Here is a 205,628-nt window from a genome sequence, read left to right on the forward strand (position 1 = left end):
AAGACCTGAGTTTTGGGTTAACCGCAAGGGCAGCCGTGCGCGCGCCGCCATGTTTTCTAATGACCCTTACTCTGATGTTTCTCAAGGTAAGAAATGTGCGATCTGTCAAAACAGCGCCCCCGCGTGGATGGCAGGTCAAACGTATTGCGCACAATGGATTTAATATATAATTATAAATGTCCTACCATACTAATGCATTATTTAATTATTTATATAAATTCTACATTATATATATATATAATTTTATTTTTTTACATTTAGGTGATGAATTATACTTTTAAAGTAAGTAAACAGGAGGCATGTGTGCCCATATGGTGTATGGACACACGCATACATTCTGCATAAAATACAGACCAGTGCAGTGGGTTTAGCTGAATGTTAATTTTCATAATTCAGAGAATAAGTATCTGACAGAGACTGTTCCCTGCTTTGGTAGGATCACAAATATATTTCTTCTTCTTCGTATTATTATTATTATTATTATTATTATTATTATTATTATTATTATTATTATTATTATATCATTTAACCACAGTTAATGTTAATGTTGTATTAATTTCTATTATATTTTCTGCTCTGCTCAAGCTGCAACAACAGAATCCATGATCACTAAATTATAGTTTCAAACAAGATGGAACGTTAGTGTTTTGAACGCACCACAGTGGTGCGTTTACGTACACCTTCAACGTGTCGTTTCACAGCAAAAACGTAAACTGTCATAGGCAAAGAGGCCATTCTATTATACACTGTCATACGAAATAGTTATGCGGAAACCACATCAATACATATAAAAGCGATAGATATGTATGTTGTAGCTTGTTAATGACATAAGTAATACGTATTGTGTCCGTGTTAGTCTTATTTCCCAGGTCGGAAAATGCCACAACGCGATTGCCAGAGTTTGCCTTTCAGGAAGTGCAGTGAAAAGCTGCACAATTTTGACATAAGTTTAATTTAGAAGTTCATCTTGGTTTGCATGAGATGTATCGACAGCTTTTGAGAAGATTCACAGTCGGAGCTGGTACTAGAACACCACAGTTCCGCCTACGTCATGTCCAGGTAGTTTCCAAACTATGTTCTGCTTGAATCATGCACAGGCAAACAACTCCATGTGCAATCGCAATCACTGAGTGCCCTGTAACTATGATGTATTTTCTGCTTGACTGTGGGCCTCTCTAGTGTTGTAGCCTACACGCATTACTATTGTCATGACAACCATCTTATGGGCTACAGTGCGTAAATTGGACTTGTCAGTTACCAGTGCATACGTCATTTACCAGTGCATACTTAAGACATTGCATCTGGTTCGTCCAATGTAAATGCTATGTCCTTAAATAAATAAATGCGTGTAATCTCTCTGCAGAGACACCTTTGCTCCAAAAGTGACGAGGTCCGACTGGCACAGGAGGCCAGTAACAAGTACAGCTCCCCTGCTCCAACCATCTTTACCAAAGTCATTGACAAAAGCCTCCCTGCTGATATTATTTATGAGGATGACAAGGTATAATGCTAATTTTACCACACAGTTTTACTACAATGGGACTCACTAAACAACCCATTTGATATTGTGCCATTTCATTTCAGTGTTTGGCTTTCAGAGACATAAGTCCTCAGGCCCCTGTCCATTTCCTGGTCATTCCCAGAGTTGTCATTCCCAGGATAAGTGAAGCCAAAGATGATGATACTGAGGTGCATAGTATATCAAAGCATAACAGACCATTCAGATTCATATTTTACTGTCAACTTTGCCCCTCTTGTTTTGGGGGGGTGATTTTGGACAAAACCTCATGGACAAACATTTCAAAATGAATATTTTTAGATGTTAGATTTAGAATGCATTATTTTTGTTACTTGTAATTGTAATTATTTTGTTTCAGCTTCTGGGATATTTGTTGGTTGTTGCCAAAAATGTGGCGAAGAAAGAGGGTTTACAGGAGGGATACAGAATAGGTTAGTTTCCACATGATCAAAATGCTTTATCATTGTGATCATTTTGAATCGTGATTTCTAGAACGACTTTATGACTTTTCTCCACAGTTATAAATGATGGCAAGCATGGCGCCCAGTCTGTTTACCACCTTCACCTCCATGTTTTGGGAGGAAGACAGATGACATGGCCCCCAGGATAACATCATCAGATGTTTATATTTATTAAAAAAAAACTGTCATAAACATTTCTCCCTGGTGGGTATTTCATCTATAACTTACCATAATGTATCTAAATTTGATCTTATACAGTTTTAGTCATAAAGTATTACATTTTAAGTGTAAGCATGTTTAATTTTACTCACCTACATTTGGCAATATTTCAATAAAACTTCATAAAAGATGACTATATGTTTAAGAATATGAAGTATGTCCTAACAGCAGTTACACACGTGATTCTAGACAATGGACTACTTGAATATGCATTTTTATCATTTATATTGATTATTAATTTACTCTTAAAGGTCCCATAACATGCAAAATTGACTTTTCAGAGCTTTTAACCTTCTTACATTGCTTTTTGTGCTTCATATATGTACCCAGAGTGGTTTTTTTGATTGATTCCCGCAGTGTTTAGCTATATTACAGACTATCTCCTTTCCTCGAATCTCCAAACTGACGGGCGGTGGCTGCAAGACCGCGTCATACCCACAGGCACGCGTCACCATCCCCCCTCCCGCCTGCCACCTGCCGGCCCCCGCCCCCTTCCCCCCGGCTCTGCGCTGCTGTCTCCCTACAAGCCCATTCCGGAGTTTTTCTGCTTCGATTTACGATGAAACACTTCAAAGAGGCCCAAAACTTCATTAATGACATCGTACTCTTTACTATTATCACAATGGTGAAGGTTTATGTGGCAATTGATGCAGCAATCGGGAAAATAAACAGAGAGAAGTTCTATCCGATACGAAAAACCAGACATAAGACTTTTTTTATTTATATATATATATATATATATATATATATAATTATAATAATAATAATAATAATAATAATAATAATAATAATAATAATAATAATAATCTGTTCTGCGCACGCTGTATTAAATATAATAGGAGCAGACAGCTGTGGGGCAAACACTACGTCACGGGTGGGCGGGGCACACATGCGCTCTGAGACTACGTCACGGGTTGGGCGGGGGAGCCAGATCGCTCTTCGCAAGGGTGGGGGCGAATATCAAACCAAGCCGCCTGCATTTCCGGGTTGGTGAGGGGGTCCAAGGTCTGGGTGATATTTCTTAACTATTATGTTAAGGGTGTTGCACAACCCTTATTATTATCAATTATACACTTAGGATAGACTACAAAACGTGGAAAAAAAGCATGTTATGGCACCTTTAAGGCTCAACATTTATTTAAATTCACAATAAATGTTTTGCCTAAAATGTTATATTTGCCAGAGTTTGGCTCACAATTGTAAGTGGTGTTTCATATATAAAAATCTGCAGATATTTTACATTCAAGTTTTGTTGTGAGATGTACCAGTAGATTCACCATCAGAGCTCGTACAAAAACGGTCAATTGCCACTGGCAGGTCCCGGTACCTTTTATGCAGCTATGCACTACTTTAATGTACCCACTTACTATTATACTGCGTCATTTTATGGACATGCCATTTAACAGCATGTCATCTCTGCAGAGACACCTTTGCTTTAAAAATGATGAGGTCCGACTGGCACAGGAGGCCAGTAACAAGTACAGCTCCCCTGCTCCAACCATCTTTACCAAAGTCATTGACAAAAGCCTCCCAACTGATATTATTTATGAGCATGACAAGGTATAATGCACAGTTTACCACATCATTCAGGCTACAATGTCAATTACAAAAAGTGTTATTAATAATGTGCAATGTTAAGGTTTGTCTATTCATTTCAGTGTTAAATTCCTTCCATAAGTGAAGCCGAAGCTGATGATACTGAGGTAATCGATAGTCACATAAAGCAGACACATAGTATTTCAATACATAACACTGTTCCATTGTCATCAACTTCACTCACTTGGGGGAGATGCTTGTGGACAACATCTTTATGATACCAAAAGCCATATTAGCCATAGCAGTTAAAAAACAAACAAAAATAAAAACAATGATAAACATTATCAGTTCAAGTCGAAGCTGAGTCAAAACGCAAAGCTCTCGCTTTACTGGTTGAACCAAAGACTTTAGACTTTATTCTTTAGACTTTAGAGTTGTTGTTGTTGTTGTTACTTTAAATGGCAACCAGCCGCCATAAAACAACAACTTTTAATGGCGGTTGGCAGCCAACTGAAAAAGGTGCATTTACCGCCACCTACTGTAGTTATAAGTCTTCAAAGTATGTGTTTTACGCTATACTATCTATTTATTTATTTATTAATGGAAAGAGGAAGATAGAGAAAAAGAGCAAAAAAGAGAGGAGAGAGAGAGAGAGAGAGAGAGAGAGAGAGAGAGCGAGAGAGCGAGAGAGAGAGAGAGAGAGAGAGAGGGAGAAAGAGAGAGAGAGAGAGAGAGAGAGCGAGAGAGAGAGAAAGAGAGAGAGAGAGAGAGAGAGAGAGGGAGAAAGAGAGAGAGAGAGAGAGAGAGAGAGAGAGAGAGAGAGAGAGAGAGAGAGAGAGAGAGAGAGAGAGAGAGAGGGAGAAAGAGAGAGAGAGAGAGAGAGAGAGAGAGAGAGGGAGAAAGAGAGAGAGAGAGAGAGAGGGAGAAAGAGAGAGAGAGAGAGAGAGAGAGAGAGAGAGAGAGAGAGAGAGCAGAGAGAGAGAGAGAGAGAGAGAGAGAGAGAGAGAGAGAGAGAGAGAGAGAGAGAGAGAGGAGAGCCCTATTGTAGTTGTACGAGTATGTTTTATATACTATACGGTTAAAAAGGGAAAAACAAGGAGAGAAAGAGAGATTCTTTCGTCATTAGATGTGAAAAGAATGCAAGTGCATTAGTTTTCTTTCTGCTTTGGGTTTTAAAGACAAAGATCGCAGTGTTTTGTTTTTTGGGGGGCAAAGAAGAAGATTGTAGCTATGGAATAAAGTCTGAATAATAAAGTCTAAATAAAGTCTGAAGAAAGTCTGAATAAAGTCCGAAGAATAAAGTCTGAAGAAAGTCTGAAGAATAAAGTCTGAAGAAAGTCTGAAGAATAAAGTCTGGCGGTAGCGTAACTTTTGGATACCAGCCGCCATAAAACACCAAAGAAGAAGAAGCGTAAAACACATATTTTGAAGAAGTACAACTACAGTAAGTGGCGGTAAACAACAACAACAACAACAACAAAGCAGTATGTGTGACGGTGGTGGACCCGCAGTGGTAAAAGTGATCCGAAGTGACAAGAGGTAACTTGAGTTCATCTTCTCCTTGAAATGCTGTTTATTCTGCAGTGAAGCATCAACTCAGCGCTGTCCTGGAGGCTGTGCACGTGGATACTTTTGTTATCTCCTAAGTGCTGCACCAGAAAAGGTTTGAGAAGCTCCATTAATGTTAACATAAAGAGCTGACTAAAAACAGCACTGTTTTGAGGATAGATTGACTTAACGTGTGTTATTTTAGCTTCTAAAATTCTACTTTATGCTTCTTGCAATTGTGACCTGAAGAATCACAATCATCAATTAGACTCACCAAATATTCCTGACATCCCTATATAAGAAACATGATTCCAATGAAAAAAATAATATGCCATTTGCAATCTGTTTGAAATAGATTACACAGATGATAGTAGATGTTTGTAGATGATTGTAGATGGGTAACTGGGAGTGTTCTCTGGATGGTTTTGTAACAATCCTGTAACTATGGGAGGGGTGTGGAGGGATTCGCGGCAGGGGCAGATGTGGTCTGACAGGGTGGTATGATACTACAACCTTGATGCCCGGTCATGGGGTTATTGTGTGTCATTGGAGAAGTGTGCTGAACTTTGCTCCACAAAACACTGGACTGACAACCTCAGCACAGACGCGACTTCAGCGAAAGTAGGTCCATTGTTACTGAACATAAAAACATTATTGTCAAATGTAATGAATAACACAAACGCTGAGATGAATGCAGTTTTCAAACGTTAAAGATGCACTTTAGATGTAACGTTTTGGTTGGTAGGGGATACACCACCTGCTTGTCTCCTTGGAGATGTTGTTGCTTTGCCTAGAACCCCCAACCCAGGTCAGGTCTGTGGAGAGGCTACAGTGAGAATGTTTTTCAGGGTATTAAGCGTTTATAAAGTACGTAATAACATCTTCATAGACACAAGATCTCCAACAGTGAAGTAAAGCAACGCACTTTTAATATATATAAGTATTTGACAATTGATTGAGCCCATTTTTCACAATTTGAAGTGAATGCAAAATTAAAACAACGTTAATACTGTATTCTAGACTAAACTAGACGACTTGCTCTATATTATGGAATATTTAAATCTGTCACAATTGAGTGGGTGAGTTGTTTCACACTCTCAGCACGTGTTGGGCAAACAATAACAGTCTGTTTACTATAGTAGTATACTGTCAATTATGTCTCATTAGCTGTTCTTGTTTTAATTATACAAATTCCTAAAACCCTCCAAATACATTCTTAAGGATTTAGATTTTTTTTGCGTTCTTTCAAAATTCTAAAACCATTATCAAATTGTTGCATCAAATTTGTTTTAGAAAGTTATACTGTTTTATGAACTCACACCTTAGTTATCGGACGTTGCTCAACAGAGAATATTTCTATGGGCCCAAAGTCTATATATTGTTGTTTTTTATCATTCCCTTGACAGGACTCATCATGCCTTACTGATAATAACTTTCAACATCTAAGTCAATTTTGGACAAGAGTTGCAAACTTCAACCTTTACCCACAAGATTACTTCCTGCCATTGTCGTTGTCTATACTCATAACAACAGCCGGACGCTTTGTTCTGTGTTTGTGCGACTTTCAGATCCTCTCAGCTCTCTGTCCGGACTCACCCCTGGTCACAGCGCCCTCCAGGTGTCCCGACCATTACATAAGTGAAAACAGGGCTGCCATACAGATCTCCAATAGGTGATTTATTTGTACAAGACCCGCTGTCAGCTTCCTGCAGGGAACAAAGGCTTGTATCGTCCTGTTCAACCTTCACTCAATTACACCAAGTTGACTGAAAAGGTGAGCTACAAACAAACAAACTTGTGTATATACTCTTAATACATATTGTTTGCACATAATTTTCTGTTACCGCCATTCTGAATTATATTATCATACTACTTGATTTGTTTGTTTAACTACTATTTTTTTTCAGATCAATATTTGTATTTGTCTTATTAGAGGTGGATGATATGTTTGAGATTATTCCAATAACAGCATTCATTTTATGGCAATGTATCAGAAATTGGCTCTTTTTGCAGCATTTAAAAATATAATTTTAAATGATAAAAAAAAAAAAACAGCAATTGCCATATTCTCCATATTTTGTTTTCCATGGGTTTCAGAATGATGCGGACTGTTGCCATAGTGACGGTCAATTTAAAACAAAATATTATATCTTTTCATGTGGAAAAAAGTTTGTAATGTTGCATGAAACAGGAAGCTGAAATCTATTAATATCTACCGCCTTTGCTAAGAACTTACTATGTTGATTAGTTGATTTGTGTTGCCATGGTCACAGTTGATCTGTTGGGTTTTCCACATGATGGTTTCAGGGAGTCTTTATGATTGTACTGTCTTAAATTGCTGACTGATTAGATTGGGTAATTAAGAGAGTGAGTGCGTCTTTATTCTCACACAGTAGGCTTCTTTGCCAGCAGTAGCCTCGGGGTAGGTATGGCAACAAACACATGACTTATAGACACTACCTGCTGTTTAATGTGTGAACTGCTTTGAACTGCCAATCTTTTAGAAGTTGTTGTTAGAATGAGCACATTGGCTCGTGAAGACAAATTTTAGTTTTATCTTTTACCCTTTTTTTTAAATTCAAACACACCACTGGAACTTGATTTGGGGTAATGTACTTTTGCATCACCAGTTTGTTGCAATCCTCCTAGTTTACCTAGTTGTAAACTTTGCGCTAAAGTAATCTTGCCTAATGTTATCTTATAAGGTCAGACTAGTGCTGGGTGGACAGATCTTAATCTTTTTTGATACTGAACTTATTACTTAAGTTGTTGTAATCTTTTATTTCATCTTCCTATCCTAAACATTAGAACCTGTCAAACCATTGACTTTTCTCCGTATAGAAATTTTAAATATGCAAAATTTAGTCACTATATGTTTGACACTAGATGGCACAATTTTTCAGCTTGAAACGGTGTGATTACTCTTTGCACTTTGTTGTTTCATGTTGACACAATTGCAATAGCTGACATTTCTGTTCAATTAGGTCAAAGGTATTTGACATAGAAATCAGACTGAATAGTGCAAAAGATTTCACCATTTATTTATTTTGCTCAACTATAATGTTACATCATTTCGATGCTGTGATACATGTTAAAAAGCAGGGATGACCAAAGTCAGATGTAGGGGCTGCGTATTCATTTCAACTTGATCTTTTCAGGTTAATCAAGGATGAACAACGACTTAGAAATAAGCAGTGGCTTGGCTGTCATGGACATTTCTAATGACAGGTATCAACAGATTATATGACAGATTTATACATTTTTAAAAAGACCATCGATGTTTAACGGCTATTTACCATTTTCCCAGCACTGCTTTCTCCAACTCTGTCCTCTTGGTAGAAGAGCCCATAATCACGCCTGATTCTTCCAAAGACAAACCCACTGGCAACGGCTTTGTAATTGAAAACGGGGACTGTCCTGCATCGTCTCCAGAGAAACATGAGGCCCATCCAAGTAGCATCACTGCTCCAGCAAAGCCTCCCAGAACACTGTCAGCGGGAGACGAGGCCAGTCACCAGAGTCCAGCAGGTAAACACCTTCATGGACACTAGGGACACGTTTGGTCCTGTTCCGTGCCCACTTTAGTTCTGATGTGGAGTGTACGTTCACACATTGACACATACCACATGTAAGTTTCATGACTAAACTGGGTCTAAATCCTTGACTAGCCTTGACCAGGACTAAACCAAGTACAGGACAGGACCAAAACAACTCTACGTAAGGTAAAACTGAGCTAAAACCAGGACTAAGTCATGTGTGAACCTCTTATGTATACTGTCAATACTGTCCTGGTTTAGTCCTGGTTTAGTCCTGGTTTAGTCTTGGTTTAGTCCTGGTTTAGTCTTAGTTTAGTCCCAGTTTTGGTGTGGTGTGTGTACAACTTTTAAAGGACGTACAGTATGTATAGAGCATTTCCTCGTCTAGACAAATGTGGATAAACTGATAAATTAGATTTGTAGGTTGTTGGCAATATGACAACTTCCTCAACATTAAAACTTCTAAAACCTTAAAACTTACACAGTTATAATAATTTAATATGTCAGCAAATAAGAGCCAACAATAAAGAAAAATGTTTGACGTAGAGTATGAGATTGAAAAATGATTTTTCATGAGATAAGATAAGAAACGTTTGTTTTACAATGGGGAAATGACACTGTTACATCAGCAAAGAGCAAAACAAACAGCATTAGAAAAGTAAAGCAAACAAGTGGCAAACATTTGAGGAAAAAAATGGAGATTGAAGTATTTGTATTTGTAGTAAGTTCATTTATTTGAGACAGGAACAGTGCACAAAAGTATCTTTTTGGTAAATGCTGATGTTTGAAACCCAAGATCTCAGAACAGACTATTATATTTGACCTGTATCTCACCGAACTGACTTAGTTTAAACTTATCTGAAAAGCACATAGTGTATTAGAGACACCAATCACTGATTAACCTCAGCGTATATTTTATGAGACATGAGACGGAACTTGTGACCAAACTGGTTTTTGAGGTTGGCCCTACATTTACTGGCTTCCTCGTCTGTATCAGATATCCTTCCCAGTTCTCTACTCCACTATGTGCGGCTCTTGTCACACGCCCCTCAGGCAGTCTGTAGCACACACGCTCATTAAAACCCACAAGGGAGCACAGTTTGTATCAGCGCAACAGCCTGCTCACCTCTGCCTTCTCCTCCATGGCGGCTAAACGGGGCTTTCCTTGTTGTCCAAATGCAGAGGAGCCCAAAGCCATTCCCTTGTCGTCATCGAGTTTGGCGACAACTTTGGCACCAGCCGAGCACCTATGGACCACGGACAGAGACAAGGCGGTGAGGCTGAGGATGGAGGGGTCCGGGCCGGCTGCGGAGACTCCAATCACCACTCATCAGATGTTCCTGGAGACGGTGGAAAACAATGGGGATCATCCTGCGCTGGCATTCAAGAGGGATGGACAGTGGGTGACACTGACTTACAGGCAGTACTATGAGCAGTGCCGCGCCGCTGCCAAGAGCTTCCTCAAGGTATGTTAAAGCATGACAAATGTTTACTTTGCTTTCGGCCAGTGCTCTAATTGTGTTTATTTAGTCAGAAGAATGTAAAGCACAAGTGGGTTATATGTCTTCTACAAGATGATGTTAAAAATATGGTTTTGAGGGTACTTTTTGTCCTTATGGAGATTTTATTGTTATGCCTGGATTGACTGTTCACAGTATGACATTTAAGTTATCTATATCTGTGGAGACAAGCAGCCACGGCCAGGTCACAGGTCAGATCTGTGGAGATGCATGTCATGTTTTGCAAGGTATTTTTGAGCGATAAAAACTTATGTAATCGAATAGATGCAAGAGAGATAAGTTTTACTTCCATATTTGGAGACATTCTAGGCAAATGTTGCCACAGGGACAACAGGTGGCAGGTGCCCTCTTTAGAAAAGTGACATAGTACGCCTTTAAGAATGTCATATTTAACAAAGCTGTCAAAAGCTGCAGAGATCTTGACGAATAAGAACACTGACTTGCTTAAAAAAGGTATGAGTGGATCTTTCTGCACTTTTAAGATTACATTTACAGTTAATTCATGTTTGTCCAATACTTAAACCTCAACCAAGACACTTACATTTTAGCACATTTGTGATAGATTGCAAATATATGATCTGATTTTTATAGACATAATCCCAAAAACAATGTGTGCATGTTTCGCATTTTGGTTCATATCGCCCACCGCTAATATAAAGAAAAGTACTCAATCCAACTTGTTTACATTTATATTTTATATTCATTCTTGTTGTTTGGTCATAGTAAAACCACATCCAAGCACAAAAGAAAATAAGAGATACAGATTTGTTATTTGACCAGGTGTAGGCAGAAGCCAAGGCTTATTGTGCCCACCATTCTCTCCAGCGCACAAAAAAACAAACAAAACTACATAACACTGGACAGGATCACAAATGCCCTCCACAAGCACCCCAAGTTTCACAACAACAAAATGCATTTTTATTATTATTATTATATTTTTCTATGATTGTTTTCTCAAAGATACCTTTAAATTGAAATAAAGAAGTGGCTTTTTTGAACTGTTCCATAATATTTTACTATATTTTACTTATACTAGATAAACAATTCTCCCTCAGCGTGGTTCTCACATAAGCTCTGTCAAACAGACACGTTCCCCTTAAATTATATTTACTTTCTCTCTGGGTAAACTTTGTCTTCAGTGATTTAGATTTGATTATTTTTGACTGAATACATAAACTTAGCAGTATACAAGTCTAACAAATCATAAAACGTTAAAAGCTTTGATTATATGAACAATGGGTTTACTCTGTGAATTATAAGATGCATGATTGATAAATCTAATAGCCTTTTTTTGCGCTGATCAAAGACGTACAGTTTGCACAAAGGCATACAGTAGTATCGGGCCTCCTTTATAAACACCCAGGCCAAGTTTATTGCGCATTTCTAAGGATGCTTCTTGCTGAAAACTAACACTTGGGGGTGTGAAATGGACATCTTGTGTTACATCTCCGGTGTCACAGCAAAGTCTACGGCCTGTACAGAGCAAAGCTTTTGAAATGTGATGTAGGTCAAACGTAATAGAGGCACTCGGCCACAATAACTTTCATTAAACTGATTCAGAAACATCAATATATTTGTTTTGTCCTTAGCTGGGGCTTGAGCGCTTCCATGGTGTCGGTCTGCTAGGATTCAACACTCCAGAGTGGTTCATTGCTAATATTGGCTGCATTTTTGCCGGGTAAGAAATCACTTTATTCTAAATGTACTCTGAAGGGCAGGGCTTTTTAATACGAGGAAATCATTCTCATTCTCAAGCTGTTTTTCCCCTATATTAATTCCTGTGTTTTTTCCTGACTTTTTTAAATACTAAATGTGCAAATCTGAATCTAATACATTTTAAAAATCCATCTATATGCTACTATAACACATTTTCACATAACTATGGCTACTATTACTTTTATTTATTTTTATTTTGTAACCTTTATTTAAAGAGTTTTTCATTCACTAACACGACCTGGCAGGAAAATATCCCGCTGTAAACACACAAGAACAAAAACAAAGCAGAACGTGTGTTTTGCTCAATGCAATGTAATTTAAGTCTTAAGAAGGTTAACATGTTTCTTGATTGGCTGTAGTGGTCTAGCCGCTGGCATCTACACCACCAACTCGCCTGAAGCATGTCAGTATGTGGCGGCAAACTGTGAGGCCAACGTCCTGGTTGTGGAGGACAAGAAACAGCTAGACAAGATTCTCCAGGTGAGGGTTTATTTCAGTTCACAGTGTGTGTTATTCCTCTATGCTATAAACCTGAATATTGATTTGTTTCTTCAGGTTAAAGATCAACTCCCTCACCTGAAGGCCATTGTTCAATACAAGGGTGAGCTGCATCAGAAAGCATCATTCCTGTACACCGTAAGTACATGCAGTAAAAGTATCATCTGAACCGATAAGATGTGCTCTTCTAAAACGGGGCGGATAATGTCTCAGAGATCATATCTTATCTGTACTATTTATGGACAGGCATTTTTTAAACCACACACAGTACCAAAATATTTTCTTATCATTTTGTTTTATTTTTTGTCTTTTTGTGAAAAGTGGAACTATTATACACTGTTCGGATATCCTGGTTTATATTGTAGGTCTAAATGTGTTCTAGATAACCTGAGTAAAAGGTTTAGGGTTGAATTTAAAAGTATTAAATTAAGAATCAAAAGTAGTGAAGTAATCTATTTTTAAAAGTAAGGCAAAGATTTAAGGAAACAGTGACAATTGCCTGGAAATGAACACATTATACATGTTTGTATGGAAATGAGTGGGTGTTTTCTGGACTGGACTCTTAAACACTAATGATTACAATTCTACCTTGTCTACTCTGTGTTAAAAAAGTTAAATGCCATGTTAATGTTAGTTTTGTAAGAAGAAAAAAAATATATATTTTATATTTTTTTATATTTTTATTTTATGTATTTTATATATATTTTATATATATATATATATATATATATATATATATATATATATATATATATATATATATATATATTACCATTTTGTCCCCATATTGAGTGGATGGTGACATTTACACCTTCTGTATTCTGTACCTTGATTGAAGTGATTCAGCTCTTTGTTAAATGTCCTGCTCTTTGCAAGTTGCAATAACAAGTGGATATGTATTTCTTTTTAGTGGGACGAGTTCATGAAGCTTGGAGAGGATGTACCCATCGAGCAGCTCAACGCTGTCATCAGCAGTCTTCGAGCAAACGAGTGCTGCACACTCATCTACACATCAGGGACCACTGGCAACCCGAAAGGCGTCATGTTGAGCCACGACAACGTATGTTTATAATTAAAGTTTTAAATAATAATTTGCACGTAAAGGAAGGGTGAGCAGCCACAAAGAAGAAACAAAAACTCCAACTGAACCATAATACCTGAGTAGAGGACATATATTTTTCTCCTTATATGGACAGGCCATGGCTCGTGTTGGGCTCAGAACATCCAGATTTCCTGGCCCACAGAGCTGCAGAGGCTGCACTAGCACAGATTCATGATTGGCTGCAGGTGCTGGAGTGTATGTAGTGACCATTCAGATTAGATAGAGGACTTTTAGAGTTGAACCAACTGGATTTCTGGTTTGAAACTGGCAGCACAAATGAGAGACTCATATGAGGCTCATTCTCTTGTCTTTAGAATCAAAACACCAAATTATGACATAAACAACTTGTCCATCATGTTCAATGTTGTTTTTGTTAGTAAAAATGATGATACAGCATTACAATTGTTATCAGTAAAAGCTATTTATGTTGTTAACCTCGTATCTGGGGACACAGATAAGTCTTGTTTATGAAATATAAAATGTAAATCTGACATACACTTTATTTAAAGCAGAACATTCCCTGACTTGATGTCTACAACAAGAATACCCAGAAAAATGAAACGTTCAATTTAGGTTTGTACTATATGAAGGTGTTATGTAATTATTTTCCAATTTGTTACTTTAAGTTCATCCAAAACCATTTATAATAAATCACAAGTGGTATTTACATAACCTATTTAAAGGAAAAATGTACCGGTATGTAACTTTTCTGATGGAAGGTCTGTGTGTCCTCATAGACACTAAGTTATTTATTTGCCTAAAATATTCTATGAACAGAGACATTTATTCCAAATGCTTCTCTTCTCTTAGATCACATGGACAACACTGGCAGCGGGTAAAATGGCAGGACTCAACTACGCTGAAGAGGTTTTGATCAGTTACCTGCCGCTGAGCCACGCTGCAGCACAAGTCAACGACGTGTGGCTTTGTATGAGATATGCAGGAACCGTCTACTTCGCACAACCAGATGCTCTGAAGGTAAAGTTTATTCAATTATAAAACACATCTTCAATAAAAGTACAACAACTTTATGCAATATTGTTTATTTATTTTTTATTCAAGGGATCTCTTGGGACAACTCTGAAAGAGGTGCGACCCACGTCCTTCCTCGGGGTTCCTCGAGTTTGGGAGAAGATGCAGGAGAAGATGAGAGCTGCTGGTGTCAAGGCTTCACCCATGAGGAGACGAGTCGCAGACTGGGCCAAGTCAATAGGGCTGCAGTACAACTACAGTGCCATGAATGGGTGAGAGGATGGAAAATTACCTTTTTTAGACTGGAAGTTACTTGGACACTTTAGCTGAAATGAGAAATTAAACATCTTTAAACATCAGTGGATAACTGTTTTTAATTGAGTCAAGACATATTATATTATTTCTTTATTTCTTTTATTTCTTTATTTCTTTATTTCTTTATTTCTTTATTTCTTTTATTTATTTATGCCATCATAGTCTCAGCAGATACTATGGGAAACTACTATAATTTTGTTCCAGAAAAACATGCCCTACAATTGTGCTTTGCTTGTGTCTTACAGGGACAATGCTGTGCCGTGGGGGTTCACATTGGCCAACAGCCTGGTTTTCAAAAAGGTCCGCGCTGCTCTGGGTCTGGACCGCTGCAGATTGTGCCTGACAGGAGCAGCCCCCATCACCAAAGAGACGCTGGATTACTTCATGAGCCTCAACCTGCCGCTGATGGAGTTATACGGCATGAGTGAGAGCTCCGGACCACACACCATCTCTGTGCCCAATGCCTTCAGGCTCTCCAGGTCAGGGCTTCATTGTTATGTATTTTGGAAGTAAATTTCCCGAATACTTTTTGATATTAAGAGTTTTACGGCACAACAAAGACTGACTAGCTATGTGTTAATGTCCCCAACAATGTTTTATTTTGTAATTTTATTGGTCTTATGGTATTCAGTCTTCACATACGTAGGTGATAAGCCACAAGCAAATGGGAAACTGACTTCCGTAACCAAGTGGTGAGCTCCATTCACTTTTGGTAACACTTTTCAATAGGTTGAGTTCATGTGACTTTAGATGTGGTTGGATTAGACAAAGAGAGTACTGTACATGTACGCCTCACGGCAAGAAGGTCATGGGTTCGACTCCCGGGCCAGACCGGTGTGGTGGAGTTTGCATGTTTCTCCCTGTGTCTCCAGCTACAGTAGTCCTAACCAAGCCTAGCACAAAGATCTGGAGATGGGTCCCTGAGCGCTGCAGCTGCTCACTGCTCCTGACAGGTTGCTTCAGCAGCACTGAATGCATTTCCCTCATGAGGAATTAATGAAGTATACCCTACCCTTTAAAGTATTTGGGGAACTATTTTCAATTAATGGTACAATACAATAGTTTCTTATGAACAGACCTGTTTTTATCATACCTTTACAATTTTGTAAAACTGGAAACGCTGCAGTGACATATTTGTTCAGCTGATTTACCTGTCACTGACATGTCACGGTAACAGGCTTACTTTCCTGACTGTGGGTACAGAAACCAAACGTTTTATTCAAGCAAGAATCCTACATGGTAACTGTAGATTATATATAATGAAAAAATATATAAATATAATTTATTATCATATTTTTTTTCATAGTTTTGGCCGAGGTGCAACTTTTACTCCAGACCGACTTATAAGATAAGATAAGATAAGAGAATGTGATATTATTCGTTATTTTCATACTGGCAACAGAGGGCGTTTTAGGCTCTAAAGAACAATCTGCACTTCCTCTACCACCGGTGTTTGCGGAGTTGTTTAGAAGTGACATAGAGGAAGAAGAATTGAATATATTTAGTGATTTTGGTTAATACTGATGCTTTGGTAAACTTGTTAGCATGTTCTTTTTGCTTTTGCTTTTGTTAATATGTTACGTTAACACACCAGACACTTACCACAGTTCTGTCTGTGCGTCATGTAGCTGAAGGTGTTAGCGTTAGCATACGTACACCTATTTACCATGTTCTCTAATCTGTTATTATTTTAAATTGCCTTTCAAGATGAAATGTCTGTTCTTGGTCTTGGATTTTATCAAATAAATGTCCCCAATGAATGCGACTTATACTCTGGAGCGACTTATAGTCTGGAAAATACGGTAACCAATTTAGGAGTAAAAGTATGCTGTCTGAAAACTACTAAAAGTTACATTTCTTCAAAACGTTACTCAACTCGACTGCATTTTTAAGAGCCAAAGGGTCAATTTTTACTTTTAACTGTCAAAGCTTTTACCGTTTTTTTAATATCTCTGTAAATACTGTGCGTATAAACTTGAAGTTCAACTTTTAAGTTTGGAAATTTCTTTCAAAAGCAGTGACTTATACAGTTATATGTCCTTCCCAACTTACCATGTGCATGTTTATTTGTCCATTCAAAGTGTGTATTGCCTGTTTTGTGGTTAGCTGTGGAAAGGAGATGGCGGGCTGCAAGACAAAACTGGAAAATCCGGACGAAGACGGGAATGGAGAGATCTGTTTCTGGGGTCGACACGTGTTCATGGGATACCTGAATATGCCTGATAAAACCACGGAGGCGCTGGACGAGGACGGCTGGCTGCACTCGGGTGACCTGGGACGACACGACCAGCATGAGTTTCTCTTCATTACTGGAAGGATAAAGGGTAAGATCAAAGGTCATAGAACTGATCTGTTAAAGCGTGCGCACATACAACATTCAACGTTCAATTTTTGATCTATAAAGGGACAATAGAATGTGGGATTTGATTATGCAGTCATGTATGTAAACTCAGAATCTTGTTTGAGGTTTGTGTTTTGTACATATTTAGTCAGAATTTCAAATACAGAAATACAAATGAGACCACACTCTTAAAGACCACTCGATACGCAGGTCGAAAGGCACATTTCTTTGTAGCTGAATAAATTGTTCCACTTTTCTATTCTACTGTGCAATTACACCGTTATTGAGGGAGATGGCTCCGAACCTTTTTTGTCTTGAGAAAACCCTAAGCATTGTCTAACTGAAGACCCCCTACATCATGCTTTGGTGTTTCTTTTGTAATTGTAAGTCAATTTGTTATATATAACAACTTGTCCTTTCCTGCATTGATGATATTTATGCCAAAATTATCTTTCAGAAACATTATTGATGTACAAAGAATAGTTTTTATTAAAATACTATTAAATTCTTTCAAATCTGAAATTAATGCCCCCTGTCAAGAGCTTGCATGCCCCAGGGGTCCTTTACCCGTGAGAAACACTGGTTTAGGGGACGCTCAGTGCTATAGAAAGAAATGCCAATGTGTGAGATTGAAAAAACCAAGTTGACACAAATTGTAAATGCTGATATAAATATATGTCGGTGTAATCCCTCATTCGTCCAGGCGTGTTCCATAGTAGAAAAAGCTTCAGTTGTAGTCATCTGGACTCAGTTTGAAAAAAATAGACGTTTCGACTCTCATCCAAGAGTCATTGTCAATAAAAGAATTTAGATCGAGAACTCCGATATTAATACTGTTCTGTGGTAAGACCCACCCATTGGGAGGAGCCTTCCTGAAGTAGAAAGAGTTGTTTGTTTCAACAGAAACTCCCCCCTTGTATCTACCGAGCTAGCCTATTCAGAATTTTAATGGCCTATTAGAATCCTCTTTGTCTTTGTGAGACCCTGGCTCAACCACCCTGAGTACCTGATTAGCATCCGAATGTCCTTGTCCTGGTCCTCTACCTTTCCAGGGGTTCAATAACCCATTATAAATAACAGGAAGATTAAACCTTAGCCCTCCATTTCTGTTTAAAGAAGGTCTTTCTTTTTTAACAAAAATAGCTTCCTTGACTCCTCTTTCAAACCATCTTTTCTCCCTGCTTAAAACCTTCACCTCACCGTCTTCAAACGAGTGATTAGAGGCTTCAAGATGGAGATGCACGGCGCTCTGAGGTCCTGAACTAGTATTTCTTCTGTGCTGATAAAGCCTCTTGTGTAGAGGCTGTTTCGTCTCACCTATGTAACGTTCTTTACAGCTTTCTTCACTGCATTGGATCGAATAAACTACATTGCTCTGTTTTTGAGTCGGCAACTTGTCCTTAGGGTGAACCAGTTTTTGTCTTAAAATGTTTCCTGGTTTAAAATAAACAGGGACTTCGTGTTGTCTAAAAATTATCTGCAGTTTTTCCGACAGGCCAGACACATAAGGGATAGAAACACCCTTCCTTCTCTGTTCAGTATCCCTTTTGTCCTGCTTCTTGGTTCTCTTCACTCTGTTGAGGGCCCAAGCGGGGTAACCACAGGCTGAGAGGGCATTTCGGACATGTTTTTCCTCTTTCCTCAGAGGGCAAGAAGAAAATTAAAGCCGCAAGCGGCATCCAACGGCCCTCGCGGGCCGCCGGCCTTCCGACTCTGCGCTTTCGACTTGATAAAGATGGCGCCCTTATTGTGTGTTGAATTAAAAAAGAACTTGACAGACGGCGACACATTGGACATGGCCAATCCAGTGCAAATCAACACAAGTGTCAGTCAAATTTGCTGCGCCGCCGCACAGAGACCGTAGCACTTAGAATAAAAATATGGATAACTTTTGATGCCGCGCTTGTGTAGATGATATTTCCCAAAGTAAAGCTTGATCGAGCTATTGCCCACGGAGGAGTTTGTTAAACTGTGAAGCATAAATTTGAACATTTCAAAGATTTGGCGTTTTCCCATTTGTGACAGTATATTTGCAGCTCCACGGCACAGAGACCGTAGCACTTAAAATCAAAATATGGATAACTTTTGATGCCCCACTTGTGTAGATGATTTTCCCCAAATATGAGCTTGATCGGGCAATCGCCCTAGGAGGAGTTCATTAAAGTGTGAAGCGTAAAAATGTGGTCATTTTAGAGATTTCGCTGTTTTCCCATTTCTGACATATATTTGCGGGTCCGCCACACAGAGACCGTAGCACTTAGAATCAAAATATGGATAAGGTTTGATGCCCCGCTTGTGTAGATGATATTCTTCAAATATGAACTTGATCGGGCAATCGCCCTAGGAGGAGTTCGTTAAAGTGTGAAGCGTAAAAATGTGGTGATTTGAGCAATTCTACGATTTTCCCATAAGGATAACATGGGATGTTTCTGTCATCGCTACGGTTACGCCGTACAAAATATGACTTTTGCTGTCATAATTTTATGATCAGGATGGCAATTTAGAATTTAGTGCAAAATGTCATGTTATTTGGAAAAACTTTATTGTTTATAGGTCACTCTGAAGGCCAAATAGTCCAAATTCTGGGTAAAGTTTGTGGCTCCGTCGCACAGAGACCGTAAAAGTTATCCTTAAAATTTGGATAACTTTAGATGCCCAACATGTCTAGAGGACGTACATCGATTTAGAAGTCGGTGGGCAAAACGCACTAGGAGGAGTTTGTTGTAAGTGTAAAACATAAAAATGTGGTAATTTGAGAGATTTTGCGGTTTTCCCATAGGGATAACATGGGAGGTTTCTGTCATTGCTACGACTACGCCGTAAAAATTTAGGCATTTTTGTGATTGGCTTTTGTGATCGGGATGGCAAAATAGAATTTTGGGTAAAGTTTAGACAATTTTGGTAAAACTAATTTTTGACCTTCAATGTTAATTTAAAGGTCACTCTGTAGGGGGCGCTATAGCGCCCATTTAAATTTTGTCAGCCTAAACTGGTCCAAACTAGAAAGTTTAACAACTGATTCAAATTTGGTCCTGATCGGACTCGTTTTGATCAAATGGGAGCAATTTTTAGATCTGCAATATTCCAAAATAAGTTGTCCAACTTTGCGGCTGCGCCTCACACAGACCGTAAAAGGTATCTCAAAAAATTGGATAACTTTAGATGCCCCACTTGTCCAGAGGACGTACGTCGATTTTGAAGTCGGTGGGCAAAACGCCCTAGGAGGAGTTCGTCAAAGTTTGACGTGAACAAAATGGCTAACACAGCGTGTTTTCATTTTCAAAGGAGGATGGCGGCCATAGGGTAAGTCTGGGGGCGTGGCCACAATAATATTTTTTTTTGTCCTCACGAGAGGAATGCGTGTCCCGAATTTCGTAGCTTTACGCCAAAGTTGACCTCGGGGCGTCTCCCATAGGCGCAATGTATTTTGACTTTTGTCGGTGGCGCTGTTGCGCCATTTTTTAACGAAAAAAAAAATGGCCCAGAAAAAACAAAATTTTTCGCCGATTCTGAATTTTGGGCAAAGATTGGTGAGTTTTTGAGCATGTTCAGGGGGTCAAATTAGAGATCAAAGCGCTGAAGAAGAACAAGAAAAAAAAAAAAAATATTTTTAGCAAAAACAATATAGCCGTTTCCACTATAACAACAAATTATACATCGTTTGAAAGCTCTAAGCCTTCCCCATGCCGCCATGGGGTGGAATCATCATTACGAGCGCTTACGCGCTCGTCACTCCCTATTCCGTTGGGATGCCCCGCCCACTCCCCATAGACTTCCATTGATTTGAGCAGATACAAGCATGGCCCATGCCTGCGGCATGGATTCTCGCGTACGGGACGATGCCAGGAGGGTTTTTGGAGGAAATAGTCAACAATTAGTGAATGGGCTACGCCCATTCACTAATTGTTGACTATTTCTGTCATAGCAGGAGTAAGTATGCATGATCCATGCCTTCGGCATGGGCTAGTTCACTGTACTTGCCAGGGGCGACGGGGTACCAAACATGCGGGCTGCGCCCGCATGTTTGGTGCGCCCGCATGTTTTTTAGCTCGGGCCTAAAAAACGAAGCTTTTTCTACTGATATAAATATACTTTGGCTTTAATAATGGATTAATATTGCATTATTAGGCCCGAGCGCCACAAGCTGGCGAGAGGCCTATTAATCTCGTAAGGCAGTGCGAAGCACGGCTGCGAAAGTGCGCACGTAGTGCGCACGAAATCGAGCGCGAAGCGCTCGCCCACTTCCAAACACTCTCTAACGCACTCCTTCACTCATGCACGCCCCGTGCATACTAATTAGTAGTAGGAAAATGGAACTTTACCGTTGTAAACGGGCGAAGCCCGTGCAAAAGTGCGCACTAAACGAGCACTTTAAATTGCATCTCAATCATTCCATCTCTTGCATGTTCCGTGCATATAAGCATGTAATGCAAAAATTGAACATTATTACTGTATAGAGGGCCAAAAACACAAAGTGGGCGGAGCCCACTCAAAATTAACGAAAGTACCCGTCAGTGACCAGAGACCCACACCATGAGGTAGGAAAGCGCGAGCGCTTTCCGAAAATGTATAGTTTATGATATTTGGAAAATGGGAAATATTGTTTTCGCATCGGAATATTATTAGGCCCGAGCCCCAGCAGGGCGGAGGGCCTATTGCTCCCGCAACGCTGCCGAAGGCAAGTACAGTGAACTAGCCCATGCCGAAGGCATGGATCATGCATACTTACTCCTGCTATGACAGAAATAGTCAACAATTAGTGAATGGGCGTAGCCCATTCACTAATTGTTGACAACAGCAGCGCGAAGCGCTGCATTCCTTCAAAAACCCTCCTGGCATTGTCCCGTATGCGAGAATCCATGCCGCAGGCATGGGCCATGCTTGTATCTGCTCAAATCAATGGAAGTCTATGGGGAGTGGGCGGGGCATCCCGACGGAATAGGGAGTGACGAGCGCGTAAGCGCTCGTAATGATGATTCCACCCCATGGCGGCATCGGGAAGGCTTAGAGCTTTCAAACGATATATAATTTGTTGTTATAGTGGAAACGGCTATATTGTTTTTGCTAAAAATATTATTATTATTTTTCTTGTTCTTCATCGCTTTGAACTCTAATTTGACCCCCTGAACATGCTCAAAAACTCACCAAACTTTGCCCAAAATTCAGAATCGGCGAAAAATTAAATTTTTTCTGGGCCATTTTTTTTTTCGTTAAAAAATGGCGCGACAGCGCCACCGACAAAAGTCAAAATACATTGCGCCTATGGGAGACGCCCCGAGGTCAACTTTGACGTAAAGCTACGAAATTCGGGACACGCATTCCTCTTGTGAGGACAAACAAAAAAAATCATTGTGGCCACGCCCCCAGACTTACCCTATGGCCGCCATCTTCCTTTGAAAATGAAAACACGCTGTGTTAGCCATTTTGTTCACGTCAAACTTTGACGAACTCCTCCTAGGGCGTTTTGCCCACCAACTTCAAAATCGGCGTACGTTCTCTGGACAAGTGGGGCATCTAAAATTATCAAATTTTTTGAGATACCTTTTACGGTCTGTGTGCGGCGCAGCCGCAAAGTTGGACAACTTATTTTGGAATATTGCAGATCTAAAAATTGCTCCCATTTGATCAAAACCAGTCCGATTAGGACCAAATTTGAATCAGTTGTTAAACGTTCTAGTTTGGACCAGTTTAGGCTGACAAAATTGAAATGGGCGCGATAGCGCCCCCTACAGAGTGACCTTTAAATTAACATTGAAGGTCAAAAATTTGTTTTACCAAAATTTTCTAAACTTTACCCAAAATTCTATTTTGGCGTCCCGATCAAAAAAGCCTATCAGACAAATGCCTTAATTTTTACGGCGTAGTCGTAGCGATGACATAAATCTCCCATGTTATCCCTATGGGAAAACCGCTAAATCTCTCGAATATCCACATTTTTCTGTTTCAAACTTTGACGAACTCCTCCTAGTGCGTTTTGCCCACCAACCTCAAAATCGGTGTACGTCCTCTAGACAAGTGGGGCATCTAAAGTTATCCAAATTTTAAGGATAGCTTTTAAGGTCTCTGTGCGACGGAGCCTCAAACGTTTCCCAGAATTCTGACTATTTGGCCTTCAGAGTGGCCTATAAACAATAGAGTTTTTCCAAATGACATGATATTTTGCACAAAATTCTAATTTGCCATCCTGATCATAAAAGAATGAGAGACAAAGTCATATTTTGTACAGCGTAACCGTAGCCATGACAGAAATATCCCATGTTATCCTTATGGGAAAATCGCGAAATCCCTCAAATCACCACATTTTTACGCTTCACACTTTAACAAACTCCTCCTAGGGCGATTGTCCGATCAAACTCATATTTAGGGAAAATCATCTATACAAGCGGGGCATCAAAAGCTATCCATATTTTTATTCTAAGTGCTACGGTCTCTGTGTGGCGGACCCGCAAATATATGTCAGAAATGGGAAAACAGCGAAATCTCTAAAATGACCACATTTTTACGCTTCACACTTAAACAAAGTCCTCCTAGTGCGATTGCCCGATCAAGCTCATATTTGGGGGAAATCATCTACACAAGGGAAGCATCAAAAGTTAGTCATATTTGGATTCTAAGTGCTACGGTCTCTGTGCCGTGGAGCTGCAAATATACTGTCACAAATGGGAAAAACGCTAAATCTATGAAATGTTCAAATTTATGCTTCACACTTTAACAAACTCCTCCGTGGGCAATAGCTCGATCAAGCTTTACTTTGGGAAATATCATCTACACAAGCGGGGCATCAAAAGTTATCCATATTTATATTCTAAGTGCTACGGTCTCTGTGCAGCGGAGCAGCAAATTTGACTGACACTTGTGTTGATTTGCACTGGATTGGCCATGTCCAATGTGTCTCCGTCTGTCAAGTTCTTTTTTAATTCAACACAATAAGGGCGCCATCTTTATCAAGTCGAAAGCGCAGAGTCGGAAGGCCGGCGGCCCGCGAGGGCCGTTGGATGCCGCTTGCGGCTTTAATTCTTTCTTCTTCTTTCTTCTCGGGACCAACCCCCCAATTTTTCACCCAGTGAACATTGACGAAAAGTCACAAAAATTTGCACACCTCTAAAAATCGTGCCTCTCTACATTCTGGCTATTTCCCTTTTCTAAAATAAAAAAAATTGGCGCGTCAGCGCCCCCAAATGTACCAAAAATGCATTGAGAGATGGGAACTGACCCAAAAAAAATGTGATCGTAGAATCATGAAATTTGGCGCAGAGGTAGATGGTGACAAGAGAAGTAAAAAATATTACTACGGCAACGCCGTCCGCCCAACCAAATGTCGGCCATATTGCTTCAAAAATGGCTAAACATGACTTCGGAGTTTTTCCAAACGTCGTACTTTTACAAACTCCTCCCAGGGCGTTGGCCCTAAAAAGCTGAAATTTGGTGAAAATGCTACTGAGGAGTGGGACATCAAAAGTTATCCAAATTACATTGATACCTGTCACGGTCTCTGTGCGGCGAAGCCGCAAACTGTAGCAAGAATTTCAGAAATCTCCCAAATTTAACATTTCTGCCGTTTGCGCAGATAAAGTCCGAATTGCGTCAAATTAGAATCAGTTGTTAAACTCTTTTCCCTAAACCTACTTGAAGTGAAATAAATTAATTTGGAGCCACAGCGCCCCCTACAGATTTTATATGGAGGTTAAATATTTAGTTTTGCGAAATTATATGAAATTTGACACACAACTCAATTTTGGCATCCCATCAAAAAAGTCAATGAGACCCATGTCATAATTGTTATGGCTTTGCCGTAACGATGACCGAATCCATGTTATTCCAATGGGGAAATCGCCAGAACATGTTTACACTTTAGACTTTCACAAACTCCTCTTAGGGCGTTAGACATTAACCTGAAATTTGGTGAGACTCATCTTCAGGGGTGGACCATCAAAAGTTATCCACATTTTCATTCAAAGAGTCACGGTGTCTGTGCGGCAAAGCCGCACATTTTGCCAAGAATTCAAAATAAAATTGCTTTTTGATGGTAAAACAAAGGGGAGAAGATGTGACAGCGTCACAGATTCAGCAGTAGGCGTAATAAAAGGACAATTGGGGCGCGTTAGCGCCCCCTCCTATTGCGGCGTGGCGGCGGCGTGGCGAGGGCCGATCATTGCCGCTTGCGGCTATATTTATTATTATTATTAGTAGTAGTATTAGTAGTAGTAGTAGTAGTAGTAGTAGTAGTAGTAGTAGTAGTAGTAGTATTATAGGAGACAAATTACTTGCAAAGTACCTTTTTAAAAAGTAAGAACTGAAGCAGTAAAGAAAGCATTCAAGGCTTAAAAGACGTCATTTTTGCAAACAATATAGAGTGCCTCGGGTGCTATTCTTACGGTTTCTTATATTTTAAAGGTGCACTATGTTCTTTTTCTGGGGGACAGAGTCCACCACCTGCTTGTCTCCAGAGATATTGTATTAGCTTGCCTGGAATGTTCCACAGTATAACATTGAAGTTTTTTAATGTTTTTATATATATATATATATATATATATATATATATATATATATATATATATATACACTATCAGGTGTTTTATTGCAAATACTGCCATACTGTAGAACATGAAAATGAGAAATTAGGTCTAAAGAGGCTAACCTGAACAAATAAAGCTACATACAATGTATGTATGTATGTATGTATGTATGTATGTATGTATGTATGTATGTATGTATGTACTTACTTATTTACTTATGTATTTATTTCCACAGAGCTCATCATAACTGCAGGTGGAGAGAACATCCCTCCTGTGCCCATTGAGGACGCACTGAGGGCGGAAATCCCCATCATCAGCAACGCCATGTTAATTGGAGACAAGCTTAAGTTCTTGTCCATGCTTCTCACACTCAAAGTAACCCGCTCATCCTGTAAAACCACAAATACCTGTTCACACAAGCATCTAAGCAGTACTTTCTTTCCCAGTGTGTCGTTGACGATAATGGCGAGCCTACTGATGACCTGAGTCCTGAGACTTTGGACTTCTGCAGGCGAAACAACGTGACTGCGACAAAGGTCTCAGAGATAATAGCCAATAAGGAGCCAGCGGTCTACCAAGCCATCCAAGAGGCTCTCGAGCGCGTCAATGCCAAAGCGACGTCCCGAGCCCAGACCGTACAAAAGTGGGTGATTTTAGAGCAAGACTTCTCCATCTCTGGGGGAGAGCTGGGTAAGTGTGACAGAAAAGAATGAAGGAAGTGTTTTCTGTTAATATGTGACTAATGTTTGATAGTCAGTTAAATAAGGCCTCATCAGAAAACTGTGCCGGGTCTTAAAAACACAGACGCAGTCCAGAGTACACCAAAATTGTACCATAACTTTAAAAAACCTGTGTAATAAAATGAAATCACTATATCTTCGAAATCTCCAGTAAAGATAACTGTTGAAATATTTATTTTACTATTTTACTATTTCTTATAACAATGTAAAGGTATGAGCTCCGTATTTGAAACAATACATTGGAAGTTTTGAACTTTGACACTAACATGTTTACATTATGAATGACGCAGCTCTTTATTTTGTCTCTACAGGTCCCACTATGAAACTCAGAAGACCTATTGTCGTCAAGATGTACCAGGAAAAGATCAATGAAATGTATGAAGTGAGTGATAAGCCGTAGCCCAAAGCGTTCACTGAAGAGGAGGTCTTTATGTGCAGTTTCCTCGTGCCTAAACTTGGACAATCATAATATATTTATAGCTGATCTATTAACAAAGGACAAAAGGAAAGGTATCATCTGTAGCAGGTGTTAGTTTGTGCTGCTTGTACCAGGTATGTCTTGTGAAAGTCTTCAACCGTGTACTTTTTTTGTAAATAAACACTCAAACAGAGCCAAATACTTTTTAAAGCGTAAAATTTTACATTTTTGGAGATCAATATCAGTTAATATCAATGTAATGCCAATGCCCATAGTGGTATCTTTGGTAAGTTTGCCTTTTTATAAACAGTGACTTTACATATCCAGCATATGTATGCTTTGAATGTAAAACTCTTAAATCTGACCATTTTCATACAATAAATAATGCCTCATAAGCTGTATTTATTAGTAATCTATAAATTGTGCATAATTATTAAAGCGCAAGCGATTTGTGCTCTCCATGTACAGTTTGACAATTGTATGAATTATAAGGATTTTGATGTCAATAAAACATGCAGATTTCAATTTGTACTCTCTACTGCACATGCATTTTTTGTTAGTAATTTAAAAATAAAGTGTCATTCTTTAACTCTTGATACTGTTTATAGACTGGACGTTACAATACTTTACTTTATCTCAGGCACAAAGTTTAAAACCGCTTTTTAACCGCTATAAATTCTGTGCAACATTTTCACCAAGTGCATGTCCAATAATGTCATGGAATGGCTATTGTTTTACTTTTGAATAATTTAAAACATCATTACCAAACATAAGCAATTAGCAGGAGGCCAATTTAGAAAATGACAGAGACCTGACACGTAACAGAATCGGCGGCCTCTGGCAACAGGAAGACAACATGTCATATTTACTTTGTACCGGATCAACTGGAGATAAATATACCTTTACTGAAAATATGTAGAAATGTCACTTTGTTTAAGAAAGACAATCACTGACAGATTATCCTGAGGTCTTGGACAACAGGTTTCAGATCCAGCTTCTAGATCCATGGTGTCTTATTCACATTACAGTCTGATCTTATCTCTGCTCTCCATTCCCATTGACTCAAGCATCAGAACCTGAGATGAAATGTAGATAAAATGGTTCTTGTTTTCGGAAGGATGAGTCCAATATCTCATTAATCAGAACTGGAGTGTTCTTGAGTTGCATTATATACACATTTTAAACAAGATGAGAGGAAAATACCAAAATTCAAGCTCTGGTTATTCAAATTGCTTGAAAAAAGGCTGCGACATGAATCATTTGCATCTTTTGTTTGTGTTGCGGTGAGAAAAAGACTATAGGTATTTAGTTCACGTTTTATCACATATCTTTCAAGTTAGTCTGCACTTTCTTTTTCACCTGAGGGCACGACATGTGAACGATATGTAATCAAGTTAGAATAGTACTAAGTTAACTTTAGAATAGTATTAAAAACAAGTGTTACGCATATATTCCTATCAATACTGTCAACGTAAAGCTTTTATCAATTACAGACTGTTTTACTAATATGTAAAAGTACTGTTTCTTAAAATACATGTGTCTTCAAACAGAGAATGTAACTGACCGGATATTTGTATTATTGGAAACAAACGACAACTGACAACAGACATGTGAATTGTAGTTTTATTTTAGGAATTCTGAGGGGATTTTTCTGTATAATTGAAGTCATGACTTTTAAGTAGTCAGAGTAGAACTATAGCACATCCATGAGGCTGAACAGAAGTAATACATTAAGATGTAAAATGTATTTGTTTAAGGCAAAAGCATGGACGTATGGGCAAAAGTGGTTATTAGAAGGCAACAAGAGAAATAATGCAAAGTCAAATAAATAAACAATGACATTTACAGACATGACATTCAGCAGCACACATTTTAGTGTATTTTAAAACGCATGTGACCCTCTACCTCTTCAAATAAATGGCAAATAAAATGTTTTATTTTGTATTATTTTAATTTCCCTTGAAAGGCGATAAAGCCACACTTTCCCTATTTTACAAAACAAATATGATGGAATACAAAAACATAAATGAAATTATTTGTCTATGATTTGGTGAGTTGATTTCATTTGGTGGCGATGGCCACTGCCTTCTTGATCCATGTGTTGTTGTTGAGCAGTGAGAGCATGAAGCGAGCCACGTCTCCTCGAGCCACTGCACTGCCCACAGGGATCCCACTGTTGTCAGGCACAAAGTAGCCCTCGTGTGTCAAGAAGTCGAGAGCTGAGGACACAGAAAGAAGCATCACAATAATGAGACTGAGAAGAAAAAACAACCTTTCTATTTGAACAGAAATATGGCCTGATCTGTTTTGGAAATTACATATTTAATGTGTTGCTTTGATCTTTTTAATAGAGAGGTCTACAGCCAATCCTCAGTCAGGAAAAACAATTGTAACAGTTTTGAGTTTTGTGTAAAAAGTGTTTGTTTTTAGTTTTAAATTGTAATTATTAAATCAATATGATAATTTATTTTTGAACCATACCACCATCGCCAAGTACTCTCACACCACTGACCTGAGGCAGGCTGGTTTCTCAGGCCAGGAGGACGGACCACTGTCCACTCGATGTCATTTGTAGTTTGCAGAAATTGCTCCATCTGGAACATGTTGGTGAGGACACTCCGGATCATCGGCAACAACAGAAAGCGGATCATGTATGACGACTGAGTCCCAGAGTTTGCTGTTAAAAAGGTATAAACATAGAATATATTAGTGACTTTTCAGATTTCAGCATTTCTGTTGTATAATAAAGATGTAAGTGAAGCTTATCATTGACCAGCAACTGTTTCATTGTTTGATTTTCTAACTTTGTGTTGGTAAAAATCATCTATTTCCCCAGCGAGGCAACTGCGGTTATGATTCAGGGCTTTACAAAACTAAATTGAATTGCTTACGCTCGGTGTACCATGACGTCATGGTGATGAGCCTGTTGACCTTGGCCTCTCGCATGGCTTTGACCATGGCGTGCATAGACAGAGTGTAACCCGTCACTCCAGAGAAGAACGACGTCGGGAAGCCAAGGCAGGACATGACCACATCCTGGTCTTTAAAATTATCCTTCAAACTGTCCGAGGAGAAAATATTTGCCTTCACCACCTTCAAGAGAAAAGGGGAAAACATTAATATTTTTTTTACATTTATTTTTTTATACATAATCAAATGTTGTTTATCAAGCTTTATCTATGAAGAGTTATTTATGACCAGGTGCCAGTGTTTATAGTGCGCAGTTATTAGCTTTTTAATTAACTTAAACTTCTCTAAGTAATTATCTTACACAGTGGTTATCAAAGTGCCACTTAAGAAAACATTTGGCTTTCCACGTACCACCAGCTCTATACTGGGTCTAAAACAGGACTGTTTTCAGGTCCAAACTAAGGCTGAACCAGGTCTAAAATTGGACTATATCATTGCTACAATAGATTTAACGAAGAAACTATCCAAAAGAAGACCAAAAAGTGGTTAAAACTCAAACTTTAAATTAACATTACAAAAGTAGAGGACCTCCAATACCACCAGAAGGAGCTTGTGTAGCAAAAGTGGTAAAAGTGCCAAAAACTTTATGTTGACAAAATAACTAACATGTATGTTTCTAGCACCGCTCCTTCAGATATGATTTCATTTTCATAATTGTTGTGATTTCTCTGTCAATTTATGAGTTTCGGCTTCATGACACATGCAGCATTTTAAGGTCTTTCCCCAATCCATTTAAATAGACCAAAATTCAGTCCAAATGTTGAAACATACATACAAAAAAAATATTTACAGGTGCAATACATTGAAGCTACATGTCAAACTTTACTCTTACAACTTACTTTAACCTTGAGCACCCAAATTCCTTTTTTTACACCTACTTGATTCTCTTAAACCACAACTTTGTAATACTTTTTTGATACATCATTTGTGTCCTTCACGTCCCACTCACTGTTACAACACGAGGGACACTGAACTTTGTTGGATACAGTTGCAACACGATGACACTGAACCTTGAGCAGGAGAGTGGCCCCTTGGTCAGACGTACCTTGAGGTTGTCATGCTGCACGGTGACTTTCTCCGGACTCCTGACCACAGCAGTGACCGTGTGGCCCTGCTGCAGAGCCTGTTGGACCAGGTGCTGCCCGGTCTGTCCCGTGGCCCCCAGCACAGCGATCTTCATGATGAAACCAGCACAAGGGCCACAGCTCAGTCTCTCTGCGCTCTGACAACACTGGTGTATTTCCTGGTTTGAAGCTGTAAAATGTGATTATTATGGCGCAATAAAGAGCCAGTCTCTAGTCAAACGATCAGATGACATGCATTACGCGGTGTTTTACAGTTTCATGTGATTTAAGATAGTGACAATTATGGATATTCCCAGTGCCAAACTTGTATGTAATGTTTAGCATGCAGAGACACAAGTGTACTTACCGAACTTTAACACACGACAACAAAACAACAACTGATCAAAATGCTATGGGTGGTGGAAAATTGTGATGCATAAAAGGCATAAAAGTGTTACGAATAAATAGCCAGAAGCAGTAGGTGAAATAAATGTGATGTTATTATTATGCAGCGATGACCCTCGGAACAGCGCCGCCCACTGGTATGTAACAGGAGCTGCGTTCAAGAGCGTCATTGTTCTGTTCTGTTCTGTTTACGAAACAAACCATGAGTATTAACAATGATTTTCTGCAGATAGTAGTGGATGAATACGCTTTACACTTTAAGAATAGAGATGAATTATGAAATGTAGAAATCAAATTTGACACTGATATTTTTTATGTATTTCTTTTAGCTACATCTCAACTGGCAGCTTGGTAAAAAAATAAAAACTCATAAAATCAGTATAGCTGTAGCCGGAGCTGTAGGTTTAAGGATGCTCTCCAAACTACTTAGTCCTAAGGTAAGTAGGAACCTTAAAGCCAAGGTTAGGGAATTATTTAAGTATTGATAATCTTTATAATTATATAATGGGAGAAAAACACAGCCAGTAGCCTTTATGTTTGCATTTTGCTGTAGGCCCTCTGAAGAGCCCTAAGAGCAGTCTGGTCTCATCAAGTCATTAGTGTAATCCACTTGAAGCTCGTGCATCACACCAAGAGTCAAAAGCTGTTCCAGTACACACTTCAGTATATCGCTTGAACTGGGACCTGAACACAGACTGGACTCACTGAGCACAGGACGCTGGGCATAGCTGCACCCATGCAGAGGCCTGTCAGTTGGGTGCTGGTCCCATTCTTCCACAGGGAGTGATGAGCTGTGCAGGTTCCTCAAACAAGATCCTGAGGGACTTGTAGAGCATGCAGCAGGGCAGAAGACCGTTGTCTCCATGTGACAGCTGAACAAGCTGGAAGCTGATGACTGGCTACAGAATTTAACAATGTAAGTACATTTCTTTTTAAATTTAGATATGTAATAAAGTCTAACAATGCTGTCTATTCACCTTTAATTTGTTGACTGAAAACACAACATTTTGATTGAGCAGTGCAATGGAAAACAATTTCCTTGGATGCATCCATCATTGAACCATATTTTGGTTCAATGATGTCACTGATGACCTTATTCACACTTACAGTCATTTGAACATCGACTTCCAGCCTACTTCTTTGATAAGCTCTTGTCAATATATCTTATCTTTATTGTAAAAAATAATGACAAATGTAACGGTAAGCGCTCATGGAAACCAGACTCAAGCGGTCTTCAGGATTTAGGTCAAATCTGAAGGTCAGGAGTGAATCAACAGATAAAGAGATTAAAAGGCCTAACCCACTCTAAAGCTCCCGCATCACAGGAAGTAAGGCAAAGGAAAGAGGCCCTATGCTTTTGTACCTACTGACAAATAAGTAATTGTATTATTTTAATTATTTTAATTATTATTTTATCATTATTATTATTATTATTATTATTATTATTATATTATTATTATCTTACTTGTGTGAATTGTGTTATTGTGGAAATATGCAGGAGATGTTAAAGAATTATGACTATAGAGCAATTGTGAACAGAAAGTCAAACTCAAATGTTTCTGTGTCCTTACATAGAGACAGGCATGGGATGTGGTGTCACCAAGTCTGCCCATTTTAATAAACATCCTGGAAAAGGTAACTTCCATTGACTTAAACCGCTTTTTAAGGTGTTTTATTTGTACCTAATGCATTTTCCACCTTTTCTTTTGCAACTCAAAGCTGTCACAAGTAAGTCATCAGCTCCAGTAGTTGGGCTTTGTGTATCAAATGTTTACTCTGACTCTTTACCGTGACTCTTTCAGCCATAAGAGCTGCCATCCTGATACAGCGATGGTATCGTCAGTACGTCGCACGAACAGAAATGAGGCGGAGATGCACATGGCACATCTTCCAGTCCATCGAATATTCAGGAGAACAGGCACAGATCAAGGTATGATCCAGAACAGCAACAACCAAGCATAAAATTCAAAAAAATCCATCAAAATGTTTTTTATTTTTCTCAATTTCAGCTTTACAACTTCCTCGGCTATCTCATGGACAACTTCACTCCATCAAGCAACGAACGTAAGATATCTGATACCTCTACTTGTGTTAAATCAAACCCCACTCTATACAATGCGTTTTGTTTTATTGTAGGTAAATTAATCTCCCACATCTTCAGAGAGAACGATGTGTGTCGCGATGCAGAATGGGAGCGATATTTCTGCTACAAGAACATCGAGGTGCCAGAGATCTACTCGGGTCCTCATTTAACCTTCCCTCTGACGGTGGAGCAGGCCGTGGGTTTGGTGGAGGCATTTAGGAACAAAAAGGTGCGTTCTTCACACATCAAATGTTCATATTTATGGTTCATCCTTAGTGTTTATGGGTTTTTCTCCCCGTAGCAATTGCACTCTCGCTACGTCCTCCAGTTGCTTCTCAAGGCGTGGAGTCTGATCCGACTGTTGCCCAACATCAATCGCATTTCAACTTGTCACAGCAAAGAGATAACAATTTGTGGTAAGCGACTGCACCCTATAATATGCACATTATCATACATTCCTAAAGGATTCCATGATCATGTTATTCTTGCTTTTCATTTTTTGTGAAAGGTGATTTGCACGGTCAGTTGGAAGACCTCCTTCTTATTTTCTACAAGGTTTGTCAGCATCAAGACAGTAAAACTATACTTTATAGCACAACTAATAGCATGATAATAGGAGATAAATAGCATGGTAACCAGCACTTAAGAAGGGGAACACAATGGATTACTTTCCTTTTCTTCCCAAAGTTGGACTTGAACCTTTTTGACAAGAGAAATACATTTGATAGTTTATTGTAGGGATGAGAGAAGAGCCTGTGCCACAACTTGTGAGATTTTTTCCAGCATAAAATAGTGTTGAGTGCTTGAAAGCAGTGCTACAATAAAAGTAAAAAATACAAAATACAAAATAAAATAATTAATCTGTTCTCTGACATTTTGTTTCTGTTCAATGATCAAATAAATCAAACCCTTTAATTGTGGCTTGACAAATAAGTACTGATGGTAAGTAAAAGTTTAATCATGGTAATTACTGAAAAATGTGTTATATCTTGTTATCTTGGTTACCATGGTATTTCCGTCCTATTTCTCTGTCTCTCTTTCTAACACATTCAACACTCCATAATAAACTATTGGTACATTATGAATGAAGTCTTTGTTCATGCTTCATTAAGGGTGTGTAGTTGGTACGAAGTGATACCGATTCATTTGTTACCGTGTTGTTACAGAATGGCATGCCGTCCTTGGAGAAGCCCTATCTGTTTAACGGAGATTTTGTGGATCGAGGACACGACTCAGTGGAGATCCTCCTCATTCTGTTTGCATTTCTTCTGGTGTATCCCAGTGAAGTCTATCTGAACCGAGGAAACCACGAGGACCACATAGTGAATCTGAGGTACAACCACTAAAGACAAAAACAAGTGGCCGCATTTGTTCATATCATAATGTGTTATAACTTTATCATAGGTATGGCTTCACTAAAGAAGTCTTAACCAAATATAAGGTACATTTGTTGTGTTTGGCCCAAGTGACATAATTCTTGTATTTATCAGTGTTAGTTTGTATGTATCCCTTCTATTTCTGTATCAACAAACACAAGATTAATCCAATCCAACTTTATTTGTTTAGTACATTTTACCAACACAAGTCTCCAAAGTGCTGCACAGAGTACAAAACAAGTAAAATATATAATATATACAAAATATACAAAATATACAAAATAATAAAAGACAGTCAGAGGACCACACACTGCTCTTGCCGGGTTAAATGAGTGAATCAAAGTTTTTAAACAAGACTTAAAGGCATCAACTGTAGGTGCAGTCTTTATGTGGGAGGAAGAACGTTTGTGGCCGACTACAGAAAAGGCCCCTGGTTTTTGAGTCTCATTTTTTGGGACGAGAAGTTGTAACTGGCCCTCAGACCTCAGCGGGCGCGCAGGAGTGTAGGGGACAATGAGGTCTGAAATGTACGCGGGGGCCAGTCCATGAAGCGCTTTAAAAACAAACAATACAATTTTAAAATCAACTCTAAAGTGAATGAGGAGCTGGTGCAGTGAGCATTAAACAGGTGTTTGTTCTCTACAACGTGTTATAAGAAGTGAACATTCAAAAAGTGACATATGCAAGGTCGGTTGCTTTTGGATATAAATAATTTTAGTCTAAATATACAAATGTTTCCTTAACTTAAAGATTATGTTAGTACAATTTAAGAAGGGACACCTTGTTTTGTGAGCTACTTGTGTTGTTTCTTTCCTCAAACAGACAATAGACCTGTGTTCAAACTAGAGAGATTATACAGTTTATTACTAATGTTGGGGCCTATAATGTATGAACGTAATCATATACATCTCTTTTCAGATGCATGGCAAGCGGATACTAAAGCTGCTACAGAAGATTTTCAGCTGGTTACCGTTAGCAACTATAATTGATCAGAAAGTGCTGGTTATCCACGGAGGAATTTCTGACAGCACAGACCTTGGTATCATCGCGAGGGTGGACAGGCACAAAGTAAGTAGGACGTTATGTAAATATATTTAAAGGTGCACTATGTAATCTGCTTGTCTCCATGGAGATGTTATTGCTTTGCCTGGAATGTTCTGCTGTATAGCATTATACCTTTCATTCTTTTTATTCAATTATAAGTGTTTTTATTGCCCAGAAATCCCGTTATAAACATACTATATAAGTTTAACGCCATACTGTGGATTATTCCAGGCAAAGTCAAACATCTCTATGGAGACAAGCATAAAAGTGGCATAAAATCAAATTAAATGTGTTCTTTTTAGTACGTTTCGGCATTGAGGCCTCCAAAGAGAAGACTTACAAGCTCGGCTGGAATGTCCATAGACTCTGAACTGGACGAAGAGTGGTCGGCCAGTAAGTTCCTGCAGCGGAGGAACTCTATGACGTTTCCTAAACAGTTCGGGAGACGCACCAGCTTCCAGAACCGGTCGCTCCAGGACTTTTCAAACCGGATCAAAGTGAGTGCGGAGGATGAGCTGGAGATGCAAAGGAGGAGAACGTCCATGTTCCGCCCGGAAAATCTAACTCAGGAGAATCAAATGGTACAGTCCATCTCTATAGAGTCAATCAACAGTGAGGATGAGTGGAAACAGGTGCGTCATTATTAAATATGATCATATTTTCATAAACATATATATAAATATAATTTTTAAGATAACGTTACACCTTAGTCTATCAATAAATAATTTGCTTTACTGTTTGTTATTATTATTATTGTCATTTATTATGTTTGGATATAGCCTTACTCTTGAATGCAAATGCTGTTTTTTGTTTGGGAAGAAAAATGTATCTGTGATGTATCTTAATCGTATATTTGTATAAATATTTCTGGATCTTTAGTTTTTAATGTCCTTACTGCAGTAATTGTTTACAATACATTTTTATTTGTAATTTCAACTTCTTATTTTTAATATAGGGGACATAATAGGCTCACATACTGTATTAATAATTTGAATTTTGAATATTTATTTTTATATGTTAACATTTTGAGGTAAAATATATTTTAAATTAAAAGCAAATTTGCTGTCTGCCCATAGATTCTGGACCTGCTGTGGAGTGACCCCATGATTCAAGATGGCTGCATACCCAATGAAGTGAGGGGCGGGGGCTGTTACTGGGGTCCCGACGTGACCGAGGACTTCCTGAACAGACACAACCTGCAGCTGCTGATCCGCTCCCACGAGTGCAAACAGGAGGGCTACGAGTTCTGCCACAACCGCAAGGTGAGATGGGATTGATGCAAACACTTTCTCAGATGGGAACACAGTAAAATATCCAAATGTTGAACCTGCTTCTTACGGTCCATATTTCTTGTTCTTTTGTTAGGTTTTGACTTTGTTTTCTGCCTCTAATTACTATGATGTTGGAAGCAATAGAGGTGCCTATGTTAAGCTGGGGCCAGATCTTGTGCCTTATATGGTTCAATACCAGGCCACCAGCATGACCCGAGAGCTCACAGTCAGACAGAGGTGTGTAGCTATAATCGTTATCACACCGAAAGAGCTTTTGACATTTACTTTGTTTCAATATTGTGTTGTTTGCAGTGCGGGGCGTACTGAGCGCTCAGCCCTCAAAGTCTTGCGGGAACAACTGTTCGCTCACAAGTCTGACCTCATGAGTGCCTTCAGAACTTATGACAAAGAGAACACTGGTGTGTAATGTTTCAGTGTTCAGTGAATTACACGTAACCCAACACTATTACACTCCTATGTACCATTATGCTATTGTTATTGTCTTGACTCTGGCCATGAGAAATGTGAGCTTGTGTCTTTGTGTTTTGTGTGAAGGACTTAAATGCCCAATAAGAACAAAATAAAACAACAGCCAAGCAGAACAAAGGCCAAAACAGTTTCACAGAAACTACAGTTTAGCTTTACAGCTGTGTTAATTTAAAGTTTCTGTAAATGCGCCGGACAGAGTTTAATTCCAGAAACAGATAAAGAAGGAAAATCTCCTTCCATAATAGGTCTAATTTCAACAGGCTTTTTGTGAATGTAGAATGTATAACAGAAATAGGTATGTATAGAAAATATGTATTTATTTGTTACTCTCTCCCTGTTAGGCCTCATAGGTCTGAGTGACTGGGCGGATGCAGTGGAGGGTGTGATGCACCTCAACCTGCCCTGGAGGATGTTGCGCTCTCAGCTGGTCACATGCAAATCCAGTGAAGGAATGATCAACTACTACGAGTGGTTCAACGAGCTTGCCATCAAAAAACCTCAAACTGATGTAAATGCATGTCCATTCATATTATCTGTTATGACTAAGAGGTAAAGAAGACGGATGATGGATTATTATCATTATTTTCTCCACAGCACATTGACGAAGGGCTGATCGAGACACTGTACCGCCACCGCTGCACTATCGAGACCATCTTCAGAATCGTAGACACAGATAATTCAGGTAAAGTGTTCAAGTGGAGCTAAACTACCAACACGATAACACAATAAAAACATTATAACACAATGATAAGGTATACGGTGTAACTTTTCAAGTGGAGGGTCAGCCCCCTGCTTGTTACCATGAAGGCGTGATTGTTTTGCCTGGAATGTTCCACAGGATGGCATCAAAGTTACTGGTGAGATCTGTGGATATCTTCTAAGATAAGATAAATATTCTTCACAACAGGCATGGTGTTGTTAAAACACCTAAATAAATAAACTAAATAACAAAATGTCCTCGACAGTGGATTCCCATCAAGATGCATTATCAAGTCTGAGAAAAACATGTAGAAATCACTGGATGTGACAATCCCAGACCATTGTTTCTGTTTCAGTGTCTGAAAGGACTATGTGGCAATAAAAGCGATAACTAAATCATGTTCCTGACTCACGGTTCAATTTAGGTCAAGGCCCTTTAGGAATTCATGTTTTCTTGTATTTTAGCAATAAACGCACCTAATGCAAGATACATTTAATACCACACTGTGGAACATTCCAGCTAAAATAACAGCATCTCCCTGGACTCAAGCAGGTGGCAGACCCAGCACTAGAAAAGTTTCACAGTGCAATACAAACTGTTAGCAGCAACTGTGTGTTAAGCTACCTGTTGTCAAAAAGCGTTGCAGCGTCCTGATCCCTGACAGATAAGAGGAGGATTAACCCACTGATCTACTGCTCTCCCCATCCCCCACCATAACGACCCAAGCCTCTTCTCCTCACTGACCTTTCTCCCTCTCGCAGGGTTCATTACAATAGAGGACTTCAGGCAAACGTGGAAACTCCTGAGCATCTACCTGAAGATGGAGATCACTGACGACGCTATCTCTGACCTGGCTGTGACCATAGACAGTAACCATGACGGCTGCATAGACATAGATGAGTTTATGGAGGCTTTTCGGCTCACGGACAAAAAGAGTCGTTTGGAGCGAGGTCGCAGCATGTTTATGGGCACAGCCACAGATCTGACCAAACTGGAAGGAAATCCCAACATCTGAAAAGACGATTAAAACCTCTGATAGACTGTGGAGCTGATGCCAACACAAGCTGCTTTATGACGCACACTGGCTCCGGCCCAACTGACGCCTTCGTGGATCAGTGGGATTTAGAGAAACACTCAGGCTCGAAAAGAGCTGATTGAATCTTTTAGACATGCAACGACAAAACATTATTTATTTAAATATGTATGTATATTTAAGGTAATATAGGCAGTATTGTTTTATATGGGTTGGCAATTTTACACTTTTACAAGTTCCAATAATGGTGTTTTTAAGCTACACAAATGTATTCTAAAAGACACTAACACCAAATGCACTGCAGTAACTATTTCTTGTGCCTTAGAATTATTACTGCATATGATGAATCACACAGCACAATTTTACAAAAGAAAACCAAGATTATCAGTAAACGTCATAAAGCTGTAAATATAATCTGTTCCTTTCTGTATAAAGATATATATACATATTTTGATAAGGATCCATTCAATGCACAACAACCCAATAAAATCAATGTGATTAAAATATTTTATTCAATGCATTGTCATAAATGGTTTATAAGCTGCATTATAATTAGAACCAATCTATTGCCAAACCTTTTACTTTTTTGTAGGTCATTCTTATATTTTTCATTGACTAGTCCATTATAAAAAAACACCAGCAGGGGGCGAAATCAACCACTTTCTATTTAAAGGGCAGTTGAGATCATTTTCCCCTTTTTTTGCATTATTCTGCAAGAAAACCAACTTCAGAGTTCAGAAGACCACTTTCCTAAACTGAGTATCAAGCACAAACAATGATCATTTTTACCGTCCTCATCTCAATCCTTTTTCAGTATTTGATTTAAAGTAATGGGTAAAATCAACTGTTATGATCTTTCATGATACAATGTAATCTTCTACTTCATTAGTCCAGACTTTTGACTTTTTCATACTTATTTGAGTAACTTCATATTGTCCTTTATTTGAAGCGTTTTCACACCCCCCGTATCTCTGGCCCTGCCTTGTACCTTCTTGCAATTGTTCAAAAATACTCACACATGTCTCGTAACATTTTGCAAAAGTAAAACATGATACAAAAGCAACTATGAAGAGGAAGGTTTTCTCAGTTCTGCAATTTTGCACAGGAAGTCAATAAACCTGTTTCTATTATCATGGCTTTTTAGATGAATAGTGCAGAAACTCTCAAATTAGATATCTAAACAAATTGTTATAGTTCAATACTAAATACCAAATAATAATATATCTTCTTTAACAAGTAATTTCACAAATTGGTGGTTTATGTATTTAATGAAGTAATAAGTATTCAGCTTTATTTAATTTGTTTTTAATTCCTAGTCATGTGTTTACTTTATTATAAGTCTTTACAGTGGCAAGGTTTTATTGTCTGAACATTAATAGAGTTTGTTTAATTGAAGGAAAACGTGGTAGCGCTTACTGTAGGCCCATTTGAGTGGCCAGTACATGTACTTTGGGTTAACAATAAGAACAGTCTGTTAATGAAAGAGGTCAACGCGCTGTAACCTTCCCTAAATCTCAAACTGGTCACAAATGGGACAATGGAGGAGGCAGTTAGACCTACTTTTCAGGACATACGAAAAGGGGGCTATTGTTCACTGTCAGTAGGTGGTCTCACAGTTTGGGCACCATACTTTAGGCTCTTTTCTTTAACTTGCTGTAGGCCAGGCCTCAAAATTCACAATCTTTGACATCATGGAAGGAAACTGCGGCTGTCCCTAACCTTAAGCAGTATGAGATGAGAGATAAGCTGCAAATAAAAATAAACTAAGCAAGTGGATAAATAATCAAATGTGGTCCTATCTACTGACGTCCATGGACCCTGAAATGATCATCTCAAGGGCGGGAACATTAACCAGTTCTCAGAAAGTTAAGGCAGGATCAGCCTGTGCCTGGCACTGCTGACATAAAGCCAGTAAGGAGTCAGGTTTAACTATGTTGAAAAATTAATGTTACATAAATGTGGTAAATATTGTCTGTTATTAATTTCTACGCAGTTAAAATGCTATATTTTCTATAATGAACTTCTTCTAATTAGACTCACTTCGTCTACTTTACATCTTTGTAATTTCACATAACATTAAAGGTGGGCAATGTGCAAAATTTAAATATCAAGTATTTATCAAGTAGTAGTATCATATATATTAAAAAAAGAGCTGATTTAAGTTATGTTGGAAACTTTCAAATAAAGGAACAAGGTGCCCTTTTGTGATTCATTTTAGAGATATTTCACATTTGTTTAAACATATCAGTTTAGGTTTAATTGTCACTCAATATCACCCTGCACTACATACTGTGTAAAGCAGCAGAATGAATAATCCAAAACATACAGTATAGTACTATTTGATCTTACCCTCAATCACACCCATAACAAGTATACATCATACATCATGCTCCTTCCAATCAATAAAGAAAAGAAATAGAAAATAAAGATAAGTTATAAGGCTGTATACTATAAAAATAATAAGTTGGGTTCACGTGACCTCATACTGTACAAATCCCTATAGTTAAAACTGAGCTGGAGGCAGGTCAGACTTCGTCAGGTTACAGATTTGTTGATCTGGTTTATGGTTCATAATTACTGGGCATGTCCACATAAACCAAAAACTGGCACAAAGTTCACCATCTTCTCTGCAAGTATAAATAGACAAGAGATTTTTTCCCCAATAGATTCAGAAGATGTGATTTTTGTCAGTTAGAAGTACTTTAGCCCAAGATTGAAGAGTTTGTAGAGACAGTATCTAATAAGTGTGGATCATAAGTTTGGTTGTTTCTTTCTAAACAGTGAATCTCTCAGGGTTAACATACTGTAGGCCCCTGCCCACCCTCTCCAATGTGACATAATCAAATTCTGTGAACACAACCTGTTCATGTGTTTCAGCTTCCTGTTATGACAACATTGAGGCCTTTGCAACATTCAAAGATAGAACATGTTTTTTGAATTGATTATTGCCATGCCAATTTTTCATGACTTTGAATCTCATGGAGAATTTTTTTTTTTAAAAAAGGTAATGTTTGAGTTTAAAGTTACTGTTGAAAACTGCAATTTCCAATTTAAACTTAATATAAATAATATAAAGAAAAATGACACGGAAACGATAAACTTTGCATTTTTTTATTTTTTGCAAATACGCTATAAAGGTTTACAAAAGCACTGTAGAAACATCTGTGCAGTGTAAATTATCAAAACTAAAAAGGAATATTACTTCAAAATCATTTTGCACCCAACATGACAAGAAGATTGTCATTTTCAGCAGCAAAACAAATTAGTACAGTATATCTCAACAGGAAATGTGTGTTAGTCATTTCAGGTGTGGTCCTCAAGAGATCAAAGGACTCACAGAAGGTATGGCACTGCTGCTCATCCCTGAAGGAGGGCGTCATTCATCTCAATTCTGTAGTGTCTCCACATTCTCATTACCAAGATACTCAGCCTTTCCTTAAATCCAGTTTTACACAAACGGTGCATTGGCTTCACAGACAAAACGTTTCATTACGCGTCCAACTCAAACACACATTTTCACAATTGTTTCCAGTGTGACACCGGGCCGATATCTGACATTGAAATGAATAACCGTAAATGTGCTTTACATCAGAGTAAAACAAGAATGAACACTAAACCACACTTTCAAAAAAATTGGAAAATAAAAACAAAACACTGGGAAATAATGTGGTTCTTAACTTTTTACATAACTCTGTATTGCTTCGTTTTTCATAATACTGAGATTTCTAGTGCCGACATAAGAGCATCATTGTCCGTTTTATACATTTAAAAAAAAAAAAAATCAAAACCACATTTTTTTTTTTTTACCTCGATGTCGAATGGCAAACGCACACTTAAATTAACAACAAATACTTCACTTGGTGGCACACGAGTAGGGAAAAGTATAGTTATGTGGCGGATGGTGGCACTGCATTTCTGCCGGAGCGTAAACATGGTATATGGGAAATCTATGAGAGGTATCTTTGGTCAAGCCAGGGAAAATTGTGTAGAGTTTCAGCCCCTGGACTCAATGTGGCGGAGATAAGACATGACTCGGGTGGGTGCAATCGTACAGGCTTAAGGTTTAAGTCACAAGTCAAGGTGAACAAGTGTATTACAATAGCAATTTAAGCAAATAAATGACTCCACCACGTTACTGCTTGATACAAATCTGTGTTCCCAATTTAAAATGTACAAGTGACTAGACCTATTGAAAAGCTCCTGCAACAAAGGCAAAATCTACCAGTAATATAACGAATAATGACTGAAATACATTCTAAACTAGTTAAATGTGTTATGTTCTTATGGCATCACTAATAATCGCTGTAACAGTAAAATGCAGAAAGCTATAGCCTTTTTTTTGTCTTGTACTCAAGTGATTGTTAGGACAAAGAGCTTGTTAGAAAACTTTTTGGTCCAACCCAAAACTTTACAAAAGCCATTTCATCAGAACTAATAGCCAAAATAGGTCCACCAGATATGGCAAATGTAGCAGCAATAACACATAAGGAAAATAACACAATGTGAGCTCCAAAGTAACAGAAGAGCAGTAATATCTTCTTTAAACCACATGTATAAAGCAATACTAAAAGGACATTATAGTGAAATGTACTCTACTAAAGGACCACCTGCATTGAAATGGACATGGAACAAAAAAAACAAAACTACAATGAAAACAAAAAGGGCACGATTTCCAGGCAAAATGCACAGAAAGTATGGCCTTTACTTCACCTTTACCAGCGAGTACGACAAGCTTATGAAAAGGACACAAAACATAAGACAGTGACTCAAATGCGGTGCGCTGCATTTGCCTGGCAAATAACAGCTGGGAATGCTATGTGGAAAGGGCTGCACAGGGCCAAAGATGGGAAGTCTTGGCTCACAACAGCATCTTTGAAATTCACAGGAAGAACCAAAATCTGGTCGCCTAATACAAGGACTGGCTTTAGCAATCCAAATTGTGCTTTAAGTAACAGTGTCGACATGCAGGAGTGGTGGACAGTGGAGTAGTTAGTCTTTCAGCACACCTAGCAGGACTGCTCGCTGGATCAGGTCAGAGGTATCGACAATTCCCCTTTACATACAGTATGTACAATACCAAGTTTTTTCCAGCTTATTCTGACAATATATGAACACATTGAACCATTAAGGCAGAAAGTTGGTTCAAGTCTCCCTTGTAATTCATGTGTTTTCAGATCTAATAACTTGGACTAGAAATTATGCTAATGCCTAATTCCTAATACATAGTGTTTTGGTAAAAGGCGCTGCTGAAAAAAGCATAAGGTATAAATCACAAGTCTCCAGGTTTGAACTCTAAAGAGTGCACTCATCACGAACATATAAACCATTGTCCATAATAAACAGGACAGTGAAGGTATGCACCATTTTCATGAAATGATCAGAAACATCAAGTGCAGTGGTATGTGTGCACAAAGTCATTTTAGCACAAAAGGCAAAAATCTTAAGAGTTTGGCTCAGTCTACATCAAAACGTTCTTACAAAAAGGATATGGTATTCCAGGTTTCCTTAAAACCAATGTATCCCCTAAATGTCAGGCCAAAAAGTGTCTTCTTTAAAGGGGATTAGAAATGTTGATTTACAGGATCCTACACAGAATACAGGTGATGAAGCCAATACTAAAACTCTGGGCCACTGTTGTTCTGCTTAAAGACCGTGCATCAGTGCAAAGGCATCTATGCTACCGTGTTCCCTCAGAGAAAGTGAATAAAGGCTAGTCCCGGTGGAGCTCAGAGTCTTTTTGTGTCAAGGCCAAGCCACTGAGCCACTGTCCTCCATTGAGGACTGAAACCAGGAAAAGTGTAACCAGGAAAGGTTTAGGAAGTGTTGCAGTGCAGCGGGCAGCGCGGCCATGCTCAGCAGGTAAAGTAGAGGACAGTCATAAGAGGGCCCAGCGAGGAGAGCAAAGTCTATGTTGGATAAACATTAACTGGGTATGTGGGCCGCCCTTTCCCCCTCCCAAAACAAAGCAAAAATTGATCCCAGTGAGTGATATCCCACAGTGGTAGTTTAGCCCCCTGCACTGCTCCACAGCCCTCTTCCTGAGCTCTAGAGGCAGGTCCTCCATCAGGACTTCTGGGCCTCCACTGGGGACATGGCGATGTAAGAGCCGTTCCTTGCAGGCTGTGCAGCCGGCGTTGTTGACTGTTCATCAGGTTTGTCACTGACCTGAGTGTACGCAGTCTCATCTTTCGCAGTCTGTGCATAAAAGGTAAAGAAAGGATGTTAAAAAAGCAACATTGTGAGAGAATTGTAGCATAATAAAATGTTCATGGACACAAATCTTCCAACACTCCAATAAATGTGTGCACTATGGAGAATTTTGACTGAAATGTTGACAAGTGACCAAATGAAATCTAAAAATAACAACAGAAGCACCACAAAATACCAAATTATACAAAAACATGTCAGGTGGAGAATTAAATCCCATTAAGAAATTAAAAAATCCAGACATGAAAAGAACAGCAAACAAGGCAAAATAAAGACTTACAGCAAAAGAATGAAACGCTTCAGTAAAATCAATACGTTTTACGTCGTTCTAGAACAGAAAAGAAAACGGGGGGGGTTAAAGAAAATTAAGAACATGGTTAATAAAACATTTCACATTGCAATTAAGCATGTATCATTTTATCATCGGATGCCCAAAAACCACCACCAGCAGATATTCTTTGGCCTGGTCAGAGGACTCTCATCATGCTGCTTTAGCGCTGTTCAAACAAGCTGAAATGGTTCAGACTGAATCGATACTTTGTGTTTGGAAAACCCCAGCCAACGAGGTGAATGATGTAGTAATGTTTAACAGGTGCTGGACATTGGTGACCCACTCTAAGGACACTGAGGTTTTAACTCGAGTTTAGACAAACAGTGAAGATAACGATACGATAAGAGGGAACATGAGCTGTACATCATCCCGAGCACTGACAGTTCAATGCCTTTTGGTGCCCTCTTCAAGACCAAATCATTTCCATTAGAACAGTCATACACCAAAGATGCCAACATACAGCTCAACATGCAGGGTTTTAGTGTGTTAGTGTATTATTGACATGCACACAGCTTCAAGGTTAACTTCTAACAAACCTTATGAGTTTTATTTACAAAAATGTAACCCATTCAAACTCAAAACTACTATCATTTTATTTTAAGTATTATATCTATAGTCTACTGTTAATCTTATACTACAGTTACATGTTGAGTTATTATAAGTGGCGTTTTTGGTAACAGGATTAATTCTACAACTATTTGACGGATCAGTCCGGGACAAGCTTAATTCCTACCTTCTTCTGGCGGTTTCGACAGAATAAGAGAACCAGCACGAGCAGCAGAATGATGCCCATTCCCACGATGAGCAAGGGGAAGTTTGACACAAGTGTGACTATAAGGAGCAACGTTCTCATCTGCTGGGCTGAGTCATCATCGATAGTGGCAGTCTGGCAGAAAGAAAAGTCTACATTGAGTTTAGCTTATTTTTTTACACGTCTAAAGTACAAGGTGTTACGACAATGGAGTTTACCTCATTGACAAACATGATAGGGAATATGGTCTCGACGAGATGTTTGGTTTTGCTGAAATGGAGAAAAGCAGAGGGTCAGATAGGACAGGCAGCTCAATATGTGGTTAAAAATCAGGGAAGTGTAAAATAAAAGTAGTGTCTGTCAAAAGTTCAAGCCCCACTTACGGGAATCCTGTAACTCGCTTCACAATGATATTGAGTTGCGCCCGCTTACAGGCACGAATTGGGACACCAGTCGTCTGAAATAAAGTTAAAGTCATATGTTTATTACATAAGTTCATACTTGAAATTTGTACAATCATCAACCACTGCTACAGCAAACATACAGGCTGCAAGTCGAGGTAAGTCTCGTGGTCCTCCTTGTTTGGGCTGAGTCCTTCAAAAGCATTTATGTAGGCAGGGTCAGCTTGATAAAAGTGAGGAAATGACACCACAATAGGAGCGCCTAGAAATAAAAACATGAGTCATAAATGGTTTGAAAACATCATAAACTGTGAGATAAGAAAATTATGGTGTAGTAATATTGCCCCAGAGAAAATATGTTAAAAAACCAAGCAAAATTAAACAAAACCAGTGCCAGCACGTGTTTACAGTAGCATATCACACACACACACACACACACACACACACCACACTTACAGCTGCAGAGAAGCTTATCAAAACGCAATCACAGTATAGTCAATGGCTACTATAACAGCCTTTAATAGCCACCACCGAGTTAATCATTGAGCCGCGTATTGAGCCGACTCAGACATGTGGGAATGCCACAGAGCGAGCAGCCAGAGTGAATGAGAGAACATTTTCGGAGGAACGGAGAAGGAGCAACTGTGTCATGTGGCAGACCCCTCATCAAAGGCAGCTTGTAAGTGGGTCGTGAGCCGTGTTAAGACTGAAAGGGTTAGCGTGTGTTGAAGAGGAGGAACTGGCCTGGTCCCGTTACCTTGTCGACAAACGCTGACTTTAAGCACGCCGGTGCCGAGACAGTCTCCAGCTGGCACACAGAAGCCCTCATTAGAAGGATTGTCTTTGGGACTCATGAGAACGTCACTTGGGGGCGCGAAGCGGTACGCCTGGATGCCTTTCACCTCCACATCTTTCACATAGCCCAAATGAATAGACCTACACAAGAGAGGCGAAAACAAGACATACATTTAAAGTAGAAATGATTGGATTGTTCTCATGATCCTTAATACTTGTGATTATTCTATTCAACTATGTTTTTGTAACTGCCAAAATTAGTGGGCGTTCCAGAATTGATTAAACCAGAGGTTTAGGGAATCAAACAATGAAACAATTAGAAACTCATTTAACAATGTTCAGACATTTATGAAATAGATAACTGTGCAGGAGATCTAAAAACAGTCAGTTCTCTGAAGAGAACAATTTTACAAGTAAAAATGAGCAAATGCAATCTATATTTCAAAAAACAAACTTTAAAACAGCTTTTTTTTTAACTCACGTCAACCTCAATTATTCAGAAAGTTGGATTTCATAAAGCTAGTCACATACTAAATGGTGATTTGTTAGAATCAGATTCTTCTTACAAAACTAAAGTCTTATATTGTGACATCCATCATCTAAACCATCCTCTAATCGGATGAGTTACTGCACAGGATACCACTGAGCAGAGAAAAGGGTTCAATTATCCTTATCAATTGCAGGTTTCCTTGAAGATACCGTTCTTTGACAATCACTTGTAAACAAATCCACAAAAGTACACATGAATACCTGCAGAGATCAGCAGCAAAGATGTAGAGCAGCTCGTTTCGGTTTATCAAAGGGTGGAACACGGCGCCGTCCGTGCCATTGATCATGTTGCTCTGGTTCGAAGACCACCATGACATCTCCCTTTAGAGGAAAGAGCATTTTGGGGTTACCATAGTGTAAACGTAAACTAGAATTGGCTCGCTCATACTAGATTTTCAGTTCAAAAGTCACTTTCCATATGCAAACATTCCTTTTGCAATCTTTCCCAAAGAGCCACAAGTTGACTATGTGACACGTCTATTTGCTAGTTGTGTAACTGCTTTAAGTGGGACTTTACCTCATGCCATCCCAAGTGTCAATCTTGCCGTAATCCAGGTAGTTTTGTTCACCAGTATGGAACACAAACTCTCCTTCATGGGTGCCATTTTTCTGAAAAGAACAGGGACAATAGTCATTTACCATACGACCATAATGTAAAACAAAAAACAAACAAAAAGATATTCTGTAAGACTCAGCATAATTAATCATGAGACAGCAACACCCAAGCAAAATGAATGTCACACTTCTTTTGTTCCCCGTGACCAGCTTCCTCAGTTTAAGCCGACTACAGCGGTCTGGAAAATGGCCTTTAGCGTGTATTGCTCTAAAGTAAACCCATTAGAAGAGTGGCTGCCTTACCTTCCACATTAGGCCAAAATACTCGTCCACTTCAGGCTTCATGGAATGAATTTTAGAAAGGATAGGGTCCTTAAACCCCCAGAGAACCTCATGCACAGTGCGGGTCATGAATATCTCCACGCCCAGGCTGTTTATGTACATAGACACCAATGTTCGTAGAAAAAAGGAGTAGGAGTTCAGCTCATTCATTACAACCTACAAGACATAATCACGGATTGAGTCAGAGACATTAAATAATTGCATATGGAAGTCGAAATTACACTTAAAATACAAATACATACCACAAATGGGATGTTGATTGTCCTGATAATGTCCACCGTAGGGTCACCAGCCGACTTCTCAGGCACAAAAACAAAGCTTTTGGGGTTGAGGGCATAAACCTTGGTGCCATTCTCCAAGAAAGTTACATTTTCTCTTGGCCTGTATTCCCTTTAATAAAAAAAGATTTGATGTTAAACTGAATAAAATGGTGAATAATAAATCCACAGTGTTATGCATACCTGTAAGTATAAGGTCCTATTTGATTAAGCGCTGCCTTTCCACCCGCTAAAAACACCTCTGGGTTGGTCACGTTGAAAAAGTAATATTCCATGTAAACAGGAGGAGGGGGGTTCTTCCAAGACTCAAATACTCGGCTTTTCTCTGTCAAAGTTAATTCCTACAGAGACAAAAATCACAATCTTATAATCAAAATGTCATGGGGGCATTGCTTTGAGTCATTTTCCGGAAATGGGAAAATGGCATTAAAACAATTATTTGCCATGAGCAAACACACTTTACATTTATCTGTCAAAGTACAGCCAGGTTTGGGGAGAGCAGTACTGTTAAGTGAGTTTGAGTCTGGTGGACGGGATTACGACAGTTAGACACATGTGTAAACAGGAGACCCCCTCAGCACACTCGACGTCAAAAGCATATGTGAACCAACTCTTTCCTTACATTCACAGACCTTGATTGTTATCAGACAGGAAAAGAAGCCTCTCTGAAGGTATTTTTGGGCGCTGTAAAAGAAAAATAACCCACATCCTTCTTGTCTTTTATGGTTTGTTCCTGAAAGCCCTCTGTTCCACAACCACAAGTGGACATACATTGTTCTTAGTGGTCTCTGAGCTGATTGCCCCTTAAGGCGATGTTAGGTGTGGTGGACAATTCCTGTTTAGCTTACAAAGTCAAATACTCAGGCATGTTTAGCTTAACTATAGAAATGTTCAATAGGTTTGGTGCTCTGCCCTTTGCTGCTGCACAAAAGGCAGGACAGATGTAAAATGGGTCAGTCAAAGTATACACTTTGATCATCAGGCAATGGATTTTAAGCAAACATTCAGTACAAAGAGAAAACTTAATCTGGCCTGTAAAGTTTTAGGTCTTACAAATACCAGCGTTCATTTAGAAAGGATACATTTTGTGTTGCGAGACCTGTAAAGTTTCCCTCACTAGTCAATTACAGTTCTCATTAAGGAATCTATTACAAAAAAAGAACTTGAGGTATTTAAGTTGTGCCCTCCAGAGCATGGCTCAGTCTTTATCTGTTGCTTATAATTAAAACTGTATGAGACGGAAGAGGACATGATGTGAAAAGATGTGACGCATAACCCGGAAGATTTACAGGACTTCAGCATTAGTATCCTAAACCCTTTCTGACAGTACAGAATGAGAGTAGCATAAAAAGAACATGTTTGGTTTAGAAGGCTGCATTGTTCATGTACAATTGTTAAAAAGTGCACCACCAATGCAAAGAAAAACTCCTTACATATCATTTAGTTGACGAAAGGTGTTGTTCAGCAAATGAGTCAAGTGTTTATGCGGGAAAACTCCTATTGATGTAACCTTGTTCTTAGACTGTCCACTGTTTACCACAGCCATGAAAAGCAGCATTTAGAGGACGATGCCTTTTTTTTTTCTCGCAAAGCAGAACTGTTTGTGCTCAAGTTTGTACAAGAGAATAACAAGGATGTTCTTAGGTTAAAATTGCGCCCTCAGGCTTAGACTTTAGTCAAATTCCTCACATGACTTTCCCACTAGTGACATCTACACGCAGCTCTCAAGCAGGGCAGGAAATTGCCTCTAATGCCTATTTTGTTAACATAATAGAACACGCTACTGGTAAACGTCTGCATTGGGCCAATTTTAAGTCAACATGTTAAAGCACGTCTGAGGCAGTTGAGTAAAAAGCAGGTTTAGCCAAGCAAACGACTCTTGAGCCATTTCCAAACACATTGGATTTTCCTTTTCAGCTGATAAAACTTTGAGTAACTTAAAGTGCCATGATTTTAAGAATAAGGCCCTGGTCAGACAGTTGACAGGAGCAAAAAGTGTTATTCTCTCTTTTGAAAGTCTTGCAATAGTAACAATTCATTACAGGGGGTTTATCGTTTAATAAACCCCCTGTAATGAATTGCAGAGTGCACAGAATCTTAAAAGTGATTTATGTCAGCGCAAAGAATGCAAACTATTTGGAAGGGCAGGCAGAAGCAATTGATTGAAAGGCGTGGGTTACAGAGTCAGCTGCTGAACTCCCCCACCACAACACTTCATGACCTGCCCGAAATTAAAGACAAGAGGGGAAAGGATAAGACAGATCTAGCTCTAGAAATTACAGCAAAAAAGCCAAGCAATAATGTGTCAGATCTGTTTGTATGAATTAACAGTAAACACAATGATACTTGATGCACACACAAAAAATCTCCTGCTGCCTGCACTGTCACCAATGCAGCTCCCTTCCCCCCCATCCCTGCCTTTCCTCTCCCCCACCCTGCTGGCTAAAGAATCTACTATTACTACCGGTAACTCTCCAGCAGCAGAGCTGGATCAGCCTGCATCAACAAACGTGTCATCAGGCCAACCCGCAACACGGCATTATAGCCTGGTTTTGTGAAGCATGTCAAGTGGAACTACAGGCGCATCTTCTGACATGCGGTTTAAAGATGATGCAGATCCTTTTAAATCCTGCCATGAGTAGTCAAGCATCACGGGGGCTGTGGGAATGTCAAAGGAGGACAAACGTTCAAATGCAAAATTTAAAAAAAAGGCCGGTTTTGTGTGCAAACAGATACTGGGAGTCAATGTATGCTGCAGAGTAAAAGCCACACGCGTGAGAAACTGGCCGGTCCAAGGGCATTGGCTGTGAATGAAGGATGCTCTCGTGTGGTGCTGATACTGCTCATTCCTGGTGTCTCAAATTATTAAAAAAAAATAAAATAAAATAAAAACAAGCTTACCTTTTTCAAGCGGCTGTGGATCATCGTTTGGAAGACTTGAGCCACGACCAGGGCGATCCCCACGATGAGGAGGTGCGCGCACACGATGCCCGTGGCGTAAATGGCACACGATCTCCGGGTCATGGTGGAGGAGGTGGTGCTGGCCTCTGGACCGGACGAAACTTCACTGAAGTCGCAGATAAAGTCTCTAATGGTAGAAAGAGACTGAAATGTAATAAGGCGTGGATCCGGGTCCTCTCTCTCGTGCGGAACAGCGGAGTTTCAACTTCTCAGCTACCGCCTTGAACCGACGTCCGCTGCTGCTCTGGGGGAACACGGAGTATCAAAAATGTTGGCACTTGGAAAAACGAAACACTAACACTAAAGCTGGCCCCTAAATGAGAGTGCGGAGGAGCGAGCAGCAGAGGAGGCGACCGAATGAAGCGGCAGCAGTTTGAAGCTGTAGGTCTAATGAGGAGTAGCCGCCTCCTCCTCTTCCTCCTCTTCCTCCTCCTCTTCCTCCTCTAGCGGTGTGTGCGCTTCACATTCATCACACTGTGTGGAAAACAACTGTGTGAACGACACACAGATTATTTGCTGGGTTGTGTTTACATACGTGATGGCGTTTTTAGCATGAAAAAGTGGCTTGATGCATATGACTCAAGTCTGTAAAGTTTTAGAGGCTACAATGGCACAGAGAGGCAAACTAAAGAGATTCCCCACCTGGGACTTGTAATGACACGCACACGGGAGGGACGAGTCATAATTGCGAAAATTGTTTTTGCACAGCCAATTAAAGATAATCTTATTTTAAATAATCTCATTGTGGCACATAACTCACATAAAACACGCAGACAGTGTCAAGCTTCTTTAGTAAGAATTCCCTGGTTTACTTGGTCGTGTCTCCTTAAATATGCCCAGCGTGCTCATATAGGCACCATTCAAGCAGCCAACGATGGTTGAGGTGAGAGCTTTGTTTGACAGTCTGCGGCTCGGATTGGCTGACGCGACCACGGACCACCGTCTCGAGACCACCCCTTTCGTCTCTGATTGGTCAGAAACTGGTGAGTTCGATGTTGAATTTGATCGACTGATTTTGGGGCGGGGCTACTTTAAAGGGGGCGCCGGCAGCGCGAGGCTCCACCGGCGCGAGCCGCCACGACGAGCGGCTGGGACGCCAACTCATTGTGGCAACAAATCTAAAGGAGTTTGTGAAGAGGAATGTGCTTGATTGTTAACATTCTGCACTCTTTAGGGTTTCTCCTCTTTGCCCCTAACAGACTTTACTGTTGTCAAGAATTTGAAAACACTCTAGCTTAACACTGAATATAAAACAGAAAGAAAAGAGTTAGCAGGCATAATAAAACACATATTCTCCATCTGGGAGGTCTGAGTGGACAAATGGCACCTAAAACGATCCTTGGAAAGCCATTTAGATTTTTCACACATTTAAAACCAAATGTGCATGACCTAAAGGTAAACTGAGTCATGTGTCTAGAGTCCTAAATGCTTTACGAAAGCTGCACTTTAAGCACGTTCTAACGGGATAATGACAATAATAAACCCATAACATCTATCTTCTTAGGCGACACCTATTTTTTTATTGGGCTTGAACTTTGGCAACATATAGATACTCAACTTAATACATTAATCAAAAATGCATAGTTTTCTACTTCAGCTGCTTCTAAAAAGCCTGAAAAAATGTTGGACCTGTAGCATGTAGGTGAATCAAACATTAAATTGAGCTTAAGCAACAATTATCTAACTAAAGGTGAGTGCGGTCACAGAGTTCCCTTTTATATAACCCATTCATAAAAACTTCAAAAACCCAATTTTCCCCAGTGATATTCTTAACGTCTTTTGATATTTGTGGCTGGAAGGAAGTGTTTGGGATGTGGGTTGGTCTTCTAACAGTACTAGAATTGAGTGTTACCTCATGTGCTGTGTGCTATGGCAGTCCTAGAGGATGGGGTCAGCGGAGGGGGGCAGCATCTGTCCAAACAAGAAAAAAACAAAAAATGCTAAAGAAAATCAACAGGGGGGAAGAACAACAGACAAGTTATGCAGAAAAATGGTCTGGGACAGTGAAAAGGTGAAACTGTTCGACGTCTGTGGTCATGTCTGAATTATGTTTGGTTAGCACGACGACGGTCATTTTTCGTTCTGTTTGAAGAGATATTAGATCCCTTTAAACATCTATTTTATCATTAAACATCTAAGCCTCTGTACATATTTATAAAACACACAGGAGTTGGTGAGATTACAGGAATTTCTGGGGGCATAAACTTAAAAAATCCAGCTGAAGCAAAATAGTATGTGCATTTATTTGCAACATGGTCATTCATATCGAAAAGAAAGAAACATTCAGAAAAAATGTATCCCCCAAAAGTCCTTATAGCTTATGGATTTGTAAAGACCACTCACAAAACCAACACTTCAGTCACGGATTCTAATTGTGGCCCGAATATTTGTTTGTTAGTTTTATAAGCGTTTACTTTGAAATATTTTGTCTGTGGTATGGTATGCTATTTATGCCTCTTGGCCAGGACTCCCTTGAATAAAACATCTCTGAAACTCAATGGGACTTTCCTGGTTAGATACAGGGTAAAGAAAATAACAAAATCTGTATTTTAATCTCTTTAGGTATCCAAAAACAAAATGCTGGCAGAAAGGAGTGTTGCTCATATCAAAGGCAGGGCTTTTAAGCGTGGGTTAACCATCAGTAAAGCAAAGGCCAAACCATTTTATAAAGTCACTGAATACACACCGTGAGTAAACACGATTAAAGACAATCCTCCAAGTTTAAATAGAGTTTTCATCTTTAACCTTATGCAAACAGCAGCCAACGCCCAACGAACAAAACATGCGCAGGCAGTGCCTCAGGAAGGAATAATATTTGAGATGATAATTAGCTAAAGGAGAACATCACCTTTAACTCTGGACTGGTTATTTAAATATTTAAAAGTGAAATAAGCAGATGATGATTTGCTTAGAAAGAAGGTGGGGAACAGCAATCAAAGATGAATCACAGATGGAAAGTTAATGACTGTAGCAACTTTTGACTGGTGACGGTAGCAACTTTCCCACTCAAGGAAACTTGTACATGTACTTTGAACGCACTTCGGTGCTAATCTTGATGACTATTTCACAATTTTAGTAATCGATTAGAAAAACAATTGTAATTGAAAAGTCATGCATAAATCCCCATAGTGAATGTGTATTATTAATGTATACATAATATTGTTATGGGTATGGATCTTTAGGTGCATATATTCACTTATTTGTTCTCTGTTTTTCATCTTAGACGTTGTACATGTGAATGTTTCAACTGCTCTAACACAAAATAAATAAAAAGTAAAGTAGATGAAAGCTTCCAAAGAAAAGAAAACCAAACCAGGAGTAAGAGTGGTGGGCAAAGACAGTCTGTGTAATATATTGAACTTAAACGTGTTCAGATTTTACAGAGGTCAACAGCCAGCCCCGTTTCATTCAAGTTTCCCCACTTTCTCATTTCAGCAGCAGAGAAACTTCACTAATCTTACGTAAATACTGTCAGTAAGCAATGTCATCCACCCCAAGGATTCAACTGCAGAGTGGTGGAGCCTGGTACCAAACATTAAGTCAGTGTATTCTAGAGGCAGAGACAGGCTTTGTAAGTGCAGACACTGATATACAGGCACTAGGGGGAGTGGATGCTTGTAAGGCATGTCAGACCTTTTCAAACAAGGTGATTAATGCAAAGCAAGCAATAAAACTACGAAGGGAAGGGCACAATTTACAAAATTTATTTCTGCGTTAATCTGCACTTGGCTCTCCAAGGAGAAGGATCAGAGACCAAAGGAACTTGGAGTATTCTAGCAATCAGGCCTTAATATTGTTAGAAATCTGTACTGTAAATGTAATCTGTAATGCATAAATTATACGCATCAATGAAGGAATGCGCAGAATTATTTAATTGTAATTTCCCAAAATTCAAGACATGCATTTAAAAAAAAAGAAAAAAGGAAGATACAGGCCTATATATAAAATTTGACCCATTTATGTTTTTTTTTTTATGACTTGCATTTTCAAAGCCTTTTGTGCGTCCTGACGTAGCCCCACAGTCCCAGAGCTTACGCAACAATGTATGCATTGTCTATTGAAAAAAGCCTGAGAAAACAAGTTCTCTTCTCTGATTAGCTGAAGAGAACTCGACCTGCCGTGTTTCTGCTGTGTATAAAGCAATTTTACCAAGACAAATCCACGCTGTAGTAGTTTTTCGGCCAGCGGTGAATCTTAGCCACCAATATTTCACTTTGCCGATTGAGCATAGGGCGCAGAGGAACAGGGAAATTGGCTCCACCTGAGATGCATCCTGTACACATGCCTTTATCTCCTGGTAGAAAAAAAAAAATCTAAAATGGCTTCCTGATTTCCAAGAGTATTAGAAAAAGCTTCAGTTGTAGTCATCTGGACTCAGTTTGAAAAAATAGACGTTTCGACTCTCATCCAAGAGTCATTGTCAATAAAAGAATTTAGACACAGAGCTCAAGGTGTGCCCACCAGCTCAGAGGGCAAGAAGAAAGAGGAAAAACATCCGAAATGCCCTCTCAGCCTGTGGTTACCCCGCTTGGGCCCTCAACAGAGTGAAGAGAACCAAGAAGCAGGACAAAAGGGAAACTGAACAGAGAAGGAAGAGTGTTTCTATCCCTTATGTGTCTGGCCTGTCGGAAAAACTGCAGAGAATTTTTAGACAACACGAAGTCCCTGTTTATTTTAAACCAGGAAACACTTTAAGACAAAAACTGGTTCACCCAAAGGACAAGTTGCCGACTCAAAAACAGAGCAATGTAGTTTATTCGATCCAATGCAGTGAAGAAAGCTGTAAAGAACGGTACATAGGTGAGACGAAACAGCCTCTACACAAGAGGCTTTATCAGCACAGAAGAAATACAAGTTCAGGACCACAGAGCGCCGTGCATCTCCACCTTGAAGCCTCTAATCACTCGTTTGAAGACGGTGATGTGAAGGTTTTAAGCAGGGAGAAAAGATGGTTTGAAAGAGGAGTCAAGGAAGCTATTTTTGTTAAAAAAGAAAGACCTTCTTTAAACAGAAATGGAGGGCTAAGGTTTAATCTTCCTGTTATTTATAATGGGTTACTGAACCCCTGGAAAGGTAGAGGACCAGGACCAGGACATTCAGATGCTAATCAGGTACTCAGGGTGGTTGAGCCAGGGTCGCACAAAGACAAAGAGGATTCTAATAGCCCATTAAGATTCTGAATAGGCTAGCTCGGTAGATACAAGGGGGGAGTTTCTGTTGAAACAAACAACTCTTTCTACTTCAGGAAGGCTCCTCCCAATGGGTGGGTCTTACCACAGAACAGTATTAATATCGGAGTTCTCGATCTAAATTCTTTTATTGACAATGACTCTTGGATGGGAGTCGAAACGTCTATTTTTTCAAACTGAGTCCAGATGACTACAACTGAAGCTTTTTCTACTATGGAACACGCCTGGACGAATGAGGGATTACACCGACATATTTCCAAGAGTATTGTTAGACATTGTGTTGAATATCGTTTTTCCAGGAAATTAGGTGATATGCCAAATTCACAGACTTTGCCATAAACAAAAATATTTCCGGTGCTACCACACAAGCTTCCTTCAATTGTAGGTTTCTTGTCATTGAGTAATAGAAAGTCTCCAGGGGACAATCAAAAAGTTCCTGTTGTTCCCATCTGGCTATTTCTGTGTGAAAGCAAACATTTGAGGCTATTTTATTTCTTGCTCTGAAAAATTAATAAATTAGTACCTATTTATTTTTAGGGCCAATGGACCAACTATTTGCAGAGTTATGACAAAAATCTCACCTGTTGTTTTTTTTAATAATTTGCAAGAGTGGAGATGCATGCAAAGGAAATCCGCTGTAGCTGGAACAGTACACAATTAAAATAAACTGTGTCCAGCATTTCCTTGCTGTAATTAAGTAAGGGAAATAAATGATACTTCAAAGTAGTTGATACTGTTGCCAAAAGAGTCTAAAAATACTAATAATTTTACATTTATTATAAAAGGACATGGAGGTTTTAGGTCTAGGAGTTAAAGTAGCATTGCGGTTCAAATTAAGGGGAATACTTACTTACACGAAACAAACCCTCAGTCACATTAAGAAAGGAATTCCTGCTAGAAATGGCAGCATACGTACGTATATGTATGCTGCCATTTCTAGCGTATACGTTACGTATGTGACTATTTGATCTTTCATGGAGTGACGTAACTGTAGCATATTTTCGTCTCACAGCAGTCCTGTGACCACACTAGGAATGTAAAGACAGCACAGCCACACAGATAAACAACTGTTTGACAATAAGCTCCTGTGGCTTTAGCAGAACACCAAAAACTTGGTATTAAGTACATACGCCTAGACAAACAAATACTACACATAACAATGGCAGTCAACTGTCAACAAAAAAACTGTTCATGTTGAAGGTCACCAATGGCCCTAGCTCATTAGTGGTTAACACTGAGACTTCCATCTATTACCATCAGACAATGCACAATAGCTTTTTGTCTAATTACACATTTAACATTTAATAAAACGAAACTACAGGAGGCCTATATCCTAAACATGAATATATATATATATTATATATATATATATATATATTAATATATATATATATATATATTAATATATATATATATATATATATATATATATATATATATATATATATATATATATATATATATATACTCCGCGGTGGAATAATTTGTGAAGAATAAAATCAAGTACATTTGAAAATAGTTCATAGGATTTAATGTTTTGTCTGTTCTTTCAATATTTAAGCTGTGAAGCTCACTGTTGTGAGGAACATTCTAAATGGCCTTATGGCAGGCACGTAACCGCTGATATTCTCAGATGCAACTGTTTGTTACACAGTGAGAGCCCTCTAGTGTCCAATATGTTTATGTTATTCTACTCTGTATATTTTGAAATGGTTATGATATTCTAAATAAAAATAAACAGTGGTCCCCTGTAACCTTCAGGTAACCATGTTTCACCTCCCTACCACTATTTATTTTGTGTAAATATCGGTATATGATTGTGTGTCATACTTCCTTCGTCCAAATCATGTGTTGTTGTTACTGTTGTTGTCATAGTAACAGAAAAGGTGACAAGACTTGGAACGAGAAGTGACTTTAGGCTAATGGAAACAGGGCAAAGCCTTGTTCAATGGTAAGTAAGCTTTTTCTTAATTTCATTCATTCCGTTAAACATTAAATTGGGCTGGTAAAATAGTTGCTTCTTTTTTTTTAACTTAGGCCTACAAAGATCCTGTCTGTCTGGTCACAAAAGTAGGCTACATGTCCATCATAGTTGTTACTTATAGCACACTTTACCACGACAAAAATGGTGTGCATGTTTGCGTCCAGGGATTATTTACGTCCTTGTTGAAAGCAACCGGATCCCTCTCCAAAACTCGTGCAACCCCTTGGGAGATAAAAAAAAAAAAAGTATCCATGCCCCCCCACAGCCTCAAGAACAGTGCAGAATTGGCTCTTCATAAATACGACTTTTCAAGGAGAAGACGCACTCAAGTTACTTCTCGTCACTGTGGATCCCTTTTACCTCTGCGGGTCCGCGGCTGTCACACAGACTGCTTTCTGTTGTTGTTATTGTTGCTTTTAATGGCTGTTGGTAGCCAACTGCTTTCTTCTTCTTTGGTGTATTATGGCGGTTGGTCTCAGACTGCTTTCTGCGTGGTGTTGAATCTTCTTCTTCTTCTTTGGTGTTTTATGGCGCCTGGTATCCAAGTGTTACATTACCGTCAGACTTTATTCTTTATTAGACTTTATTCTTTAGGCTTTATTCTTTAGGCTTTATTCTTTAGGCTTTATTATTTAGGCTTTATTCTTTAGGCTTTATTCTTCTATTCTTGTTGTTGTTGTTGTTGTTGTTGTTGTTTTATGGCGGTTGGCATCCGAGTGTTGCATTACCGCCAGACTTTATTCCTCAGACTTTTCGTAGTCCTCAGACTCTGTCGTAGTCCGTAAAAGTACTCCTTCCATTGCTTTGGTGTTACAAAGCCCATGAGGTCATGATATGTCTTTGTGACTAGAATATATATAATATAATTATAATAAGGCGCTGGTACAGCTGGCAGCCCGGTGTAAACGCTCTCTCTTCTTTCTCACACTTATTGTGCTTTATCTCCTATATTTTGTAAATATAATTAGTATATTTTTTCTATTTTACTGTACGATAGGGACACGCGCTGGAATAGTTGTTTTTTTTAATTCAACTGTTTTTGACTTTTTTCGGCTGGATTTGAGCGTTTTTCGTTGCGTTCGTTGTGTTGTTGTGACGTGAGCTAGCTCCGAGCGAGCCCACCAGCCCCCCCCCCCCCGCGCCCTCCGGCCGCGCTAAAGTACGGCGTGTCGTCGGTACACGTTTATATACACGTTTATATGAAAGAGGAACTTCACGAACGATCGGGACACACACTGGAATCGCTTTAAATTAACTTGTTTTGACTTTATTCGGCTGGATTGAGTGTTTTCGTCGTGTCGTTGCGATGTGTCTTGGCTCTGAGTCCCCCGGCCCCGCCCCCGGCTCCGGCCCCGCCCCCCGGCCGGCGCCGTACCGCGTTTACACAAAGGAGGAACTCATGAAACTGCGGAGAACAGTCGTCTTACCCGGAGATCGCCACGTTATCCCGGCGGACATCCTAAGGAAAACGCAACGAGGCAGACGGGCTGGACGTAAACTCCGAGAGAAGAGAGGGACAAACAGGAAGTCGGTTCCCGCCGTAGTCATGGGTAACGTGAGGTCCCTTCAAAATAAAATGACGGAAATAGCGAGCCTCATGCGGTCCCAGAGGATTTATAGGGACAGCAGCGTCTTGATTTTCACAGAGACCTGGTTAACAGCAGAAATGCCAGACTCTATTGTAGGTTTGGACAATTTTCATCTGCTGCGGGCAGACAGAATGAGAGAATCCGGGAAGAAAAGAGGTGGAGGTCTGGCGGTGTATGTGAACACGAGCTGGTCCAAACCCGAACACTGCACAGTGAGGGAGCAGCTATGTAACAAGGATATTGAACTATTGGCTATTGGCATGAGGCCATACTATCTGCCCCGGGAGTTCTCACATGTGATTTTGATCGCAGTCTATGTGGCCCCGTCTGCCAATGCTGAAAATGCTTGTGAAGCACTGCTCTCCTGCACTTGTAGGCTGCAAACACAGCATCCACAGGCTCTCTTCCTCATCTCTGGTGACTTTAACCACGCTTCTCCCTCTTCTGTTCTACCAACATACACCCAGTATGTTACCTGCCCCACCAGAGAGAATAGAACATTGGACTTGTTTTTTGCCAACACCAAGGAGGCTTATTCCTCTTCCCCCCTCCCTCCCCTGGACAGCTCGGACCACAACCTTGTACATCTGAGGCCTGTGTATGAACCCATCGTGCGCAGGCAGCCTGTGGTGTCCCGTGAGGTGAGGTGTGGTCTGCTGAGAGCGAGGAGGCTCTGAGGGACCGCTTCAGCACCACTGTCTGGACTGAGCTTTATGACCCACATGGGGAGGACATCAACACCATCACAGAGTGCATCACGGACTACATCAACTTCTGTTTTGAGAACATTGTTCCCTCCCGGACGGTGCGGTGTTTTCCAAACAACAAGCCATGGATTAACCGTGAACTGAAGGCTCTGCTGAAGGAGAAGAAGAGAGCCTTCAGGTCAGGGAACAAGGAGGAGCTGAGGACTGTGCAGAAGGAGCTGAGGAGGAAGATCAGGCAGGCTGAGGCCGGCTACAAGAGGAGGATGGAGGAGCAGCTGCAGCAAAAGAACATTCAGGGAGTGTGGAGGAGCCTGAAAACCATCTCGGGCTTCAAAATCCCCCCTGCCCAGACAGAGGGGGATCTACAGTGGGTGAATGATTTAAATGCTCACTTCTTGAGGTTTGATCGGTCACCCGCCCCTCCCCCTGCACAGCTGCATGCTCCCTCTTCCACAGCTGGACAATGCCCTGCATCTGTTCCTCTTCGCTTATCTGCCCCGGACCATCGGCTCCCCACTTCGCCTGGACTCACCCATCCCCCCAGCACACAGTCCCCCTGCCAACCACTGACTGTCACAGCAGCACAGGTGAGGAGTGAGCTGAAGAGGATTAAAATGAGGAAGGCAGCAGGACCTGATGGCATCAGCCCCAGGCTCCTTAAGTCCTGCGCAGATGAACTGTGTGGAGTTATGGAGCATGTCTTCAACATGAGCCTGAAGCTGAGGGTGGTACCACAGGTCTGGAAGACCTCCTGTCTGGTACCTGTGCCTAAGACACCGCACCCCAAAGACCTCAACAGCTTCAGGCCAGTGGCTCTCACGTCCCACCTGATGAAGACACTGGAGCGGCTAGTCCTGGACCACCTCCGCTCCACCGTGAGCTCAGCCATGGACCCGCTGCAGTTTGCATATCGGTCTGGCATCGGAGTGGAGGACGCCGTCATCTCCCTGCTGCACCGCTCTCTCTCTCACCTGGAAAAGCCTGGCAGCTCTGTGAGGATTCTGTTCTTCGATCTTTCCAGCGCCTTCAACACCATCCAGCCGCTGCTCCTGAGGGACAAGCTGGAGACGGCTGGTGTGGAGTATGACCTGGCAGAGTGGATCCTGGACTACCTCACAGACCGACCCCAGTTTGTGAGAGCCCGGAACTGTGTGTCTGACACTCGGACCTGCAGTGTGGGGGCGCCCCAGGGCACTGTCCTCGCGCCCTTTCTCTTCACCCTTTACACTGCAGACTTCAGACATGACACGGACAGCTGTGTCCTGCAGAAGTTCTCTGACGACTCTGCCATCATCGGACTCATCACGGACGACGATGACGCGGAGTACAGAGGACTGGCGCAGGACTTTGTGGACTGGTGTCAGCGGAACCACCTCCTCATCAACGCGGGGAAGACCAAGGAGATGGTGGTGGATTTCCGCAGACGCCACCCCACTGCCCCCTCACCAGTGAACATCCAGGGACGGGACATTGAGAGAGTGGACTCATACAAGTACCTGGGTGTTCATCTGAACCACAAACTGGACTGGACTCATAACACAGACGCACTGTACAGGAAGAGCCAGAGTCGGCTCTACCTCCTGAGGAGACTCAGGTCTTTTGGAGTGACAGGGCCACTCCTGAAGACCTTCTACGACTCTGTGGTGGCATCAGCCCTCCTGTACGGTGTGGCCTGCTGGAGCAGCAGCATCACAGAGAGGGAGAGGAGGAAGCTGGACAGAGTCATCAAGAAGTCCAGCTCCGTCCTGGGCTGTGCTCTGGACTCGGTGCAGGAGGTGGGGACAGGAGGGTCCTGGCTAGATTCACATCTATGCTGGACCATGAGTGTCACCCCCTGCAGGACACTCTCTCCGCTCTGGAGAGCAGCTTCAGTGAGAGACTGATCCACCCTCGATGTGCGAAGGAAAGGTTCCGTAGGTCTTTCCTTCCTGCTGCTGTCAGACTTTATAACAAAAACTGTTAGTACTGAACACTCGCAATACTGACCTAACCTAATACTGATGTGCAATTCTGTCATATGTGCAATTGCTGTTGGAATTCATGTGCAATACATGTGCAACCTATGTGCTGTCGTGACACATATTCATGTGCAATTACTGTCGTGATCACATGCAATGGTATTTATGTATTTATTTATTTATTTGTCTATGGGAGTTTTTATTTATTTATAGGAGATCTTCTACTGAAAGTGTTTTTCAGACTTCCTATAAGTGATCTGTTCTTCTGTATCTACCTCTGTATCTACCTGCGTTGCACCAATGAAATTTCCCCATGTGGGACAATAAAGGAATATCTTATCTTATCTTATAGTTGTTGTTTCAGAGACCAACCGGCTTTATTCCAGGGAGACTCTTCTTCATCTTCCTCTCCCTCTTTGACGTTTGGTGCTTTGGAAGTACAAAGCCCATGAGGTCATGGGACGTCTTTGTTGTTTTACAAAGCCCATGAGGTCATGGGACGTCTTTGTCGTTTTATCCTTTAGAAGTCCTTCTTCCATCACTTTGGTGTTTCTAGGCCCATGAAGTCAAAGCGCGTTAGAACATCCTCTTGCTCCTCATCCTCGGCTCAGTCTCCAACACCCCACCCCCCACCTCTATAAACGTTTACCCAGCCCTGTGCTACATAAGTAAGCAACCACAGCCTGACACAAACCCTGTGACTGGATCGCCAGAACGTTCCGCAGATTGAACTCCCGCCCATTATTCCGAAACCACAAGGCCAACCCGGCCCTTTCTCTATCATAAGCCTCACAGCAAATCAGCACATGCTCAACAGTCTCTGGCACCCGACAGTGACCACACAGACCGGTCGGATGTTTGCCTATCCTACTCAGTGACCAATTGAGTCCAGTATGGCCAATCCTCATGCGGGCGAAGGCCCTTTCCTCCCACGCGTTCCTGCCCATAGACCCGCAAGGACCCACACTACCCTGTATGTGATAGAGATGCCGTCCAGTAACACAGTGGCTCCAAAATTCCTGCCAAAGGCCGACCACATGACTCTTGATAACGGGCTTGATTTCAGATTTGCTTAACTCAACCGCCACATCAATTGATGGCCGCCTAAGGGAACGTTTAGCCAGTGTATCAGCCATTTCGTTACCATCCACCCCCACATGCGCAGGGACCCAAATGAAGGAAACCCTCACATCCTTCCTGGACAGGGAGAGCATCAGACAGAAGATGCCATTCAACACATCCTGTCTGCAATCCGATTTCCCCGATTTAATGCTTTGCAATGCAGAAAGGCTGTCAGAGGCCACCACAATGCCGCAACACTGCAAAGCAGATTCCGCCCATTCCAATGCCAACCGTATCGCTATGAGTTCCGACGTGAAAACAGAAAGGCGATCTGTCAACCTCTTCTTGACCGCCAGCCCCAGGTCAGGCACAAAATAAGCGGCGCCAGTACGCCCACTCTCAGGATCCCTAGACCCGTCGGTCTACACATCACCTGAGTGCTTATCGATGAGCGCTTGAACGGCAAACTGCGGTGCCCTCCCAGCGACTCCTCTAAGCTTGCCATGCATGCTAACATCAACAGGAGCCGGGACAAACTTCCACGGAGCTATAGCAGACAAAGCCACCGACGGGCTCATACGCAGATCACCAACCCCCGCAAGCCGCGCCTTTGCATTTCCTACCTGGCTAAAAACCATACCGCCAGCCTCACTCTGCCCCCCATCAACCCTGAGAAAGTCCCTCACCGGGTGAGAGCTCGTATGACCTTGCACATTCACCCAGTAAGCCAACAGAAGTTCTAGCCTCCGGAGCCGTAACGGCAATTCCCCCAACTCAACCTGCAGCGCCGAGACAGGGGAGGTCCTAAAAGCCCTACAGCAGATGCGCAAGGCCTGGGCTTGCTCCACATCAAGCTTCTTTAAGTTAGTCTCAGCCGCAGACATGTAGGCTATACAGCCATAATCAATAGCCGCCCTCATGACGGCTCCTCCCAACAGGCCCATCCACGTCGTCAAAGATGTCCTTAATCATAACATTGAACAAGATAGGGCTACACACACTCCCCTGCGGGATCCCATTCTCTACCTCATAGACCCCAGAGTAAGCATCGCCCACTCTGGTTTGGATATGCCGGCCAGACAGAAAGCTCCGGACCCAGTTAAACAGTTTACCCTTCACACCACACTTCCGCAGCTTAATGAGGAGCCCATCCTTCCAAACCATATCGTACGCCTTCTCCACATCAAAGAGCACCGCAATAACCTTTTCTTTCTGAGCCCTGGCCAGCTGGATATCAGATTCCAAACACAACACGGAATCCATGGTGTTCCTGCCCCTACGGAAACCACTCTGGTGCGCGGGAAGCAAACCCTGATTCTCCAAGAAGTAATCCAACCGCTCGGTAACCATGCGCTCCATCGTTTTCCCGAGCTGCGACGTCAAGGCAATCGGCCTATAACTTGAAGGGTCAGACGCTGGCCTACCCGGCTTCAGAACCGGCACCACCGTAGACTGTTTCCACGCAGATGGAACACAACCTGAATCCCAAACACGGTTGAAAAGACCCAGGACTAGCCCAAGCGTGTCATCAGTCAAATGAGAGAGCATGTCATAGCACACCTCATCTTTACCCGGGGCTGTCTGTTTCGCCTTAGAAAGCGCTCTCCTTAGCTCAAACAAACTCAACGGAAGGTCAAGGTCATCTTGAGTCGAAGGCTGGTTGGTGCCCAATCAGCCCAGAATTCTGGGCCAAAGTATTCTCCCTGTAGTGCCTTTCCGCAGGTGAGAGATTGTCAGAGCTGTGCACCGACACAAAGGTGCTGGCCAACAGTTCAGCTTTGTCAACGTCGCTGACTGCTTCAACACCATTCTGTATTAGGACCGGGGTCCCATGACGGCGCTCAACCCCATGCATCCGCTTAATCATCCCCCAAACATCCCCGAGACGCGTTTCTCTCCCAATTTTGGAACAATACCGCCTCCAATAGGCACTCTTGGCCGTTCTTACAGTTTTCCGCACAACAGCGCGGGCCCTCTTGTAGTCAATGAGGGCACCCTCAGTGTGGGTAACCCTTAGCCGGCGAAACGCCGCATTTCTCGCCCGAACAGCATAACCACATGCTTCATTCCACCACGGCACCCGCTTCCTATGTCCACTACCACCACTCTTAGGAATCGTGCCTACCGCTGACTGCGTGATGAGCGAGACAATTGCACTATTGAGATCATCCACCTGAGTCAATCCTCCCTCCTGCAGAACCCTAGAACCATCATCAGCTTTCCTCAGGAAAGCCCCCCAGTTCGCCCTTGCCAACTGCCACCTCTGGATCCTCGTCCCCCTGACCACACAGCTCCCAAAGCCAATCTCGGTGCGGACTAGATAGTGATCGCTACCAAAAGAAAGATTACCAAGAACCTCCCAACTACAAACACCAGCTAACTCCTTGGACACAAGCGTAAGATCTATTGCACTTTCCGTACCGGTCCCCATATCATAGCGGGTCCCACCCATCATTCAGACAAACCAACTCCCTTTGATTGATAAAACCCTCTACCACCTGCCCATACCTATCGGTACCACTACCGCCCCACAAAGTGCTATGCGCATTAAAATCCCCACACCACACGGCCTTTCCCCGAACATCCTTACCGATACTATGTAAGGACTCTAACGTTAACTCACCACACGGATTATAAAGGTTAACCACAGTAACAGCTTCACCACCCAGCCAGACCCTCACCGCCAGAGCCTCCGGCGCTTTACTCACACTGACAACAACGTAATTTAGGTCATCTCGGACAAACACAGCCACACCTCCGCCTCTACCCTGCTCCCTATCATTCCTAACACACACATACCCTTGTATTCCAAAACCCCACCTAGGTTGTAACCAAGTCTCCTGCACGCACATAACGTGAGGCTTGTTCAACAAGGTAGAGACAAAGTGCTTAAATCCTGGCCATTAGCACGAAGACTACGCGCATTCCATTGCAAGACAACCACCGCCATTATGAGCCCCCGGAACCTGACGGCGCATCGGGAGCCCCCCCACTCCCACTGCCAGAATGGGGCAGGGTGCCTTCCCGCAGCGCATCCTCTATCTCCGTCCACTCGGGACCCCCAGCTCCAAAGTACTTCCCTGCAGCCTTAGCGATGATCCTAGTCTTTTCGGATCTCTTCTTGGTTTGACCAGTACAGTTAATCACTTCCACCATAAAGAGGAAGAAATCTTTCCTCTTCACAACCAGTACATCCTCCGCACCCACAGGGCCTCTGCCCGTGGAAGCCACACTCACAGGGATCCCAGTGGGGACCTACCCTTGGCCGCGGGCAACGCTGTCCCCTCCCCTGTCGCCTAGGTCACCAGCAGCACTGGCAGCCCGCACTGCATCCACCTTCACCTGACTACCAGACACCTTCTTGACCGCATCCGCGTAGGATATGCCTTGAGAGGCTCTAACTTTTTGCACCTCAGCAGCCCTCTTGCTGAACACGCATCCCCCGTAGGCAGAGCTATGCTCTCCCCCACAGTTACAGCACTTGAGTTTTGCTCCTTCGTCACACTTCCCATACTCGTGGTCTCCTGCACATTTACCACACCTCTGCTTCCCTCTACAGACCGCTGCAATATGCCCAAAGCGCTGGCACTTGAAGCAACGCAGGGGCGGCGGAACATATGGGCGTACGCCATAGCGCATGTACCCAACGCACACCACACGAGGCAGGATCCCACCTTCAAATCTAATCATTATCGACAGGCTGTCACACCTTACCCCATCCCGGGTCACCTTCAACCACCTAGCATCCACCACCTTAGCTCCAGTCAAATTCTCCTTTATGTCATCCACAGATGTCGTCGTAGGGACGCCTACGATAACTCCCCTGACCGTGCCTCTTACAGCATCAGACACAAGAATGTCCTTCCCCCCCAGACACTTAGCTTCAATCGCCTTCCTTTGCTGAGCCACGTCCTTGCACACGACCAGCAGCAAGCCATCCCTAAGGACACTCGCATGCTTGACCACTCCCACAGCTACAGTCAGGCTCCTTGTCAACGCCATCGGATCCCACCCCTTAAAGGACGCATTATCCTGCGCGAGCTTTATGAACACCTTACACTCTGAACTCACATCCCCGACATCTGCAACCCCCCCGCCCTGCTCCTCACTGAGAGAGCCCTCCATAGACGAGCAAGAAGACGCCCTACGCTGCACAGGATCAGTGGCTCCAGGGGAGTCCTCCCCGCTGTTCATATCGTCACCGACCAGGTCACGCCTCCTCTTCCTCTTCCCCGTCATACGGACCGAGGCGTTCCTCTATGTTGCCGTAATATCCAAACAACGCTCAATAATCCACCGTCAGCGTGTATTTATATATAATCCTCTCCCCGTTGTTGTTGTTGTTGTGTTTTTATGGCGGCTGGTGCCTTTGTTATTGTGAGATGCCTTTGTTATTGTATCCTATAGAAGTTCTTTGATGCTTCCGGCGTACATCTTAGGCCTCCTCCTTCATTTCAACCATCATTTGAAGGGAACTTTTAGCCAGCGAATCAGCCACTTCGTTACCATCCACCCTCAGGTGTGCAGGAACCCAAATTAAGGCAACCCTCAAATCCTTCCTATACAGAGAGAGTATCAGACAGAAGATGTTATATAAAACATCCTGTCTGCAATGCTTTGCACTGCAGAAAGGCTGTCAGAGGCTACCACAACGCCGCCACATTGTAAAGTAGATTCAGCCCATTACAACGCTAACCGTATCGCTATGAGTTCCGAGGTGAAGATAGAAAGGCAATCAGTCAACCTCTTCTTGACCACCACATTCAGTCAGGCACAAAAAAAGTAGCCAGTACACGCCCACTCTCAGGATCCCTAGACCCATCGGGGTAAATAAATACATCATCTGAACGCTTATCAATGAGCTCTTGAACAACGAACTGCGGTGCTCTCCCAGTGCCTCCTTTAAATTTGTGACGCAAGCTAATATCAACAAGAGCCGGAACAAACTTCCAGGGAACTATAGTAGACAAAGCCAACGGCGGGCTCACACTTAGATCACTAACCCCAGCAAGTCACGCTTTTGCATTTCCTACCCAACTAAAACCCAAATTGTCAGCCTCATTCTGTCCCCCTTCTTCTCTGAGACATTTTCTTCCTGGGTGCATGCTTGAATGACCTTGCACATTCACCCAGTAAGCCAACGTACAAAAGTTTTAACCTCCGGAGCCGTAACGGCAATTCTCCCAATTCAACCTGCATTGCCGAGACAGAAGAGGTCCGAAAAGCCCTACAACAGATAGGCAAGGCCTGGGCTTGCTCCACATTAAGCTTCTTCAAGTTAGCCTCAGCTGCATGTAGGCAATACAGCCATAACCAATAATTGCCCTCATAAGATATTCCTTTATTGTCCCACATGGGGAAATTTCATTGGTGCAACGCAGGAAGATACAGAGGTAGATACAGAAGAACAGATCACTTATAGGAAGTCTGAAAAACACTTTCAGTAGAAGATCTCCTACAAATAAACAAAAACTCCCATGGACAAATAAATAAATAAATACCGTTGCATGTGATCACGACAGTAACTGCACATGAATATGTGTCACGACAGCACATAGATTGCACATGAATTTCACAGTAATTGCACATGAATTGCACATGAATTCCAACAGCAATTGCACATACGACAGAATTGCACATCAGTATTAGGTTAGGTCAGTATTGCGACGGGATAACGTGACGATCTCCGGGTAAGACGACTGTTCTCCGCAGTTTCATGAGTTCCTCCTTTGTGGAAACGCGGTACGGCACCGGCCGGGGGGCGGGGCCGGAGCCGGGGGGCGGGGCCGGAGCCGGAGCCGGGGGGTGGGGCCGGAGCCGGGGGACTCAGAGCCAAGACACGTCGCAACGACACGACGAAAACACTCAATCCAGCCGAATAAAGTCAAAACACGTTAATTTAAAGCGATTCCAGTGCGTGTCCCGATCGTTCGTGAAGTTCCTCTTTCATATAAACGTGTACATAAACGTGTACCGACGACACGCCGTACTTTAGCGCGGCCGGAGGGCGCGGGGGAGGGGCTGGTGGGCTCGCTCGGAGCTAGCTCACGTCACAACAACACAACGAACGCAACGAAAAACGCTCAAATCCAGCCGAAAAAAGTCAAAAACAGTTGAATTAAAAAAACTATTCCAGCGCGTGTCCCTATCGTACAGTAAAATAGAAAAAAATATACTAACTATATTTACAAAATATAGGAGATAAAGCACAATAAGTGTGAGAAAGAAGAGAGAGCGTTTACACCGGGCTGCCAGCTGTACCAGCGCCTTATGACGTATGACTCATGATAGCCCGATCAAATATTCAGAAGCGACCTTCTGCTAGCCCCCCTCTCCTGACCGGATAAGAGAACGAAGCAGCTTATTCATTTTTTTGCATTTACCACTGACCTCAATGTGCTGTCGCAAACTTAGTCCCTCGTCAAAGATAACTCCCAAGAACCTCACTTCGCTGACTGGTTCAAGCACTGGCCGATGCTCTTCTTTGGTGTTTTATGGTGGTTGGTATCCAAGCGTTAATGCCGCCAGACTTTATTCCAGAGCTGACTCTTCATGTTGTTGTTGTTGCTGTTTTATGGCGGTTGGCATCCGAGTGTTGCATTACCGCCAGACTTTATTCCTCAGACGTTTCGTAGTTCTCAGACTCTGTCATAGTCCGTAAAAGTACTCCTCCCATTGCTTTGGTGTTACAAAGCCCACGAGGTCATGATATGTCTTTGTGACTAGAATAGTTGTTGTTGTGTCAGAGACCAACCGGCTTTATTCCAGGGAGACTCTTCTTCATCTTCCTCTCCCTCTTTGACGTTCGGTGCTGGAAGTACAAAGCCCATGAGGTCATGGGACGTCTTTGTTGTTTTACAAAGCCCATGAGGTCATGGGACGTCTTTGTCGTTTTATCCTTTAGAAGTCCTTCTTCCATCACTTTGGTGTTTCTAGGCCCATGAAGTCAAAGCGCGTTAGAACATCCTCTTGCTCCTCATCCTCGGCTCAGTCTCTAACACCCCCCACCTCTATAAACGTTTACCCAGCCCTGTGCTACATAAGTAAGCAACCACAGCCTGACACAAACCCTGTGACTGAATTGCCAGAACGTTCCGCAGATTGAACTCCCGCCCATTATTCCGAAACCACAAGGCCAACCCGGCCCTTTCTCTATCATAAGCCTCACAGCAAATCAGCACATGCTCGACAGTCTCTGGCACCCGACAGTGACTCTTCATCTTTGGTGCGTCGCCTTACATCTTAGGCCTTATTCTTTAGGCTTTATTCTTTAGGCTTTATTCTTTAGGCTTTATTCTTTAGGCTTTATTCTTCCATTCTCCCCCCGGATATCAAAGCCTAAAGAATGAAGCCTAAAGAATAAAGCTGTATGGCAGAAGCACTGACCATCAAAGAAGGAGAGGAAATGAAGAGGAGTCAGCCCTGGAATAAAGCCGGTTTGGACTCTGGAAGATGAAGTCATCTCATGACCTCATGGGCTTTGAAACACCAAAGCAATGGAAGAACAACTTCTAAAGACTACGACCAAGTCTGAGGAATAAAGTCTGGCGGTAATGCAACACTTGGATGCCAACCGCCATGTAACACTACAACGCACCAAACTCTATAACCTTCCACTTATCCCTGTGTTATTTAAGTAACTATAGCCTTACACAATCCCTGTGACTGGAATGTAAGAATATTCCCACATTGAAATCCTCCCTATTATTCAGAAACCATAAAGCCAACGCAGTTTTTTCTCTTTCATATAACGTATGGTGAATCAGCACATGCTCAACAGTTTCTGGCTCTTGACAGTGATTACACAAACCGCTAGGATGTTTGCCTATCTTACTCAGAAGTTCAAAAGTTAGATTCCAAAAGAGGAGTATAGCGTCCAGTCAAATCGATTCTCACCCATATCGTGCTCCCCAGACTGTTCTCTTCTTCTTCTTCTTCTTCTTCTGTGTATAATGGCAGTTGTTGTCAGACTGCTTTCGGCGCGGTGATGATTCTTCTTCTTCTTCTATGGTGTTTTGTTGTTTTATGGCGGTTGGTATCCAAGTGTTGCATTACCACTAGACTTTATTCCTTAGACTTATGGCGGCTCTAAACCACTGCGTTTATATTTCATTGTCTTCAAAGCCCATGAGATCAAAGCGGATAGGAATTGAATGCACACACATTCTTTTTGCATATTCTTTATATCGTCACACTGGTCAGAAGCAGAGCAAGTTCAAAAGTTGTTGTTGTTGTTGTTGTTTTATGGCGGTTGGCATCCAATTGTTGCATTACCGCCAGACTTTATTCCTCAGACTTTTCGTAGTCCTCAGACTGCCGTAGTCCGTAAAAGAACTGAAGTGTATATGTTGTTGTGCTTGTTGTTGTTGTTGTTTTATGGCGGTTGGCATCCGAGTGTTGCATTACCGCCAGACTTTATTCCTCAGACGTTTCGTAGTCCTCAGACTCTGTCGTAGTCCGTAAAAGTACTCCTCCCATTGCTTTGGTGTTACAAAGCCCCTGAGGTCATGATATGTCTTTGTGACTAGAATAGTTGTTGTGTCAGAGACCAACCGGCTTTATTCCAGGGAGACTCTTCTTCATCTTCCTCTCCCTCTTTGACGTTCGGTGCTTTGGAAGTACAAAGCCCATGAGGTCATGGGACGTCTTTGTTGTTTTACAAAGCCCATGAGGTCATGGGACGTCTTTGTCGTTTTATCCTTTAGAAGTCCTTCTTCCATCACTTTGGTGTTTCTAGGCCCATGAAGTCAAAGCGCGTTAGAACATCCTCTTGCTCCTCATCCTCGGCTCAGTCTCCAACACCCCCCACCTCTATAAACGTTTACCCAGCCCTGTGCTACATAAGTAAGCAACCACAGCCTGACACAAACCCTGTGACTGAATCGCCAGAACGTTCCGCAGATTGAACTCCCGCCCATTATTCCGAAACCACAAGGCCAACCCGGCCCTTTCTCTATCATAAGCCTCACAGCAAATCAGCACATGCTCGACAGTCTCTGGCACCCGACAGTGACCACACAGACCGGTCGGGTGTTTGCCTATCCTACTCAGTGACCAATTGAGTCCAGTATGGTCAATCCTCATGCGGGCGAAGGCCCTTTCCTCCCACACGTTCCTGCCCATAGACCCGCAAGGACCCACACTACCCTGTATGTGATAGAGATGCCGTCCAGTAACACAGTGGCTCCAAAATTCCTGCCAAAGGCCGACCACATGACTCTTGATAACGGGCTTGATTTCAGATTTGCTTAACTCAACCGCCACATCAATTGATGGCCGCCTAAGGGAACGTTTAGCCAGTGCATCAGCCATTTCGTTACCATCCACCCCCACATGCGCAGGGACCCAAAAGAAGGAAACCCTCACATCCTTCCTGGACAGGGAGAGCATCAGACAGAAGATGCCATTCAACACATCCTGTCTGCAATCCGATTTCCCAGATTTAATGCTTTGCAATGCAGAAAGGCTGTCAGAGGCCACCACAATGCCGCAACACTGCAAAGCAGATTCCGCCCATTCCAATGCCAACCGTATCGCTATGAGTTCCGACGTGAAAACAGAAAGGGGATCTGTCAACCTCTTCTTGACCGCCAGCCCCAGGTCAGGCACAAAATAAGCGGCGCCAGTACGCCCACTCTCAGGATCCCTAGACCCGTCGGTATAAATAAACACATCACCTTATCGAGTGCTTATCGATGAGCGCTTGAACGGCAAACTGCGGTGCCCTCCCAGCGACTCCTCTAAGCTTGCCATGCAAGCTAACATCAACAGGAGCCGGGACAAACTTCCACGGAGCTATAGCAGACAAAGCCACCGACCGGCTCACACGCAGATCACCAACCCCCGCAAGCCGCGCCTTCGCATTTCCTACCTGGCTAAAAACCATACCGCCAGCCTCACTCTGCCCCCCATCAACCCTGAGAAAGTCCCTCACCGGGTGAGAGCTCGTGTGACCTTGCACATTCACCCAGTAAACCAACAGAAGTTCTAGCCTCCGGAGCCGTAACGGCAATTCCCCCAACTCAACCTGCAGCGCCGAGACAGGGGAGGTCCTAAAAGCCCTACAGCAGATGCGCAAGGCCTGGGCTTGCTCCACATCAAGCTTCTTTAAGTTAGTCTCAGCCGCAGACATGTAGGCTATACAGCCATAATCAATAGCCGCCCTCATGACGGCCCGATAAATACCCAGGAGCGACCTTCTGCTGGCCCCCCAGTCCTGGCCGGATAGACAACGAAGCAAGTTATTCACCCTTTTGCATTTACCACTGACCTCATCAATGTGCTGACGCCAACTAAGCCTCTCGTCAAAGGTGACCCCCAAGAACCTCACCTCCCTGACCTGTTCGAGCACCTGCCCATTGAAGAAACAGATCACTTGAGACTTCCGTACGGACAGTTTAAACCCCCACTTCAGGGTCCACTGCTCCACCTGCTGTATTGCCCTTTGCAGTTTCGCCTCGTAAAACCGGAGATTCCTCCCTCTCACCCATAGAGCGCCATCGTCAGCATAAAGGCTCCTCCCAACAGACCCATCCACGTCGTCAAAGATGTCCTTAATCATAACATTGAACAAGATAGGGCTACACACACTCCCCTGCGGGATCCCATTCTCCACCCCATAGACCCCAGAGTAAGCAGCGCCCACTCTGGTTTGGATACGCCGGCCAGACAGAAATCTCCGGACCCAGTTAAACAGTTTACCCTTCACACCACACTTCCGCAGCTTAATGAGGAGCCCATCCTTCCAAACCATATCGTACGCCTTCTCCACATCGAAGAGCACCGCAATAACCTTTTCTTTCTGAGCCCTGGCCAGCTGGATATCAGATTCCAAACACAACACGGAATCCATGGTGTTCCTGCCCCTACCCCTCTGGTGCGCGGGAAGCAAACCCTGACTCTCCAAGAAGTAATCCAACCGCTCGGTAACCATGCGCTCCATCGTTTTCCCGAGCTGCGACGTCAAGGCAATCGGCCTATAACTTGAAGGGTCAGACGCTGGCCTACCCGGCTTCAGAACCGGCACCACCGTAGACTGTTTCCACGCAGATGGAACACAACCTGAATCCCAAACACGGTTGAAAAGACCCAGGACTAGCCCAAGCGTGTCATCAGTCAAATGAGAGAGCATGTCATAGCACACCTCATCTTTACCCGGGGCTGTCTGTTTCGCCTTAGAAAGTGCTCTCCTTAGCTCAAACAAACTAAACGGAAGGTCAAGGTCATCTTGAGTCGAAGGCTGGTGCCCAATCAGCTCAGAATTCTGGGCCAGAGTACTCTCCCTGTAGTACCTTTCCGCAGGTGAGAGATTGTCAGAGCTGTGCACCGACACAAAGGTGCTGGCCAACAGTTCAGCTTTGTCAACGTCGCTGACTGCTTCAACACCATTCAGTATTAGGACCGGGGTCCCATGACGGCGCTCAACCCCATGCATCCGCTTAATCATCCCCCAAACATCCCCGAGACGCGTTTCTCTCCCAATTTTGGAACAATACCGCCTCCAATAGGCACTCTTGGCCGTTCTTACAGTTTTCCGCACAACAGCGCGGGCCCTCTTGTAGTCAATGAGGGCACCCTCAGTGTGGGTAACCCTTAGCCGGTGAAACGCCGCATTTCTCGCCCTAACAGCATGACCACATGCTTCATTCCACCACGGCACCCGCTTCCTATGTCCACTACCACCACTCTTAGGAATCGTGCCTACCGCTGACTGCGTGATGAGCGAGACAATTGCACTATTGAGATCATCCACCTGAGTCAATCCTCCTTCCTGCAGAACCCTAGAACCATCATCAGCTTTCCTCAGGAAAGCCCCCCAGTTCGCCCTTGCCAACTGCCACCTCTGGATCCTCGTCCCCCTGACCACACAGCTCCCAAAGCCAATCTCGGTGCGGACTAGATAGTGATCGCTACCAAAAGAAAGATTACCAAGAACCTCCCAACTACAAACACCAGCTAACTCCTTGGACACAAGCGTAAGATCTATTGCACTTTCCGTACCGGTCCCCATATCATAGCGGGTCCCACTCCCATCATTCAGACAAACCAACTCCCTTTGATTGATAAAACCCTCTACCACCTGCCCATACCTATCGGTACCACTACCGCCCCACAAAGCGCTATGCGCATTAAAATCCCCACACCACACGGCCTTTCCCCGAACATCCTTACCGATACTATGTAAGGACTCTAACGTTAACTCACCACACGGATTATAAAGGTTAACCACAGTAACAGCTTCACCACCCAGCCAGACCCTCACCGCCAGAGCCTCCGGCGCTTTACTCACACTGACAACAACGTAATTTAGGTCATCTCGGACAAACACAGCCACACCTCCGCCTCTACCCTGCCCCCTATCATTCCTAACACACACATACCCTTGTATCCCAAAACCCCACCTAGGTCGTAACCAAGTCTCCTGCATGCACATAACGTGAGGCTTGTTCAACAAGGTAGAGACAAAATGCTTAAATTCCTGGCCATTAGCACGAAGACTACGCGCATTCCATTGCAAGACAACCACCGCCATTATGAGCCCCCGGAACCTGACGGCGCATCGGGAGCCCCCCCACTCCCACTGCCAGAATGGGGCAGGGTGCCTTCCCGCAGCGCATCCTCTATCTCCGTCCACTCGGGACCCCCAGCTCCAAAGTACTTCCCTGCAGCCTTAGCGATGATCTTAGTCTTTTCGGATCTCTTCTTGGTTTGACCAGTACAGTTAATCACTTCCACCATAAAGAGGAAGAAATCTTTCCTCTTCACAACCAGTACATCCTCCGCACCCACAGGGCTTCTGCCCGTGGAAGCCACACTCACAGGCATCCCAGTGGGGACCTCCCCCTGGCCGAGGGCAACGCTGCCCCCTCCCCTGTCGCCTAGGACACCAGCAGCACTGGCAGCCCCCACTGCATCCACCTTCACCTGACTACCAGACACCTTCTTGACCGCATCCGCGTAGGATATGCCTTGAGAGGCTCTAACTTTTTGCACCTCAGCAGCCCTCTTGCTGAACACGCATCCCCCGTAGGCAGAGCTATGCTCTCCCCCACAGTTACAGCACTTGAGTTTTGCTCCGTCGTCACACTTCCCATACTCGTGGTCTCCTGCACATTTACCACACTTCTGCTTCCCTCTACAGACCGCTGCAATATGCCCAAAGCGCTGGCACTTGAAGCAACGCAGGGGCGGCAGAACATATGGGCGTACGCCATAGCGCATGTACCCAACGCACACCACACGAGGCAGGATCCCACCTTCAAATCTAATCATTATCGACAGGCTGTCACACCTTACCCCATCCCGGTCATCTTCAACCGCCTAGCATCCACCACCTTAGCTCCAGTCAAATTCTCCTTTATGTCATCCACAGATGTCGTTGTAGGGACGCCTACGATAACTCCCCTGACCGTGCCTCTTACAGCATCAGACACAAGAATGTCCTTCCCCCCCAGACACTTAGCTTCAATCGCCTTCCTTTGCTGAGCCACGTCCTTGCACACGACCAGCAGCGAGCCATCCCTAAGGACACTCGCATGCTTGACCACTCCCACAGCTACAGTCAGGCTCCTTGTCAACGCCATCGGATCCCACCCCTTAAAGGACGCATTATCCTGCGCGAGCTTTATGAACACCTTACACTCTGAACTCACATCCCCGATATCTGCAACCCCCCCGCCCTGCTCCTCACTGAGAGAGCCCTCCATAGACGAGCAAGAAGACGCCCTACGCTGCACAGGATCAGTGGCTCCAGGGGAGTCCTCCCCGCTGTTCATATCGTCACCGACCAGGTCACGCTTCCTCTTCCCCGTCATACGGACCGAGGCGTTCCTCTATGTTGCCGTAATATCCAAACAACGCTCAATAATCTACCGTCAGCGATGTTGTTATTGGCAGAGGCCCACCAAGTTCAAAAGTTCTTCTTCTTTGGCGTTTTATGGCAGTGGTATAGTTCTACATCTAGACTTTATTCTTCTTCTGTAGTTGTTGTTGTTGTTGTTGTTGTTTTATGGCGGTTGGCATCCGAGTGTTGCATTACCGCCAGACTTTATTCCTCAGACTTTGTCGTAGTCCTAAAAGTGTAGTTGCTTTCCTCAGGTCTGGAGAATAAAGTCTAAAGTCTAACTGCAGTGGGTGTCGGTAATGTAACACTTGGATACCAACCGCCATTAAACACCAAAGAAGAAGTTGCTTTCCTTGTTCTTCTTCTTTGGTGTTCCAGGCGGCTGGCATCCTCTTCATTGAGGCTCCACGACGGCCGGCATCCATAGGGCCACACCACCGCCACCCACTGCAGCCACGCCTCCCGGGGTCTCCTTTGTCCTGCACGTCAGATTGTAGTGTACCACTACAACAACCACCAAACCAAACTCTATAACCTTCCACTTAACCCTGTGTTATTTAAGTAAGAAACTATATCCTTACACAATCCCTGTGACTGGACTGTAAAAATATTCCCACAGATGGAATTCCTGCTAATTATTCAGAAACCATAAAGCCAATTCAGTTTTTTCTCTTTCATATGACGTATGGTATCAGCACATGCTCAACAGTTTCTGGCGCTTCACAGTGATCGAATTGTTGTTGTTGTTTTATGGCGGTTGGCATCCAAGTGTTGCATTACCGCCAGACTTTATTCCTCAGACTTTGTTGTAGTCCACAGACTCTGTTGTTGTTGTTGTTGTTTTATGGCGGTTGGCATCCGAGTGTTGCATTACCGCCAGACTTTATTCCTCAGACGTTTCGTAGTCGCCATCCGACTACGATGTCGTAGTCCGTAAAAGTACTCCTTCCATTGCTTTGGTGTTACAAAGCCCATGAGGTCATGATATGTCTTTGTGACTAGAATAGTTGTTGTTGTTGTTGTTGTTGTTGTTGTTGTTGTTGTTGTTTTATGGCGGTTGGCATCCAAGTGTTGCATTACCGCCAGACTTTATTCCTCAGACTTTGTCGTAGTCCGTAAAAGTACTCCTTCCATTGCTTTGGTGTTACAAAGCCCATGAGGTCATGATATGTCTTTGTGACTAGAATAGTTGTTTCAGAGACCAACCGGCTTTATTCCAGGGAGACTCTTCTTCATCTTCCTCTCCTTCTTTGACGTTCGGTGCTTCCACCGTACAGCTTTATTCTTTAGGCTTCATTCTATAGGCTTTAATATGTCCACTGATGTCGCCGCTTGGTAGCCGTGCGTCTACGAGACTGGGCGAGGACAGGAGACCACCCCCATCTCGTCACTCTGATCACTCTGACTCCCCACAAGCAGACCCCCATCACTCCGACTCCCATTTAGCGCCTTTAGCCTGTTTTCTATATCTGCCCAATCAAGCTCCTTTGTTCCAAGGAATCTCCCTGCAGCTTTAGCAATGATCCTGATCCTTTCAGTTCTGCTTTGAGTCTGAGCAGCACAGTTTACAACATCCACCATAAAGAGTACAAAATCCTCTCTATCCACAACCAGGGTAGAGACACAGAGGAGGGACATAGAGGAGAGAAACAGAGGAGAGATACAAAGGAGACACAAAGGAGAGACACAGAGGAGAGACAGAGGAAAAACAGAGGAGAGACACAGAGGAGGGACAGAGGAGAGACAGAAGAGGGACAGGAGAGACAGATGAGGGACAGAGGAGAGACAGACGAGGGACAGAGGCAAAAATGTGAGAGGAGACCAGAGGCCGGCTGACCCACTCCTCTGCTCCCTCATATTTAGAGATTAAACATGTGTTGGCACTGGGCGTTTTTCTGTTGCTCAAAACACGTCTGTCATGCGTAATGTGCGCACATTTCTTCAAATGTCTCGCGCCCCCCTTAGCACGGCTCTGTGCCCCCCCCCCAAAACGGCCACGCACCACACTTTCAGAAGCTCTGGGTTAATATCTTATTGACATTAAGAAATCAAATTAGTCCAAGTTACACTGAGCTTTGGTTGTCAAAGCATTAAGGGGTTTGTGTTACTGCGTGTTTATTATTATAAGTATTTTTCATTATCCGTTTATGTGGTTGGGATGGGCCACTTTCAATCTGTTGTCCCACATTCACTCTCACAAACACCAGTGTGCATGGACGACGCTAAAAGCAAAGTGGATCAAGTGTCTTACCAAAGGATAGTCCCGGGCATTCTACAGCATCCGGCTCATGATCTGATAAATAATGGTCATTATTTATATTTTTATTGTCTTGCTATGGAACATGTATCTGCACTTGTGTCTTTCTAAAAGATTACATGAAAAGGGACAAAATAATTGATAATTAAATAGCCTATATTTTATATAAATGTGCTTATGGTGAGAATTTGTTACACCAATGATCCGGTTGGTCCGACCCACTGCCACTTGGATTTGAATATGGCCCAGAAAATAAAAGCCCACTTGAGCACTAAAGCCACTGCTGCCCCACAGAGGCAAGTGGTTTTACCAGCAGTTTCCCATATTGTAACCAGGCCTAAGCCTGCGTAGCTTCCAAAATAAAATGAGATTAGCAATTGTCAATGTAGTATTGTCGCAAATGTCTTCAAGCTTTTTTTTTTATGTCACAAAGTAAATCAAGTATAAAAATAAAATATTTGCATTTTGAATTTAATGACAATTTTGTAAACTCTAAAAAGCAATTTCCCTTCACTTGCAGGCACAAGGAGAGGTTGCAGACAAAGTACTTAAAACAATCAACAACAAAATGTCAATCATTAAGCTGGTACAAAGCCACAGATGACAGCACCTACACCCAAATGCCTAAACAGCCTGTCTCAAAAAAGCATGCATGCTTCTCCAGGCAAATGATCCAGAAGCAGAGGCGCAGAGAATATGTTGCAGCTGTGGAGGATGAACTCAGACAGCCTTTGGCCCAATATCAACAGTACAAGGACTTTATGTCGGCAGAGGTAAGATAAACAAAGACAAAATATGTGTTTGTAAAATATTTGTTGCAAGATGTTTCTCTTTGCAGCTTTTTGACCAAGTTCTGTCAGTTTTGTGCCCGGAAAAGTCCCTAAACAACAACGATCCACAAAATGCAACAAATCTGTTTAAATGTAAGGAAGAAAACAATGAGAAAAATAAAGTGTCTAATGAAATAACTTTGACAAAATACAAGGTCATTATCTAAGTTTTATTAAAAAAATCTGTGAGCAATATTGTGTGAAATGTGAAAAAAAACATGAACTAAATTAAATGTAATAGTCTTAGTTTACATGTCACATGATATGAATTCTACTGTGGGTCAGAGGTGAGCAGCGTGTGGACAGGTGACCTGCGACCGAGCAGCTGTGGACTGGACATAGACGCTGGAGGAGTTGACATGAGAGGCTCTAAAATAAATGAAAAGTTCAGGTCACTAAAAGACATGGACAGGAAATTGGGACGTGAATAAGAATAAAACTTACCATAACTGAATAAATTGTAGTGTACTTTTTCCTTCAGCTTAGGGGTCTTCAGATGATGTGATTCACTGTACACATTTTATGTACAGATAATAAACTATTACAGCAGTGACTTTTCATGCAATGAAAAGATTGTAAGCAAAGCAACTATTTAGGAAACGACAGATGGCCTCAGTGTAACCAAGCTTCTAGCCACTTAGTAGTTTATGTCTAATAATAACACTAGATTACATTTACTAAAATATATCACAAATATCTCAAACAAACAATACACACAAAGACTTAATATGTGAAGGAGATTTAAAATAAAATGCTCTACTTAAGCACTTATTCTCTCGCTCACCTACTGTTTTTGTTTCTCAGCTGGATGCCACCTAGCACTTCAGTTTTGTCAGTGGACCTGCAACAAAGTAAATACAAAAAGCACAAACTAAATTTACTGGTACATAACAGGTAGATACTCTGTATCTACCTACGTTGCACCAATGAAATTTCCCCATGTGGGACAATAAAGGATATCTTATCTTATCTTATAAAACAATATTTTGTGTCAACAGTGCTTCCATTACGCACATAACCCGCAGTGCATAGGGCATTATAATAAATGTAATGAGTAATGAGTTGCTAATAATATTATATCTAAAATGCGCCCGAATACAGACAATTGTTTGTTGAAAACGTCTTGTTTGAGAGCCCCCAGATCGCATTTAGGATTGGAATTTATGCAATATTTACATAAAAGTGTAATAAGATGACTATTTCGGAATAATCATTATTTATTTATAAGGTTGTATTACAGACATTATTTACATAAAAATGTGATAAAAATAATAATAACTTCAGAAATAGTCACCTTAAGGTTGTATTAGAAAAATCAAACCCGTGTGTATTTTGTACACCTTCAAAGTGGATTGTGGGTATAGGGGCACCACTGAGCATTTCTGCTTAGGGCACCCAAATGGCTATTAGCGGCCCTGTGTGTCAATAAACAGTAATGCACATGTAATTGTTAAAAGCCCTCCAAGGGACTGGCCATGGCTATAAACACTGAAACCTGCATCTGATTACTATATGTTCATCTATCTCTGTTGTAACTGTCCCTATCAAATAACTGCTTTTCAGAACTACGGTACTGTACAAACATCTATCCCTCCCCACAAAATGACTTATTGAGCTTATTGACTTGTAGATCTTTATTATTTAGAAAAACATTTTCACGGGTTGTATATCTTGTCCGATTTTCGTCATTAAGGGTTCTTATTGTAGATATTTCTGTGCGATTCTTGCTGTTGCTTTTGGTATTCCTCGATCTTGTTGTCAAATTGGCAATTTTTCCTATATTTTAGCGTGGCTGAATTTCAGTTACACTTCCAGAGGTTACACTTTGTAGTTCTAGTACTACTTCTAGTACTTGCTTATTTTATTGTTTGAATGACATGACTTTCACAAGAGATCTCAGCTAAAGTCTGAACAAAAACAAATTCTTTCAGTGTGTGGGAATAGTGGACATACAATGAATTACTTTGAACCCTCTTTGGAGCCGATCTCCTACAGACCCTGTTGGCAGCAGTGGCAGTGTGTGGTCGGTGCTTCTTTACTCCATATTTATCTTTGAATAGTAGAGACCCATTATCTGAGGAGGGACTTTCTTCCTGTGATTTTGGCAGAAAAGAGGATGATGTTTAAAATCCCACAGTCCCAAATGTACCACAAAATTGAATGAACAATGCAATAGCAAACTGCACAAATGTAATAGTTTGCAAGTTGAAGTTGTGTTTGTAGGAGATAGTACAGTACGTCACGTATGGGTTAAGCTCTGTCAACTCATAAACTGAAATGTACAAGTTTTAATATAACATGTAAAGGCCCAGAGATTTTCTTTGCAATGTCTCCATGATGTGTAGTATCTAAATAAGCCATTACTGAAATATCTAAAATGGGTACAACTACTAAGACCTTGAAAATGTAATGAATGAATTTTATTTTATGATTGTTTCTAGGGCCAAGTTGCATAAACTGAGGTAGCTTCTGGGGAGTTCCCTCTTACAAAACTGTTATGAAAATAAACAACAACAACAGCAATAATAATAATAATAATAATAATTGTAAAACAAACAACCTTTAAATTGAAGGTTTTGTGTTTAGTATTACAGCATGTCCTGGAGCTCAACACAAAGATGTTGTCTAAGTCTGTTACAATAGTATTGGTGGACTTCTTTTGGACAAAAATTCTATTTGTAACTACTGTTACCTGACAAAGTTTCTCCTTTGTCTTACTTTGCAGAGAGTAAATCTGTCGTCTTCCAGCAGTGATTTCTTTCTGCATGCTCTGGGCCACTTGTAGGCCTGCAATAAAGGACCAGTAATGAACATAATGAAGAATATAGTATTAGAGAGATAAATTAACATGTCATTCTCAAGAGACAAATGTTGTCTTACAAAATTCTACTCTTTCATCTTGGAAATCTATAGGGTTACATTCCAGCATATGGTGCTGGTTAAAAAGTATACCCAAGAAGTAATTCATTGTTATCGTTGTAGCTGCTTGTACAACAAAGAACCAAAGAAGATGCATCTAACTTAAGTTTTAAATATTACACAATTTATCTACCATGGTTGTCTTTCTGTTCAAGTGTTCTCAAAGCGCTCTTGGCCTGGTCCAGTTCTGTCTGGACATTTTTCAGATGGCTCTGGAGCTGCAGGACCACACCCTCCTTCTCCTTGTTCATACAGCTGTAAAGCAGTTGCAGCTCCTTATGTTCCTCTGAAAGTGTGCCCAGATAAACAGAAGCATTATTTCCACAGACACGAGCACATGTTAATCTACAGGCCAAAACATACAACACAAGTAGTTCTGGGTCGACAAAGCAAACACATCTAACATTGATATTTGTTGTTGTAACACAACATGGAGATGATTCAAAAGAGAAGATTTAGATAAGATGATATATAGGTGACTCACCAGTAAGGCTGCGTAACTGCATGTCTTGCTTCTCTAGCTTGATACTGAGCTGATGTTTTGCCAGAATCTCCTCTTGGACACGGCGACTGTGCTTAGCCTCAGAGGCCTGTAGTTTGCGCTTATCACGTTCAACAGCAGCCAAGTCTAACTTGTAATGGTCTACTTCGGCCTAAGAAATGTAATAAAAGTAACACAGTTAGAAAGTTTGGGTTTTGAAGTAAGAGAGTGAGTGTGATTTTTTTGTCAAACACAACAGTAGAGCTAAAAAGAGCATTGTAATCAATGACATTTGCCTTGCTTATGTCTGTTAAGGAATTATTTCTGTTTTTTTTTTAAATGTACTCACCCTGAGGTGCAGAATGTCCATTTTGAGGTGGTTTAGCTGGTCACCGAGGTGATGGATTTCCTTGTGGAGGTTTTGAGAGATGCAACTGTACTCTTCTGTCTGTTGAATTTTGTGTTTGAGCTGGCCCCTCAGAGTTTCATTTGTTCTTTCGTTGTCTTGCAGCATTTTTAGAGCCTCTATATCAGTATGAAGCTTCTGGCACTGGTGTGTGGCCTCTATCTTTGAGGCCATGTGCTGTGAGAAACAATAAAATAAACAGTATAAGAGAGACTGAAGTACAGCTCACAGATTGCATAATATTAGGTTCACCCTCAGAGGAGTACACTGCTTTTAACATGTCATTGGAGTCAAGTCTTTTTTGGAATATAACATCCACATAACAGCTCTTTAACCTTAACCAACACAAATGAACACGCCAAGATTCCACAAACAAGCACCAAGTTATAGCCAATGTGCTAATGACTCATTGTGTTGAAAAAAACATCGGATTTATTTATTAATCAATAATTTAATAATGGTAAACCAAAATCCCAAAAGATAAATGATTAATCAGAAACTGTTTTTGCCAAAATACAACCCAAAATGTTGGGGTTACAAGAAATAGTTCTGCAGCAAGAGGCCCTCAGTGAGTTTGCTCACTTCTGCCATCAATTCTGTTAAATATATCCAGGTAAATTGAAACTTTGTCTATATATTCTTAAGGAGACCCAAGGCAATAACATATATATTTGTGTGTTTTTGTAGCCTTGATAGTGCCATGTTCACTGATTAGTTACTCCTTTCCTATTTTGCCATTTGTAGGGGAAATTGAATGAGGGAAAAAGTGCATCAGTTTCCAGAGTCTGTGCCAAGCTATTCAGGACGTTACCTGCTCAGATTCTGGCTGCTTGAGCTTCAGTTCCACCTTTTTCTTTCCCCAGAGTTCTTGAGTTCTTTCCTGAGTTCTCTGTTCTAACAAAGCATGAAAACAGGTCTTCTCCTCCTCAGCTCTATGAAGCTGCTCCATTGCCACTGCAAGTTGTTCTTGTAGGACATTGTCCTGTGGGTGCCCACACTGTTGATGCTCACACCACATCTGACAAGAGTGACAATGAAACGAGCTATTTAATTCTCCTTGAACCCAGTCCTTTTTTTCTAAACATGAGGTTTAAAATAAACAAAAAAAAATCATCTTTAACGTGCACATTTTTATGATTTTTATGTTCAATGCATGAAATACCTTCCTTTGCTTTAAGATGTCCTCTGGCAGGTGTGTGTGTGTCTGTCCAATTAATTTAGCCTTTTCCTCCTGACCATTCAAAAGCTTAGTCTGAACACAGGTATGGTGTTCCTCCAGAAAATTAAACTAAAATTAGATAACACACAGTTATAGATAACAAAGTTGTCACTTGCTACAAGCAAAATGTCAATATTACCGTACCTTCTTATCAAGGCTTGACAGAGTTTTCTTGAGTTCAATGACTTGAGCATCATGTAGTAATTGTTTTTCTACAATTTTCCTTGAAATGTACATATTCACGTGTCACAAATCTGTGTACATAAAACTGAAACGTTCTGTGTTTGTGTAAATGTGTGTAACTTACTTCAAAAGCTCCAGCTTAATTAAACTGACGCTGCTGCTTGTAGAGGAGCTTAGTTTGTCAGACAACACCGCCATCTCCTGGTCGGTACAATCCATCAGGGTCAGCACACTGTTTACACAGTTAAGAGCATCATTCAATTGTTCATTTATTTACATATAAAAGAAAGGTTTACAAATCAAAAGCCCCTGGCTACAATCCGGCGGGTTTACAGCATGTATGTCATGTATTTTCATTAACATGCAGTCACGCCAAAAAGCGAACAAACAAACAAACAACTAAAATAACTAAACAAAATATAAAATGTGGTCATTACCTTTCTTCCTTATTCACATCCTCCATGCACTCTGGATTATATAGATGTCTATGCTGTAAGAAAGATGAAAGGGGAATATCTTACAAACAATATGATATAGTGTAGTTTATAGAGGTTAATCAGAGTTTAGATTGTTTTCAAACCAATTTATTTGTAATTTGTTCTTCTTTGGATCCCTTATTTTGAACAGATGGATGGAGTCTCTCAGTCTCATCATTGGTCTTTTCATTTCTGTTGTGCCTGCAGTGTTCCTCGGGAGAAAACTCTGTTTGGTTCTCCTGTAACATCTTTTCCAGTGATCTTATTTTCCTGTTAAGTATAAGAGCTTCTTCTTCAGCCCTTTGAAGCCTTTGGTCACCATACATTTTTGTAATTTGGACTTCCTCCAGAAGGTGCAACATCTTTTCCATTTCTTCAACATGTTCTTTTGAGTCCTTCAATCTACAAATCAGATATACAACACATTTAGCTGTGTTTGAATATAAAATAACAATAAATAAATTAATGAATAATTCACCTAAGATCCGATAGATTTTTGTTCATTTGGACTTTCTGGATCTTTATAAGCATATCCACAAGTGGATCTTGTCCAGATGTCTTCATGTGCACATTAGCCAACACAGTGAATTCATGTTATATATATATATTATTTAATAATTAGACAGAAACGTTCATCAAAACACTAACCTCATTCATATCTAAGATTTCCATGTGCTGAATACATTCAGCCATTTAATTTTCAAACGTTAATGCTCTTGAGGCATTGTTGGCAAAGAAAGTCCAGGCTGTGTTTCAGATGTTCTGTTGTTATAGTTTTCTGGTGGAGTTGCCTACAACCATGGTAGTGCGCATTGAGTAACTGGATATGCCATATATTTCTTCTCTTAAAAAGGTTAAACGTTAAAGAAGCACTTACTATGGGCAGCATTCGGTGGCATTTTCCAGCATCTCTTACAGACTTTGAGATTCATCTGTGCACCTATCCTCCTCCAAACAGTCAGCATCATTATGTTGACCTAAAAGTGCAGGTTGTTACTGAATATACAGCACGCGCCCGCAAACAAACACACTAAACTCAAACTGGGTTGAGAGCTTTTGTGACTTGCAGAATCATCTTATCATCACGGTTTTTCTAACAATAAAAACGTTACATGTGTGTTTTGTTAACAAATGTTAAGCTAACGTAATTGAACGTTATATACTTTGCTTTCTTACCACAAGTTGCCGTTTCAGGCGATTGGGACCGCGCCAAGCCTCCTTTCCTTTCCACGAGAGTATAAAAAGCGTGGTTTAATTTGACAATATACTTCAGTGAACTAACAGCTAACTATGTGTCGTATGGTCGGCTAACGCAAATTATGGACTTTTAAACAACCAACGTTAGCGCTACGTTAGATTCATAGACATAACAGTTAGCTACAGAAGTGGCTAATGTAGCTAACAGCTACTGAGGTTGATTACCATGACAACGGCATCCAAATTGATCGTGAATCTTGGCAAGCTCAAATTTGCTAACGTTCCATTGGTTACATATATCCATGTAATTCAACGTTATTTTAAGGTATCTAAGATAACATATTTTGTCTGAAAAAATTTAAGTTTGCCGCCCTTTTCTATTTTTAAAAACGCTTAACGACAACGTACGCACGTCACAAATGGTGCATGATGGGAAAAGTAGTTTTACGATATATCCGTTTGTTTGTGTAGAACAGTAGGCGGGGCGTATTTCAGTAGAAGAGAATCGGTCGTTTGAAAATTCGTATCCAAAGCGTTTTGCCCGAGAGATAAAATGGATCTTCGACATGTATGAAGTGCATAAAGCTGTAATCTTTCTTACAGCATCAATCTACAACCAGCCTTTGGCCAAGGTAAGGCGACGATCGATTTATCTGAGTGAAAAGCTGAGGCCAAGAGAAAACCGAGTAAGCTCAAGCGACAAGCGACAGTGAATTCAAAATGTGTTGGGTTAATAACTAAGTAATGTTATCTCCGGATGGATTATGTCGTAAAATGCCCGTTACGCCTTGCGTTTAACTAATTTTAAACGCAGAAACAGATTTTGCTTTTGTTATTTTCCAGGCGCTTACAGAATGACCTACATTTGCTTCTACTTGTTTATTTGTGTTGTACCGTTTAAGAGACCATATCAGTGATAGTTGATGTATACATGTTTTATTGTTCACATATTATATGCTCACTATTGTGCCAATATGCTGTTCAAACGTATCCTTTTTGGGATAGATTAAGAAGTAGTTTTCAGAGACCACACCCCTTCGTACGAGGGGGTGTGGTTTCTGACACTGGTTTAACCTAGATAGGTTTATTCAGCTACTGCTTACCTATATTTTGTTATTCTGTGTAGATATTAACACTAAACATTATGTTCTGTAGAATGAAGGATCTCCAGTGCATCGATACTTCGCTCTTGAAAGAGCTGAAGATATGTTGTGCCAAAGAGACCAACTTTCTTCCGAGGGAATCTGGCCTCAAGCTGATGGAGTCAGCTTCCACAGAGGTACCCAAGGACCCACTTTGGCATGAGGCTGCCTCTCAATTTTGCCAATGCATTTATTGCAATTTACCTATGCTATTCTGTAGTTGGCTTTGGAATTTTAAATTGTTACTGTTGCAATTTCAGGATCATAAAGGTGTGTCAGCAAAGTCCAGAGATACCAGAGTGGAAGATCTTTGGAGCCTGATCAATTTCTTTGGCTATAGCACACAGACATTTGTTCAGTCTGTTAGTTTGTTGGACAGATTCCTTACTATCATGAAGGTAGGACTTTTGAAGAATGGCAGCATATTCGTTCTGATTGCCAGTTGTCAGTTCTTGTGTCTTGTGATGTCAAGTAATGTGTCACTAATGTGTTAATATGATAGGTGCAGCCCAAACACTTGCCCTGCATTGGAGTTTGCTGTTTGCACATTGCAGCTAAAATGGTAGAGGAAGAGGGCAATATTTCACCTACTCATGAAATCATCCGTATCAGCCAAAGCAAGTTTACTGTGTCAGATCTTGGTCGTATGGAGAAGATCATCTCTGACAAGTTGCATGTGGAGCCCAAAGCTGTGACAGCCTTAACATTTCTACACCTTTATTATAAAGCCTTTGTGTCCATGATGTACCCAAGGTAAGTGTCAGAATTTCACATTTGCATCATAAATATACAGTTGAAATCATTCATGATAAGATTGCTTCTTATTTAAGGGAGGAGATACCAAGTATTCTGAGACTGGAAGCCCAACTGAAAGCCTGTTTATGTCGACTGGTTTTCTCAAAAGCAAAAGTAGGCACTGAGTTGATCCTTAGTTCAGTTGCAAATCTTATCATTTCTGATCCTTTATTTATTCCTTCACTTTTACAGCCATCTGTGCTGGCACTTGCCCTTATTGCCCATGAGATCGAAACGCATAAATCCATATCCTTGTTGAAGATTGTGCAGCAGTTACAAAGGAATCTCAAGGTATGATGCACAATTCCTACTGCATATATATATATATATATATATATATATATATATATATATATATATATATATATATATATATATATATATATATATATATATATATATATATATATATATATATATATATATATATATATATATATATATATATATATATATATATATATATATATATATATATATATATTATAATTTAAATGGTTTATAAAATGCATACAAGCAATACATAAGTTCTCTGTTAAAACATAAATCTTGTTGATAAAGGCCTGTTTCATTTCAAGTGTATTGTTGTCACCATGATGTTTTTTTCTATAGATAAGTGACAGCTTGCTTTTGCACTGGAAAGAATTGGTGGCTGGCTGCATGGCTGCATACTGCTCAAAGGAGTGTGTCAAGCCCGACCATAGAAAATTGGTATGGATTGTTTCGAGGAGAACTGCACAAAGTCTCCAGGCTAATCACTTCAGGGTTCCCATCCTGCCAACTATTCCTGAGGGAAACTGGGATGAAATCGAAAGGTGAGAATACATTTCTATACAACATCTGCAATGTTTTTGTTAAAACTTGGAAGATCTAGTATTGCTATATTTCCTGTTTCATAGTCTACCCCAAGGACATTTGTGATAATATTTTGCACTGTGCAGCATGCATTACACATTCACACAAATACCACTTATTTCTTGTGGCAAAGTCTCTTACCCGGAGATTAAAATGGCTTGGCCTCAGGTTGCTTTTGGCTCCTCCCCAGCGTTCCCTCGATCCGTCAGCAGCCCGCATGTGTGAGGTGAAACAATGCGGAGTCTGCAGGCACACTTTTTTTACACACTTTGACTGTACTAGAATTTAAAGTCAACATTGGGCAGGTTGCACACATATTTTGAGCTTGCAGTTACTTGCAGACTGCCTGTCACACCAACTAATGGTGTATTTTGAATACACCGCGGTGGTTCATGTGATCACACGGATAAGTACTTGTCTGATTAACTATAAACCGCTCCAGAATGTTAAGGTGTCCAGAAAAATCAACTCCACACCAGTTCTTTCCATAAACCCGCAGCTACAGTGCTCCGAGGCTATTGGGCTAGCAAGCAATGGTTTTAATTTGGAACCTCACACGCATTAGGTGTATCCCTACTGGATATGAGTGGATCCCTTGTTATTTTACAGGTTCATGTCATCAGCGTCCTTGGTACACACATTCTTACCTTTGTGCATTTCTTTCTAGTGAGGACTCCTATGAGGATATGATCAGCGGCGAAGACAGTCCATGCGGTTCTCCAGGAAGTGATGGAGAAGGAGCCTTCTTTCCGACTTCTTTTTTGAAATGCAGAAAATAATGTTGTGGCAGTTATTTAGTAGCTATGTGTGTCTCACCCTAAATTGTAATGCAAGTTTTAAAATCATGTTTTGAAGGTCTGCGATTTGTGCTGTGGAAATGACAGGTGGCATGTGAATGTCATCAAGTGCCTGTATTTTTTTAAGTTGACTGATTTTATTATGTTATGTATATCAAAATTGCAATATCTTGGCAGCTTAAATGCAAGACATCTATTTTAAGATGCTTTTTGTTTGTGTCCAACCATGGCACATTCCAAATGAAAGCACAAGGTAAATGAGGTTTATGAGATACAGTAAAAAATGTTGCAATGTATGAATAGCTGTATGACTGTTATATGTTGTATGTGACACATAGTATGGTAATACTATAGTATAGTAGGGAGTGTAAATGCATGGTAATATGAATACTTATGAATGGTTGTAATTATCAGTATGTAAAAATGTTGAAAAAAAATGTACATAATTTGTAAAAACAGGAAAAAAATATATGTTTTGTGCATTCTGTAAAATGTGTATTGTTTATACAATATCATTAAAATACTTTTTCATATATAGTATCTATAACGATGATTATTTAAGTAACTAGTTGGCAATATTATGACTCATGGAATAAGGACCCCGATTCATTCTCTGAGCGGCGTGTGATGAGAAAGTGCATGCATTGTGGGTGCGATACATTAGTCCTCCCATTGCTAACTAAAGTGGCTGCTTAGATGTTTGAATAGCTCCATATAGTAGTCAGAAGTCCTAAGACTGGACCCCATGGGCTGGACTTGTTTTGAAACGGACCATCGATCGAGTGGACGGGGATCATTTCACGCAACTTCAGAAACAACGAGCAACCCAAAGCTCTACGTGTAAAACTTCGATGAATACCATAGACTGTATAATTAAGGATGAATGTACATGGAGCCCTGATGGAGAGGCTTTGCTTGTGGGACAAATAAAGGTTACCTTATCTTATCAATAATGTCATATGTTAATTCTGTCCGTCTTGCTCTATGGTCCAAGATTGGCCCTTTTAGCTACTGGCTGAAGCCTGTATGTTACATTCGTTAAGCGCCGCATGAACAATTCAAAATAGTTTTTTCTTAATTTTATATTTAAGTGGCTGGAACCAATCTACGTTATTGCATTTTCTTTTCTAAATATAAGTGTTCTTTGTTTTTATATTTCCTCCGTCTTATTGAATTCACTAACTGACCACTATTACCCCCTGGTGGTTGTTCAATATAACGCAGATGACGACGATAGGAGGCGCAAGCTGGAACGGTGCTCCCTCCCGTAGTGGTCAGTGGGTCTGTTTATCGGACACAATCTGAGTGTAAGCTAGCCTTAGTTTATGTCCATGCATATGTTTAAGCCGATGTGTGTTATTGCTAAATTGTGCGTGGCGCGGAGTCCCATCGTTTGCGGCCCAGAAAACCAACGCTTTGCTCCAGCTGTTCACAGGGAATGAAAACACCAAGATGGTCCGCATCGCCAAAGCCCTGGGATTGGTTATTCTGTGCGTCGCAGTGCTCATCTTGTCCCTCATCAGTTATGTGTCTCTAAGAAAAGACAACCTATTCACCTCCTCTAAATACTACATGGGAGGACCAAGGATTATGTTTCATGCAGGATTTAGGTGAGTTGTTTTATCAGTTTGAATAGCCTACTTCGGCCTATGTGTAGTGATGTAACGTGAGCACAGAAAACAGGAATGTGGCCAAGTGTGCACATTCAAGCAAGAAATCGGACTTGTTTTGCTCCAGGGTAATGAATCGGCAATGAAAAGAATGTAACTGTCCAAGGTGCTGATAATGTCCCTGATTCACCTATCCATGAGTTTCAGAATGATGACTTAGGACTGTTTCCATAGCGATTTAGAATTTAAAACTAAACATTAGCATATCGTTTCCAGCTTTCGGTTTAAAGGGTATATTTGGGAACTTTTACCCATTCAATATAATATATTTTGTTAAATGCTATGGAAATGGTACAAGACTTTCATCACTCTTGTGGATATATTTTGAAAGGGAAAAGTCCTGTGCTGTTGTTGTTTTTAAGAAAAGCTGAAACTCATGAAAATCTCATGTAGAATAGAAATTTAAAAAAAGAGTTGGACTCCGAAACACGTTGGATGTGTAAAAGTACATACAATCAGTTGGACTGATTTAAAAGGGAGTTGGACTCCGAAAACACGTTACCCTTTGTGGCTAGGTGATTTTTATTTTATTTTTTTCTTAATTAGTTAATTTTATTGTATCTCTGTTTCTGTAATTTCTATGTGATTTGAATGCATTTTTCCTGCTGTGTGAAGCACTTTGAATTGCCTTGTGTATGAAATGTGCTCTACAAATAAACTTGCCTTGCCTTGCCTTTAAATAACCTTTTGTTTGCAAAGGCAAAGGGCAACAAGCCCTTGGCACAACCATACATGTTTATTAATAAGGCATTTTATTTCCTTTAGATCTCAGTTTGCCATGAATTTTCTGGATCCTTCATTCATCCCATTGACAACTGCCCTAAATGAAGAACTACAGGGTAAACCATATAAGTGGAAGTTCAACAGGACTGCATTTTATCGGCAAAGGTAATGTGTTTGTCACACATCTCACAGCTTGTGGCATTTGAAGTGGCACTGATATTCTTTAGTAAAAACTTGATTGCAATTGGTTCTCAGGTGTTATCATTTCTTTTTCAGGAAAGACATCTTTAACTTTATTGACATTTCCAGCAACTTCAGCCTAACAAAGGACAGTGTGCGTGTGGGCCAGCTGATGCACTTTGACTATTCCAGCCACAAGTATGTCTTTTCCATAAGCAACAACTTCAAGTCTCTGCTTCCAGACACATCCCCTATACTCAACAAGCACTACAGCGTGTGTTCTGTGGTTGGGAACAGCGGTATCCTGACGGATAGCCATTGTGGTCCAGAAATTGACCAGGCAGACTTTGTTTTCCGCTGTAACTTTGCCCCAACTGAGGTCTATGCCAAAGATGTGGGGAAAAAGACAAACCTGACCACCTTTAACCCCAGTATCCTGGAGCGGTACTACAACAACCTGCTGACCATTCAGGACAGGAATAACTTTTTCCTAAACCTGAAGAAGTTGGAAGGAGCCATTTTGTGGATACCAGCCTTCTTTCTTCATACCTCAGCCACTGTAACAAGGACCCTGGTGGACTTTTTTGTGGAGCACAAGGGTCAGCTGAAGGTGGAATTGGCATGGCCAGGAAATATCATGCATGATGTAAATAAGTAAGTTGTTATAAATAAGTTGGATGTTGTATTATTGTATTATTCAAACCTGTGATTAGGTTGTTCAAATAAACAAATAACTGTTTGCTTCACAGATATTGGAAGACAAAAAAACTATCACCCAAACGACTCAGCACAGGAATCCTCATGTACACTCTGGCCTCCGCCATGTGTGATGAGATCCACCTCTATGGCTTCTGGCCTTTTGGCTGGGACCCCAATTCAGGCAAGGACTTGCCGTATCACTATTATGACAAAAAAGGGACCAAATTTACCACCAAGTGGCAGGAGACCCATCAACTGCCCAATGAGTTCAAGCTGCTCTACAAACTCCACAGAGAAGGTGCTATCAAACTGAGTCTGACACACTGCTCGTAGGGGTCCACTCTGGAGAAGGTGACCCGCATACACTAACTCACTTTGAACTTCTGCTGTTTCACATAAAGCATGATCAGTGTTAAAGCTAATTTTGATGCCTTCTTTACAAATACACGTCCACATCCCATTGTAATTTCACATGAATGTGTTGGGATCTTGAAGGATTAAGTCACAGTGGTAACAGACAGGCCTAGACTGGGATCAAATATAGGTAAATTATTTGATATTATATATTTCTCAAGGCACACCACAATGTTTTGTTGTTTACATTTTTTTCACAAGCAGCTATTTTTATTTTTATTTTCTGTGGTAGAAGGCCAATACTAATGTTCAAAACTGATTTAACACTGTCTCGATTCTGTACACTGAAATCACTGCCTTATCTCAGGGAAGGAGTTAGATCAGTGTTTTTGTAATCTGATTCGATGCCTCAACTCAAGAGGACGTTTTATTGTTTAGTCCTTGTTCAGATGTCAGACAATCACCACTCTTCTCTGGAAGAGGTTTTTGTTTACAAGATTGTATTTTGGTCTGACTGGAACAGCCAGCTATAATCTTCACATTTGGAATAAACATTCCGAAACCAGCCATACAATTCGAGGACTTGGGGTATAGTACAGTTACTAGAGAACAGTTATAGTACAGGCACAATGACTAAATCTTGGTTATAACAGTAGTAACCTCATTTTAACTTGATTAACACTGGATTAAATGTCCATGTGTCCTGTTTACAAAGGGAAAGTAACACCCTCACCTCCCAGTAAAATGTCCACGACACTCTAAAGCCTGTGGAGCTCTAGTGCTGAAATGGTATGAGATGGGTAGAGGTATTAGCATGAATATATTATAATATATAATGTTATTAATGATGCAGCCGTAACAATATCAACATTACTGACAATTATGTAATTAGGTTTGTCACATACAACATATTTTCATCTAAATGAAGAGTTTAATTAGGATGTTTTAATAGACTTAAGTAACAGTATCGTCGATATTCTGTGCCATAAATGCTAATTGTTTTAAATACTTTATTTTATGTTTTGCTCAGTGAATGTCTAGTTCAACCAATTTAATATTTCATATTTATTTTGTCGGAATAAAATAAGGAAACCGAAATTCTTAACATGTCAGGAGAAATTGAAATTTAATTTGCATTATTCTAAATAGGTTAATGTTATTAGTACTAACATTTGAGTCCAAAAATACCTGTGATGTAAGCAATGATTTGAATAAATAATATATGCAACTTACGGCATCTTGCAAGCATGATCCATCAAGTGTTACACTGCATGTGAGAGACATGATATTTTAGGCCAGTTTTTTAAACAAATGTGATGTTTATATTTATTGTATGTGTACTCAAAATCTAAAGTGACTTTTTAAATTACATTTTGGCTACAACAAGGGACCAAACTTTTACTGTTCTTTGTGTCTTGAAACAATAAAATAAACAGATTTATGTTTTATATCTCTAGTAAACTTAATAACAATATCCCTTAGTGCCAGAGTGCTAGCAGATTAACAAACAGAACTGATGACTGGGTCCAAACAGTGAAAGCTAGCCTCATGACTGTCTTATGATTTCCTAACATGTGCTCAAGGCTGTGAATCCAACTCATTTGTCAGAGCACTGCACTGTCTTTCACACTCTTCTCTCAGTAATGTGTTCAACTTAGAGCGCATTCTGCAATCTCTTTGACCAATGCGTTAGTATTATTTATCTGTCAGTACAGTAAGAGGGTGTTATTGACATCTGATGTTACATACACATTACATAAATGTGATCATTTATTTGTGTACTTGTTTGTACCAAGCATGCATGGCACCAAAGATGTTGTGTTCATGTTTAATCTGAAGTATGGTTTATTTTGGGACTTTTATAGATTCAGTAAAATGTTCCTATTTTGCATTTTTTGTTATGTGAAAGACCTTTTCCATGGCACCAATTTTAATTGCATTGAATATTATGCTTTTCTGATTTAAGTCTATGTAATGTATAGACACTTTTTGTAACTATGAATGTTCTCAAAGTATTAAGTAAAATGTGTGCCAGAAGTTTACCTTCTAAATGTTAGGTTATGTAGATCTTGAAAGATAATACACTGTAATGATTGTAATTATCAACATACAATGCATTGGCACATTCCAATAACACATACATACATAACAATTTATTAAATATCTTGATTTTTTTTTTTTAACTGCCATATACAAGTCTGGTAATTTCTTCAATTTGCATGTCTGTCTTGTTCCAGAATACATACAATCCATGGCTTTTCTATACAAGCCATGAGGCTAACCCTACATGTAAGGGGTTTCTGTCCTCATTCATACATCATACATGTAATACTAAATGGTTTAATTATGCTCCATGATAAATATGTTATGTGCCTGTATTTCTTACATAAACACCTCAGTGAAACAATAAATCATATACTTCTGAGATTTTCTTTACTTTTATTTCCTAAATAGCATCCACATTGACATGATCATGATCATTTGGGTTGTTTACTTCTGAATATAGGATTAGTTAGTGCACAAATAGTTAGCAACATTTCCTTGAGGTTGCAGCTTCCACCTCGTGACTTGTTGCGGGGCTGCCGTTTGGCTCTGATGCGTGCCCACCATGGTGCCCACTGCTCTGCTCCATTCTTTTCATAACGAGCCCCAAAAGAGTGGTCACAGCTTTGTCCACATCGGCACCCGTCACTGCACTCGTCTCAAAGTAGGGGATACTCAAGAACATGAGGAAAATTTGTGTTACAATTAAACAGCAGTGCAAATACATATATATATATACATATATATACATATATATACATATATATACATATATATACATATATATACATATATACATACATATATACATACATATATACATACATATATACATACATATATACATACATATATACATACATATATACATACATATATACATACATACATACATATATACATACATATATACATACATACATATATATACATACATACATACATACATATATATATATATATTTAGATTGCAACGTTGTGTAATGTTTAGTGTGGTCTACAGCGTTCAACACAGATCATTAGCACCATCTAGTGTTGACCATTAATAGGGGTGAGCGTAACTATGGTTGCAACAGAGAATGCGCAAAACCAGGTGAATATGGGAAGTGGAATTGCTCATTGTGTGTTTCATGTATCTATTTGAATGAAATTAAGACTGGAGCACAGGCATCATGGTCAGAGTAGATTGTATCTGAGAATCCTGTGGAGCAGCTCACCTGTATCGGTCAGCCAAATCCCGGGCCTGCCTGGTGTGAACGTTTCTCCTGTCAAGGAGGTCAGCTTTAGTTCCCACCAGCACTATGTCTGGACTATCACAGTATGCATTTGCCTGAAGCTGACCTAATACACAAAGAAAATCCATATGACATAATTAGACAAGTCGACACTTTATAAACACTGCTCAAACATTGGTACAAACTTACAGTAAAATATAGCACTTACTCATCCAGTTTCTGACGTTGAGAAAGCTTTGCTGGTTAGTTAAATCAAACATCAGTAAAAACCCCATTGCATCTCTAAAAAATGCTGTTGTTAGGCTGCGAAATCTGTGGATTAAAATATTACAATTATTTTCAAGGATATATATATATATATATATATATATATATATATATATATAATGTAATATATCAAATACACATACATGATATTATATATAATTCAACATATATAATATGTATTATATATAATCCAACGTATATATAATACATATGTGGATTATATATAATGCAACATATATAGCACATGTATAGATATATAATCACCTTTCTTGTCCTGCCGTATCCCAAAGCTGAAGATGCACCCTAAAGTTTCTTTCAGTGATTCCGTCAGCTCCTGTCCCTGTATATATCTACAGTGCATAATCCATATGTATAATATTTACTGTAAAAACATTGTCTACAAAGGAAAATCGTATTGTCACTCACCACTCTTTTTTCCCTGAAGTCTATTCCGACAGTAGTAGTAAACTTGTGGTTGAACTTGATGTCGGTGTATCTGTAGAGAAAGGAGGTCTTTCCAACTGCAGAATCTCCAAGTGCGAGAAGTTTGATGAGATAGTCATAGTCACAATCAGCCATTATTCCTTTAGATGCTCAGTCTTAGATATTACTTGACCAAGTTTGATCAAAGCAGACAACAAGACCATTTTCATTCCCACCATTACCGAATGATCATAACAGCTTTGGTGGACAGCTCTGGCTGCTGATCCGGGAAAGACTAGCACATGACTTAATCTGGATTCCACATGAGCGGTCAAATGCCTTTTCTGAGTAAAAAAACAACCAGTTTAGCAGAAAGAAAGAGCTCCCTTATTGAACACTGCATGAAACCAATCAGATCACTCTACTGTGTTGGTTCATTTGCAGTTTGGGTCTCTTAAAATGTGACTCCTTATGGATATTAGGACATTTGTAGTTTTCTATTCTCTTTTTTTGACCAAAGGAAATATAATGATAATTAGGTGACTTGAAGTGTATTTGTTGGAATTGTGGAGACTAGCAGCTGTGTGTTCACAGACCTCAAGTTAAACGGAATTTCTTGTGGCCTCTAATGCTTTGAATGGATGGATTGTGACTGAATGAGAAAATAATACAGTATGTGTAAAGGGGGCTCCTCCTTCTTCCAACCAGGACTGCAAGAGGCTCAACTAAATAATCCCACCAGCAACAGGAAGGTTTCTTTCACCTTTTTTAAACAGAACATACAGTCAATGTAAAAGTTAACAAATGTGCCCTGAATGTACAATCTTGATGTAATATAAAAAAATATTCCAAATAGTAAAAATAAATCAAGATAATATTGAGTAGAGACTTTTCAGTGGTATCAAAAATCTAAATATCTTCATAACACAATTCCAAACTAAAGGAACTGACTCTAGTTAGGTTTGAAATATTTCAGCAGATTGTTTGATTGGCTACCTTTCCCTGTAGGTCTTTTTTCTTTGGTAGTCACATTTTTTGTAATTTTTTTTGAGGAAGGTGCCTTTAAAATGGGCTTTTCTTGCCTCCAATCCGCCATCAACTCCTTTTGAAGTTCTGGTGGGAGTTGTGCAAACACTGTCGGGTCTATATTTCCTGGGATCTTTGCATCAGATGATCCCGCCAATGACAAGCTGGTGTTCTTTTCGAAGTCTCCAGAAATAGAGGCTGAGGGCCCTCGGAAATGTTCCGTTGTTGGTCTTTTCAGTGAGTGCATTTCAGGGAAAGTGTCTATTTTATTTTTATATATAGAGTCTGTGGAGGTGTTTGAAGACATTAGTTCATTCTGGATTTCTTGAGGAAGACATCTAAATACTTCTCCATCAACATTTGGAGGCAACTGACTTTTCTCAGGACTACTTGATTCTCTCCATTCTGAAACGGCGTTCGGGCCAAGTGAATGTACGGTCAAAGAGTCTGCTGTTCTAGTAAGGCCACACTTCGCTGGTTGGAAATTAAGTGTTACTTTTTCCTTTGGGGTTTGTTGTGTGGTAGAATTGTGTGGGTTGGATTTATACACATTACATCTTCCTCCACTGGAATTTGAATCACCCTAAAGACAGAAGCACATATTTGTTTTACTTTCATAAGAAGAAATACATACAATAAAACAAGTTGTATTTGAATGTTTTATAATATGGCATTACTAAACAAGCTAAAAGCAGGAAACTCCTTTCATGTGAGATTCTTCCATGTTGTCTTGTCGTATATGAGCATTTACCTGATCATGTGCTATGTTGGTGTTGGTCTTTCTTGGAGATGGACTTTGTTTGAAGAAAGACATTAAGGAGCTTTTTCCAGAGGCAGAGGCTTTAGTCTGTAGGTTACTAAAGCACACATTGATGAGGGTAAGATGGAAAGCCTTATTAGTGTCCACCATCTTATGAAAAAGCTTCATAGCTAAGGGTTTCAGCTGAATTATTGCATCATCAATGTGGCCTAAAACACAGAAAATGACATGAAATTGAAAAAAGAAAAGAAAGAAAATATATTCTGTGAGCATAAGTTGTTAGAATTATACCAGACTGATTAGGTCCAGCCTTACCAGTAACAATTTTCTGACCAATATGGTTTGGGATAGGGCTCTGTCGACTTTCTCGACTGAACCATTTGTTTGTTGCAGAGTATCTCCGGATTGTTAGCCTCAAAGTCTGTGGTGACCGTCCATCAATGTGCATTCTGATGTTGGGGGAACAAAGAAAAAAAGGAAGCAACACCAGTCAATAGTCGAAAAGTAAACAAAGGGAAAAGTACGCACCTCTCAATTAGACTTGTCAGTAGTTCATGAATCTTTTCAACAATGTTTTTGGTTGATGAAATTTTCTTAAAAGAGTCCTCATCACTAAGTGACTAAACAGACACAAAAACATCAGTGAAATAAATACAACAGGGTTTTTGATACTCATTTTCCACACCTGTGGTGGCCCAGTTGGAGTAACAGTTGAGTCATCAGTGCCAATGGCGAGGTTCTTCAGTCGCCTTGCACTAGGCTGTCCAAACTCTCTCGCCAAACTGTCCAGAGGGAAAAGCTCCAAGTCCTTAATGCTGGACACTCCTAGAGCCTGAAGCCTCTTAGCCGTTTGATGCCCTATACCTGAGAGGACATACAATTATATTGACAATATGTTTTTTCTGAGCAGTTCTATAATGGTTGGTCATAAAGAGTTACAGCTGTACCTGGAACCTTGCGTATACTGCTCAAGCTACCCATGATGTTGCTTACATCTTCTGGCAACAGAGTGGTTTGTTGGTTGGGTTTGAAGGTGCCTGACACGAGTTTCGCAAGTAGCTTATTTGTTGCAATTCCAGCACAACCGGTGAGGCCCAGTCTACAGTGGATGGCTTCTCTTAACTCTGCTGCAACATGAGAACCTACAGCCAGCCATGGGTAGGTCCTAGCTTTGTCTTCTGAAACTAAGTAAAAAAAGAACATCTAATTATAATGGAATTTAACATATTTACATTTTATGCCCATAGAAAATTTCTAACTGACTTTATTAACAGTGTATTTGAATTATTTACATACGTACAGCTATTATTGTAGACATGACCTTTAAATGAACAGGTTTTAGTTTGTTGAAGCCGTCCTTCCACTATCTTAGTGATGTCCATAAAGTTCTCATCAAATCCAAGCCTCTCGACCAACAGACAGAAAGAAACAAGCAATTCTAATAGAGAACAAAACAGATAAAAAATAATACATTTAAACATCACTAGGATATATCTAAACTGTCAAATTACAGTATACTGTTTTTGTTTTTATAATACAACAATGTAAACAAGATGATAAGAAACAACACTCTTATCTGTTCTAGTCACTCTGACCTGTGGGAAAGATAATGTTCTGAGAAAGCAAAAACAATATAGAGAAAATAAACTTTGTTCAGGTACAGGGGAAGTTAAGCGACACAAGATCAGGAACATAAATATGACAAATTATAAATGGGCTCGAGAAAAGGTAAGTTATTCGTTTACACATTTGAACAAAATATTGTAAAATATAGTACAAACTTTAAATAAAATGATATATATTTTTAAAAAGGTGAGATGTCCTCAAAGTGTTGCTTACAAACAGGAGACTGAAACCCATCAATGTGGAAATAAAAAGCTGTTTAATTATCTGATAAGCAATGTTCAGTCTATCTTATTGATGCAGAAGAAAACACACACAAATGTTTATGGCTGGGCGGTTAATGACACACGAGAGGTTAAAATACACTGTAGCTCACCTGTTACTTTGTAGGACATTTCTCTGTAGTGTGTCAGGTCTTCTCCCTTCACCAGGACCAGCTCGGGACACTTTTCTTTGGCCTCAGTGACAGACATCAGTTTCGTGACCCCTTGCTCTCTGGCCACATAATTACATGTGACAATTATGTACTTTTGTTGTATACCTGAAGAAAAATCACATAGATGATCAATTCTGGTTTAATTAACGCAGCTAAATAAACATTGTATGCAGTGACTTTACCTAAAGGCACAGTTCTTAGGGCTGGGTTTCTGATCATTTCTACTTGAGCATAGAAACAATCCATGTCGAAGTGCAGAATGACTTTGTGGGGAGCTGAAGAAGTCAATTCTGAATGACACACACGCACACGCACACGCACGCGCACGCACACGCACACGCACACGCACGCACACGCACACGCACACACACACACACACACACACACACACACACACACACACACACAACAATTGGGAACTGACAAAAAACACAGTTAATAATTTAGCGTTATAATTTACCCAATGAAGAGAAGGGAACAGGGCTTGGACAGGGAGTATCCCACGCTGCTTCGTCCTCCTCCACCTCACTCTCCATTTGATAAACTGATGTCTTTAACAGCAAAAATAAATGGCTGACAAAGTTGTAATCACAGAATGACAGTTTTTAAGTTTCTGTCTTGTTTTGTTGTGACCACGACGAGGCTTCTCTTCCTCTTGTTTTGTCGAAAAGGCGGCACTTAGTTATTTGCGTAATGTTGCCCCCTACTGGCCAAAAGGTCACACTAACATTTGTATTTATTTATTTGGCTCAAACTCACTTCAAACGTAGAAATGATCTGATCATACTTTCCCCCACCTTTCCCACAGTTATTACAGTAGATAAGTGATAACTATTTACCAAATCATCAGGGTAATTGCGTCACTTTCACCATGAACTCTACATAAATAGTCACAAACACATTTATAATATTTTAATGTAATACAAACTCCAGCTTCATACTTTTAGCACTTGATATTTATTTACAGCTTTAGTATTGACATAATAATAAGAATAACGATTTACACTTTTGGCGGGAATGTACCGTTTACGTCACTGACGTAACACACCTGTTGTTCGCATAGATCTATTAAAATAACGGTTGCTTGGCTTTAAGTGGGGACATTTTGGTTCACCCCAAAAAGATTTGACATCATCTTGGAGCTAAAACTGTAATTTTGCTAATGTTCCCCTCAAGTCGCCTTTTTGCGCATATAAAATGTTATTTATTTGAGCGTGGGCTTTGTGAACGACCTCATTGTGTGTTCAAACATGGAGAACAGGGAAGGCCCCCGCGTGACGTGTCGGGAGAATCCACGGTGGATCTGAAAGGTTAGTTTCCCCTTGTTTCTTAAAACGTGTGGGAAAAGGCTTATGTTCTCACAGCCCTGTTTTATTATCACATTTTAAATATATCTTCGAAAATGTATCCATAACCTATATCTGAAAACAAGGCCCTAATCTAACTATGGTGCTAATCTGAAAATATTGTCAAATACTGAAGGAAGGAGGTTTTTAAACATTCTTGGCTCTCAAAAAGCCTTTGGCACATCATTAGTATTCATGCATCATTTGTTTTTGTTTTTTTTTCTTCAAGTTTTAAAAAGCTAAAATATTTCATAATTGGATCAAGACAGTGCGTGGAGGTCATATTTGAATTAACAACACTCTTTCTGTTGTAGAAGAAACAGAATGTACTTACAATTATGAGGGGGGAGTGGTACCCCAGCTTTAATGCAGCAATCAGGCCTTAAACTTAACCAGAACTGATCACAAACGCCTGACTTTTACTACAACCCAACAACAAAGTGTAAACAAAAGTAAAATAAAGTCCCTAAAATGTGGTAACATTTATCTTACCCCCAACAGTGCAACATTAGCCCAGCCACATTTGACTATTGCTATATCAGTTGGATTCAGTTGGATTCAGCTGTGTGACTTGTGTCCGTTAATGTTGGCAAAATGCTATTTGTTGTTGCAGCTACTGAAGAGGCCACTGACGAATGCCTCCAAGAACTTGAGCGGATAAACCGGGAGATTGAAAATGTGAAGCACCAAGTTGAGGAAGAGCAAAGGAGACTTTCACACTACCAGATGAACCAGGTATCTGAAAGGACCAACTCCTCCCGCTCCACGTCTGTGGCGAGAAGTAAAAATGTAGCCCGAGAGTCATCGGACGCATCTTCTTCAGAACCACGTGCCAAACCAAAGAAGTACATCCTTGACAGCTCAAAGCCTAGGACTGATTTGGAGTATGACCCTCTTTCCAATTTCTCCTCTGATCTGCGGTCCTACTGCTCATCAAATAAAGGGCACAAAACTAAAAATGGGCACTGTTCAAAAAGGGAACAATCTACACAAAATCAAAAAACCCCAAATGTACAAATCCCTCCACTTCCAGTAGTGTGTCCGGAGCATTCTGACTCAAATGAAGATGAAAACATTTTAATAATCGACCTCACGCCCTCCCCTGCCAAAACAAAAAATGTTCCAGACTCTCTGTCCAATAATAATTCACACTTGGCCTCTGCAAATGTTGGTGGAAAAAGCAAAACCGTTGAACAAAGTCTGAAACCCTCAAATCCCATATCTTCAAAAAATGATACAAGCAATAACTTCATACCGAATGATGAAAACATTTTTGTTAAAATGACTCAACATATGTCTAAATATAATAATCCAAACCCACCACAACCTTGTGAACAAAGGAAAACGCCACGTGATAGAAACTCCTCCACAATGGCGGCCCCAGTAAACAAGACCCCAACAAGTCGGACCCAGAAACCTGAACCTCCTGGTAACAAAATGGCCGCTGCTGATTCTCCATATCTGCCAAATGTAAAGCACGAGCAGAATCAACCAATCGCACCGGCGCAACCACAGATAATGTTTGTTGGCAGCCTTTGTGAACCTAAGGATATTTTGACAGCCTCAAAGTTGTCATGCAGCGCTGTCCAGAGTGACCAGCAAGTGTCCCCTCAAAAGGAAGACCTTATATTGATTGACAACAGTTCTGAGGATGAACTAAACTACTCGGACTTGGATGTGTCGGAGAGCGATCCAGACGAGGAATGTTACAGAATTTTTATGGAGGCAAATGGTGAGGAAATGCTGTCCGAACCCCTCCCCGAGCATGTAAGTGAATGGCACAGGGCTATCGTGATCGATGCCTGGCAACAGAAAATAATACAGGCTTTACTTTTACATTAGGCTCGTAACGCAGAGGCAGCAAAAGTAGATGTCAATTTGCAATTGCAAGCTGTACCAGGAAAGAAGAGGGTTGCGCATGAAACCAAAGTCTCAGAGGTAAGTATACAAAATGTACTTTCAATTCTTCACGTTTGATGAAATGTATGTTGTTTTTTGTAGCAGCCCATGGCAAAGGTTCGACCAGAGCCCCAGGTTCTTGTTCCCCTCCGTGTACCAGTGTCCTCGGCTTCTCAGGCCCCTGCACCGCCCATGATCCGCAAAGTGGAGCAGTGGGCTTCTGATCTGAGCGCGTCCGTCAAGGCGGGGCAGGCTTCGATTTGCAAAGTGCAGCCTCAGCCCCAACGGACACAAAGCTCTCCATGTTCTGTCCAAACAAAGCCAGGTAAACTTGGACGGTTGTTTCCACTGTTTTTTGGTTTTCAAAGTTTCACTATTTGTCTTTTTACATATGTGGACAGTAATTTACTTAAAAGGCTATTTTTCCTTTCTTTAAGCTTTACCTTGAACTTAATTGATCCACTAGGGGAATTACTTGGACACTGCTAACTCAGAGTTTAATATAATAAATAAAACAAATCTTAAGTGATACAGATCTGAGTAACTCTAGAAAAATATCTATGAATAAATGTATTTAAATTACACATCTTTGTTGAAAGGTAAACATGTTTAATATGCAGGAAAGAAAATGCAGTTTAAAGATGAAAAAAGGAGCATTGACGTTGATGTATTCCTAATTATTGCATGTCATTCCTTATCCAATCCAGCACCATACATCAGTTATATTCCTTTGGGCGCTACAGTGATCGATGTGGGCAACAATCTACATTTGGTCTTGCCAGAGGGGACTTTCCCTGTGTCCAACAGCTCTGGAGTGGCCTCAGTTCTAACTCCCATTACCCAAGTGAACACCATCCCTGTTAGCTCAGTGCTAACTCCCATTACCCAAGTGAACACCATCCCTGTTAGCTCAGTGCTAACTCCCATTACCCAAGTGAACACCGTCCCTGTTAGCTCAGTGCTAACTCCCATTACCCAAGTGAACACCGTCCCTGTTAGCTCAGTGCTAACACCTTTTACATCGGCATATACAAACCCAATCACTGTTGAACATGGTTGTCATCCAAGTGCACAAATGCACCAGAGACGCACTTCACAGCCTGTGATCATCCCTCCTCTGGCTCGCAGGCCTGTCATGGCTGCCACAGGCGCACATCAATGTTCAACTCCAGCTCCTGTAGTTAAGGTCCTTTTTAATACATCACTTTTAAAATCGATATGCTAGCTTTTGTAATACGTTTCTTTCATGATTCTACCTATAGCCAGGAGCTGCTAAACGTAAATTGAAGCAGCAACGTGAGACCGTCAAAGTGCCTCATGACATCAGACAGAGTTATGTGAACAAGTTTACTGAAGAGTTCCTCAAAACCACAACTAATGTGACTGAAGCATTTCAGAAGGTCAGTTGGCAAGTTCACTTGAAGCCCTCTTCTTTAGAAACCTGAAATTTGACACATTTTTAAGGCTCTTGCTGAAGAAAGGACTGTCTATAATCGTAGTGCGAACAAGTTGAAATATCTGAGTGTTTCAGTGAATGCATTGAAGAGACTGAGAAACCAAAGTTGTGGAACTGTTGAAGGTGAGGTGTCTTTACGAGGGACTGTAAAGTGGAAGAAAATACCAGCTGGAATGTAATCAAATATGTGAACCTGTTGCAGACAACCATCAAACTGGTCAAAAGATAAAGGGCAACATCCCATTGAACCCCAGTCTACTGAATGGAAAAGGTTAGACCCCAGATAATTATGAGGAACATATTGTTTAAGTCATTTACTTTTATCCGACAGGAGCCATAATGTTGTACGAGCGTTTAAAGGACTATGTTTTGACTGAGGAAATGCTGATTGAGAGCAACTTTCCACTCCAGAATCCAGAAAAACCTGGAAGTGCCATTCTTTTTGCAGACAACAAAAAAAACATCTCAGACCGTAAGTCAGACATTTGGTCCCATGGGTTTCACAGCTCAAAAGTGTAGCTTGTTTTGGTGATCAAAATGAGTGTATTGAACTTAAGACGGTGAAGGGCTGTAAAAAGAGCACTATAAAAACAAACTTTCATCTCTTTCAAACATAAGTATTTCTGTACTTGGCCTTTTTTTTTTTTTTTTTCATTGTCCATTTTTTGTGCAGTACTTAACCCTAAAGACCATTTGACACATTTTAGCACATTTCTTATGGAATGCTGAATTGTCTTATCGGGATGGTTTCAATGTCACCCTCCAGTATGTGCACACAAACACTATGCTCATAAGCTACCACCAGGAGGCACCCTATCCCTAGTCCTCCACTCAAAGTAATGAGTGGCATTGTTGGCAAATGTTACATAGTTTTAAGGGGTCTTTTTGTACTATTTATACTATATATTTTTTCCTTCTGCTTTTGACAACAGCCTATGAGATCATATTGGCAACATTAATTAGATGTAAAGGAACCAAAAATCTCAAACGTTTGTACTAAAATGTTTGACTGGGACACAATTTGATTTACTATCAGAGTACAACAATTTTCTATATGTACTTAAAATACATTTATTATATTCAAACACCCGTTAACCTCTTTTTATTCCAGCCCTTCGGAAACTCTGCTGTCGTTGTGGTGCTACATACTCTGTGAGTCGCACTGGAAAACACACTCGAAAGGAGGAGTGCACTTATCACTATGGAAAGGGAGTTGAAAATAAAGGTGAGCGTAAGCCTGGATGTAAACTCTATACCTGCTGGCAATAGTATTGAAACTGCAACAGTGTGTACTGGACAAAGACCATGTCTATACATTTCCCCCCAGTGCCTGGTGGTGTGGAGACACGCTACAGTTGCTGCCAGGGAGTCATGGGGTCACCTGGTTGCCAAGTGTTCCAGGTGTTGTATAGTCTGTTGAATGGTCTGTTGAATGGCCTGAAGCTTCATGTTCTCCTGTCTGCTTTTATCTGTTAGCTGCATGTGTGTAGTTCCTTAAGCATGGAGGGATTTGTATCGACTGCATCAAGAGATCCTGCAGACAAACTCTGTGCTGGAGTTTTCTCCTTGAACTGTGAAATGGTGAGCCCCTTTTACAGTGGTCACAAGTACATTTGATAAGATCTATACCTCTGCAGCCCTGACTTAAAGGTGCGCCATGTAACGTTTCAGATGGAAGGTCCACCACGTGCTTGTCTCCATGGAGATGTTGGTGTGTTGCACCAAATGTTTCACAATAAGGCATATTATGTGTCTTTATGGAGAACAGTAGGTGGCCAAATTACCGGTTGAATCTGGGAGTTGACCCTACTCTCTCTAGAATGCATGTTTTTAACAACTTTTTATTTATTTTTTTTGAGAGAGAGAGAAATAAGAAATTACCTGAAATTTATTTATTGCAAGATATTTTGGTTTGATGCCATATTCCAGGCAAAACCCTAACATCTACATGGAGACAGGTGGTTCCAGCAGACTTGTATACAGCATACTTTAAGTTCATGTACTAATGGATCAAAATGTTGTGAATAGTGTTATACCATTCATGGTTTGGAGTTGTCCAGAGTGACAGTGGTAAACTCCAGTCTTCAGATTGTGTATGACACCTTTGTGAGACCTCACAATGAAGTCATCGATTATAACACAAGGTATGGAACTGCAGTACTTTGAGAAAATGAGTGTTAGGAACTGTTCAGCAGTGCATGTACATATCCTTCACAGGTTTTCTGGGATCAGTCAGGAGGATATGGCGGGACACTGCCAATCCCTCAAAGACGTCCAAGATACTCTATTGAGCTTCATCAGTGCTGATACTATTCTGATTGGTCATGGTCTGGATACAGACCTGTGTGTTCTCAAGGTGAACATGAAAAAAATGTATCTGGTCCTTCAAAGAAAAAGAGGCATAATATATATGGGTTATATTACTCTTGGAGGTATTAGGAGTGAACGTAATAAGGCTTGGATGTAGATTGTGTTTTATTTTCACATGTGCAGACATTTCAAAGCCTTTGAAAGATGAAGTTGAGAAATGGGTGGGGATATGCTGTTCTATATTTTGCAACCAATATTTTCTACAAAGGTCATTTGAGCAACTCACTTCTGACTGACCACTTGGAGAACACTTTTTTTTAAAACAAAGAAGCTGAGATGGAATAAATTCCCCCTTAATTTGCTCATGGTTTTGGCAGAAATTCTAATTATTTTTTTTAAACCATTGTCCCAGACATTTTAATCTAGTTTACATCTCAATGTATAAAATGTGCTCCAGCTTAGATGGTATGTTCCTTTTACCCATAGTTGCTACATGGAACGGTGGTGGACACATCTGTGGTTTTTCCCCATCGCCTTGGTCCCCCTCACAAACTGTCACTACACAGCCTCACAGCTGAATATCTTAGGAAGATCATCCAAGAGAGTGGTGGGTTTTATTTTGTATTAAATATTGGCTTTACGTAATATAATAAATGATAAAAGATCCTTATTAAAAGCAGAAATTGTACATGTTTGGGTGACTTCTTACATTGTTGTACTTTGTTTCAGAGTGTGGTCATGACACTGCAGAAGATGCTGTTGCCTGTATGGAGCTTATAATCTGGAAGGCAAAAGAAGATGGAAAACTAAAAAAAATCTAATAAACAAATATACTGTTTGTTCATTAGCACAGAAATTACAAATGCACTGTACACAGTTATGATTAATTTCAATATTATGAGGGACTTGGTTATTAAGTTAGTTATCTATGTTTAGGTGTCTTATGTCATATATAGTTTGTTCCCTCTAAGTGTTCCATGGGTCTTGGGTGGTCTGGGATTTGGTGTACAAGTAAAGTAAACAATTCAATAGTTTTTCCGAGTCTTTTATATGAGCCAATCAGCAGCTGACACATCACTTCAAATCAGCGACAGGTGTGCTTAAAAGGGAGACACCTAACCTTCTGTAATTGGAATACAAGACGGTGAGCGTTACAATCGAGCACAAATATTATTTACATTGCCACTCAACTTAAACAGGCTTAAGAATGTACCTTAATCATATCACAATATTTAAAGTAGAGAAAGCAAATTATTCTGCTTTTGTTTTTCCTACCTTTCTGCTGCAGCATTTCCACAAACAAATCTTGCACATCTTGAGTAAAAGATAAAGGAAAAGCAGTACAACAGACAATAGGAAAGCGGCCACGTCCAGACAGTGGTACTGGTACCAGGTAAGATTGTGAGCCTCCACTCTTAGATGCTTGGCCCCTTTGTTTCTCATTGTAAACTCAATCCAGAATACAGCTTCATCTCGAGGACTTATGGGTCTGTCGTGGTGGATAGTTGACAGTCGCAAGGCATTTGCTTTATAACTAGATGGAAATAAAGATTTGCCATCAACTTGAGAGTTTTAATTTGATGATAAAAAAGAGCCACATTGCAACTTACGATTTGTCGTTGATGACGGTGTTGATGGCATCTCTTAGATTTTCTGTCGTCATAAAGTTAAACTCCAAAGAAATTGCAGCACCCTTTTCCACCATATGGACCATGTTGTCCGGTTGGTCAGCAAACATTGGGAGCCCCACCATAGGGACACCATGGTAGATGGCCTCATAGATGCCATTTGTACCACCATGAGTGATAAAAGCTTTAGTCTTGGAATGACCTGTTTGAACCACACATTTTGAGAACATTTGAATAAGGTTATTCCTGCGATATAGACTCAAGTGGCGTTTTAAAGGTGTATGTAACTTTTGCCAGCTGTTTATTTCCTTGGAATATGGATTTACTCAATGCTATAATATGAAACATTCCAGGCAATAATATGTCCATAGAGTCAAACAGATGGTGCACCCTCCACCGGAAAAGTTACACTTACACCATTTAATGTAAGAAATTGAACATATTAAGGGCTTATTGCAATTTCAAATGAGTTAAAATAGATTACCAAGGAGGTCATTCTGAGGGATCCAGTTGGAAATTCTTGTGTTGGCACCCAGAGTTTCAGGTTTCTTTCCACTGTATCTCCAAACCACCTGATATGAAAATTAGCATAGACCGTTTCATTCATACATGTTCATTTATTTCAGGCATGTGGTCTCACAGATTCATTTTACACATTTTACAAAAATGTCACGCTTTCAAAACATTCCATTTTAATCAAGCATTTTTTGTCTTACCTTCTGCGGGACCTGAGCAAGGCCTGAGGCAATCATGTTGGCTTTTTCTGCAGTAATGTTGTTGATCATGGATCCGAGTGTAAAGACAACGATACCAGCATCTCCTGAGCTCTGCACAAACTCTTCTAGATCCTGTGCATCGGAGGACGTTACAACTCAAATGGCAAGTTAAATTATCTTGGATTGATACTGTAAAATCTAATTGACGCCGTTGAAAAATATGCAAAGAATGTTTGCAGCTGGTTACCATGTATGCATGTATGAAAGTCACTGAGGTGGTTGAGGTCACTTGATTTAGGGGACTGTCTTTTAATAATAATAAAAAACAAAATGCCTAGCCACACAAATATAAGATTGATGAGACCATGAATTATGACATTTAAAACAAATTATCCAGACATAATGAGGTAATAACTGAAAAGCATATATTTTTCAGAAAATTGCTCCAATTATTTTACCAGACCAAAATGTGTGTGCATGGTCTTGCAAAGTAAGACTGAAACAGATCCCAAAATGCATTTGTTTGAATAGACATTTAGTTTATATATTAAAAAACAAAATACCTAAATAGGCCAATAGTTTAAGTGTCCTTACGTCTCTTAATGAATGAAGGAAGAAAGGAAGACAGAGTTCACTTTACCTCAGTTAAGGGTTTAGCCGGTCTGCAGTGAATCCCACCAACATATTTAAAGTTGGGAAGGAAAGGGTGTGGAAAATTAAAATCCCAGAAAGTTCTTATGAGCCAGATGTCTGCTTTGCCCAGTAGTTCACAGGCACTAGTCTGCGTACCTGTTACAAATACAAAAGTGCTATGGAAAGTACTGTTAAATTATGACTTGTTTACTGTGTGTTTCTTCTCACCTTTGATCTCTGTATAATATTTATCCAATTTTGACCCAAAGGTAAAATCTAACACTGCATCATTCAGTGCGTAGTAGAGAAAGTTCCACAGTCGCTCTGAGAAACCCATCTTGTCAGTCAGCTTGCTCATGGCCCCTGGGACAAAAGAGGGTGGAGCAGGGACCTGGCCACAGTGCCTCTCCCAATTATTCACTAAAGAAAAGCGAAGAGACAAAACCAAGGGGATCCCCAAAATATCTGCAACCAGTTCACTCCCCGGGTAGATGGGGTCAGAAAACAGGAGATCATATTTGCCGGCTTTAAGTTTGCTCATTAGCTTCTCAGATTTCACCACACCGTCCAAATACCCCAAAGAATATTTCATCTCAGTTTCCATGAGTTCAATGAATCTCATGTAAATCTGCAAGTAGTTCATTTGGTCCATCTCGTACATGGAGAATTGAAGAAACTCCTCCATGTAGTCCTCCATGTCCTTCAGCGAAAAGTCTACTGTAAAGGGCTCATAGTCAAAAAGTGCCTGCTCGCTGGTGTTCATATACATGGACGTGCTGGGGGTCAGGACTGTTACCTGGTGCCCCCGATGGACCAGCTCCTCCAGCACAGGCTTCATGTTGATCCAGTGGCTTCCTTCAGTGTACCACACCAGTATTTTTCCACCGCTGATTGTCCATGGCAGAAATGAAAGGAGCACTGCGCACAGGCAGAGTTTCATGGCGAGCGTGAATAGTGAAAAACCTTCTCTCTGATCACCTTTTGTCTAGCAAACTTGGAAAAAGTATAATCATTAACCTGTTACAACAGGACTCTGCCTTTTACCTCGATTCACTGTGGCACAGTAGATAACAATGGCCCTCAGCACTGACACTTTTATAGAGGAAAGGTAATGGCAAATGTATGGATGTGTACTGCAGCCAATAGAAAATACATTGTGATTTTATACCCAAAGGATAATGTGTATATATAAATACCAAAATTGTACATTTAAAATGTTCAAACAGTGCAATAACAATAATGTTCAGTATAAAAAATGTTTACATAGGTCAACTTTATCGAAACATTTTAGAATGAAGGTACTTTTAGTATAGACAATTTGCTTTGTTCCTTATGTATTTGATAGGGACAATGCAAATGTGTATTCTAGAAAAGGATTTGTACTTTTTCAAGTTGAAAGTTACTCATTTACTTTTATTTTGTGACCAGGCTGAGACTACAGCAATATGTCGGTGTAATCCCTCATTCGTCCAGGCGTGTTCCATTGTAAAAAAAGCTATCCAATGCAGTGAAGAAAGTTGTAAAGAACTTTACATAGGAGAGACTAAACAGCCTCTGCACAAGATCAGCACAGAAGAAATACAAGTTCAGGACCACAGAGCGTCTTCATCTTGAAGCCTCTAATCACTCGTTTGAAGACGGTGAGGTGAAGATTTTAAGCAAGGAGAAAAGATGGTTTGAAAGAGGAGTTAAGGAAGCTATTTTTTGTTAAAAAGGACCTTCTTTAAACAGAAATGGAGGGCTAAGATTCAACCTTCCTGTAATCTATAATGGAATATTGAACCCCTGGAGAGTTAGAGGACCAGGACATTTAGATGCTGATCAGGTACTCGGGGTGGATGAGCCAGGGTCTCACAAAGACAAAGAGGATACTAATAGCCCATTAAAGGGTTGAATAGTCTAGCTCGGTAGATACAAAGAGGGTAAGTTTCGGTTGAAACAAACAGCTCTTTCCACTTCAGGAAGGCTCCGCCCAATGGGCTGGACTTACCACAGAATAGTACAAATATCGGAGTTCTCGACCTAAATTCTCTTATTGACAATGACTCTTGGATGAGAGTCGAAACGTTTTTTTTTTCTGAGTCCAGATGACTACAACTGAAGCTTTTTCTACAACACTACATCAATATGTTCTGACCTTTGATCTTTGCATGCACAAAATATTATGTAAATGTAAATACAGTGATATCACAGCTCTCTCTTTTTGTTACTTTTTATTCTAACTAATACACTGTTAACGGTTTTCAAGCCAGACAAAGCACTTTACATGCAATAAACTCGTTGACAGAAACCTCCCCAATTAAAATGAGGCAGGTGATTTCAGTGACAAGGGCCAAAGGGGGCCGTGGTTAGGAGGCAGTTGTCTTTAGGAAATGTCACCGCAGCTTGTGAGGGCGTTCAAATCTTACTGCTGCAGGTTGACACCCTCATTAACATTGTAGATTCCTTTTGTAGGTTGATTTCAGAACTGCCTGGAAAAACAATACGCGTTTGAATATTGATTTCAATCCAGCACCATACATCAGTTATATTCCTTTGGGCGCTACAGTGATCGATGTGGGCAACAATTTACATTTTGGTCTTGCCAGAGGGGACTTTCCCTGTGTCCAACAGCTCTGGAGTGGCCTCAGTTCTAACTCCCATTACCCAAGTGAACACCATCCCTGTTAGCTCAGTGCTAACTCCCATTACCCAAGTGAACACCATCCCTGTTAGCTCAGTGCTAACTCCCATTACCCAAGTGAACACCGTCCCTGTTAGCTCAGTGCTAACTCCCATTACCCAAGTGAACACCGTCCCTGTTAGCTCAGTGCTAACTCCCATTACCCAAGTGAACACCGTCCCTGTTAGCTCAGTGCTAACTCCCATTACCCAAGTGAACACCATCCCTGTTAGCTCAGTGCTAACTCCCATTACCCAAGTGTACACCATCCCTGTTAGCTCAGTGCTAACTCCCATTACCCAAGTGAACACCATCCCTGTTAGCTCAGTGCTAACTCGCATTACCCAAGTGAACACCGTCCCTGTTAGCTCAGTGCTAACACCTTTTACATCGGCATATACAAACCCAATCACTGTTGAACATGGTTGTCATCCAAGTGCACAAATGCACCAGAGACGCACTTCGCAGCCTGTGATCATCCCTCCTCTGGCTCGCAGGCCTGTCATGGCTGCCACAGGCGCACATCAATGTTCAACTCCAGCTCCTGTAGTTAAGGTCCTTTTAATACATCACTTTTAAAATATGCTAGCTTTTGTAATATGTTTCTATTCTAGTCATCTCTTTCAAACATAAGTATTTCTGTACTTGGCCTTTTTTTTTTCTTTTCACTGTCCATTTTTTGTGCAGTACTTAACCCTCAAGACCATTTGACACATTTTAGCACATTTCTTATGGAATGCTGAATTGTCTTATCGGGATGGTTTCAATGTCACCCTCCAGTATGTGCACACAAACACTATGCTCATAAGCTACCACCAGGAGGCACCCTATCCCTAGTCCTCCACTCAAAGTAATGAGTGGCATTGTTGGCAAATGTTACATAGTTTTAAGGGGTCTTTTTGTACTATTTATACTATATATTTTTTCCTTCTGCTTTTGACAACAGCCTATGAGATCATATTGGCAACATTAATTAGATGTAAAGGAACCAAAAATCTCAAACGTTTGTACTAAAATGTTTGACTGGGACACAATTTGATTTACTATCAGAGTACAACAATTTTCTATATGTACTTAAAATACATTTATTATATTCAAACACCCGTTAACCTCTTTTTATTCCAGCCCTTCGGAAACTCTGCTGTCGTTGTGGTGCTACATACTCTGTGAGTCGCACTGGAAAACACACTCGAAAGGAGGAGTGCACTTATCACTATGGAAAGGGAGTTGAAAATAAAGGTGAGCGTAAGCCTGGATGTAAACTCTATACCTGCTGGCAATAGTATTGAAACTGCAACAGTGTGTACTGGACAAAGACCATGTCTATACATTTCCCCCCAGTGCCTGGTGGTGTGGAGACACGCTACAGTTGCTGCCAGGGAGTCATGGGGTCACCTGGTTGCCAATTGTTCCAGGTGTTGTATAGTCTGTTGAATGGTCTGTTGAATGGCCTGAAGCTTCATGTTCTCCTGTCTGCTTTTATCTGTTAGCTGCATGTGTGTAGTTCCTTAAGCATGGAGGGATTTGTATCGACTGCATCAAGAGATCCTGCAGACAAACTCTGTGCTGGAGTTTTCTCCTTGAACTGTGAAATGGTGAGCCCCTTTTACAGTGGTCACAAGTACATTTGATAAGATCTATACCTCTGCAGCCCTGACTTAAAGGTGCGCCATGTAACGTTTCAGATGGAAGGTCCACCACGTGCTTGTCTCCATGGAGATGTTGGTGTGTTGCACCAAATTTTTCATAATAAGGCTGTCTGTATTTATGGAGAACAGTAGGTGGCCAAATTACCGGTTGAATCTGGGAGTCCACCCTACTCTCTCTAGAATGCATGTTTTAAAAAAAAAAAAGCTGTTAAAGAAATTACCTGAAATTGAATTATTGCAAGATATTTTGGTTTGATGCCATTTTCCAGGCAAAACCCTAACATCTCCATGGAGACAGGTGGTTCCAGCATACTTTAAGTTCATGTACTAATAGATCAAAAGGTTGTGAATAGTGTTATACCAGTGGTCCCCAAACTACGGCCCGCGGGCCACATCTGCCCGCTGGGCCTTTCAATCCGGCCCGCCAAGCTTGTCCAAGTTATATTAAAAATATATATATAGATTTTATTTTTATTTTTTTGCCGTAGGCTTTATTAGACAGTAGATGGAATGAGAAAGAAAGGAAGGGGAATTATGAGAGAGAAAGGAGGACATGCAGAGTTGGAGTCGGGATTCAAACTCACGATACTGTGGCTGGCCGTTCATTTTACCTTTTGCCTGTAATGCCCACATTTCCCCAAGAGATGGCCACTGTTCCCTCTGCGCACAAGAAAATCTATGGCGCGCAGAAAATAAAATTCACCACAAACGGCCACCGGGGCCAATCAAGCAGGAAGCGCAAGTGTTTGACACACTGAAGAAGACTCTTGTGGACAGTAGAAGACAGTAGATAATCAATCATTATTTAATGCATTTGGAAAACAATTTGTACGTTGAGCCGTTGCTTTGTTACAAGTTACAGGTCAAATCTTGCGTGTAATTTATAGTAATTCATTAGTTCACACAAACACACCATATCTTCCTGGCCCGGCCCCTCGGCCAAATTTTAAAACCCAATGTGGCCCTCGAGTCAAAAAGTTTGGGGACCACTGTGTTATACCATTCATGGTTTGGAGTTGTCCAGAGTGACAGTGGTAAACTCCAGTCTTCAGATTGTGTATGACACCTTTGTGAGACCTCACAATGAAGTCATCGATTATAACACAAGGTATGGAACTGCAGTACTTTGAGAAAATGAGTGTTAGGAACTGTTCAGCAGTGCATGTACATATCCTTCACAGGTTTTCTGGGATCAGTCAGGAGGATATGGCGGGACACTGCCAATCCCTCAAAGACGTCCAAGATACTCTATTGAGCTTCATCAGTGCTGATACTATTCTGATTGGTCATGGTCTGGATACAGACCTGTGTGTTCTCAAGGTGAACATGAAAAAAATGTATCTGGTCCTTCAAAGAAAAAGAGGCATAATATATATGGGTTATATTACTCTTGGAGGTATTAGGAGTGAACGTAATAAGGCTTGGATGTAGATTGTGTTTTATTTTCACATGTGCAGACATTTCAAAGCCTTTGAAAGATGAAGTTGAGAAATGGGTGGGGATATGCTGTTCTATATTTTGCAACCAATATTTTCTACAAAGGTCATTTGAGCAACTCACTTCTGACTGACCACTTGGAGAACACTTTTTTTTTTAAAACAAAGAAGCTGAGATGGAATAAATTCCCCCTTAATTTGCTCATGGTTTTGGCAGAAATTCTAATTATTTTTTTTAAACCATTGTCCCAGACATTTTAATCTAGTTTACATCTCAATGTATAAAATGTGCTCCAGCTTAGATGGTATGTTCCTTTTACCCATAGTTGCTACATGGAACGGTGGTGGACACATCTGTGGTTTTTCCCCATCGCCTTGGTCCCCCTCACAAACTGTCACTACACAGCCTCACAGCTGAATATCTTAGGAAGATCATCCAAGAGAGTGGTGGGTTTTATTTTGTATTAAATATTGGCTTTACGTAATAAAATAAATGATAAAAGATCCTTATTAAAAGCAGAAATTGTACATGTTTGGGTGACTTCTTACATTGTTGTACTTTGTTTCAGAGTGTGGTCATGACACTGCAGAAGATGCTGTTGCCTGTATGGAGCTTATAATCTGGAAGGCAAAAGAAGATGGAAAACTAAAAAAAATCTAATAAACAAATATACTGTTTGTTCATTAGCACAGAAATTACAAATGCACTGTACACAGTTATGATTAATTTCAATATTATGAGGGACTTGGTTATTAAGTTAGTTATCTATGTTTAGGTGTCTTATGTCATATATAGTTTGGTCCCTCTAAGTGTTCCATGGGTCTTGGGTGGTCTGGGATTTGGTGTACAAGTAAAGTCAAACAATTCAATAGTTTTTCCGAGTCTTTTATATGAGCCAATCAGCAGCTGACACATCACTTCAAATCAGCGACAGGTGTGCTTAAAAGGGAGACACCTAACCTTCTGTAATTGGAATACAAGACGGTGAGCGTTACAATCGAGCACAAATATTATTTACATTGCCACTCAACTTAAACAGGCTTAAGAATGTACCTTAATCATATCACAATATTTAAAGTAGAGAAAGCAAATTATTCTGCTTTTGTTTTTCCTACCTTTCTGCTGCAGCATTTCCACAAACAAATCTTGCACATCTTGAGTAAAAGATAAAGGAAAAGCAGTACAACAGACAATAGGAAAGCGGCCACGTCCAGACAGTGGTACTGGTACCAGGTAAGATTGTGAGCCTCCACTCTTAGATGCTTGGCCCCTTTGTTTCTCATTGTAAACTCAATCCAGAATACAGCTTCATCTCGAGGACTTATGGGTCTGTCGTGGTGGATAGTTGACAGTCGCAAGGCATTTGCTTTATAACTAGATGGAAATAAAGATTTGCCATCAACTTGAGAGTTTTAATTTGATGATAAAAAAGAGCCACATTGCAACTTACGATTTGTCGTTGATGACGGTGTTGATGGCATCTCTTAGATTTTCTGTCGTCATAAAGTTAAACTCCAAAGAAATTGCAGCACCCTTTTCCACCATATGGACCATGTTGTCCGGTTGGTCAGCAAACATTGGGAGCCCCACCATAGGGACACCATGGTAGATGGCCTCATAGATGCCATTTGTACCACCATGAGTGATAAAAGCTTTAGTCTTGGAATGACCTGTTTGAACCACACATTTTGAGAACATTTGAATAAGGTTATTCCTGCGATATAGACTCAAGTGGCGTTTTAAAGGTGTATGTAACTTTTGCCAGCTGTTTATTTCCTTGGAATATGGATTTACTCAATGCTATAATATGAAACATTCCAGGCAATAATATGTCCATAGAATCAAACAGATGGTGCACCCTCCACCGGAAAAGTTACGCTTACACCATTTAATGTAAGAAATTGAACATATTAAGGGCTTATTGCAATTTCAAATGAGTTAAAATAGATTACCAAGGAGGTCATTCTGAGGGATCCAGTTGGAAATTCTTGTGTTGGCACCCAGAGTTTCAGGTTTCTTTCCACTGTATCTCCAAACCACCTGATATGAAAATTAGCATAGACCGTTTCATTCATACATGTTCATTTATTTCAGGCATGTGGTCTCACAGATTAATTTTACACATTTTACAAAGATGTCACGCTTTCAAAACATTCCATTTTAATCAAGCATTTTTTGTCTTACCTTCTGCGGGACCTGAGCAAGGCCTGAGGCAATCATGTTGGCTTTTTCTGCAGTAATGTTGTTGATCATGGATCCGAGTGTAAAGACAACGATACCAGCATCTCCTGAGCTCTGCACAAACTCTTCTAGATCCTGTGCATCGGAGGACGTTACAACTCAAATGGCAAGTTAAATTATCTTGGATTGATACTGTAAAATCTAATTGACGCCGTTGAAAAATATGCAAAGAATGTTTGCAGCTGGTTACCATGTATGCATGTATGAAAGTCACTGAGGTGGTTGAGGTCACTTGATTTAGGGGACTGTCTTTTAATAATAATAAAAAACAAAATGCCTAGCCACACAAATATAAGATTGATGAGACCATGAATTATGACATTTAAAACAAGTTATCCAGACATAATGAGGTAATAACTGAAAAGCATATATTTTTTAGAAAATTGCTCCAATTATTTTACCAGACCAAAATGTGTGTGCATGGTCTTGCAAAGTAAGACTGAAACAGATCCCAAAATGCATTTGTTTGAATAGACGTTTGGTTTATTTATTAAAAAAACAAAATACCTAAATAGGCCGATAGTTTAAGTGTCCTTAAGTCTCTTAATGAATGAAGGAAGAAAGGAAGACAGAGTTCACTTTACCTCAGTTAAGGGTTTAGCCGGTCTGCAGTGAATCCCACCAACATATTTAAAGTTGGGAAGGAAAGGGTGTGGAAAATTAAAATCCCAGAAAGTTCTTATGAGCCAGATGTCTGCTTTGCCCAGTAGTTCACAGGCACTAGTCTGCGTACCTGTTTCAAATACAAAAGTGCTATGGAAAGTACTATTAAATTATGACTTGTTTACTGTGTGTTTCTTCTCACCTTTGATCTCTGTATAATATTTATCCAATTTTGACCCAAAGGTAAAATCTAACACTGCATCATTCAGTGCGTAGTAGAGAAAGTTCCACAGTCGCTCTGAGAAACCCATCTTGTCAGTCAGCTTGCTCATGGCCCCTGGGACAAAAGAGGGTGGAGCAGGGACCTGGCCACAGTGCCTCTCCCAATTATTCACTAAAGAAAGGCGAAGAGACAAAACCAAGGGGATCCCCAAAATATCTGCAACCAGTTCACTCCCCGGGTAGATGGGGTCAGAAAACAGGAGATCATATTTGCCGGCTTTAAGTTTGCTCATTAGCTTCTCAGATTTCACCACACCGTCCAAATACCCAAAAGTATATTTCAGATCAGTTTCCATGAGTTCAATGAATCTCATGTAAATCTGCAAGTAGTTCATTTGGTCCATCTCGTACATGGAGAATTGAAGAAACTCCTCCATGTAGTCCTCCATGTCCTTCAGCGAAAAGTCTACTGTAAAGGGCTCATAGTCAAAAAGTGCCTGCTCGCTGGTGTTCATATACATGGACGTGCTGGGGGTCAGGACTGTTACCTGGTGCCCCCGATGAACCAGCTCCTCCAGCACAGGCTTCATGTTGATCCAGTGGCTTCCTTCAGTGTACCACACCAGTATTTTTCCACCGCTGATTGTCCATGGCAGAAATGAAAGGAGCACTGCGCACAGGCAGAGTTTCATGGCGAGCGTGAATAGTGAAAAACCTTCTCTCTGATCACCTTTTGTCTAGCAAACTTGGAAAAAGTATAATCATTAACCTGTTACAACAGGACTCTGCCTTTTACCTCGATTCACTGTGGCACAGTAGATAACAATGGCCCTCAGCACTGACACTTTTATAGAGGAAAGGTAATGGCAAATGTATGGATGTGTACTGCAGCCAATAGAAAATACATTGTGATTTTATACCCAAAGGATAATGTGTATATATAAATACCAAAATTGTACATTTAAAATGTTCAAACAGTGCAATAACAATAATGTTCAGTATAAAAAATGTTTACATAGGTCAACTTTATCGAAACATTTTAGAATGAAGGTACTTTTAGTATAGACAATTTGCTTTGTTCCTTATGTATTTGATAGGGACAATGCAAATGTGTATTCTAGAAAAGGATTTGTACTTTTTCAAGTTGAAAGTTACTCATTTACTTTTATTTTGTGACCAGGCTGAGACTACAGCAATATGTCGGTGTAATCCCTCATTCGTCCAGGCGTGTTCCATTGTAAAAAAAGCTATCCAATGCAGTGAAGAAAGTTGTAAAGAACTTTACATAGGAGAGACTAAACAGCCTCTGCACAAGATCAGCACAGAAGAAATACAAGTTCAGGACCACAGAGCGTCTTCATCTTGAAGCCTCTAATCACTCGTTTGAAGACGGTGAGGTGAAGATTTTAAGCAAGGAGAAAAGATGGTTTGAAAGAGGAGTCAAGGAAGCTATTTTTGTTAAAAAAGAAAGACCTTCTTTAAACAGAAATGGAGGGCTAAGATTCAACCTTCCTGTAATCTATAATGGAATATTGAACCCCTGGAGAGTTAGAGGACCAGGACATTTAGATGCTGATCAGGTACTCGGGGTGGATGAGCCAGGGTCTCACAAAGACAAAGAGGATACTAATAGCCCATTAAAGGGTTGAATAGTCTAGCTCGGTAGATACAAAGAGGGTAAGTTTCGGTTGAAACAAACAGCTCTTTCCACTTCAGGAAGGCTCCGCCCAATGGGCTGGACTTACCACAGAATAGTACAAATATCGGAGTTCTCGACCTAAATTCTCTTATTGACAATGACTCTTGGATGAGAGTCGAAACGTTTTTTTTTTCTGAGTCCAGATGACTACAACTGAAGCTTTTTCTACAACACTACATCAATATGTTCTGACCTTTGATCTTTGCATGCACAAAATATTATGTAAATGTAAATACAGTGATATCACAGCTCTCTCTTTTTGTTACTTTTTATTCTAACTAATACACTGTTAACGGTTTTCAAGCCAGACAAAGCACTTTACATGCAATAAACTTGTTGACAGAAACCTCCCCAATTAAAATGAGGCAGGTGATTTCAGTGACAAGGGCCAAAGGGGGCCGTGGTTAGGAGGCAGTTGTCTTTAGGAAATGTCACCGCAGCTTGTGAGGGCGTTCAAATCTTACTGCTGCAGGTTGACACCCTCATTAACATTGTAGATTCCTTTTGTAGGTTGATTTCAGAACTGCCTAGAAAAACAATACGCGTTTGAATATTGATTTCAATGCCCTGTTGGGGGACTTGGTGGCCATTCATGGGGTGTAAAGTTTTTTGTTGCCCTAGACCTCCCCTGAAGATGTGAGACTGGCCGAAAACAAGCACTGAATATTAATTGTGATGAACAAAATGACTTAATTTCGTAACTGCATTTTGGGCTTTAACGTTCCTGGGCTTTCGAGCATCCACCCTTTTCTCATTACAGTCTAGTTTTTAGTTTTTTAGTTCTCTTTCCTTCCTTCGTTCTTTCCACCATAGGGTAAGGGTTACAGAGTATTGCTTTTTGAAGTAGATATTTGCATAATCAGATTAGGGTGCATGACTGTCACTGGACTCCCCCTTCCAAGGGTGCTCCAGAGGAAAGAGGGTCCTGTCCAGCCCAACAATGGACACCTCCTTCGCTGGACCACTCTGCACCTGCATCCCACCCACCACTATCCACAGTCGGAGGGGATGGCTCGTGAGAGAGTGGGGAAGCGGGTGGGTGGGGGGGTCGAGTGGGAGGGGCAGGGGTAGAGCCGAGATATTTAAACATGCAGAGTGTGAATTGGCTTTAAGGGGATAAAGAGCTCAGGGCCTATCGCTTGGCACCCAACTCCAGAAATTCTTTTTCATGAGCGCCTCAGCCCGGAGAGTGAGGGGCTGCCTGCACTGATCTGCTCCATTGTGATAACGGATTCAGACAGTGTGCTAGACGCTGATAAGGAAATGTGCTCTCAATAGACGATTACCCACACACTCGGGAGAGAATAGTCAATCAGGCAAATATACTTGGTTAAGCAAAAGAGAAGCACACAAGCTTGTTATTATTTTCAATGCAGGGTTTTATAATCCTGCAAAAAAGTTAAGGTCAGAGTAAAGCTTTAACTAGAGTCTGCAGTGCACAGTTGTCACATGTCATCCTATTTTAGTGTAAAGCTCAAGCAAGGAAGAGAATAATCCTGTTTACCACTAATATTACAGCTTAATTTATCCTTGTTTTTTTTTAATGATCAAATTGGCTTTCAATATTATGTTTAATAATGTGCTAATTACAGATTAAAGGCTATTATCAGTTTTGTAGAAATGCTTTAAAAGGAGTCACATGTCTGTTCCCACGGGCCTATAGTCCGAATGTCCAGCTGCTCTGGACCGTTTGCTTGTTTAATAGCTCCAATGAAAGTCTCAGTAACAGTCTCTGTGTTTACATTTCAGCTCAGTTACTTGCTGTCTTTTTGTTGAAAAGGGGGAACATTTAAGGAGACAAAGCCCTTTGCGAGTTGTAACTGTCTGACCACAGTAGAAATCAATGACCATGGTAATTAATCTCTAATCTTTATATTTGTCAGGTGGGGAAGCAAACGCAGGAAAAGGGAAACCTTAAAAATCAGCAGCAGCAGCAGCAGCAGCAGCAGCAGCAGCAGCAGCAGCAGCAGCAGCAGCAGCAGCAGCAGCAGCAGCAGCAGCAGCAGCAGCAGTGGTCTTAGCTGTTAAAATAATGGTCAGTCCATCAGTAGCGGTGAAGCCCCCCTGCAAATGGTCAGTATTTGACTCCACGGGACCTTCAACCTTGAGGTCACAAGTTAAGCTGAAACTTTTAGTGGTCATCTCTGGGTCTTAGGACAGAGCTCAGGGGGTCAGTGCGGTGTCCATGTGGTCATTACCACTTGGGACAAAAGTCTTTTGGCCTTTTGAGCACAAACAAACATGTCAACAATAAGAGGAGTAATGCTGTTAACTTTTGCATCTTTGGGGTAAATGTCAAAGGAAGATGACCAAAGTGTTTTTTTTTTGTTTTTATTAAATAAATAGTTAAAATAAATTACAGACTGTGCATTTACAAACAAATAATTTAAAACAAGAGGTATTACAGAGTTGTTTTCACACTTTCACAGACAATCAGTTAAAAATCTTTGGCAACATGACATGCAGCAACACATTCAAGAATAAATGCTTTTTTCAACGTTTCATAACATTTAAATTTTGCCCAAATAATCTCATTACTGAGAATATCGATGGGGGAAAGCAAGTTGTGTTATCCCAGTAGGAAGGTCATATTTAGTCATATTTAGTGTTGTGTAAAACAAATGCATGTCAGTATTTTAAAGTGCCCTTGGCTGTTTAGAGAAGATTGCAGTCAGTTGGATGAGCTTTTATCTATTCAAAAGCCTCAGTAAATCTATTTCCTGAAATGAGAAAGCCTTAATCCCCTCCATTTTCCTTCTTGGCAAAACACTTTCTCTAAACTAAATAAGTTCCAAGCAGACTAACGACAAGGAATACTAACAGACTTAAAGCGATTCATGTATGTACATCCAGCCTGAACACATTCATGCAAAAGAGGAATAAATACAGTGCATGACATTATAACTTTACAAAGTCTCCATAGACAACACGGCTGTCTCTTGTGTTGGACACATAACGTGTTTTTTCATCAACCAGAACGAGAAAAGATTTCAATCAAAATCCACAAAAAGATGACCCATTTTATGGTGTCAGCAGAGTTCATCTCTACCAGGCTTCAGAGCTGTCACAGGAGGAGCCCGGAGAGGGCAGCTCTGTGTCACTGGTCAAGGTCCAGGGCTGAGGAGAGGAGTGTAGCTGCTCCATGTTGTCCCGGAGCAGGGTGAGAAGAGCTGTGGATGAGTTGCTGGAAGCTGGACTTTGTTTCTCCAGCACTTGCACCAGGAAGTTAATGTAACGCATGGCCAGGCGCAGGATCTCATTCTTACTCAGCTTTTTCTCTGGAGGATGGGTGGGAATCAGCTTTCGGAGCTCAGCAAAGGCAGTGTTGACATTGTGCTGTCGCCATCGCTCACGTGTGTTGGTGAATACTTTTCTTGTCATTCTGGGGGGGAAATTTCAGTTATTACATACCATCAATAAAGCCATACAATAAGTATTTGCTAAATTTCCCATGGTCTTATGAGGTTATATAATATTTAGACTACAAAAATCACATGCTGTAAACCAGTTGCCAAGGAGTATATCATTTTACTAAACCACTCTAATTAGATTTCATTAACAATTAAATATCACTGTCAAACGTGATACAAAGCATCTATGACATGAAATCAATAATAATTCTCTCACCTGTATGTCTTCACGTGTCTGTTGCTAAAGGTAATCGAGGTCCGCTGCAGCAGGAGTCCTGTGTTTTGACTCAGTTGTGTCTTCTCATCCTCTCAGCGCGGTGCAGGCGGGTGCAGAGCAGGAGAGGGAGGGCTGGGATGTAGTGGAGCATAGGGCTGCCTGCTGCATGCTCACATCTGACATTTTATAGGAGGCGAGCCCCTATTGTGTGACGTGTGCACACTGTCAGAGAGCCTCCATCCTTTGCCATTGTGTGTGCTGAGGGAAAAAAACACCCCCACAAAATCTAGAACAGTTCAATTGCTCACTTGTTTGCTTATATTGGGGCTAGTTTTTGTGCAATAGTGTATGCAATATACTGTCTACAAGATAAAAACTAATTGTTGTATTGTAGGTATGCAAAATTAGAATATCAAGGATATTGTCTGTAATAAGAAAACTTGTCAAAAGCTAAAAGTGTTGATTAACAATAACAGAATCTTGCAGTGTAATCTTCCAAATGCACTTAGATAACAATTCTGCTCTTTTGCATTTCATTTGTCTTTTCCCTTTTGTGTGCAACTTGAACCTGAACCAAATGAAAATCAAGTTTTGAATTATTGTCAAAATCATCCACACCTAATTCACAAACTTTTATTTATTTTAGATTTGTTGTTTTTTTACACTCTCCTAAGTGACTATTTGTGTCTAATAATATGACTCATTGCCTGTTAAATCCTTGAAGGTTAGCACTAAAGGTGATAAATAAATTCTCACTAAAGGGAAACTGAGACGTTCATGTGACTGATCCTTCTCTCACTGTTGTGGACACTTGTTCTTTCTGTTTCTCTGACATTAGGCTTTAACAACCCACTATCGCCCGTGAAAAAGACCTTGATATTTACGACTACTCTACTGCTGAATTTAGCCACAAAATGTAAAAATACTATATCCAGATTGACAGTTGAACAATACAGGTTTTGTTATGACTATGGTAATCTTGTTGAGCGGGTCTAGGGGCCACACATATTTTACAGAGGAGAGGGCATCCCATCTTACTCTATCTCCCCCTCCCACTTTAAATCTCAATATAAAAAAACGCACTGAGTTTAACCAATTGTTACTGTTCTTTTTACACCCTTCAAGTGTTGTTTCAAAGACGCAACCTTCCAAAAAAGTCTCTATGTTGAGTAGGATTTACATAATCCGATTAGGGTCTTGGATTAGCCCCCAGCCTGGAGAACAGGCCCAGTGGGGGCTGTTTCTAAATCGACCATTCATGGGGCTGGCTGCATGCGCTGCACCTGCAGACCGCGCGCGCAGCTCTGTCTAACCACTAGGGCACTCTACAAGTTTCATGCAGGCCACCAGTATAATGCTTAGTGTGAAGCTCCCAGGTGAAAGTGACACCTTCTCTGACTGGCAACTGTGGAGCAAGGATTTTAAATGAATATTTCTGTAAGGACATCGTGAAATTTGAGTTATATGGCTTCTTTTGTGCAAATCATTGGTATCCAACCTTTTTTTTTTTTTTCCTCACAAGGAGCAGTGTTTAAAAAAAAAAATCCCCCAAGAACAAGTGGAAGGGGCGTGTCTGGTAGCAAAAGGGCAATATGCATAATTACCATAGTTAAAAACAAATGTATTTCTCATGTTTTCAGTTTACCAGGTTAAGGTTGGCTCTATGTTTTAATAGTAACACACAGGGTCACAGTGGTAAGACTAAAGAATAAAAAATAGTCCAGTAGTAAATGGCTTACAACTCGGTGGTTGTGTAGCCTGCGTGTAAATCCTAATAATACAGACACAAAAACAAGCTACGGCATTGACTTTAGAGCTACGTGATAGTATCTTTTAGCCTTTTCAATACAGAACACAAAGGTGAGACTTTAACAGCTGTAGTCCATATATAAAGGCTATGCTATAAACACGCTGTTGATTCCCACAATGTTTCTCACGTCCCATTCACTCCAGTGGTAATGTGTTGTCAGGGGCAATCACTGCTCCATTACCTTATGCAGCCTTCACCGGGACCATCCTGCTCCTGCTTTTGTTCTTTTCTGCTAAAAACAAACTAGTCACAAAATGGTACTGTTGGTCCACTGCCTGTTAGGAGGCAGAGGCCGGAGACAGAGGCCGGAGACAGAGCAGTAAAAATGTGTCTTGGGTAATTGATGGTGGCCAGTAAGGGCTGTCTCTGTCCACAGGCGGAGCAGTCAGAGTCCCCTGGGTCGTCTTTGTCTGGGGATCATTCCTGAGGGACCAGCTTCACTCTGCTGGCGTGTGATGATAAGGACTCTCGCCACACGCTGAGAGCACCAGATAAGGGGATTTCTCCACTAAATGAAAAAATGGCCCAACCAGTGGAGCTCCTAAACTGGGTGACTTTTCCATTTAGCCCACTCCCTTTACTAAAATACAACACAGATTTGATAGAATATATTTATTGATTAAAACAAGAATTAGAACGCAACATTTACAATAAAGTTTGTTACAATACTTAGAACGTTAGTTTTGTTTCATTTTGGTCTGCTCAAACCTTTTGTGCAAGTGGTTCTCTTTAACAGCTGAAATCCAGAGTGGAAAACTTCCTCAGAATAATTTGAGTCGAGTTTGTCCATCGCTTCTCCCAGGGACTTTCTCGTAGCTTAACTTGCTCCTTTTCAACTGTGTCAGAACTGCAACGATAAAGACAAAATAGATTGTACATTTTAATACTGTATATATACATGTAACCTGGAATTCAAATGTTTGTTATGGTAGATTATGCCATTGAGTAGAGGCAATTTATGCATAGAGTATATTGTTTATACTGTAAAACTTTCCAATAAGGGTATGTGATATTTCTACACGTTTGTGATAAATTTGACAAATATTTCACATTTATTAAACCTCAGCTAATACGTGTTAAGATGTGCTTCAACACACTTCTGTTGGATTAACATATTGGCTGACTAGCAGTATATATTTCTTGGAGTATACAGATATATCAAGATATTCATTTTTGTGAATATTGCCCACCCGTATTACTGAGTGGTACACACTCCTGCACTACACAAAATCATTAAAAATACTGCTGTCTTTTGAACCCATACATCATTCTGGAGAAAGTAGTTCCAAATATTCATGTTTTTGTAATAGAGTAAAGATATAAGGTAATCACATACTAGTTTTTGAAACATGTACTTTGAATTGAGTGTATTCTGGCCTGTGATGCATGCAATGTACATATAATTCAAAATTCCAAATTAAATGTTTGTATAAGATAATAATGTAATGTGTTAAATCGCATATACCATGTCCCTTTTCATAAACTAATTAAGGTACACAATGGTCAGAAAAGGTTATAAGATATTTCTTTATTGTCCACACATGGGGAAATTTCATTGTTGCAACGCAGGTAGATGCAGAGGAAAAGGACAGATAACTTATAGGAAGTTTAAAAAACACTCTTAATAGAAGAACTCTTATAAACAAAACTCTTATATTGTTATGTCCAACAATCTGATATTTTAAGTGTGCACTGTTGGTACATGAACATGGTTCTGTCTGAAATTTATCAGATTACAGATGTTTTTAGTGCACAAAAGTAAGAAAAACATGCATGCTAGAGAACGGGCTCACCTTTTCTGATCTGACCTGCAACCCTGACTAGTAAAGTAGTAGCTAAGTTACATAGTACCCCTTTAATTATAGACCATAAAAACATCTTACCTGTGCCGAGCAAAGTTTCAGCATCACCACTCCTCTTTCTCTCTTGTCCCATAAAGGTTTTAGAGCCATAAGCAGCAGTGGCTCTCATCAGTCCTGCTCCGCTGTGAAAAGTAAAGTTTGGGCTGAATCCTGGCCCCTGCTCCGCGACCTCACCACCAGAGGGCGTAAGATGGCGGGACTGCTGAAGTTCTCTGTTGTAGCTGAACATTGACTCTGCTTTGAAAGGACTGTTGAACACCACTTGATGGGTTGTAACGAAGGAGTTGTGTTGTGACATCCTTAAATCGGCCCTACCAACCATTTTCCCCATGGCCCCCCCTGACCCGCCTCTCCAGTCTGAAGCGTTCCCCTTATCTCTCCCGTCTTTCCACAGGTCACTGATGGTCCAGCTCTTCTGTTTGCAAACATCTGGCGCCATGAATGAAGCGCTCTGTCTGAATCTCACATCAGGCGCCGGTTCTTTAGTGGACGCCGTGTCACAGAAGCCGCCCTGGACTCCGAAGGGGAACCGGCGGTCTTGAACAGGGCTGTCCAAGGCCATCCAATTGCTACTGTTGTAATTGTTCAACTTGACACTTTCTATAGTCAAAGCAGGACTCTCACACTTTTTGAAGTCGGACTGAGTGTACAGTGAAGTGGTGTCATTGAAGAGCTGAATAAACAAAGGGGAAAAAATAAAAGTGATATATTTAAGTTGTTACATTAGCATGAATCAAAAACACATATTGTATTATGTGACTCAGACTACCTTTAGTACTTTATGTGGCACTTCTGGGAGCATCTCTTTCAGCTCCGGCAGAGGGGCACCGAGGAGCCACTGGAGGTTGGGAGCTCTCCTCAACATCAGCTGACTCACCATGGGGTTAATGCACGGGAAATGCAACAAACACTTTTCTTCCTATTGGGACAAAACAATGTGCAGCTGTCTGTGGAGTGTGGTGGATTAAATACAGTGTTTTTATACTTACATTAGACTCTGAGATGATTAACCACTCTCGGTCCAGGTAAGCAGCTGGGTCCTTGTCACTGCTCATCAGACTGTGGAAACAGATCTGACTGATCCACTTGGCCATGTCCAGAACATTCGACACAATCAGCACCTAAAAAGCAGGATAATGTTTATTGTTGGTTTGTTGCTGTTTGACATTACCGGTATTTTTTATTTTTATTTTTTACCTTTACATTAAGATCTTCTGATTTCAAGCCAAAAATAACCAGAGAGGAATACACAAGTATCAGGTTGCTGAAAGCTTCACTTGAAAGCCTGTCCACACAAACCAAGAAAGAACTGTGTTTATGTGTCTCTGTATATTCTAGTAATGCGTTTGACTGGACACTGACCCTCCTCCTTGACTGTCTGGGCAGTGCAGAATGAGCCAGCAGCAGCTGAACTGCAGAGAGAGAGCGCTCAGCCTCATCACTAATCTTTCGCTGGCACGCTCCTGGCACAGCTCCTCTTGCCTCTACAAACAAGCATTTGACATTGGAGTCAAGAGGGTTATCTCTTTCATAAATGTTTCTATTAACTCTATACACATCACCATTTACAGTTTTCAAATTCAAGTGCACTTTCGCTTTGAGGGCCATTTGTTTTACTTTCGAGGACATAAGTCACAAGCCCCATCAAACTGCCCACAGTTATCACTCTGTTCTCTCCTTGTCCACGAAACCCACTCATGAATGACAATGCTTCTTTAGCCTGACAGTTGAAGGACTAAGGTGAAGGTAAGACATTTCTTCTAGACATTGATACATCTGTTTCTGTAAAGTATAGTTTTACCATAAGTCAGTAACTGTGAAGAGAAACATTTAGATCAATAACAACTAAATAAATACAGGTGGGAGACTATCGGTCTCTAAGACTGGCAAAGCAAATATGCATATATCTAAAATTTCAAATATGAGACAAAAATATGAGGATATTTGAGGATACTGTACTATTATTGCTTCAAATGTAGCTTTTATTGTAGTTGCCTGGAGCTTTTGGTGTGAAATGGACTTTACTTCCTGTACCTGAATAATTATGGCAGTGCTCTCATCCACGGTGATCACAGCGTACTGTTGAGTCCCTCCCAGCATCTGCAAAGTCATGCTGTGATTTCTCTCCAAGACTGTAATATTAAACCTGCAATACCACAACAAAGAGGTGTGTCTCACTTATTTTTTTAATACAAGAATCCACCAAATCTACAGTGCTAAACATACGTTGACTCCAGTGTCTGCAGGAGCATGGGGCAGCTGTGAAGCCTCTCTGTCACGAACAGCACATGGGGCACGTTGTCCTCCAAATGTCCAGGTGACATCACTACATCAGATACACAATAAATATTATGTTAAAAACAACAAACTGGACAGTTCAGTAGTTTTATTCTTATATTATAATGTATTTGATTAATTATTTAAAATTATATTAAACAATATTACACCTAAATTAGACCTTTCAAGAAATCATACCAGTAATTTCAAGTCTAAACAAAAGTAAAAACCACAAAGAATCACAAATGACCCGTTAAGTAGTTTTGATATTAGCGTCTTAATAGAATCCCGTGTTCACCGTTGTCTGGAAAAGCTGTGCTGAAGCTGACATGGATCAGACCCCTCTCGCTGCACACTGAGGCCCACGGGGAGGGGCCGGGGTGGTCAAATTCCACCAGCCGAGAGAAGCACTGCCAGGGGAAGTCGGGCCCTATATGCTGCTCACACACAAGTGCACACGCACTGTTGCACACACTGAGGAGCAGAGAGTGTGAACAAAACAGCTTGAAAAACAGGTTAGACAATTTCCGTTTACACTTTACACAAATAAAGTTTAATCTTCCCATAAAGAGTGTCGAGTAGATGACAATCTTATTTCATTACCAGTGTGTTTATTTATTAGAAACGTATTTGAATAAATTATTTTTAAAGTTTACATTTCGGGGCACATTAAAGTTTCTAGATGTACCTGCTGACAACACTGGCCCCGTTCAGCTTCATCTTGTTTTTATCAAGATGAAGATCAGTTACAGCAGCAGAACCTAAATAATCAATTTAAAGGCAAGACTGCAAAGGTAAAAGGCAATAACTTTTCAATATTCAAAGATTTGACAAAATAATGTTATGTTGCTCACCAATTAGTTGATGTAGACAACCAAGTATTATAGATCGTGTGTTGTCTGAGTTGTTTGTGACGACAAGTATCTGTGAAACATAATGATAAACAGAACATATCTGGTCATACAGTTTTGTAATGTAGGCAAAATTTCCTTTTTAGTTATTTCCTTTGTGGGCGAGTATTCATCACATTGTGGGGACTGAGATCTGGATACATTCCTGTCATGTGACCTTTTGCCTTGAGGTAACCAAAAAGAAGGAATCCCAATGAGGTAGATTCTTTAATATTAGATCAGTCTCCTGGACAGTATGTACCGTCTATGTAAGTCACTGTAATGTCTCCCCAAATCAGGAAATCCTACAGAGTCTGTGTTTTATCAGGTATATATACATTTGTGGTCCTTGCGTCGGATTTTAAAACCTCAATGTGTATCGACAAATATTGGTTATTGGCAACAGTACCAAAACAGCTCAAAAACCCCATATTGGAGCATCAATCTTACTTTGTCAGTCACACTCTTGTCTTTGCTGTTGTTGAACCATGTTTTCAGATGTCTCTGCAGTTCCAGCAGTTTGGGATTAGTCTCATGTTTCTTTAGACTAAGGTAAAGGATGATCTGGAGCCGTTTCAGCAACTTTTTGAAACTCTTCTCATCACCCATATTTCTCTTTTTTAAAAACTCTTAAAGAGTGTAGAAAAGGTATGTTATTAAAGAGTAACAGTGTCCAGTAAGAAGTAAACTGTTGTCATCACTGACCCACACCAGTGCGGAGGCCACACTTCAACAGCAGCTCCTTAAATGTCACCAACACATGAATCAGAGTCACCTGGTTGAGATATTGTTCTTGATCTGCAAAAGAACACACTAGTAAATATATTTGGTATATTTTCTCATCTTAACCTACAGTGCAATGCTCTTCATAAATTATTATTGTGTTAGTGCCATATGAACCATCTCAGACTCTGATTCTTTGAATAACTTGGTGTGTGAATTGTCCTCTTCAAATAAGTGCTCTTCAAAGTAATGTGCCATTACATAAAATCTCTTGACAGTAGCTTGTATTTGACAATAGCTTGTATTTGCCAGAATTCTTATTCATGTTTTTCTGTGATATAATATTTTTACAATTTTGACAATATTTGTGCTATTTTTAGCCTGCTATTTGTAGAACAATATTTGTGATTGAAATGCTACAAATGTTACAATACTGTTTTTCCTTACCTCTAATCAGGTCGACATTATGTGAATTACTGAGAGCTTTTTCTTGCTGCTTAACCAGGAAGTGTGTTCTGTCCACAGTGAGACATCTGAAGTCTCCCCAAACCTTCATGTCAAGGCCCAGTTTTTGGGCAAAGTCCATATAAGGCTGCACAAACGATAGGACCTCAAAGTAGGCATGGTACTGGCACTCTGTGAAACACAAACACATTTCAGTCTTTGAATTTGACTTTAATTATGTTTTAAACAGATTTGACTATTGCCATACCAGTTGCTTGGACCTGTATCACTACTCGGTCTTGAATTTGCAGCTCTTTACTGGACGTACAGAAGAACGGAGGCACACATTTGCTGACTGCTTTGCTCTGCTCTCTAGAGGCATTTGGTACAGCTGCATTCAAATACAGCCTTTCAATTCTTTGACCCTGGTCAGTAGTTTGTGGCTCACTGCGAAAAATGTGCTTAGTCACATCTGAAATGGGAGAGAATTTTTTTTATTTTTTTTAAACAACACATTATGATATAAACTAATGCAATAATTTGATTGTTGATGCTGTAATTCATCTTGAAACCACAAGAGAGTGCCAAATCTCTATTGCTCTCGTCAAGGGGTTTTCAGTTTCAGTCCTATGATTGTAACACTTCAAACATTGAATAAGTACAAAATCACATATACATCTATATTTTCAATCAATGTACATGAATCCTCTATTATTTCATGTATAATAAAGCTATGCAGTTATAGGATGAATTAGTGAATGAGTAATAATATAATCACCTGAGCTGGCAGTGTCTGGGGGGGTTTGTTGGGATCGGAGTTTGATGAAGGTGGAGAGAGGGTCCAGGTCCTTGCACAGTGGATCCTCCAAGACCCTTTCAGGACGGTCTTGTCTCAAAGGCAGCGTCTTCCGTGTTGTTTTTGACGGGCTTTTTTCTTTTGTCCCGTGGCAAATATTGTTCTGTTTGCTCGCTAAATTAAATTCTGGACAGCTTGGATTTGACGTTTTAGTTTGGCCAAAGCTTACATTTTGTGTTTGTTGTTGACGATAAGCCGCTGCTTCATTTGTGTGTGTTTTTTTGTGATCTAACACAGGATCTAAGGCTGATTCTTCTGGCCTCTTCAGAATCGACAGCCAACATCTGGGTGTGGGAATACTTGGGATGGAAACTGTAAAATAATTAAAAACACATACTTGTGTAATGTAAATGGCCAGCTTTTGAATCTTCTTGGTCTTTAAATGTAGTTGCTTACAGTCTTGCTCAGCAGACATTTTTTTGAACTCTTCGACATCTGTCTTTGAAGGGGGAACGTCAGACTTGATGCTCTCTGTAAAATCGGTGGAGCTGCAAAGAGGTGTCTGTAGGACTCCAGTTTCTGCTGGCGTTGACTCGTCCCTGGAAAAACGTTCTTCAGACTTCAACATTCTCAATGCTTCTGATAAAGGCTGAAAATCCACGAGGCGTTCATGAGTTTGGGGCTCTGCAAGTATAAGAAATAACAAGAACAAGACAATACTTACTAATGGTGCTCCGTACTAACAAATGGATAATATAATCACTTTATTTACCTGTCAACATAAAGCCCTGCACAAATGTGGGGAGCTTTTCTGCTGTCCACAAGGCTTTTTCAAGTTCCCTCTGACATTTTGCGGAACCAAAACATCTGAACAAAGATTCCCAAAGAAAACAGCACACGTTAGTCAACTTCTGCCCTTCAAACGGTACTGTAAGTGCGTTAGTTTTGTGGCAAACTCACATTTGTCCCTGTGGTGAAAGAGGTTCTTCGACAAGTGCGGAGGTGGACAGAGTGTTGATACAGGCTTTACGTACGGGGCTTAAAGTTAAGTCAACTTCCATATCAGCAGACGTTTTGATACGTTCTAAAAGCAACGGTGGTATTAAAATGTTTGGATATAAGTCGAATAGGCCTACTGTAAACTTTAGGGTACACACAAAGTGAATTACCTGTGGGCTCTGCGTCTGCAAATCCTTCCATCGAGCGCTCTGTAGTTTGCCGCTCATATATTTCAACTTGAGACGTATCTTGAGTCGCTGAAATGAAATAGAAATATGTATAATGTAAACTTTACCATTCTGCTTATTTTAAATTGTTTTCAGTTTCACTTTACTTACCCCTTTGAATTATTTCATGTACCGAAATTGGGTCATTCATATTTTCTGGCTTTATCATCAACAGATCACAGCTGTTTGACAATCCAGTGCGATCTTCCTGCTCAAAGGGACAAGTCTCCAGTATATTAGGTAACAGCAGCGCCTACAAAATGCAAGATATGATTAGTTATTTACTAATTAAAAGTACGGAAATTACTTATTACGGTACAACTTGAAAACCTCCTCATTTAATTGCACTTTTGAAAATTCCTCAAGACTGATTGTCGAGGACCAGTCATCTCTCGTACGAGCGTTAGGCACCATTTCATAAGGCTCACAGCGTCTAAAAAACATGAATTATGTTATATTACTGTTTTATTAGACAGCAGGAAAAGCAGATTTACAGTGCATATTCACCTGTGCACAATGTCCTCTGAGATGTCACGTTTGAAGCTCAACAGAGGATCGGACACAAGAAGTGTTCTAAGTCTTGACAGCTTGGTTTTGAGCAAAGGTAAATTCATCTTAAACTGTTTGAGGTAGTCCACTTCCATCAATTCTTCTGGCAAGTATAGGTCTTGAAAATCAAATGTATAAGTATTAAAGTATTAAATTATGTTTGTAATTTATAGTTGTTTCAAATATAACCAAATGCAATTACCTTTCTTCTCATTTTCAAGGTTTTTCTGACTTATTTGCATCTCTGAAATTGTTTCCTGGCATGGGTCTGTGGGTTCCATGCAAATGCCAACAGCCTCACTGAGGTTCACCTCCTCAAGAGAGTCAGGATACAAGCTCGGTATAACTTCACTTTCTTCTTGTGAATTAGTGTTACATCTGTAATAACTGCAGTGTTACACAGACACGTTGAGCACGGATTTTACATGAGAATGAAATCAAAAGAGCCAAAGAGACAGTACCTTTCGGGAATTTTAACAGCTTGTTGGTCAATTTTGATCAGGTTGTCTTGCACAGACTCATTCAGAAAGAGTTCAAACGTCGATGTAACATTTGCTGTAAAATGAACAGTGTCATATAAAGATCAGGATTGTGTCACCTCAAAGTACTTCCAGTTAGACTAATGTTCATTGTAACTCCACACTCCAGGAGTGCTTAATGGTAGAAAATGGTTCAGAGGAATTCATTTGGACAAAGTTTTTGAAACCGAGACATTTTGGTTGCCCTCCAGAAGTCTGTCATTTTCGGTACCTTCAGATTGAAAAACGTTTCAATTTCACACTTTGTCCAGATACCTTTGATACTTATTCTAGCCAAATGTTGAATCAACTGAGATTTGAAGATGCTAAGACATTCTTTCAATTGCTTCTGACTCTATAGTGATAAATGATGTATAGATATTTTTTGTGATTGTATAGACATAACAGTAAGGTTCAGTTTTTGATAATTGAAACTCCTTAACTTCTCTTTGTTGATTCGTATTTGTTTGAATAATTATTATTGTTTTGTCCTTTTTAAGATTGCGTGTGTGGTTTGGTTACCACTGTTCCAGGGGGTCCTGTATGTGCCCTTAGGCATGTGTCCACTGTGGGGGTACAGGGCACTGCCCCCGCTCACGTGCGGCGTGGGCAGAGACAAAAGGTTCATCGTGACTTTGAAGCTGGGGCCAGCCTGGAAAACAAAATGAAATAGCCTTTCTCCTTCTTTTCAACTATTTTAATTTGCAGACCATTGTAATTGAAAATGTTGAAAGAAAATAGTTCCTTGTTCCATAATTAACGTAAAACAATAAAGGTTTGAAGTGAAGGTTTGTATGACATGTTTTAGCTTTAGCTTTGAGACCAATAGATTAAACCTCCCTCACAGTCTTTGCTCTTAACAAGTTAGAACATAGACAAAAACATAGTTGAGGCTTCTGTACATCACAGCTGGGACTATATCATGAGATTAGGGGGGACATGTTTGAAACCGAGTTAACTCTAACCAAACAATGTTCGGCTAGCACATTTAGCATATATAGCACATTTAGCATGTATGGCACATTTAGCATATATAGCACATTTAGCATATATAGCACATTTAGCATGTATAGCACATTTAGCATATATAGCACATTTAGCATATATAGCACATTTAGCAAAGGCAGTTTTTGCGTGTGCAAAATATAAAACAATAATTATGTTGAAAACGAATTCATACAAATCTTTACATACAATTATTTTATCAACGTAACGTTACAACTTACATTATTCACTCCTTGGTCCATGTTGTCCATGAAGAGCGTTTGTAGAGGGTATATTACAACCACGAGGTGGCGCTGTCATAACATACACAACAGCAACATGTAAATCAGTCAAAAGAATGACAGAATAAACAAACTATGAATGATCCAATTATGTGTAAAAAGCTTAAAAGGTAAAATGAGACAAGGGATTATTATTGTTATTATTTTTTAAGATATTGACTTTAATAGTTTTGCCAGATTTATGAAACGTTTCAGAAAATGTGCTTAAGTGATTGAAAAACACAGTTAGAAGTTACAACAACCATCTCTAAGTGGGTCCAAAACATTAGACAACAAAAAAAAACATCTTTTACAGCCTAGAGAAATTTAACACAGTAAAACACCAGACATGTAGTTCATTGTGTGTTCTCTTTTTACTTGAGTGTGAAAAAGGTATACAGCAGCACAATAAAACACATTCCCAGACTGGGGTGTCACCTCTGACACACATCATTTAAAAAAAACTGTTGCCTATAATTTTCCATGTACTGTCCTGTGCAGAAGGTACACTGTGCACCACACAAGACACATGACACATGACAATTTAAACGGGACATTATAATCTCATGCAAGACAGAGAGCACACTCATCAAGCTGCTGATGATGGAGTAGTGATCACCTAAAGGTTTATTTTACACTTAGGTTTCTTTTTTTTGACACCTCAATTGTGAACAATATAATCTAGAAGATAGATCAGGCTGTTTTAGCTGCAAAGGAGTAACAATTAAAAAAGTTTAAGTTAGAAAGTTATTTTCTGGTCACTTTAATATGTTACCATGTCATCCAGTAAAATTATTCAGAAACAGTTGAGAGTTAAATTGCAGTCACATAGGCCTTTACAATAACACTGCCTTTTTACTATTTTAATTCTTAATGATACATTGCATTTGCACAATTATGAACACATTATATTCAGGGTTCTGCAAGTGGACACATTTAATCCCGGATTGACATTTGTTATGGACAATAGACAACATGATTGTTTGTTGTGAGTCATTTCTTGCACATACTGTACATTAGGGCTGGGTATTACCAAGACCCTCGCGATACAATATGTATCCCGATACAGGGGTCACGATACGATACATATCCCGATACTTGTATATTCCGATACAATTCCCTCATTACGATAGGTATCCCGGTACAAAATTTACCAAATGGGTATAATGCTCTAATAACTTCATACATCCAACCAACTGATCCAAATAGAAATATAAGGAACACATTCTGGTAAAGTATTGCATGTTTCTTGCCAAACAATTGTCATGGTCTGAACATGCTGCAGCAGCATTTTCTGCACAGATCAGCTTCTGATCAGGTCCACAGCTCCTTCTCCCCTCGGCCAAGAGGAGCGCAGCACTACAGCAGATCAAAAGTACTATTCCACCTCATTTAAAGCGTACGGGCCACAAAAATCTCTTTTAATAAAGAAAAATATCGATACTCTGACTCAGTATCGATACGCGTATAGATACGGAGTCCGTGACGATATATCGCCGTATCGATATTTTGAACACAGCCCTACTGTACATGCACCTGAGTGAGATCTGTCACCAGACACTACGAGCTCCAGGAGAACTATGTCCCTGTTCACAGTATCACTCTGAGTTTCTGTTTAAGCTCAAATTTCTGCTACAGGGTCCAAAACATTCTTGACTTAGACCTGTATATAAGAATCACACTTTATACAATGTATAAATATCATTGTTTAATAAGGTTGTTGGTGAGATTTTGGCGGGACAACGCAATAGTCTTCAACACAATAGTTTATAAGCAAATTCTAAAAATCCAACAAATGATAATAGATTGTTGACTCAAGAGAAACATATTTAATGCTTTAAGAAATACATAACAGACAAACAATGTATAATATCACACACAATGTACACATTTTACACTACAGTTGTGTAATATATGAGAAATATGTTTCGTACATTTTGGCAAATGAGACGTATAAACTTAAAATTCATATCATCATGAAAATTAACAAGAAAAAATACACAACTACTCAACTAAATTGAAGTATATTCTAATAGCTATTTACCTTTATTTATTTTTTTATTGCATATTTTTACTATGCGTTTCTTGTACTTTGAGTCACAACACTGGACTTTCCCCATTGTGGGACAAATAAGGGTTCTCTCATCTCATCTTTGATTCCAGAAACATATGGCTTATTTCTTGCGTTCTTCGATCTGCTCCACCTCACTCGACTCATCAACCACCTTCCCGTTGATCATAGTTTGAGTGACAACTTTAACTATCTTCCTCGTGCGAACATCCGGATCTTCTGTAACACAGGAGGACATAAGGGTTGTTTTCAAACTGGTTAAAGTTGTGAAGACTTTGAACACAATTGTCAAAAACATAACTTACTTTTAGGAGGCGGAGGAATTTCTTTGACCCTGCAGAGATAAAAGTAAGATTTGTTTGTTAGATAGATATGTGATTTATGTATTACTCATCATGATATCACTGGCGCCACTATTACTAATTTGATTGGAAGTATAATTTATGTTGTGTACTTTATTTGAAGAATGCTCAGAGAAAATAAATGTTCTCACGTCTCCTCTCCCTCCAGGAGCCTCCTGTAGGTGGCGATCTCCATCTCCAGGTTCTGCTTGATGCGCAGCAGTTGTTCATAGTCGGTCTTGTTGCGCTGCATGTCCAAGCGCAGCTGAGACAGTTCGTCCTCCAGTTGTGTCAGCGTGCTCTGCAGTCTGTCCATCTCCATCGAGTACTTATGGCCCGTCTCTGCCAGATTGGCCTCCAGCACACTCACCTGTCACAAGCGTAAGCAGACAAATACACTTGTTTAGAATTTTAGTACATTTGCCACTATAACTATTGTGACATACCGCAGCGTCATTACTGGATTTAGAAATGATTGGTAGAAGTTTTAGTACAAGTTTTCACACAGATCCACATTGACTATTGAGAAAAAGTATCTGAAGAAGGCCATAAAGTATGAACATAAACTGAAACAAAATAGTGATATCTGCAAGTCAAATTTTTCCTCAAAATTCATCAATCTCGATTTTTTTTTATTATATTTGTTTCTGTCGAATAAAAATGCCTTTCAATTTCCTAAGACAATAATTAACACAAAAAATGTCATCCTTTAAAGTCTGAATTCTGGTTCAAACCACATGTTGTTACTAAAATGGCTGTAGATCGCTCCATTAAACGAGCACTGACAATTAGAAATAATTGAATCTCAATTAAAATGTCATTAATATCATAGTCCTAATTGTTGTATTTGTTTTTTGTGTGTCTTTTGTCTCTGCATCTGCCTCTCAAACAAGGTTTCTCCTAATGTGAATGACACTATACAAACAGATATGGTCAGCTCTATTTAATTGTGGTCCTTGCCAAGATAAACAGCCCACTTAACCACTGAGTGATGTTTTGTCTTTAGTGTTTCACCTGTCAAGTCAAGCTATATTTGTCCACACAATTCATCCTACAGAAAGACAACTCATTATAATGTTTCACTTTTTAACATGGGACAAGTTTGATTGATATCCCAGACAGAAATAACATTATATCTGTTGACAGGAACAACCAGCTGTTACCTTTCGTTCAAGCCAATATTGTGCGGGTGGAACACGTCACACAGTCATTATTTAAAGAGATATGTTGTTAATGACTTCCTGTAACTAGGCTAAATGGCTAAACATATATATAGATAGTAAGTAAGTACATTTTATTTGTATAGCACCTTTCACAGACAGAAGTCACAAAGTGCTTCACAAAACACAGAATAAAACAATAAAACACAAAAAACTTACAGTGAACAATACAATGTCATTTTTGATCATTCAGGTTCCGGAATCACAAATCTTTAAATCCATTCATGACACAGGCAGTAGGCAAGGATATAGTTGCCTTGACATTTGATTTGAACAACGTGAATAATCATATTTTTTACCATTATTATAGTATTATCTTGTCTTACGCTTTATTTTATTTTATTCGATCTTTATTTTTAACCTCCATTCCTTATTAGAAAATGAGAGGTTTTGTCTATAGGAGTTTTTGTTTATAAGAGTTTTGTTTATAAGAGTTCTTCTATTAAGAGTGTTTTTTAAACTTCCTATAAGTTATCTGTCCTTTTCCTCTGTATCTACCTGCGTTGCAACAATGAAATTTCCCCATGTGTGGACAATAAAGGAATATCTTATCTTATCTTATTTCTTGACCATTCATAATTACCTGTTTCCGCAGATTGTCGAGCTCCACTTCCAGAGCCTGCAGGAAGCGTCTCCTCTCGCTCAGCTCACTCTGGGCACAGCGCAGGGCTTCATTGCTCTCCTTCACCTCCGACTGCACTGCATCCAACTGTCACACCGACACCAACACCAACACATTAGTGAGTGACCTTTTGTACTGACAAGACTACAGAATACATACATAAATACAAATACATACAAATACATACATAGAGCCCCACCAGCCATTAGGTGCCCGTCAAAATGTGGGTGTAAAATTGGAGCTGTTCAAATGACGCCCTTAGAAAGTCATAAAATAGGTCTGTCACAATAATGACTTTACTTTATTGACCTATCGTTTAAGAAACAACAATATTTTATCATCTGTACATTTTTTGTAACATTTGAGGGGTAGAAGGAAATACTTTTTTTTAATACAAATGTAGCAAGGAGCACAACCTCCAGACCCGGATGCAAAAACATTTATCACAATAAAACATAAATGAAAGGCTGAATTGGGACTTTGATGGGGCCTTTTCTTATAATATAATAATTAGTCTCAAAAGTGTTTACAAACTTGCTAAAATGGTCCTCAATATTGTTGTTTATTGCAATATTTTGTATGTTTTTATTTTTTCTATTGTGACAGACCTTTCCTAAGACACAAAGAAGGTATTATCGTTTATAGGTGTCGTGTGTTGTATAGAGCAGTGCAATCAATCAAACTGTACAGGTAATCGAGATTGATTTTCTAATCGTCAGTGCTATACTTGGGTCTTCGAGAGGTTGACAGCCAATCCTCAGTAAAAGCTTGTGGTTTGGAGTAAAGTTCAGACTTTGGAGGAACAAATGTGACTTTTTTGTGTTAAATGGCACAACGAGGTACATTTTCTGGTACATCGCCCAGTCCTCCTGTTGTAGTTGTATTATTTGTGGTATACTAGTAAGTCGTTAAGCGGGTAAATAGGTCTTTGCGACTCACCTTCTTAAGATACCAGGTCTCAGCTTCCTCCTTGTTTTTGCGAGCGATGCCCTCGTATTGGACCCTGAGTTCAGCCAAGATGCCGCCCAGATCAGGTCCTGCGGCTGCATCCACTTCCACATTCACCTGCTCATTCGACAGACGTAGCTTCATAGAACTCATTTCCTATCAGAAGAAAGGGACAAAATGTTTTATGAATCAGTGCATCTTAGCGGTAGTGTACGTGGCAATGTTACACATTTATGTGTCTATGTGTAATTCTGTCAACTGGACAAATGTTTTTAGAGTAAAGACGTTTTGCCACTCATCTAAGTAGCTTCTTCAGCTCTGAAAAATAACTGGTGAGTCACTGCTTTTATATTTCTCTGAGGGGATGAGCAAACCTTTTTAACTGTCAGGAGTATCTGTTGCTTGTTAAGTCTATTGAAATACTTTAAGGTGTTTTGCATAATCGTTCTTCGTTCAAGGGCATGAACCTCTGATTAGTCTTATTGTTTTTGTTTTTTGGGAGGACGGAGGTGTAGATTGGTGATAAATTGTACTTTAGACCCACTACTTCTGTTCAGAGATGGATTGAGAGAGCTGAAAATATTGCCTCTTTGAATCCTCTCTCAAACCACCTCTTCTCCTTTGCCCGGGTCTGACCTTCCCTGTCCTCAAAGGTTTGGTTAGTGACTTTGAGATGGAGACGCCCAGCAGACTGGGGTCCTGCGCAGCTCTCACGGCGATGATGGTACATTCTCTTATGGAAGGACTGTTTTATTTAACCTGTAACACTCATTGCAGTCTTCACTACACTGAAGGAAGTAGACCACATTCATGTAATGTTGATTTACTCACAATGGAAAACCAACCTGATTTTATATTTAAGTTGAAAGTCTATTTATCACTTCCAAATAAATGTCTACTCTTTAGTTGTATCATTATTATTATTTGATTCATTTAGTGCTCACAACCACATCTATGGTATCGAGCACAAACACATATATTTACATACACTATTTTAACAAAAGAAGGACCTTTTTCAATACAGTGCCAAGCTTAAGAATAATCTCTGGACTTTACTTTTGCATTAGTAACATAAACTTATACAATATTGGGTGTTTCACATAAAAATTAGACAAACACTTCTCTCTACATAAAGCAACTTCAGTATTTGAACACTCAAACAACTGAAACTCATCACCAACATGCTTTGTCTATACATGCCATTCTAACATGGCACACTCTCAGACAGTCTGTTGTTTCCAGGTCTTAAATTACAGTATTACAATTGTATTGCTATTGAATATTTACCAGTGAATCTGCTTTAGTTGTACCTCTGCATAAAACATTTTACAGGGAAGATTTTGTTACATATAAATTCTGTAGCCATCCCTTGTCTTTTTCTTTTGACCTAGATACAGTCTTTGATAATAACTGTAGCAGTTTCACCATTCTAACTCTATGGCTCCTTTGGCCGGCCTACATCCTGGACACCACGCCTGTCTGACTAAACATGCACAGTGCTCCTGGCTCAAATATAACCATGCTCTGTGTTATCTTACTATCTTAAAGCCCCATGACCACAAAAGAAAAGGTGTGTCTGTCCAGCTCTTGCGATCGTGTTACAGACACTGTACACTTATGAACTTTATTCTCCTTGGGCTAACATAAACTGTATACTGAAAGAAAAAAGCACCACTTTTGATTGAGATGTTCAGGTGACGCTTGTAATTTACTGTATACGTAACAGCGATTCTCATCATATTCTGTTTACGCTCAACTTTAGTAGCACTGATATTATACCCGGAGATTATAGTGCCAGAAATAAATTACTTTTTTGTAGGGTTGAGGAAAAACTTTGACTAAATCCTTTTATTTCATTGACATAACCAATGTTTTTGTAAATGAACAACTCAGCAATGACAATAGTTTGTCTTTTGAATTTAAGGCTTTTCATATGATTACTAATCAAACCCTCTTGGACAATGCTTTTTCACAAGAGGTTTCTGATTAAACAAGCTCGAAGAACACTTTCTCCTTTTAGTTCTTCATTATCATATTAATCATGCACAGTGAGGAAATTGTATTTCATTTGATTTCCTTTCTCCCAAATCCCATGCAGCACAGACAATGTAAAATGTCTCCCTCAACCGTTTCCTATTCTCACCTCATCATGATTCTTCTTGAGGAAGTAGAGCTCCTCCTTCAGGCTGTCCAGGTCTCCACGCAGCGTCGCGATGATCTGGTCGTGGTCCGATTTGGCCCTTCTCAGAGCCTGACAATCCCTCTCCACAGACTGACACAAGGTGGCCTCAGCCTCCCACCTGCACAAAGACAAAGTGGAGGATTATAAAGGAGAAGTGCTGGGTTTCAGATGACATCACAGCACGCTGTAAAGACTTATTATTTTAAAATGAGATGGTAAAATATGACATAAACCTGTTGATATTGATATTCATGATGGAAATAGTACAATTGATACAGATATCCGCTTCATGCTCCCCATTTGAAAACACCAATAGCATTTTTTCTTTAAGCAGTTCAGTTTTGACCAGTACAGATTATTTAAATTACAAGAAGCAAAGTGTTATTCTTTTGTTTACTAAACCATTTTATAGCAAGTTATAAACTGATTGAAAGATTTGGGTCTAAGATCTGCCTGTGTGCTGTGTGATAGACTGCAATATATCCAGTTAATGTCATGAATACCAACAGAAAGATACACATTTCCCACATCCTATCAATGACATACCAGCAGCACAGTGTGAAAATCAACCTTCTCTACAAGCTCTTTCATTCTCTTCGTCTGCCTGACCTGCTCATCGATCACATCCGCTATATTACTGTAAAGACCACTTGTTCTTCGTTCCGCTGTGGGAAGGCTTCTGTCAGAAAACTCATTTATTCCCACTGGTTTTCAGTCTGGCACGGTCTTGTAAATACTCACAGCCACATTAAAAAATGGAAGTGCTTTGTGACACTCACTTGACCCTGAAGTCGTCTGCAGCCAGCTTGGCATTATCAATCTCCAACATGATCCGCGCATTCTCCAGGGTCTTTTTTCTCACCTAAAAGGACAGAGCACAGAGATACCGAGTTAAAGGTGCACTAACCTTTTCTGGTGCTGGGTCTGACACCCGCTTGTCTCAAATTATTGTCAAACAAATCTGTGCATCTTATTTTTGACACTTTTAATTTCCGCTTATGTTTTGCTCTTTGTTATTATATTGTAATGTGTGAGCTACAGCGTCCAACTAATATTCCTGGTGCATCAATAAAGTGTGTCTAACTCTATTTTGCATTTATTCAGTTAGAGCTATTTTTTGACCCATAGGCTGTATTAAACAGGACAGTATAGCATGGAATGAGGATGAGACTGGGGAAGGACAAACATGGAGCGTAGAGAAATAAAGATTCATCCTAACTGTGAGCCTGGTCACCTCACCACAGATCTGACCTGTAACTCGGCTTGGTGGCACCAACTGTGTCTCTATGGAGATAGTTAAGTGATGCACCTTATGCATTTGTTTGTGTGCAGCAGAGAAGACCCTTCCGTCCAAACAAAGGGAAACTAATAAAAAGAACTTTGAAAGAACTTTGACCACAGAAAGAGAAGTAAATGTCTATTTTGTATGTTAGTGAGCAGCTGTTATAACTGACCTCCTGTCCTATGGCGTGAGCCTGGGCCATCATCCCCTCAATGTCGTGCCCTTTAGGCGATTTCTCCATCATGAGCTGCTTGATCTTGACCTCCAGCTCAGAGTTTGACCTCTCCAGCGAGCGCACCTTGTCCAGGTAGTTTGCCAGGCGGTCATTGAGGCCCTGCATGGTCTCTTTTTCACTGGCTCCTACATTCAGTCCATTGTAAGAGCTGAGAATGTTGAGCCCATTGCCCATGGAGACGGAGCGGGACAGGTTGCTCATAGTGGAAAAGGAGACGGGCGCTTTAGAGCGGAGGCTGCGGCCGCTGTCCCGCACAGACATGCTGGAGAAGGATGGCTGACGGACGGAGTGACTGCGCACAGAGGCCATGATGCCGCTGCAGAGGAAAATATTCAATACAATTACTATTATGTTATTCAAATGTATTAACAATCTGACTCCCAAACCACTAAGTACAATTGTCAAGAGGCGAAACAGCTAGAGTCAGTACAGGACTTCTTTTGGGAAGTAGAACTTATATAGACTTATAAGCACTGTAGCTGTGCAACTCTCTACCCACAGAAATCAAAACTATATCTTAATTCAAAATGTTCACCTTCAGAATTAAGTCTTTGCTGAAAAGTCACCAAAACTGTACAAAAGTGTGTAACATTTGTAGCATGAGCAAGTGAATGACTGAGTTTGAAAGCCTAACCATTGATGGGAGCTGAAAATTTGCCTTATGTGCATGACATCGGTCACCCATATGATGGGAATGCAAATGTCCCTGTGAAATAAATACATAAAATATTTTACAAGGGGGCATTTTAGACAAGATGATGGATAAAATTACAAAATAAAGAGATAATTCACAAAGTCAAATCTCTGTTGTTAATATCTCGTGTTATTTTTCTCAGTATATGTTGAGGGGATGTGATAAAGGAGGGATGAAATGTTATTTCTACTGCACTAAAATAGATTGAACTTTTGAAATTGTAAGCCTCTGCTTTTGCACATTAACTCTTCAAATGTAGCAGAAAGTTTACACAGATCACCAAATTCTTCAAAATCACCCAAATAGAAAATGCAGTTACTTACATAGATGTTTTGTGTGCAGGCTGTGGACAGTTGCTCGTCACTCAGGTTCTAGCCTGCCGTTTCTCAGGTGTATTTGGCTGCAGATGCTCCACTCTGAAGGGGTGGAGCTCCTGGGGTGTAACATGAAACCATTTGGGACCAGAGAAATACCGGTGAGTCATATTATTACATCTCACCAGTGAAGTGGGATATAAAAGATTGAAGATTCTGTCCTTGTGTGCTTAAATTAAGATTTTGAATCAGTTTAATTGAATTTTCCCTTACTTTTTTACATAGGGATCAAAGGATTTAAGAGATGTTAGAAAGTTATAAGTGGAGAAAGATTTTGTTGATCTTGCAGAGTTTATACTGGCTTAAACTTACAAATGAAATCACAGATAACAAAAGTCTGCCTATGTGACATCAGCCTCCTGAGGTCTTCTTGTGACCCAGCAGCTGAGCCTTAAAACCGGTGCTGCGAGCTACAGACAGGGCCCCACTGTCTCCACACTGACCCCATTGAGCCTGGAACACAAAGCACAGCAATGTGAACACCTGAGGACGGCCCAGTGGGATCAGGGCAGGTAGAAGGAAGCACAAACAATTGGTGGACAGATTGAATAGAAAGTAAAGACCCCTGAGAAATGCTATGAGAAATGCTGGGCGTTGGTTGGGCTGCAGTGGAACAGTAAACCTGGTTTATTTTACACACATGCAAGCACACACGTTTTATCTACCCGCAGGCCTCCAAAACCTGTTGCTGCATTGAAAATATGATTCTTAATTCCTCAGAGTGGTATTCCCTGAGGAATATCAGATCACCAGATTCCTGACCTGGTTTAGTGTCTTTCAAGAGGACCACTCCCAGACATCCCTAAATACTAACACCGCACAGCTAAGTAAAGTATATTTGAAAGTGAAAAATGCACTGTGTTATGTCATGTTATGCCTTTTGGTTTGGCGACTAATATCGTGATGTTTATAAATCAAACTGATACACAAGTTATATTAAATTCTACTCACCAAGGTAACCGACACTGATTTAACCTTTGTAACATTATTTCCGAATAATTCTCTCACGGGAAAGGAAATGTTCATCTTCTCAGATCAGTGACTGCACGAGATGCTTTTCACTATAATTACATTTGGACCAACGACAACCTATTGCCATGTGCGTGTCTCCACCTTGTGGTCCAATAATATACCACACTTTGGTGTCGAACGGGTATTTTCGTTCAAAAAAAAAGCTGAGTTATAAGCTAATTTAATGAAATTATTCAAATCTTATGTTCTAACCACACACAGGTTGGTGGTTCAAAGAATGCTTGCTGTGGTTGTGTCCAAGACAACCCTCCCAAGAGTGTGATAAGTGGTGATCAGAACTAAGACCCCCATCAACCCAAAACATGCACAATAGGTCAAATCCTCCGGTAGTCTAGTCTCTTGACCATGCCCAGCACAAAGATCTGGAGATGGGTCCTCAAGCCCAGCTCCAGATCTCCTGAGAAGATGTCCCAGTGAAGGATGGGGCCAAATCCAGAGGACAAATTTCCCAACTGGGACAATAAAGTGCACCTCAAACTTAAATGTTTTCATCCAGGGTTGTTCATGCTTCTTTTACCTAAGCATAGGCTACAGAGATGGTCAATGTAGTATCCTTAAAATATGAGCATTAGCAGAGCTGTGTGCCACCTTAATTTGAACTTTAATATCAGAACTGTCTCACACCTCTGTGTTTGTGATGGTTTATACATTTGCGTAAAAAGTAGCAGGCAATTTGGGCAAATCCAACAGCAAGCCAGAGAGCCAACAAAAAATGGCATGAGGGTAGCATTTGGCCCCTGGGCCATTGTTTGGACATGTTAAAGATCCATTTGTTTGTGAAAAGAATACATTGATCTGTATTGGCGGTCACTGCATCTGTTTAACCACTCAAAGAAAGATCCTGTGCCCATTTCCGCATCTGCCAATAAAAATGTTCTAATCTATTCTAGAAAAACAACAATATCATTATAAGATTCAAGGTGCAAGTTTATGAAGCATCTTCAATCTTGTCAATGATTTATGACTTGAGGAAAGTCAAAGACAAAGTGCTGTCAGAGCAGCTTAAACTGTTTTAGACTTAAAAGTAAATTAGTGTAGACAACCAACTAAGTTTGGTTCTGATCCCAGCACTGTTTTATACAACCATTTAAAACATTGGTCATTTCACTTTCTGTCTAAAATGTCCACATTGTACTACACATTGGCTGTCGGCCTGGACTGAATGAATCATGTTTCAGTTATGTCCTTTCTTGTCATCAGCTCTGCTGATGTGGTTCTGTGCTACTGTAACTGTTAGAGTTTACATATAAAAACTTTCTTCACAGTATAGCACACAATGTACTGCTCAGCAAAGTCAATTCTGTGTGCTTTCCTTTGTTTTACTTTTGTTTAGAAATGTGATACAGCTCTTAGTTTTTCTGGCTCCCTGCCAGTCGTCCTGTGCAACTTCCATAATGGCTGCAGTCAAAATGCACAGTGGAGAGTTTCCCAAATAACTGTCCCCAAACGTGATCTGAGAACATAAATTAAATGACAAATTAACTCATGTGGGGTCAGGCAGACACATTTTTGGTCATATGGAGTCTAGACTGAAATTAGTGGACTTATTGCAGTTTACTTAAAAATGCAAACTACAACATGATTTGAAGTGCTCCATATGTTTTAAGTCATAATAAATACATCTGCAGTTGTAATCTCATTTTGGAATATTTCTGATTAGATAAATAGTTTCCGTATACCTTCTCAATTCCCACATGAATATTTGTGTGTCAAAAGACAAAAAGCACATTGTATAGCCCATCTGCTATTCTAATGCTGTGAATAGTATCATCAACTCAATGAAAAAATCTCCTCAAGGAAAGCAGAAATAAAAGAAAAAGTATACCATTTGAAATAAGCCCGAGGAGGAGGAGGGTGGACGCTGGTGATGAAGATATCTTGTACAGAGGTTTTGTTGACTGTTGTGCAGGGGAGAGCTCATCAGTGAGAAGGGGAGTGATTTGAATAGGCACGAGATGAGGGCACTGCAGTGTATCTGCTCATTAGGCGGCCCGTGCTGTAATTCTCCCTGTGTGCAGCTCTGCAATCAGGGGCCTATTCATTAACATGGGGGGCCCGCTTTCATCTGCAACCACTTGAGCCTGCCAATCACAGAGGCGTACGCATGGCATGATGAGAAAACGGGCAGCTTAAATACTCAGGGATGGTTGTGCACGGAGGGAGTCATGACTAAATGCTGCCTTAAGCATTTGTATCAGAGAAGGGGGAAGGAGAAATGCTCTTTTTATTTTTTTTTACAGTGTAGTGCTGGCAGGTGGCCCAAACTGTGTCAGACTGATAATCATCTGTACAGACATGAGGACGTCTTTTGTTCTTCGATTTCACAAGGAGGAGGCATCACTTTGCAGATCTTCTGAAATAAACTGATTGGATGTGATTGGACAAAAGTTAGAGCAGAGTTTTTATGGTGGAGTTGGAGAGATGTATTCAAAAGAGAACAATAAAAAACAATTGCAATGACAGTAATGCACACTTGGATAACAAAAGCGGGGCCCTTCACTAAAGTTTTTGAGTAGGCCGTTTTATTTAAGAAAAGGCAAATGTTAACAAATCTTTCCCTTCACAATTTCCTCATGGGTAAGAAAGTAACTTTTAACCCCTTGACTTCCATTAAGTTTATGGAGTATGTGAAAAAGAGAATGACTTATTCCAATTATATAATGTTTTTACAAATGCTTTCCTGCAACATTTCAACTTTATGGAAGAAAAATATATAGTCTCTCAAATGTCAGTGCATTCATTTGGTTGTGGTCACCATTCTCAGCACTTTTCCCAGAGTAATTCCAAAACAAAGTGGGTAAGTGGTGGTGCTCAGTATATATATTTTCTTTCTGAAAGCATATTGATTCAGCGTGAACAATAACCAGATTGTTTAGGTCAAAGCATGTTATTTAATTTTCACATTACTCCATTGTAAGGGCTGTCAATCAATGAAACAACTGTAGGTGATTTGGGTAAAGAGGGAAACAAACTGTTTTGTCAATTATTACACCCCGTATGGAATTGAGCATGTTTCTTAAGTGGAAATTGAGCGTAATGTCTGATTATGTCTCCTGCATTGTAGATGAGAGGTGCTTGACATCTGACAGCTGACCTTTCCAATCACAATCTTTGAGCTTGTGAGCAATAGTGTCCTTTTACTGGAGATAGAAGTGCTATTACCTCTAACTTTCAAAATGTGGTTCAGGACTTTAAAAAAGTGAGATGGCTAAAACGACCATCCACAGACCTGGTAGATTTATACTTGAGAACATTTTATTAACTTCAGACATAAGTACAAGGTACAATCACATATTGTCACATTTAAAAGTGCTTTTGTGAGTTTGATAATAAATTAACATTTTCTTTTGACAACAACATAACAACAAATAGCAATACTTAAAGTGTACTCACCAATACAAAAAACGCTGAGGTCTAAATACTGATATGGCTTTCCTCTTATTCTTTTCCAAGAACACATTTCAGTGTTGAACACTGTGCATGAAGTAAATGAATAGTATTGTACCAGATGAAATGCCCCATCTCCAAAAGAAGTAAATTAGAGTGGTTCCGTCTGTTGTTTTTGGAGACTTCTGGCCTTAGCAGTCTTTGTCATCAAAAGCCGACCATTTGTGGCCCAAGGATTAGAATTCCAATCAGCTTACAAGTAGGTAGTCCAAAAATATAGTGGTAAAAAAGACAAAGGTAATGTCATCAGCGGCTGATGGGTAGCTGTGGTAGAGAGATGGGAGGATGGGTCAAGTGTCCTGGAGCAGCGAGGACAGAGAAAGAGTGACCTGAATCCAAAAGACATTCAACATTAAAATAGGTTCAACATTATTTGTGAAACAGATAAATCACAATAACATATTTCTAAATACATGCAGGTATGTTCACTTTGTATTTGTGATTCTTTATGACACATCCAATTGTGCTTACTGTCTAAGTATCCGTGCAGGGCCAAGAGGTGCGGCCGGTCGGGGCTACTGAAGGGAGAGTAGTGCACGTCGTCGGGCAGCGATGGAGGCAGGCGCGTCAGAGGAGCACCCTGAGGGAAGCTGCTCTGCTGAGGCTGCTTTTTGTGCCGGGCACGGCAGTTCTGGAACCAAACCTGGGGAGGTGGTGTACCACATCAGTATACAGCTAAAAACAATATTGAGAGGGATTAAACATTTATTAAATTATTTCATTATTTCAGAGATCAAACTTAGAGTTTCTCCAGACAAATGAAAACTGCATACATTTGTGGGCTACATTTCTATGTCAATTTTGTCAATTGGTTAGTATTTAATTTTAGCGGAGAACACAGATTTTTAGGACAAATAAAGGTTATCTTATCTTGTCTTATGGATCCCAAACTTGTGTCAGATGGAAATTCACCTGTATAACTCTCCTGCTGAGCCCTGTCAGCTCTGCCAGTTTCTGCAGCGTCTGGGCATCAGGATTATTATCTTGAGAAAACTGTGTCTGCATGACCTGACAAAAAAATCAATGGTTTCACACAGGGAACAGAGTTCATGGTTCTAAACAAAGGAAACATTTTATACCTGTAGCTGCTCTGCCGTGAAGGAGGTGCGAGCCCTCTTGGCTGGTTTAGGTTGACAGTCCTGATCCGAGGGCAGGGCTCCCTCCAGTGTTAGACCTGTGCCTGTGAAAGAGCACAAAGTCCTGTACAGTTTTACATGAAAGTAATGAATTATACTATTCAAATCCTTTGGTGAGGACTGTACCATTTTCAGCAGCACGCCGAAGGTTGTCCAGCATGGTGTCATAGTGATTACGGCAGAGCACCCTGCCTTGCACCAGCCCAAACTCTTCTCCAGTGGACAGCTGCCGTTTACAGGAGAAACAGGCGAAGCAAGCCAGGTGGTACACACTACCACGGGCCCGCCGCACCCAGTCACTGGCAAACACCTGCCGACCGCACTGGGCACACTTTGTCCCAAACCTACTGTAGAAATATAGTACACACAGTACAGCTGGGTTCAATGTGCACGTATTTTGTTCTAATTCTTCCAAATGTGTTTATAATGTAGAACTAGAAAAATAAGGATTAAATCAATAAATAATAATATCTTTTACATCAACAATATTAATAATAATGATCACGATAGCATATTCTAAGTAAGAAAATAAACCAAATATGGTTGATTTATTTGTCAGTTGTAAGAAATGTAAATCGAATAGAGCAATTTAGAATGCAATAACTCCATTTCCATAATAACAATAATAATAATAATACGAATAATAATAATCTTAATAATACGAATAATATACGAATAATAATAATACGAATAATAATAATTATTATTTTTCTTATTCGTATTATCATTATTATTATTATCATTATTATTAAGGCAATGAAACAATTTCACAATCTATTTTTTTTTTTTTTCAAATCAGAAGGCCTGTGCTATTTTTTGTAACATGAAAGAATACACTACAATAAGACAATTTGGCTTATTGTTTTTAATAATTCCGCTTCACGGTTTACCCGCATTGGGCCTGCGCATGAACTCCGCTTTTAGTGGAACCTCCCAACGTAAATAAACCCTTTTCACAACCTGCAAATTTATTTAAAAAATTGGCTAACCTGTAGACTACTTTTGAGTCTCATCCAACCATAGCATACGTTGGATTGTAAATGAAAACAGCGAATTGGGGCCTGTAGCGCACAACATAAAAAAATGTAATTCTATTTAGCCTAATAAAAACAAAGGCCTTTTTTGCACTATAAAAATGTGTCTCATCCAAAACAAACGTGCCCATTTGTGTCTTACAAATTTGAGAAAAGAAAAAAAAAAGGGATTTTTCCTCATAAACATTTAGACACTTCTGGATAATTATTAGTAAACATGAAAAACATGCATACTCATAAAAAGGCCTAATTGCAGGGCTAAATATAGCGCAGGATAATATACTTGTAATAAGTGTTAACTGGAATATTAAGTAGTATATTTTATGGAAGACAGAAGTAAATGTTGTACGCTAAAGGAGCTTTTTATGCTGTCTTTAAGTCATATTTTCTATGCCTTTAGTCAACATTTTAAGCGCACTAAAATGCGTCTAAAATAGAATCGTAATTCTAATCACACATACCTGAAGTAATCCAGTTTGCAGTAGATTTCTTTGTTTTTGACATAGCAGCTGCTGTGCTGACGCAGAGACGCTCTGCACACGGAGCACTCCAGGCAGCCTAAGTGCCAGTTCAGGTTGTTCACCTGCCAGAAAAGAGTCTTATCAGCACATATTCTTCCAAAACATGCGGAGAAAAGTATATGTTTTTTGGAATAGAATCGGGCCTGCTTGTGGAGCCTACCTGGAGCAGGTAGCGGTCCTGGATGTCCATTCCACAGCTCGCGCACTGGTTCTTGTTGGCGGAAGGGGAGCAGAGACATGCGGCCTCAGACGGACTGGACTCACTGCATTCCTTCTTCACCTCCGTTTTTGACTAAACACACGCACATGAATCAGGAATCTCGAATTAAATATTCTAGACTACTCTTGTCAATTCGGGGACACAGTTAAAAATCCTTTGCAAATATAATTTTACCATAGCCTAAGTCTGAATACATTTACTGCACTTCTGCACCAGTTTGAGTCCTGTCAGGACCAGAGTGATCCGGCAATGGCAACACATGTTGTTTCAAAAAGAACACCTAGATTTTTGAAGAAAGGAATTGAAAAGCTCTTCATCCAGATGTTTGTGACTCACCATTTTCAGGTCCCGAACGCAGCCTATTTGGAGAGAAGATGGAGCTTGCTCTGCACATTACGCATCTCTGCCCCAACCCACACTACATCCGGTCCAAAACAACGACGAGCCCGACTGTTTCGGCTGCATTTAAAGACTGGCAACAAAAGACATTTTGATGCAATTAGAGCAAAAAGAAAAAAAAACAACAACTATATGATCGATGCTCTTGCGCGCAATAGGTGGTTATATTCCCATGCAATCAAATGCCACGAAAAGAAAGGATGGCACTACATCTGCAATTAGTGTTGGATTGAAATGCTTCGCTTGATAAGAGGCTATCCGAGTGTCAATTTCACGTGTCAATCAAAACAGCCAAGCCAGCCACCAAGCTAAAAGAAAAACAGCGCATCCTAATTTCAATAGGTGTATAATCGAAAATCGACAAATCCCCAAAGTGAAGAGGCTCAATTGGAGATCGCTCTATTCATAGCAGACAATGTGAAGAAACTGCAGCTGATCTTGAGACATAAAGAAGCTTGATTGTCTCTTTCTCGTGATGGACCATTTAAGCTCTTGAGGCTCCCCTGGTGATTACAGCTGCATTCACAAAGTGCCAAAATGTGGTTCGGTGCCAATCCAGACTTTGTGTTGTTCTTCATTTACACGAAATCATCATAAATGTAGGATTAGGATATGCTAATTACCAACTAAACTATAAATATTGGAAGCACTGACACATGAAGAGCTGGTCTGTGATGGAAGTCGGCAGCGCGCACTTTAGAAAAATATCCAAAAAGTGCACAAAACATAGTCCAAGTTAGCTCAGTCGGTGATCTAAAAAATGCACCACAAAACAGAACAAAAAGTAAAGACAAGGGTGAAGTTTTTATGTCCCCTTTTGCATGTTTGAAAGAGTCGAACTTCTGCCTGGTTTTCTTCTGACTCAAAGAATCTCAACATTGCGCAAGGAGACCCTCCCACTCCTCCGACTGCGAGGACTTATAATGGCAGCACTGTTTATATACGCTGCATTAGCCTATATCCTATACATTACATGAACTATAGCCTATATATTCTACAAAAAAACTGAGGATAAGCTACACTAAGAAATAACTTAGACGTTCAAACAACCTCTGTCCAACTAATAGCATGCCACTTCAAAGTAAACTGAAGGTTGCTATGTGATCAATAAGCATTGAGTGCTTTAAAAGGCTCGAGCTCATACCTGCACATTGTTCACGATGCTCTTCTGTGCATTAGCTGTAATCAGGGGGGACTGGGTCATCCCAAAGTGAGTGAGCAGCAAACAGGCCACTTAAAGAGTGTTATTTCACCTCTATTAGGCTCTAGTGCCCCACAATGATTTTTTTTGTGTGTTATGGACACTTTAGACAATTTTAAACTGAAAGTCTTTTGAACCATTGGTCACCCAGGAATCTTTGAGCACTATGAGATGAAGCCATAGCATAGCACTGTGACTTATTGTTGACTGACTTGTTGAGTTAAAAAACAGAATATTGACAAAAATCAGGTTCATAGTTGCTATACTAAAGCATTTCCATTATAATCTTTACCATTTGCAACAATAACATGATAACCCAATTCATGAGACATTCCCTTAACAAGACGTAATGGAACAGAAAGCAAGAGAAATGTTTATCATTTTTGTTTATGAGGATGGATATGAACATTGGTGAGCTGGATTTTGTAATATTTGGTTTTACATGCTGACACGGGGAAAAATAGTAGATAATGGACCGACAAAAGTTTATGCAGAGGATGGTCACCTGTCGCTTCAGATATTGGCTCGGCGCTGGAGACTACTGCCCTTCCTTTAGCACATCTGTCACACACAATGAGGAACTAGCACAGTGCCGCAGTAAACAAAAACTAACACATGCAGAAGCTATTACACTCGTCAATGGGCCCCAGTGGACAGTGGTGCGAGAAGCATGTGGACAATGTATGACAATGTATGACGTCGGGCATCCTGCTCTGTGGACGTGAAAGATACAGCCAGGTTCAAATGAGGGCAAATTTACGCACAAAACTAAACATGCAGCTTTTAGAAGGTGTGGCCTGAATAAATAACAATAGCTTATGTAAATATTGTTATTTTTTATTGTACAAACATGTTTTCAAATATGATGATGAGAAATATGTGTGGAGTTACATCCAAAAATGTGTCGGAAAATTTGAGAATTTAACAAAATGTGGTGGCAGTTTTCAGTTAGTTTAGAATATGTGCTTCTTCAACACTTTATAAAGATTTGCTGAAGAGAGAACCAGCCTGAAAAGGATTGTAGATGAATATCAAAATGTGATGATTTCATATTCCCAGATGGGGGCAACAAGAGCCAGATTTTCCAAATGAAAAAATTGCATTTCCATTAGATATATCCAAAAGTTAAATTCACAGATGTTGAACCTGCTCATTTCTATTTGTGACCTTATAACTCACAACATTTCAACAAAAATCTGCATACAAAACATTTTGGCTGCCTCCGACTGTGTAAATGTTGTGATGTCATGCAAAACCAGCCATTTTCAATCATGACAAATGGCATTACATCTTCTGCAGTTTTGATATGATCTTTAAATAAGAGCCATGGCAGATTTCTTTTGGCGTTTTAGTTTGGTGCAGCCGGGGCATCGACACAATAAGCTTATTCTCTATCTTACCAATGCAACACAAAGGCATGTCTCACGATGACTGATGCTCGGTTTGGCTTGTACCTAAGAAAATGTTTGGAGAAAGGTGGAGCGGGGCCTAAATGCAACACAGCCTCCTTATCTTGTTCCTGTAGAGCCCATTGGTTAAAGTGAGAGCTGCTGAAGATGTTGAGATATCGCTATTGACTAAAACAGTCAGTTTGACAGCCAAAGTGAATTCATTCATGATATTCTCGACAATTACCGAGATATTCCTATTTTGTATTAATTCAGGCTGACAAAAATGTATTTAAAGGTGCATTGTGTAACATTTCAGCTGGGGGTCCACCTCCTACTTGCCCCCATGGAGACCCTTTTGCTTTCCCAGTTCTACAGTAAGGCATTGAACGTATCTTGCATTTATTAAATTACAGGAGTTTTTATTAATTAAAAAGAACACAGAAAAACACAGTGACAAGCTGTAGACCTACCACCACAGTTCCTACTATTTATCTAGCTATCTATTATTAATGCATGTATTTATTTAATTATTTATTTAGGATACCCATTAGTTATTACCGCAGCAATAACTATTCTTCCTGTTTTTTTTTTTTTAATTTCAATGTTCATTAAAATGTACCCTCAAAAATAGAAGTAATAATGGTTTATATTTTTTTAATTGCAAACAGTTGATTTTAATACTCACCATCCACTGTCCATAGTTCACCTGGCTGTGTCCTGTGCAAGTTTAACTAATATCTGTTTTTGTGGTCTGGACAGGCTTTCAATAAACAGTCAAAATGTTGCATTGCGCCATTTCCCTCTGTAAACCTGCATTGGGTGGAGAAAATATTCAAGTTATTCAACAAATACAAGTTTATTTGAAAAATGGACAAGTAAAAACGAAAAGCTTTTTCGGGGTCTGTTCTCCATATGACAGCAATTTGGGGTATTGTGTATTTTGGCCCAAGCATGTAGTCCGTGATAGATGACAGGAGAGAAATCACGAGCCGCTGGCCTGAGCACAGACATGCAAATTGCTTTCAGCTGATTACTGTATTCTGTTTGATATTCATCATGTGTTGCAGGATATGGCTCTGCATTTACAGCCAGGGAACAGCTGATAAATGCCACTAAAAGAGGAAATAATTGAATGTTTTAGGGATTAACAAAGGAATACCTTTGACCACCACTGCCCAAAGTAGGTCTATGAGAACACACAGTGAATCTGAGGAAGTATTCCTCTTTGAAGGAATGTGTCAAATGCATGAGGAGAAACAGGAACAATAAATCATTCATGTAGCATAATATTGCATGATAATAATAGATTATTAGTATGCAAGTTTTGTGTGATTCATAAATTCTATGTTGATCCACCCACATTTTACAACACCAAAGTTGGCCAACATTTGGAGAATCATTAAAAGAAAATGTATACGGTAAATATATATATTGGAGTAGCAGCTTTTCCATATGGCTTTCTTTTTTAAGTTCAAGCCTTGAGTCCCTGCGGCTAGTGGCTCGTGCAGTGTTGTGTTTAAAGACCCGGTTCAGGGTGATCGGCTGCTCACACAATCAGGTACCAGCTCCAGAGGGAAACACTTCCTTCCGAGCGCTCACCTGCTGTGACCCAAACCAATCAGAGGTGAACACGGCTCCTAATCAGGGAGGTCAGCAGTGCCCACACACCCGCGCAGCCCACCCAGCCTCCACACACGCCTCCCCCTCCACAGGCCTGCTCTCAGTTCAAGGGTTTAACTGTCACATCAGATCACTTCAGAGCAGAGGTGACTGGAGCTGGAAGCATGGTGTGTTTAGTTAGATGCCGAATGCAATATCCTGCTGCTCTTTTGACTACAGCAGCGCGAGGAAAGCAGAAGTGGTTGTGTGGGCCACCCCTCTGCTCTGATGAACTGGGGAAGTGCAGAAGGCTGAACAGGAAACACAGGGAACTGGGAAGGATCTATAACTTCGAGCGCAAGCAGGACTCCCCCTCTGTTTGTTTTGATAAGAGCAGCTACTTATATAGGGCTGTGTGTGCCCAAACGGTTTGAAAACACTTAGCTGTGACGTCCAGCACTGCATGATCAATCTGCAGAAGAAATGGTTGCGGCTGTGCTGACTAAAACATTTCTGCTTGGAGAAAGAAAAAAAAAAGCCCAAATAGTAATTGTAATTGTGTAGCGTAGAGTAGGGGGAGGGCAAAAAAACTCTTGCTTTTCTAATGTGAACCGTACCAGCTTTGTGACATCTGACAAATGGTCTAAAATATTATTCCCTCCCTCTTCTGACAACTGTGTTTCTGAAAACTGTGGAAATAAACTCTACTCTTCAGGGCGAGAGAGGTTTATAGGTTTTTATTCATGTGCTTTAGACACAAATTTCAATACCTTGTGTCAGTTCTATTGTATTTCACCATTAATATAGTCTCTACTGTGAATATGCAAAGAGTCTATTGGTAGAAGGGATTGAGAAAACACTGATATCAGAATTGTTGACATGCCTCATACTTTGTGCTTCTGTTCATTCATTGGCCTGGGATTCCACTGTGAAGCTATAGGCAGTCGCATATTTATTGCATTATGAGTAACTCCTGCGATTAGATTCCTATTTCTCTGCACAAACATATTTTAGGCTACTGCTTTTTCATTAAGACTAAACCTCATGTCCAGTCCAGACTTCATTGCTGATCTCCTACTCATACAACTGAACAGGAAGTGAAATAATGTGTAACCCGATCAAGTTGGAGGAAGCAGCCAGGAACAAGCCTTCACTACTTTCACCAGTCGTATTCATCACCAGAGCCCGAACGAGGCCCGTTTAGACCGGAGCAAGGCTTAACTAAACATCTCTTCTATAAAATAAATGCTTCCAGGTTACTCTCAGCGCAGGTTCACTCACAAACGCATCTGAAATCAATTACCAGGGATTGTGTAGGAACCATTGGGCCCAAGCCTCGTTCACCATGGCAACCCACAGCCACTCTCTTACAGATACGAGGGCTTTCAGGCACTTGTGAGGCGGGAAAGGATGATTTGATAATGAGTTCCCGATGGTTCTCATTCTTTCTCATATCAATCATAGCCAACATATGAGAAAAACTGTAACTCAAATAAGTTTGATCTGTTCAAGAGGTTTTGTTGATGTAGTGAAGCTGGGCTGTGGACTGATGGAGATAAATGATGTGCCTATGTACTATTATTTCCTGTTGGGAAATGTAAACCACGAAGAACAACGCACAACATCTGTTCTACAAAAGGTTAAGAACAGGGTTACATGAATAGCTATCATATAGGCTGCTTGTCAAAAGAAAGCCGCTGAATGCAATGTAAGTCTGAGTCTGAACATACGCTTTCCAGCAGGGGGCAGTACACTATTCTGCTCTGCCCCATTGGTAGTATGTGTCAAGGTTTTTTGTATTGTATTATGTATTAAAGGGTGTTTAACGTGTGTTCAAAACTTGTTGAACCGTTGTAGCAGGGTTATATCAGGTCTACACATGTGATAAGTTTAGCCCACACATGGGGCTAAACTTATCGTGGGAATTTCACTTACAATAAATAACTGACAAGGGCTGAACCATGCTGACAACACCCTTTTCTCAACACTTGAGGCGTCAGTGATTACAACAGCTTCTATATTACACAGACAATAAGAAAAAACTGTGAAGCCACATTTGTCAGCACTGCAGGCTGCACACAGCAGAGCCATGGGAGTCACAGGGGGTAGGCTTGCTTGAGTGATAAACTACACATTACCAACATATTATTTAATTGTACTTTTTTAAATGTTGATTGTACCCTATTAACCTTTTATTTAGTGGTGTTCTACCTGCCTTGGATGGTGTTTCTGGGCCTTTTGCTGAAGCATTCAACCACTGCAGCTGATCCTGGTAAGGGATCATTTCTGCATAATATATCTGTGTGAAAGTGAAAGTTTAAAGTTTGGATCAGACAGAAACAATTTAAACAATACTGTAGAGATTACAACATCGTACTATAAGAACCAGTGATTTAAGGGATATATGAGTCGAGCCTATAATAATCAGGTTTTAATGGCATATTCCCTGAAGTATATTTCTCATATTGTATTATTAATATGATCAGGCATCAGCTTGTATTTGGTATTTTCTGTAAGCGTTCAAAAAACAGGAGGAAATCATATTAGTACTGGGGCGCAAAGATGAGTTTGAGTAAAAATACTTACTTAAATAAAATAGGATTAATATGGTGAATTGTAAAGACCGGTGTGTGCCATGTAATGATGTCACAATTGCCTGGATGAACTGTCTCCTCCACTTTGTGGTTCTGGCTCCACAGTCTTTCTGCAAACTGAAGCACGTCAGCTTGTCGCTTGTTCTCCCTGAGGATAAAACTTTTCCCCAAAGGGTTTTGTAGTTTTTTTTTGGCAAGGAATGTCTAAGGACATGGAATGTTGGGACAGTTGCTAATTTTCATAACATGTTTAATATTTTTTTCACTATCACCCTTTGAGGCAAGTGCTGTTTTGATTTTGGACTCTGAAATGTAAGAGTTACAATAATTGTGATAATAAATCACTTTCGTTCCCAGAGAAAAATTTCATTGTTACCACCAGCATAAACCAGCGGTAGATTATATTATAGATCAGATTAGCCTTTATTGTCTCCGTAGGGAAATTTGTCCTTCAATGCCGCTGGGGCATCTCCTCAGGAGCAGTGGTAGCTGCGTCTGGAGACACACCCTTCAGAAAATGTTTTAAAAAACTCTTACGATTATACTGTGACCTTTATTTGTATTTGTACTTATTTCACTCTCTATTAGTGCACAGATATTCTTCCTGGAGTCGATACATCAACCATACTGCATTTACATGGATATGATAACAAAATAATACAAATAATATTTAATCAATACATTTTTTGACACATCCTTTGTAAGTAATAATGTATTATGCCATTATTTTGTTTGGCTTTGCAGTGAACCCCTGTTGTTACTATCCATGTCAAAACTCAGGAGTGTGTGTGAGATTTGGAAATGACCATTATCAATGCGACTGCACCCGAACCGGTTTCTATGGGGACAACTGTACTGTTCGTAAGTTTAGAAGATACTAGTTTATGGCTTATTGCTGGCTTTTAGCTTTTTCACAAATCAAACAAAAACATAACTCTTGGAAAAACATTTGTTTTGTTTTGTCTTTCAGCTGAGTTCAGGACAAGGATTCGTCTCCTGTTAAAACCAAATCCTTCTTTTGCTCAGTACCTCCTCACTCACTTTCAGTGGTTTTGGGACCTGCTGAATAACTCTTTTCTCAGAGACACAGTCATGAGATTAGTACTCACTAGTAAGTATTTAAACAACATATCAATCATATCGCTCGTACTATCATATACTTATTGGCATTTGTCTATTTTCAGGCAGGAGCAGCCTTATTCCCAGTCCTCCAACGCACAATACTAAATATGGATACCTGAGCTGGGAGTCCTACTACAACACATCGTACTATACTCTTCTTCTACCTCCTGTGCCTGAAGACTGCCCACTGCTGATGGGAACCAAGGGTGGGTGATATTGTATTAATACTTCAGCTACAACACTACAGTACATGACCGTTATGTTTTTGTAGGCAAACAGACTCTTCCTGATCCTAAAGTGCTGGCAGAGCGTTTCTTTAAGAGGAAGAAATTTAGGCCGGATCCTCAGGGAACCAATTTGATGTTCGCCTTCATGGCTCAGCACTTCACTCACCAGTTCTTTAAAAGCAACCATGAAGTCAAAGCAGGTTTCACAAAGGCGTTCGGTCATGGTGTAAGTCAATCATATGTCAATGTTTTATTCAAAACGGTAATAATTGACAGTGTCATTCATTGATTTCCAGGTGGATGCAAGTAATATTTATGGAGACACTCTTGAACGTCAACATCAACTAAGACTTCACAAAGATGGAAAACTCAAATATCAGGTATCACTTTTTTAATCTAGTATGTCCATGTGTAATACAAGAAAGGGAACAGTACTAATATTTAGTTGTTGTAACTTTGCATTTTCACTTTGCATTGTATGTTCACAGTTAGTCCACGGTGAGGTTTTCCCACCCACTGTGTCTGAGGCCCCTGTGTACATGAAGCACAATCGCGTGTGTGACATCCTGAGAGCAGAGCACCCCACCTGGGACGACGAGCAGCTCTTCCAGACCACCAGACTCATCATCATCGGTACAGACTTTTAACATTCTGCACCTGTACACTTCAGCTCATATGTATCATATGTGTTATTTTGCAAGTGAGATAATCAAGATCATAATAGAAGATTATGTGCAGCACCTGAGCGGTTACTTTCTGAAACTCAAATTTGACCCGACGTTGTTGTTCAACGAGCGTTTTCAGTACAGTAACCGCATTGCCCTTGAGTTCGGTCAGCTCTACCACTGGCACCCCCTGATGCCCGACAGCTTCATCATCGATGGTGAAGAAGTCACTTATTCTCAGTTCATTTACAACACCTCCCTCCTCACGCACCACGGGGTGGAGAAACTGGTGGACTCATTTTCTCGACAAGCTGCTGGACAGGTAACACACAGAAGTAGCATGTTTGAGCTTTTTCACATATATTTTTCCATCAAGTAAAATATGTTTACAATAACACCAGTACAGTATAAGATAAGATAAGATAAGATAAGATAAGATAAGATAAGATAAGATAATCCTTTATTGTCCCACATGGGGAAATTTCATTGATGCAATGCAGGTAGATACAGAGGTAGATACAGAAGAAAAGAACAGATCACTTATAGGAAGTTTGAAAAACACTCTCAGTAGAAGATCTCCTATAAACAAAAACTCCCATAGACAAAACCTCCCATTTCCCAACAAAAAATAAATAAATAAATAAATACATAAATACCATTGCATGGGATCACGACAGTAATAGCACATGAATATGTGTCACGACGGCACATAGATTGCACATGAATTTCACAGTAATTGCACATGAATCACGACAGTAATTGCACATATGACAGAATTGCACATGGTTAGGTCAGTATTGCGAGTGTTCAGGACTAACAGTGTTTGTTATAAAGTCTGACAGCAGCAGGAAGGAAAGACCTGCGAAACCTTTCCTTCACACAGCGAGAGTGGATCAGTCTCTCACTGAAGCTGCTCTCCAGAGCGGACAGTGTCCTGCAGGGGGTGAGACTCATGGTCAAGCATAGATGTGAATCTAGCCAGTATATGAGCACTAACATAAAACATATTGAACCTATACAAAAAGCAATAAACTGTTATCAGGCAGGAAATGCTGTGAAGGAAGTGGAGCTTATTTTGAATGTCCTCACAAATGGTGTTCTAGATAGGAAATGTTGGTCAGTCTTACTGCGAAACATTTCAAGTTTATTTAAGCCTGTGTTTCCCATAAAGCTGCACCACACTGCTTTACTGTGAAGTTTATTGTTTTTGCCTGCATTTCAGATCGGCGGAGGCCACAACTCTCATGAGGTCGTGCTCAAAGTAGCAGAAATGACCATCAAGGAGTCAAGAGAGGCACGCATTCAACCTTTCAATGAATACAGGAAGAAGTTTAACCTCAAGCCATATACATCCTTTTATGAATTCACTGGTAAGAAATACATCAAGTCAAAAGTATATTCTGAACAAAATAAAGGACTAAGGAATAATTTACAAATGCGCTGAATGTTTGTTGTTGTTTTCCAATCAGATGACCCAGAGATGGCCAAAGGTTTAGAAGAACTTTATGGTGATATAGATGCGCTGGAGTTTTATCCAGGTTTGATGCTGGAAAAAACCCGGCCTAATGCCATCTTCGGAGAGAGCATGGTGGAGATGGGCGCTCCTTTCTCTCTGAAAGGTTTGCTGGGAAATCCCCTGTGTTCCCCTGAGTACTGGAAGCCCAGTACATTTGGAGGAGAGACTGGCTTTCACATTGTCAAAAGTGCAACTCTGCAAAACCTTGTGTGTCATAATTCAAAATGGTATCCATATGTGCACTTTCGAGTCTCAAAGAAGGAGCAGGAGATGAACCCCAGAAAACAATCCACTGAACTTTGAGATGTTGTTCATTTATAACAAATCTGCGCTCACTGTCATTTCATTCTAACATTACTGTAATAATATACTTGTTACAATAAAATGTTTTATCTTATATCAGCAAAGATGATTTAAACTAAGTTGTAAAAAATGTGATCTTCTGCAATGCTGCAAATCTTTTTAGTAAACCTGGTTCAGTAAAAATGTGAGACTAGAGCTGGACAGAAAAATGTACAATTTATTTTATGATTATGGTACTTGAGCAAATCTGCTGCACTTGTGTGGCAGTAACATAACAATGCATCCAATCAATGAACACAGCAATCGAGGCTTTTACAAGAATTGGGAGCTGATTGACTCACATATTTGGAAGCTTCTATAACTCTATTGTTCTTGACAAAGCTTTGGTAAAGCAAGGTGTTTATGAGAAGACGTGGGTCTGTCTTCAGTATCAGTAGTAGTAGTATAAGATCAGTATGAGCAAAGAATCGACACTGAAACATGTATAGTGTTGAAATCTTTACTGAAATCTTTAGCTCCTTTGGTTTTAAAAAGGCATTATTAACAGTCATGAGCTCTGAAAGACAATTGCTATTGAATCTGGTTAATGTGATTTATAAAAAAAACATATTGCTTCCTTGGCAGTTTTACTGAAAGACACTTACAAAACAGCTTAAAAATATCAAACAAACTATTCATATTTAACTCTACATTAAATAGCTTTTACTTATGTTGTAAAGGTATAAAAATACATCTACAATGACAATCAATTTACAATACTGTATTCATTTAGCCATATGGTCATTAATTCATAAAGTCTAAAGCTAACAATTACAGTATATAAGACGTTATAAGAAAATCCTTAAACAGTTTTAACTGAAGAGAGGTGTATACATGTATATGTATGTATAGACTATGCTTCTGCAGTGTATTATTTATGTTAGTGGGTCATACTTTACAGTTGTCCCAACCTGGGACCCTTTGGAGGAGGGTGACAGAAATTCAAGGGGGTCCCCAGAGCCAGGTCAGAGGGTCAGGTCATCACAAATGTTTATTATACAAAATTAAAAAAAAATATCCCACACATGTGATTGGAAGTACACGCTCTAGTACATGCAGAGTATCAATACTTTTTAAATGAGTATCTCATTTCAATACTAGTTTTAGTGTCAATTAGTGTGTGATTTTCAATACGTTTGACACCCCTAAACCCCCACTTTAGAGTTTACTGTGATACTGCTCAACAACAAATTGCTTTGTTATATGTGCTTGTGCCACAAGGAATTAAAATATCTTTTGTTGGGGATGAATAAATGACCATCCGGTGCTCTAGTCCAAAACTTAACACTAGAGGGCACTCCATGACAGTGTGATAGAAAATGTCATCTTTAAAGTATTACTTATTGTGAAAACTCTCCTGACTGCCTGTCAGTGGAGCTGTTAACATTGAACTGGAGTTGATCTGTGTGCTTGACTGCACTGAAATAGAAGGAGAGCTCACTGGATGAAAATGCACATCTACAGCTACGTTTGTCAGGCCAAAAGACACATGGTGAGACAGGAGCAGGGGAGAGCTGCTGTGTGAGATATTCAAACTGTGCTGAAGTGGAGCAGTGGACAGCTCACCACTCTGTAGGGTTAAGGAGGAGCGTAGACCTTCATTCAGTTTGGGTGTTAAAGATGGTGAAGGGGAGAGTGAGGGTAAAGGGGAGGGGGGAGGCAGAGTGTCCTGGCACAGACTGGGGTGGTCATCTGCACCACTGAACCAGTCCTCCGCACACTGCAGCTGGATGCTTGGCTGGGAAAGGCTGAGGCCACTTTCCTCCTCCAGTGACGGATCAATCTAAAATATATATATATATATATATATATATATATATATAATATGTATATATATATATATATATATATATATATATATATATATTTTTTTTTATATACATATATATATATATATATATATATATATATATATATATATATATATATATATATATATATATATATGTATATATATTTACAGAAGCATGTATTTAATGAAAAAACTTGCCAAGCCAAGTAATAGCCTATAATTTAATGTAACATGGTAAATACAAGTTTTAATTCAAGCTACTACACTAATCATTATTACAAGTATTTGCTAAATTCATGTATACTTGAAGCAGCAAACAGGTTACATACTCTTACTCTTCTTATTTATAATCTATTCTACTCACCTTTGTGTCGAGAATGGGCTCAGGGTAAGTCTCTACAGTGACTGAGTGGAGGTCTGGACTTGACAGGACATCCTGGTCCTCTGCAGTGGGCTCCAGCATTACTGTCACCAGACCAGGGCCTGGGGGCCGTGCACGAGTGTTAGGGCTCTGCTCGATCACTGCCACACAGTCATCATCTTCAAAAGCTCTGCACAGAGTTTAGATTTTGTTCTTGGTTTTGATTCATAATGTGGTCAGTCTTATAATATGGTTTGAATTGTATGTCTGTGTCAATTATAAATCATAGTTCTACATATAATATGACATTGAAATGGAACACGATGGAAAGCACTTTTGACTTTTGATGCACAACCTACGCTTCCCTCTCAGTTTAAACAACAAGAACAACAAATTTAGGTTGATCGGCGAGAAAGCACTAGAACTTCTCTGTTACCGTACACTGCACTTTTTCACAAAGTAATAATTTAGAGGGAAGCATATCATATAAAATCACCTGTTTTCATAAGTCCTCCCAGTCCCTCGACGACTTGTGTTTCGCTTGGGGACGCCAACATTTCTCTGACCTGTGAGCACAATACTTTCTGATTTGTAATGTGATTGCACTACAGGTTCAAACATCTAAATTCCAACCTGCTCTGTTTGTCAAGATGAGCTCATTCCTCTGAACCATCGAATAAAATGTGACTGTGATGAAGATAAAAGCCAAGGACACGCCAACTCCAACCACAATTGGGATGTCGTGTTTCTCCAGAACTGGCAGCCAAGACGGAGCCTGCTGTGTCACTCTGCAACGAAAAGAGTGGAAATGTACAATTGTCTCATGGTAATTGCACTACTTGATCCGGAAGCTGCATCCGTCTCTCTGCCCAATACATTCTTGTCTTCAGACTATTTGTTGAGGTGGCCCATGTGTCAAACCTTTTAACCTGAATTGAAATGCAATAGAAAGAACGGCTAAATAAAGGTGGATTAACAGAGAAGTTCACACTAAAACCTATTCTGAATTACTCACCTCTGACTACAGGGAAGATGAAAGAATGTACTTTTTACTAAAATGAGCAAACCGCATCCCTACCAGTTTCCTATGTTGTCCTCCACTTCATTTACTTGTACATATGTTGCCCTGAATTTAAAATAAATACGTTTGGCCCTCACACGGATTCCCCTGCTGTCTGATATGTACCTGGGTGACTGGGACGTGCTCTTCTCTGTAGCGTCCATTGACTGTTGTCCATCACTTGTGTCTTCTTGCTTGGTTATATTCACCCCAGGGAAGTCATGGACTGATGTCGAAGCATTGTGGGTCTGATTGAGTGAATGGCTATTTGAAATGGTTGTCGGGAGGTCCATGGAATAAGATGTTGTTTGATTGAACACAGACGAGTCGATGTTTGGCAGTGACGTTTGTGAGTTCAGAGGAGATTGTAGGGTTGGGAATATGGGAGGCTGGATTTGAAAACGTGTAGACACAGTAGGTGTTGCCAGTGTTGGTAAATGATCAGCTTGAACTTGCTCAGATATAGAAGACAATTCAGAATGTGTAGGGGTAAATATATTAGACATTTCGGAATGAGTTGGGGTGGGCTGGAATCCTTGTTTTAATTGGATGGGTTCTCTTAGAGGGTCAAGTCTTTGAGTTGAAGATTTAGACAAAATATCGGAGTCTTTGTTTCGTGGTTCAACTTGTAAAGGAGAGGTGAATGTTACAAAATCAGATGCAGTCTCTAAAATGCTTTCACTTGTTTTAAGCTCTAAAAAGGACTGATGTTGCTTTCCTGCAGTGAGTTGTTGCTTTTCGGCGTAAAGACTCTGCGTCGGCCCATCTGTGTGTTTTGGTACGACAGACTTTGACTGACTTTCCAAAGGTAAAATTGCAGAGTATGTGGGATGACTAGATGCTGAAGGTTGGTGTTGGAGACTCATTGACTTGAAATTTGGATGAGGTGGAGGAGGAAAAAGGGGAGGGGGCATATGCATCTCAAAATACTGACTTGGGCTGTTGGTAAGAGGAAGTATATGTAGAGATGGGGGAGTTGTATTCTCATTGAAATACTCAGTCGGTCCAGAGCAGTGTGATGAAACACCTGGAAATCATAAACAAAATACACTTTCAAGTTCGGGGTAAGAGGAAGCTAGAGAAGCCAAAACATGTACAAATCTTTCTGAATAATATTGTTTGCGTGGAAGCAAAAGGTGGCATTTAAAACATAAGTGTCAAAAAGAGATGAAGACTAAGAGAGAGTTAAAACAGGTTGGCGTAAAAGCAATGTTCTCTAAACCTACATATATTTTGTCTTATTTATTTGGTGTTCTGAGTAACTGTTTGTTTCATATTCAAATGTATATTTCAGCATTGATGTGACAAACATCCTGGATTTTTTTTTTTTACTGTAAACCATACAAATCATATTTAAAGGAAAAGCCCTTTGTCAACATAAAGCTTTTGTTACGTTCTCCTAATAGGAAGAGCAAATTTACTTAGAAAGCATCTCTCAACATGTAACACACAAACAACCTCTGATAGTTACTCACATGGGGTTTGTTTTTGTTGCGTTTGGTGGACTGTTGTGGTCAGAAGGTGCTGTTCTGCCACTGGCTCATGAAGAATGACTGTGTTTTCATCATCGCTTGAATTCTGGATGGAAAGAAATAGTTTACAATGGCAAAAAATTAAAAATAAAAAGCTCAAAATGGCCAAAAATAAAAAAAGAGCATAAAGATGAAAGAAAAGAAGACACAAATAACAATTAGCAGCCACCACGTTAAGCCACAGTGTCTGGACAGTCTCACACACCGAAGCAAGAATATCTAAGTCTTACTCACTACAGACAAAACCACTCTGTCTGCTGGATGGGAAATTTCATGAAAAAAGAACTGCAATTAACTGAAGGTATTTTGTGAACATCGTCTTCAGTACAGATGTAACTTGGATATTACAGAAAACACAAACCTGTAACAGTGAGGAAAGACCGTTTTTGATTGTGTCCGGCACGGTTTTTGGCTGTGCAGTAATATTCTCCTTGATCAGACCATTGCACTTTGGAAATATGCAACGATTCTTCACCTGTGTGCAAACAAAAAAGAAAAAAACACTTGATAAACAACCATATTTATTCAGGAGAAGAAGAAAAAAATCAGTTGGATCATGAACAAATTACCATCAATGTACATTTCATCACTTGGAGCGATGGCTACATGTTTGGTGCCTTGTTTCTTGGACCACGTGTAAATTATAGGCACAATCCCGAGCGCTTTACAGGGCAGAATGGCCTCTGCACCGATTCTGCACTGCACTCGAGTAGCAAAGTTCACTATAATAGGACTCACTGAAAAGCATAGTAAAATCAAACCACGCATTTTGCCAAATTATGGTATGCGTCTTTACTACCTGCTACTTTTAGTACTGCATTGTTTTGTGTGGTGCCCATAGAGTTGGAGGCGTGACACACATACACCCCTTCATCGTAGCTTCTAGCAGACTGGATATAGAGCGTGGCATTCGACAAACTATGAGACAAGAAAATAATGAAACAGATACACACAAAGTAGATTACATTAAAAGTACACAAGTTACACAGTCTTACCCCTTTACAACTTTTCCACCAGTCTGCTTGGAGTGACCGTTCTTGAACCAGCTGACGGAGGGCATTGGGGACCCAGAGACTTGACATTGGAGCGCCACGCGGGCCCCTAACGGCACTGTGAGTACCTGGGGCCACAAAGTCACTGAAGGTGGAGCTGCCTCACAAACAATACAAAATAATAATAATAATGATAATAATAATAATAATAATAATAATAATAATAATAATAATAATAATAATAATAATAATAATAATGATAATAATAATAAAATGTTCTGTAGCGCACAATTGGGACACTGCATATAAATAAGGACAGCAGTAAAGTAGAATAAGATATATATCATTTAATTAGACATCAACAACCTGAATAAATTAACCTGGCATTAACATACAACTGGATTATTATGGTATTGTTAACTTTATATTTACCCAGGACAGTTATTGAAGCTCTTCTGGATGTGATAAATCGTTGAAGGTGAGTATTAGATGCGCTGCAAAAGTAACTCCCACTGTCGTCCTCTCTCACTCTGTAATAAATGACACATGAGGCTGCTGGGAATGCACATAACGCTATGGAAATAGTGTTGCAAACCTGCGAAAGTGAAGATCGCCTCTGGGCAGCACGTAGACGTCAGCTGAAGGCGTAAGAAGCTGGTTGTTTTTGAACCAGGACACGTGAGCAGGAGGTCGGCTGTCTGGTGGTCTGCAGGTCACTGTCACATTGTCCCCGTTCTTCACCGTCACGTTCACCGGCTGCTGGACAAAACTCCAGTCCATATCTGAAAGTGACATCAGACAACAATGTCACAGTATAACATTTTGAATATATTTATTATTCTATTTCGCTTTTTATGTCTACGCGTTGGCTCACTACGACCAATGGATTCTGCCTGGCAAAAACACATATATAACAATTTTCGTTTGATTTATTTGTCAATTCCAAAATAGTGTTTGGATGCATAGAAGGGGGCGCCAAAAACTCCGCCAAGCAAAAAGTAAATAAAAAATAAAATTAATTAAAAAAAAAAAAAAATTAAAAAAAAAATCCAGAGGGGGGCGCCCCCTCCGCAGTGCCGCCCCAGGCACCCGCCTATAAGGCCTAGAGGAAGGGCCGGCCCTGTGTGTAGCTGTGGAGCTGTTGGCAGTCACTCTTTCATCTGTCCCATCCCAGGGCAGCTGTGGCTATAATATACCATGGCTTACCACCACCGTCAGTCTTGCAAAACTAATCTGATTGCTCTGTCTAAAAGTAATCTAGTTACTATTGATTAATTAAATATTAAAAAGCTAAGAAACTAGTTAATTTGAGTAATTGGACCTGTTTTTAAAGCAACAGCAGTAGAATAGACACGTAGAGTCCGCCATAAACGAAGTTGAAGATGACGTTGTGCGCTGCCTGTATATCTTTATCGATTTTGTTTTTTATTTTCTTAAATGTTTTTATTGATTGATGCTAGACAGTACATACCAATGACAAGTGGTACAAAACAAGTACAAACAGACATAATAACAAGACACAACAATAAAGACCTTTTGGGAATTAGATGTTGGGTATTACTTAGATGATCATGTTGAAAATGAAAATGCTGTTTTACTTTGACAGTTCTAATGATTACACAAATGTTTGACCAGGAAAAAGCAACTTAAAGTTAACGGGCCAGAAAATGCATATGCAAATGACTTAACACGTTTACATTACATAGATTACTGTGTTACAAAAAAGTAATCCTTTACTTTGTACCTGTAGTTACTGCCAAACACTGACCACTGTGTATTAGAAGCGAATAAATAATGCATAAAACTGTGAAACAATTTTAGCACTATCTACGGCTATTAAATGCGTTACTTATTTAACAAAATACATGTAATATAAAATGTGAGTGTTACCTGCTAAAAGTAAATAGCCCTTCTGTGACTTAATTCTCTCTTTTTGGTTAAATGCTTCACAGTGATAGAAACCTTCATGTTCTTTACTCACATTTCTGCAAAAATAAACAGATGTCGGTTACACAGTACATCAAAGCAGCCTATTATTGATGCATATTTTACAAAATCCAGGCCATTTCAGGTGTCCATTTTAACACGTCCTCTAAATATTCCTGTGTGGCTCTGTGCTCCACCTGAATGTGAGCAGCTGCCCATTGTTCTGCAGCTTGAACGGTGCCGAGCAGTTTGTCAGGAGGCAGTCGTCTTTGAACCAGTGCACCATGGGAACAGGAAAGCCAGCGACAGCACAGCGCATGGATACCTCTTCTCCCGTAGCAACGGTAATGTTGTCAGGACCACGAATGATCTGCAGTTCTTGTTGGACTCCTGCATAAGATAAGAGAACCTTTAGTTGTCCCACATTGAGGACGTTTCAGAAAAGAACAGCAGTAGAATAAAAATAGTATAATTAATATGCAAGATAGATAAAGATCCAAAAATATTGAATCAAGTAATTAAGTCATTAAAACTAGACGTTTAACAAGAATATTATAATATGCATGATATTTGCCGTTATAACATGCATCGACGATATAGGTTTTGAAATTTGATTGATGGGGGATTTAGAATTATGTATTAAAAATAAAAGAATAAAACTCTCCTTGCACAGTGAGTTTTGCCGGTTTGCTTGTCTTGCTAGCGTTAAGTAAAGGATTGTAAGTTTTGCAAACATATGTGCCGTCATCTTCGAGCGTTATGTTATAAAGGTGCAGAGTTCCAGACGTCTTCCTCTGTGTGCCACCTCCATATTCTCCCTAAACACCAAAATGAAGAATTTATTACATTATTTGGTTCTGGTGGGGGGTCCGCCACCTGCTTAAGATGTTATTGCCTCACGTAGAATGTTCCACAGTATGGCATTACACAACTCCATGAATATAAGAAGACAAGTCAGACCGTGTTGTCTATTATCATTGCAATACATCTTAGCAATAAAACACCTGTAATTAAATAAATGCACGATAGAATTTTTGAATGCAATACTGTGGAACATACAAAAAGCTATAATATCTCCCAGAAAAGTTACACAGCCAACAACAATTACCTGAATTTGTCTTCCTCTTGTGACTGGTTTTCCATCTTTGAGCCAACTGATGCTGGCCGGAGGTGAGCTTTCACCAGACACACAGGGGAAGAAAACTGTCTCTCCCTCACACGCTGTCTGGTCTTTGGGGCTGAAGAAAACCTCATCCAAACCTCAAAATAAAAGTATAACAAATAAAGAGTGTGTACCTGACTTGTATGTTTTCTTCTAGTTCAGGGACATGGCCTTTAACCCATATTTTTTGTCGAATCAAGCATGAGGTTGTGAAGAACCATTTAATAATCCTAGACAGTTGTTGGGTTCAAATTAGAGTGAAAGAATGGATGAAGTGGGCTGGTTTATACTTCTTCACTCATGGTTCGAAACTGGGTACAGGGTTTAGTATGGTACAATGAATGACTTGACTTACCCAGTTGAGATGACACAATTAGACAGGGCAAGAACAGCCAGCAGAGGAGGGAAGTCATGAGCTGAATTCTCCAAGTGGAAACAAGAAGATGCATCCTACTGGAGAGCTGAACAAGACCTCCACCAACCATCTTTATCCATGATGCCAGCTGAAAAATGACTGATGTGAAATAAATACATATTTAGTTTGATTGGCCTGTGTGAAGATCCAATTGGCAATTTGTGTCTGAACCACACAAATCTAATATTGGCCACTTAACTGCAAATACATTTAATGTCACCCTCCTGGTCAGCACTGTACTTCCCTTTTCCATTTGCTTCAATCCTATTATGGTTGTGCGCCTGCAGGCTTAGCTTTGTCCTCTTTAGTCCCTTGAATGGGCTGAGCCACTTTATAGTGCTTGCACTATGGCCCTCCACTCAATGAAAGTGACATAAAAAGAGGTAGCGCAGCTTTGTACTGGAAGATCAGTTATAGGTCCCTACAAGGAAAGCTCAGCGTCTGATCATGGAGGCTTTCATGAGCCTTGCAAGGGAAACACATTGTGTGGGAAACATTCTAATAGTTTAATGCACTTGACACAAATGCAAAGCATAAAGATATATACAATATGAACAGAGAAACATAACGTGTTTACCTTAGTTGTAATCCCTGCAGAATTAGAGGGTTAAAATGAATGAGGAGATTCAAATGTTTTTTTGTGTATAAACCCGACTCAACAGAATCACAAACCTGCCAAGCACAGGCACCATGATTTAAAGACTACTACACTACACAAACTACCTTTAGAAACAATAATATTGTTTGCGATTTAAAAAAAGGGGGTTATGTGATTTAAAATGTGTCAGAAAAGATCATTTGCATGTATAATAGCTAAAACCCGGTTTAAAATGCACAATCTAGTTGAATACTAATCATGCATACTAATGCACCAACATACATTGTAGATTGTAAAATACTAAACAAGAATTACATTGAATTAGTTAATTGGTTTTCATTATTTTAATTTGTTGTAAATGTACTGGTAAAATGTACTTACTTTGAGTGTGTCTGAGGATTTTCCAGTTTGCAGCTAGTCCATCTCCATCAGTGTTTTCTGCACACCATTTTCGTTGTCAGCGGCCAGACGCCTGGATGTGCACTCCACCCCCATCACACTCACACCGTCTGCCCATTCAGAGCAACAAACATAAATGCATAATACATTCATTGTGTAAAGAAAGTAAGTCGGACAGAATACATTTCATTTAACCATGCATTTCAGATATGACACTTTTACCTTAGGTAAACTTTATTGTCAGCACAATTGACTGCAAATCAAATATGCATCACACGTTATAAACTATAGAGCTCTTATCCAAACACTACAAAGCTAATATAAAACCCAAGTGTATTATTCTAGCAAGGTTAAATAAGGTAAGATATATTTGATTGTCCATCTAGGGAAATTTGACTTGAGCATTTGACCTACCCGTCAACAGAGATAATTTGTGCGTAAATAGTTCAGTCTTTATAAATGTAAATTTACAATCTATTGAGAGTATAAAAGTGGAAAATACAAACGCAATGATTAAAAAACATGAACAGAAAAACACACAAACATGGCTATTTCAATAAAGCAGTCAAAGGCTGATTTACCAACATTTATTTTATTATTATTATTTACTTTTGATGCATGTAATACTATAGTATACATTGTATAATGAAATACTGTTTTTTTCTATGACACAAACATGAACTCAATGGAATGATTTATCAGTTTGATTTATGCATGATAATGCACCACTTATCTTCAATAACAAGTACATTTTTTTGCATCGGGTCAATCAGGTGGTGATTCACAACAGACAAATGGATGGGGATATCACATAAATTAATGAAGAGTGTGTGGGTGGTTTAAAGAGTTTCTAATTGGGCAGTACAAACCACTTAGCATTGACCACTTGATTTGGTTGTTGTTATCTTTATGACCTTGATTTGTCAGTATTAGACAGAATGTTGTATACAACAATAATAAACATAAAGACAGTAGAGCAATAGGATGACAGGATATATTAAAGAGCCAAAGTAATGTGCAGGATACAGAAGAGGAAGCAAAAGCCAAAAGAGTTAAAGATGGTCACGGCAGATCCATGGAGTTCCGAGGAGCACAGCGCCTGCTCCAACATCTCATGAGTCTCAGGACTGATGCCTGCAAAAAGAATCCTATCAGTAACGAGCTGAAGATTTCTATTTGAATGATTTAACTACGTTACTTAAGCAGGTGACTAACTCATAGCTCACCATGTTGGGACCATTCCTTCCAGGCATGTCGCTGGTATTCAGAATCATGCCCTCCCCCTGAAAATAAAAAATTGCGAATTCACACATGCTAAAGGGAATAGTACTTAAAATACTAGGTAGATGTTTTATGTTAATAACTTTTACACATGACATACCTTTACTTCAAATAAAGGGATCGATTAGCACAATAGTCAACATTATTTTACTGAGGTCAGATAAGCTGTTGCTGGTTACCTTTGGAGTACTCGGAGAGCAGATGTTTCAGGTCCTGCAGAGCGTTAGTGAGGTTCTCCAGCCGGTGCTGTAGGTGCTGGTTTTCTGCTTTCAAAGTGTGGATGGTATCCTGAAGCTCATAGGCTGAACCCATGGATGAAAGCAAACATAACAGCCAAAACACCAAAGACATCTTTAGAACAAAAAACATTGTGCCATGCATGAACACAGCAAGAACTGAGAGATCTGTGGTGACTCGATGTTGACTGGCTGGATGTGGCTGTTAGGATGCAATTATCCTGTGGAAGCCTTTCCAAATTGTTAAATCAGGTGTGAATGCTAATGCCATTTAGGACCTCTTTGTGTGACCAAATCAATAGATGATGTTTTTCTAACTACCCTACTTTAAAAAAGTCAATTCCACATTTTTTTTTTTTTAAGTCTGCCCACTCACGCACGTAAAGTCAATTTTAAAATATATACAAAATTAAGGTTAAATGGAGGTTTATGGTTCTTTCTACCGGTAATATACAACAGCATTTTGAAGCCATGGGGCAAGAGAAGCCCGGTCATTCAGATGTGAATCAGGTACTCATCAGTGATTTGGGAGCTATAGCCAGATAACAATAGTATTTCAATGTCCCATTACAGGGCTGGTAGCGTAACAAAGAAGATTATGGAGAACTTCCAACAGTGCAAATAAATAGATAAACAGGACAGGCTATTATCAGGAGGCTCTGCCCAGTGGGCAGGGATTTTGGTGCTCATATTAGGATAATTAGATCTGCATAAAAGAACAACTTGACTACATGAATACTAATCAAAAAATAACATGCGTGATAGAATAATGTGATAGAAATGTTTATATTTATGTTCTAATAAAGAAAGAAATCTGTATTTGTGTCAATGCAGAGAAACCAGATTATACATGTGGAAAAGCTCAGCAGAAACACGGTCTCCCTGTGTTTGGCTGTATTGGTCTGCAAGTATAAAAGTTGATTAACTCACAAAGTGACTCTACTTTTAGATGTATGAAGTGTTGTACTTACCCAGAGCACAAAGGCTCAGACCTCAGGGAAAGACGGGAGGCTGCCAGTTTGTGGCCAGGGCTGGCCAGGCTCTGGTCTGTCCATATATCTTGTATCAAAGAATAAACTTCCAGGCTCAGAAATGAACTATTATCTTTAAATTTTCCACAACAATAACGTCAAGTTAAGTGGCAAGGATCATTACTTAGTTTGCATTGAAATTACCAAATGATTACAAGGAACAGTAGACAGTGCTACCCAAACAACTACAAAAAAATTACAAAAAATGTATAGTTAAAGATTTGAAGTTTAAAGTTAACATTTAGTCCAACTTCCAGCCATCTACTTGGGTTAGGGTTTGGTGTTGAGCTGGGCCTATCCTATTTATGCAACCGGTTTAAACAATTTTATTTTAAATGCAGCATAATTAAAAACATATAACACACAATTGTAAATAATATTTTCATTTATTACCCGTAGTTATTACTATAAAGTATAAAGCTTTTCTTCTTCTTCAAGCTGATTTTTTCGTTTGGTGTACCGGAAGTTGTTCGCCGCGTTCTCTTGGTCACTTCCGGGTATTCTCTTCACGGAGGATGAAAAATGGCAACTCACATGTCGAGGTGCAGAACCTGGAATCGTGTCCAGAGGTAACATATATTAATACTTCAGTGTATGCAAACCTAATTTTGGTATGCGGAGAGAAGTGCTGCATCGTTGTGTTGGTCTGTTGTGGTTAATTGCTGCTTTGCCTCCATAACATGTAGAAGATTCGCTTCTTTTCTTTGCCAAAGTAATGCTCAAAACCTTTCCCTTCACCATTTATTTTAATGTCCCTCTGTCAGTCAGTGTTTAGTTTTGTCCCCAACATTATAATAATGAAAATGTATCACTTGTTTACCATTAGTTTACTCTAAGGTATATGCTAATGAATATGATGTAACCTTGATGCTTTCCTCCTCTGTTTTGTTGGGGTCAAAATAATTATGGTTAGTTATACTCTTTAGTATTGGGATATGTTACCATTTAAATTATAGATCGCTCTTTAGAGTTTTTGTGCGGGGTCACAGTGCTTGCATTGAATGTATTATGCAACTTGCAGGAGAATTAAGAAATACTGACTTTGCTTCACTATCCTGTCTCTTCTCAAAGGTTTGGGATTGCAGCCTACAGAAAGTACAGCAGTGGTGGTGGATACCCAAATATATCCCTTTCCTCGCCTCTGCCTGGGATCCCTAAACCCGTGTTTGCATCTCTAGATGGACATGAAAAATATGAAACCAAGATTACGACTTTAGAAAATGGTCTTAAAGTGGCTTCTCAAAACAAGTTTGGTCAATTTTGCACCGTTGGAAGTAAGTAACCTTCCTTTTACACACTTTGTAGCATTTACATGTCTGTAAATGTGGAAAATGTCTTCTTTTAGTTTTAGTAAACTCTGGCTCAAGGCATGAAGCGAAGTATCCGAGTGGAATAGCTCATTTTTTAGAAAAACTTGCCTTTTCTGTAAGTGAATTTTATACTAAATATGTTTTATGTTATTACACAATTATAACGCTTGGTGACAGTGATAAATTAAAGCTTAATATTTTATATCTAGTCTACAGCACAATATGGAAGCAAAGATGAAATTCTTCTCACACTTGAAAAACATGGAGGGATATGTGACTGTCAAACATCAAGGTTTGTTTTGACTTTTTATTTGTTATCAAGAATGCTTAAATGATGGTGTGGATGTTTTTGTCCAGAGATACTACAATGTATGCTGTATCAGCCGAAGTGAAGGGTCTCGAGACTGTGGTCAGTCTTCTGTCTGATGCAGTTTTACATCCACGTCTTTTGGGTGAGTCTGTTTCAGCTCAAGAGTTTGGAATGTGGATCCAAGTGGGTTTCTGCACACACTTAATTGCTGATATTCTGTGCAGATGAAGAGATTGAAATGACACGAATGGCTGTACGCTTTGAGCTTGAAGATCTAAACATGAGGCCAGATCCGGAACCTTTACTCACTGAGATGATCCATGCTGTAAGTCAACACTGCTGTGATAGCGATTGCACCAGGTTGATTAAACCAGGGATCTTGGGGAGAATTAGCGGATTAGTAAAAAATTTAGGCTACAAAATTATAATTGGGGAACTATTAATATGATTGATTGTTTTTCTGTTTCCAGGCTGCCTACAGAGGGAATACAGTGGGATTGCCACGATTTTGTCCAGTAGATAATATTGACAAAATTGACAAGAAGGTGCTTCATAACTATCTCCGCAACTATTACTGTCCAGAGCGTATGGTTCTGGCTGGAGTAGGAATTGAGCATGAGCAGCTTGTGGACTGTGCCAAAAAGTATCTGCTAAATGTAAGGCCAGCCTGGGGCATCGGTACACCAGCTAATGTGGACATGTCTGTGGCACAGTACACTGGAGGAATTGTTAAGGTAGCGTAACATAAGCGTAACATTATAGAACATTTAAGATGCGTACAATAGCCTAGTGGGGCATGTCAAAATACAACCATCTCTTTTAATTTTACAGATGGACAAGGATATGTCAGATGTGAGCCTGGGCCCAACCCCTATTCCAGAGCTCACACACATCATGATTGGCCTGGAGAGTTGCTCCTTCTTGGTAAGTATTTTTAAGTGGCTTGTGTATCCGAAATATAATAATAATAATATTTTTTTTTAAAGGAGGAAGACTTCATCCCATTTGCTGTTCTCAACATGATGATGGGTGGAGGTGGCTCATTTTCAGCTGGAGGACCTGGAAAAGGAATGTTTACTCGCCTCTATCTAAACGTACTTAACAGGTGAACATGTATTAAAGTTCAAATATTAGATTTTAATCACCAGCAACAACAAAACGACTGGAATAGTTGTAATGCTTTTCCATTTTTCTTGGTAGACATCACTGGATGTACAATGCTACATCATACCATCATAGTTATGAGGACAGTGGGTTACTTTGTATCCATGCAAGTGCAGACCCTAGACAGGTTTGTGAGGAAATAACACATTAAACATGTTTTAAACATTTTAAAACTGTATTTAATACATATATATTTAAATGTCTTAGGTGAGAGAAATGGTGGAAATCATAACCAAAGAGTTCATACAAATGACTGGCACTGCAGGAGAGGTAAAAATAAACTATACATTTATTATGTATTTTTATTCCTTGATGTCTTACCCAGTATTTTTATTGTCAAAAATATAGATGGAGCTTGAGAGAGCCAAGACACAACTCAAGTCGATGTTGATGATGAACTTGGAGTCTCGTCCAGTTATTTTTGAGGATGTTGGTCGTCAGGTTTTGTCTACCGGAAAAAGGAAGTTACCACATGAACTTTGTGAATTAATAAGTATGTAATTTACATTACCAATGTGCATAATTTCTGCATCTCTCTATTAACATGCTTGTAATGCCATGTTTGTTGCAGGCAATGTGACTGCTAGTGATATCAAGAGAGTGACTACAAAGATGCTGCGGAGTAAGCCGGCTGTGGCTGCTCTAGGAGACCTGACTGAGCTGCCATCCTATGAACACATCCAAACCGCTCTGTCCAGTAAAGATGGACGACTGCCGCGCATGTACCGTCTCTTCAGATAAACTTCCAGTGGGTTCAATCGCCCTTAAACTGGAGTAAGAACTAAAGCTGAACAGGACTCAAAACACTTCAAGAGATGACCACACTCAAGCCTGAATCATATGGGAGTGCCTCTTTTAAGAGTTATATTTTACTTTTAATATTTTCTGTAAAAACAGGAAATCACATTTATTTATTTGAACAGGCCAATTTCATTTTAAATTTAGTTTTCTTTAAAGGGACAATTTTTGTTGATGAGGGGATTTACTCGATACAGAGGAGCTGATACAGTAATATATCTAAGCTGACCATTCTTAATTTTTCCTCCTTTAGATTCGGCTGATTCTTGGACCTGTTTATAATCAAACAGCCTTTTATAGTGGACCGTGGGAGATTAAATCTAATATTTATAGACCGTACTTGTCTTAAATTACATAAAATAGGAATCCGAAGAAATAAAATACTATAGGAACCTGTGGTCTTGGGGTGGGGGAAAAAAGGTTTGTTACTTCTCTTAACTGTTTGTCTTCTGTTTGTTAGAGTTGAAATGTTTCCACAGTTACATTATCATCCTGTCTTAAAATAAGCTCCATTTGGGGACTGTTAAATGCTTTATATATCGTAACAATGAAGTGTTCAAATAAAGACTTCTAGCACACTGTCAAAACAAGAGATAGTGTCAAAATCTTTATTACATTTCTGTAAATGGTGTAAGAAAACAAAGTTTAACAGGTTTGAAGAGTCACGTTTTAGGCTGCAGCTGCTCATTCAGAACACAAATGCATTACAAGGACAATGGAATACAGTACACGGTTATATTGTAAAGAAGCAAAATGAGAGTAAGGCAATAAGTCAGTGTAATCCCTCATTCGTCCAGGAGTCTTCCATTGTAGGAAAAAATCAGTTATAGCTGGACTCTGTTTTCCTACATTGTAGAAGATGACAGAATAGTTTTCTACAACTATAAGGCAATATGTTACATTCATTTGACTGGGATTGAATGAAATAAGTTTTTTTGCAATAAAAAGCTGCCTTTTTATTTCCCTGATCAGTAAAAAAAATAATTTGTCAAGCATATTAACGAAGCTTTATAAGCTTTAAACACTGTTATACAAGTATCATACACATGTTATGACAAAAGTTCTGTTATCCATGTCCAGAAAGCTGTTTAAAAAAGTGAATATAATAAATATATGGCCTTTAAATATGCTTGTTCAAGTGATGTGAATAATTATTGTGTGAACATGGCATCCACATAACTCCCATTTCATCTGGCAAAGTGGAGGATAAATAAAAGCAGCTGTAATGTGTTCTTAAGGTTCCTGCCCTTAGGTTCAGAATGTAGTTATAGTTCATGATAGTGCAACAGAAGGCACTTTCTGCTCACGTACCATTTCCTGCTGTAGTGTAAATATACATAATGCATCTGTAACTATATCATCAGTCCATTTCTGATCATCTTGGTCCTTTCTGGAATCTCAGGCCAAAAATGTGATCCATTTAAGCGATGGTGCAGATGGAACTGCTGCTGTGGTTCTTCATGGCCTCCCTCCTCTTCAGCTCTCTCGTCATTCTTCTGCGGATGCCCTCTAAGTAAAGGCTGCGGTCAAACAGTCCTGCTCCTAGAGGGATACTGACAAAAACAGTCAAAGTTAATAATATTAATTCCTGCATGATACATATTTAGTGTCCCCCTAGAACTGGGTGAAGAGGTACAAAATAATTTAAAGATATTCCAATTAGGACAAGACCATTAAAATCTGCTGCAGTTGTGATTTTGCCGAAGCGATGATGATATAATGTTATATCTTACGTGTCCCTGCCCGGCCTCAGCTTAATCTGGAAGACTCCGACAACGGGCCGGTGGTCCGAGGTCTTGATGTTGGTGCAACTAGTGTATTTGATCACTTGAATGTCATGAGCCTTTCTGCTCCTGAAGAGGATTCTGTCCTGTAAACGCACAAATATGAAAAGAAATCCAGTTACAAAACACATTATTGGTGGAGCAGAGCTATTAATTCCCATTTGACTTACGGTGTATGATGGTGTCCTCTGTTTGGAAGATGTGTCATAGATATCACAACCTACGTCAAACTTATATGTTGGTAGAAAGTGTATTGGAGCCTCTTGAAAACCTTTGAATATTGAACCTTAATGGAAACAAATATAAAACAATAGTAATGCAATTTATCTAACTATATTATATTAATAAAAGGTTGTCAAGAGATTCCTACCGTCCTTTATTTCTCTGGAGAGCTGGTCATGCTCCATCAGAGAGCCCATGTCTTTGTCTGAAGTGCGATTTATAAGGTTTTCAACTTCCACTCTATTTTTACTGAGTCGAAAGTTGAAGTCTCCAAACCAAAATACTTGATCGAATCTTGTAGTCACATCAGCTACACAAAAAAACAAAATGGATAAATGAATAGAGTCCTTTTCAATCATTTCTTATTACTGTATAATAGCATACTACTTACACGGTGTGGAGCGGTATGGGTTTGTATCTGGAAGGCCTTTTGGTAGAGCTAAAGCTTCAATAATCTTGTTGTAGTCTAGAATTCTCTCATAGACTTTTGAATCCCCAGCTGAAATCAATACAGCAAAAACCCGATTCTAACGACCATAGATGGCAACAAAGAAATAAAGATTCATAAAATAAAAGCACTTTTTTTACACAACAGGATTTATCCCAACCAACAAGACATTGCAATTTGAATGGCCTCAATTAGCAAACGCATGCAATAATTGTACTGTCTTTTAGTTGTCACTATTTAATTTATATGCACAAAGAACAAAGCATGGACAGTTTAATCTGCAATTTAATTCACAAAGATGCTGATTACTCACAATCCATCTTCACACCAGTAACTATCTAACCTTCATACTGTCTTTTACACTGAAAGTCTAGAGACAATAGTTTCAACTTTACTTTAAACATGAAAAACACTTACATGTAAAATGTGACGTTATAAACAGGAAAGAAGTCCCGAAAAAGGTGAAGCCGACTCCAACAGCTCCTTTTGTCTTAATTTGAGAGATAATCCTGGTTGTGACTGTAGCATGTTCCACCTCTGTGTGTAAAAAATAAGGAAATCAGTTTAGAAACTCTTCACTTAATCACAGTAACATACAATTATACAGATGTGCATTGACATAGATAAATAATAATAAAGTGTAAAATTCAGACCTGAGCAAAACCATATAAGATCTCTTCGGATAAAGACAGTAAGATATAAAACACCATGGGATGCTGCGTACAACATGACATAGTAAGGCCCCAGAGTCTCCTGAAGACGCGTCTCCCATTCCCTCCTGAGTGAAGCCAGACAGACACAAAATATTTCCTGTAATTTAGTCTATTCAAATCATGGTCTAGGAGTGCCATACCTGTCAGGGCAGCCCTCCTGAACCCCAATAACATAAAAGTCTTGTGCAAAGTCTGAATCTGTTGGAAGAAGGAGATCGTCCAAGTTGCCTGGCAGCCCCTGAAACAGACATTATGTAGTTTTAAACACTGGCGCCCACTCGCGATCCTGTATTCATCTGCGGTTTAATTTAGAGCACATCTTAAAAATTGGACATTACCTTTTCTCCCTGCATGTTCCACGTGGCAACATAGATCCCCAGCGTCCTTTCAGGAAAGTAGCGGTCTAACTCCTCTGCTCCGAGAAGGGCACCATTTCCAAGCACACTACCCTCCAAAAAGCTTCTGCAAAGACAAACAACAACAGATTTACAATAAAGAAGTTCTCACAGCTGTATTCTGTCTCTCTTTAACAACATTTATACCATACAATTGAACATTCCAGGCAAAGCAATGACATATTGTTAAGTTTTGGTTTTCTACGCTGCACATAAAAGTGGACTCATACAAGTACCTGGGTGTTCATCTGAACCACAAACTGGACTGGACTCATAACACAGACGCACTGTACAGGAAGAGCCAGAGTCGGCTCTACCTCCTGAGGAGACTCAGGTCTTTTGGAGTGACAGGGCCATTCCTGAAGACCTTCTACGACTCTGTGGTGGCACCAGCTCCTGTACGGTGTGGCCTGCTGGAGCAGCAGCATCACAGAGAGGGAGAGGAAGAGGCTGGACAAAGTCATTAAGAAGTCCAGCTCCGTCCTGGGCTGCGCTCTGGACTCGGTGCAGGAGGTGGGGGACAGAAGGGTCCTGGCTGAACTCATAGGGAAACTGTCTGCTCTGGAGAGCAGCTTAAGTGAGGCCTAAGTAATACATTTTGTTGTGTAGTCTGTGCCAAGCCGAGAAATAGATTTTCAAAGTTAGGGGCCAGATGGGGCCCCCTATCTAAAAAAGTTAGGGGCCCCCCAGCAATTTCAGGGGCCCACAAGCGTGCGCGGCATCATAAGAACAGGATAAATTTGCTGTTTTAAACCTCTTATTAGCATGTAAAACAATTTAAAGTACTTTTAACTTTTATTTGATATGAAGGAAGAGCACAAATACTGAATTCCTATAAACCAGAGATCATGATCTTTCAATACCGTTTAATTTAATATAATAAAGTTTCTAAGATACAAAATAAATACTGTAAACAACATTTAACACAAGGAGATCTTATATGTTCTGCAGTGGGAATATATAAAATCACAGTCTACAAAATAACCTGTCCAACCTAGATTGCCACTTTTGGCGGCAAATTTGATCGGGCATTTCCAAGTACACCCGAACGCGACCCGAACGCAGCGGCCAATCAGATTGCCCGCTTTCATCGATATTAGGTCACAGCCACCACTCGGCCAATGAGAAGCGAGAATACAACTACGAAATGGCATGTCTTTCAAAATGAAATGTAAACGATGAAAATGTCCCAAGTATGGCCAAATTACTAGTTAAATCTTGATTTTTTTCGAGGAATTTCGATACAGGGGCCCCTCCAAATTTAAACCCTGTGCCCCATTTGAGGGGCCACGGGCCCCCCATCTATTTCGAGGCCTGTGTCCAATGACAAAACGGGCATTCTGATAAACTAGATTCACACTTCCAAAATGAAGCCTTTAAATTAGCCTTTAATCATCCACAACAATGTTTGTGTCACTAATTGCTGCCTAAATAAGGACATCAGTAAAGAACCTCTAAGTAAAATAATTGTGTATGTTATAACTTTTTGATGAAGGGTTTGCCACCTGCTTTTCTGCACGATTTTATAACTCTGGAATGTTACAAAAAGGTTACATAGTGCACCTTTAACTTGATGAATACCTGTTCCTCACGTCCTTTGGCTTGATGGGGCTCAGCACACTGTAGTTGGATCTCATGGAATTGACAGAGACATTGTCCGATCCCATAGTCTCCAGAAGCCTGCTATCACTCAGGTTCCGGTGCAGTCTCTCGTTGCGTTTGGCCTTCCCCATGTAATCCAAGCAATCCCTGTCAATCCTATTAGCTGCCCGTAAAGTGACCGACGTTATGTTTTTCCCCAGACTGGCAAGAGGTCCGGTGGGCTGCACAGGGGGCAAGCGCACTTTGGAGACTCTAGTCCGCAGTTCTGTAGGGTCACTCTGCTGACTTTGGGGTCTTCCTTCGTCCTCAGATAAACTGTTTCCTCTATGTCTGGCAAATACTGGCAACCCTGTTTCTTCTGACTCCTGCTCATGTGAGGAGGCTTCAGGTAGAAATCCACATGAAGCAACCAGTCTTCCTTGGTCCTCTTTCAACGAATCTGTGGAAGAGCATGTCTCGGCTCTGTCACTCAGACTTTCCTGGCTGTTCCTGATTCTTCTGGTCCGAACAGACTGGTCCACAGAACCACTCTTGCCCGCCTTTAACCGCCTGGGTAAAGAGGGAGGCCTAGGCTGGTACGGGCTGATCCTTTCTGCGTTCATAGCTGGTTTTTCGAAATCACTGCGGTGCTTTGGGGGTGAGGAGGGGACGTCTAAGGGGGTCTTAAGAGGCTCACAGCAGTTGACAGCTGCTCCATCTCGTTCCCGTTCCTGCGCAGAGACACCACACGATAGGAGATTTTTGTCCTCTCCATTCTTCTCACTCATCCTCTCGTCATGTTTGATGCCTTTTGATTTCAGAGAGATTTCACATCGCCTGAAATACAGACACAAGTATTGCAAAATGAATAAATAAAAAGTTACTGAGAGTTGCCATTCATCAATTGTTATTAGAGATGTACAGAGTTTTAGTCCTCTGGCCTGTAGAGTTTAAAGTTAATTAATATAGTATAATTTGGCGGTCAAGAATCTTATTGGCCATCATTGGTAACTGCATATTGGCTTTGGAAACATCCTTATCTCTGACCTTTGCCTGCAATGCAATGTAATAACAGTGAATAATAGCTTCATACATGCTAGCGACCTTAACTAGATTGATGTTGATGTTGACAAAAAAATCAAGATAACTGAATGAGTTGCTAAATCGCACTTGCAAAGCTAATTTAAGCTAACAACAAGTGAACATATCAGTCAAATAACACCAACATTAATACGATAATGTGCAACATTAAGACATCATTCTGCTACAACACGTGCCTGAAAAACCGACGCCGATGTCACACGAGCAGTTTTAGAAATAATTTACCTTTTATCAAAAGTTGGGAGCAAGTGGGTGGACAAAGCTCTGCTAGCTCAGCCACTTCCTTAGCAACGCGCGACAACAATGATGTTTCCAAAAGCGTCACGGCAGATGGAATACTGCCCCCCTGCGGCCAAAGGATGTTACTGCCGTTTAGTTTTGTAGCGAGAAATCCCATTAAGTGCATAATAAAATACTTTTACTTGTTGTTCTGCATTTTGAGTAAACACTTGTCCCTCTATTGGTCTTTCATCTCACTTATTTAGATTATGTCACACCTTTTCATTATAACTTTTTTTTGAGTGTAGGCTTTGTTTTCTGGGTTGACCATTGTTCATTTCTATGCCACACAAGTCTATCCCTCCTTATCCCATCAAATTCAACAACTTGTCCCTCTTTTTATACATTTAGCTAAATTTAGCACCTCTAATTAAAAGAAGTACACGTTGTTGAATTTGGTAGGACATGGACTGATGGAATTTAAGATCAATAGGATAATAATTGCAATAACACCAAATTATTTTTGGCTTTCAATTGTAAAGCACAGTGGTTGGAATAGCAATAAGTGCCACCATTATAATCCAGAAAGTCTTGATTTATTCGTGGTGGAAAAATACATATTTTTATGTATTTTCATATTAACATATTTTCTCTTTATTACATACATATTTTCAAAAAACTGTGTCATTAATAAAAAGGCGATCAATCTTCAAATAGGGTGCATGGCTGCCCTATCGGGTCATCTTCCAGTCTTTTAGATAAGATATTGGTGACTTATGTTTTAAGAAGAATATTTTTATTTTATTATTGTTGATGGCAATGCATAGTCAGTCATCAGCACAATAACAACAATATAAAACAAAAGCAATTATAACAATAAGAAAAAAGTGTTAGATTTCTAGTAAATACTAAATGAATTACACCATAAAAAGACAAGATCTTATAATGTTATAGGTAACAGGGAGGGATGTCAATTAGTCATGGTAATAAGTTAGATCAGTAGCTAATACATCTATTGTTTTGTGTAATTTTACCTTTTTTAGTAGATGTTTCTGATGAGTAACAACCCAACATGTAGAAGAGACCAGGCATTGTTTTCATTTTCTCTAACAATAATAATGCAGTGCCACAACCATCAACTATGTTTTTTCTAACTTAATTTGAAAAGTAGGCCTAAATATTCAGCTAATTAGACTAGTCTAGGAGTCCCTGCTCAGTCTGCGGCCTCTGCGACCCGGCCCCTGGGAAAGCAGAAGAAGATGAAAGGATTGATGATACAATAATAGATTCTAAAAATAAGAGGTAATTTAGTCTCCCCCAGTCAGCCAATCTGTTATAACATTCAAATGGGGTTGGCCTTGTCTATTGTAGTGTTATTAAGATATGTTTGTAAAAAAAACTGACCACATATTTCGAGCAGCGTTGTGAAATATAACAACATGCTAAAGTCAACATGAGACTCACACGACACAAAGCACAAAAAGGTACTGCTGACACATGGACCAATACAAGACCATCTGAACTGTCAAAACGTGACCGTCAATTGTTAACCCTTTCTCTCTTTCTGTGACGAGAAACAGCCACTGAACAGATTTGTGGACAAGCCCATATTCTGTGCATTCCTATGGCTGTGCTGCTGATGTGGGCCGTTTACACAAAAGGCCAGTGGTTGGGTCAGGTATAAAAGGAAAGGGTTAAACCAGAGAGGACACAGTTTGGTGCAAGCGCAAGAACAACAGCAGCAGCAGCAGCTCCATCGGCAGAACAGCCACAGTAACCCACTGAACAGCAACATGACTTCTTCTGGAATGAATATGAGCAGGGTAAGTCTCCAGTCAAACACTCTACATTTTAGAAACCCGTGTGATTTAACTGACATTCACTCGTTTCTGTCATGTGCTTCAGATCACCTTCTACGAGGAGAGGAACTTCCAGGGCCGCTCCTATGAGTGCATGAGCGACTGCCCCGACATGTCCTCCTACCTGAGCAGGTGCCACTCCTGCAGGGTGGAGAGGGGCTGCTTCATGGTGTACGACCGCTCCAACTACATGGGCAACCAGTACTTCATGAGGAGGGGCGAGTATGCTGACTACATGAGCATGATGGGAATGAGCGACCACATCAGGTCCTGCCGCATGATCCCCATGGTAAGACCGCAAACATGGTTGGATTTATTGTGAAGGATTCTGTTTGTGTCATACGGTCTAAAATGATCGTGCTGTGGAAGTGAATGGGTAAATAACATTTCCTACTTTTAGATGTTTTAGCAAAGGATACAATGTCTAAAAAGCAAAGAAAAGGGGAAAGAAACTAATTACAAATGCTCACCTTACTGCAATTGAGTGATTTTTGGGCTTTTTTTGTACTTTTGTGAGTAGATTCATTGAGTAGAGTAAGTGTGCAGAGTGTCCCAATGTACGGCAGCTTCATTACTGTCTCTGCTCCTGTTTACACTCATAAACACACAGAACAGCACTGTATCGCCTGCTCTGATTGGCCAAAACTTATGGCGTAAAACCTATCCCAAACTCCACTCAAGTCAAAATGTTATTAGTTGTACAAGAATGTTCCAGAAAAATTACAAGCAAATAGTATTCAGGAAAAAGTCAACAAAAAATTCAACTTATCACCTTTACAACAACCACACAACTCATGTTTTTTTCCTCTTGTGTCTCTGCTTCACAGTACCGTGGCAACTACAGGATGAAGATCTACGAGAGGGAGAACTTCGGCGGTCAGATGTACGAGCTGATGGACGACTGTGACAACATCATGGACCGTTACCGCATGAACAACTGCATGTCCTGCAACGTGATGGACGGTCACTGGCTGATGTACGAGCAGCCCCAGTACAGAGGCAGGATGATGTACTTCAGGCCTGGAGAGTACAGGAACTTCATGAACATGGGCTGGAGCGGCAGCAAGTTCATGAGCATGAGGCGCATCAACGACTCCTGCTACTAGACCACTGCTACTGCACTAAATAAAGCTGTCAAAACGTAACTGTTGTGCTATGGTTATTTGAAGTTTACGTCGCTTTCAAGTAAAACAAGATTATTTGTAGTAAAAGAGACCAAAAATCTGATTTAAATTCTGACCATTTTGAGTTGCAAATGTTTTTTAAGGAGTGCCTCATAACATGTTTAGGCCTAATATATTACAACAATCTCACCTCTTCAATGCTGGCATTTTAGTGCAAACATTAAACAAGTAAAATAATAAATAAACTAATAAAATAAATAAAAAATAATACTATATAGGTAAAATAAATCAAGAATAAAATGAAATATTACTAAACCTAAATCTAATCTAAAATAAATCGAAATGGACAGAAATGCAATTCAAAACTGAGCAGTGCAATAAGTATATAAATCAGTTTAAGGTGAAGGATCCATGCTGCTTGTCTCCTTGGAGATTTTATTGCTTTGTCTGAAGTGTTCCACAGTGTATCATTAAACGTATCTGTCTCCATGGAGACAAGCAGGTGGCGCCACAGGACCAGATGTGCTGAGGTAGAAGCCGCTCACACTAAAAATAGCCTAGTATTTAGCAATAAAAACAAAAATGAAAAAAGTTATAAAGATAAATATGTTTAGATGTAAGAACACACTGTAGAACATTCCAGAATAAGTTGGTGTTGGACCCTCCACCTGAAAATATACATGGTGCACCTTTAAAGTGAAAACATTTGAACACCTTTCACCATTGGGAAAATAATTTTGCTAAGATTCAAATCATATGAAATAACCACAATCCACATATTGTAGTATTTATCTTTGAATCATCTTTGGCCTCTACAAGGTCTGTCCATTGTCAAGGATTGTGTCAGTCAGAAGCAGAGTTGGAGGAAGTTTAGACTCATTCTTCTCTAACTTTAAACAGTTGTGTCTGGGATTGTCCCAGTTTCCTTACATACATAAGTGGCTACAGAAATATGATGCACATTTTAAAGGTATATTTTCTTTTGACACAAAGTAAAATGTGTGTATAATGCTTTTATCTGGATTATAAAATAGGTAAGCAGGTGTTTATTTTTTTCAAACTCATGAAGGTTCATTTGAAGATTAATACATTTTCTGCCAGAAAAGACAGTGAAACACTTTCTTACTTTCTTTCTTTCTTTCTTTCCTTCTCTCTCTCTCTCTCTCTCTCTCTCTCTCTCTCTCTCTCTCTCTCTCTCTCTCTCTCTCTCTCTCTCTCTCTCTCTCTCTTTCTCCCCCCCTTCCCCCTCTTTCACATTCTGCCCCTCCAGAGAGCAGTCTATTTTGTGTGCAAGTGGGGATCGATGGCCTGATATCAGATTGAGCCTAATGAGGATCAGAAACATCTTAATAAAGCACTATAATCCCATACTTAATCCCTCATTACAGAATCATCTACATTCTTCTTTGCTCCGCTCTGATGACACTGCCTGGCCCTCTTCGCACCTCAGGGCCACGGCTCGCTTTGTCTCCCCCCTCACATCACACTTTAAGACCAGATGAGCAGCACGCAGTAAAAATAGTGCTTTTGTGTGCACTTCTATGCAATCTCTTGTCTGAAATGGAAAATGAGACATATGCCTAATGAGAAACGGAGCAGCCTGGGAGACAGATAGAGAGGACAATGTGTTGAGAAAGAACTACTGACCGATACTTTTATTGGACACGCTTTCTCTGTGTGTAATTATGACTTTAGACAGATTATTCTGAAGTGGGACAGATGGATTAGGACTAAAGGCTGAACTCCGCAGAGGCAATGAGTTAAGTTAAGTGCAACATTAGCAGAAAAGTTAGGACGGTTTCAGCTAAATTTTAATCTAAAGTAGGTGCAGTATAATAAAAAAGAAAAATATTTGAAATAATTCAAATATAAGAGTTATGTCCTAACAGTCTGCACAACTACTTTGTATTCAAGCAAATAAGAGACACTGATAAGTACAATATATATAATATACAAAAAACAGAATATGTCGTATTATAAAGATTCCCTGAGCAAGTGCACAAGGCATGCATTATCTGTTGCTAATCTAATTAATAAATAAGTAAATAAATACATACATAAATGTTCAAATGTAATACATTAATACGTATATTTTTCTGTTCAAAATAAAATGTCTTAAATATATATTATTTTATAAACATCATTTGTGTCCTCAGATAGTAAATAATATTGACTCAACAATAGATGGCAATTGTAACGTTGATTCATTCACAATTTAAAACAGATCATGATAAAAAAGTGAATATTTTCCAATTGAGTTCTAAAGACGATTATTCAATCTCAAAGCAAAATAATCTCCTCTCTTTGGTTGCCTTATACAATAGCAATGACCTAAAAGAGCCTTATTATAATGTGTGTCCTCAGTATTTGTATGTTCACTTATGTGTAAAGCAACATCCAGTATTTTTTATTATTGCAATTGGTCCTGCAGCAATTGATCTAATTCCTGGCATGAACAAACATACTTATTACCATTTAGATATAATGGGAATATACAAATATTTTTTCCAAAAAAGAGGAAATCTCCTCCTGTAGATTCGGCTTGAGATTATCCTCTGGTGCATTTGATAATTAGGCCAAGAAAGTGCAAAGGCGGCTAAACCTGTGCTATCCCTCCTTCTTCATTACCTTGTGCAGAGGATAAAAGAAAACAAATAAAACTCATTAAAGGGCCCTGCATGTCGACAAATCCCCTTTTTCCACACACACACATCATTAGTGTGGTCATGGTTGTACCACCAGGATATGAGCGCACATCAAACAACTCACAGTTCATTGTCTTTTGACCCCAGGCAGGATTCATCTGATTGCAGCCTATTTTCTGGCAACTTTGCATTTTCCCCTTTAAACCTAGCTTTTAGAGACAGAAAAATCACTAAACATCACAAGAGCAAATCTCGAAGATGAAACAATATATGTACTCAAAACGATTTTTCAAATTCAATTCATTACCTTTGGCTCTCTTGTGTTGTGAGAAAGTGAGATAATTTGGTCGGCAAAAAAACGTTGCATGGGAGAACATTTTTGACGCAATATAATAAAATAAAGGTTAAAAAAGTTAAGTTAAAAAAAAAAATGTAACTTTTGTACAGTGAGAGAGCACCTGCTGGTCTTCATCAGATGTTATAGCTTTGCCTGGAATGTTCCACAGTTTTAGAATATCTTGAATAGAAATCTTGAATATAATCAGTTGAATATATTTACTGTTAAAAAATAAATACATTAATGTAGATGAATGTGGGTCTACATGGGTTGGCTCACATTAATCTATAGGGGGTTTATGTGGGCCCCATATGTGCTAAACAGGCAAAACCTATTATAGGCCCTACTTTACATCTCAAATCAAATGCCTGTGGATTATTAGGCTGTTAAACTATTAGAGCTCCACTAGTAAGTGTGTAGAGTTAGACAAATACCACTCAAAGGTGTAACATACTGTTCCTTGAAACTAAAGACTCATGCTCAACATTTGTAACTTTAAATGCTAAAAGTCACCTTCAATAGAGCCCTCCAATAAAGAATGGCAACAGTGTCCAAAGTAACTATGCATGGAGCGCTACGATCTGATATAGGGTGGGTAAGACCAATGTCACTAGAGCTGGACATCCGCGACGCTCACATTCAGACCCTTTCTGTCCATGACTGTGGCGTAGCGTGTGCAATTTCACCACATTTTGATCCAACACAAGTGTTCAGATAAAGGCTATAGTATTATGTATTTGCAGTGTCTTTAGCAGATCAGCTCATTCAGCATATCTAAAAAAACTCTCTGGATATCTGACAGCTCCATGGATAAATCTTGTTTATCTTCCTGGATTCAGACACTATTTAGACTTTTAGTGTACTGTACACTTAACGTACACTTGAAGAATATTTCTGGTAAGTACATAAAAAAGGATCTCCATGGATACAAGTAGGTGGCAGACCTGCATCTTCCCGCACGTCCAGAGGTTGTGTTTTGCTCCTTGCTTTGCTCCTAAGACACATTTGCATCAGCTCCCATTTGTGTTGTGTTTAAGTGATCACATGATCTGTGTTTGTCCGTGAATCCTTCTTCTTTGCATACTCTCTGACACTCCTCGGTGCTCATTGGGTGACGTGTATATGGTTTGTTTACAGCACACAGATGCAGGAGCAGGTGTGCAGTGACAATCCAACCTCTGTCGGTCTGAGCCCTCGACACTAATCACACATGATAACATCTGCAGTTAACGCACACAGGCACACGTTAATGCCTCGGGGCACTGGGGATATGGGCTCTGCAGCCACTTATGCATCCAGGGTTCAAAGCGTTTCAAAATCCATAGTAAAAAGGTTTGTATTTAGCGTAAAAAAAGGGGGGGAATGAAAAAAAAAATCTAAACTAGAGTTATTCATTTATAAAATAAATCTGAAAATAAATAGGCTTGTAGGAAATAAAGTATTGAAGACAGCAGTGAGGATGCTGTGTTTGGATCTGCTCGGAGTTTGAGCAGGCCCCAGTGACACGACCTCTGACCTCCTAATGAAGTGGCTGGTCAAGTGAGATCATGACCGTTCATTTGTCTACTTTTGATAGTTGCAGTAAAAGTGTAGGACTGACATATTCAGTTTATTTTATTGAGTCAAAAAATATGATTTTATTAAAAACTAATAACAGTGCCTAAGTACAAACACCAAAACAAAATTAAGTGCTGGCCGGTATAAGTGAACTTTTTATTTCAATCTGAGCCCTTTGCAATTGCGAGGTAAATTTAGGATTTGTTAATTAATATTTAACAAACACATAACTTTGTACAAAATATGTTTTTACTTTTTGGGGAAGTTGATTTTGCGCACATTTTCATGATTGAATCTGTGAACTTTGACCTCAAAACTTGTGTGTCCACTGTCAAGCTTTGGCAGAGAAACCTGGCGTAGTTATAAGTGCATTATATCATTACAGACGTCCTAGATCTGTGTGTTTGCAGGCCCAACAGTTAAGTGTGAGTGTGTTTAACTACCTAAAAGAGCAGTGACAGTGTTGACACAGTTGCTGTCTTGTAATTTACTGGCTCAGTATGACACACGCTGCATAAAATACACACATTTCCTTTCACACAATCAAAGAAAGTTACTTCAACAAAGTGACCTGCAAATGAAAGTGTTTTTTTTCCCAGTGCCGCTGATGCATTGTTGGCTCTGGATTTGTACAGTCTTCTGTTGCAGCCACTTATTCTTTCACACCCTTTGGAAAATCGAAAAAATGTGTCCTGCTTTTTCCAAGTGTTCTGTTTAGCCAATGAAGTAATACAAATGGTATATCACATTTTATTGTCCCCTCATGTTGTCAGTACATAAGCTTGATGATGTGAAAGTGCTGCAGTGCAAACCAGAGGAGGGCAGTGTTGCTCCTGCTCTTTCCACTGCAGAATTTACCGCGCATCTTTCACACTCTCGACCATGAAACCAAAGCTTAGTTTACCCGGATCCTTTCTCCGCAGAGGATTTGCTCCCTTTGCAGTGTTACGAGTCAGTTTCAGAGAGAAAACGTATCTTGGAGAAGAAACTATAGCTCGAGGCCCCCGAGCGCGCTTTGTGCGCACGTGGGTGAAACGGACAATGGGATCAGTTTGGCGCTCGCGCTCCGCAGGGACGAGCGCCACAGACAGGCCTATGCATTTAATGTGCTCCATAATAAATGTCTCATTATTTGATTCATCGCGTATCAGTAGCCTATTGATGAATGTTCAAGCCAGTTCTCAGGACATTGTCCTAAATAAAATTATATCGGCCTTGTTTTGATTTTTATTTAACCCAACCTTTGCTTATTTAAAAAAAAAAAAAAGATGAAAAAGCTTTCAGTTGTAAATCTATATTCACACATATAGGTTGTCTATTTTCTGAGTGCTAAAGTGTTTGTAGTTTTGTTCTGTTTTTTGTTAAGAATAAATGTGGGCCTATTTGTAAGGCTGTCGTTTTGTTTAACTTATTTAGACATCAAACAACGTGCTCTAAAGTCTTAAAAAACACCCATGTTGTGCAGACACACATCACTAAATAATTGGCCGACTGTTTTGTCCTGATTTCCCTGAGGATCTGAGTTCATGTCCTGTTTGTTATTTTTGATCTTCCTGGATAGTCCTGTTTACCCCTTCATCCAGGAAGCCTTTGCTTAATTTGTTATGACCCATCACCTCCTGTCCCTTTTCTCTCTTTTGGACAGCGCTGAGGCATTGGAGATGTGATGCTTATTTACAGATGATGAGGGGCTTGAGACTCTCAGATTCTCTCCCTGTGGATGCGCACTGTGGTCATCTCTGAGGCGCACTCAGCCACTCTCAGGCCATCAAAGCGAGATGAGCTGCTGCAGATGTGGGACCGTTCCTGCTCCTATAATCTGTTCAGAGGAGGGATCTGATCCGGATTCTTTTCATCCAGCCGCACAGAGACACAGGGCCTGGTGTAATACAGTGCATTAGAGAGATAAAGGGCGCTCCTGCAGCTGTCTCACACTGACAGCCTCTGGAAAATCGGGCTTGGGTTAGATCAGGGGGGATCCTCAGCATCTCTCCTCTTCTATCTCCCTCACTAACTCTCTTTTGCTTCAGCTGTTGCACCACAGCCCTCCTCTTTCATCATATTGTTAAATTCACTCCTAAAGCTGTTTGCTCCACTGCCATGGCCTAACACTTTCCTAACAAATGGTAGTCCTTAAAAACCCCTCCAGCAGCCCAAATTCAACACTTTTATGGTCAGTTTCCCCCAAATACATCAAATAGAAGAGTTAATACATTTTAAAAAAGTAATTACTATTTGATAAAACTATGATTGATTGTTACTCCTGCCTATTGTTGTTGTTGTTGTTGTGCTGAATTAATTAATACAATAACAAAACAATAATAACATGTGTGCACTCCTAAAATAAAGTGAGTGGTGAAAATCAAATCGTTTCAAAATCTGACAACCCAAAGTGAAGAGCTAATTAAACTGTTGGATTGAATAATAATCATTTCAATTGTTATCAGTAAAACAAACAACCTATGGTATTTATTTAGTTGAATGCATTTACTTCATATAGGGCAGATATTGGTATCTAAATAACAATAACAAATCAAATTGACATCAAAAGAGATGAGTGCAAAAAACTCTATTAGTCATATGCAGTTGTTTTGAGCCAACATTTGAACATCGTCACTAAGATTGAGTAAGCAGCAGCTATTTGAAAAACAAAAAACAAAAAGATGCCAGTTCTTCATGCAGTAGCTTTACTTGTCTTTTTTCCCCTGAATCTAGAGGAAGTGATGTTTATTTGAAACACTTCATCAAAGGATGTTTTCCTCCTTCTGATTGCAGCATTGTTGCAAACACCTTCAAGGACTTATGACGTCATTACCAAAACATATTGTACACTTCATTGTTCAGAGAAGCTAAAACTAAAATTGTTAGAGTTGTGGGATTCAATTTATTTCTTCAAATTCTGACTCTTAATATAAAAAACAAAAGAGGCCTTTATGTTTTTATAGATGTTGTCTATGTAGCTCTGATTGGTCAAGCTTTTGGCTCTTCACTAATAGGCTGAATGCTGCTGTTCAGTGTGTATTGCTATTTAAAGAAGAGCAGTGATGTATTGCAGTCTCTTCAGTCCAATGTGACTGAATAAAGAGACCAGCACACACAGAAACAGTGGTGCACAGGGAGGAAGACGAGTGGAGAGGAAAGGCCAGGGGTGGGGCCAGACACAGCATCTGCCACCAGGAACCTCCCGAGGGGCCGCGAGGGCATGGGAACCACACTTACCCCTCCACAACCCCCCACCACCACATTGTAAAAACATGGCCTGAATTTGCCCTTTAAACTTTGCGTTGTGTTTAAATCTATTGAAAATGTCAAAGAATGTAGCCCAACTGTACGTGATAACATTTCAATGATGAAAAAAACAACAACAACAAACTAGTGAAAAAAACCCTTAAAACTATGCAGAGGAGCAAGAAAACGGACAATGACAAATTGACAAGCTGCGATTTGAACCCAGGTCAGTCCGTTGTGTGAGCAAAGGTCATGTTTACACATTATGGGAAATAGACTTTTAATAGAATTGGCAAAGCTGCTAGCATTATATTCTGGATGCGGAGATGAAGAGGCAGCTAAAGTTGGACCGCAGAGTTCCTTCAGTGTGTGCCGCCCGGTTGTCGAGTGGTTAAGGCATAGCACATGTATGCCAGGCTCCAAGTGCGAAATTGCATTTTGACTCTGACAATACTGCATGTCCTCCTTTCTCTCTCATCCCCCATTTCTCACTCATGAGAAGGAGAGGAGAGTCCTGTCTAATAAAGCCTGTGGGCCAAAAAAAGAAACGCTCCAGAGTGTGTTGAATGTTTGGTTGTTCACCATGTTTATCAAAAAACATAACTCTTACTTCTGGTTTGATGAGAAATGACATGCAGATAGCGTGCAGCAGCCTCATTTTTTTTACAAAGTCCTACTTTTACAATGTGCTCTTGGGGAAACCACCAAATGTACTGATTTACGACAACAAAAGGTCAAATACCCCAGCCTTGGTGAAGTCGTCTGAATATTAATTTGAGAACTAATGGTAATTAATTCATTTATTGCTGAATATATCTCTAAAGGTATATTACTGACTACTATCAACACAGAAAAGGTGACACAAACTTGACTTTTTGTTGTTGTTGTCTTCCTCTTTGCGTAGCTCTGCAAACACAAGGTAAACATTAAATTAAACATTAAATATGGTCTTTCAACAAAAAACTTTATTTTTAACTTATAATGTTAGCTAATGCAATGAAAAAGACCATCAACCAAATTCTGGATCCCCACCCTGTCTTTAGAGAACAACTGATCTTAATGTCAGTCTTTTTATTGCCACACATCTTTCAACACAGACTCAATAACTGCTCACTAATCGGTATATGGCTTTATTAATAGCAAGGCTTCATGTGCAGCTGGACCTGGGCAGAATCAGAGCCACAACACCGCTGCGCCGTGTTTCACTGTGTCATTGAGGCTTGGTTGTGACCACAGCTATATACAGATTTCCTTTATGTGGTCACGTTCTCTCAATGGGCAGAAGTTAAAGGGACTGCAGTGGAAAGTCTTACATGGCTCTTTGCTCATATGTAGTTTATACCTCTAATCTTGTATTCCATAAAAGTTATTGTTGGATGTAATTTCTTTGGTCTATTAATCGGTCGGTAGTCTTAGTCAACCAAAGTCTTTCTTAGTCGATTAACTCTTTTAATGTGATAAAGATTCATATGTGAGTATAAAAGTAAAAGTACTTTTTTAAGCATTTTACAGTGGATACATTACTTATACTTTTGAGAACTGGACTGAAACCTTTTTTGCTTATGAGTTTAGATCTGCAGCTATGTTCTTCCAGTTTTAATTATATATTTTTATTATGGAGACATTTCATTATAATTCATATAAATGTAAATGAGTGAATATGTTTTAATACTAATAGTTTGCCTTTTTACATATAAATATTATAGTTTGCTATTACAGTTCTATATACATTTTTGCCACATATTGCCCCCTTTTAGTTGACCAAGAATCTATTTAGTTGACTTGTTGCCATAGTGATTTCTGACCAAAGGGCAAGGGCCAACCAATATTTCTCCTTTGAGCTTATAAACTCAGAAAGAGCTAGCTCAGGTTGTAACTTAATTTAGGTCTTGTTTATCTTAAATTAGATCGAGTGTCTCATATTGACAATAAATCTGTAAGAATAATTCTGTGAACATAATATAGTGTGTACATAATCAGAATTGCTAGTGGTCCAGGTTTGATCATTTCCTTCCTCCTGTATTGATGCTGCGTCACAGATAATGTCTGAAAACAGCATGACATTGGCGTGTTGTTAAGAAGATTTGTGTGCAGGCCTTGCTAACACACTATGGGGCATTTCTGTCACATTGTTGCATTTACAGCCAGCCCCGAGTGTCAAGGTTAACACGGCACATTATCTGTCCTCCCGTTGCGTGTCGGGAGTAAAGCAGCAGTTAAACTCCTGCCAGCTGTTAACAATGGCACGCTGTTTGGACCCTGAGGTGCCATGTTTGTGTGGTATAGTTACATGTGCAGCAGCTGTCTGTAAAATGTAAAGAAGAAGGATTTGGACTGATGGCTGCTGGTCCGGCTGCTGACAGTGCTCAGGGCAATACAACAGTTTTCACAAATTTACACAGCAAATACAGCTTAATATTAAAGTTGGAATGTTAACTGAGTCATTTATCAGAAAGTAAGTAAAGGTGACAAATTGGCTTAATAACAATTTATCCAGGGCCGGGTCGCGGAGGCAGCAGTCTAGCAGGGATTCCCTGACTTCCCTCTTCCCAGACACTTCCATCTCCTGGGTCTTTCTCTTTCCGGCGGGACATGCCCGGAACACCTCCCCAGGGAGGCGCCCAGGAGGCATGCGGAACAGATGCCAAAGCCACCTCAGCTGGCTCCTCTCAACGTGGAGGAGCAGCGGCTCTACTCCGAGCTCCCCCCGTGTGGCCGAGCTCCTCACCTTATCTCTAAGGGAGCGCCCAGCTACCCGGCGGAGGAAACTCATTTCGACCGCTTGTGTCCGTGATCTTGTCATTTCGGTCATTACCCAAAGCTCATGACCATAGGTGAGGGTAGGAACGTAGACCGACCGGTAAATAGAGAGCTTTGCATTTCGACTCAGCTCCTTCTTTACCACAACGGTCCGATGCAGCGACTGCATCACTGCAGCCGCTGCACAGATCCGCCTGTCGATCTCACGCTCCATCCTTCCCTCACTCGTGAACAAGACCCCGAGATACTTGAACTCCTCCACTTGGGGCAAGGACACCCCACCCACCTGGAGAGGGCAAGCCACCTTTTTCCGGTCGAGAACCATGGCCTCGGATTTGGAGGTGCTGATTCTCATCCCAGCCGCTTCACACTCGGCTACAAACCGTCCCAGTGCATGTTGCAGGTCCGGGTTTGATGGAGCCATCAGGACAACATCGTCTGCAAACAGCAGAGATGAAATCCTGTGGTCCCCAAACCACAGACAAACCACGGACA

The 205,628-nt window shown here is 40.1% G+C and overlaps 25 protein-coding genes and 1 long non-coding RNA gene across 29 annotated transcripts in view; 10 read left to right on the top strand and 16 right to left on the bottom strand.

The window, feature by feature from the left end:
* Window positions 1-90, bottom strand: part of mrps30 (mitochondrial ribosomal protein S30) — a 4,324-nt gene extending 4,234 nt beyond the window's left edge. Inside the window, exon 1 of the mRNA XM_072432420.1 lies at window positions 1-90. This exon is cut by the window's left edge and continues 532 nt beyond it. Within this exon, the coding sequence (XP_072288521.1) occupies window positions 1-51 (51 nt within the window). The 5' untranslated portion in view covers window positions 52-90.
* Window positions 91-898: 808 nt separating this feature from the next.
* hint2 (histidine triad nucleotide binding protein 2) lies at window positions 899-2,181 on the top strand. Its single transcript, XM_072433099.1, has 5 exons — window positions 899-1,059; window positions 1,364-1,501; window positions 1,585-1,689; window positions 1,878-1,950; window positions 2,038-2,181. The coding sequence occupies exons 1-5, from the start codon at window positions 982-984 to the stop codon at window positions 2,127-2,129; spliced, it is 486 nt and encodes a 161-aa protein (XP_072289200.1). The 5' UTR covers window positions 899-981; the 3' UTR covers window positions 2,130-2,181.
* Window positions 2,182-7,042: 4,861 nt separating this feature from the next.
* LOC140346802 (long-chain-fatty-acid--CoA ligase ACSBG2-like) lies at window positions 7,043-27,294 on the top strand. The gene is made up of 15 exons (XM_072432998.1): window positions 7,043-7,057; window positions 8,442-8,511; window positions 8,591-8,811; window positions 10,002-10,285; window positions 11,929-12,017; window positions 12,415-12,535; window positions 12,611-12,691; window positions 13,464-13,613; window positions 14,466-14,633; window positions 14,718-14,899; window positions 15,188-15,421; window positions 17,049-17,266; window positions 26,035-26,174; window positions 26,246-26,489; window positions 26,851-27,294. The coding sequence occupies exons 2-15, from the start codon at window positions 8,453-8,455 to the stop codon at window positions 26,937-26,939; spliced, it is 2,280 nt and encodes a 759-aa protein (XP_072289099.1). The 5' UTR covers window positions 7,043-7,057; window positions 8,442-8,452; the 3' UTR covers window positions 26,940-27,294.
* Window positions 27,295-28,578: 1,284 nt separating this feature from the next.
* On the bottom strand, window positions 28,579-31,181 carry LOC140347308 (uncharacterized). Its single transcript, XM_072433705.1, has 4 exons — window positions 30,973-31,181; window positions 29,849-30,050; window positions 29,470-29,634; window positions 28,579-29,176 (listed from the first exon to the last, which is right to left on the bottom strand). Exons 1-4 carry the CDS (start codon window positions 31,105-31,107, stop codon window positions 29,019-29,021), a joined length of 660 nt encoding a protein of 219 aa, XP_072289806.1. The 5' UTR covers window positions 31,108-31,181; the 3' UTR covers window positions 28,579-29,018.
* A 909-nt stretch (window positions 31,182-32,090) lies between these two features.
* ppef2a (protein phosphatase with EF-hand domain 2a) lies at window positions 32,091-39,712 on the top strand. Its single transcript, XM_072432993.1, has 17 exons — window positions 32,091-32,312; window positions 32,972-33,031; window positions 33,199-33,326; window positions 33,406-33,460; window positions 33,533-33,708; window positions 33,781-33,895; window positions 33,988-34,034; window positions 34,646-34,812; window positions 34,884-34,920; window positions 35,774-35,923; window positions 36,202-36,531; window positions 36,976-37,161; window positions 37,265-37,407; window positions 37,483-37,589; window positions 38,001-38,167; window positions 38,254-38,341; window positions 39,121-39,712. Exons 2-17 carry the CDS (start codon window positions 32,980-32,982, stop codon window positions 39,372-39,374), a joined length of 2,202 nt encoding a protein of 733 aa, XP_072289094.1. The 5' UTR covers window positions 32,091-32,312; window positions 32,972-32,979; the 3' UTR covers window positions 39,375-39,712.
* A 2,778-nt stretch (window positions 39,713-42,490) lies between these two features.
* Window positions 42,491-52,929, bottom strand: scarb2a (scavenger receptor class B, member 2a). 2 transcript variants are annotated; one of them, XM_072434192.1, is made up of 13 exons: window positions 52,503-52,928; window positions 49,785-49,942; window positions 49,566-49,713; window positions 49,285-49,479; window positions 48,944-49,035; window positions 48,628-48,747; window positions 47,840-48,018; window positions 47,226-47,344; window positions 47,065-47,138; window positions 46,900-46,951; window positions 46,664-46,816; window positions 45,880-45,927; window positions 42,491-45,587 (listed from the first exon to the last, which is right to left on the bottom strand). In XM_072434192.1, the coding sequence occupies exons 1-13, from the start codon at window positions 52,623-52,625 to the stop codon at window positions 45,456-45,458; spliced, it is 1,593 nt and encodes a 530-aa protein (XP_072290293.1). In that variant the 5' UTR covers window positions 52,626-52,928; the 3' UTR covers window positions 42,491-45,455. The 2 variants fall into 2 exon arrangements, with proteins under 2 accessions (XP_072290293.1, XP_072290294.1); XM_072434193.1 differs by lacking the exon at window positions 45,880-45,927 and having other exon boundaries at window positions 52,503-52,929.
* A 29,323-nt stretch (window positions 52,930-82,252) lies between these two features.
* LOC140347452 (uncharacterized) lies at window positions 82,253-88,371 on the bottom strand. The gene is made up of 16 exons (XM_072433888.1): window positions 88,314-88,371; window positions 88,144-88,223; window positions 87,770-88,067; window positions 87,627-87,679; window positions 87,314-87,421; window positions 87,151-87,229; window positions 86,950-87,075; window positions 86,599-86,856; window positions 85,731-85,964; window positions 85,385-85,553; window positions 85,034-85,186; window positions 84,674-84,768; window positions 83,935-84,074; window positions 82,766-82,822; window positions 82,426-82,490; window positions 82,253-82,350 (listed from the first exon to the last, which is right to left on the bottom strand). Exons 1-16 carry the CDS (start codon window positions 88,356-88,358, stop codon window positions 82,253-82,255), a joined length of 2,058 nt encoding a protein of 685 aa, XP_072289989.1. The 5' UTR covers window positions 88,359-88,371.
* Window positions 88,372-89,320: 949 nt separating this feature from the next.
* Window positions 89,321-92,986, top strand: ccng2 (cyclin G2). 3 transcript variants are annotated; one of them, XM_072433976.1, is made up of 8 exons: window positions 89,322-89,494; window positions 90,018-90,141; window positions 90,265-90,402; window positions 90,507-90,757; window positions 90,835-90,913; window positions 90,992-91,090; window positions 91,412-91,614; window positions 92,322-92,986. In XM_072433976.1, exons 2-8 carry the CDS (start codon window positions 90,019-90,021, stop codon window positions 92,431-92,433), a joined length of 1,005 nt encoding a protein of 334 aa, XP_072290077.1. In that variant the 5' UTR covers window positions 89,322-89,494; window position 90,018; the 3' UTR covers window positions 92,434-92,986. The 3 variants fall into 3 exon arrangements, with proteins under 3 accessions (XP_072290076.1, XP_072290077.1, XP_072290075.1); XM_072433975.1 differs by having other exon boundaries at window positions 89,321-89,494; window positions 90,835-91,090; XM_072433974.1 differs by having other exon boundaries at window positions 90,018-90,402.
* A 686-nt stretch (window positions 92,987-93,672) lies between these two features.
* On the top strand, window positions 93,673-98,502 carry LOC140347509 (alpha-N-acetylneuraminate alpha-2,8-sialyltransferase ST8SIA3-like). The gene is made up of 4 exons (XM_072433977.1): window positions 93,673-94,061; window positions 94,887-95,009; window positions 95,121-95,678; window positions 95,774-98,502. Exons 1-4 carry the CDS (start codon window positions 93,904-93,906, stop codon window positions 96,054-96,056), a joined length of 1,122 nt encoding a protein of 373 aa, XP_072290078.1. The 5' UTR covers window positions 93,673-93,903; the 3' UTR covers window positions 96,057-98,502.
* An 83-nt stretch (window positions 98,503-98,585) lies between these two features.
* Window positions 98,586-100,393, bottom strand: LOC140347511 (ras-related protein Rab-27B-like). Its single transcript, XM_072433978.1, has 5 exons — window positions 100,049-100,393; window positions 99,887-99,972; window positions 99,564-99,667; window positions 99,338-99,461; window positions 98,586-98,794 (listed from the first exon to the last, which is right to left on the bottom strand). The coding sequence occupies exons 1-5, from the start codon at window positions 100,199-100,201 to the stop codon at window positions 98,605-98,607; spliced, it is 657 nt and encodes a 218-aa protein (XP_072290079.1). The 5' UTR covers window positions 100,202-100,393; the 3' UTR covers window positions 98,586-98,604.
* Window positions 100,394-100,844: 451 nt separating this feature from the next.
* Window positions 100,845-104,553, bottom strand: poli (polymerase (DNA directed) iota). The gene is made up of 10 exons (XM_072433973.1): window positions 104,351-104,553; window positions 104,073-104,180; window positions 103,831-103,995; window positions 103,132-103,269; window positions 102,779-103,015; window positions 102,517-102,695; window positions 102,360-102,451; window positions 102,147-102,280; window positions 101,823-102,040; window positions 100,845-101,654 (listed from the first exon to the last, which is right to left on the bottom strand). The coding sequence occupies exons 1-10, from the start codon at window positions 104,424-104,426 to the stop codon at window positions 100,998-101,000; spliced, it is 2,004 nt and encodes a 667-aa protein (XP_072290074.1). The 5' UTR covers window positions 104,427-104,553; the 3' UTR covers window positions 100,845-100,997.
* A 476-nt stretch (window positions 104,554-105,029) lies between these two features.
* On the top strand, window positions 105,030-111,816 carry LOC140347247 (uncharacterized). The gene is made up of 16 exons (XM_072433627.1): window positions 105,030-105,200; window positions 105,850-107,003; window positions 107,079-107,174; window positions 107,238-107,460; window positions 107,843-108,321; window positions 108,398-108,535; window positions 108,600-108,714; window positions 108,794-108,862; window positions 108,923-109,063; window positions 109,703-109,816; window positions 109,919-109,992; window positions 110,068-110,172; window positions 110,620-110,735; window positions 110,809-110,947; window positions 111,388-111,508; window positions 111,631-111,816. The coding sequence occupies exons 1-16, from the start codon at window positions 105,053-105,055 to the stop codon at window positions 111,720-111,722; spliced, it is 3,324 nt and encodes a 1,107-aa protein (XP_072289728.1). The 5' UTR covers window positions 105,030-105,052; the 3' UTR covers window positions 111,723-111,816.
* Window positions 111,817-112,116: 300 nt separating this feature from the next.
* LOC140347005 (UDP-glucuronosyltransferase 2A1-like) lies at window positions 112,117-114,830 on the bottom strand. The gene is made up of 6 exons (XM_072433312.1): window positions 114,107-114,830; window positions 113,886-114,034; window positions 113,246-113,377; window positions 113,014-113,101; window positions 112,512-112,731; window positions 112,117-112,435 (listed from the first exon to the last, which is right to left on the bottom strand). Exons 1-6 carry the CDS (start codon window positions 114,816-114,818, stop codon window positions 112,153-112,155), a joined length of 1,584 nt encoding a protein of 527 aa, XP_072289413.1. The 5' UTR covers window positions 114,819-114,830; the 3' UTR covers window positions 112,117-112,152.
* Window positions 114,831-119,145: 4,315 nt separating this feature from the next.
* LOC140347453 (putative exonuclease GOR) lies at window positions 119,146-120,495 on the top strand. The gene is made up of 4 exons (XM_072433889.1): window positions 119,146-119,297; window positions 119,371-119,509; window positions 119,952-120,072; window positions 120,195-120,495. Exons 1-4 carry the CDS (start codon window positions 119,146-119,148, stop codon window positions 120,284-120,286), a joined length of 504 nt encoding a protein of 167 aa, XP_072289990.1. The 3' UTR covers window positions 120,287-120,495.
* A 186-nt stretch (window positions 120,496-120,681) lies between these two features.
* LOC140347162 (UDP-glucuronosyltransferase 2A1-like) lies at window positions 120,682-123,387 on the bottom strand. Its single transcript, XM_072433508.1, has 6 exons — window positions 122,673-123,387; window positions 122,452-122,600; window positions 121,811-121,942; window positions 121,579-121,666; window positions 121,077-121,296; window positions 120,682-121,000 (listed from the first exon to the last, which is right to left on the bottom strand). Exons 1-6 carry the CDS (start codon window positions 123,382-123,384, stop codon window positions 120,718-120,720), a joined length of 1,584 nt encoding a protein of 527 aa, XP_072289609.1. The 5' UTR covers window positions 123,385-123,387; the 3' UTR covers window positions 120,682-120,717.
* A 3,339-nt stretch (window positions 123,388-126,726) lies between these two features.
* tal2 (T-cell acute lymphocytic leukemia 2) lies at window positions 126,727-128,272 on the bottom strand. Its single transcript, XM_072434005.1, has 2 exons — window positions 128,019-128,272; window positions 126,727-127,773 (listed from the first exon to the last, which is right to left on the bottom strand). The coding sequence occupies exon 2, from the start codon at window positions 127,770-127,772 to the stop codon at window positions 127,437-127,439; it is 336 nt and encodes a 111-aa protein (XP_072290106.1). The 5' UTR covers window position 127,773; window positions 128,019-128,272; the 3' UTR covers window positions 126,727-127,436.
* Window positions 128,273-130,560: 2,288 nt separating this feature from the next.
* On the bottom strand, window positions 130,561-140,380 carry shoc1 (shortage in chiasmata 1). Its single transcript, XM_072433890.1, has 25 exons — window positions 140,340-140,380; window positions 139,636-139,765; window positions 139,057-139,150; window positions 138,798-138,982; window positions 138,582-138,713; window positions 137,990-138,076; window positions 137,781-137,904; window positions 137,593-137,687; window positions 137,277-137,504; window positions 136,803-137,192; window positions 136,293-136,496; window positions 136,028-136,216; window positions 135,563-135,655; window positions 135,308-135,486; window positions 134,822-134,891; window positions 134,656-134,728; window positions 134,266-134,441; window positions 133,917-134,016; window positions 133,725-133,836; window positions 133,053-133,174; window positions 132,888-132,975; window positions 132,680-132,811; window positions 132,460-132,609; window positions 131,712-132,363; window positions 130,561-130,675 (listed from the first exon to the last, which is right to left on the bottom strand). The coding sequence occupies exons 1-25, from the start codon at window positions 140,367-140,369 to the stop codon at window positions 130,590-130,592; spliced, it is 3,921 nt and encodes a 1,306-aa protein (XP_072289991.1). The 5' UTR covers window positions 140,370-140,380; the 3' UTR covers window positions 130,561-130,589.
* Window positions 140,381-142,527: 2,147 nt separating this feature from the next.
* krt1-c5 (keratin, type 1, gene c5) lies at window positions 142,528-149,595 on the bottom strand. Its single transcript, XM_072433672.1, has 8 exons — window positions 149,217-149,595; window positions 148,542-148,624; window positions 147,724-147,880; window positions 145,572-145,736; window positions 144,594-144,719; window positions 142,943-143,160; window positions 142,755-142,783; window positions 142,528-142,668 (listed from the first exon to the last, which is right to left on the bottom strand). Exons 1-8 carry the CDS (start codon window positions 149,586-149,588, stop codon window positions 142,553-142,555), a joined length of 1,266 nt encoding a protein of 421 aa, XP_072289773.1. The 5' UTR covers window positions 149,589-149,595; the 3' UTR covers window positions 142,528-142,552.
* Window positions 149,596-154,616: 5,021 nt separating this feature from the next.
* lhx6b (LIM homeobox 6b) lies at window positions 154,617-159,027 on the bottom strand. Its single transcript, XM_072433798.1, has 8 exons — window positions 158,074-159,027; window positions 157,678-157,809; window positions 157,458-157,579; window positions 156,089-156,309; window positions 155,906-156,006; window positions 155,739-155,834; window positions 155,298-155,469; window positions 154,617-155,155 (listed from the first exon to the last, which is right to left on the bottom strand). Exons 1-8 carry the CDS (start codon window positions 158,074-158,076, stop codon window positions 155,073-155,075), a joined length of 930 nt encoding a protein of 309 aa, XP_072289899.1. The 5' UTR covers window positions 158,077-159,027; the 3' UTR covers window positions 154,617-155,072.
* A 6,604-nt stretch (window positions 159,028-165,631) lies between these two features.
* On the top strand, window positions 165,632-168,815 carry ptgs1 (prostaglandin-endoperoxide synthase 1). Its single transcript, XM_072432821.1, has 9 exons — window positions 165,632-165,782; window positions 165,892-166,032; window positions 166,106-166,249; window positions 166,315-166,496; window positions 166,567-166,650; window positions 166,759-166,903; window positions 166,971-167,257; window positions 168,158-168,305; window positions 168,405-168,815. Exons 1-9 carry the CDS (start codon window positions 165,632-165,634, stop codon window positions 168,752-168,754), a joined length of 1,632 nt encoding a protein of 543 aa, XP_072288922.1. The 3' UTR covers window positions 168,755-168,815.
* Window positions 168,816-169,864: 1,049 nt separating this feature from the next.
* On the bottom strand, window positions 169,865-172,577 carry LOC140346932 (uncharacterized). Its single transcript, XM_072433158.1, has 5 exons — window positions 172,133-172,577; window positions 171,580-171,734; window positions 171,443-171,512; window positions 170,950-171,136; window positions 169,865-170,576 (listed from the first exon to the last, which is right to left on the bottom strand). The coding sequence occupies exons 1-5, from the start codon at window positions 172,510-172,512 to the stop codon at window positions 170,130-170,132; spliced, it is 1,239 nt and encodes a 412-aa protein (XP_072289259.1). The 5' UTR covers window positions 172,513-172,577; the 3' UTR covers window positions 169,865-170,129.
* Window positions 172,574-176,882, bottom strand: LOC140347455 (peroxidasin homolog). The gene is made up of 12 exons (XM_072433893.1): window positions 176,654-176,882; window positions 176,421-176,515; window positions 175,126-175,312; window positions 174,963-175,060; window positions 174,534-174,687; window positions 174,338-174,456; window positions 174,108-174,275; window positions 173,900-174,013; window positions 173,773-173,795; window positions 173,482-173,584; window positions 172,657-173,033; window positions 172,574-172,579 (listed from the first exon to the last, which is right to left on the bottom strand). Exons 1-12 carry the CDS (start codon window positions 176,773-176,775, stop codon window positions 172,574-172,576), a joined length of 1,566 nt encoding a protein of 521 aa, XP_072289994.1. The 5' UTR covers window positions 176,776-176,882.
* Window positions 176,883-177,078: 196 nt separating this feature from the next.
* Window positions 177,079-178,124, bottom strand: LOC140347359 (uncharacterized). The gene is made up of 3 exons (XR_011924369.1): window positions 177,974-178,124; window positions 177,565-177,716; window positions 177,079-177,274 (listed from the first exon to the last, which is right to left on the bottom strand). It is a non-coding gene; the product is annotated as an uncharacterized lncRNA (long non-coding RNA).
* Window positions 178,125-182,054: 3,930 nt separating this feature from the next.
* Window positions 182,055-185,750, top strand: pmpca (peptidase, mitochondrial processing subunit alpha). The gene is made up of 13 exons (XM_072432571.1): window positions 182,055-182,147; window positions 182,650-182,852; window positions 182,924-183,003; window positions 183,098-183,180; window positions 183,246-183,340; window positions 183,423-183,523; window positions 183,669-183,932; window positions 184,030-184,122; window positions 184,185-184,303; window positions 184,399-184,489; window positions 184,570-184,632; window positions 184,711-184,855; window positions 184,934-185,750. The coding sequence occupies exons 1-13, from the start codon at window positions 182,101-182,103 to the stop codon at window positions 185,101-185,103; spliced, it is 1,554 nt and encodes a 517-aa protein (XP_072288672.1). The 5' UTR covers window positions 182,055-182,100; the 3' UTR covers window positions 185,104-185,750.
* Window positions 185,751-185,754: 4 nt separating this feature from the next.
* Window positions 185,755-191,726, bottom strand: inpp5e (inositol polyphosphate-5-phosphatase E). The gene is made up of 11 exons (XM_072432569.1): window positions 191,630-191,726; window positions 190,304-191,140; window positions 188,666-188,789; window positions 188,468-188,565; window positions 188,268-188,392; window positions 188,032-188,151; window positions 187,558-187,665; window positions 187,315-187,476; window positions 187,115-187,230; window positions 186,894-187,030; window positions 185,755-186,713 (listed from the first exon to the last, which is right to left on the bottom strand). Exons 2-11 carry the CDS (start codon window positions 191,089-191,091, stop codon window positions 186,581-186,583), a joined length of 1,911 nt encoding a protein of 636 aa, XP_072288670.1. The 5' UTR covers window positions 191,092-191,140; window positions 191,630-191,726; the 3' UTR covers window positions 185,755-186,580.
* A 1,776-nt stretch (window positions 191,727-193,502) lies between these two features.
* On the top strand, window positions 193,503-194,627 carry LOC140347066 (gamma-crystallin M2-like). The gene is made up of 2 exons (XM_072433390.1): window positions 193,503-193,771; window positions 194,310-194,627. Exons 1-2 carry the CDS (start codon window positions 193,577-193,579, stop codon window positions 194,586-194,588), a joined length of 474 nt encoding a protein of 157 aa, XP_072289491.1. The 5' UTR covers window positions 193,503-193,576; the 3' UTR covers window positions 194,589-194,627.
* The last annotated feature ends 11,001 nt before the right edge of the window (window positions 194,628-205,628 follow it).

Source organism: Eucyclogobius newberryi, unplaced genomic scaffold (genome assembly GCF_026437365.1).
Source record: "Eucyclogobius newberryi isolate DKJ021-1_F unplaced genomic scaffold, fEucNew1.0.hap1 SCAF_6, whole genome shotgun sequence".
NCBI classification, from domain to species: Eukaryota; Metazoa; Chordata; class Actinopteri; order Gobiiformes; family Gobiidae; genus Eucyclogobius; species Eucyclogobius newberryi.

What these genes read in the sequence shown, in the direction of transcription:
- shoc1 (XM_072433890.1), bottom strand. Translation starts at nt 140,369, where the DNA reads ATGGACAACATGGACCAAGGAGTGAATAAT. An exon ending in TCCTCTGTTGAGCTTCAAAC is followed by an intron (nt 138,077 to 138,581) that starts GTGACATCTCAG and finishes ATTTCATTTCAG; the next exon opens with CGACTCAAGATACGTCTCAA. An exon ending in CAGAAGATCTTAATGTAAAG is followed by an intron (nt 132,812 to 132,887) that starts GTAAAAAATAAA and finishes CCTGCTTTTTAG; the next exon opens with GTGCTGATTGTGTCGAATGT.
- LOC140347453 (XM_072433889.1), top strand. Translation starts at nt 119,146, where the DNA reads ATGTGGCCCTCGAGTCAAAAAGTTTGGGGACCACTGTGTTATACCATT. An exon ending in CAGACCTGTGTGTTCTCAAG is followed by an intron (nt 119,510 to 119,951) that starts GTGAACATGAAA and finishes TTTTACCCATAG; the next exon opens with TTGCTACATGGAACGGTGGT. An exon ending in GAAGATCATCCAAGAGAGTG is followed by an intron (nt 120,073 to 120,194) that starts GTGGGTTTTATT and finishes ACTTTGTTTCAG; the next exon opens with AGTGTGGTCATGACACTGCA.
- scarb2a (XM_072434192.1), bottom strand. Translation starts at nt 52,625, where the DNA reads ATGACCCGGAGATCGTGTGCCATTTACGCCACGGGCATCGTGTGCGCG. An exon ending in AAGCGAGTTACAGGATTCCC is followed by an intron (nt 46,952 to 47,064) that starts GTAAGTGGGGCT and finishes TCTCCATTTCAG; the next exon opens with CAAAACCAAACATCTCGTCG. An exon ending in CTATCATGTTTGTCAATGAG is followed by an intron (nt 46,817 to 46,899) that starts GTAAACTCCATT and finishes TCTTTCTGCCAG; the next exon opens with ACTGCCACTATCGATGATGA.
- LOC140347162 (XM_072433508.1), bottom strand. Translation starts at nt 123,384, where the DNA reads ATGAAACTCTGCCTGTGCGCAGTGCTCCTTTCATTTCTGCCATGGACA. An exon ending in TTGCTCAGGTCCCGCAGAAG is followed by an intron (nt 121,667 to 121,810) that starts GTAAGACAAAAA and finishes TTTTCATATCAG; the next exon opens with GTGGTTTGGAGATACAGTGG. An exon ending in ACCGTCATCAACGACAAATC is followed by an intron (nt 121,001 to 121,076) that starts GTAAGTTGCAAT and finishes ATTTCCATCTAG; the next exon opens with TTATAAAGCAAATGCCTTGC.
- LOC140346802 (XM_072432998.1), top strand. Translation starts at nt 8,453, where the DNA reads ATGAACAACGACTTAGAAATAAGCAGTGGCTTGGCTGTCATGGACATT. An exon ending in AATGCCTTCAGGCTCTCCAG is followed by an intron (nt 15,422 to 17,048) that starts GTCAGGGCTTCA and finishes TTTTGTGGTTAG; the next exon opens with CTGTGGAAAGGAGATGGCGG. An exon ending in CATTACTGGAAGGATAAAGG is followed by an intron (nt 17,267 to 26,034) that starts GTAAGATCAAAG and finishes TTATTTCCACAG; the next exon opens with AGCTCATCATAACTGCAGGT.
- tal2 (XM_072434005.1), bottom strand. Translation starts at nt 127,772, where the DNA reads ATGACAAGAAAAGTATTCACCAACACACGTGAGCGATGGCGACAGCAC.
- LOC140347455 (XM_072433893.1), bottom strand. Translation starts at nt 176,775, where the DNA reads ATGCGCTGTGCTGTCGCTGGCTTTCCTGTTCCCATGGTGCACTGGTTC. An exon ending in GGCGATCTTCACTTTCGCAG is followed by an intron (nt 175,061 to 175,125) that starts GTTTGCAACACT and finishes CATTTATTACAG; the next exon opens with AGTGAGAGAGGACGACAGTG. An exon ending in TGATGAAATGTACATTGATG is followed by an intron (nt 174,014 to 174,107) that starts GTAATTTGTTCA and finishes GTTTGCACACAG; the next exon opens with GTGAAGAATCGTTGCATATT.
- LOC140347066 (XM_072433390.1), top strand. Translation starts at nt 193,577, where the DNA reads ATGAGCGACTGCCCCGACATGTCCTCCTACCTGAGCAGGTGCCACTCC. An exon ending in CCTGCCGCATGATCCCCATG is followed by an intron (nt 193,772 to 194,309) that starts GTAAGACCGCAA and finishes TCTGCTTCACAG; the next exon opens with TACCGTGGCAACTACAGGAT.
- poli (XM_072433973.1), bottom strand. Translation starts at nt 104,426, where the DNA reads ATGGAGAGTGAGGTGGAGGAGGACGAAGCAGCGTGGGATACTCCCTGT. An exon ending in AATGTCCTACAAAGTAACAG is followed by an intron (nt 103,270 to 103,830) that starts GTGAGCTACAGT and finishes GTTCTCTATTAG; the next exon opens with AATTGCTTGTTTCTTTCTGT. An exon ending in TGGTCAGAAAATTGTTACTG is followed by an intron (nt 102,041 to 102,146) that starts GTAAGGCTGGAC and finishes TCTGTGTTTTAG; the next exon opens with GCCACATTGATGATGCAATA.
- LOC140347308 (XM_072433705.1), bottom strand. Translation starts at nt 31,107, where the DNA reads ATGAAGATCGCTGTGCTGGGGGCCACGGGACAGACCGGGCAGCACCTG. An exon ending in TGCAGCATGACAACCTCAAG is followed by an intron (nt 30,051 to 30,972) that starts GTACGTCTGACC and finishes TTTCTCTTGAAG; the next exon opens with GTGGTGAAGGCAAATATTTT. An exon ending in GAGAAACCAGCCTGCCTCAG is followed by an intron (nt 29,177 to 29,469) that starts GTCAGTGGTGTG and finishes CTGTGTCCTCAG; the next exon opens with CTCTCGACTTCTTGACACAC.
- LOC140347509 (XM_072433977.1), top strand. Translation starts at nt 93,904, where the DNA reads ATGGTCCGCATCGCCAAAGCCCTGGGATTGGTTATTCTGTGCGTCGCA. An exon ending in ACTGCATTTTATCGGCAAAG is followed by an intron (nt 95,010 to 95,120) that starts GTAATGTGTTTG and finishes TTTCTTTTTCAG; the next exon opens with GAAAGACATCTTTAACTTTA. An exon ending in ATCATGCATGATGTAAATAA is followed by an intron (nt 95,679 to 95,773) that starts GTAAGTTGTTAT and finishes TTTGCTTCACAG; the next exon opens with ATATTGGAAGACAAAAAAAC.
- ptgs1 (XM_072432821.1), top strand. Translation starts at nt 165,632, where the DNA reads ATGTATTATGCCATTATTTTGTTTGGCTTTGCAGTGAACCCCTGTTGT. An exon ending in CATGAGATTAGTACTCACTA is followed by an intron (nt 166,033 to 166,105) that starts GTAAGTATTTAA and finishes GTCTATTTTCAG; the next exon opens with GCAGGAGCAGCCTTATTCCC. An exon ending in CAAAGGCGTTCGGTCATGGT is followed by an intron (nt 166,497 to 166,566) that starts GTAAGTCAATCA and finishes ATTGATTTCCAG; the next exon opens with GTGGATGCAAGTAATATTTA.
- inpp5e (XM_072432569.1), bottom strand. Translation starts at nt 191,091, where the DNA reads ATGAGTGAGAAGAATGGAGAGGACAAAAATCTCCTATCGTGTGGTGTC. An exon ending in CCAAAGGACGTGAGGAACAG is followed by an intron (nt 188,790 to 190,303) that starts GTATTCATCAAG and finishes TTGTCTTTGCAG; the next exon opens with AAGCTTTTTGGAGGGTAGTG. An exon ending in TATAACGTCACATTTTACAT is followed by an intron (nt 187,666 to 188,031) that starts GTAAGTGTTTTT and finishes TATTGATTTCAG; the next exon opens with CTGGGGATTCAAAAGTCTAT.
- LOC140347452 (XM_072433888.1), bottom strand. Translation starts at nt 88,358, where the DNA reads ATGGCTGAATGTATTCAGCACATGGAAATCTTAGATATGAATGAG. An exon ending in AGCAGCCAGAATCTGAGCAG is followed by an intron (nt 85,965 to 86,598) that starts GTAACGTCCTGA and finishes TGTTTCTCACAG; the next exon opens with CACATGGCCTCAAAGATAGA. An exon ending in CTGAGAAACAAAAACAGTAG is followed by an intron (nt 82,491 to 82,765) that starts GTGAGCGAGAGA and finishes AAATGTGTACAG; the next exon opens with TGAATCACATCATCTGAAGA.
- LOC140347005 (XM_072433312.1), bottom strand. Translation starts at nt 114,818, where the DNA reads ATGAAACTCTGCCTGTGCGCAGTGCTCCTTTCATTTCTGCCATGGACA. An exon ending in ATATTATACAGAGATCAAAG is followed by an intron (nt 114,035 to 114,106) that starts GTGAGAAGAAAC and finishes TATTTGTAACAG; the next exon opens with GTACGCAGACTAGTGCCTGT. An exon ending in TTGCTCAGGTCCCGCAGAAG is followed by an intron (nt 113,102 to 113,245) that starts GTAAGACAAAAA and finishes TTTTCATATCAG; the next exon opens with GTGGTTTGGAGATACAGTGG.
- ppef2a (XM_072432993.1), top strand. Translation starts at nt 32,980, where the DNA reads ATGGGATGTGGTGTCACCAAGTCTGCCCATTTTAATAAACATCCTGGA. An exon ending in CACTCCATCAAGCAACGAAC is followed by an intron (nt 33,461 to 33,532) that starts GTAAGATATCTG and finishes GTTTTATTGTAG; the next exon opens with GTAAATTAATCTCCCACATC. An exon ending in CGAGGGTGGACAGGCACAAA is followed by an intron (nt 35,924 to 36,201) that starts GTAAGTAGGACG and finishes TGTTCTTTTTAG; the next exon opens with TACGTTTCGGCATTGAGGCC.
- ccng2 (XM_072433974.1), top strand. Translation starts at nt 90,019, where the DNA reads ATGAAGGATCTCCAGTGCATCGATACTTCGCTCTTGAAAGAGCTGAAG. An exon ending in GATTCCTTACTATCATGAAG is followed by an intron (nt 90,403 to 90,506) that starts GTAGGACTTTTG and finishes TTAATATGATAG; the next exon opens with GTGCAGCCCAAACACTTGCC. An exon ending in AGTTACAAAGGAATCTCAAG is followed by an intron (nt 91,091 to 91,411) that starts GTATGATGCACA and finishes TTTTTTCTATAG; the next exon opens with ATAAGTGACAGCTTGCTTTT.
- LOC140346932 (XM_072433158.1), bottom strand. Translation starts at nt 172,512, where the DNA reads ATGTCTAATATATTTACCCCTACACATTCTGAATTGTCTTCTATATCT. An exon ending in CATCTTGACAAACAGAGCAG is followed by an intron (nt 171,513 to 171,579) that starts GTTGGAATTTAG and finishes TTGTGCTCACAG; the next exon opens with GTCAGAGAAATGTTGGCGTC. An exon ending in AGCCCATTCTCGACACAAAG is followed by an intron (nt 170,577 to 170,949) that starts GTGAGTAGAATA and finishes TATATATTTTAG; the next exon opens with ATTGATCCGTCACTGGAGGA.
- LOC140347247 (XM_072433627.1), top strand. Translation starts at nt 105,053, where the DNA reads ATGTTCCCCTCAAGTCGCCTTTTTGCGCATATAAAATGTTATTTATTT. An exon ending in CTCCAGCTCCTGTAGTTAAG is followed by an intron (nt 108,322 to 108,397) that starts GTCCTTTTTAAT and finishes TTCTACCTATAG; the next exon opens with CCAGGAGCTGCTAAACGTAA. An exon ending in CAGACCTGTGTGTTCTCAAG is followed by an intron (nt 110,948 to 111,387) that starts GTGAACATGAAA and finishes TTTTACCCATAG; the next exon opens with TTGCTACATGGAACGGTGGT.
- hint2 (XM_072433099.1), top strand. Translation starts at nt 982, where the DNA reads ATGTATCGACAGCTTTTGAGAAGATTCACAGTCGGAGCTGGTACTAGA. An exon ending in TCCGCCTACGTCATGTCCAG is followed by an intron (nt 1,060 to 1,363) that starts GTAGTTTCCAAA and finishes ATCTCTCTGCAG; the next exon opens with AGACACCTTTGCTCCAAAAG. An exon ending in TTATTTATGAGGATGACAAG is followed by an intron (nt 1,502 to 1,584) that starts GTATAATGCTAA and finishes ATTTCATTTCAG; the next exon opens with TGTTTGGCTTTCAGAGACAT.
- krt1-c5 (XM_072433672.1), bottom strand. Translation starts at nt 149,588, where the DNA reads ATGGCCTCTGTGCGCAGTCACTCCGTCCGTCAGCCATCCTTCTCCAGC. An exon ending in TCAAGAAGAATCATGATGAG is followed by an intron (nt 145,737 to 147,723) that starts GTGAGAATAGGA and finishes TTCTTCTGATAG; the next exon opens with GAAATGAGTTCTATGAAGCT. An exon ending in AGACCTGGTATCTTAAGAAG is followed by an intron (nt 144,720 to 145,571) that starts GTGAGTCGCAAA and finishes TCGGTGTGACAG; the next exon opens with TTGGATGCAGTGCAGTCGGA.
- lhx6b (XM_072433798.1), bottom strand. An exon ending in AGGACCGCTACCTGCTCCAG is followed by an intron (nt 157,580 to 157,677) that starts GTAGGCTCCACA and finishes CTTTTCTGGCAG; the next exon opens with GTGAACAACCTGAACTGGCA. An exon ending in TCGGCGTGCTGCTGAAAATG is followed by an intron (nt 156,007 to 156,088) that starts GTACAGTCCTCA and finishes GCTCTTTCACAG; the next exon opens with GCACAGGTCTAACACTGGAG.
- pmpca (XM_072432571.1), top strand. Translation starts at nt 182,101, where the DNA reads ATGGCAACTCACATGTCGAGGTGCAGAACCTGGAATCGTGTCCAGAG. An exon ending in ACCTGGAATCGTGTCCAGAG is followed by an intron (nt 182,148 to 182,649) that starts GTAACATATATT and finishes CTCTTCTCAAAG; the next exon opens with GTTTGGGATTGCAGCCTACA. An exon ending in TAGAAAAACTTGCCTTTTCT is followed by an intron (nt 183,004 to 183,097) that starts GTAAGTGAATTT and finishes TTTTATATCTAG; the next exon opens with TCTACAGCACAATATGGAAG.
- LOC140347511 (XM_072433978.1), bottom strand. Translation starts at nt 100,201, where the DNA reads ATGGCTGATTGTGACTATGACTATCTCATCAAACTTCTCGCACTTGGA. An exon ending in ACTTCAGGGAAAAAAGAGTG is followed by an intron (nt 99,973 to 100,048) that starts GTGAGTGACAAT and finishes TATGCACTGTAG; the next exon opens with ATATATACAGGGACAGGAGC. An exon ending in GATACGGCAGGACAAGAAAG is followed by an intron (nt 99,668 to 99,886) that starts GTGATTATATAT and finishes TTTAATCCACAG; the next exon opens with ATTTCGCAGCCTAACAACAG.